This window comes from Peromyscus californicus, unplaced genomic scaffold (genome assembly GCF_007827085.1).
Source record: "Peromyscus californicus insignis strain IS unplaced genomic scaffold, ASM782708v3 Scaffold_7__1_contigs__length_154581171, whole genome shotgun sequence".
In the NCBI taxonomy this organism is placed as follows: Eukaryota; Metazoa; Chordata; class Mammalia; order Rodentia; family Cricetidae; genus Peromyscus; species Peromyscus californicus.
Window position 1 is genome coordinate 118456630 of NW_026294595.1, and position 288358 is coordinate 118744987.

General features: G+C 46.0%; 4 protein-coding genes and 2 pseudogenes across 9 annotated transcripts; 4 read left to right on the plus strand and 2 right to left on the minus strand.

Moving 5' to 3' along the window:
- Positions 1 to 8324: 8324 nt before the first annotated feature.
- Positions 8325 to 94390, minus strand: Bfsp1 (beaded filament structural protein 1). 3 transcript variants are annotated; one of them, XM_052726651.1, is made up of 8 exons: positions 94208 to 94390; positions 38420 to 38480; positions 30774 to 30869; positions 28292 to 28384; positions 21924 to 22031; positions 12664 to 12884; positions 10751 to 10836; positions 8325 to 9425 (listed from the first exon to the last, which is right to left on the minus strand). In XM_052726651.1, the coding sequence occupies exons 2-8, from the start codon at positions 38438 to 38440 to the stop codon at positions 8467 to 8469; spliced, it is 1584 nt and encodes a 527-aa protein (XP_052582611.1). In that variant the 5' UTR covers positions 38441 to 38480; positions 94208 to 94390; the 3' UTR covers positions 8325 to 8466. The 3 variants fall into 3 exon arrangements, with proteins under 3 accessions (XP_052582611.1, XP_052582609.1, XP_052582610.1); XM_052726649.1 differs by lacking the exon at positions 94208 to 94390 and adding an exon at positions 43641 to 44573; XM_052726650.1 differs by lacking the exons at positions 21924 to 22031; positions 94208 to 94390 and adding an exon at positions 43641 to 44576.
- LOC128102671 (60S ribosomal protein L37a-like) lies at positions 16209 to 16802 on the plus strand (annotated as a pseudogene).
- A 151-nt stretch (positions 94391 to 94541) lies between the features above and the next one.
- On the plus strand, positions 94542 to 122848 carry Dstn (destrin, actin depolymerizing factor). Its single transcript, XM_052726652.1, has 4 exons — positions 94542 to 94670; positions 117387 to 117694; positions 119442 to 119518; positions 121644 to 122848. Exons 1-4 carry the CDS (start codon positions 94668 to 94670, stop codon positions 121751 to 121753), a joined length of 498 nt encoding a protein of 165 aa, XP_052582612.1. The 5' UTR covers positions 94542 to 94667; the 3' UTR covers positions 121754 to 122848.
- Positions 122849 to 126347: 3499 nt separating this feature from the next.
- Rrbp1 (ribosome binding protein 1) lies at positions 126348 to 192096 on the minus strand. Of its 4 annotated transcripts, XM_052726645.1 has the most exons (25): positions 191819 to 192086; positions 166409 to 168647; positions 150970 to 151118; positions 149778 to 149900; positions 146125 to 146277; positions 145204 to 145322; positions 143706 to 143859; positions 140769 to 140907; positions 139765 to 139934; positions 139605 to 139639; positions 136316 to 136406; positions 135477 to 135569; positions 133795 to 133887; positions 133633 to 133716; positions 133423 to 133512; positions 132813 to 132905; positions 132642 to 132713; positions 131942 to 132037; positions 131298 to 131381; positions 129424 to 129519; positions 128666 to 128749; positions 128213 to 128311; positions 127295 to 127438; positions 126997 to 127090; positions 126348 to 126885 (listed from the first exon to the last, which is right to left on the minus strand). In XM_052726645.1, exons 2-24 carry the CDS (start codon positions 168624 to 168626, stop codon positions 127031 to 127033), a joined length of 4539 nt encoding a protein of 1512 aa, XP_052582605.1. In that variant the 5' UTR covers positions 168627 to 168647; positions 191819 to 192086; the 3' UTR covers positions 126348 to 126885; positions 126997 to 127030. The 4 variants fall into 4 exon arrangements, with proteins under 4 accessions (XP_052582605.1, XP_052582607.1, XP_052582606.1 ...); XM_052726647.1 differs by lacking the exon at positions 129424 to 129519 and having other exon boundaries at positions 191819 to 192087; XM_052726646.1 differs by lacking the exon at positions 126997 to 127090 and having other exon boundaries at positions 191819 to 192085.
- Positions 192097 to 209674: 17578 nt separating this feature from the next.
- LOC128100991 (SNW domain-containing protein 1-like) lies at positions 209675 to 211609 on the plus strand (annotated as a pseudogene).
- Positions 211610 to 246703: 35094 nt separating this feature from the next.
- On the plus strand, positions 246704 to 259400 carry Banf2 (BANF family member 2). Its single transcript, XM_052726212.1, has 3 exons — positions 246704 to 246852; positions 249978 to 250106; positions 259254 to 259400. Exons 2-3 carry the CDS (start codon positions 249981 to 249983, stop codon positions 259398 to 259400), a joined length of 273 nt encoding a protein of 90 aa, XP_052582172.1. The 5' UTR covers positions 246704 to 246852; positions 249978 to 249980.
- The last annotated feature ends 28958 nt before the right edge of the window (positions 259401 to 288358 follow it).

Consider the following 288358-nt stretch of genomic DNA (forward strand, 5'->3'; position numbering starts at 1 on the left):
ATCTGATGATGCTCTTGGTCATTAGTGTACCAAATACTGTATGAGTTTTGAGGTCACTTCATTCACCAAAATGCCCCAACCACAAATCTGTGACAGAAAATTTTTTAGGATAAACATGATTGTAATGGTTACTTCAGATCCTCCCCTGTGGGGGTCCTCTCTCCCTCTGGGCCCATTAGCCACCAGGTCGAGAGGGGAAAGAGGCAGATGGGGTGGCAGAAAGCTTTGGCAGCCCATGAGCATGAATGGAGACAGCCCTCCGGGAGATAGATTTCAGTGAATCAGCTTAATTTTATTCCAGAGTATAAGGCATATATATAGGATTGGGGAGCCTGGGGACAAACCCTAATTTACATTAAGTGGCATGGTCCTATCTTAGACTTAGGATGTGGCAGCAGGGTCCTATAGCAAAGCCCTTAGCACAAGACTTCTCAGCAGGGATCTATGCCAATGGTCAAACTAAAGATGAATTAGGCATCTGGTTTAGAGACAGCTTTTAGATAAAGTCAATCCTCCAGGCCCAGGGACATTCTCCAGATAAGGGCAGGTAGAGAGCAGGAAGCTTTGCTGGAGGAAGGGAGCTCTATGTCGCTGAGCTATTGAGATAAGTGGCTAGGCCATGGGGAGGCTGCAACCCCTGACCAGCCAGTAATGTCTTCCAACACTTCCATGTAAGCTGCAAGTCGCCAAGGAAGCAACTGCATGGAATTTTCCAACATTAGGTGGGGACGCTGGTCAGAATCACCTTCTGATGTTCTAAGCTGAGGTCGTGGTAGGCCCTATAGGTGCCTTCCTGCTGTCAGGAAGGTAGCTAGCTACAGCCATGGACTGAATCCAGGCACAGCCTGTGTTTGTAAGCACAGCCTTGTTGGAAACACATGCCTGCTTATCTCTGTTTTGTCTGTGATGTATTACAACAACAGCAGGGTTGAGTAATTATAACAGAAGACACTATGTGATATTTATTTATTTATTCATTCATTTATCGTGTGTGTGTGTGTGTGTGTGTGTGTGTGTGTGTGTGTGTGTGTGTTCATATTCATGGGTACATGTGTGTGTTTGGAGGTCAGAGGTTGATGACAGGCATCTTTCTCAAATTGCTCTCCACCTTGTTTTTTTGAGACATGGTCTCTCACTTGAACCTGGAGTTCAACTGGCTGGTCAGCAAGTCCCAGGGATCCTCCTGTGTCCACCTCCCCAGTTCTAGGATCACAGATGTGTCCTACCACATCTGGGTTTTTTAAGTAGGTGCTAAAGAGAGCTCTCAGGTCCTCGTGCTTGTGCAGCAGATACTTGACTGACTAAGCCATCTTCGCAGCCATTTAGAGAAGGAGGCTGCCAGCCCCTTCCAATGTATCTCCTTGGCCCGTTAGGAAGCCACTTGTATAGTTTCCATAAATACCAAAAGCCGATTGTCCTGTCCATCTGCCTGCAGTATTCACCAGCTTCAGAGACCCTCTGAGGCCAGAGGAGCAGCAATGCCCCAGGGTCAACTTTAACTAGCAAAGAGCAGAAACAGGTGGTGCTTAGCCTCCTCACCTCTTGTTGGAACAACGGAAAGATTTTCTAGCCAGTCTCTTAAGAGGTCCCCAACAGGAGGGAGTCAACCTGCCCTCAGGGATCGCTTGCCCAGCAGTGCATCCTGTTCGACACATCCCTTCCCTCTCACATGCCCCATTCCTTCCCCAGTCAGGAAACAGAAACCAGAACAGTGAATGTAACAGAGAGAATTTAGTAGCATAGCACCACAAACTGGGTGAAAGAATTGTTAGCTGACTCAAAAGACAAAAGAGAACATTAAGTAGCACATGGCTCCAGGTCTCTGAGATATGTGGAAGTCTCGGCCATCCAGCCTCTAAAGGGGTACCTGGGCCTGTCTCATCTGTGGTGCCAGGAAGTGGACCTTAAAGATGGGAACCTATGCCTGAGCAGGATAAAGCCAGAATCAACTCTGGTAGAGGTACACACATATGGCTGTGGACATGACAACTGGTCATCTGAGTTAGGGGTAGGGGCTTCAGTTCTCCCTCAGGATAGCTGATGTTTCTTGAACATGAACCCGTACCATTTTACCTTGCAAAAGCAATGCCTAGGAGCTGGGCCTATTGCTCCCTAGTGGAGTGTTTGCTCAGCATCCCTGAGTCCCTGAGTGTGGATCCCCACTAACTGGGCCTATTACTCACTAGGAGAGTGTTTGCACAGCATCCCTGAGTCCCTGAGTGTGGATCCCCACTAACTGGGCCATTGCTCACTAGGAGAGTGCTTGCCCAGCATCTCTGAGTCCCTGAGTGTGGATCCCCACTAACTGGGCCATTGCTCACTAGGAGAGTGCTTGCCCAGCATCTCTGAGTCCCTGAGTGTGGATCCCCACTAACTGGGCCTATTACTCACTAGGAGAGTGTTTGCACAGCATCCCTGAGTCCCTGAGTGTGGATCCCCACTAACTGGGCCATTGCTCACTAGGAGAGTGCTTGCCCAGCATCTCTGAGTCCCTGAGTGTGGATCCCCACTAAACACAGAGGGAAAGCAATGCTTAGAGGTCGTTTGAGGACTCAGTGCTTTTAACCTGTTCTCAAACTCTGGGTGCATGAAAAGCCCAGGTAGCCAGGGTGGTGCTAGACAAGGAATTAAGATATATATAAGGAGATGATGTAATTACTGTCACTTGGACCCCCAGATCTCTAAGGAGGCCTAAACAGGTTAGTATGACCTCTAAGGCCACTGAAATGAGGCAGATTTATGCAAATGCTGAAACACCTGAAAACCAGACTCAGTGGCTGCTCATGAGAGAGCAGGCTGAGGAAGAATGCTTCTGTTCAGGCAGCCGGAACAGAGCACCACAGACCAGGGTGCTTCTGGAGAACAGCAACTGCTCCCCGACACTTCTGGAGACAGGGAGTCCAAGAGGGAGATGATGGCAGATTTGGAGGTCCAATGAAACCCAGTTTTTAGACAGCACCTTCTAATTTAACCCCATCTGATGAGTGGGGCATCCCTAAGGACTCTTAAGTTTTTAAGAGTATTAAGCCCATTCACGGCTATTGCTCCTCCTGCTGCCGTCACTTTAGGGGTATGAATCTGGGGGACATTGGGACACTCAGGTGATAGCAGAAGCATTACCAGGGTGGTGTGGACAGAAACCGTCAGCAAACAGCAAGGAGTGTTTCTCCTCTTGCAGCCCTGTACCCTTTCCCATTCCCCTCTGTGGTGGTTTGAATGTGAATGGCCCCCATAGACTCAGTGTCTGAATGTTCATAGGGAGTGGCACTATTAGGAAGAGTGGCCTTGTTGGAGGAAGTGTGTCACTGTGGAGGTGGGCTTTGAGGTCTTATGTGCTCAAGCTACTCCCAATGTGGCACACAGTCTCCTTCTGATGCCCGCAGATCAAGATGTAGAACTCTCAGCTCCTCCTCCAGCACCATGTCTGCCTGCATGCTGCCATACTTCTCACCATGATGACAATGGACTGAACCTCTGAAACTGTAAGCCAGTACCAGTTAAATGTTTTCCTTTATGAGTTGCCGTGGCCATGGTATCTTTTCACAGCAATAGAAACCCTAAGATCCCCTCCAACAGTGCTTCCCAGAGCACAGCTGGCAATGCCAGAACAAGTTTGTTTTGGAGAGTCCTACCCTGGTGATCCCAGAGAAGAGAGAATTGGGAATAAGAGGTAGGAGTTCATGAGCCAGCACACTGAGCTGCCATCATGGCTCTCGCAAGCCATCAGTGCCCAGACCTTGTTTAGGATCCGCTTTGTTGAAAGCCAACAGAATTCAAACCTCTCTGGTTCTCTTTTGGCCCACAATCTCACTAACTAGCAGTTAGTTTTAGGACCTTTGGGTTGCACAACAGAAACCAACTCTAGCTCATGAAACAAAAAAGGATGTGGAGTAAATCTCAGAAGTAAAGCTAAAAGAACTTGGCCAAAACCATCCCAGCAAAGGGGCAGAGATCACAGAGAGTCTGGGAACCTGGATACAGAGCCGGAATCAGGGAGTGATTTCATGAGACCACATCCATTAGAGGAAGGCTGTAGCATGTTCAGTCTTGAGTTCCCTGGCCTGGTCTCAATGAGAGAGTATCTTATGGGTCTAGACTGGGTGATTCACTCAGCCCTAGGCCAGCAAAGGCAGAATATCTTGACTGACAGTATGACTGGGACTGTAGCCAGAGTGAGAAGAGCAGCTCATTACAAACCCAGGTTCTGGATGGCCAGTGTGGCTGGGAAAGGAAGGACAGCCAATGACAATCAGCATCTGAGACTGGACTTTCCCAGAAGCCAACCCTAAGAGCAGGGGTCAAGAACAAGTGGCTTAGTTGAAGAGAAGCATCTATGTTGAGAAGAAAAGTAAAAAAAGGGAAAGAAAGGACAATATAGGACAGCTGACAAGTGGGTTTCCTCCTGGGCATTGGGACCCATCATGGACCTCCTGGGCATTGGGGCCCATCATGGACCTCCTGGGTATTGGGGCCCATCATGAACCTCCTGGGCATTGGGACCCATCATGAACCTCCAAGAGATTATGTTGCATACACCTCAGTTGTTCCAGAAGAGGAGAAGAGGGTTGGGGTTTTCCACTCTAGGTCCTATCCATCCTTGGTTGAGGCTGACCCAGAGCATAAACTCCATAAAACTCCCAGCATGCTCAGTGTATGAATCAAGCACTCTCCAACAGCCTTAGGATACCCTAAGGTGGAGAGTCCTATGAGCTTGCAGCCAGATCTGAGATCTTTGGGTGTAGACATGAACCAGTACCACAGGGAATGTAAGCCAGGCATGCATATACCAGTGCAAGAGCCATGATGGGGGTCCCTGGGATGCTTGGAGCCTGACTGGGATGGGAACTGCCATGCAGCTTCCTTGGGGAAGAGGCAATTTTGGAGAGAAGAGAAGAGGAAGGCCCTGTGCTGGACACATGGGGAGGCTGCTTCTGAGTATCCATTCTTACTGATGAGAAATGGAAACGAAAGGTTTGGAGATCTGGAGGAGAAGGGCCGAGAGTTAAACCAGTTCTGCAGCTTTCTAGGGAAAAGTAGAACAAACAAAGGCAGTGGACAGCGGGCAGCGAGCAGCGGGCAGCGGGCAGCAGGCAGTGGGCAGCGGGCCCAACAAGATGAGCAAGTAAGACTGGTCGCAGGGTGTTAGACCAAGAGCTCGGCTATGCACCAAAGTGCCCACTGACACCATCTCCACTTGGCACACCACGGTCCCTGCTTTCAGGCCAAGGCAGCCTGGCAGGAAATGGTGCTTCTCTGGTCTCTGCCTCCCACCCTGACCTCTTCTCCTTCCATTACATCCCTGAAGCCTTCCTCATTTCTCCTCTTCAAACAAGCCAAGTCCATTCCTGGCCCGGGGCCTTTCTACTTCAAATTCTCTCTGCCTGGAATGCTCTTCCCTCACATCTGCACAGGATGCCCCCATTTTATCATTCAGGTCACGGGTCATATTCCCCACAGGGTCTTCTCTTTACTCTTCCATCCCAAGTAGATGCCACCAGTCACTCCAGCAGCCCACCCTAATGGCTTCCCTCATCACACTGTGGCTGCTTCTCCCAAGTACTGTCTGCTTCTGCACCCTCTTCATCCCCACACCAGAACAACAGGGTTGGGGAGCAGGGCCACATCTGGTCCCCTCCCTTGAGTCTTCATAAAGCCTGTCAGGACAGATGCCCAGTCCACTTTTCCTGGCTGATTAAATACAATATAAAAATGGCCTTTCATTCCAAAATGATACCCCCTGCCTTTTTGTATAAGAATATTCACTGAACACACAGCCTGGACAATAAAAAAAAAAAAGCTTAGTAGGGAAAAGAAAGGTTTTTCAGTGGCTGTTAACGTCTAATATAATAGACACATAGGCCCACAGGCCTGCATCCCAGGGTCCAGCCAGTGGCTCACATCATTCTCTCTTACGCTTTTAAGTTATAAATATTTCAAACTGCAGAATGGACTGGTTTCTCCATTCATCTTTTAGAAAGAACAACAAAAGCATATTTCTTTCTTGAAACCAAAGCCTCAAATGAATTCTGAACAAGACTGTTGAAGGTTCTACCTCGGGATGAAAGGTGGTTCTTCAGTCGTCTGTTGTTCCTAACAAAGCAGGGCCACGGTGGCATTCGTGACCCTGGCAGTTTTCTCACACAGTGTGCGGCTGTCTTGCCAGGCGCCCGTTCCCCCTTTTTAGGCCAACACAACAATCCACTTCAGCACATTTACTTGGTCCCTCGTGTATTTTGGAGCATCCATGTCAAGAAACAACTTTCTAATCACTGTTAAGTTAAAACCTATTTCTAGACTGTTAATAGAATATTGGATACATACGGACAGCTTGGAAATTTCTGTGAGCTAAGGGTATAGTTAATGAGGTATAAGGTCCTGGGTTCAACCCCCAGCCACACACACACACTTTTTGTAAACCTCCATGGCTGATCTAATTTCTATTTTATAGAATTTGGAATTGTGTGTGTGTGTGTGTGTGTGTGTGTGTGTGTGTGTGTGTGTGTGTGTACATGAGCATGTGTGTGAGTGTGAGTGTGTGTGCAGTTGCACATATATGTGCTTGGGTATGTATGTGGAGACCAGAGGACAATGTTGTTGTTCAGGCACTGTCTACCTTGTTTTTAGACAGGGCCTCTCACTGGATTAGAGTTTAGCAATCAGGCTAGCCTAGCTGGCCAACAAGTCCTAGGGATCCACCTGTGTCTGCCTCCCCAGCATGCACATGCCTGGCTTTCTATGTAGTCTCTTTGTGTTTGCAAAATCAAGTCATCCTTGCAGCCCCACCCCCATCCCACAAACATCCGAATGTAGAAAGATTCCTTGTAATATGACGTCAGGAAGAACCAGGTAGGAAGTGGAAAGGGAGCCATGAAGTCAAGGCTGCCAATGGGAAGGGTGTTCTTCTATCTGTTTCTAGGCAGGGCTAGCAGAGCTGAATTCCACTGGGCAACTTTAGGGGCAAGAAAAGAGCCCATGCCTGAGTTAGTCCAGCCCTACTGATGTTGACTCACCCACTGCTGTCAGTCAGTGGGAGGTGGCTACTCCAAGGGTTCACTTTGAAGGCCAAGGATGTCCTCAGGAAAAAAAGTTCATGTGGCATTTGGAAGTCAGTCACAGAAATACATGGAAATGACCAGGGTAAAGAGGATATAAGCAGAGCAATGATGTTGTCTGCCACAGTGTATGCACCAAGTGTCCATTTGTGCAAGACGCCTAAAACTTTTTCACCCAGGAAGTGCAATTTTCCATCAAGTTGCCAAAAGCAAATTTTCATGCTACTTTGTAAACGCTGGTTTAGAAGTTAGTGAGCCCAGGCTAGGGGAGCAGTTATGCCAGCCTGAGGATCTGAGTTCAGATGCACAGCACCATGTACGAAGCTGGGCATGGAAGAGCACTCCTGTAATCCCAGTGCTGGGAATGAGTGTGGAGGTGATGCAGCCTGACTTCTGGAGCTCACTGGCCAGGCAGTCTAGCCAGGGGGTGAGAGGGTTCAGTGAGAGACCCTGTCTCCAGAACATTGTAGAGATGCAATTGAAGAGGTCACCTATTTTCTACTCTACCCCCATACATGCATGTACACCAATACAAATGCATACAAACATGCATACATACATGTAAGAAACTAGTGAAGTAGTCCAACAGGCACTTATTGACTAAATACACACACACACACACACACACACACACACACACACACACACACACACACACACACTTACTTCAGGACCAGCTTTTGAGGGACCCCAAACTTATAATTTCTCATCAATTCCTGTCTAACAAAACCCTCAGCCACACAAGCATAGACTTGTGCTAGGAATGGAATGAATGACCCATTGTCATCAACTAGCTTTGTTTTCCGTGTGAAACCCAGACACCATGCTGAGTCCAGTACGGGGGACCACAACTCTAATCCACACTTAGGAGGCTGAGGCAGGAGGATCAAAAGCTGAAGCACAGACTGTGCTGCAAAGATCCTGTCTCAAAAACAAACAAATAATAAAGCATGCTGAAAAGCATGTCCCTTCCTAGAAGAGGGTGTGGTGGCCACCATTAAGAGAACATCCTTGGGGGTTGGAGAAATGGCTCAGTGGTTAAGAGCACTGACTGTTCTGCCAGAGGACCCAGGTTCAATTCCCAGCACCCGTATGGCAGCTCACAACTGTCTGTAGCTCTAGTTCCAGGGAATCCAATGCTCTCATACAGACACACATGCAGGCAAAACACCAATGCAAATAAAATAAAAATAGATATTTAAAAAAGAGAGAGAGCATCCTTGTTCTCAGCACGGCTGACCCAAGGCCTTACTAATTAGACAAGGGATATGGTGCAAGCAAAATAAAAGCATTTTAATGAAGGTCATTGGCAATGCCAGATAGGTCAACTATGATCTAATCCAAACAGGAACCCATCTCGAGGCACTTCTTCCACACTGGTCCCAGACACTTCCTTCCTTCGAGCCCTGGCATTTTAAGAGCCCTTCTCTCCCAGTTTCTTGTCGGCCTTTGTCTTCCCAATCACAGTCTCCACAATTACAGAGGTTTCTTCGTATGTCTGGATACTCTCTGTTGAAATCTTCTCAATAGATTCCACCACCTCTACCTTCTTAAAAGCTAAGGCCTTAGAAGGGCTTTTTGCTGGCAGGCTACTGCTCTTACTACTGGGCCCCTCCGGTCCATCCTGATTGGACCCAGACGTTTGTGAATGGGATGTAGATGGTCCATCAGGACCAGGTATGATCACGGGACAGGGTCTCCTGGGCCCCTCATCTTCCTTCTGGCCATCATCATCTTTTTCTTCCAGGTCTTTTGGTTCCTTGGCCCCTATCCCATTCTTATCTGTAACCTGCTGATGGTTTGAATGGTCACCTTCCCTGCCCTGGGGAGCCCCCTGTCCATTCTCCACAGGTGGCATGGGCTGCCCAGGAGAGGGCTCCACGTGGCCATCATGATGCATAGAGTCTTCCTCAATGGAAACCACCACCCCACCTCTAGCTGGGATGGAGGAGGAGTAGAACTCAGGGTCCACAAAACTGGCATCCCCTGTGACCAGTATATGTCGTCCTTTGGTGAAGAGGTCAGGGGGAGGCTCTGGCACAGGCTCTTTGGGGCCGCTCACTCTCTCTTTGATCACTTTACACAGCTTCCCAAAGGCTTTGCTTATCTGGCCCCCATCTGGTACATCCTCGGGACCCCCTTCTTGTGTTGGACTTACTTCCTGTCCACCCCTTGGTCCCAGCTGAGAATCACTCTCTGCTTGAAGCTCCGCCTGCGCTGCGTTTGGCTCTTGCAGAGTTTTTAATTGCGCGTCTTCCAGAGTTGCATCCCCCTTGTCTTGAGCTATAATCTCCTTCCTTTTCGGAAGGCTCTTGGGGAGGACCTTTTGTCTTGGTTTAGCTGCTGTGATATCCTGCACAGCCCTGGTGAGATCTAATGAAAAGCACACAGGCAGTAAGCCAACACATGTGTCAATGAGAGGGAATGACGACATCCACTGAAAAACATGACAGCTGTACTGAAGGGGAGTGTCCAGCCATAGGCTGAACCAAAAACGATGGGGAAAGAGCTGTGGATCTCTCATTCATGTTGAGGTCCCAGCTCAACCAGTTGGGAAACTTGGCACGAGTCATATGGTCCCTCTGGATTTCCCCAAAGGGAAGGAAAGGTGCCACTTTTCCTGGCACTCACTGTTCACCCTCAGCTGGAATAACACACAGAGACACCAAGCCGGAACAACTCCAGGCTCAGCTCCATCCCCCTCCTGGACTTACAGCAGGGTACCTGGATCCAGAGTACACAGTGGGAACTCACTCCGCACAGCCAACTCACTAACTCCCTCCAAAGAAGCCCATGGCAAGGCTGCTGGGCCTATGTCAGGTTCTGGCGGCTTCGGGCTTAGAGACAACATCTACCTACAGTGTCCCAACAACCTAACTGTGAAGATCCCTTGATTGCCATTCCCTTCATTTGAGGCTGAGGGAGGAATCAATGCTATCAAATTCAAAAACGGATACACATCTGCATTTCTTCTGCAGCTGAATGTCTCATGTTGAGGTTGGCACTCCTGGGTGGGCTATCCCCTACGAACTTTTCTCTTTATAACTTCTTGGCTCAGTTACATATTCTATTCAAGGGAGCATATCAAAGAGAAAGGGGAGGCAATCTCCCTCATATGAAAGCAATTTCTGGACTTGGGAGGTAGCTCAGTCTATAAAATACTTGTTGCACGTGCATAAGGACCTGAGTTCGATTCCCAGAACCCATGAGAGGAGAAAAAAAAAGAGAGAGAGAGGTGTGGTGGTGTGATCCAGTGCTAGGAGACAGAGGCAGGAGAATGAGGGGTGGGCAGATGGTTTAGTAGGCAAGTTCCAGGCCAATAAGAGACAATGTCTAAATAAATAAAGATGGTGTGTGCCATTAATTCCAGCACTCAGAAGGCAGAGGCAAGCAGATCTCCATAGAGTATGATGCCAACCTGGTCTACATTGCAAGTTCCAAGTCAGCCAGAGCTACATAGTGAGCTATATATGTCACAAAAACAAAGCAAAACAAAGCAGAGTGAGTGTCACCTAAGGAACAATGCACATGCACAACCATGGGCACCTGCACACACATACACACACAGAATTTCCAGATGGGTTGGAAGGGAGCATGAATGGCAAGCAGGACGAAAATCACTTGCTTTTGCCCAAACAGAAGAAGAAAGCAGAGGAAGCCATGGTTGGAAAGAGGAGGCCAGGCTTGAGGAGCATTACCTTTCACGCTGGATCCAAGGCTGAGAGAGGCCCCATGGCTCGGGCCGATCAGAGAGATGGGAGTCTCCATGAAAACAGAGCTCAACCTGGCAGAAAAAAACAGAAAGAATGTGGCACCATCTATAAGTCATCAAAACAAACAGAGTGAGGGACAAAACAAAGTCTTGAATCCTGAGCAAAAATGGAAAAATGTAAAGAGAGAGAAAGAGAGGCAAATGAGAAAGGAGAGAGAGACAGAGACAGAGACAGAGAGAGACAGAGAGCTTTCTCTAGATGAAAGTGTGCGTAAATTGAACATCACAAACTGTTAACCACATAGACATTTACACACTGGCCAAGGACACCGAAGATGTTCTTATTTCTTTAAGCTCAAGTCACCAACTATGAAAAGGCCAAGGGCACTGTACAGTGACTACTTAGACTCTAAAGCACCATTTCTTCATCAGATGGAGTCTGTGGGCTTTCATTTTTCAATTAAAGAGTAGCCAATCCAGGCTGAGATACTTAGGGCCAACAAGATATTCTATATAGGATGCACAGTATACAGGATACATATATATTTAGGATATTGTATCACATATATGTAGTATATGTGATAGATAGGCCATAATACATAGAATATAGGACCAAAAGTAATAGCTAGGATAAATAATACCTAACATTTCAAAGTAACATATAATATGTAAATATAAAACTGTCTTAAGAAATTGAGGGAATGGCCGGGTGGTGGTGGCGCACGCCTTTAATCCCAGCACTCGGGAGGCAGAGCCAGGCGGATCTCTGTGAGTTCGAGGCCAGCCTGGACTACCAAGTGAGTTCCAGGAAAGGCGCAAAGCTACACAGAGAAACCCTGTCTCAAAAAACCAAAAAAAAAAAAAAAAAAAAAAAAAAGAAAGAAATTGAGGGAAGATGTAAGAAATTACTAAGTCTAGGTAGAGTGCTCAGTAGTTGCTCATTCCATACTGTAACATTTTTATCTTTTTTTAATCTACTTCAAAATTGATATTAACAACTCAACCAAAGGAGTACACCATTGACTTTTTGGGATGCCCTTTCCCTAACACAAAAACTATGAAAAGGACACTAAGTGCCGCTCTCCAGTTCTTTTCACAGGTGTGCTAAAGCATTCACAGAAACCGAAGTGTAACGTGGAGTGACCCCAGGACACATGGCTCTTGCTCGAGAGAGAGAATAGACAAAAGCTTGCTTTTCCTGCCGAGTGTCTGTGCCCGGCACACACAGCAAACTAGAGCACCGGGAGCAGGAGGAGCGCTGTTGTGAGGTGCTTGGAAAATGACTTCTAGTCTCATTCAACCTAAATCCAAACAAACTGGGAGGGCTGATGTTGAAGAGCCACAACTCCATCCCTGACCTGTTCTCTGGAGCTTATCTATAGATGGCTATCAGCAGCGCCTAGCTAGAGAGAGAGGAACTCTCCAGCAGTAAGTGGGGTTATCACAGTTCTGTTATGGAGGAGACCTGCACTGGTCCTCCCAGACAGCAATCCCAAGGGTAGCAGTTATCAGCAATAGCAGCAGCTCTAACCCCTTCTCAGTGTCATGCAGCGGAGGAGGCACAAACCCATGATCTCAGCCGCTAGGCCATCAGCTCCCAGGGGCACAAAGCAGACCCCTAAATGCGGCTGTTTCTGGTCAACCTACTCAAAATATGAGGCATCCCTGCAACCATTCCCACCATCCCTCCCGTGCTCTCTGCCCCAATCTCCTCCAGTGCTCTGTCACACTCCCTCTGCTCCAGAGTCATGCATCTTCAAATCGGGGGGGGGGGGGGGGGGGGGGTGAGTTTCCTTGCCCGCCACATCACCAGCCACTCCAACTGTGAACTCCACAGAAACCTGTAGAACGAGGACGTAGACAGGCCAGGGAGCCAGGCATACAGATACATGAGCACACCTGTTGCCTTCGATCTCAATGATCCGATGATACCGGTCTAGCTCACTCCTCAGGGTCTGCTGGGCCACAGCCAGCTGCCTGCAGTCATAGGACGACCTCTCCAGAGACCGCTCGGCCTCCTCTATCTCCTTCCGTAGGTTTTCGATCTGCTCGTTGTAAAGCTGTATCTCGTCATCGTAACACTCGTGAGCGTGTTTAATGGCTTGTTCGAGGGCTGTTGTCTGTGGGCAAACACAAACTGCATGAAACTCGTCACATCGTCTCCCCAAGACCGATGAAAGTTAGCGTGGGGGCTGGCAAGATGGCTCAGTGAGAACGAGTGCCCGCTGGGCAAGCAAGAGGACCTGAGTTCGGATCTCCAGCATCCACGAAAAAGCCAGGCATGGCCCTACATGCTGGGAAGCTCAGTGTCAGAGGATGAGACACAGGAAGATCCTAGGAGCGGGCTTGCTGGCTAGCCAGCCTACTTGAAGCGGTGAGTTTCAGGGTCAGTGAGAGACCCTGTCTCAAAAAATAAGATCAAGAGTGGTAGAGAAAGATACTTGACATCCTTTCCTGGCTCCTCTGTGCATGCCCACAGGCACATGCATAACACACACACACACACACACACACACACACACACACACACACACCCTACAAATGTAAATTAAGTTTTTAAAGATGCGGTGGGAATGCCGGAGAAGGTCGTTTTACATTACTTTCAGAGCTTCTGGGGGTGTGAAAGTCTGTATATGAACTCAGTGATAAACTTACTATATGCAATAAGACTCTTAAAATCTCATCTCAAGAAGAAAAAGATTTGGCATGCATGGGCCTTAAAAAAATGAAACAGGACTCCTGCTTCTACCAAGAGCAACACTTCTCACACTGCTCCATGTGTCAGAGCTGGCAGGCATGGGCAGACAGGGATTCTGACTCTAGGGGTGGAGCTAACAAACTACATCTCTAACTGGCTCCCATGGGATGCTCAGGGTCACGGTTCATGAATCATGCTTGACGTTACAGAGGGCTAGACAGACATCTATATCCAACTCCAGGCTTGTGCACTTCAAGGTGTTCCCTGTATCCAAGCATAGGTGTGCACCCTGGACAGCCTGGTGATAATCATTGCCAAGACAATTGGACTTTTCCATCAGGGGTAATATTTGGAAACTTAGCTTAGAAAGGTGTCTGGGAAAATATTCATTGCCTCAGAAGGATGGATGGATAAGGGAGCAAGTACATGGATTGAACCATTTTATAAATGTGTATGTGTGGCTAAGGAAGGATATTTTTATGTATGTGTATCATGTATGGTGTTGTAAGGCGTGTGTAAGTATGTGTGGTGTGAAGATGTTTGATATGTGTGTGGTGTACTGTGTGTGACATTTGTATGTGTGTATGGGTGTATGTGTGAGGAGTATGTACATGTGTCTATATGTATATGTTGTGTATGTAATGTATGTGGGTGTATGGTGTGTGTTCATGTGTGATGTGTGTAATATGTGTGGTGTGTATGTATGATATGTGTGATGTGTGTATGTGGGGGGGGTATGTATGTTATATGTGTATATGTGGGGGGTGGTATGGGGTGTGGTGTATGTACTGAGTGTGTGGCTGTGTGGACCCATGGACATATGCTGAGGCCAAAACAGAACGGCAGACGTCTTCCTCCATCATTCTCTACCTTATTATCTTGAAAAATGTCTCACTAAACCAGAAGCTTTGGTGAGGCAGCTAACTAGCAAGCTTTTGAGACCTGCCTGCCTCCACCCTGCAATAGAGATAGCGTGGAACCAGTACTGAAGCCAGCTCAGGAGAGCCCATCATGTGCCTTGTCCCCTGGGACTTCAGAGAGGGGTATCTCCAAAACAGTGAAGTGGAGGCAGGCTCCAGACTACTACGAGGGCATGCCAGTGAGGGCCTGGGGCTACCACGCTGAAGCAGTGGCCTTCTGGAATGTACATGGAGAAGCTGAGAGAGGCCTGTCTTCAGAGAAATGAAACCAATGAGGGAAGATAAGCAGAGATGTAGGAGCCTGTACCACAAGAAGAGGAAGGAGGGAGACGGGGAGCTGGCACCTTGGATCCAGGTTCCTGGTCCCTGCTGCATACCTGCTCTCATACCTGCATACCTATAAGCTTCCTGTTACAACCAGTTCCTTGGAGGGGGCGGGGAGACCTCTTTGGGCATGGCTTCCCTGTCTAGAGTGGGAATCCTGATTTGTAAGAAAGTTCTTAGCATAGTAATGGATCAGCTCACCAAGTTCATTACAGCCTCATCAGGGAGGAGCTGCTTTTATGCCCTTTGCTACAGATGTGGAAACTGAGGCATACCAGCAAAGTGACTTTCCCATCAACACTACAGCAAGATGCAAACCCAACCGGGTAGGGTGTGAGACATGTCCTGAAACTGGTCTCCCTATTCCATCCTCCTCCAGGCTACAGGTGAGCAGTGGGCAGCAGGTGTGCACAGAAAGAGGGGGAGAAAGGGAGTTTCCCATCCAGGGCCCTGGTACATTGCCATCTATCACCAGCTATCCTCACAGAATACACACTGGACTCCCTGTGACCACATGCAGAGATTTCCTTTAGAAGTCTCTGTGTTTTCATTCAGAAAATTTCTAAACTATAAGCCCCAGAGCAAAGGGTTGTCACAAGAATGACGTTGGAGACTCGGAAAATCCTCTACCATCTCCTACCCTACAGAACAAGTACAATCTCTCTTTATAATTTATGATTTGATGGTTTGCTATTTTTGTTTTGGTGGTGGATAGTTTGCTGGTTGGTTGTTCATTTGAAGAAGTATACATGTTTTAGAGGCTCTGTCCTCAGGTGGCATGACGTCCATGACATGTGTCTAAGCCACCTTCCAGTCTTAAACAGGCAGCTAAGACTCCATGGGATTCTTCTGACTCCTACATCCAGCTTCCCTGGTGTCCAAGGATGTGACATCTGTTTATGAATCTAGACTTCTGTCTATACCAATGTGGCTTTTATAACTCAATAACACAAACAATGCATCAGAATGGCTGAGGCTAAGGGGAGCCGCTTAGCATGCACATCTCTGCACTATGCTGGGAATAGTCATCACTCATCCGGCTATCAGAGAATGAGACCCAGAATCAGGCAGGTGATTCCATGTCTGGCATGGAATGACCAGCTGCACCTCAAACACCTGTCCCTGGCACTGAAAAAGGAAAGATTGCCAGAAAGAAATTATTCCTAAAAGGCAGGTGCCACAGGAGGAGTCGGAAGAAAGGAGGAGTGGCCAGGAGGGGCACATCAAAGGCCCAGAGAGAGGGGCGGGTGGAGCATGAGCCACGTGGAATCCTGTGCTTTACACTGGGAATGAGGTGAATGCTTTCTCTGCTTGGAGCGTTAGATGGTCTGTCTCTTTCTATCTCTTCACAGAGCAGCACAGGGCAGCAGCAGCCCACGCAGGAGCCGGACAACACGCCCCATCTGTGGCAGTGAACTCCAGCCTCAGCCCTCTTAGGACCAGAATGTCCTTGGGTGTAAGACCTTTATTTAAAAGGAGGATCAGCCCTAGATCATGATGGCATGGCTTAATGCACCCAGAAGGTCACAACTGTCGGTAAATGAGGGGCCAGCTATGGTGCCTCCCTCCAGAAAAGGGTGAAGAAAATTGAAATCAGGCAGCACACCAAGTACACATGTTCCTTCTGCAACCAAACCAAGATGAAGAGATGGGCCACAGGCATCTGGCACTGGGGGAAAACAATGACAGGCAGGGCCTGGACCTACAACACCACTCAGCTGTCAGAGTCAAGTCAGCCATCAGAGGACAGAGGGAACCAAAAGACCGATAGCAACATTACTCTTTGAGACATCTAACAATAAATGGGCTAGTTTGTGTAATAATGATATTAATAATACAGCCAGTAAGATGGCTTTGTGGGTAAATGTGCTTGTTACCAAGCCTGACAACCTGAGTTTGAGCCCCAGGACCCACATGATAAAAGAAAATCAGCCGGGCAGCAGTGGCTCACACCTTTAATCCCAGCACTCGGGAGGCAGAGCCAGGTGAATCTCTGTGAGTTCAAGGCCAGCCTGGTCTACAGAGCGAGATCCAGGACAGGCACCAAAACTACACAGAGAAACTCTGTCTCAAAAAACCAAAAACAAAAAAAGAAAGAAAGGAAGGAAGGAAGGAAGGAAGGAAGGAAGGAAGGAAGGAAGGAAGGAAGGAAGAAAGAAAGAAAGACAACTCCGAGAGTTGTCCTTTAAATTCCACACATGCATGAATGCACACACACACACACACACACACACACACACACACACACACACACACACACACACATACACACATACACACACACACACACACACACACACACACACACACACACACACACACACACACACACACACATGCACACATGCACAAAACCAGCAAATAAATGTGGTGTTTCATTTCATTTTGTTGGGAAAAGCAGAAACCTGTGTTCTGCATTGATTGAACGCTGACTTCCGAATCTCACCACTAGATGGTGATGAGAACCTTAATGAAAACAGAGGCCTGGGTGTGTCCCGCATTAAAACTGTTTTCAGGTCCCCTCAAGACACTGAATTGCCTGTCATTCCTCCTCTGCCTGGAAGAAGTGACATCTCCAGGGACTTGGACATCTTGAAGGAGGGGTCTCCCCAGCTCCGATCTCAGGCTCTGTTCTTTGATGCTGGCTCTAGAGTCTCTCAAATGCCTGTGGAGTCGACTGGAGAACTTGTTAAAACAGGGATTGCCAGGCCATGGCTGGTCTGGATGTACTCATGAGCTTGCATTTCTGACAAGTTCCCAGATACTGCTGATGCTGCTGGGCCAGGGACCTTACCCTGAACACCCCAACTGTGGAACATTCTGGAAGCATCAAAAACCCTAACCAGAGATAGAACTATCTGCCGCAGCTCTGCCAAATGCCCTGTCCCCAGTCCTAGCCTTGCCTTGGCTAAAAGGCTATGCAACCAAATCTCCTTAGAGGTCAGCTACTGTGGAAGTACAAAGGCTCTTATATTAGCAAAACTCACAGTGACCATTTTTAATGACACTGTAGAGGGCACAAGCCTGGAACTCACAAGATCAGTCACAGAATGTTCTGCTCTACCCCACCCCATTCCCCACACCCAGCACACCCCTCAGACCTCCAGTGACTCGTATTTATGCCCTCGGTTCTCAAAACATGGCTCCTGAACCAGGACCATCAATATCACCTGAAACTTGCAAATTCATGATACACACCCACCTGGTGTCTATCAGAAACTACTGTTTTCAATTAGATCTAATTAGACAAGCTCATGGTCTCTGTGAACTTTGTCCCCTAGTGTTAAACCACGAATATGCTACATGGCAACAGACTTTGTCAGTGTTAAGGTTCTTAATTAATCTTTCTTAAAAAGTAAGGTATTTAATTAATCCTAACCACATAAGCCCATACAAGAGGAAGGAGGCAGATTAGGGAAGTTGGAGCCAGAGGATCAGACACTGGAGGACTTTGTGCACAGCTGCTGACCTTGAAGATGGCACAGCCTTGGGCCAAGGAATGCACAGACAGCCTCTACGACCAAACCAGCAAGGAAACGGGGTCCTCCCTACTACAGCCTGGCAGGAGTGGCGTCTACCAACAACATGAATGATGAACCACACTGGAAGCAAGTTCTCCCATGAGATCCTCCAGCTGGGACCCAAGGGACCCACTCCTTTACTTCATCCTGGGAGACCCAGACCAGAGAGACCAACCACGCTTGCCTCTCCGTCTGCCTTCCAGAACAGTGAGAACAACCGCAAGAGTCCCTTCACGCACCTGGGTTGTGGCAACTTGTGAAGGCAGCAAACCTGGGTTTCATTAGACCCACGGCTGTATTCTGATACTGAATACAGTCAGCCCTCGTATCCGAGGAGTTCACATCCACAGACTTGACCAATTTGAGATTGAAAATATTTTTGTGTCTCTGCTGAATATATACAGCCATTTTTTGTCGTTATTCCCTAAATAACAAAAGATAAAACTACTGATACCCCACTCACACTCTATTGGGTGGTGTAAGTTTCTAGAGTTGAGTTCAAGCACATGGGAGAATTGCACAGGTTGTATACAAACACCAAAACACTTCAGAGACTTGAGCATGCATGAGTTTCAGGATCTGTGGGGATGTGAAGATTAATCCCCTTGGATACCGACAAGCGGATGTACAAGCACTTGCAGACCATCTCAGGCCTGTGTTGGTCCACTTTACTGCAGTGTGAAAGCAGGGTGAGAGGCCATGCTTCTCGTTTTGCACTTTGCCCTCTTGCAGAGAGAGCTGTGACAGCAAACCAGAGCTGAGTCACTATGAGAGGACACAGCAGACATCTATAGGATGCTGTGCTGTTAGCCCAGGATGTGCAATAGATAGGTGGGCCATAGGAAACCCATTTTCACCTCAGGCTATTTCAACTCGCCATGGAGTCATCAAAACATGACCCCTCAAGTCAATGATAGGTGTATAGCACATGGAATCATTTGGTAATTTTTGACAACTATCTTCACATAATTGGCTTACTTTTAACACTTAACACAATATATGTATTAATTTTCTGAGTAGGAGTCCACAAGCCTCACCAGACTACCAAAGTCCACAGGGAGAGAGGAGGACCTAAATGAGAATGTGAGAGCCTGTCTTAGACACAGAGATAAACCTGTGAGTCTCAGTAGTGGCAGAAGGTGAGAACAGGGTGTGATCTGGAAGTTCTACCTCATGTTCAAAAAAGTAGGCTAATCCTGTTATTTCAAACCCAGTGAATTGTAACTAACAATTTGGAAACCATGGGTTTCTGGGGCCATGTCAGGCCCGCACCTGCTTCCTGAGTCATACATACCACACATATACAATACATTTATTCCACATGCATGCACATATATCCTACATAGATACATCACAGACTCCACATACATATCACATTTTTATAGCCAACAAAAACATTGTATTGCACAAAGAAAGAAAAACATTCTTTTTGCCCCCGAACTAGGATTTTTCCATATCAGGCTAGGCTTTTCATCTTGTTGGTATCTAGGGCTGTGGTTTTCAACTCTGTCACCCTGACCATGGAAAGGGACATAGTTCACACCATAAGACACATCACATGTGTGTATTTGAGCAAATGCATATGTAGTCGAATATATACAGATACATTTAAGACAATGGTTTCCCTAAATAAACTCTACACTTTTAACTCCCATGCATTCTGTTCCTTCTTATTCTCAGTTCCATGTTGTTGCTTTCTTCCTTCTTTATACCAGTCAGTTTTACTGAATTCATTTTTATACCCAATGAGTTGCAATTAACAGTTTGAAAACCAGTCTCCAGAACTATGATTGAGCCTATACCCACTTCCTCAGTCACATGTAAAGCACACACAATACACACATCCCACATGCATGTACATATGCCCTATATAGATATATCACACACTTCATAAAAAAATGCACATGCCACACTATACCTGACATCTCACATACACATATATACAGACGTCAAACACCGTGCCACATGAACACACCACACACACCCTTCACATTACACACATATGCAATACACATACCACACACACTTTACAATATACTCTACACACTTACACAGCAAATACACTCACATCATACATACTCACATATTACACACAGACCCTATATACACATATACCACACATAGCATATATACATCCCACACATACCCACACACAATACACCTATTCTCTACATAAACATTTCTTTGTCTCTCCCTTCTCCCCTCCCTGCTTCTCTCCTCCCCTTTCTCTCTCCTTTCAGGTCCTCAGAGGAAATCACAGTCAGTCACCAAGAAGTATCTAGTCCCTGAGCCGTGGTTATGTCCTGAGAAGAATGTATTTTAGATCATGACTCAATTTCTCCCCTGTGATCTTCAGCTCAGGGACCACCACTGTCTCTGGCTGCTTTCCAGTGGCCCCTGGAAATGCTGCTCCATGAGAGCTTTGTGAGAAGCCCGGCAGGGATGGGAAACAGGATGTCGGAGACTGAGATACAATGGGAATCCAGGAAAAGTTTTCCATTTTTCCTGATGCCATGAGCAGAAAGGGCCTGAGTGACATGCCAATCCAGATGTCCTAGGTTGTACAGTCAGAATTTTAGATCTTATTCTCTTTTGTTCCTTGGGTGTACTTGCCTACTAAATGCTAATTGATTGGTTTGACACATGTGGTTCCCACTTCCTCCCCAGCAGGAAGTGCAGCATTTAAACCTGACATTCCCCACCACTGTGCCCATCCGTATAGAAACAAGAAAGAAGCATGAAGGAATCAAGACTGTGAACCATAAAAGCCACAACTAAAAAGAAACAGACATGTGAGCCTCATGCTAGCAGATAGCTAATGAGAGGCAAACACTGCTACAAACCACCCACCTACCACCATGTGGGCATTCCTCTTGAAACACCTCCAATTTCAAAGGAGAGACCATCCGGAGAGAAGAAAGAGGAAGGCCCAGATTTGAGTGAATGTGGAATTAAAACCCTCATATATGTCTGTCTCTAACAGGCTTGACATAGGCAAAGCGATCCCCATGAAATGGGTTATTGCCCTTGGCAGGGAAGGGTATGACTCGATGGAAACAAGAGGGGAACTACCATGAGACTAGGTGTCCATATGTCTCTATCTTCATTTTCCCAGGACTCTCCTTAGCTAAGCGCTAAAACTCGCATCCTGGGAAGCCTCGGCCCAGGGCAAAGCAAAGCGTTTTGTCACCTGCTCAGAATGTGACAGTGAGGGCACACAGGTGCTGGGGAATGTCTTTCTGTTTGCTGTGAATATGTGTTGCTCCCACTGGCTAATAAATAAAGCTGTCTTGACCTATGGCAAGGCAGTTTAGAGGCAGGCAGGAAATCCAACCAGAGATACCGAAAGGAGGAAGGGAAGACGCAGTCGCCACCCAAGGAGCAGCAAGATGCCAGCAGACCAGTAACACTATGGCCACGTGGCAACATACAGATTAATAGAAATGGGTTAAGTTATAAGAGCTAGCTAGCAAGAAGCTTGAGCCATAGGCCATACAGTTTGTAATTAATATAAATCTCTGAGTGATTATTTTATAAGTGGCTGCAGGATAGGGGCAGGGGGAGAGATGGGACTGGAGAAACCTGGCTACCCCCGGGTGTGTTGAGTCTGTAACAATCGCAGAAATGGATACCTATGCCTGCATGTTCCATTTCAATAAAATGTGTAGAAGATCCTGATAAGGATGTGGAACATACCTGGGCCTGCAGCTCAGCTTTCTGTGCCTGCAGATGGGTGAGCGCCTCCTTGCCCTCCTCCAACTGGCTCCGCAGGGCAGCCACCTCCCGTTCTGTCAGCAGCTTCTCCTGCATGAGGAGCTCAGATTCAGATTCACACGAGAAGAAATGCAAAGGGCAGAGTCGGGCCCCTTGTTTGTATCCCCCAAGTGCACGTGCCAACGCCCGATTTGACAAGGCGTTACTGAGTGGGAACCTTTGGAAGGTGATTAGGGTCAGATGAAGTCATGAATGTGGAGTGTACCTCAAATTGCTAAATGGTCTTATAATAATAATAATAATAATAATAATAATAATAATAATAATAAAACAGAGCCAGATATTGGGGTAAATGCTGAATGATCAGAGAGGCAAAGGAACAAGCCACTGCCATGTCTCACCTCGCCAACTCCACAAATCCTCTGACTGAATGCTCTGAGTCCTCAGCCGAAAGCTCTCCAGCCAAAAAGCTTCAGCTGGAAAGGTTTATAGTTCCTGTTTCCTCACGCCTTATATACCTTTCTTTGCCCAGTCATCACTTTCTTCCTAGTGCTGGGATTAATGGCATGTGTGCTTCCCAAATACTGATAGCAAAGACATGAGATCTCAAGTGCTGGGATTAAGGTGTGTGCCACCACTACCTGGCTCTGTTTCTCTCCTAGACTGAGTCAATCTCATGCAATCCAGAGTGGCTTTGAACTCACAGAGATCCAGACAGATCTCTGCCTTCCAAGTGCTAGGATTAAAGGTGTGTGCCACCACAGCCTGGCCTCTATGTTTAGTCTAGTGGCTTGTTCTTTTCTCTGATCTTCAGGCAAAGTTTATTAGGGTACACAATGTATCACCACAGTGGAGCTCCATTAGGAGCTCGAGAAAAGGAAGAGTTAACAGGAGGCTCACCCTCCCACCCACCACCATGTAGGCACACAGTGAGGGAGAGCCTGTGACAGGTGCCAACTCTGCTGGCAACTTATCTTGGAGTTCCAGCCTCCAGAGCTGTGGGCAATAAACTAAGGGGTCCTGTGACAACAGCCCAAGCTGACTCAAACAGGCCCATGGTGGCCACTATCTGAACCATTAACTACTCAAGAGTAAAGCTCAGACAACAAAGATCTGGAGACCCAAGTATAGACCTCTTTGTGCCACAGACTGGCTAGCCAGACAGACATTTGACTTTCAAAGCCTCCGTTTTCCTTTTTGTGAAAAGAAAACTGTGGAATGCAGATGCTCATTTGGCTCTGGATTCTGTGTCTATGAAGATGAAAATCATTTTGTGCTCTGAGCCATGAACTATGCACCAGTACCAGGCAGGAGTCACCTGACCCCAAAAGGTGGTAGGGAAGCAGGGCCCTGCTGAGGCCTCTGCACTGACCTATGGATGATCAATGAGGCAGAGTCTGGGAGGAAGCCCCTTCCAACCTGTCCACAATCTGTCCTGACTTGCTTCTCTACTTATTCGAAAACACCAGTGATTCACAAAGGCTGACTGTTCAGGAACCCTGCCTTCAACACAGAGGACACTTCTTCAACACCCCATAAACTCAAAGCTGAGTCTATACTAAGTGTTCACGCCACATCCAGAAGGCAGCCCCCGCTCACAGACACCTCCCAAGGGGCTGCTATGTGTAGATATCAAAGGTTCACATGCTGAAGGCTTGTTTACTAACCTATGGAGCTACGGAGAGTGGTGAAACCTGTAGAAGGAGCCCTAGCGGGAAGAAGTTAGGTGGAGGGTATGGTACCCTTGAAGGAGATACTGGTCCCAGGTCCCCTTTCTCTCTTCTCCTTCCGCTCCTGCCATGAAGTACTGTATTGCCACAGGCTCAAAGCAAGAGGGCCCACTAACCACAGACTGAAACCCTTAAGGCCTGGCCCACTTCCCCTAGCTAGGCTCCACCCCCTAAAGGTTCCATAAGCTCCTGTCTTAGTGAGGGTTTCTATTGCTGTGAAGAGACACCATGACCACAGCAACACTTATAAAGGAAAGCATTTAATTGGGACTCGCTTACAGTTCAGAGGTTCAGTCCTTTATCATCAAGGTGGGACACGGCAGTGTGCAGGCAGACATGGTGCTGGAGAAGGAGCTGAGAGTTCTACATCTTGCAGGCAACAGGAAGTGATCTGTCTCACTCTGAATAGCTTGAGCATAAGAGACCTCAAAGCCTGCCCCCACAATGACACATTTCCTCCAACAAGGCCACATCTACTTCAACAAGGCCACACCTCCTAATAGTGCCACTCCCTGTGAGATTATGGAGGCAAATTACATTCAAACTACCACAGCTCCCAAAAGAAAGCTACCAACTAGGGACCAAGCATTCAAGCACATGAGTCTGTAAGAGACATTTCATGTTCAAACCCTAACAATGTTCATTTGTGCAAAGGTAACTTCCACAAATTTCCAGGAAAAAAAAGGAAGAGTCAATGAAACAAACCTGCAAGTATCTACCTAACAAGTGTCTCCCTAACTAGCCAGTCTACCTAACTAACCAGTGTCTACCTAACTAACCAGTGTCTACCTAACTAACCAGTGTCTACCTAACTAACCAGTGTATCCCTAACTAGCCAGTCTACCTAACTAGCCAGTGTCTATCTAACTAGACAGTCTACCTAACTAGACAGTCTACCTAACTAACCAGTGTCTCCCTAACTAGCCAGTGTCTATCTAACTAATAAGTGTCTACCTAACTAACCAGTGTCTACCTAACTAGCCAGTGTCTATCTAATAAGTGTCTACCTAACTAACCAGTGTCTATCTAACTAATAAGTATCTACCTAACTAACCAGTGTCTACCTAACTAGCCAGTGTCTATCTAACTAATAAGTGTCTACCTAACTAACCAGTGTCTACCTAACTAGCCAGTGTCTATCTAACTAATAAGTGTCTACCTAACTAACCAGTGTCTACCTAACTAGCCAGTGTCTATCTAACTAACCAGTGTCTACCTAACTAACCAGTGTCTACCTAACTAGCTAGTATCTACCTAACTAACCAGTGTCTACCTAACTAGCCAGTGTCTACCTAACTAGCCAGTATCTACCTAACTAACCAGTGTCTACCTAACTAGCCAGTGTCTATCTAACTAACCATTGTCTACCTAACTAACCAGTGTCTACCTAACTAACCAGTGTCTGCTGTGGGATGTTCTGTATGTTGAATGTGCTGCTCCAATTGGTTAATAAATAAAACACTGATTGGCCAGTAGCCAGGCAGGAAGTATAGGCATGACAACGAGAGAGGAGAATTTGGGGAAGTGGAAGGCTGAGGCAGAGAGACGCTGCCAGCCATCATGATGAGAAGCAACATGTTAAGATACCAGTAAGCCACGAGCCACGTGGCAACTTATAGAATAGAAATGGGCAAATTTAAGATATAAGAACAGTTAGCAAGAAGCCTGCCATGGCCATACAGTTTATAAGTAATATAAGTCTCTGTGTGTTTACATGGTTGGGTCTGAGCGGCTTCGGGACTGGCGGGTGAGAGAGATTTGTCCTGACCGTGGGCCAGACGGGACCAGGAAAACTTAATCTACAAGTGTCTACCTAACTAGCCAATGTCTACCTAACTAGCCACTCTACCTAACTAACCAGTGTCTACCTAACTAGCCAGTGTCTACCTAACTAACCAGTGTCTACCTAACTAGCCAGTGTCTACCTAACTAACCAGTGTCTGCCTAACTAGCTAGTGTCTACCTAACTAACTAACCAGTGTGCAGAACTCTTAAGCTAAGAGTCACAAAGAACAAGCTGCTTTCTGAATCTGTGCCTCCCTGTCTTTCCTGTGCGAAGGTGGATACCACTGACGACAATAAGTATCCCCTGCACTAACATCAACAGCCAATAGCTCTTAGGAAGGTTAGGCCCCATGAGTTCCACCCCCTCCATGTCTGTGTTGACCAGCACAGCCTTGTGCAGACCCTATGCAGGTAATGAGGGATGTTGTAAGCTCATGAGTGTGACAGCCATTATTAAAGGCATTGGGGTAGGGGGTCTTTCAGCCTTGAGGTTTTTGGTCTGTTTGGTTTTTTAAATAAGTTAAAATTAAACCACTTAAAGCATATGGCAAGCCTATCGCTCTGGTTCTGCAGTCTGTCTGCCCTCTGTGTGCCCCAAAGAGCACAGTTCTGCTCTGAGGAGTCCAGTCATTGGCTTGGGACACAGCTTGAGCACACTTCTAGGAAACTACAAAGGCACCAGGGCTAAGAATCACTGTCTTAGGTCATCCTTGAAAAACAAAACCAACAACAAAAATCCCTACCAGAATCTGATCAATCAGTCCACCAAACTTCTGCCAGCCTACCCAACAAACCACCGAGGAAAGGACATGGTGGCATTTTATTTCTTTCATCATATTTGGTGCCAAGAACCAAACCCAGGCCTTGAACATCCAAGGCACACCCTCAATCACTGAGCTGCACATCCAGCCCACATTTTAATTTCAATTTGCATCCCTTTGTCTGTGCTTACATATAAAAAATGCCCACCATCCTGCCAAGCAGCTAGAGAACCACTAAAAAGGAAATGGGAGTTTTAGACTGACAACAGGATTTCACATCTCACACATGCCATAGGCTCACACAGTCAGGAACAGAGATGACCCTTGCAAGTGTATTCATTAGTGTCCTGAAGTTTGTTTTATGACCAAACTGCTAAAGGGAATAAGAAAACAAACAGCCTACTACTGTTTGTATGTCCCCCGAATGAATCCCAACAAAGCAGAGTTGAGAGCTGGGGCCTAGTTGAAGGTTCTCTGTCCTCAGGAATGGACCTGTGCCTCTAAGAACAAGCTCATAGGAGTGGCTTCTCCCTCTTCTGTTCTTCTGACAGTGAGGACTAGGAACCTGTCCCTTTTTTTCCTTTCCACCTGCCACCAACTAAGGTAGCCTGAGATAGCTCCTAACCAGAAGCCAGTGCTTTGATCTTGGATTTCCCAGACTTCGGAATGTGAGAAACTAACCTCTGTACTTTATAAATTATTCAGCCTGTGGCACCGTACTATAGCAACACAAACAGGCTTTCACACCTCCCTACTATAGGAATGGGCAAAAAAGGTGAACAGATACCTCAACAAAGAAGATCCATGAATAGTAAATTAACACATACGATGATGCTTAACATCATTAGTTACTGGAGGATGCAAATATGCAAATTCAAACCACATCCTGACTCACTACATACCTAGCAGAGAAATAAAACAAGGACCAAAGCAATGGTTGACAGCTAGCATCGGCAGGAACACAAAACAGGAATCCATTCATAACTAGAGGGAGTGTAACAATGGCCCGGTACAACAGGAATTCATTCATAACTAGAGGGAGTGCAACAATGGCCCGGTACAACAGGAATGTGGTCTGTGCCCTCTGAGCATCCATACTGGATTTTAATTCCTTCTTAAAAGCCTTGAGAAGATGGAAGCACATGCCTATCATCCCAACACTCAGGAGGCCGAGGCAAGAAGACGGCAAGTTCCAGGCTAGCTGGAATTACAGAGCAAGAGTGTCTCAAAAGAAAAAAGGGAAAGTTTGTCGAGACTATGAAGGGGCCGTTAGAAAGTAATTAGGGTTGGATAAGATCATCGGGGTCCAGTTCCCTTGATGAATCCTGCTAGCTTTATGAGAAGAGAAAATTCAAAGGACACACAGACACACGGACCCACTGACACGGGACCTGTTGCCTTGTAGTGCTCTGCACTACCTCTGGACACTGACAGCCAAAACACTGTAACTAGATGAAAGCCCCTTGACCCTGAATCTCCAGAACCATCCGTCAAAGCAATCCTCTTTTTTTTTTTTTTTTTTTTTTTTTTTTGGTTTTTTGAGACAGGGTTTCTCTGTATAGCTTTGTGCCTTTCCTGGAACTCACTCTGTAGCCCAGGCTGGCCTCGAACTCACAAAGATCCACCTGCCTCTGCCTCCCAAGTGCTGGGATTAAAGGCATGCGCCACCACCGCCCGGCTCCTCTCTTCTTTCTAGCCTGCTCAGTCTACTATTGTGTCATCGGCAAGAGAAAAGAGACTAATACAGCACACAATTTTGAATACCATGTTTAAAGTATGCAAGAGAGAATAGACCACACTTCCTAGGAGAAAATACCTAACATAATGTTAAAGGACATAGCTTATGTCCTCTGAAATCTATCAGCATTTACAGTTGGAACAAGGAATGTAAGAATAACCCTCAAACCTGAACATCACTCAGAAGTAGGCAGGGGATAACTTACTGTAGCTCTAGCAGTCTGACCCAGTGTTTGTCCCTGAACCTCTGAGAAGGTCAACTCGGTCCACAAGTGTGTGAGTAAAGACTCCCCCAGGACCGGACAGCTTTCCCTGCAGCCATGGCTCCAATTCTTACCTCCCGCATCCCACTAGTAACCAGGGACACTTGAGGAGCAGTCTGGATGATCTGCTGCAGGATGCTAATGTAGGTCTGGATTTCCAGAAGATTCTGTTGCAGAGGGAAAGAATTTTCATTACAAGTCGGGCTGCCTGAATCCTTCCCTCCCGTCCTAAGGGAGCCCAGGAATGAGCGCCTTCACAGCTGTGGTCATACTGGGAACAACAAAAAGATCAGCTGCAGCTGCCAGGGAGGGCACCATGGAGTGGGCATTCCACAGCTTCAGGAGAGCAACAGGGCAGAGGAGTAAACTGAGGCTTGCTTTATTTTGCCATTTCCTTTCAGTTACCTTCACACATTGCCACTGGCTTCACAAAGCCCTGGATGTTAAGTGCACCAGAAGGGAAGAGACCAAACCAGGGCAGGCAGCTACAGAGGACTCTGACAGCACAGGACAGTGTTTCACTGAGGGGGCAGCTTTAACCAGCCATGCTGAGACTAAATGAATGTGTGTGTTCTCAGGCTGGCTTTGAGGTCCCCTAGAACGGGAGTCCCTTTATGAAACAGGGCTAACTGTCTGCAGGGAAGCCTGGTGACCTCTACCAGCCAATGCGCCTTCCCCAGCTATGATCAATGACTGATCACACAGCCCCTCTACAGAAAACAGCCTTGACCAACCACTGCCCAACTTGTCCAGAAAGCTACATGGACCCCAGCCCATGTGTGAAACAGACCAACTTCTGGCCTCCAGATGAGACCAATGCTCCCTTCTCTCTCCCTACAGCCCTCCTCTAATTTAACTGAGGTCCCTGGGTCACCATCTCAGGCTCTGCTCATAGGAGCTGACTTGAGCCCCTCCAAACCAGGCTGGGGTCCAACAGCTAATAAATGGGAGCTTCAAATAAAAATAAAAATAAAAATAAAATAAATAAATAAATAAACAAACGGAAGCTTCCCACCCTCCTAATTATTGTTCTGAATGCCGTCAGAGTATTCTGGGCTGCTTTGAGACTGCCCCCAGGCCTTGCTGTCAGGATAAATACAAGGAAGCTGCAAGGTGTGGAGGAGGAAGCAGGTGAGGGCCAGGTGAGAGGTTGGAAGGATCTCTTTCTGTGCAGAGTGCAAAGCACACAGGGCGGGGTGGAGGGGAGGAAGAGGAGGGAACACAAGGATTGCTGGGCCCTAGAAGTGTTTCCCAGAGAAAGATCTGGGTGTGGACAGCTGAATTAATGAAACAGGGCCATGTGGCTAACACGACAGGGAAGTGACAGGGGCAGGAGACTGGCCAAGCAGGGGTTGCCATTTATTGCATCCCTGTGGGCATAGAGTGCATGCTGCTGAGACTCTCATCCAAGTCCTGCTACCCAGACAAGAGGAGCCCAGGGAGTTTTCATACAGACGCCCGTCAGCCGCTGGATGAGGCCGCTCCAGGGGTATGGAGGTCCCCCAATATTTCCTATGAGACAGAACAGCTTTCAACTGCTACAGTAAGGTCCTCGGCAAAGAGGTGCAGATACCGTATCAGTGAAATGAGGACCCTAAAAAAAATGAACCCCACAGAAGGAAAGTTTCTCCAAGAAATTCCAGCCTAGTGAGAACAGATAGGGGTCCTAAGGCCAATTAAGAAATTGCCCATCCACCTTGGGAAAAGGGTCCTCACAGCCATAGCAACGTGCTGCTAAATCTACACAGGTCCATTTCCTGGGTTTTGTTTCCTCTTTTCTACAAAATAACAAGGGAGATGGAAGGAAACTATGAATTCTGCCCTCAACTGTAAATAACCCCTTCCTATCTCCAGGTTTCATCTGGTTAAGTCAAGGGACAACAGACCTAAGATTCGGGTTACAATGTGGGCCATCAGAAGGAACCCAGAGCCCAGGGAGAGTCGGCATTCCCTCTCCATTTAACCCATGGTTAACCCACACAGTGGCACCGGGATGCCACTCAAAGTTAGAAAATAGCAAGCAGCCTAGAAAGGCCAGGCTGCTCACTCACGATCACACAGTGCTAGGATTTGATTTTCCAGGGTGCCAAGGCCTCCAGCATCACACCCATGAGAGTCTGATCGGGAAGGGGAAAGGTCAGGACACTCTGAAAGAGGGGGCTCCTAAATAAAGGTGTCAGCTAGTGGCCTCCTCGAAGGCAGAGCTAAGGGCTGTAACACAATACCAAAAAAAAACAACCCACACTCTCCCGTTCTGCATTTTTCTGAAATGAAAGTTGCCTGCTTACAGCTCGAGATACAGCTGTCTAAATAATTTTGTAGATTACAATGTGAAGTACAGACACCGAAACCTAACCTCACAATCCCCACATAACTTGGCATTGCCCACTGATGTTCTCTATACACCTCCGGCAGGGTGAGTGCTGTCCAGTGGCCGGCTCATGCCAGTTCAGGGGAATGTAATCACAGGTTGCTCGGTCTAGCACCCTCCTGTTCAGCCAAACCCAGACTGGGTTTTCTAGGAGAGGGGGCTTCCTTCCCACATGGGCTGCTCACCTTTTTGTACCTGTCCTTGGCCACACTGATATCTGCCTGCAGAAACTGTGCTTCCAACTGAAGGTGCAGGTTCCGCAATAAGGCTTCGTCAGCTTTCTGCAACGAAAAGAGCCGCGTCAGGGTCGCAGGAGCCCTTAGGTGTACCGTGAACCAATGTGCGAACACAGGGACGACATGGGGATTTACTAAAACACAGAGTCTTGTTCGTGTGTGTGTGTGTGTGTGTGTGTGTGTGTGTGTGTGTGTGTGTGTGCAGATTCGAGGTGTGCACATGTGCAAGGTCAGAAGACAACTCTCAGGAGTTGATTCTCTCCCTCCACCATGGGTTCCTGGGATCCTACTCAGGTCATCAGTCACATACAGCAAGTGTTTCTACCCCACTGAGCCATCTTGCCAGCCCTAGAGGCTGCATTCTAAACAAAACACCAAGCTAGTCATTGGGCCTAGTTGAAAACAACAGTTCTCATGACTCGGTGATTTTGCATCCAAGAGGACATTTGACATCTAGAGACAGTTATTATTGTCAGTATTGGAGTGGTAGAGGCCAGAAGACCGCTGTAAGTATCCTACAATACACAAACAGCCCTCCGCTTCCTACCACACTCACATAACAAAGAATATTATAGCCTAAACGTCCACAGTGCCAGGCTTGAGGAATCTTATCTAGAAAAAGCCAAGAGTTTATAACTAGTCACATAACAAATAACGCTAAAATTTACAGAATATCTATATTTGTTCTGTATCTTGCCATTAGTAACTTGAGTTTTAAGACCAAACCTATATTATATAAAGGTAGAAAGTAAGAACTGGCTCCTCAAAGTTGTCTTCTGAGCTACACACACACACACACCATGGCATGTACCCCCACCCCCACCTCATATCATACACACACATACACACACACACACATACACACACACACATACACACACACCATGGCATGTACCCCCACCCCCACCTCATATCATACATACACATACACACACACACACACACACACACACACACACACACACACACACATACACACCATAGCATGTACCCCAACCCCCACCTCACATCACACACACACACACACACCATGAAGGAGTGTCATACAAAGACACAGAGCCAATTTCTTGGATCTTTTCTACCTTCCCTCTGTCCCTTTCCAGCCTATAAAGATAGGGTGGGGTGGACAAGATTTACTGATGTTCACTTTTTCCAAACATGACCCTATATTTGATCCATAATTACTGGAGCTGAGGGAGAATCAGAAATGGGATTCCAAGCACCCTTTGCTCCTTGTGTTATTGCTAAGAGAGATCAAACACTCAGAATCTGTGATATATTGTGTATCAAATAAAATTTGCCTGAGGATCAGAGGACAGAACAAGCCACTAGATTAAACATAGAGGCCAGGCAGTGGTGGCACACACCTTTAATCCTAGCGCTTGGGAGGCAGAGCTCTGTCTAACTCTCGGTGAGTTCAAAGCCACCCTGGACTACATGAGATTGATTCAGTCTAGGAGAGAAACAGAGCCAGGCAGTGGTGGCACACACCTTGAATCCCAGCACTTGAGATCTCATGCCTTTGCTACCAGTATTTGGGAAGCACACACACCATTAATCCCAGCATTAGGAAGGAAGAGAAAAGGCTGGGCAGAGAAAGGCATATAAGGCATGAGGAGACAGGAACTAGAGCTTTTTTGGCTGAGGACAAAGGCCCCCCTTTCAGCTGAGAACTCAGAGGCTTTCAGTCAGAGGATTCCTGGTGATAGGATCTCACCTTCCATTTGGCCTGAGGATTCGGTAGTGGTAAGAAGTTTCTCTAGTGACTTGTTCCTTTGCCTCTCTGATCTTTCAGCATTTATCTCAATATCTGGGTCTGGGTTTTTTAATTATAAGACCATTTAGGATTCATGGAACAAGAATCTTAGCGATGGACGAGACCTTGGAGAACATTGGTCTGCTCGCATTTTTTTTAAAGCCACTGGTACCTTCCTTCAAGTAAAATATACCACAGAAGCCACTGTATAAGATCAAAGCAAAGAAGCTTGCTTATTTTGGGATGGGGGTGGAGACGGACCTTATACATGATTAGCACATTGGATCATCTTCCTGCAGATCATAAAAGGCCACAGACAGCCCATCTGTCCAGCAGCTCTAGTCCCCTAGTGGCCCTTCAACCAAATCCATGGAACTTAGGGCTCGAGCAAGTGTAGTTCAAAGCCTAAAGTCTTCTTTTGTGCGGGCACTTGGACCAGGCTGATCAATGGGTCCCCTCCATTGTTAATGGAAACTAAGAGATGATAACAGGACTGGAACCTGCCGAGTGGAGAGCCCATCCTACAAGACACCTACCAGCCTTCCACATCTCCCCTTGGGGATCATGCCAGGACCAACATTAGCTCCCACAAAGCACTATCTCAAAGCCACCTGTGGTGATAATAAAAATGCAACTCTTGTCTTTAAAATAGGAGTTAGTCAGATGGTTCTGTAAGCACATGTCTTGCTTGGAAGACAATCATGCCATATACTGCCCCAAAAATCCCAGAGGTGAGTCGGCGCTTTGGAACTGTGCAGTTGCTGATATGATGAGAATTTGTTTTGGAAGCATGTTCTTTTATTTGTGCCAGAGAGCAGAAATGTGTAGACGCTTGTGTTTTCATTATGCCTGAGATGCTGTCAGCTGAATTTCCAAACGCTGCAGCAACAGAAGCATCTAGATGTTTCAGAATCAACTGCCTGTGTCAACTGTCTAATTTGGGAAAATAATCCAACCCTGATATTGTGTGTGCTCAAAACAGAGTAGATGGTTCACAAAACAGATCACAGTACCTGAGAGCTAGCTAGAAATGCAAATACTCTCGAGAATTCCAACACCCCTGCCAGGTGCTGAGGACACATGGTGAAGTTCCAGAGCCACCCGTCCACGAGGTCTGCGTGGTCCAGGATAATTACAGCCCCACCCCCACCGTGCTGGGGATAGAAGCCAGGAGTTTGCACATGCTATGAAAGCCCTTTACTACTCAGATACATCCCAACCCTCACAGCCATTTTTGAGAAAGGAACCAGAGAGATCATTAAAGTTCAAGGCACCCTTGACAATCATCCTTGACAACTTTTCCCCAGGAATTCTAGGCTTCTGTCAAAACCCAGCTGCTAAAGAATGGAGATCCAAGTTCATTAAAAACACTGGCAAGCTGGGATTTAATTTTAAAAACACTTTTCTTCCAACCCTGAATATCAAAACATCTTTCCAAAACTGTGCATCTGCCTGAAGGAAGCTCTGGGTGAGCTGAGACTCTGCTCTCTCCCTCTGCTCCCCTTTCCTGCAAGCCTCTCCACACTCCACCCTCCTCCCTAATGCCTCCCTTCCCAGGCCCCTCCTCTCCTCTTCTCTGGAGTGAGGAATTCTTGGACACAGCAGCTGGTAAGCCTGAAGGTGGTCGTTTCATGTTCCATCTTTTCTGCCCCGGACCCCGGGATGTCCTGCTCTTTCCCACCGGGGACTTCAGAGGCACGTGAACTGCATGCACATGAGCCCCTTTGGATGTTTTTCATTGTTTTTAGGTAAACACATGTACCTAGAAGCTACATCAGTCTAAATTGTTGTTAATTTTAAAGAAAGGGGAGCGTTAAGCTTTAAAGTTCACTCCTAGGAGCCAGCCATCCAGCTGATAAGCAAACTCGGGAACTACTGGCAGCCAGACATCTTCCAAGTACATACATGTGGCCGTGAGTTTCGGAGGCTGTACAAGTCTGAATGTTTATTTAAGAGTCACCTGTGGTTCTCACTCCATCAAAAGGCTGAGCATGTGACTGACACTGGCCGTACTGTTTAGCTGTTATGTTGAGGGGTCTAGTTCCCTTCAAAGAGGGTAACAAAGAGCGGCTTGCTTTGGCATATGTGATTAAGAACCAAAAATGACCTGTTCTGGATGTCTACTGCATGGGCAACGTGACAATCTAGCAGGTGTGTGAATCAATGTCTTCCCACAGCCACACCCAAGGGTGAATCCCTCCTGCAAGTGACACTATCAGAACTGGCCCTGAGACTAAGTGGAGAGGCAAAAGTTGATTTGACTCAGCAAACGTCCCCAGACTTGTTAATCAAAATCTCTGATCCAAGGCTGGCAAGATAGTCGAGCAGGTCAGGATACTTGCTCCCAAGGCTGATGGCATGAGTTCAATCCCCAGGACCCACGTGGTAGAAGGAGAGAACCCACCCCTGCAAGCTGTCCTCTGACCACATGCAGTGGCACATGTGAACACACACACACACACACACACACACACACACACACACACACACACACACATACACACATGCACTAAATAGTAAAAAATAAGTAAATGTAAAGAAAAAATTTAATCACTTTTCTGACCATCAACAGGATGAGAATTCCACTCTTCTAGCCTCCTCTTTCTCAGCTGATGATACACACTGGGATACAGAGTGGCAAAGCCCAGAAGGGTAGACAGGCAAATAGGTCACCATTGTGAACAACAAGACTTGATCCTGCTGGGAACCCTGGAGACTTGTGGAACTCTCTATGCTGAGGGGGAACAACTCGGAAACTTATCCATACTCACTGCTGATCTTGGATGACTAAGATTCATTCCTGGGGTGTGCATGCCTAGTACGCCTGAGATGAGTGAGTCACGTTCCCACAGCAGGAGGTTCAGGAAGTCTTCTATGTGCCCTGCATGTCTGGTAACAGGTGGAGTGACACAGGAGAAGGATCCATTATCTAGACCACGAAGCATCTTTAACCTACAGCACTTGACTTTGTGTCTGGCTTCTGAGGGACGCGGTTTCTCTGATTGTCCTTGGGAAGTAGAGAATGAGCCAGGAATACAAACACTCCAGTCTATGCCTGCCATGCATGGGATGAAGAGTTCTGAAGCTACTTAAGCCCATGGGTAAGCCCTTTCACTGGAGAAAGAAGGCCCTGGGCTGATTTCTTTCTTGGAGTGAAATCAGCCCCTGCAGTAACCGCAGGCTGATCTGGGGCTCCCACAAGCTGATTCAAGGACCCTCTCAATCCAGTGTTTACACAACTTCACTAAACCCAAGAACTATTACCATTCACTCTGGGTTTTCTTTAGATTGATTCATTTTTTCCTTAGGTTTAGTTAAAATGAACTTTTTATGTAATATGCTATAAATAAAAAACAATCATAAAAATTCATGATTTGGGGGAGCTAGAGAGATGGCTAAGCAGTTGAGAGCACCTGCTACTCACTCTTCCAGAGGATGCAACTTCACTTCCAGCACCCATGTCTTGTGTCTCACAACCGCCTATCACTCCATCTCCAGGGGGATCTGATGCCCTCTTCTGACCTCCAAAGGTACCTGCACACACTCGGCATATTCTCACAGAGTCACACGCCTATACACATAAATAAAACTTAAAAAAAAATTATAACTGGGGCTGGAAAGATAACTCAGCAGTTAAGAACACTTATTACTCTTACAGAGGACCTGGGTTCAATTCTCAGCACCCACAAGGCAACTCATAACCATCGACAACTCCAGTTCTAGGGGGTCCAACTTCCTCTTCTAACTTCTGCAAGCACCAGGCCACACCCATGGTGCATAGACACACATGAGAGCAAAACACCCATACACATAAATAAAATAAATCTGAAAATACATATAATTCACAACTATGAAAAATTTACACCTCCACGAACCAGCTAAAGTCATCTCCTGTTCCATCAGGTCATCATGCACTTCATTCACAGTTGGGGAAAACTAAGCAGGTCTTCCACACCTAGGATGCTCACATGTCCTCTCTCTGGCCTGAGACAGTCTCAAATGCTAACTGCTGGCCTGCCCACTAATTATCAACAGCACCCCACTCCCAGGGTTATCATTGAAAGAATGGGCACCAGATGCAGATAATGTTGATAAAATAAAATTAGGCTTCCCAAATTTTGAGTTCCGGTTTTAATGCCGCTTTGACAACAGAGGTTAGCCAAAACTAGAATGTGGCAGATAACCTGAGTAATCCCTCCTGTCCAAAGTGGCTGCCAATTATATGGAGAAAACTGGAAGGGCAATCTGAGCTCAGGAAGGAAGAGCTTTGTCAAAATTAGGGTTTCTATTGCTGTGATAACACCATGACCAAAAACAACTTGGGGAGGAAAGGATTTATTTCAGCTTACAACTCTCAGGTCACTCTCTGTCACTGAATAAAGTCAAGGCAAGAACTCAAAGCAGGATTTGGAGGCCAGAACTAAAGCAGAGATCACGGAAGAGTGCTGCTTACTGGTTTGTCCCTCATGGCTTGCTCAGTCTGTCTTACATCATTCAGGACCACCAGCCCAGATGTGCTCACACCAATCATTCATCAGGAAAATGCCCTACAGACTTGCCTATAGGCAATCTGGTGGGGGCAATTTCTCAACTGACATTCCTGTTCCCAGATGACTCTAACTTGTGTCAAGCTGACAAAATAAACAAGACAAGTTTAGTTCTTATCAGAATGAGGCTATAAGCATGGGAGTATTGGGGTGGGAATGGGGGTGGGGGCTAGCAGCCCATGTGCCCTCAACAGCACCCTTCAACTAAGTCATCTCCATGACTCCTTCCAACCCAAGGGGTGAACTCTGGCATGATCAGAAAAGGTGGCTCTTGTAGCTATTAGCCATGCCTGTGTCTGTCCAACCCTTTTGTCCACAATAGAATTTACTACTCAGAGCAGAATTGTCCCAGCTACAACAGAAAAACCCAATCAGGCTGATGATGGACAATCGGAAGAAGGAAACTGTCCCAACTAGGAACAGCTCCATATACATTCCTCCATTACAGGAATGTCCCAGAATCCATGGCACCTCCCCTGTGACTGTTTCTCATGCAGAGAGAGAGAGAGAGAGAGAGAGAGAGAGAGAGAGAGAGAGTGCTTCAAGGGAAATAGGTGTTTCTTCCTCTCTTCCCTGAGTCTTTTGCTTCAAAACAGCAACCTCAAGGCTATTAGCCAACAGAATAGAGGTATCAGTCTACACAATATACATTGTCATTTGTGATCAGTCTATCTAGATAAACCATAAGTGGGCATTGTAATGCTGGCATATTGTGTAGCCTAGAACTATAGTCCATGTGTTGGGAGCTTGGTCCCCAGTGCAGAGGTGTTAATAAATAATAGAACCTTCAAGGGGGGGGGGCATAGTGGGAGGGGCGTTACATCCCCACCCCAACGATGGCTTGCCATGCAAGCTCACCTCATATGCTGTGACAGTGATGCCTTTTACCATCAGAGAACTAAGTCATAGGCCCCTTCACCAGATTCGGTGGCATGTGTTTGTATTTGCAACTTCCAAAACTGTGAGATAAAAAACTCTTTTCTTGACAAATTGCCCATCCTCGGGTATTTTGTTATATTAATGGAAAACAGATTAACACACCAAGAATAACATATCAGCTTCGTGATCTACATTTCTCTCATGAGACCACACATTTTGTGTCATAAGGTGTGTTTGTACATCAGTTCACTGACAAAGAGTCCGCTGAAATTAAGAAGTCAAGAAAGAAAATAGCAACAAGAAACAGACAAATCCTAAAATAATGGGAAGAAGGTTATGGGAAACAATTGCTCCTACCATCCAATTCAGTGCTGTAAGGGAGCTGTGTAAACCCAAGGCTGTGTTCCACTCACCTTGTTAAGGCGCTCCAGCATTTCTTTTAGCACTGATTGACATTCACATTCATTTTCGTAACTGCAAATCAGACACACAGGCAAGAATTAGGCAGCTTCTAGGCTTTCACAGTCATAGATCACATTACCAGTGTAAAGTTCAACCTCAGATTATAATGCCCTTTTCTTTAAGAAGGCAATTTCAATTTTAAAGAAATAGCTAATTCCATATTTCCTTGCCCAATGCTTCCCAATAATTTTCATACCATCAAGTACATAGAAAATGAGGATAACCAAAAAAGATAAATGAAACAGAAGTCCTCCACCCTGGATCCTCAAAACATCTCAGCTGCCTCCCACCCAGCACCTGAGGATGAGGGAATTACATCTTCGCATAGCTATAACACAAGCACAGCCTCCGAATAGAGACAGGAAGGCTTCCCCATTCATATAACAAAGACAGATCTCCCACACTGATGCACTCATTCACACGTGCAACATGTCAATGTTTCTGTATTACGTTATTTATCCTCACAACCAAAGAAAGTGACTGCTGCTGCCTTTGGGGGAAAGATGAAGAACATGGTTGAGAACCTTGCCCCAGGCTAGGGATATGGTTCAATAGTAAAGTAGTTACTACACAACCATGAGGACCCGAGTTCAAATCCCAGGACCAACATAACACCAGTCACAGTCTTGTGCATGCCTGAAAAACCCAGCATTGTAGGAGGCAGAGATAGGAGAATTGTCAATGTTGTCAGCCTAGGTGAAAATAATTCAAATTCCAGGTTCAGGGAGAGATCCCGCCTCAAAGGAATAAGTGGGAGGGTGATAAAGAAGGACACGTGCTACCATCCTCTGGCATTCTAGTACATGTACAGGGACACACCCTCACACAAACACACGCTTACACATAAGCCACCCACCAGCCTGCACACACATGAGCTAGAAAAGGAATAGAAGAGGATGAGAAGGAGGAAAAGGAGGAGGAAAAAGGAGAAGAGGAGAAGGAAAAAGAAGAAATAATTTGCCCCATCCCTTCACCAGAAGCTGCCAGCACCATGCCCCTACCCTTGCAGCATCACCCCTGCCTAGCAAATCCTATTCCAGGCTAGCAGATGAATGAAACTAATTCTAGTTAACACTGAGCCCAACCCAGAAAGCACAACTTTCCCTGGCCTGAACATCTTGGCCTGTGAGTCAAAGTCAAGTATTAACAGCCGTGGAAGGTGCTATGTGCAAACCTCTGTGTTCTCAGAATTAAAAAGGCTAACCTTTTAATTAGGACAACCAAACCCAATCAAAATTGCATTCCAGTTCCAAATGGGTTAAGCATCTCTGAACTAGTTCTACATTTCACACTAAGAGGTCAAAGGCAGTCATTTCTCTTCGTGTGACTCTGATGGGGCCAAAACTTGCTTTTTAAATGGGTTATTATCTTTGAGAATAACATTGTTAACAAAAATCTAATTTTCTCATGGCCTTTTCCTGCTAAAAACATCTAAGAGGCTCTGCAGCTTAACAACATGTTTGATAATAAGCACAGCAACACAGTCTCATGGGTAATTTTCATGCTAAAAAGATCTGTCTAGATATATTAAAGATAAGTGCTTTCATTATACAAAATTAATGGGATAGGAATTCCTGTATTCATATCAGTGAGTTCGAAAAGTAAAAACATACTTTGTTTTTCATTATATAGTTGTTTATGTAATATTGTTTTGTTTCCAGCAGTTTGGATAATTGACTGTATTTATCATTGTATTCTGGTATTTTCCTTGTTTTTATGATTCTTGTTGTTTGCTGTTTTATGTAGTCTTGGGTGCACTGAAAATATGACTGTGAAATTATCCATGTTTCAGGTGTAGAGTGTGTCTAACATGTTGTGGACCTTGAGGCTCCTGCTTTCCACTTCCTGCATGGCTCTCACCTGGCTTTGGCTACTCGCCAGCTCACTTTGAGAATGCAAAAGCATTATTTGGGGTGGAAGTGTGTGTGTGTGTGTGTGTGTGTGTGTGTGTGTAGTTTTTATAATGACTTTCAAATCCCACTATCTAAGGCAAAAGATTAACACTTCTGGGCAATGGTAGTGAATAAGTCAATGAGACATTTAAATCAACCTCAGCATATGCAGAACTGCTCCATGAACTAACCGCTCCATGGTGGCCATACAACTTGAAACCAGGAAGATTGACGGGAAATGAACCAATGACTATGCTTTCATAGACATGCTCAAATGCAGGTTACAAAGAATTCAAAGAACATGTTAGAGGAAAACCTTCTGCTACCCCACAGCAAAGGCTCCAGAACCCAGCTGTTGCTAGAGTGACCAGTGGAGCCCATGAAAAATAAAAGATCTTGCTGAGTGTCAGGGTAAACATTTGTAATTCCAGAACTCAGGAGGCAGAGGCAGGAAGAGTTCAAGAGTTCAAGGACAGTTTGCTCTACATAGAATTCCAGGCCAGCCAGAGCTATATAGTGAGACCCTGACTCAAAAAAGAAAATTCTTGGCCTCTCTGAAGTCTAGAGTAGAGCCTGGGTATATGCATTTTAAGTTGATTTATATAAATTTTGTTATTTATTTTTCAGGTTTAAAAAAAAAAACAGGTCTTGGGGCTGGAGAGATGGCTCAGAGGTTAAGAGTACTGGTTGCTCTTCCAGAGGTCCTGAGTTCAATTCCCAGCAACCACATGGTGGCTCACAATCATCTATAATGAGATCTGGTGCCCTCTTCTGGCATGCAGGCATACATGCAGGCAGAACACTGTATACATAGTAAATAAATAATCTTTTAAAAAAAAGAATTTGATTAAAAAACAGGTCTTACTCTGTAAACCAAACTAGTCAAACCCAAGCTGGCCTTGAACTAATGGCAATCCTCCTGCCTCAGCTTCCCAAGTGCTGGGACTATAGATGTGAGCCACGATGCCCAGAAATTCATATAATTTTCCAATGGATGAATTTCTCACAGGCTTAAAATTTAAAATATATTTTAAAGTTATTTCAATAGAAGTCTCCCTCCTGAAAATCAGTTTCCTCCATCAGAGTCTCACTGGGTATATACAAACCACACTTAAGGGGAAAATGGCCAACACAAAATCAATTCAATGGGGTGATTTTTTTTTTTGGTTTTTTCTTTTTTTTTTTTTTTTTGGAGGTTTTTAAACTCATAATGCTTTGTCTGGGTTTTTTTTTAACTTTACATCTTTTGCTTATATATTATTGTTTCCAAATTTGTCTTTATGGATTTTCTGTGTATACAAATTATGTGTCTCAGCATCCGTATGTGTTTCTTGTGCTTTTTCTTTGACATTTTTTCCCATTTGTTTACTTGTTTTGTTTGCTTTTTTAAAATCTCATTTTATTTTATCATTTTTAGATGCCTGCTTATTTTCTAATGAGAAAGAGGAAGAAAGGGTGTGGTTTGGGGGTGGGTGGGAAAGTGGAGAGAATCTGGGAGGAATTGAGGGAGGGAATATATAGGGCATAAAAAAAATCTATTTTCAATTAAAAAAAAAAAAAGAGAGGTCTCCATTTGCCCTGCTCGTTCTTCCTCATCCCCTACAAACAATCAGTATGGGTCGGGGCTTCTTTTACTTATGCATGAAATTTTTTTTAAATTAATGAAAATAACGCACTGCTCTTTTTAGCACTGCATAATATTCCACTGAATAGATGAAGCTAAGCTTTACAGCCTGCCTCCGACCAGTGGTCATCCTGGTTGATTTCAGGCTTTCTCTAGCGACAATGGGCTGCAGCAGGTAGCTGTGTGGGCACGCCATTTCACACCAGCCAGAGCATATCCTGGAGAAGCTCCTTGGAGTGGCCTACTGACGCAAAAAGCCACCTCTTTCTCTAACTTAGAAAGGTGATAAATTGTTCTTTCTTAACAACTGCTAGGTGATGTTAATACACAGTTCCATCTGTAGGGGAGGAGACACCATTCCCTAGATCAAGTCTTCTAAAACTTCTTAAACTATTGTCATTGATGATCTCTGCTAACACTGGTTCTGATTTAGGAGGTGTGAGGGCTCCAGGCCCAACAGGCTACACTCCAGCAACACTCCCACTGATGCTGAGGTTGCTTCAGATGCTGCAGGGGGGCCAGAGACCACACCTTGTATTCCGGACCCTAGAGATCACACATTTAAACGTAACTCCCAGATGTCACCTACCACACCATGAAGACAATTAAACTTTGCACATGTAGGTTTGAATTCCATGTCCTGCACAGCCATTCATGGATCTTGTCCCAGATCCCTTCACATTCTGAACCTCAGTCTCTCTATAAAACGATCCAGTATGGATCTGGCTGTGAGGGTTACATCACATGGGAACATATCAAAAACATAGTACTGCACCAATGATTACCGAATCTCTAGTTACAAAGGCTAAATTATGAAACCAATATAGGTATCCAACAACAGAGGAATAGATGAAGAAAATGTGATAAAGACAGACAGATGACAGGTGTGTGTGTGTGTGTGTGTGTGTGTGTGTGTGTGTGTGTGCATATGGGAATTTTTCAGCCATAAAGAAGAAAGTTACGCTGTTTGCAGGAAAATGGGTGCAACTCCAACTGGAGATGATCATATTAAGCCAATTAAGTCAGTTTCAGAAGGCGAATATGTTTTCTCTCATTTGCGGTTCCTAGATTTTATATAGTCACATAAAATCATACACACATATATATGAAATGAAAGAAATGAAATTGTCTAGGGGAGAAGGGAGATAAATGGGAAGAGGGAGAGATAAGAAAAGGGAAGATAGAAGGGTCCAGGGAGCAATATGGTTAATGTACAATATATACCTGTACGAAAATTCAATTGAAAAAAAATTATGAAGTCAAAGAAATCGGTCATGTGAGAGTGCATATCCTGAAATTCTAAAACCGATAGAAGCACTGTCTACTGACATTAAATCAAGACAGGGTGCTCTGGGAACTCGGAGGGGGCACCTCTAGGGTGGTGCAAACCACCTTGCTTATTTGAGTGTTGGCTCAAAGTAAGCGCTAAAAACTCAAAACTACGCAACTAAAATCAGTGTGTTTCGTTGCGTATTACACCTACATCCCAAAACACATTAAAAGTAAATGAAACTATACCCTGGGAACCGGAAGGTGCCATCGAATTGGAAGTTGGGTATCTTCAGGACCTGTGCGTCCGCACGCCCCTCTCCGCAGGACAGTCTGCACCTGCCCTCCATCCCCCACCCCGTGCCCTGCCTCGGTTTCCCCTCTTACTTGCTCCGGAACTCGTCGAGCGCTCGCTGCGCCTCGGCCTCTTGCCTCTCCAGCCGCGAGCGCTCGGCTGCCAGGTCCCGGGCACGCTGCAGATTGGCCTCGACGTGGCGGGCGAGGGCTTCCTCGGGCCCCGGCTGCTCGCCCAGGCGCTGGAAGGCGTCGAGCTGCCGCCGCAGGCCGGCGTGGCGCTGCTGGAGCGCACGGGCCCGCTGGACCTGGGCGGCCACGCGCTCGCCCAGAGCCTGCAGCGCCGCCAGACCGGGGGCCGTTCCCCCGGGCTGCGCGGCGGGACCCGCGGGCTGGGCGCGCTCGTAGCGCTCCTGGCGGGTCTGGAAAACGTAGCTGCGGCGGTACATGGCTCCCGGGAGGCCGCGGCCCTCTCGGTGCCGGCTAAATAAGCATCAGGGTCAGCCGCGCTGGGACCTTCCAGAGCCCGTCAGCAGTGTGCCCTCCGGGCGGGCGCCCAACAATGGCGAGCCGCGGCCGCTTTGTGCGCAGGATTAGCGGCCCATACAGCTCCCGGGTGGAAGGGGCATCCGGCGAGGACCGCTTTGTTCAGCCATTGTGGAGGCCTGTTGCTGTGTGACTGGATGGAGGGGTCAGGGGGACAAGAGATGCATGATGCTCTTTTGACTGGTTTCCCTGGACACTGTGTAGGCGACCCAAGGCCAGCTTGCTAAACGCTAATGAGTCCTGCAGCAGAGTGCTTGGCACTTTTGTGCCTTCCAGCTTTCGTTGTTGAACTTAATTAATACTGGCTTTGTTTGTTGTTGTTTTCAGGTTATTTAAGCCATTGGAATTATAACATGTTGAGGCTGTCTCGGGTAAGGGTTCCTAACTGTGCATGAAGATAAAATGGTTATCACGGAACCATTTTGAGATGTGTTTCTAGTAATTTCTTACTAACACTTTTGTGTGTATTTGTGAAACTTAGGAAACAAGACTGATAATACTAAACCCTTGCGCTTTCACCAAGGAGTTGATATAGGTGCTTTGAACTGAACAGAAGTCCTTACAGTCTGGGGATTTAATAAACTAGCCAGCTCTCAAATAGTCTCCTTATGCTCCATTTAAACTTTTATTATATAAATAGCAGTTATACTTGATAACAAGCTTTAAAATATGTACATTCACAATTTGATAGCTAGATTTTGAAAATTTCTGAAGTAAAATGTGATGTTGAAAATAATTAACTATGTGACAAGAATATCTCTGAATATAAATATTTGTCATATTGAAATATTTAAAATCATCATCAGAGGCTAGGGAAATAACTCAGTGGGTAAGAGTGCCTGCTGTACAATCATGAAGACCTGAGTTCAAATCCTCAGCACCCATGAAAAGCTGGTCATGTCTGAGCATGCCTATAACTCCAGCATTAGAGAGGGAGACAGACTGATGGAGAAACAGCAAACATCCCGGGCTGTGAGAGACTCTGTCTCAAGATATAAGCAGAGGGCCGTAGAGGAAGGCATCGAATGTCCTCTGGCCACAGCACATATGTGCACTCATGCTTACATTTGTATAACCACATACTTAACAGTGCATGTACATCACACACAATTTTTTAAAAAATCATTATCAAAAGGACAGGTCTTTTCTAAAATAAGGATTAGTGACACCATGTATTACCAGCCATATGGATTGCACATAACTATGCTACAAATAAAGTCAGCTATTAAAAATAGAGATCACTTAGATCTTTCTTGCGTTTATTATCACTTCAAGCCTGTATACTAAGGATTCAGTCTGGAACAAAACAATGTAAGATCTGTATGTGTGGTGCTGTGGTTATTCATTCTCCATCTCTCCCTCTCTCCTTCCCTTCCTCCCTCCCTTCCTTCCTCCCTCCTAAGACATTTAAATTTTCATGATCAACTGGAGGAGGGTATATGAGTATTTTTGTAGGTGTCCCACACACTGCTGGTAGCATGGTGAATTGATTTCCGGCTTCTCAGAGAGCAAAAGCCACATATAATGAGTACTGTAAATCATCCATGGCCTTTGACCTCATGTGAAAATCAGTCCTTGCTACAGAACAAACCACCCCAAACTAAGTGTCATGCAATGACACTGCTACCCAGCTCCCAGCTCAGCTGAACGCTTCTTCTGGCTGCAAGTCTTTTGATCGGCTGAGACAGTACCATCTAGACCCCTCTTGCCCTTCTAAATTAGCACTGTCAGAAGCCCTGCCAAGCAGGCTCATCCAGGCTTCCTTCGCAGCAAGTCCACTCATATCCTGTTGTTCAGTCAAATGACAGGATCCCAGCCAGCCAGAGTCAGGAGGTACGGGGGGGGGGGGGGGCTCAGTAGATAAAAGTGTTCTCTGCTAGGAATGAGTGCCTGAGGTCTTTCCCCCAGTGGCCATGTAAAAGTAAAATGTGGTGTTCTAAGTCTATGAAACCCCATGCTGGGGATGGGGGACAAACAGGCAGATCTAGGGACCTCTCCAGCCAGCCAGCTTACTGAACCAGTGAGCTGCAGGCTCAGTGAGAGACCCTGTCTCAAAAACTAAGGAGCAGAATGAGAGAGGAAGACACCTGGGGTTGAGCTCTGGCCTCCATACATGCACACACAGGAGGGCGTGCACACATACAGATGAATGAAGGAGGTGACTCACTCGGACCATGACAAGGATTTGGGTGTAGTACCCCATCACACTAGAGAAAAGAATCAATACCAATTCTACCCCACAGAACAATCCCATTGAAGATAAACACATCCCAGAAATAGAACAAGAGAAAGCATTGCTTCCGTTAACTACAGTGCAACAAGTATTTTTTTAAACTATCTACTAATAAGCCAGACATGGTGGTGTGTACCTCTATTCGGTTAATAATTGAGCAAGGTAAGTCCCTCCTGTCAAGATACAAGACCTAGGATGGATTGCAATCTTCCTCCCAAGTTGCTTTTAGTCAGTGTCATCACAGCAACAGACTGTAAACTAGAATAGTGAATCAACCCCTGTGGGCTGTTTTATGCTGTGACAATACCCCAGCGTTAGGGGCTTAGACGACAAAGGTTTGTTTACCACTCGTGATACACATCTATCTGAGCTTAGCTACAACCTTTGCTCTGTGTACTTATTCACTCGGACACCCAGGCTATTGAAGTAGCTACTGTTTTTGAGTCCTGCTGCTCATCTTAAAGAAAGAGTGATACATTTGAACATTTCTAGACAATATCATTGAACTGGCCAAAGCAAATCATATGGTCCCATTTAACTCCAAGTGCACTGCTAAGTTCACAGAAGGAATAAGAGCTGGTCTTACATATCAGCAACCCAAAGACTGAGTGCTGGTGAGCAATTGGTCAGTAGGAACAGAGCTGCTAGATAGGAAGAAATCATGAATGAACTAGTTGGTTCTAGAGACATGGTCGGAGAGAATTTCCACAGACCATAGGACGCTATGTAGGTTTGCTAAATAGAATTAAAAGTTAACACTAGTTTGTGGGTGAAGGTAGAAAATGAATGCTATTAGGATAGAAAAGACACAAGGCTAAATCCTGGACCCATCACTTTAGTAAGTGATTTCAGCAACCTGGTCACAGTATGAGCAGTGAAAAAATGAAAATAACCGCTTACAGACACTGGGTCACCACACTTCTCTTGTGCACATTCACATTCCCTATCCAAGAATAATCACAGGAAGCACCCTCTTTCATGCTTGCATTCTGGCTAGTAGAACTCAGGTATGCCCTGTGCGTAATCATGAGAAAGCATCCAGGAAACCCTAGATAAGAAACATCCTATTAACACACAGAAAGGGGTGGTGGTCTTTAAAATGTAAATTTGGCTTCTTGATAATACCAATATGCCTGACATGGGGTGGCATCTCAAAGCAGTTTTTTTTTTTAAGATTTATTTATTATGTATACAGTGTTCTATCGGCATGTATGCCTGAACTCCAGAAGAAGGCATCAGATCTCATTATAGACGGTTGTAAACTGCCATGTGGTTACTGGGAATTGAACTCAGGACCTCTGGAAGAATGGCCAGTGCTCCTCTTAACCTCTGCCTGAGCCATCTCTCCAGCCCTCAAAGCAGTCTTAATTTGTTTTTCTCTGATGGCTAATGATGTTGAATTTTTTTTTTTTTTTTTTTTTTTGGTTTTATGAGACAGGTTTTCTCTGTGTAGCTTTGGAGCCTGTCCTGGAACTTGCTCAGTAGACCAGGTTGGCCTCGAACTCACAGAGATCCGCCTGCCTCTGCCTCCCAAGTGCTAGGATTAAAGGTGTGTGCCACCAGCCCTCGTCAGATGTGGAACACTTTTAAAATGTTTATTAGCCCTTTTTTGGTTTTTTTTTTTAATGATTGATTTGATCTAAAGAATCCCTCATATTTCCTCCTTGCTTGCTATAGGCTAACGTGTGCCTCCCCTGGCCCGCTCACACACCAACAAGCCTCACATGCTTAACCCCTGACCCTCTAAGAATGTGATTTCACTTGGAAACAGGCCCTTTAAAAGGGCAGTTAAGAAGAACTGATGCCAGTGGGGTGTGCCTTTCCATGGCACCCGGAAGCCAGAGATGTCCTGTCATGTCTTGATGTCAGACCTCCAACCCCTAAACCAGGGAAAATAAACTGATGTTGAAACTCACTGGCCTGTGACACTTGCTCTCATCCTTTCCCACCATGTAAAGATGTCTGCCACCAGAGGGCCACACTGTACTGAAGATGAGCACCCTGCCAGAAAGTCTCGGGGGTCATTGCAGAGAGCAGGGGCAGCAGGGATTTGCCCAGTTGCTGCTTGAAGTCTTCCTGGCTAACTGCCCCTGTCCAAAAGGCAAGACAGCCAGGGACATCCTCCTTCTGAGTAAGGTATCCATTGACCCTGGAAAGATGGGGCAGACTCTTGGCTCCAGGATCCCTGCTTAATGTGGTCCAACCAGGCCCCATCTCTAAAGACATACAGCAGTACGTGCTCGGTGTTGCCAGGAGTGGTAAGCTAATATGAAGGGTGACAACATACTCAGAAGCGGCTCCAACTGCACACACAGTTGACTCCGAGAACCTTCTGGAAAGTGAAACTTGATAGTCAAGCACTACAGACTTAAGAGGGTGCTAAGCCTCCTACCCTCTTACAAACCGAAGTGTCAGACGACCCAGATTTGTGTCAGGACAGTTGACTTCTTGGTTCTTTGACACACGCGCCACCACACACAAAAGCAGGAAATAGTAGCAATGTATGATGCTCGAAACAAGAAATAGGCCGGGCGGTAGTGGCACACGCCTTTAATCCCAGCACTCAGGAGGCAGAGCCAGGCAGATCTCTGTGAGTTCAAGGCCAGCCTGGTCTAACAGAGCGAGATCCAGAACAGGCACCAAAACTACATGCAGTTTCAAAAAATTTAAAAAAAGAAACAAGAAATGCTGGAGGGAGTGTTGGTACAATCATTGTTGGAACTTGAATATGGAATATAGATTAGCTAATATATCACAACAGATTTAAACTTCCTGATCTGGATAATTGCATTTAGGACATGTGAAAACTGTTTTTTAGAAATACACTGGGTTAGGGATAAAGAGGCAAGAATGTAGTTTATACACATACAAATAAATTCATAGACTAATGAAGCAAGTAAACCAAAATGTGAAGAACTGATGGGTTTGGTCAGGAGTGCAGAGGACTTTCCTCAGCTCTTCCTTCACGTTTTCTGTAAATTTGACATTATGAAAGAAAAAGAAAAAGTTACACCCCAAATCCCAAGCACTTTAGGAAAAGTATTATGTTAGATAACATATATATGTATACATATATATGCAGATATACTCTTTGAGAATTTCATACACGTATACAATGTATTTTGATTTTATATAACCCCCACACCTCCTCCAACTCCTCACAGGTCCCTCCCAAGTCACCCTCCCAATTTTATGTCTTCTTTTTACTTTTTAAAATTTTTTTTTAATTTTATGTATATGGGTGTTTTGCCTGCATGTATGTATATGCACCATGTACATGTCTGGTGCGCATGAAAATCAGAAAAGGATGCCAGATCCCCTGGAATTGGAGTTATGGGGAGTTGTGAACCACCATGTAGTGGCTGGGGACCAAACCCAGGTCCTCTGCAGGAACTACAAGTGCTCTTAACTGCTGAGCCATCTTTGCAGCTCCCTTTTTTCTTCCTTAAAAAAATAATAATCCAGCCGGGCGGTGGTGGCGCACGCCTTTAATCCCAGCACTCGGGAGGCAGAGCCAGGCGGATCTCTGTGAGTTCGAGGCCAGCCTGGTCTACAGAGTGAGATCCAGGAAAGGCGCAAAGCTACACAGAGAAACCCTGTCTCGAAAAACCAAAAAAAAAAAAAAACAAAAAAAAAAAATAATAATAATCCATTGAATCTCATTAGTTCTGCTCATACGAAAGCGTGAGTGTGGAGCCATCCACTGGAACAGAATAAGCTGACCAGGGGCCCCATTCTTAAATAAAGCTTGCTCTTCCTCCCATAGCGGCCATCAGCTTAAGAGCAGACACTTTTTCATGACAAGAAGGAAATGCAAGAGATTATCCACTGATGCACAAGATGGAGTGGTCTCCGCAACCATAATGTGGTTGACCGCTATGAGCAGAGTTTTATATATATATATATATATATATATATATATATATATATATATATATATATATATATATATATATATATATATATATATATATATATATATACCTCCTGCCGTATGACTTCAGCATGCTGGGGATTTTACAATATAACTAGACCTGACGTTCTTACACATAAGACGATGGGACACAATGTTGGGATGCCACTGATGTTCACACCAGCTCATCTTCACTCTGGCTGTGAATGAAAAGGAGCCATACTCAAGACCTTCTATTTCAAAATAGAAACATGTCATTGTCCCTGCAGGCACCGTAATCCTGGCTGAGTGTAGAGAAGCCACTTTCACAGCTAAAGCTTCTGTGGATAGCAACCTCACCCCGATAGCCATAGGTTTGCTCTGTGCATCTCTTTAAGGTGTAATATTGGGGGCTGGAAAGATGGCTCAGCAATTAAGAGCACTTGTTGCTCTTGCAGAAGACCCAGGTTCAGTTCCCAGCACCCCCTTGGTAGCTTACAATTGTCTATAACTCCAGTTGTAGAGGATTTGATGCCCTCTTCTGACCTCTGCAGGCACCAGGAATATACATGGTGCACATACATTCATGCAGGAAAAGGAAAACATATACATAAACATTTTTTTTTTAAGTTGTAACACCATTAAACAGATGTACTACCACTCTCTCAAGTGAGTCAGGCTACTTTGGGACCACAACCTCTTTGCTTCTGGAAATTAATTGGTTTGATGTATATCAAGCCACTGCTGGCCAACTGGCATGCCCATACTGCCTTAAGAAGAGGATACTACGGGAGCTGGAGAGATGGCTCAGTGGTTAAGAGCACTGGCTATTCTTTCAGAGGTCCTGAGTTCAATTCCCAGCAACCACATGGTGGCTCACAACCATCTGTAATGAGATCTGGCGCCCTCTTCTGGCATACAGGCAGAACACTGTGTACATAATAAGGCTCACAACCATCTGTAATGAGATCTGGCGCCCTCTTCTGGCATGCAGGCAGAACACTGTGTACATAATAAATAAATCTTAAAAAAAAAAAAAGAGGAGGAGGAGGAGGAGGAGGAGGAGGAGGAGGAGGAGGAGGAGGAGGAGGAGGAGGAGGAGGAGGAGGAGGAGGAGGAGGAGGAGGAGGAGGAGGAGGAGGAGGAGGAGGAGGAGGAGGAGGAGGAGGAGGAGGAGGAGGAGGAGGAGGAGGAGGAGGAGGAGGAGGAGGAGGAGGAGGAGGAGGAGGAGGAGGAGGAGGAGGAGGATACTCTGAAGCTGGGGAGATAGCACAGTGCTTAAGATCACTAGCTGTTCTTCCAGAGGATCAGAATTCCTGGCCTCCATGGGCACTGCATGCACATGGTACACAGATATACATGCAGGCAAAACACTCACACATATAAATTAAAAAGGGGAGGAAAATTTAAGTGGATACTCTATGTGTGCATGTCTTAAATCACAGGACTTGGAAGGCGGAGGCAGGCAGGCAGAGCTCTGTGAGCTCAAAGTCAGTCTGGTCTAGATGGTGAGTTCCAAGCAAGCTATGGTCACACAATGAGATCCTGTCTCAAAAAATAAATGAGGCTGTTGGCCGCTCCATAGGAATCAGGTAAAGGTGCTGCTTGCTATCAAGCCTGATGACCTGAGTTCTAGCCCCAGAAACCAAATACATCCCACAAATACACACATACATGCACATAAGATAAGTAAATAAAAATACAATTTTAAAAAATTAAGGAGGGTGCTTCAAGCCCTGCTTTGTATCAGTTAGGGGATGAATCCCACGGAACTGAGGATAGACCCCTGGGAAGGTGTTTCTGATAGAAATTCACACTCACATTTACGCACACAGCTCAAGACAGAGGCAGTGGGATTGGGAGTATAAGGCAGTGCTGGCTCTCCAGTGAGAGTGGGATCAAAACCAGCCAGACCTACACGACACCCTGTCTCAGAAACAAAAATAAACGTACATTGGAAATAGCCATTGCTTTGGGGGACTGCGGTGGGAGGGGGGCAGGAAGTGTCTGATTTGTGCAGGACTACTTTCCCATGCTATCAGATGGGACTATCTGAAATATTTCACAAAGGAGCATCTCCAAGGCTGGCCATCTTCCCAGATTTGACTGAAATTGGGAGTAATAAGATCCTAAGGTGCCTCGTTCATCAGCTGTTTTCAAGACCTGCATACCAGGAGTACTAGAGGTATAGGTGGAAGCCATATCCTTTAAACTCTAATCTCCAAATCTCACACCAAACTCCATGAGAAAAGTTTTCTTTTTCTTTTTTTTTTTTTTTTTTACAGGGTTTCTCCGTGTAGCAGTCCTGGGCTGTCCTGGAACTCACTCTGTAGACCAGGCTGGCTTCAAACTCAGAGATCCATCTGCCTCTGCCTCCTGAGTGCTGGGATTAAAGACGTGTGCCACCACCAACTCGATTAAAAGTTTTCTTTCTAAAAATTACATTTATTTATTCAATCTTCTCCCTCTCCCTCCCGCTCTGTGTGTGTGTGTATATGTGTGTGTGGTGTGTGGTGTGTGTGTGTGTGTGTGTGGTGTGTGTGTTTGTGTGTGTGGTGTGTGTGTTTGTGTATATAGTGTATGTGTTTATGTGTGTATGGTGTATGTGTGGTGTGTGTGTGTGTGTGGTGTGTGGTGTGTGTGTGTGTGTGTGTGTGTGTGTGTGGTGTGTGTGTTTGTGTGTGTGGTATGTGTGTTTGTGTATATAGTGTATGTGTTTATGTGTGTATGGTGTATGTGTGTGGTGTGTGTGTGTGTGTGGTGTGTGTGTGTGTGTGTGTATGTGTGTGTGTGTGTGGTGTGTGTATTTGTGTATATAGTGTATGTGTTTATGTGTATATGGTGTATGTGTTTGGTGTGTGTGTGGGTGTGGTGTGGGTGTGGTGTGGTGTGTGTGTTTGTGTGTGTGGTGTGTGTGTTTGTGTATATAGTGTATGTGTTTATGTGTGTATGGTGTATGTGTGTGTGTGTGTGTGTGTGGGTGTGGTGTGTGTGTGGTGTGTGTCAGTAGACACATATTATAGCGCATGAGGAAAGGATCAGAAAACAACTGTAGGAGCCAGTTCTCTCCCCCACCACGTGAGTCCAGGGACGGAACTCGAGTCGTCAGTCTTGGCAGCAAACGTCTTTCCTTACCGAGCCATCTCATCAGCCCCTAGATTTTCTACCAAAATTTCCATTGGTTGGCAGGACTTAAAACAACACTCAGAGAACTACCTGTTCTAGCCATCTGACCTCCCACTCAACCACTTATACATATTAATGCTGCAAATAGACCTCAAGAAGTCTTCTGTCCTATACACTCATGTCCTTAAGGGCTGAGTCACACTTTGACTCAGGCTTCAGGTGTCCACCATCTGGTAAAACTGTCCATTGGGTTGTTCTTCCTAGACTATAGCTTCATGAAGATGGGACCGACATTAATCTGATCAGTTCCAATCAGCCATCTTCTACCTATGGATCCTCAGAGCTCTGCCCTCCATCCTTCTCCATGACAATGTAAACCCTAGATGTGGGGTTAGAGATGGCTCAGGGACTAAGATCGTGGTTAAACGTGTGCACTGCTCTCGCAGAGGACTAGTATTAGTTCCTAGCATCCACATCGGGAAGCTCACAGCCACCTATAACTCCAGCTCCAGGGAATCTAAAGCCCTGTTCTGACTTTAGAGAGCATTTCGTTCATGTACAGACACACACACACACACACACACACACACACACACACACACACACACACACACTAAACTCTTTAAATCCTAAAGCTTGTCCCTCCCAGGTCACTTCATCTGCCTCTCCCACCACCACCACCACCACTACCACACACACCGGTTTCCTGTATAGTTTGGCATGTAGTTTGGTCACTAGCAGACCAAGAAGACTATCCTGACCCCTCTGCCACAAGCATACCCTCCAAATTTCTCTTGCACTATTAGGCTTAAAATTAATAATGGCGTCCCACTGTTACTCTTCCTTCCCTGGGCACCTGGCTGTCTTTTATTGATTTCTTTGACATTGCCCACAACCTCAGACACTATCCTTGCCTTAAGCTTTCTTCCATTAAACCTTCTTTTTATCCCGTCTATTTCCCATTAGCTACACAGGAACTCAGAGCAACCTGGTATCTCATTGATCAACTAGTAAAAACTTTATACACGAACTAGGAGCCTGGTTTAAAAAAAAAAAAAAAAAGGTGGTGTGGTGGAGGGTGGGGGTGAGTGAACCTTAGAAACTCAAAAGGAAAGATCGAACTGTTGGATGTTGGGAGGGTCATCTTGAAACTTTCACTGGAAAGCTAGATACCATGTAACCAAAGATAAAGCCTGGCACCGCTCTTATCAGCAGCTCTGAGGAAGGCCTGGCCTTGCACTCCAGATTCGCTGACTGGACTATTTCAAAGGACAGAGTCAAATTTAGTAGCAGCCTCAAATTGAAATTTACTTTGCTCTCCACTTCTCTCCATGTTGATAGCTAGATTTATGTCATCTTTCATCATTAGAAGACATATACAGGGACAGAACACCCATACATTCATTGAAAAAGAAAACAACACACCCGTCAGCAGAATGACTGTAGTCCTAAGACATGGGAGAGGGACTGAGAGGGAGAGAGAAAGAGATCTGTAAGTGATGGATAATGAGGACACTTCCCAGGCCGTCTCAAAGGCTGTGGCTTCTCAGAGATGAGCCTAAAACAAAACCTATTGCAAAGTCGGCGTCCAGGCCGACTCCGCTGCTTATTTTGTTCTGTGGTGAGCCTTTGCTGAACACAGTGGTCTTCACCCCAGCCACAGAGCTGTAAGTGGCCCTTGTGTCTAAAATGCTCCTGGGCTGTCCTTAGTGACCCTGACTGCATGACTTGGAGATGATAATTAAAGAGTGTTTTCTCCCAGGGTAGAGTACAAAGGTACAATTGTGTCCTCCAAAGTCATATTGGAATATTTAGGGGCATTGCTTTGTGTTTTGTTTTTTGTTTGTTTTATTTCTTTTTGAAGTGCTGGGATGAAACCCAGGATCCTGTGCATGCTAAACAAATGCTCTGCCACAGAACTACTCCTTAGCCAGTAGTTGGCATAGTAATTTCTACGTGTGGCAGTGTTTGGGAGTGGGGTTCATCAGCAGATGTTGTGTCCAAAGACAAGACCCTCATGAACAGAGTAATGCCCATTTCCCAGAATGGGCTAACAGTGCTGGAGCCTGGCACCACTCTCCTGTCTTTTCTGTGTGCCCACTTGTTCCCCAGCTCTCCTCTGTATGATGAAGCAGCAGGAGACCTTCACCAGAGCCTAAGCTGATGCCAGCACCATGACCTGTGACTTCCCAGCTTTAAGAACTATAAGCCAAGGAGAAGAGTAGGCTGGAAGATTTCCAGCGAAGGTAGGATTATTCAAGGTGCGGCCTGAGACTGATGAACAAGAAGCCATGCAAGCTGCAGAAAGTGATGAGGGTGACCTAGGGGTTGCAGAGGTTGATACTTGTTTCCTGGTGACTACAGTGACTCTGGTGACCCCATCGGCCCTGACAATCCTAGAGCCCCAGCATCACAAAAAAAGCAATTGCTGTAATTTTCCCCTACACACCAGGGTCATGTAGATGTTAGGATTGGCTACTGCAGCTCCCGACCAGCTTCAAACTTCCATTTCTGCTGTCCTGACCGGCTTTTCCATGTGTTGCACCATGTCCCCCTAAGCCTTATGAGAGAAAAGTGGGTGGACTCTTCCCAACCTTGGGCCCTTTCTCAGGAAGCTTGGCCAGTAGCTCCTGCAGCAAGTATTCCGCTGGCTGCTGTGAGGACCCAATCATTTTCCTATGTCAGCCTTTGCATTGCATGATCTACTTGTTTTGTTTGGTTATCAAATGTATGTTATTAAATAAAATAAATCTGAGGTACCATGCAAAAACAGTAACAACAGATTTTTTTTTTTTTTTTTTGCCTGTAAGCTAGAAACCAGAGTGATAGTTCGGTTGGGTAAAGCATGTGCTTAACATGAGTAAAGCCCTGGTTCCAGTGCTTAAGTGTCAAAGCAAACACAACAAAAACAGAGTCAGAAGCCAAAACAAACCTCTACTCTTCATAAATTATCCATTTTCAGGTATTCTGTTCCAGCAACAGAAAATGAAGAAGATAATGCATACTAGATCTGAACATGTCACTCCTACCAGGGTTGCTGTGTGCTGTCCTAGTAACCTCCGTGGTACATTCCAGGATATCACCAAGATGACAAACCAAGGAGCCCAAGTCTGCTTAGGGGACATGATTTGGCTGAGTCATCCCGCAGTATTGTCTAGAGCTGCTTCTGAGCGTCTCATGAGAGCATGCCCTTAAACTTTCAGGGGATCTGCCATGTTGTTGGCCAGCTCGAAATCAGTCCTAGTGAGAGTATTTACACCATAGGAACTGACAAGCCTGCAGGTGAAGTTGTTTCCATCTTGGGGAGTGAATTGTTCAAATTAACCATCAACAGGATCCACCTTACCTAAGAAATCCTGACCGCTGAGACATTGCTGGCATCCTCTGCCTCTGTGAGCTCTCAAGGAAAGAACTCCATTTTCCTGCACATATTGTCTTAACTGATGCTGGAAATGTAAAGTCCCAGTTTAAAAATATGGAAGTTGTGAGATGTCTGGTGGGTAAGGGCTCTTGCCATGCAAGCCTTACTACCAGAGTTAGAGCACCAAAATCCATGTTAAGGGGGGTGGGGGGGGAAGCCAGGTACAGTGGTGCACAGCTGGAATCCCAGCCCTCCTACTGTGAGATGGGAGGTGGAGTGCAGAGAATCTCCTGTAAACTAACTAGCCAGCCAGTTTGGAATATGCAGAGCAACGGAAACAACACAAAAGGCCCTGCCTCAGCAGAGTAGGAGAGAACTGACTCCTGAAAGCTGTCCTTTGACATCTGCATGTGCACTGTGGCACTTCTAAACCCCAACTTCACACACACTCACACACACACACACACACACACACACACACACACACACACACACACAACACACACACATCGCTAATAAGCAAAAATGTCTTTAAAATCTTAAACTAAAATTAGGGTCTCTGACTCTAGAGTTTGGTTTTTATTTTACATTGACTCAAAAGTTTCTGAAAGTTAATTTATAATGAATTGCCTTATAAAGTTAAAATGCCTTCCAAAATTTTATGGGGCAAATTCAAAACCTGGAGAAGCCAGCCAGTAAACTAAGCCTATCTCTACACAGAGAAAAAGAGATTGGGTTCAAAAGAGTCTAGGCCCAGCTGGAAGAATTCTGCCTGTATTTTAGTGCAAAGGGAGACACAACCTCTGGCTAGCCTCAAGATTTTTTTCCCCTGAAATAATAACTGACCCTAGGCTCTGCTGTTTTTGGACAAGTCTTCTCTCAAAACAAAAATTTTGCAGCTGCAATGACCTAACTTGGGAAACAACTTTATAACATTTTCTAAGAACCACAAAACATTTGTTGCACTGTTTTCAGACCAACAGAGGAGGTAAAAGGAGAGGATAATATTTTGCACTGTAACAAAGAAAAAGAAGAAAGCAACTTGACAAGGTCAGCAGCCAGGAGAATATTCCAGTTCAAATAAGGGTCATCCATCCACGGTCCATGAAATGTTTTCTTTCAAATTAAAAAATGAACACGCTATACCCAGCTAGAAACACACATCCGCCCAACTAGTTACTGCAGCAGAAATGGGGGGCTTTACTTGTCCTGTAACAGATTTTAAACTGAGCAACTAGTTTTGACAAAATCAGCAAGAGCGTAAGTCTGCAAAAATATCTCCACACGCTCTAACCAGCAGGGCTAAGGGGCCACCCTCGCCTGCAAAGATAGTCCCCTATTGAAGAACAGCTCAGAGGTGACAAACACAGCTGAGCTGTTTGGAGTGGGGAGAAATAGGAAAGCTTCTTGTGTGTGACTCCAATCTCAGCAGGATGGTGGCAGGCCAGTCACGTTATGCAAAATCCATTAGCCAAATGCTCTCTGAAAGCCTGTTGAGTGTGGATCAGTGAAGATATTTGAAATAACTTGATGCACGTGCTGTATCAAAAGGCATATGTAATTAAAGCCACAAGCCCTTGGGCTAACTCATCAAGGTTTAAATCCTTCATGATTTGTTACTAACGCTTAAGCTCTCTAAGCCTTATGTACCGCTGCTGAAAACTGGAAATCACAGTAGTGTCCAAAGGAGTGGCTGTGAGGGCTAAATGGTGTACTTAGAATGGTGTCCGGCACATGGTGAGCGCTTAACAGACATCAGCCATTATGCTTACAAGGAGCCTGATTTATTTTAACATCGGTCTTAGTTTGGAGTTCCCCAGAAGCTGACCTTGAGGCAAGAATTCAAATACAGGTCATGTATTTGGCATAAGGTCCAGGAGGGGAACGGAAAGTGAGGCCTAAAAGGGAAAGCAGACAGTAATGGACTGTAGCTACAGTGCTACTGTGGGCACCTGGAGCTCCACCAGGCTCTAGGAGACAGAGAAAAAAAGACACACAGCAGAGCTAGCCCAGGAAAGGGCTATGGATGCGGATACTCAGGCAACCCCCGTATCTGTCATGGATGGAGAGAGATGCTTCTGAAGGTGTAACACCCGTAGCACAGAAAATGGCAGGTGGTGCTGAGGAGGCAGTCTTCAGTGTGTGTGAGGCAACTGCTGAAGGGGTGCAGGCATCCTGCATCACTGTTTTCAGATACTTACATTAACGAAGTTTCTGTATACAATGTCATGCAGAGCAAAACAATGGACCAAATAACAATGGTGTGGAGAGACCGTAATGGAGCCAGAAAAGTCCCATCACCTAGTGCCATCACTGCTGTCGTAATGTTACATGGTAATGCATTCCTTCTGTGTCTGTGTGACACAGGTGTGAGAATACTTCCAGCTTTGCCAGTTGCGTATGGCGCCATAATTCCATACAGTCTCGAACATTTGATAACAATAATAAATGACTGTGTTGCTGGCTTATGTATTTACTCTCAGTATAGTTTGTCTGCTGGGTGTCTCCAAAGGACCACGTGTTAAAGGCTCATTTAGTCCACAGAACTATTGAGCAGTGGTGGAGTAATTAGGGGGAAGTGAGGTCATTGGGGGCATTCCTTCAAATGGGAACCCCAATCCCTCCCCTTTATTTAGACTTTCTGGACACTACGAGAACAGTTGCCTCTGCTGTGTGTCCCGCCATAAGATGCTGCCTCTGCTGTGTGTCCCGCCATAAGATGCTGCCTTACTGTGTGCCCCACCATAAGATGCTGCCTACTGTGTGTCTCGCCATAATTTGCTGCCTTACTATGTGCCCCACCATAAGATGCTGCCTACTGTGTGCCCCGCCATAAGATGCTGCCTTACTGTGTGCCCCATCATAAGATGCTGCCTTACTGTGTGCCCCGCCATAAGATGCTGCCTGTGTGCCCCACCATAAGATGCTGCCTTACTGTGTGCCCTGCCATAAGATGCTGCCTTACTGTGTGCCCCACCATAAGATGCTGCCTTACTGTGTGCCCCACCATAAGATGCTGCCTACTGTGTGCCCCATCATAAGATGCTGCCTACTGTGAGCCCAGTGGGCCCACTGACCATGGAGAGAAGCCTCTAAAACTATGAGAAGAATAAATATTTCCTCCTATAAGTTGACTATCTGGTATTTTGTCATAGTAATGGAATGCTAACTATCACAACTATATTTTACTTTAAATTTACGGTATACTCTTACTCATACACAATAATTGGGATGGGTGGGGAGCAGTAGAGTGAGCTGGGAGAAGTAGTAGTAGATATATATGTTGAAAATACACTGTATGATTATATGAAATTTTCAAGGAATAAATAAAAACACTATTTTGAAAATATTCCAATAACGAAACTGCATCTTACTGGGGGGGGCGGAGGAATGAGGCTAGAGATGTAGTTTAGTGATAGAGTTCTTGCTGAGCATGCTCACAGCCCTGAGTTCTATCCACAGCACACACACACACACACACACACACACACACACACACACACACACACACACTTGAAAGACAATTTAGCCAGGTATGGCAGTACTTGCCTATAATCCCGGCACTCTGGAGACTGGGGCAAAAGTAGGGGCTAACAAGATGACTCAGTGGTTTAGAGCACTTGTTGCACTTACAGAGGACCCAGGTTCAATTCCCAGCAGCCACATGGTGACTCACAACAGTCTGTAACTCCAGGTCCAGGGGATCCAGCATACTCTTCTGACCTCTGTGTATACCAGGTACACACATGGCACACATATATACATGTGGGCAAAACACCCATACACATAAAATAAAATCAATAAATGTAAAATTGTTAGGGAAAAAGGTAAGTTTACTTACTGTGAATCAGTATGCTAGGCTGGTAGCAGATTATGTAATTTCCTTATATTTGCTCAATCTCATGTTTTGTTCACCATGAACCTAGAGCAATCAGATATTAGATAGATATAGATACATGCATGATTTGAATGAGAAACTCCCCTCACAGGCTTCCATTTTGAACACGTGGTTCTCCGTAAAAGTGTTTGGAGAGATTTGGGTGGTGCAACCTCGCTGGAGGAAGTACATCAATGGAAGTGGGCTTTGAGATTCAAAACCTCTTAATACTTCGCATTTCTTCTCTGTGCTTAGTGCTTCTGTTTGAAGAAGTGAGCTGTCAGCTCCCTGCTGTGATGGACACTTATCCCTCTGGAACCATAAGCCAAAATAAATTCTTTCCTAAGTTGTTTTTGGTCATGGTATTTTATCACAGCTCAGAGAGTAATACAGACAGACAGACAGACAGACAGCCTACTCTAGGTGTGAAGGAGCCTGTGCCAAAGAATAGCTTTGTATTCTTTAATGATGGTTATGTGTTGTTTTAATGGTCAACCTTCCAGAACACGAAGTCAACAACACTAATAGGCCAGTGTTCACTTTTCGTTGTTTTTCATTTGATCTTATTTTTGTAGTGCTGAGGGTGGAAGCCAGGGCTTTTGCAGGTACCAGGCAAATGCCCTACCATTGAGTGCCAACTCCAGTTCCTCTACACTGCTTTGGATGGAGGTAATAAGACAAGAAATAAACTATGCAACTTTAAAAACCATGTTCATAAGTTCTTATCAAACCAACACAGAGTTGGGAACAATATGTGGAGTTTAAATGCTAAATCTTTGAGCCTTTCACCTCCTCTTCAATACTTATCACTTGAAGCGAAAGCTGTACTCATGATTTTTCACAGTGCTGTTTCAGCCAAGCATTCATGAAAAAAAGAAAACATCCCTCTTTTCTCCAAAATCTCTAAGCTTTTAGCAGCTGAATAATAGGTTTCCCCAGCAACTGAAACCAGGCAAGGTTTTAAGACAAATAGCATGTTAAGACTTTCTTTCCCATGCATCCAGAAAGAGACTCAAGTGCTAAAACCATTATTAACACTGTAAGTTCCATCCAAAACTGAGAAGTCTACCTATTATTTCTGAGGTTGTTTGTGTCCTTTTCACGTGAGAAGAAGGGAATTCACAGGTATGGTCACTATTTCTAAAATGAATGACTGCCCCAGAACTTGATAAGGAGAGGACTGATAGGCCTACCTTCATTGTTACAATCTTTTTGTATGCATTACCTGAAAAAAACAAAAATAAAAATCCAACCTATGCACTAATCAAAATGTGAGGGGAAGTTCGAATGTGAGATGAAAGATAGGGTGCTACATAAAGAAAAATTAGGGGCGGAGGAGAGGGCTCAGTGGATGAAGATGCTTGCTGAGAAGCCCAGGGACCATGCTTGGAATTCATATGGTGGAAGGCAAGAAACAACTCCTACAAACTGTTCTCTGACATACCTCTACATGTGCATGCAAGCGCGCGCGCGCGCGCACACACACACACACACACACACACACACACACACACACACACACTAAATCAACACACAATTTTTAAAAGAATTACAAATTGAAAAGAAAAAGATAAACGTTCAGTAGAAAAGTGGGCAAAATCCAAGCCATTGAGAAGTTTGTGGGAGCCTAAGCGGCTGCAGTCTTTTCAAATGGGAAGAAAATTAGCCACGGGAAGAGGGTAACGTTTCAAATGCGAGTTATTTCTGTAGAGGTCTACATAGGCTCTAGGTCTTAAGAAGGCATATTGTCCCAACACAAAAAGCATCCAAACTCACCATTCATCAAAAGCACTGCAAATATAAAGGGAGCGAACAGTGGAGATGACAGAGCCCATAAATACCCACGTCATGCCGTGAGTCCCGGAGCCGAGACAGCCCGAGCTTTACAGCCACAGGCATGCCTTCAAATAGCTTTTCTAGAAGGCAAGTCAACAACAGCATTGCAGTTCTTTAAGTGAATGTTGACCTGGTGGTTCTACCTCCAGGAATTTAGCTCAAAGATATAATTGGGGGAATTTATAAACTGTCAATGGATTCTATCAATGGATTGTGAACCAAGTGGGGGTGGGGCCTATACTTCACGAGACTGGCTCACGTGACTGTAGGGCTGGCACGTTTGAAACTTCTAGAGCAGCTTGGCAACATCAGGCAAGCTAGTAGGATGGAAACTCCGGTTGAATTCTGTGTTTTAGCCTGGAGGGAAGTTTCTTTTTCAGAAAATAGTATCCGCTGTAAGAGCTTCCAACCAGTTGGGTGAGGCCAGCCATTTAAAGCCAATCTGCTTTACTTGAAACAGATGATTATTAATGCTAATCAGATCCATAGCCTACCGTCACAGCAGCACCTACCCAGCAAGGCGACACCCAGAATTACCACACATGGTCATGGTGTTACCTCAGAGAAACAGGAGTTATCAAAAAGACAGTCACATTCCTTCCTCCTGGATCAATGGCTCCTCTCCTTGCCTGGGAGTGTCTCAATTAACATCTGAGTCTGACAGTTCCCTTCTTGTGGCACTTTCAGCTCCATGGTTCCACTGGCTTCTGCACTTCCTCCCATTTCTCACTCCTTAGCGTCCTTCGGGGATCAGCTCCCACTCACTGTCTTGGAATGACTGAGATTCCTCACAGACCTATAGAGAGCTCTCTTCTCTTTTCTGTTCAGTCACTAACAGCCATCACCCAGGGTCTTTCTGATGCATACAACAGACACCAACAGATAAGACCGACCTTCTCTGTGGTGATATGGAGCCCAGAGGAGAGCAGTGCAGAGCTGGTGTGGCCTAGCCACTGGACCTGGGTTCATACCCACGCTTCACCCTGCCATCTTCAGTATGTGGACGGGGTCCCGTGTTCACAGGGAACTGTTTCCCATAGGTCTCACTTCAACGGCCTCAGTGTCTTCCTAACAACACTTTGAAATCTAATTCAGTTATTTATCCGGCAGCTCTCTGCTGACAACCTACTGTGTGTCAACAGTCTTGTGGGCCCTGGGCAGTAGAAAGGTAGAAAAAAAAAAGGATAAAAATCCCTGTTCTTGTGGAGCTTATATTCAAAAGAGGAGAACAGGAATGAACTAAGTTAGGAAGAAAGAGCAGTGGTCACTAGAGGTTAAGGAGGGGAGAGAAAGCTGGGACAGAGAAGACTGGACAAAATGCACCAAAATACAGTTATAGAGGGGGATAAATTCTAATGTTCTACATAGAAGGGAGACTACACAACCATTTGATATGTATTTTATAAAGAACCAGAGGGGAGGGGTTTGAGGCTATCAATATAGAGAAATGATATTTTTAAGGAAGCACAAGTATTAATTACCCTGGTTTGATCACTATACATTGCAATACATATATTGAATTATCACACTGTAACCCATCAATATATACAATTAACATATCAGTAAAAAGTTTATGCCCAATTTTGGTGGAACAAGCCTTTGGACTGATCAGCCAGGAGGCTTAGATTGGAATTCACTCGAGCCCATGAACTCAAGACCAGCCTTTCTGACACAGCAAACCAAACAAAACCAATCTAAAACCAAACAAAAGCCACTTTGAGCAAATAAGCAAACAAGTAAGAGCTACATTAGGTTAATGGTGACAAGTGATACAGAGAAAAAGTAAATGTTGAAGGAAACTGAAGAGATGGAGGCATTTCAGACAGTACAGTAAGAAAGAGCTTTCCTAAGGCAGTAATGTCTGGGCAAGGAATTGGAGTATGTAGTGGGCAAGTCATATGGACGCCTGAAGAAGGTGTCTTCTAGACCCAGGGAAGATCTAGTGTGGCAGGATATGCCAGATTTGTGCAAGGACCAATGATGAGGTCAGTATAACCAGCATGGAGAAGGTAGAACAGACAAGGAAGACCACAGGCCAGATGAGTTGGCCCAGAACTAGAGGCTGGAGACTACAGCATTTCTATAAAATCCTTCATAACGGTTTAGTTTTGCCATGAAAGTAAAAGAAAACCATTGATAGTTTTAGCGAAGACGTGGTATAAACCGACATTTAATTTAACAGGACCACCTTGACAGCTGTATTGAGGATGCCAGAGGCAAAGAGACCAGTTAAGAGGTCACTGTAGGAACATAGAGACGTGGTGATGAGTCGGTCCAGGGTGACAGTAGCGAAGGTGGTGAGAAGTGATGTGTTTTGACAGTTAAACCAATAGAATTTGCTGGTGTGAGATAGGAGAGAAAGAGAGGAGTCAGGAGAGAGCTGAAGATGTTGGGATAATTAGAAGCACAAAACTGCCATTCACAAGTTGTGGGTAACTGGAAGTAACACAAATTTGCAGCCAGATCTCAGGAGTCCTGTTCTAATCATCAGGCATCCACAGACAAATAGCAAATAAACAGCTGTGTCTCCCTGCTTGAAGCTCTAGAAATAAGCCAAAGATAGAGATTCAGAATTCGGAAAGCGCCAGCAGAGAAGATGATATTTAAAGTCCTGAAACTGGATCTCAGTACCAAGGAAACTAAGTTGAGCAAGTAAAGGGAAGAAGTCTGAGGCAAGGGCACACACTTAATAACCTGAGCCCTCCCACTAAGCTCTATCTCCTACAGGCTGGACCGTCTCTGAATAGCATCATAGACTGTTGACCCTCAGCTTTGGCATATGGGCCTTTGAGAGACATTTCAGATTCAACCACAAAGAAGCTCCTGGGACTCTTTGGTGAGAACAAGGATACCATGGGGAAGGAATAGTGAGGATGGGATGCTGAACTCCACAAGCCGAAATAACACCTGGAACATAAAATTGATAGGGAAGACAAAAGAACATTCACAGCAATCAACAACTTTGACAGATGTGAAGATGTTTGTCTTTCATGTTCTAGCTGGGTTCTAGAATGCAGTTGGCAACTCAATAGTTCCTCTACTCATGTATCCAGTAATTTAGCAGAATAAATGATATTGATTCCTCTATCGAAGCCCCTCCAATCATACAGCGTGCATTTATTCGAGGGTAAAGAATCAATGAACAACTAAACAATTAAATATGCATTGTGTCAGCTGCTGGCAAGCACTTCAAAACATACATAATAGAAAGAGAATGCAGTGTGGGCAAGAGGGGAAGCTTTCAGATAGGACAACCAGTGATGTCTCTTAGACCAGAGTAGAGACCTTACCAGTCAGGACTGGGGTCTTTGAAAAGACTGGTTTAAAAATAAATAAATAAATAAATAAATAAATAAATAAATAAATAAATAAATAAATAAATAAATAAAATCAAGTAAATAAATATTTATAGTGGCAAAACAAGAGAAGCCAAAATTCATTTTTGATACAAAAAAATTAACAGAAACTATAGTTACAGGTAACAGACTTTTAACATAAGGGGACAAAGTATACTAAGTTCAGTGTTACTTCCTTTAAGTTTAAAATTCACACGAGACACTATTTCTTTTTCTTAGAAAAAAGGACAAAGTACCAAAATGGACTCAAAAAGTAAAATAACTAGAGAAAGTTGGTTAAAAACTAAATTTAAGTTAAATGTATGTTTAAGAGCAGATCTAAGGCCCCAGCAGCTTCTCAGGCTGATGCCATCAGCTATGGTCTCGTTTAGTCCACCTCAGAGAATTTGTTCAGGATAAAGGCAGAGCAGGAATCCTTCTAACTTACCCTCTGACTTGGGGCCTAAACTGACCCAGGATATTGCAAGCACAAAGCCAAAAAGGCATACGCTTATCCCATTTATGAAAATAGAGTCTAAATAAATGACTAATAAACCAACACAATTGAGAGCAAGCCTTGGGGGTCGAGAGATAACTCAGAAGGTAAGAGTGCTTGCTGTTGGAGCTTGAGGAGCTGAGTTTAAATCCCCAGAATCCATGTTAGGGGCTGTTCATGGCCATATGTACCTGGAACCCAGCACTGTGGGGCACAGAGACAGGAGGGTCCCCTGGGGCTTTCTGCCATCAGCATAGCTCCAGGTTCAATGAGGGACCCTGCCTCAAGGGAATAAGGCATAGAGTGACATCCTCCTCTGGCCTCTGCATGTACACATGTGTGCACACACATTATACACACACACATACACACACACACACACACACACACACACACACACACACACACACATATCAGCTCCTCCCCCTCCCCACATCTCCACATACACAAGAAAACAAAAGTCACAGCCATGTACACTGCATCATAGAGGTCAAGAATTGTTGAACATTAGAAAATCCATCAGTATCATTTATTCTGTTAAATTAGTAAAACTCCTATGGTCTTGTTTGGCTGGAACCTCCTGCTCACTCCTGCTTGATCCGGAAAGCCCCATTCCTCTCTCTCCAAACCCCACTCTCTCAGAGAATCTCCAAGAAAGAAAAGGCATCAAAAAGTAGTTCCACAGTGTTGGCAGCTGCGGCAGCTCCCCCACTCCCGAAGTTGCCAATAGCCCAAGCCCCCCGCCTATAGTGCTCAGCTTTTGACCATCCTTGGGCATAAACCCAGCTTGTGGCGGACACATCATCACCCCCTCCTCTACAGGCTGTATAAGCTCCCTGCTTTACTTCCAGCGTGTGACTTCTCCTGCCTTGATCTCTGTCTGGGGCTGGAGAACTCACCCAGGATGTGCTTTGCTCAAATAAACCTGTTCTTTTCCTTTTTCAATTCGGCCTGATCTGGCTTACTGCATCAGCAGAGAAACCTATTATCGAGATACAGAAAGCCTATTAGGTCTCTCCAAAACATTTAGTAAGAGTAGACAGGCATGCAGTACTGATGAAAAATAAAACCTAGCAAAATAAGATTAGAAATTTGCTTGACTTGTTAACATATGTCTGGCAGAAACCTGGCACAAAAGACGTAAGGGCTGGTGGAGTATTAGAAGCTTTTGCATCAAAAATAAAAACACAGCAGAAGTGGCTGCCACTACACCAATCAGTATTACACCTTCAGCTTAACCCATGAAGTTACAAGATTCAGTGTTTAGTTATAAGAACTAGAGGCTGAGAAACAGAATTGTCATTGTTTGTGGCTTGCATGACATTATTCTCAAGCATCTAAGAAAATCCAGAGGGAAAAGTACAAAAATTATCAAAGTTGACCATGGCTTGCCTTTACTCAAACAATAATTAATTTCAAATATAATCAGCAAATCATAAAATGCTTTTCTAATACTTCAGTTAAGTCATACTTAGGTCTACAAGGAGAAAATTGTAAAGTTTTATTAGGAGGCTAAAAGCAAGACCTGAATACATCATAAACATGCAATGCTCAGCTATAGTCACACATCCTTTACTAAGCTGGTTACTTAAAAAGAGGAAACGCTGGGGCTGGAGGGATGGCCTAGTGGTAAAGCATATGGACCAATCTTGCAGAGGACCAAAGTTCTGTTTCCAGCACTCATGTTGGGCAGCTCACAACTACCTATAACTCTAGCTTCAGGGCATCAGATGCCTGTGGCATCTTCGGGCATCTGTACTAACTAACATGCACATACCCCACTCCCACACACATACCACCACCACAACACACATACTCATAATTTAAAATAAATATTTTTAAAACATATGAAATACTAATATTTGCTACTGAAAACCTTGGGAATTCCCCACACAGAATGCCATGTGTTACTAGGGAAACTGGGATCTCCTTTCATGAGTTCTTATTATCATTAATAGAAGAATCTCAAAATGGACTCAAAAGGAAGCTTGGCAACAATTTTATTAGAGTTTGAGGAGAAAAAACAATAGGTCAAGAAAGCTATACATTTTGGCAGTTTCCCAAAGAAGGAAGATGGAGAAAAGGAAGAGAAAAAAACCATGTTGTTTGTAAGCAGTCACATAGCAAAGTGTGTGTGTGTGTGTGTGTGTGTGTGTGTGTGTGTGTGTGTGTGTGTGTGTTTTCAGGGAATAACTTCAGAGGAAGAGTGAGAAAGCTCAGAGCATCTGGGAAAGCATGGCTAGTGTTTAGACAAGGATATGGAAAGAAGAGAAAAAAGTTATGCTTTTCTGAGTAATTTAGAAAAGCAGACAGGCTTAGCAGAGCTATGTGGCAGTGGCTCTGGGAGTAAATGCGTGGAGGTGGGTCTTCTGGGGATGATGAGGACATTATCTCATTAAGGGGATAATTATTCCTCCCTCCCCTTAGCATGGCTTTAGGTGTATCAAGCTTTCCTGAGTGGTAATCTCTTGGCCAGGTGATTGAGAGGCACAGCTGGGTTAACTTTCAAGGGAGAAGAAGAATGTATGTAATATTCTAATCTTTAGGGCAGGTCAGAATGACTCCATTCAGGGCCAGAGGTAGATTTCATTCCTTAGACCACGAGAAAATAGCTTTCTCTTTATGGGCCTCAACAAAACTCTGATACTCATCCTCAGCAGCCTCTAAGATTTCTGCAGCACCCCTCTTTAAGAATTGAGATCGTGAAATTGTTTAGGAGATGGGCTGAAATTGGCCTTTAAATACAGATATTAAAGCATGAAGATCCAGAACTCCAGCTCCAAAGCTGTTCACAAAAATGGATTGCTGTCTGGGCTATCATTTTATTCACACTCTAATGTGCAGCCTCCATGTTCGGGTCCTCATCTAGGAGAAGAGCAATGAGAAACCAGAGCTCCCTCTGGCATTCCTGGCCTATGGCCAGGACAGAGCCAAGGGTATTCCCCATTTCTGAACAAGGATAAGAACTATTCACTTTCAGATCCTTGCACTAAACTACCAGACCATCTCCTCCTGTCTTCATCAAAATATCATCAGGATTTTAAAAATAGAACTTGACAAGTGCTTCTGAAGTTCATATGAAGAGAAAATAAGTAAGAACTTAATTTTAAACATGACCTTTCAAATATTTAAAATATACTATTGAGCAGAAGATGTAGCTGGTGGTATAATGCTTACCAGCATGTGAGGAGATATATGTATATAAGTATGTATGTGTGGTGGTTTGAAAAAGAATCCCCCCTCCAAGCTCATATATTTGAATGCTTAGTCATTAGGGAGTGGCACTACTTAGAGGGATTAGGAGGTGTGGCCTTCTTGGAGGAAGTGTGTCACTGGGAGTGGGCTCTGGGATTTCAGAAGCCCAAGCCACACCCACTGGCTCTCTCTTCCTGCTGCCGGATACAGATATAGAACTCTCAGCTCCTCACCTCCTCTACCTGCTTGCCACCATGCTTCCCACCATGCTGATAATGGACTAAACCTCTGAAACTGTAAGCAAGCCCCAATTAAATGCTTTCCTTTGTAAGAGTTGCGGTGGTCATGGTGTCTCTTCACAGCAAGAGAACACTGACTATAACAGTATAGATATGCTAGAATAGTTTTTTGTTATTGTTATATGTTTTGGTTTGGGTTTTTTTTTTTTTTTTTGGCAGTGTTTTGTTTTGTTTTTCTGAGACAGGATTTCTCTGTGTAGCCATGGCTGTCCTGGAAATCACTTTGTAGACCAGGCTGTCCTCCAACTCACAGAGATCTGCTTGCCTCTGCCTCCCAAGTGCTGGTATTAAGGCATGTGCCACCACCACCAGAAAGAATGGTTTTAAAGGTGGTATCTTTTTAAGAATGAACAAGTCAGTAGAAAAATAGAGTAACCAATAACAACATGTGTTTCTACCTAGTGATGAAAGCATAATAAAAATGAAATTTACACCAATGGGGAAGACTAAGTAAATAATTCTGAGAAAATTAAATATACATAGAAAAAATTAGATATACCTCATAATATTTAAAAGTAAATATACCTCATAAACTAATTCTAAAAGAAGTCTTGGTGGTAGAGAAGGCCTTATTTAGTGTGTGTGTGTGTGTGTGTGTGTGTGTGTGTGTGTGTGTGTGTGTGTGATGTGTATGGTATATGCTCATGAGTGTGTGGGTCAGTGCATCTGCTTATGTGTGCAGAGACCAGGAGAGGGGCCAAGTGTCCTACTTTATCATTCTCTGTCTTATTCCTTTGATTGAGGCAAGGTCTGTAGCTGAACCTGGGGCTTGCATTTTTTCAGCTAAGGTGGTAGTCAACCAACCCCAAGGATCCTCTTGGATCAGTAGGTTCTGAGATCCAAACTCTGGTCCTCATGATTGCATAGCAAGATATCTTAACCAATGAACCATCTCCAGCCTCCAAGAAGACTTCCTTAATCAAATTTTAAAATAAAAGTGCAAAGAATATAAGGGAAGGAGAAAGATGGTAGAGCAGCAACAAAAACAAACAAAAAATCCCCTACATATCCCCAAATCTGAAAGAAAACACCTGATCTATGACAGCAGAAAGAAGCGAGAAGCATGGCAAGGCCAAGAAATGCCACAAATAAATAGTAGACATCAAGAGACTAGATAAAAATCCAGAAATACTCAAGTTTGGTGTTACAGAAATATTGGAGGCCAGTAGGGATGGATATCATGGCTCTGTTGAGGAACTTGAAGGAAATGCTATTTCCTTGGATCTAAAGAATTAAATCTACCTCTGGCCCAGGGAAAGGGCATGACATTCTGATCTGCTCCTAAGATTAGAACATTGTAGACTATTTTCTTCTCCCTTGAAACTTAATCCAGCTTGGCTTCTCAATCACCTGCCCAAAAGATTATTACTCAGGAAGGCTGATATGCAGCCCCTAATGCCATGCTAAAGAGAGGGGAGGAATAATTATCCCCTTAGTGAGATAAAGTCGGTATAGACATTTGCAGAGCCTCCTTCATGTAACATTGTTAAGCATAACTGACTCAGAAAGGCATAATTTTTCTTTTTCTTCTTTCTGTCTCTTTGTCCAAAGCTTGGGCACAGTTTCCTGGGTGCACTGAGCTTTCTAATTCTTTCTCTGATGCTGTTCTGCATACACATTTTCTGCTCTGTGGCTGTTTACAGACAACATGGATTTCTCTCTGCCTTTTTCTATCTTTCTCCATTGGGCAGCTGCTGCCCAAACTTATAGGTTGCATACCCTGTAGTTTTTTTTCTCTCAAATTTTAATAAACTTGTCCTCATGCTTCCTTTCAAATTTTGTTTATAAATTATTTTATTAACAAGACTAAGAACCCAAAGAAGGGATCCTAACTTGCCTGGTAACATGTCATCCAATGAGGAACTCCCCCAAGTTTTAGGTAACATTAGATTTGCAAAGGAAACAACAGATCCCAACTTGGAACGCTGAATGAAGTGGTGAGGAAGGGAGAGAATCTTCCCTCTCCAGCTCAGGATCTGCAAACGGAGAAGGAAAATCTCCAGAAGCAACTACAACAGAAATAAAACTCCCACAAGCTGCTGGAGGCAAACACTGGAGAAGGTTATTTCACTGTTGCTGTAGGCTGAGATGAAGAAGTGAGACAGCCTACTCTGCTGGAAAGAAGAGAAAGTGTGATGCAATTGTATCCCAAACCCCAAAGTTACCCCCACCACTGACTAAGTATGTAATGACCTTAGGAACTACGAGAATTTCTGATGGAAGGTGACCTGAACCTAAACTCAGTGTCCACAAATAAACTTACAGAAAATTCTGAGGGACACTTAAGAAAGCAGCCTGGACTCTGGTATGGGGAGAAAATCCAACTGCAAAGATAAATACAGCATAATTGCTACCCCTGAGAGACAAGAAAATTGAAATCTAGGCAAGGAAAATGTGACCGTACAGCACACAAAGAAGGCAGTGGCTGGCAGGAAAGGAACTCTCTTCATGGGGCAACCCTTGCCTAGGGCTAGGAAACTCTTACAGAAAGGCAGACTCCTGGGGTCTGGAAGGATAGCTCAACAATTATGAGAGTGCACTGCTCTCCCAGAAGACCGGAGTTTGGTTCTCAGCACCCATGCCCGAGGCTCATAACTGCCTGTTACTCCAGCTCCAGAGAATCTAATGACTTCTTCTGGACTCCACAGGCACTGCATGAATATGCAGATACCCACACATAGACAGTTAAAAATGAAAATTAGATCTAAAACAGACAAACAAACAAAAACATGCTGACTCCTACACAAGAACTCAACTGCAGGAGAGATAAACAGGACCAGTTTGGACTCTGGTAGGATACCACACACATGGCCCATTCTAGTCCAACCTGTTTGAACTCCAGAGACACAATCAGCTGCTCTCAGTAAAGGAAGCTTAGAAAGTGAACTCGGGGGGCCAGAAAACTGTCACACCCAACAGGGGAAAAGTATTGGCTGATTTTATATGTTTTATCTTTATTTCACTTTAGCCCTGTTTTATCTTCACGTTTGTGTTATTACTTCCTAACTGTCTTGGTCTAGCTTTTATCTCGCTAGCTTGTGTTTTATGATTATTCTTTTACTGCACTTATTCTGTTGTGTGCCTTTCCCTCCAACCGTGTTTTTCACTTCCTTGTTCTTACTTCTTTTTTCCTCCCCCCACTCCTTCTTTTCATTCAGTTAATTTCCTTAGCCTTACTAACCTTTAAACCCCACTTAAAATAAAAGTATTCTGACTTTTTTGCTTCCTAACTTTATTGATTACTTTCCTTGTTGCTGTAACAAAATACCTGTCCAAACAACTGAGGGTTGGGAGGCATTTCTTTGGCTCACAGTTTGAGGGTACAGTCCACTGTGGCAGGGACATTGTCGTCAAGTGGGTGAGGTGCATTTCACCCACAGTCAAAAAGCAGAGAGTGATAAATGCTGGTGGTCAACTTGCTTTCTCCTCCTTACACCAGCAAAGACCCCGGTCCATGTTTAGAAAATCCTAATCTTTCAGACACGTGCCCACAAGTTTGTGTTCATGGGCATTTTAAACCCTATTAAGTTGATAATCGAGAATTAGTCATCACATCTGCCCTATTGGGCATCTAACTGAAATGCCCTCTCTTGCCTTGTTTGCCGCATTTAATACTGTGTTTGTTCTGTAACGGCTGTTCCTGTTCCTGCTGTCTGCGTGGCCCCTCTGACTAGTGGTGAGGACCATACAGTCTAAGCGGCAACTACTTCCGAAGAAGACCTATACTGTATGTAAGATAAAAGTAACAAAAAGAATGGGGGTGGGGGAAGACACATCCATTCCAACTGATGCTCGAATTACAACAGGGAAACTCAAAACCTGAAAAAGTCAGCGCGGTGCCTCCCACAGCCCAGAACTCCCCCATAACTGCAGCCAAAGACAATGAAATAACTGAAATGTAAGAAAAACAGCCCCAAACACTAAAAATAAAAGGTTCAGCGACATCACAGAGGATTCGAACAAGCAGGTGAATGAAAGAAATCAAGACCTAGATTTTATTTTTGTAAACATAATTTTTTATTGATTCTTTGAGAGTTTCACATGCAATCCCATACATTTCCCAGTCCCTCCCAGTCCACCTTTCACCTTGTAGCAACCTCCCTCAAGGAAAACTTAAAAATAATAAAAATAAAAATATTAATTAAAAACAAAGAAAAACAAAACAACAACAACAAACGCTTCACTCCTCCATCTTTCCTGTCTGTCCATTGCCTCTTCGTTTGTCTTACTGGCATTGGGGACTGCAGTGTATCACAAATCATACTTTTTCTTTTTTTAAGATTTATATTTACTTGTTATATATACAGTGTTCTGCCTACATGCCAGAAGAGGGCACCAGATTGAATCACAAATGGTTGTGAGCCACCATGTGGTTGCTGGGAATTGAACTCAGGACCTCTGGAAGAGTAGCCAGTGCTCTTAACCTCTGAGCAGTCTCTTTGGCCCCACAAATTATATTCTTTTGTCCAAACAGCTTTACTTACAAATGTTCATTGTATAGTGTGCTGTTGATCAGGTTCAAGGCCTCTGGCTTAGGGTACACCGTCAATACTAGACCCTCACCAAATCTCTTCCTGGATATCCTGCTGTTGCCTGGAGTCATGGAGATCCTGCAGCTATGTTTCAGCAGGATCAGTCCCCTCATGCACTCCAGCTAGTCATAGATGGGTAGATGTTGGAAAGTGCCAACTCACAGCCCTGGATATGGGCCTGGGTGGTAGCTGATTTGCTCAGTCCAGGCTACTGGGACCACCTTCCTCAGGTCAGGGGCAGAGTCAACTCTCCCACACCAACATAAGTTATAAGTATACATGTACCAAATGTTGGTGCATCTAATTTCATAGATCAAATGAACTTAACAGACATCTACAGAATAATCTACCCAACAGCTGAAACAAACACCTTCTACTCAGCAGCTCATTGAAATGTTCTCCAAAATAGGCCACATTCTGGGCCAAAGTCAAGTCTTAACAAATACAAACGATCATAATGGAATAAAACTAGATATCAATAACAAGAGAAACTATAGAATCTAGACAAATGTATGGAGACTGAACAATATACTCTTTTTTAAAATGTGTGTGTGCTATATGTTTGTGCTCCTGTAAGTATGTATGCAGTTGGGGGTTGTAAGTAAATGTGTATATAGCTCAGAGGTTGATGTTGATGTCTTCACAAATCACTCTCCATTTATATTTTGAGACAAGGTCTCTCACTAAATCTGGAACGGCTGGAGCTCCCAGGGTTTACCTGTGTCAGCTAGCTCTCTCCATCCCACAGAGAGAGAGAGAGAGAGAGAGAGAGAGAGAGAGAGAGAGAGAGAGAGAGAGAGAGAGAGAAAGCATGAATCTTTTTTTTTTTTTTTTTTTTTTTTGGTTTTTCGAGACAGGGTTTCTCAGTGTAGCTTTGCGCCTCTCCTGGAACTCACTTGGTAGCCCAGGCTGGCCTCGAACTCACAGAGATCCGCCTGGCTCTGCCTCCTGAGTGCTGGGATTAAAGGCGTGCGCCACCACCGCCAGCTGAAAGCATGAATCTTAACAGGTCTTATTAATAAAGAAAAACCTGGAGCCAGGTATTGGGGTGAATGCTGGAAGATCAGAGAAGCAGAACAAGCCACAGCTTCCTTACCTCGCCAGTTCCTCAGACGATCCTGTTTCCTCAAACTGGAAGCCTCTGAGTCCTCATCCGAATAGATCTCAGCTGAACTGTGCTGCTCAAAAGTCTAAAAGCATAACCAGTCTAGTTCCTGGTTTTCACTGTCTTTTATACCTTTCTGCTTTCTGCCATCACTTCCTGGGATTAAAGGCTCTTGTTACCATGCCTGGTTGTTTCCAGTATGGCCTTGAACTCACAGAGATCCAGGCAGATCTCTGCCTCTGGAATGCTAGGATTAAAGGCATATGTGCCACCATTTTCTGGCCTCTATATCTAGTGGCTGTTCTGTTCTCTGACCCCAGATAAGTTTATTAGAGTGCACAATATTTCGGGAACACAATATCACCACAAGAGAGAGAGAGACAGACAGACAGACAGAAACAGACACAAAGACACAGAGACACAGAGAGAATAATTATAGACCAACATCCTTGATACATAGGAGCACAAAATTCTCAATAAAATACTTGAAAACCAAATTCAACTACATACTGAAATAATCATGTACCATGACCAAGTTGGATTAATTCCAGGGATACAAGGGTGATTCAACACATATGAATCAATAAGTGTAATATGACACATAAGTAGATGCAAGGACAGAAAACACATGTTCATTTCAAGAGATGTAGCAAAGGCTTTTGACAAAGTGCAACATCCTTCATAATAATGGCCTCGAGGAAACAAGGGCTAGAAGAGACATACCTCAACATAATGAAGGCTAGATATGATGACAAACCTGCGAAACACTTGAGCAAAGTAGAAGGAAACAAAATCAACTTTAAAATAACAGATAACTTTTCTATGTGTTAATAACAAACACGCAGAGAAAACTAAGAAAAATAAGGAAACTATCCCATTCACAATAGACAAAAAAAGAAAAGAAAGAGAGAGAAAGAAAGAAAGAAAGAAAGAAAGAAAGAAAGAAAGAAAGAAAGGAAGGAAGGAAGGAAGGAAGGAAGGAAGGAAAGGAGGGGAGGAGGGAGGAAGAAAGGAAGAAACTGAAGGAAGTGAAAGACCACTGTAATAAAAACCTTAGAACAGCAAGAAAGAAACAGAAGATGGCACTGGAGTATGCAATGACCTCCCATGCTCATGTATTGTTAGGACGAATAAAAATGTCTGTAATACTGAAAGCAATCTACAAATTCAATTCAATCCCCAACAAAATTTCATATTCACATGGAAACACAAAATGCCCTAAATAGTCAAAGCAGTCTCGAGCAAAAAGATGAATCTTAAACCACAGTAACAACAACAACAACAACAACAAGCATGGAATTGGGTGAGGGAAGACACACGGGTGAGCAGGATACACCAGCACAAGCAGAACTCAGCCCAGGCAGCTACAGCCAATCAGTTTTTACAAAGGTGTCAAAGAAGTGGAGGAAAGACACCCTCTTCAACAAACTGTGCTGGGGAACTGGGTACCCATACGTAGAAGGATGAAACTAGATCTATACCTTTCACTCTGTATAAGAATTAGTTCAAATAGATCATAAACCATAATGTAAAACGTATGAAACTGCTAGGGGGGAAATGTCAACATATAGGCCCAGGCAAGGACTTTCTGAAAAGGACTCCAGTAGCTCAGGAAATCATTCCAAGAACTGGAAAACGGGATTGCATGGAGGAAACAATAAACAGGGTGAAGAAGCAGTCTACAGGATGAGGAGGAATTATTTCCAACCATATCTCTTATGGGAAATTGTTACCTAAAACACAAAAACTTTAAACACCCAAAAACAAACAGCCCAACAAATAAATCGGCAAATGAAATGAATACACTTCTCAAAAGACGCAGTACATGTGGCCAAAGGATGCATGAAAACTGCTCAGCCCCCTCAGCCACCAGAATATGTAAATTCCATCTCACCATTGTGAAAATGGACATCATTAAAAAACAAACGACAACAATGTTGGCAAGGATACTGAAGCTGAGAATATTAATTAGCGTAACTGTGAAGCTGAGAATGGGGGTTCTATTAAAAACGAAAATAGAATTATTATGTTACCTAGCACACCTGCTCATTCACTCTTAGTGTGGCTCTATTCACAATAGGCAAATTAGAATCAACCTAGCTTCCCAGGCACAGGTGAATGAATAAAGAAAATGGAACATATATACACAATGATTTTTTTCTTTAAGAAGAAATTATGTCATTTTCAGAAAAATGGAATTAAAGATGATGATCGCAAGTGAAATAAGCTAGGTTCAAAATGGCAAATATCACGTGTTCTTTCATATGTGGAACCTATGTAACATACACATATGCACGTATATACACATATCATACATATACACAAATATACACACATACATATACACAAACATACATATACACAAATATACACACAAACATATACACAAATATACACACATACACATACACAAATATACACACATACATATACACAAATATACACACATACATATACACAAATATACACACATACATACACACAAATATACACACATACATATACACAAATATACACATACATATACACAAATATACACACATACATATACACAAATATACACACATACATATACACAAATATACACACATACACACACCCTCCACGAAAACAGAAGGGAGACTATTTGGGAAGAGAAAAGTATTAGCAACATGGGAGGTGGGTGAGACAGAGGCATAGTGGAGAGTGAATATGGTCAAAGTATATAATCCACTTGAACAAAGACCATTACGATATCCACTGCTTTGTATACCTAATATCCACTAATAATTTTTAAAGACTATTAGGTTAAAAAATACAATAGCTACCAAAAAAGGGTGGATATGCTTATCTTATTATACCATTTAGCATTATTAAAACATTATAAAAGACAGGACAAACAAAATTTAAATGGCAATAAACAAAGCAGAGGGTTGGTAATCAGAACATGTACATGACTTCTAAGGTCAAGACGAGAAAGACAAACGAGACAGAAGTTATTTTGTGAATTTCCCTTTCACAGAAGAGGAAGCACAGAGCAAACGTCTCTGAAGATGTTCAGCACCACTCGTTATCAGAGAGCGGCGTTCTTCCCACATCAGATGGACCAATGTGTAAAGCTGAGGTCCAGTGGCAGCGGGGATGTGGACAGGTGGCTCACATATGCTGCCTAAGAGAGGATACATAGGTCAGCTTTCATAATGGTGGTTTACCTCAGGTGTCAAAATTAAATTTGGGGCCAGGAAGAGGACTCAGTGGGTAAAGGCACCTGCTGCCAAGCCTGATGACCAGACTTTGAGCCCTGGGACCCACAGGGCGGAAGGACAGGATTGATACCTACCTGATGTCCTCTGACCTCCACACATGTGCTGCGGTACATATAAACCCCTGCATCAAATATACGCACAAAATAAAGTGGAAGTTTTAGAAGCTAAATTTGCATATACTCTCTAATGCAGTTTTTAGTCACTAACAGTAAAGCAATTTGTATCCATATGCACAGGAGCATACATACAAAATAAGTAACATTTTCTGGAAAAGAAGATATCCTCCAATAATGCACATAATTAGATGTTTTGAAAAATCATTTTTCAAATTATTAGATTAAAAAGATGGTAAGATGATTAATAAGAGACATTCTTTATCATTCATTTTTTAGATTCTTCTGTAGAAACAATTTTTAAGTGTTTGTTTTTCTTTGGTTTGGGAGTTTTGTTTTTGTTTTTTTGAGACAGGGCCTCTCTCTACAGCCTATGGGGGCCTCAAATTCATAATCAAACAGGTTCACCTTCCTAGTGCTGAGATTGTACGCAAATTAAACTTGTATTTTTGCCCTAATTTTAAATTCTAGTTTTATTTGTAATGGGTGATAAGTGGAAAAAAAGTTAGATATTCTTTTTTAGTAATTTAATTCGCTCTTGGACAATTTCAGACGTGTAAAAATACATTCCGATGACTCTGCCCCCCCGCTCTTATCTCCCTCCACACGCCCCTTCCCACATTCATGTTGTTTTGTTTTGTGACCCACTGATTTTAACAAGGCTGTCCATGAGACCACAGACTTGGAGTTTGATAGTTCAACTGAAGAAAGACTGTATTCCCTCCAGAATTCATCAGTAGCCAATATTTTAGGACGATAGGGATAGGGTCCCATGAGCCACTCTCCAATCCCTGACTAAATGTTGATATGCCCAGTCTTGTGCAGGTCCAGTGCAGGTCAAATATTCTTCAATGGATGGTTAAACTCTGGCACATTCATCCTATGGAATATGACCTGGCAATAAAACAGAACAAACTATTGATATACTCAACAACCGGAATGACCCTCCAATATGAAATGCTGTCTCCTGTCCATGACACGTCCTCATGAACTCAGAACAGCTGTGGTTTCCTACAGGAGGTCAAGCCAGTCAGCATTCCACTATGGATGGGAGAGGGGCCCATGAGGCGCCATCCCTGTGGTGCTATTAGCAACTGGTGGCTGCTGGGATAGGAGGAGTCGTTTTTCTTCTGGGAGGTTGCTCCTGCTCCGAAGGACTGTTTCACACCCATGCTCATACAAGCTGCACTCAGGAGATTATAGAAGAAAGAGCAGAAGAGGAAGAAGCTGTTGCGAGGTGGGAGGCGGAAGTATCAGGGGCTTCAGAGAGTGAGACGGGAGTTTGGGTTGGATAGGATCAAGATGTATTGACCAAGACTAGAAATGTAACCAAGAAATCCTCCAAAGATTCACACTAGTGAAACAAAAGCGAAGCTCCATTTACACAACGTTCTTGAAGTGACAGAATTGAACAACTGGAGGTCAGGCGAGGAAGGACAGAGGCGTGGCTAAAGACAGGCACCATGAGAGCCACCAAAACGGTTCTGCAGGTAAAATGCTCGCTGCCAAGCCTGGTGACCTGAGTTCAAACCTTGGAATCCACAGGGTGGACGGGGAGAACCACCTCCTGTGTGCTGTTCTCTGACATCCACATTGTATCATGGCAAGTGCGCATGCACGCGCACACACACACACACACACACACACACACACAAACACACACACGAGAAAGCCACCATGAGGCCTCCTGTGTGCTCTGCACTCAGACATATTCCATAGCTTTGTCACCTGTTGCTGTTGGGGACTGATGGGTCAGAGTCTGCATTATTCTTATCCCTGGACATACGTCTACATGATCATGTATTAATGAAAACCCTAAATGGATGAGATTAATCATGTAATAAACACACACACACACACACACACACACACACACACACACAGAGTTTATCGAGACAGGGTCTCTCTATGTAGTCCTGGCTGTCCTGGAATGCACACTGTAGACCAGGCTGGCTTGAACTCATAGAGATCCTTCTGCCTCTGCCTCTTGAGTGCTGGGACGAAAGGTGTGCAACACCATCACTTGGCTAAAACATTTTTTTTTTTTCAGAAACAGAAAAAATAGAACAAAATGTTTTCCACTCTGAATTTATTGTTAATGTCACTTGGTTGAACCTGCAGAATTTCCCAGGCCCATTTGTGTCCTGGCCCAGCGCCCAACCCTCTCCCTTGGCAGACAGCAAGCCATTCCTGCCAGTACCATCCCAATGGCTGTGGATGTGACTGCCAACATCACCTTGGCTACCTGTGGGGACACGCCTGTCACAGCCTGGAGGGTGGGGTGTGCTCTATTCCCATCAGGCTGAAATGCTGATGAATGTAAGGTGAGAGGCCAAGGACAGAAAAGGAAGAGGCTAGCCTAAAGGAGAAGCGCTGCTCAGCCTCAGTGCCAGGCCCCTGTCACAGGCCACCAACAAGTTTGGCTCCATTTCTTTCCTAAATGGAACTTGAGACAAGTGTCCCAGCTGCTGGGTCAAAAGGCAGTCAGTGCTTCTCCCTTCCCAGCCCACACCGTCTTCCAGACCACATAGCACCCAGGTCTTTGCCACCTCAGGGGCTTCTGTGAAGGAAGACGCGCCCCTTTGTCTGTGCTGCTGCTCTCCAACCTCCCTTCAGTGTATTCTAGAATTTTCGCCCTGCAGCCCTACCTCTGTTCCAACATGGCTTCCGTATTGCTGGAGGGAAGTCCAACCATCCTTGAGGAGCTGTGGGAGGTGATTCGCAAGACCTGGGAGACTTAACATTCCTTAAAGTCCTAGGATCCTTACCTGTTTCACAGTCCCCTTATCTATTGTTGTTGTTGTTGTTGTTGGGTTGTTTGAATATTTTGCAAGTATGCTGTAGGGGAGGAGTGAGTGGGCTGGTTTTAAGATCTCACTATGTGGCCCAGAGTGTTCTGCAACTCACGACCCTCCTCTCATAGCTGTCCCGGTGAGGGGTTGCAGGTGTATGTCATGCCATTACACCAAGTTTCTAAAAATGTATTCTTGTGTGTGTGTGGAGTGGGTGTAGGGAGGTCACAGGACAACTTAGTGGAGACAGCTCTTTTGGGAATCGAATTTAGGCTACAAATGCCTGCATGCACTGAGCTATCTCAGTGGCCATCCAGGCAGTTTGTTTATTTAGGAAGGTCTTGCCATGTAGCCCAGGCTGGTCTGGTAGAGCTGGTGATCATTCTATCTCAATCTCTCCAGTGTCTGTTAGCTACTTTTGTAGTCTGACATAGAAAGACAAATACCTCATCATTTCTTTCATGTGCAAATTCTAAAAAAACCCCTCTGATTTAATAGAAATAGAAGATAGAATAGTGGCTACCAGAGGTAGGGGAAAGGGGGTGAGAGGGAGTGTGAATGCAGAGAGACCAGTTCTACATGTAAAGCCACAGCTAGCTATAAGGAATAAGTTCTCAAGTTTTCTGTTGTACAGAAGGGTGATTAGAATTGGCAGTGTTCAATGGTGCATTTCAAAATACCCAGAAGAACTGGAAATGTTCTCACAATTAAAGAAACTTTGGATGGACTGGGGCTGGAGAGATGGTTCTGCTCTTCCAGAGGACCTGAGTTCAATTCCCAGCAACCACATAGTGGCTCACAACTATCTATAATGGGATATGATGCCCTCTTCTGGCATGCAGGCATGCATGCAGAGAAGAAAAAAGAAAAAAAAAATGAAACTATGGATGGTGGGTAAGCCAAATATCCTGGTTTCATAATTACACCATACATAAACATATATCTTGTTTATTTTCTAATGGGAGACAGAAAAAGGGTGAATCTGGATGGGAGGGAAGGTGGGGAGGAGCTGGGAGTAGAGAGAGGGGAAACCATAATCAGGATATATATAGTAAATGAAAAAAATTTATTTTCAATAAAAGAAAAAAACATAATTGTGCATAAGTGTAAAACTTAAAAGAAAATTAGATAGTGTTTAAGGCCTGGGTCTTTACCTGCTTTGCCATTAATCCTCCTTAACCTATGTTTATCATGACTCTAGACTGTGTATGTTTATATGAGTACATAGGGTATGTGGGTATATGTATGTTTATGTGTGCATGTGTGTGGTATGTGGGTATGTGTGATATGTATGTTTATGTGTGCATATGTGTACTTTGTGGGTGCTGTGGGATGTTCTGTATGGCAAATGTGTTGCTCTGATTGGTTAGTAAATAAAACACTAATTGGCCAGTAGCCAGACAGGAAGTATAAACGGGACTAACAGAGAGGAGAATGGAGGGAAGAGGAAGGCAGGGAGAGAGCCTGCAGCCGCTGCCAGGACAAGGAAGATGTAAGGTACCAGTAAGCCAGGAGCCACATGGCAAAGTATAGATTAATAGAAATGGGCTGAATATAAAAGTAAGAGCTAGACAATGATAGGCCTGAGCTAATGGCCGAGCAGTTTAAATAATATAAGCGTCTGTATGTTTATTTTATAAGTGGGCTAAGGAACTGCCTGGGCTTGGCGGGACCCGGAGAGAAAAATCCAGCTACATGTGGGTATGTGTATTTATATGTCCCTGTGTGTGATATATGGGTGTGAGTATATATGTGTTTATGTGTGTGGTATGTGTTTATGTGTGTGTGTGTGTGTGTGTGTGTTTATGTGTGCATGTGAGTGGTATGTGGGTGTGAGTGGCTATTTGTGTATGTATGTGCACACATACACACTTGGCATCCAATTTTAAGGAACATCGCTGACCAGCAAGGCTGTTCTGTTAATAAACCTATCACACAGGCCACATCAGCTGAAAAGCAGATTCAAGCCATTTGTTACAATTTTCCTGGGTGTTTCATCATCCTTTCACTGGGTGTAAAATTTCCATATGATATTTTCTCTAGAAAACACAATCAGTTGATGGGATGGTAAAGCAAGGCTTCCTTTATTACCAGAAACACTCAGCTCAGGAGGAGCTGGGCTGGTCTCTCGGGATCCAGTCCCTATTTCAGATTCTTAGCTTCTCTGTAGCCAAGTTCCCTCCACACAGATGTTTTCACACAAGGAAATACTTTTTTCCTTTCCTGAAGGGAACATATTTTTTATTATCACCCTCATTAATTTTTATGATTGGTAAAATATTTTCATTATATTAGGCAAAAAGAATCTGAACTAAGTAAAGAATCCAAACTATTTGAAACATCTTCCTGGCCAGAAAGATACTGCAACCAACCCAGAGGGAAGTTTCTGGTCTCAGGAAAATCCAAGAGAATGCTGGCCTGCTAGGAAGGCTGGGAATCCAGGCCCAGCGTTCGGCTCTTTCTTCTCTGACAATCAGGAAGTGGACCACAGTTTATTTTGTTGAATATGCTCAAAGAAGAGCATCGTAACCATGGCATCTGGTTTAGTGGAGTGCTTCTTAGGTCAGGCTGCTGCTGAGCCAATATTTATCATTTTAGAAATTTCCATGAGTCATAAATGAAACCTGGGCCCGCAGTACCTTTTACGGGCGTTTCTTTCCTAGAGTTGTTTAAAGTGGAAAGGAAGAAATGGCGAGCCTGGAATCCAGCCCTCGGCCTCTGCTAGAGCACACACGCACGCTCTCCTGCCTGGAGGACCCACCTCAGAACAGTCAAAGACTGGGTGCTGGCTGCCAGGAGTACCTTCCCGCCCTGCCGTCCAAAGCTTCTGAACCGGCCTGGCCAAGGAAGGAAACTTTAGGGGTTGGCAGACAGGAAGTGACTCACAGGCTCAAGCGGCAGGCGAGACAGTTTCCCACAGGATCCAGAACAAAATGAGCAAGTGATTTCTCCCAACTCCTGCCCAGAAAATCTCAGGAGGGGCTCATCTCTGGGAGACTAGGCCTGCATCAATAACCAGGCACCTCCCTCCCCAGCGAGTTAAAAAATAATGATAAATGGGGTCAGCCTGACGGCAGGATGTGGCCCGTGGCCTAATTTGCATATCGTGAAAATGTGTGAGGCTAACACTGTTTGGGTCCTTGGTACATGCTGAGGACCCCCATGAACATATAGTATGGTAAGTGATTGGTTTTATTTATTTATTTATTTATTTATTTATTTATTTATTTATTTATTTATTTATTTATTTATTTATTTATTTTTAAGGAAGGACTGGAGGAGATATGGCTCAGTTGGTAGAATGCTTGCATAGCATGCATGATCCCGGGGGTTCAGTTCCCAGCACTGCAGTACTTGCCTGCAATTCCAGAACTCAGCAGGTGGAGGCAGAGGGATCCGAAATTCAAGATCAAAGTCACCCTCAGCTACACAGTGAGTTCAGGACAAGTTAGGCTACAGAAGGCCTTGTCTCACAAACAAAACAACAACGACAAATCAATCAAACAACAGTCACTATGTCTCGTGCCCAAGTCTTTGAGTTTATAAACAAAAATCCTGTCTTCATATGGCTAGCATAAAATACAAATTACCAAGACCATGTTAAGCTCTCAATAACTTTAAAAACATTTATTTTAATTAACTGTTTTGGTGCTGGTGACTGAGCCCAGGGTCTGTCTCACATAAGCTAAACATGAACTCTTCTAATGAGTTCCACCCCCATTCTCAATAATCTTGGGGGTCGAATGACCCTTTTACAGGGGTCACCTAAGATCATCAGAAAACATAGATATTTTACATTGTGCTTCATAACAGTAGCAAAGTTACAGTTATGAAGTAGCAACAAAATAATTTTATGGTGGGGGTCACCACAACATGAAGAATTGCACTAGAAGGTCGCAGTATGAGGAAGGTTGAGAGCCATTACTCTATAGAGGGCCAGCATTTCATCTTATAGCCAAAGAGGTCGTTTCGTAGCAGTAACACCTTCAGTTTTTCCAGCAGAGGGCAAGGAGGCTTTGAGAGCTGCTCCCACAGAACGTCACCACGGCCAGGCTAGCAGGGTAGAGCCAAGACCCAAACCTGTGACATCCAAACTCACAGGATGGGGGTCTGGAGATAAAATATTGGAGTCCTTGTGATCAAAGCAAGTCCCTGGCAGTAAAAGACACTCAAATCTCCTAGGCAGCCCCTGCCCTGTGCTTCTGACCATAACCATGTTTCCTCATTGGAAGACCTGAGTTTCCTTGACTGAGCCATTATTGGTATCATTCCTTCTATGCCTAGATGGGTAATCAAGGAAGATAACTAGAGCAGCCCTTATCCAAAGGAAATCAGTACACACACACACACACACACACACACACACACACACACACACACACACGCACACGCACACGCACGCGCGCACACACACATGCGCACACACACATACACACACACATGCACACATACACACACACACACAAAGCCACTTCTGTTTCTACATTCATGTCTTGATAGGAGTTCATCTGTGCTCTCTTCCTCCAAACTTGCACTTCTCAATGAACCCTGCAGCTGTCTCTCTTATAGTCACATTGGCCACTATAAAGGAGAAGCCACACGGGCCACCTTTATGGTTTCCCTACAAGGACAGCTTGCTGTCTTAGGACCTGGTAACATTTCCCTGATGTGATCTGCTCCACTGGTTAGGATCTGGAAAACTCCCAAGGGAGCCCAGCCTCTGCGGCCTTTCATCTGCTGCTGCCTGCATCTCCTTGTGGCAGACCTCAGGACTGACTCATCTTTGTGTTTCTGACTAATGCAGCCACAGCTGACACATAGTGGGAACCCAGGAAACATCTTTCAGGTCAAAGTCAAAGTTCCACAGCTGGCACATAGTGGGAACCCAGGAAACATCTTTCAGGTCAAAGTCAAAGTTCCACAGTTGGCACATAGTGGGAACCCAGGAAACATCTTTCAGGTCAAAGTCAAAGTTTCAAAGGGATATGCCATTGGGAATGGGAACAAAGTCCTTGTTTCGCCTCCAAATACAAAGCATTTGGCTTCTCTCTTTCATGGGGGAAACATTTAGTAATAACAGACACTAGAAAGATGAAAACAACCTTTAAAAAAATCAGTCCAGGCTACTCAGACTCCTACGTGGTTAGTATGTTATGAGACTGAACACAAGAAATCCTTGTTTTTGGAGGTCAAAAATAGTTTTGCTTGTAATTTTGCCTTTTTTTTTTTTTTTTTTTTTTTTTTTGAGACAGGATGTTGCTTCCGGGTTGGCCTGAAACTTGCAATCCTCCTGTCTTAGTCTTCTGAGTGCTGGGATAATAAGCATACACTACCACACCCCACTCCAAAGATAGCTGAATACTATAAGAGAAAGTTGTTCAGCCCAACGCAGTAGAAAATAATGTGAGTAGATAAAATGTGTATGCTTTCTCTTACATGCAGAACATAGATTTAACTCTCTCTGTGTGTGTACATTCATATACATACATATATACATGCGACATCAAAGCAGAAAGGAGACAATTTAGGGGAAGAAAGGAGACAAGCAAGACTTATGGGTGACAAGGGAGGGGGATGGGAAAATAGGAACAAGGGACATGAAATCTATGTATGGAAATACCACCATAGTGCATGCTAACTAAAAGGAGTTTAAAAAGAGCTATATAAAATACTACAGCTATAAATACAGTTTATCACTGAGGCTATAACTGTGCATTTTCCATTCATCTTCCTGCTCCCTCACCACATCTACCATCCCTACATGATCACCTTTTGGCCTCACTGGGGTCCACACACCCTAACTCATCAGGCCCCAGCCACTCTCTTCCTTCTCTTCTTAGCAGGCCAAGCTAGCTTCTTCCTCCATCTAGGATGCCCCATTCCCCAAGATCTTTCCATAGCTGGGTCCTCTGTGGCATTTAAGTCTCACTCTTTGTCACCCCATCTCTCGTGGAAACAGTTTTATCAATGGTGCATTTTCCACCCACAACCTGCATAGTTATTTGTTGAACCTTGATACACTAAAAGTCCAAGTGGAAGGAATCTTGTCTCATTCCAGCCTCTAAACAGAGCAGGCACATTGCAGGTACAACACAAACGTTGAAATAATGAAAGCAGTAGTTTATAGTTGAAACCAGGTCATCCTCACAGGCAGCATTTCTTCCAACACTCGCTTCCTCCTTTCTAATGTCACTCTGCTGGACTCCTTTATACAGATTGGCTGCTTTCTCTCTATCCTTCATATCTTGACCTTTCTCTCATTCTTTGTGTGTCTTTACCCTTTCTGCTATCTTCCAAGTTAACTCCTTGACCTCATCTTTTTACCCACCTCTTTGTTTCAGGGGATAGCCATGTCGACCTACCTACTGACCGACTCGGTTGGTCTTACAGCAATTCTAATGTCTTCTGCTTCTTACAGCTGTCCTGGCCTCTCTGGGAATGTCTGCCTATGCTCACATCTTGCTTCTGCTTGAGCTTATTTAGCTTGCTGTTTAATCATAGTGCCTGAACTTTTTTTCCATCTTTCTCTTGACCAGTGGAGTCACATGTGTCTTAGGATCTTCACCCACTCAGGCTTGTGAGAACTGGGGCTGCTCTTTGGGAAGACAAGTGGGGATGTTCCAGGCTGGGGAGATACTGATGTTGGAGTCTAGTCTCAACCACTCACTTCAGCTAGGAGGCCCTGTCCCTTCCAGATGACTTCCGGTTCTCCTGCTCTCTTCTGCCTCAGGATGTAACCATTGAGTTCTCTGAGGTAGAAGGAAAGCCCTGGGCCAATGCAGCCCACCTGCAGGTGTTGACATGAACTCTCTACAGGCCAGCAGAGATCCCTTGTGGCAGCCAGGAGGATGGATGTTTTTGCAGGCTCTGAGGGATTCCAGCCCTGAAGTCCCAGTGGGAGAAGCTAGATTGACAAGGAACAATGGGACTAGGAAAACTGGGTTTCCACCAAAGAGTCCAGCATGCCTAGCCTGTTGCCGTGATAATCCTTTCTTCTCTCCACTTATCATTTCATTTTCTTCTATCTTATCCATCACTTATCTGCCATATAAAATAGCCCTACTTTCCCTAAAATTACTTCTGAGCTTTCAGGAAAGCATTCATATGCTTTTTGTTTGTTTGTTTGTTTTGTTTTCCAAGAAAGGGTTTCTCTGTGTAGCCCTGGCTGTCCTGGATCTCACTCTTCTTTATTTGTCCCTTTATGAACCTTTCCTAGCTCACCTGTCTTCAGAAAGGCAACCACTGGATGAGAACTATAGAATAAACACAGCATGCTTCAGAAAAATAGGAAAACAACAAGAATGGATGCTTCCCTGCAGCCCAAGATATACTGCTGCATGCACGAATGCAAGCTACAGTCCTGTGGGTATTATGGAGATCAATCACACTTTTTAAATACTCCATAAAGGTCTAGAAGTGTTGTCTTGTTTTCTGTTTTGTTTTGTTTTTGTTTTTCATTCATTTTACTTTTATTTATGTAGCCTTGGTTGACCTCGGACTCACTAGCTAAGCATGGCCTTCAACTTCTGATCCTCCAGTCTTTACCTCCTTAGTACTAAGATTACAGGTGTGCCCTACCATGTCCTGTTTATGTGCTGCTGGGGATCAAACTCAGGACTTCCTGTATGCTAGGCAGGCCTTCTATCAACTGACATATGTCCCCAGCTCTGGGAGGTTTTGAAATTGGTGAGCAGGACAGTGTGACACCACTAATTTTGGTGGATCTAGGTCTAGGAACTGTGGGATTGTTCATATATGCCTACATGGAGCTTCCTTATCAGAACACCTCCCCTAAGTTTTCCTGGGATGCAGGGCAGTGAGCACATTGGCTCCTGGAGACTGTAAGCAAGCTTCAAGAGTTGGCACAAAAATTAATCTTTCTAGAGGGGAGGGAGTTTAATAATTTTTATAAAAATCATAGTAGTGACAATCCCTTATATCCTTCCTTTCCAACTTGGGCCAGGCAGAAGCTTCCCTACTGCTTGCATTTTGATGGCCCCACAAAGAAGGGTGATTAGGAAAAAAGGGGGGTGTTTAGCCATCAAGGAGGTGGAGACTTGAGACTACACCATCAATGTTCACGTGCACATCTGCCAGAGTGGGCTTCAGGAAGCATGTACCTCTGGCACTCCATGAAATGCACACATTTCTCATGAAGGAGATGGGGATCCCAGATGTGTGCACTGATACCAGGTTCAACAAAGCTGCCTGGGCCAAAGAAGTAAGAAATGGTCCATATCTACATGCATTTGTCCAGAAGATGTAATGAAGCTGAGGAGTCACCAAATAAGCCTTGGGCGTTGGTAACTCATGTCCCTGCTACCACATTCAGAATTTATAGACAGTCAATATGGGGAAAAAAATAACAGCTGAGTGATCAAATAAACTTAGAAAACTGCAAAAATAAACAGACAAACACCCACAGAGGACTTCCTGGACAGAGAAGGGTTAGGAACCAGCGGTCACAACTGCTGCACTATTTTCCACTCCATTTTCTCCGGGCTTACCTCAAATAGCACACTGTTACCTAAAAACACAGATCTGTTGAGTATTTAACACCCAAAGAATAACTTTTACTGTAAGACCAAGAGATGCCAGAGCCTTAGGACTGCTAATCATCAGGACAGGCAATTCATTCTTCCTATCTATCATCTATCTGTCTGTCTCTATATCATCTATCCATGCTTAATAAACAACATCCACAATGTACTTTCTACAACTTCCTTCTACCTGTTTTTCTGGCAATTACCTTTGTCATGTTAAGAAACTTCCAAGAGACTTTAGTCAACTTGTGATCAATCATGTCACCTGATGGTTGGGGCTTTGGGCTTTTAAGGACTACCTCTTCACTTTACCTTCTCTGTAGACCTACATAGTATCTACCTGGGGCAGTCACTTCCGCTTGTCTCCCAACATCCATTTTTCCTTTACACCTTTATCAAGAAACCTGTCTTTGAGCTGAGCACACTGCTGGCTAGGGAATGGGTGACATCTCATTGGTGAAATGCTGGTGAAGGGGATACAAGCAGAAATTCTGGGAAGTTTCGTTAAAAAGAAAGACGTGACCTTTTCATGTTCTTTTCTTCCTTCTTTCCACCAAGAAAAGGGAAGTGAGAGCCGATGCTCTAGCCATTTTTAGCTCATTGAGTGACTCTGGGAAAGGTATCTACATACTCATGAAAACAAATTAATATACCAAATAGGAATTGGTTGTCTCTGTACTTCTTTGACATGTGAAGTAAGTTTCACATATCAAAATTCAATAGTGGCTTAAACCACTATTTTTTCAGATGCTAGGAATTGAATCCAGGGTCCCAAGAATGTTAAATATGTGCCCTACCACTAAGCCACATCATTAGCCTTTGAAAAAAATACAAGCAATATACATTCATTCATTTACTCATTACTGTATATTGAGGATCTACTCAAGTTATCTTACATTGAAAAACAAAACCAGTAATGGTACAATTACTTCCATATACACTTTGTGAGTTTGGACTTAGTCTAGCCATAAACCAAATATTGGATTCCCTTATTTGGTCCTATGTATGCAAGGGACGGTCATAAGCTGGGCACTGCTCACTAAACACTGCTGGTTGATGATTATACACCGGGAACCATCTGGATGACTGTCAGTGAGGAAAGATTCAATCAATGGGCAGTCAAGCTTATGGCAGTCAGTCGCAGGTAGTGATAAGGAAAGGTCACCAAGGTGATCATTAGTTGCATAAAGCAAGCTATAGAACATCCAGAATGAAACTATTACTCAGAACACCAATGCAAATTAAATATACACAGGGTGCATTCCCGTATAAGGCAGAGGCTATGTTCACACTAGTGGTACTCTGAGGGCACTGACAGTACAGGACAGCAGGTGTCCACGGTGCCTCTTGTTGCACTTTGAATCTTCCCGAGTGAGGACATATATCTTACCCATGTGACTAATATTCTTTTTTAAAGACTACAGATATACATAAGCAGGGAGTAGAGAGATGAATTTGTGGTGGAAAAGTAATGGAGAGATCAAATAGTTTTCTCTCTCAGGTTCTGATAGGGTTATGACCCCTGACAAAGGAATTTTCTCCAGACCATTAACCTACAGCTTGCTGAGGTCTCATTAATGTGTAACTTATTCTTTCCCGTTACTTATGTCCGTGGTGTCAAATGATATCACATAGATGTTCATAGATTCAGTACCCAAAGCACGTTCTAAGTGAGACAAATGGAACACACCTGTCTTCTATTCAGGGCGCCCTTATGTGTTGCAGTCTTTCTGAGTGGCTGTGATAGATTGATATACCATAAACTAGATGGTTTAACAAGAGAAATTTCCCAGGATTCCGTAGGCTTGGGAAGTCCAAGATCAAGGCACCAGCAGACTTAGTTTCTGATGAGGAAATCTCTTGACTCAGATTGCTGTCTTCTCCCATTTGTGCCAGTTCTGTCTTCACAACCTGTTACCTTCTGAAGACCCACCTCCAGGTATCATTACATCGTTAGCTTCTGAAGACCCACCTCCAGGTATCATTACATTGTTACCTTCTGAAGACCCACCTCCAGGTATCATTACATTGCATTGGGAACCAGCTTTCAACGTTTGGTCAGTGTAACATTCTGTTACAACTTGATCTTTCTGGGGGCTGGAGAGATGGCTCAGAGGTTACGAGCACTAGCTCCTCTTCTAGAGGTTCTGAGTTCAATTCCCAGCAACCACATGGTGGTGATTCAATCTAGTGCCCTCTTCTGGCCTGCATACATACATGAAGGCAGAACACTCTATATAATAAATAAGTCTTTAAAAAACAAACAAACAAAAAAACCCTCAATCCTTCTGAGGGTGAGGAGGAAAAAAACATCTGGAACAACTGGACGTAGATGTGGGGGGCTAAAGTTCAATGAGAATTCATTCGAGGCTACAGTGAACAGATACATTAATTTGTCTGATAAATCCTAAACCATCTTTAGATTCTGGTTCACTTAGGAAAATGGTTATTAAGCATGGAGCATGTTGAGGAGTTGGGCCACTTCATGTAGAACACACCCCATTTTTTTTTCCTTTTGGGACTCCCAGTCTAGTCTGGAAGTAATGGTAAATGTATAAAAAACAGTTCATAGCCACAAAACATCAGTGAAAGCCCAGGCATGGTGTCCCCCAAAACCATCCGCATCACCACCTCTTTGGTTGCAACATCGCGTGATGCGATGGCATCAGAGACCCTACATTCTAAAATCTGCATTTTAAATAGTTCCCGGGGTGACTTCGATGCTTATAAAGGCTAGAGCAAGGATGAAGTGTAAGACTATGGGATGACACCAAACTCATTCCCTGGAAAGCTGTCCGAGAACTTTTCAGGCTGGCAGGCTGGGGGCTCAATTATTGGGCAGACCCATAAGAAGAGGAAGTGAGGCCAAAGGCAGAGGGGACAGGGAGACTTAAGATTCTGGAAGAAGACATAGAAAATCTTAAGTACGCAGTAGGATTACATTCTTGTGTCTGAACTTAACTATGGAGGATCAAACACACAAAGGAGATGTCGGAATGGGCAGATACCAGTCCTTAAAGGAGCGGATTCAATCCTGCACTAGAGAGGAAGTCTCATTCAGTGGGGCCCAAAGTCCTGGGCAGGAAAACAAAAAACAAAAAACAAATTTAAAAAACCCAGAAGGGTTCCAGCTACAGCTGGATGTAGGTTCTATCTCATTAGTGTGGTCCCCAACTAGTAAGACCAGAGAATTGTTTAAAATGCAGATTCTTCGGTTACATTCTAGAGGTGCAGAAGCCAGAACTAAGAAATATTTTAAATAAGCTCTCCAGGTGATTCTGACGCCACTGCTGGAGGCTGCTAAACACCCTGTGGCAAAGCCGTAAAGGCTTAGAATTGCCACAACTTGCCCTTTGTCTTGAGGGGTAAAAAAACCTACTGGGAACCACGTCTGCTACGTAGGTAGAACAAAAGCTACTTGGGGTAGATTTCATATAGCGCCCAGAAAGTAGAAACAAAGAAACACAATGTCCAAAAGCCTTCTATCTAGAGAATTAAAAGTTTTGTTAGAGAGCGTGATCGTCGTCTAAATTAAGTCCAAAAGTTAGGTAATCATCCATCGTCTTACGGGTTCCTTTTATTAGATACAAAAACTCCCCCAAACAACGCTAGGATTCTTGGTGGCCCTGTGGAAGCTGTGTTTCCGTGCAACCACCCTTTCGGAAAACAGAATTCCCCAATGAGAAGCCCCCCAGCGCAGCGGAGGGGCCGGGTCCACAGCCCCAGGCCACGCGGCGTCCGTCCCCCACGCATCCCCGCGGGCCACTGGGCCTCCTCCCAGCCTGCTCGGAAGATAAACAAATCACTCCTGTTTTCCAGCCCTGAAATTAGCGCTGACTCACACAGCACTTTGAACAGCCACTGTCGCCTCAGGAAGGAGGAAAAATGTGCAGATTTTTCCTCTCACGCGACGGCCGACGTGCCGGGCTGACCAATCAGCACAGGATGGTGGGAACAGCACCAAAGTAGGTAAAAAAATTCGAGATGCGGGCCCGGAGCGGAGCGCTGTTCAGCGAGCCCTCCCCGCCTCCCGGGCATTCCCCTCCCCCGCCCATGCCGCAAGCCGAGCTCCCGCCCACCGGCGCTCGCCCCGCCCACCCCGCGCTCCGGTCCCGCCCCCGGCGGCGCGCACACCTGGCCAGGTGGCGACTTCCATGTATGGGCAACAGCCGCGCGGTGGGCGGGGCATCGCGTAGTCCCGCCTCCAGGGCAGGGCCATCCTCCCTGGAGCGTTCTTTGCCCGCCCTTCACTCAGGAACTGCCCGGCGCTCCCCAGGGCGGGGGAACCATGCACTCCCCTGACTCAGTCGCCGGAGCGAGGTTTCCAGCCGTCTGCAGACCGCCGGGCCTCCTGGGTGGGGCCTGGCGGGAGGGGAGGGAGGGGGAGGGAGGGCTGTTGCATAGCAACGGCGGGCGGAGCGCAGCGCGCGCAGGCGCAGTCTCTCTGGAACCCGTGCAGCCTGCCCCTTAATAGGCTCGAGCTGTCCCATCCGCCTTGCGCTCGCTCTCCTACTCTTGCTACGGCGAGGAGGACGCTGCACAGACTTTGCCGCCAGGCTCCTAGCTCTCGTCTCAGAAGTCCGCCGCGGCGAACATGGTGAGTGACCCGCAGCTCGGGCGTCCGACGAGGGAGGGACCGCGTCCCGCGGCTCCAAGGCAGCTCCCGGGCTGCCGCCCGGGATCGTCTTCGGCCCGGCCTCGCTGCCTTCGATCCCGAGGTCTGTAGGTCTCCGGGATGGGCCGCGGAACCCGGGGACCGTCCGTGTGGGCGCGGTATTCCCCAAGGCCAGCTCAGTGACCCATGAGCCTTTCCAACCCTTTCCACCGAGAAGGAAAAGAAGGATTTTATTGAACACCCTAGAGGGCGGGGTGATGGCTAGCGAGCGTGATTAAGAACAGGGTGGCCTTGCCGTGGCATTGTTTGTCGTATCTGGCAATCAGCTTCAGTGGCACTCTCGTTGGGCTTGTCAAGCTTGGCAGTGTCTCTTTTAACCCTTCCCTGCCGGGTCCGTCCATCTGTAGCTAGAAATTTGCCTTCGCCTGAGAACATGGCTTTACCACAATTCTGGGTGCAAGGCGTGAACGTGATGTTGCTTTCCTGATGCAAATTTAAAAGCTTTCAAAAGGTCCATTTAATTACTCCAGCCCTTTAATAAGAGAAACATTCGTTGTTTTGAGATGATGGAGATTTTGTGTAACTTACAAACTTCTCTACTTCTAAACTGTTACTCTAATCTGCTGTAAAACAGTATCTCCACTGGGCGATCAGGTAGACCATTTTGTCGCTGTAGTCTGCATACACTGTTACCATTTTTGGTCAATGATTTGCTGGCAGGGCCTTGCCACACTGCTAGAAATATTATCCTGTTGCTGCATCTGTGCGCTTGGAAGCAGTTGGTGCCCACTTATCTGTCTACAGAATGTTTTCACTGAATAACAACTTTGATTTTCCTGAGGATGTAGCAACTGGCTTGCAGGTGCAGGCTGGCTCATTAGATTAAATGGGTAGTTTTCTTGATAACTGACCATGCTTAATAGTGTGGTGATAGTAAGTTTTGTTCTTCTTTGGGTTTAATGCTGTATCAGCTACAAATAGATCAGGCCCTGAAGACTTTGAACCTCTTCAAGATTTTAAATGTGTCTGTATCTAGTGGTTTATAGTAAAGACTCGATCTAAAGGCTTTGAGTTCTGATAAGTTTGAGCACTCAGTGTAATGAAGTGCTGTGAAGTGGACTGGTGCCTGCTCTCCAGTCTGCTGATGTAACATCTTTTCTTTTAGTTGAGAATGCAAACTTTATATTTACAATAGGGCCAAACATTTTAAAAGTGTAAATGCTTAGTTTTAAAGCTTAGCTTTCCTGTGTACATTCAAACAAAATGGAAGAGGAGTGAGTTGTATTTCCTGGTACTTGAGGGAGGAGAAAAACTAAAGGTGGATTCATTCTTACATCCAAGTGCTAATCTATTTCTTACGGTCTGAGGACGTGGGTGCAGGAATGCCATGGCGCTTTGTGGAGTCAGTTCTCCTTTCACTGTGGACTCTGGGTATTGAACTCAGGTTGTCAGACTCGCCTGGCAAGTGCCTTCACCTGCTGAGCCATTTCACCAGTTCTGGGTGTGTTTTCAGCATGAAGATTTCAGAACACAGACTCTTACTCCGTTGGATTTTATAAGCATGGAGCATCTCCATTCAGTCCAGCCAGTAGAGAATACTAGAGAGAGAGAGTTTCTCCTTTATTATCCCAGATTCTAGCCCTCTCTATATTTGAAACGTTTTAGGTTTGTTGGTGAGCTGCTTGGTGTTTTTCTGAGGTAGGATCTCACTCTGTAATCCAGAACGACATGGAACTCACTGTGAAAAGCCCAGGCTAGACTTGGACCTGGGCTTGCTATAGCATCCTGCTCTCTTAGCCTCCTGAGTGCTGGGATTATAGGTGTCAGCTAATATGCTTAGCTTCTCCCCTCTTTCCTTTAGTTTTTCAAGACAGGGTTTCTCTGTGTAGCCCTGGCTATCCTGAAACTCGCTTTGTAAACCAGGCTGGTCTCGAACTCAGCAGAGATCCGTCTGCCTCTGCCTCCCCAGTGCTGGGATTAAAGGTGTGTGTCACCATCGCCCGGCTCCTCCTTTTCCTTTTTTGGGGATAATAGTGGAGAGATTAAAGTTTAACTGCAGATGGGTTCATTTTAAATGAGAAAAATTACTTCCTGGCACTCATTAAGTCTTCTAGAAGCAGTTGGAATAAAGGAAGTTGAAATTACAAAAATGAGATGTCGTGTTTTCAGATGTCTCGATACAAAATATCACCATAAATGTCTCTAAAATCCCCTCCCCACAGGGGGAAAATGTACCCTCTGTTTGCACATGCCAAATAAAATTTCTGTGTGTGTACTGGGTGTGTCAGCTTCCTCGTATGTGCAAAGATTACTTGCCAGCTCACCTTTATTTGCTCAGTTCTACTGGGTACAGCTTGACATATCACATGTAGATTTGACTAGCCATTTCTTTAATCAAGGAATGCGTTTGCAGCATAGTTTTGTGACTCTCTGGAAAGTAGGGTGTAGTCTTGCCTTGAAATAGAGTTACAGAATATGTGCTAATGTAACCCTTAACTTTACACAGACAGAATTCTTCTCCAACAAACTGAGCTAGTTGATTTGGACTGAATTACCAACTTATTCTGCACTTGGTTATTCGGGAAAAGTACTTTTCATGACTCAGCTAAATAGGTTGGATATACATTTGTGTGCTCTGCCCCCCCTCCTTTTCTTGGTTTTTCAAGGCAGAGTTTTTCTGTGTGGTGCTGGCTGTCCTGGGGAACTCTCTGTGAACCAGGTTGGCCTCAAACTTAGATCAGTCTGCCTCTGCCTCCCAAGGACCACCAGACTTGACCATTTGTGTGCCCATTTAACATGAGGAAGCAGATTGTAACAGATCAATTACCTCCTACAAATCACTTTTTCTTATTTTACATCCATCTTTAAAATGATTAATTTTGAAGCATTCTAAGTTGTGCAGAATAAAGATCCCTTTTATCAAAAGAAAAATCATGATTTGGGGGGTCATATTTTGGGTATTTGTTATCACTGCAGCTAAATGTACATCTTTCTAGTCAGTCTCCTTCCTCCCTAAAAGGTACCACTCCTGTGTCAAAGATCTTAAGGTACTGGCCCAATAGGAAATTATCTCATTCAGGATGTGGCAAATTCAAAGAAGGTTCATGATGGAGAAACTTCTCCAAGAAAAAGATTTTGAATCCGGGCAGGTAACCCAGAGAGTCTTGAGGAAGGATATGAACAGATCTTGTTAAAGAATATACAATAGGCCTTTCCTTTCCTCTTTTCTTTCTTTTTTAATAATTGAGATGGTCTCACTGTGTAGCCCAGGCTGGCCTCAAACCTATAGAGATAGGCCTGCCTCTGCCTCTTGAGTATTGGAATTAAAAGGCCTGTCCTTAGGTGCAAGGCTCAGGTCCATTTCACCACAGCCACCTGAAGTTGATAGATTTCATTCTTTGACAGTTTTATGTGTTTTTTAAAAAAAAAATCATTCATGTGTGTGGATACCTATATGTCTGTGTGCCATGTGGGTGCAGTACTCATGCAGGTCAGAAGAGGGCGTCAGATCCCTTGGAGCTGGAGTTAACAAATGGTTGTGAGTTGTCATGTCGGAATTGACCCCAGTTTTCCGCAAGAGCAATCAGTTCTCTTTAACTGTTGAGCCATCTCTCCAGCCCCTTCACTTTTCATGCTTTTAAATATAGATATATACATTCACGCTGCATTAATGTGTTAAATTTTATGTATATGCTATACCTTGCCCAGCCCCTTTCACCTTTTTTTTTTTTTTCCAATTTTTGTGTTCTTTTGGGGAGGGCATTGGTTTTTATTATATTCACTTAATTTATTGTGTTGTTTACACATGCTTGCATAGGTCTGTGTGTAGAAGTTAGAGAACAACCTGCTGGAATTGGTTCTCTACTTCTTCCATGTGGGTCCTGGGCATTGACTTCAGCTTGTCAGATTTGTAGGCAAATGCCTTTACTCTGAACCATCTCACCGGCCCAGGGTGTTGGGTTGAACTACTGGGTATTATTCCACTATAAAACTGTACAAGTTCATTCATCCCTCTATTAGTGGACATTTGGACATTTCTCCAGTTAATTCATCTATTTAAACTTTCTACCGTAGTTGGTTTCCATATAACATTACTTACTTACTTAATTAATTAATGTTACTTGTCCAGTTCCTGTGTGTCTCTCTTGGTATAAACACAGAGACCCTTAGGTGGAGAGCATGCATATGAATTTTCTACTCCTCTTGGTATGTTTTACTTTGCATCCCATTATCTATAGCCTTTTGGTGGCTTGAATAAGAAAAGTCCCTGATAAGCTCCTGTTTTTGTACACTTGACTCCCAGTTGGTGGAAATAACTGATACACACCTCCTTTCTATTTCTTTTCACCTAATTTGAGCCTTAAATCCCTTGCCTCTCTGGTGTAAAAAATGGTTTCTATGTTTGACAATTAGTGCTATTTTTTGCATATATTGTACTTCTTTTTTTTTTTAATTGATGCTGGGCATGGACCCCAAAGCATCACCACATAATGCTAGGTAAGTAAGGTACCACTCTGCTCCACACCAGCTTGCATCTTAGGTTTTTATATGTCTGATATACCTGTGAACCTGACTTCATCTGAGCTGGCTTTAGAGCTACACACTCAATCACTGACCAAAACAAAAAACAGAAAACCCGAGAACATGATTGTCAATGCTGGGTCCTCATACCATGGACTGGTATTCCTCCCTGTGTGTCCTTCCAAGCATCTTAAGCTGCTAAATCACAGAGGACAAATGCTTCCTCTTTATTTCACCTGCCATTTCCAGGCTTCTGGGGTGGTAGACTGTAGACTAGATAGTTCCTTCTTGTTGGGGGCTATAGAGATTAATCTCCTTCATTCTATACTTGTCTCTTTTTCCTGGGCAGTTCATTTAGCCAGAATATTAAAAACAAATGGAGAGATGGTGCGGTAATGAAGAGTACTTGCTATGTTTGTCGAGGACCCAAGTTCAGTTCCCAGCACCCCCACTAGGTGGCATACAACCACCTATAACTCCAATTCCAAAGGACCCCACTCCCTCTTCTGGCCCTTGCAGGTATTGCACACACATGAAGGCACATACAGACAAGCAAGCACGCACCATACACATAATTATAAAATAAACTAAATAACCAAAGAATGTGTGGGAGCTCTACTTCCTATTTAAATTTGTTGTGAACTAAACAAACAAACAAAGCCCACTTAAAAACATCTATGCAAAACAAACTCATTCTCATTCTCTGTCTGACAGGATCACCACCCTGTGTAGCCAGCCCAGTCTGGCCTTCAGTACTCCATCCTCCTGAGTGTAGGGACTGCTTGCATATGCCACTTCACCAGGCATATCATGACAGTTTTCCATAAATAGAATTGGTTTCAGGGAAGTAGTGCTTAATAGTGTGAAGGATCTGAAACGTTTGTATTTTTATGCTATTGAAACTTAACCTCCTTTCAGTAATAACCAAGTGTCTTGAGATGGAGCATATTATTCTTGATGTTTGAAAGGCTCTGAGCCTTGGAAAACTGACTTGTATATATAAATGCATTGTTTTGTCTGCAAAGCATACTCTAGGCTCTGTTCTGAGTGATTCAGTCTGATCTTGGTGTACAATTTGCTGATTTATATATGAACCACAGAACATAAAACACGAGAGTATTAAAATACTATGAGCCACTTCCCTTTTAGATTGTTCATGAAATCCTATCTATCCAAAGGCTTATACCTAACACCAGGAATATTTTAAGTTTCCTTCTGTTCTTGCTTCCTTGTAGTGCTGTTACAAGTGACAGGTTTTCACTGGGAGTTACGCTTCTGAACATTTTGTCTTAACATTTTGCTGTGAAAAGTGTAGAGTTAGAAAACTATATCAGGTTTATTCAGCCCAGTAATACTTCAAACAAATCTAGTTATGTGCCTTAGAGTCTGCTAGACAAGGATGCCATTGAATTCAGCTTTTAATCTGGAGTGATTCGTAACTCTCATACTGAACTAATCTTTCAGTGACTGACATTGTCACTAAACATGCTTACATGTTGTTTACTCAATTCCTTAGTTTTCTGTGTTATGTTAAAATTTAAGAATTAAGTTTTAGTGATTTTAAAAACAAGGGAAAAGAATTTAGTGTCTAGTTGCAGGCCAGTAAAAGTCAAGAAGTCTGCTCCAGTAAGATATGAATAAGCACCTGAGAGATGGAAGCCTCAGTACCTCCTGCAGCAGGTACCCCATCGAAGGAAGACCATCCCTTCCGGCGCTTGTGTATTATGCTGTAGGTTGGACCTCTTTTAACCTGATCACAGAAAAAGAAAAATGAATTTTCTATCCTGGTTCTTCTATTGGATTATCAATGTAGTTAGCATTTAGTTTTGAATATTTTCCATATACATTTGGTGCATTCTCCAGTGGTTATAGAGCTGAAGTTGGCACAGGTAAGATGGTGCCATCTTACTTTCGGGCCAGTCCTTAAGCCATCGAGCTTTGAAGAATTCTCATTGTGAAATTTTGTTTCAGGAATGTGTATATATCTAATTCTTTTCTCATTGCTCCTTAAAAAAAGTAGCCAGCAAAGATGAAATTTATTTAAACCAGTATAATCACTTACTTATTTGTGGCACTAGGTACCAACCTAGGACCTTGTGTGTGCCTGGAATCACTCTATTAAGCCATCCCTAGCCCTATCTAAAATATCATATCAACATTTGACTGACAGAAAAATTAGTAAGTTTTACATATTTTCATTGTTGGAAATTCTGTATATATTTTACACCTAAAACACAACTCAGTCAGTAAGATGCTTTTTAAAGCCAGATTGTACCACTCTTTTTAAGATGGGACTGTACATATCAATAATGCAATCCCTTTCTTATAGTAGTTCACACTGAATTATAATGAATTTGTGATGAAGAGAATTTTCTTAATTTTGACAGACAAGTTCCTATAGAGATGGATTATTTTAATGGTGGTGTTCCCCATTCATCCTAGCACTCTGGAGGTGGAGACAGAGGCAGGAAGGTCTTGAGTTCTAGGCCTGCCTGGATACTAAGTAAGACTGTCTCAGTGTAAGCGCTTAAATATTCATTTGACTTGTACTTAGATACCATGACTGTGGTTTAAAAAGTAGATTCGCATACCCAAGTTTCCCTAATACATTTAACAAATCTATTAGCAATGGAATGTAGAATTTTAAAGTTGTTAATTAAAATGAAATAAAATTTAAAAACAATTCCTTAGCCATATTTAAAGGAGTCACTAAACTGTATGTGGTTAGTGGTGGCCTTATTGGACCAGCCATATACGTTATGAATGTTTTATTCAGTTTGTGATGGGAAGTTAACTTGAATACTAAACTGACACTTTAATTCTTTGCACTTCTGCACATAATCTAAGAAGCAGTGCTAAGAATGCCAATTTCTTTTTATTATTTGTGTGTGTGTGTGTGTGTGTGTGTGTGTGCGCGCGCACGCGCGCGCACGCACAGGTACTATACCTGATTGAGTTTATATGTTACCACATGCATTCAGGAGCCCACGAAGACCAAAAGAGAGTGTTGGATCCCCCGGAATTGTAATTACAATTATAAGCCCCCATGTGGGTTCAATCAAGTCCTCTGTAAGAGCAGTAAGCACTCTTAGTTGATGACCCATCTCTCCAGTTTCTTTTATAATACTTACTAAGATGCTTTTTAAAGCCAGATTGTACCACTCTTTTTAAGATGGGACTGTACATATCAATAATGCAATCCTTTTCTCATAGTAGCACACATAGATGTTAGTGAATTATAATGAATTTGTGATGAAGAGGATTTTCTTAATTTTGACAGACAAGTTCCTATAGAGATGGATTATTTTAATTTTTACACCTCCTGTTCTCACTTTTAAACAATGCATTGGAAATTGAGGCTTAAGCATTGGAACAATTTAACAGCGCCCCACCTTTGTATACACATTACAATTCAATTTGAGTATTTTCATGTAAATCCTTAGAGATGAGGCAAGTATTGCTGTGGTAACACTCGAAATGTTTCTGGCATACAGAAACTCCTCTTTTGTGAATGAAATTGGATAGTATTTGCTTATTTGAGGTCTTGAATCATAGAACATAGCTTAAAGGCCAACACACGAAGGAACAAGGTAACTTAGAAGTGTTAACTGTGTGTCAAGTGTTGTGTTCCCGTGTCCCATGCCATCCTTGGAGCAGTTCAGGCGCTACCACTTCTCTTGAGCCGTACTGCCAGGCTGTTGGAGGCATGGTTTTGGAGTCTGGTTTTGCCTCTTTCTCTATGGCCTTTGGTTAGTTGCTGGTTTGTTCCCCAGTTTTATCACTTTTCATTTTTTGCTGAATAAATGGAAAAAGCCAAAACCACTTATTTTATTTGAAAAAATAAATAAATAAAAGGATTTTTGCCTATCTGATCCCAGGCAAGCTAATCCTTCATGGTAAGAAAGAGTAAGCTGTGTGAAGAATGTTTCAGGCAGGGGACCTCTTTGAGGGACCTTGAGCTTGGTTGTGCTTGGAAAGAAAGGCTTGTTGGGCTGAAATCCTCCAGACCAGGGAGAAAAAGTAGTCCATCAGCTTTGGTTGCTGTGACAGACTAGCAGAGTTAGTCGTTTAAAGGAAGAAAGTTCGATTTTGGCTAATGGTGTCTGTCCATGATTGTTGGGCCCATAGCACTTAGGTCCATGGTAGCACAAAAGCATCGTGATAGAAATGTACTGCTTGCATCATGGCTGCCAGGAAGCAGAGATTAAAGAGGCGTGGCCTGTGTCTAACCTACTTCCTCCTACTGTGTTTAAACTTTTATACATTTGCACCATTTCTTCAAAATAGTGTGATTTGTGAAATTGCCAAGTCAAAACCAATTGGAGTGTTCTGTGTGGCAGAAACAACTGGGTGAATTGGTAACCTGAAAACCAGGAGGGATTACTTGCCAACCATTCACCCAACAAGGGAGTAGTGTCCAGAATATATTAACTCAGGAGCAAAGTCCCAAATGATCTGATTACGAGGAGCAAATGGTGTCAGGTGTGGTGGCACACATCTATAATTCCCTCATGTGGGAGGCTAAGAGGGAAGATTGTGAGTCCCAGGCAGGTCTAAAAAAGGTAGTGGTGTAGTGATATCAAATATAGTAATTAGATATTAGTTGATTTCATGTCTTGTTTTTGTGACTAGTGTTGTGGTAAACATGGACGATTACCAGACATCTCTTTGACAGGCTGATTTGATTTCTTTTGTATATATAACTAGTGGGATAGCCACATTGTGGGAGTTCTATTTTTACTGCTCTGAGGAACCTCCATATTATTTTCCATAATGCTGCACATATTCGCATTCCCACCAGTGATATGTGGCACTCACCTCTTTCCACATCTTTGCCAGCATGGATGTATTTAGGCTCTCGATGGTGGTCTTCGTCACAGGAGTGTGACGGATGGTGTTTGGTTGTGGTTTACATTTCCCTTCTGACTACTACAGTCATTTTTTCATATAATTGGCCATTTATCCTTTCACAAAGGTCTGTTCAGCACCCCCCCTTAAATCAGATTTCTGCTGTTTTCCGGTTGGGTCACTTGTCTCTTTTGGATCCTCGTCCCTTGTTGGATGAATGGTTTGCTAATGTTTTTTCATACTCTGTTGGATGTCTCTTCACCTTTGTATCCTTTGTAGAAAAGAAACTAATTGGTTTGATTAACCCCATTTGCCTGTTTTTACTTTTGTTGCCTGTGATCTGGGGAAGCATATCCAAAAGCAATTGTCTGCTTGGTGTCTTGAAGGTCACCCCTTTGTCTTCTAATAGTTTCATGGTTTGGGGTCTTTGATACACTTTGACTTGATTTTTATGTGATGAGAGACGGGGTCTAGTTTATTGTTTTGTGTATGAATTTCCACATTTCCCAGCATCATTCATTAAAAACTGTCCTTGCAGCCGGGTGGTGGTGGCGCACGCCTTTAATCCCAGCACTCGGGAGGCAGAGGCAGGCGGATCTCTGAGTTCGAGGCCAGCCTGGTCTACAGCGCGAGATCCAGGAAAGGCGCAAAGCTACACAGAGAAACCCTGTCTCGAAAAACCAAAAAAAAAAAAAAAAAAACCTGTCCTTGCTCTAATGTAGGTTTTGGGTGCTTTTGTCGGTGATTAGTTAGCTATAGATAGATTATGGAATTATTTCTGGGTTCTCTGTCTGTTCCATCGGTCTACATGTGTGTACTCTTATTCTAGCACCATGCTGTTTTGCTTGTTTTCTCTTTGTAGTATGTTTTGAGATATGAGGTATTATGTTTCTGCTTCTGATCTTCTTTTAAAACAATTTATTTTTATTTTATTTGCGTTAGTGTTTTGCCTGCATGTATATCTGTATAAGGGTGTCAGATATTGGAGTTACAGACAGTTGTTAGCTGCCATGTGAATGCTGGGAATTGAACCTAGGTCCTCTGGAAGAACAGTCAGTGCTCTTAACTGCTGAGCCATCTCTCCAGGCCCCTGATCTTTTCTTTTTGCTAAAATACTTTGACTACCCAGGTTTGATTTTTTTTTTTTTTTCTTTCCCTTCCCTCTCTCTTTTGGTTTTTTGAGACAGGGTTTCTCTGTGTAGTTTTGGTGCCTTTCCTGGATCTCACTCTGTAGACCAGCCTGGCCTTGAACTCACTGAGATCCGCCTGGCTCTGCCTCCCGAGTTCTGCGATTAAAGGCATGCGCCACCACCGCCAGGCTCCATTCACTCTCTTGTGTAGCCTAGGCTGGCTTCATACTCAGTGTGTAGCCAAGGCTATATTTGAACTGCTGATCCTCCTGCTTCCAGTTCCCACGTGCCACGTGTGAAAACATTTTAATTCAGGTAGACATTGTATTGACTCTAAGTCTACTTTGATAGTATGGACACTTTACCAACACTTTGAACCCAGGAGCCTTTCTGCGCCGTCTTTTCACGGTGGTGTGTAGACTCCACTGTTCTCGCTTCCATGTTTTGTGATTAGCATTGTATATAATAGTCCACTCCCTTGGCTAGATGGAGGCCTAAGGGGTTTGGTTTTGATTTTGGTTTTGATGGTGTAGTGCCCGGGATAGGGGAGAGGTCTTGTGCCTGTTAGGTGGGGTTCTGTCACCCAAGGAGCTGCGAAGGGACTTTGTTGCTGTCCTCCTTTCTGGCTTTCTGTTTTGGCAGTGGGGATTACTTTCTTGATTCTTTTTTCTCTTTTTTCCTTTTTGCTCTGCAACTTCACTATTGGCACATAAAAATGCTACTGGTTTTGTATATTGATTTTTTTTAACTGAATTCATTTGTCAGTTTTGGCAGTTTGATAGTCAGACTTTGATATGGAGAATCATGTTGTTGCAACAGAATATGCACTTCCCTCTCCTGTCGGCCATAGCTCTTTCTCTCGCCTTGCTGCCCTGGGTGAGACCACATTCTGGGTAGCAATGGTAAATGGGTGTCCTTGTCTTATCCCTGGTTTTACAGGGAATAATTTTTGCTTTCTCCTCTTCAGGATGATGTAAAGACATTTTTACTTTTTCAAATATTAGCAAATCCATGAAACATTCTCTCTACTTGGTAGAACTAGCAAACACCTCATTTTAAGTAATGCCTTTAAATATTTTTAGCTGCAGAATCAAATGGGCCCATGGCAACAACTTAGATCACGCAAACTTTTAAATGTGTTGTTTTGTGGTGCATTGATTTCTTAGTCATGCTCTTGAGTATTGATTAGTATATATATTTGTATCTCTTACATAGCATTTATCCTGAAATTTATGTGAAATATGATGCTCACATATTAGGCATAAAAAATAAAAAACACATTTATAAGTTTAAAGACAAAAATGCTATTAAACTTTTATTGGTTAAATAAACATATAGTTGGCAGCATCACAATTCTAGCTGGTGGATGGAGGATTAAGATGCGTAGGGCAGAGTAGACTGATAAAGATACTAACAGGAGGGGAATGGAGATAGGTGATAGAATGCCTGTTTAGCATGTAACAAGGCCTTGGGTTTGATCCTGGCACTGCATAAACAAAGTAACAATTTAAAAATACCCACTATCAGCTCTTGTTCTTTTGGGGGAAGTCCAGAGCAGGAGTCAACTAACATAGACAGTATCGGATAGCTAATACTACAATAATAGAAATAACTATAGTCTTCATCAGTCCATGGAGGATCATGCAGATTTTAGTTAGAGCTGATGATGAAGGACAAATAAGAGCTGCCTTCCCAGAGGAGGATCTAAGCTGACCCTGAATGAGGGCAACCAGAGGAGAGGAGAAACTGTGTAGCACAACAAGAGAATGTGAGGTGTTCAGGGATGTTTACTAATGAGTTCAGCTCTTAAAACAGCTCCTAAGGAGCAAGGAGAACTTCCATTTGGTCTGCAGCACAGGTCATCCAGCTACAGCTGTGCTGTTCTAAAGTGACTCAGGACTTTTGTGATTGGAAATTGGTGGTGAATTTAATACTGTTTGTTCGGCTTTCTCTTTTTTTCTGTTTTTATTTTAACTAATTAATTTATTTTTAGTTTCTTAAGATGGTTTCTCTGTGTAGCCCTGGCTGTCCTGGAGCTCTGAATGGTCTCAAACTCAGCAGTCTAGCTGTCTCTGCCTTGAGTGCTGGGATTAAAGGCATGTGCCACCATTCCTGGCTTCGCTTGGCTTTTTTGAATGAAGTAGTATTAAAACAGAGTTAGCATGAAACATTTTCTGGCTCACTGGTATCTGATGCAGTAACTGCAGCTAGAGTGTGGTGTGGTGGCTCCTTGGCCAGGCATCTTTAACCAAGAGCATTAATCTGTAAAACTGCACTTAATACCTCCGGACATTTTCAGCTTATCAGGATATTGGAGAATCCCTGTGTGTTTCTTGACTAAGATATATTGGGAAGGGACAGGTTTTAGGGTGAAACATACTTACTCACGTGCTAATCTGGTCATGGCTTTCTTCGTTGTGGGTGATAGCTTCCTAAAGTAGTGTAATTGAGCCTTTTATTTTTGAGCGTATAATGTAATGACATTTATTCCTTCAGCCGTCCCCTATACCTCTCCTGCTTTCCTTCAGGTTCATGGCCTCTTTTCGTTGTTGTTGCATGCATACACACAGATGCTCTTCAGTGTCACCTGCACAGTCTGTGTCATGGTACTCCTATGTGTGTTTTCAGGGCTGTTTGGCCCTGGACAACCAATTGGTGTGCTCCTCCCTGGGGAAGGCCACCTTTCTCTCTCCCAGTTTCCTATAGTTCTTTGTGTAGGGTTGAGGTCCCATGGCTTTTCCCCATCCAGTTTGGCATGTCCATCGGAGGTGGCATCATCCTTGTTGGGTTCACATTTGGGCAGTCATGTTGGTGAGACTTTTGAATGTAGCTTCTGGCATGACTAGGAGACACAAATCTCACAGCAAACTCCCTGATCCTCTGACTCTTACAGTCTTTTCATCCCTCTTCCACAAAGTTCCCTGAGCCCTAGGTGCAGGAGTGCTTTGTAGATGTGTTCATTGGGACTGGGCTCCACAGCTCTGTATTTTGATTGGTTGTGGTTTTCTGTTGTGGTCTCTGTTGTAAAGAGAAGTTTCCTTGATGAAGGGTGAGGACTATACTTATCTGTGGGTATAAGGACAAATGTTTAGAGTGTAGTTAGAGATTTCGCTGTTTTAATAAAGTAGTGGTTGTAGATTCTCCTCTAAGATCCATGACTTCACTAGCACCCAAGTAGTTAGCTGGATTTCCAGACATGGTTTCCGCTTGTTGAGTAGTTCTTAAGTCCGGTTAGAGAGCTGTTGGTTACTACCAAGGTATGCATGCCACTGCTGCACCCTTAGGTTATCCTGGCATGCTGTTTTTTGTGGTTCACAGGGGATTTATGATGTCTTCAGCAGTAGGGACTTCCACCTCTGGGGGCAACCAAGGGCATCAGCAATAGGCTGTATGTTTTAGGAGTTTTTTGGACAGCCTGGCCAACAACTCAAAAGAGGGCTTCTTAGGTCTGGTATTGACAGTTTTGTTAGGTATCTTTGGCTCTTAGAGGGAGCATTGTCAGTCCAGATGTGAACAGTTCATTAAAATTATGTATGTATATTTATACTGAGTATATTTAAAATGTTTCTCTCATCCATCTCTTTTTTGAGCATTTCTTTGCTATTTTTAAAAAGAGGTGTGTGTGTGTGTGTGTGTGTGTGTGAGAGAGAGAGAGAGAGAGAGAGAGAGAGAGAGAGAGAGAGAGAGAGAGAGAGAGAGAGAGAGAGGTGTGCAGGTGCTCGTGGAGGTTAGAAGAGGCTGAGATTCCCTGAAGCTGGGTTGGGTTCCAGGTGGTTGTGAGCCATGCAGTGTGGGTCCTGGGAACTAAACTGGATCCTCTGCAAGAGCAGTGAATATTCTTAACTATTAAGACATTTCTCCAGCCCCATGGCATTGAAAATTATTTTGTTTATTTATTTGGTGTGTGTGTGTGTGTGTGTATGCATGAATACCTGCCATGGTACACACATGGAGGACAGAGGACAACTTGTAGGCATTAGTTCGTTCCTCCCACCATGTGAATTCCATGGATTGAACTCAAGTGGTCAGTCAGACTTGGTAGCCAGCACCTTTACCTGCTGAACAATCTTGCTGGCCCCTTTCTTTGCTCTTTAACCACCTAATATATTATTTATTTATTTTAGTTATCATGCAAAATACTAGGTTTCATTATGGCAGTTGGAAATGAATTTTCTTTTTCTTGCTCGCACCCTTCCATTGTTTCTGCAGTTTTTGTGCCATCCACCGCTGGTAACGTCCTTTCTGCTTCCATCGCACAAGGTTCCGAGGCCCTGTCCTTTCCTACACTCCCTTTCCCCTTTACCATCCCATTTCTAATTGCATAACCTATGTACATACATAGACGTGGACATTCATATATGAGCGAGAACTGCAGTATTTGTTTTTCTGAGTTCAGCTTACCTCACTTAATATAGTAGTTTCTAGATCCATCCTTTTTCTTGGAAATATTGTAATTTCATTTTTTATGGCATTGGAAATTCCATTGTACACATACTACATTTTCAATGTCTATTTATCTGTTGATGGCACCACTAAATACTCATGAGAAGAGAGAGATGCCCCTGTTGTAGTGAACAGCACACAGGGAATCTCTGGTTGAGGAGATAGATAATCTGTTCTCATTACCACCCTGCCCTCTCCGCTTTGTAGTGTACTCCATAAACTTGTTCCTTTTTTCTATAAATAAACAAATTCCTGTTCACTGGTGTTTTGCCTGCATGTATGTCTGTGTGACTGTGTGAGGGTGTTGGGTACCCTAGAACTGGAGTTACAGACAGGATTGAGCCGCCATTGTGGGTGCTGGGAATTGAACACAGGTCCTGTGGGAGAGCAGCCAGTGCTCTTAACTGCTGAGCCGTCTGTCTCTCCTGCCTCCAAATACAAGTTTTAACTTGTCCAATGACCAAAGCCTTTACTGAGAACCGCCAGCGTGGCTGCTGAAGAGTTGAAGATGCTGTAACTGGATCTTCTGGTTAATAATTGTAATAATTAGTGTGCACTTACTGAATGGCGTTGCGAAGCACTGCATTCCAGTGCTTGGCGTATGTGGTTCCACCTCTTGAGTTAGACAATGAGCAGCTCTGACCACCCTGGGGGATGCTAGAGGATGCTGCAGGATGTTGCTCCTCTGCAGAGAAAGATCTTCTAAAGTGAAGCATTCCCACTTCTGCTTAGGGGACAAGTGTAACCAGTTTTGTTTGTTTAAGGCATTTTCTCAACTTCTTTAAAGAACATATTCTCAGTTAATTGCAAATGTGTCAGAATAATGGGGGCAGAGTTGCTTTTCCTGCTCTCCATAAGCTTTTCCAGTTCTCACTTCACTTCTTTCCCAGCAGTCAGTGCTGCTTCCATAAGTCGTAAAATACAACGTCTTCTTTTAATCCACCTGGAAGAATTAAGCCTTTGGTTAATTTCCTTAAGTTGAGCTGTTTTGCATGAAACTTTGACTTTTCATTTTCATTGCTTTGAGTCTTCAAAACAAATATAACATATACTTTCAATAAACAATGCCACATTTGGTGGTGCACACCTGTAATCCTAGCACTTATGATGCTGAGGCAAGATAATTATTAATTTGATGCTAGCCTGGGCTATATAATGAAACCCTGCCTCAGCGTGTGAGTGTGTGTGTGTGTGTGTGTGTGTGTGTGTGTGTGTGTGTGTGTTAGCAGTTTGTTTCCCTCAAAATTGCTTCCTTGCCGTCAGAAATAGTCAACCATAAATAGATTAAATACTCAATGTGAAATCTTTGCCCTTAGAGGCATTAATCTGTTTTTTGCATAGTATAATAACTGAAGTTCCAAGTGACATGAGTCATTAAAAAAACAGTGTACTATTTCCTAAGACAGAAAGTTATGTAATATATTTTATAAATTTTTTTGCCCAAAACATGCTATTTTAGTATTAAGTCAGTTTTATGTACTGCTACTTCTTAAATTTCTTAAAAATCAAATTAATAATTTATTTTCTTATTGGCTCAGATTTCCAGTGCTTCAGCTTGTGGTGATGGTGACCAGGATAGAAGGCAGGGAAGAACTGCTGGCCTAGCTGTTACTGGCCCCCATGTCTCCCTAGGACCGCTGGAATAGGGAGTTTGTAATGGAGGGTCAGACCTCAGGGTGCCTGGGAGTCTGCCTGCCTTTTTGTGTGGTCACTTACTCTCTTCTTTTCGGTAGGACGACTAAGCTGGAAAGATCAGAAGACTCTGAAGAGAATGAGCTCTGGAATTCCAAAGTCACGGGCAGAGGGATCTCTATGGCGGGGCACTCAGGAGGGCATCACACTGATTTCACTCAACTCCCCATTGAATTCCCATCTTTCTCAGCCCTCGGCCAGCAGCTCTGCAGCACTGTCCTGTCCCTCACCGCTGGGAGGCCTTAGCGGTAGCCAGCAGCCCAGCTGTTGTTAACCCTACCTCTGCCAGTCCTGGGCAAGACAGGATATAAACAAAGGGACCTCGACCCAGCTTGAAACTCCCCAGCTCCTTTGAGAAACTGCTGTGAGGAGCCTCTGACTCTTCTGTCAGTTTGTTAGTTTACAGTTCTATGTCTGCTCTGCAATGGTCCACTTTTCAGACACTTTAGACTCTTAGAAAAGCCAGGTTTTAGAAATTAATAATTTTCTTAGGTAGCTAACTGGCTTTATTCTGTTTTCTTTAATTAGGATTAAAGTGTGGTGGATTTTAATAGTGGAGCCGAGGTGAGGTGCCCTACTTGAGTGTAGCAGTGAGAAATGAACCTTTCTGACGTTCGGGTTTAGGGTGGCCTGCCGTTGGGGACAGTCATGTTCAGGTTTGGACTGGTTCCGTGGTTAATGTAAAGCCTCAAAACGTGATGGCTTAAGTTTCAAAGATTGCCACTCGCCCTTATGGTAGAGTTGAGAGACCTGTTCTTTCAGGTGAGTCTGCCATTTCCAAGATTCTGCCCAGTGTCTGTATTATCTGTAGCATGATTTTGTGTTTGACTAGTGACTGAGGACCAAGTACTTCATGAATCTTGAATATTGATTGAATCTCTCAGTTGGTGAGTTTTTAAGAGAAGATTTATTTTATGTATATGAGTGCCCTATCTGCATGTACGACTTTTATATTAGAAGAGGGCATCGGATCCCACTATAGTTGATTGTGAGCCATCATGTGGTTGCTGGGAATAGAACTCAGGACCTCTGGAAGAGCAGCCAGTGCTCTTAACTGCTGAGCCATCTCTCAAGCCCCCCAGTTGGTAAGTTTACAAATGCTCCACCAAAAGAGACTCAAGACAAGCATATGACCCACTGGGCTTGAAGCAAGGTCAGCAGCAGCTGGTCTGACGCAGGGTGGAGTGTGGATTCCTGTTCTCCAGTGGTTCCTAGTGCGGAACCTGGAGAAATTTCAGCTGTGAACTCCATAGCTTTTTAAGGTAGTCAGAGCTCTGGTGGAACAGTCTATTTTTGCTCTCAGATTCCTTCCAACTCTGCAGCAACTCAGTGTTCCCTGGGTCAGAGGATTTTCAGTGGTCTGTATTGTTTCAGCTCTACAGACTTGAAGTCTAAAATGGAATTTGATTTGACTTTATTTAAAATAAATTTACAGGCTCTTGACTGCTGAGCAGTTAAATATTGAGTGCTAGGGAAGCATAGTGACTCTCCAGACTCCAGTGTCTGGGCCTGCGACAAGACTCGCCTTGATGTCTCAGGGTACAGAGCCACTCAGGTGAGTCCACACAGTGGTCCAGACTGCAGGGGGAGGTCTGCTATAATGCTGTCAGCCTCTTCTGTGACCCTGTGGAGTTGGGCTTAAGAAGCCATGAAGGGGCCCATAGGTTGTGCCAGGTGTCTGTGGCACAGATCCTTGCACTCAGGCCACCGGAATTTGTAAAGGACTTTACTCTTTCATCACACCTTACAGGTGAAAAGTAAATACAGCAGAGAACTAAAGTCGTAATCATATTTCATCGAGTTTTAGGGCTAAATTTTAACAAGTCACCTGGATCTTATGAATGTAGGTTCTTAGGCTCTGCTCAGCATATTGTCAAACCCCACATATTATGACTTAAAAACCAGCACAGGTGATGTTTCTGGTAAAAAAGCCTCAGACTCTGCCCAGGTTGGAGCCAGCAGCTACACCACAGCTACAGAATTGTTTGCTTTGTTTTCAGTTACAGTACACAGTTGATTTCTAAATCAGTTTCCAGCTTTCTTTGAGAGACTTAGATACCTTGGGTATATTCAGATACTGGTTGAATAAATAGAAAGCTTCCAGTGTTGCCCTCTGATAATTGGGCAAGCACTGAATGGACTCAGTAGGTATTTAAAAAATACTAACAAATGAGAGCACATGAAGACGAGAAGGAAAAGTTGTGGGAGGATGGGGAGGAGTTAGAGGGAGGCAGTGGGGGGTGAATGGACTCAAACACGTTCTATGAATGGTAAACTTTAAATAAACTATTTTAAAAAGAAAGGCTTGGTTGTTGGTTAAAAGAAACTTAGATGTCAGCATTATTGTAGATTAGAGAGGAATTGGAGTCTGTTTCTAGTTCTTCCTTGATGATATTTGAACATTATTTTCCATTTCTTACAAAGATCAGAAAACACTACTAAAGCATTGATTCTTGAAAATATAATAAGTATGCATGTGTAATAAGAATGTAATATAGTATAGTAAGGTTGTATAGTTTTTGTTAGTTTTCTATCCAGTATTAATTTTCTGGCTGCCACTGTATTAAAGTGTGCTGTTCATTTAAAGTAATTGCATTTATAAGAAAAATGTGTGGATTTGTTTAGCTAGGTTGGAGGAGCTTGTGAGTAGATGTGGATTAGATAGGACTGCAGCGTATGTTAACATTTGGATGATGAAATGCCAAACTACCTTAATAATCAATGCTAGGTTCCCAGTATATCCCACTCTCCCCACTTCTTGCAGGCATCTTTTCTCTTGTATTTTTGTGACTGGGTCTCACTAATGTAGTCCAGGCTGGCCTTGAACTGGTCATCTTCCCGCCGTAGTTGTCAAACTGCTTGCTTGGATATAGGCGTGTACCAGCACAGCCAGTTTCTTCCACGTGTGTTTAAGGAACAGTTTATTGCAGAGCATTCCCATCACCCCTAAAAGAAAATGGCCAGTTTGCTGTCAGTCCCTTCCTCTTCCCTTGGCCCTGGAAACTGCCAGTCTACTTAGAGAGTCGCCTTGGGGGACATGTGATATAAATAGACTGATGCTGCATGCAGCTCTTTCTCTTGGGCTTCTTTCTTCTGAGGGTGATGCTTTCTGAGGTCCATTTATGCTGTAGTGCGTCAGTTCCTCATTTGTGCTTTACTGTGTGGATAGACTGCATTTAAAAATCCCTTCGCTTAATGGACTTTGGGGTGGTTTCCAGTTTTTATCTGTGTGAATAACGGTTCTGTGGACATTTGCAAATGGTTGTTCATATGGGCACATTTTTATTTTTATTTCTTTCATATGTATACCAAAAACTGGAATTCTTAGGTGATCTATTAATTCCATGTTTAGCGCTTTGAGAACTGCACGGGGTGTGGGTGTGTGTGTGTGTGTGTGTGTGTGTGTGTGTGTGTGTGTGTGACCTGTTTGTAATTTTGCTGCTGCAATGAGATTACAGTTTGTCCACACTCGGTAATATTTGTTAGTGGAGTGTGTGTGCGTGTGTATGTTTGTGTGTGTGTGTGTGTGTGTGTGTGACCTGTTTGTAATTTTGCTGCTGCAATGAGATTACAGTTTGTCCACACTCGGTAATATTTGTTAGTGGAGTGTGTGTGCGTGTGTATGTTTGTGTGTGTGTGTGTGTGTGTGTGTGTGTGTGTAGGACAGAAGCTGTGTTGAGTGTCATTATCACTCTCTGCCATGTTTTTGGAGATAGATCTCTCTGAACCTGTCCCTTGGTGTTTGATCTGCCAGCCCCCAGGAGCTGCAGGTCTTGGGTGCCCCCGTCAGTCCTGGATTGTTAGCACAAGCCGTCATGCCTGGTTTGCATGAGTGCCTGGGATGTGGGTTCAGGTCAGCTCAGTCTTTCTTTTGAAACCCTCCCAGTAAGTGTAATTCTGATTCGCATTTCTCTAATGACTACTGATGGAGAGCAGTTTTTCCCACATGCTTATTGGTCATTTGTGTCCTGGGATGTTCTTTGAGAAATGTCTGCTCAGATCCACTGATCACCCTTAATTGGGTTCTTTTTTTGTTACTGAGTTGAAAAAATTCCTCATATTCTGAGTTAAAATTTCTTATGATTTGCAAATCTGATTCTGTAGGGTTTTCTTCACTTTTTTTTTTTTTTTTTTTTTGGATTTTCAAGACAGGGTTTCCCTGTGTAGCTTTGGAGCCTGTCCTGGAACTCGCTTTGTAGCCCAGGCTGGCCTCGAACTCACAGAGATCCGCCTGGCTCTGCCTCCTGAGTGCTGGGATTAAAGGTGTGTGCCACCACCGCCCGGCAAAGATTTATTTACTTATTATGTATACAGTGCTCTGCCTGCATGTACGCCTGCAGGCCAGAAGAGGGCACCAGATCTCACTACGGATGGTTGTGAGCCACCATGTGGTTGCTGGGAATTGAACTCAGAACCTCTGGAAGAGCAGCCAGTGCTCTTAACCACTGAGCCATCTCTCCAGCCCCTTTTCTTCACTTTTTATGCACTCTGCCTCTTATATAACTTGGTATTAGTTTTGCTTATCAGTATTTTTACATTATTTATTAAATCTTTCTTTAAAATTATTTTTATTTTATGTGCATTGGTGTTTTGCCCGCATGTATGTCTGTGTGAGGGTGTTAGGTCCCCTGGAACTGGAGTTACAGATAGTTGTGAGCTGCCATGTGGGTGCTGGGAATTGAACCCGGGTCCTCTGGAAGAGCAGTCAGTGCTCTGAGCCATCTCTCCAGCTCCCTGTTTATTAACTCTTTAAACTTGTACTCCGTGCTTTAGAAAAGCCAATGTAAACTAAGGTAGTTAAAGCAGCACACGGAACAGTGGCTGTCGGAGTTAGTGTCCGTAGCACACGACAACGACGGATAGAAGACAGAAAGGTTCAAAATTACTTCAAGATCTTTTGGCATCAAGAGCTTGTTAAACTCCCTGATCCAGAATAACAAGTAATAACATGACTAAGGGTTATTTTTCTGGTTAGCATAATTCCCAATTAAACTGTTCTGTTCATTATTAACAGTAAAACTTTTTCATTCTAATCTCAATTTATGATTTAAATATTTTATCAATGAAATAGATGTATGTGTACATATGCCTGTGGGGGGGGGTGTGGGGGGTGGGGAGGCCAGAGGTCAACCTCAGGTGTTGTTTCTCGGAAACTGTTCATCTTGTTTTTGAGACAAAGTCTCTCATTTAGTGTTTATGGATTAGCCTTGACTGGCAGGCTGCTAAGCCCAGGTCTTTCGGTTGCTGCCTTCCCAGTATTGGGATTACAAGTGGACTAGCATGCCCAGCTTTTGCTGTGGGTGTCGGGTATCGAACCCAGGTCCTTTTGGCTTACATAGAAAGCATTTTGTTGACTAAGCTTTTCCCTCCACGTGGTAAAATGAAATTAAAAGCAAGCAGTTACTGAATATTGATTAGAGCTTTGAAATCTTTACATAATGCTTTTTTTGTGAGAGAAAGAAATGTTATAGGACTGGAGTTTTTCCAGCTAAGAAGCTGAAACCATCTGTTCTGCTTCATGTAAAAGATTTTCAGGTATTACTAATATACAGACTAGGAAAATGATCTCAGTTAAGGCTCTAATAAACCTGTAAGAAAAACAGTTCAGGGTCGGTGGGTAGCTGGGTCAGTAGAGTACTTGCCCTGCACGCAGGAAGCCTTGTATTCAGTCCCCAGCACAGTGTTAACAAGATAGTGTCAGACGTCTGTAACCACAGAACTTGGAAGGTGGGAAGAGAAAGGTGAGATGTTTATAGTCATACTTGGCTACATAGAGCCCTTGACGCCAGCCTGGGATCCATGAGACCTTGTCTCAGAGACAGACTGGGGGGGTTGGGAGTGATGACAATATTCAGCTGTTGAAGAAGCCCTTTTTGAGATTTTTAGGACACTGAGAGGCTGCTACAGTCAAGACTTCCCCTTACCCCATGTAGTGGTGAAAATGTGTAAGTCTGAAGTCAGTAATGGTCGTATAAGTATATGCCAATCTGTAGCCAAAATGTGTATTTTATATTTGAAATTATAATTGTTATAAGCTTTTGGCACATTTCTGTTCTCATTATAGGCCTCAGGAGTTCAGGTTGCAGATGAAGTATGTCGTATTTTCTATGACATGAAAGTTCGGAAGTGCTCCACACCAGAAGAAATCAAGAAAAGAAAGAAGGCTGTCATTTTTTGTCTCAGTGCAGACAAAAAGTGCATAGTTGTTGAAGAAGGCAAAGAGATCTTGGTTGGAGATGTTGGTGATACCATAACTGATCCTTTCAAGCATTTTGTGGGAATGCTTCCTGAAAAAGATTGTCGCTACGCTTTGTATGATGCAAGCTTTGAAACCAAGGAGTCCAGAAAAGAGGAGCTGATGTTCTTCTTGTGGTGAGTACTTAAAACACCGAGCTTCTGTGGCTCTGAGCTCTTGGAGACTAGTGGGGACCAGAATGGTACTGGTGGTGTTGGGGGTTGAGCCAGGACCATGCATGTACTAGGTATTCTCAGACCCCTGAAAATAATTTGTATCGAAGCTACTCAGGTTCATTGTCAAAATATTTGCCAGCTTTTATAAAGTGTTAGTTGTATTGACAGTTTAGCTACATTGTCTACTAGAAAGAACACCATTTTAGGTAGTTTATTTTGTGGATTCTTAGAACTCGTTTCTAAACCAAAATTCCCTACTTCTACCAAATGTTCCTACTGGTACAGCAAAGCCTCTCCCTCTTCAGCATGTCAAGCTGAGCATCAGCCTGCTCTACTGGGTACATATTCTTCACTTAGGTTTGGTAGTTTATTTCTTTTGACGAAGCTGATGCCATTCCTTCCTCATTGTGGTTTGCTGTGTGTTCTAGTTAGGTCCCCACTACCTACATAGGGATCTTTAATTTTTAATTTAAATTTTAATTGGTTAAAAAGATACCTCTGTATTTTGAGACAGGGTCTCACTGTATAGTCCAAGCTGGCCTGGAACTCAACAGTAGCTCTTCCTAGTGCTGGAAGTACAGGCATAGTCTACCATGCCCGGCTAAAATTCACTGTTTAGCTGAATGAATATCTGTATTTCCAATTTGTAGCCATATACAACTGACACACATAGAGCATTTCCATCGTTGCAGAAGACTCAGCCGAACAGTGTTCTCTCGTTAGCATTTTAAAGTGATTTATTGGCCTTTTCTAGTTATTCTAGTCTTTTTAAGTATTTGACATTAAGCCTTAGACAAAAGTCTTGTGGCCAGGCATGGTGACACTTACCTTTAATCCTAGCACTTTGGAGACAGGCAGAAGGATCACTGTGAGTTCCAGGCCAGCCAGAACATAAGGGGTCTAAGACTGCAGGTCAAAAACACTGAGATTTGAGGGAAGGTAATGGTAGATTACACATCACTTCTGTTCCACTAAGGCTCTACAGTCCTCTGGTAAACCATGGCATTGTGAGTACTGCAAGCGTGAGGTCAGGGAACATGTGTAGGAACAGACAGCTCACCATCCATGGAGAATGGTGTGTAAAGGTAAGTACTGAGGGCTGGAGAGATGGCTCAGTGGGAAAAGCACTTGTGCTCTTGCAGAGGACCATGGTTTGTTTCCCCAGCACCAACACCAGGTAGCTCAGTTCCAGGGAGTCTGATGTTCGCTTCCGGCCTTTGTGAACACCTACGTGCATGTAGTACACACACAGACAAGTAGCCACACTCATAGACATAAATAAAAATAAAACTTAAAAGGTAATTATTGATAAGCCTTAGAGTTAGTAGAATTTGGATTTGAATGAGGTGCATTTATTTTTATTTCTCCTATACACCAATTATAGTGTTAAGGCCTGGGGAAACAGCTCTATGAATAAAAATCAGTAAAGTCCCTGCCTTTGGGGAATTCAAAGCTATGTGGCAGGTATGCTGGCTAAATAGGCTTTTAAACTCGGCAGTATTTTCTTTACTTGCTTTTTTCCTTTTTGTACCTTTTTTTTCTTCACTGTTATTGTACATGTGACCATCTATAACATTACCTTCAGAGGTGGGAAATAGAAAACTCGTAGATTCTGAGGCCTGTCTCATCTCCACTGGAGATTGTTAAATACGATGGAGGCTGTACTTTCTCTAAAGCAGGCCGTTTATTCTGGCATCCTTCTGTCTAGGGCACCAGAACAAGCACCCCTGAAAAGCAAAATGATCTACGCGAGCTCAAAGGACGCCATCAAAAAGAAGTTTCAAGGTATGGGCTAGACTCACTTATGAAGTTTTATGGGTATAGTGAATCCCACAATCAGGACTGCAGTGTCTCTAAAACTCCTTCTTTGGAGAGCTTTGGCAACAAAGAAGGGAGATAGGCCCATGCTCCTGACCCTGTTCCTTCCCCGTTGGCTGTACATCACGGTATCACTGGTTTTAAACTAGGTTCTCACATAGCAGTGGGGATCATTAGGTTTATGTTATTCGTATTTAATTGTCTGCTGCTGTTTTTGAATGTAGTCAGTGACAAAGCTGTAGCTTTACTGTTCGTTCAGTGGTATGATTTTAGGTAATTGATTCATCTGGGTCCAAAGGAAAATACACCCACCTTGAGCTGGCCAGTTGTACTTGACTTGCTGCTGGGTGGCTGGGGTCTGGATGAAGTGGCCTTGGCCAGACTCCAGCCAGAAGACATTGGTATGGGAGAAGGAGCATGAGGCACAAGGGCTGTGTGACCTTGGCTAGAACCAGTAACCTCATGGGTCTCAGCTCTGGGGCAGGAGGCTTGCTCTGAGTGTTCTTCTGCCGCTTCCCTTCCACTATGATGTCCCAGCAGCTGAGGGAGCTGAGGTAACGAGGGTTTACCCAGTGTTGGTGTTATTGCTTTTCCATGACTGGCTTTTGTCGTCTGGGAGAAGAACTGGTTCGCCCTAGCTTGTTTTAGTGAGTTAAGGAATTCCTGTTTCCTTTCCCAAGCCTTGCTGCTGCTCAAGTCAGTGGGTTCTTCGTGCATTTAGGTTGATTTCGGGGCACCATAGTGTGCTCCCTAATCTGACAACCGATGCTTCAAATGACTTCTCAGCTTCAATACTTGGATGAAACCCAAGAGTTAAGGGGAACTGCTACATAAGACTTGATTTAGGGATATTAAATGATAGACACCTTGAAACTTTTTTTTTAGTGGAATCATCAATGGCTTTCTCAAATTAGTCCAAAATTGTCTAAAAACTGACCTGTTGTGCTTTGAGTAAGAGTTTGAGAAATGATCTTCAATGGTAGACTAACTGTTTACAACATAGCAGCTCTGTGCCGAGACCGCTGTGTGCGAGCGAGCCCACGGGTGATCTAGTTCTACAGTGTGCTGATGGAACTGTCCTAAGTGTGTCCCATCAGTGCCACATCTTAAGTGTTCACTGCCTAAAGCATGGTGTGTAATGCCACTACAGAGCTGTTTTCTATAGCAGGGTTTTAGTTCATGCTTGCTTTTTTTTTTTTTAAAGATTTATTCTGTTTATTCTATTTATTTTGGTTTTTCGAGGCCAGGTTTCTCTGTGTATCCCTGGCTGTCGGGGAAATACATCTGTAGACCAGGCTGGCCTCAAACTCAGGGATTCACCTGTCTCTGCCCTCCAAGTTCTGGGATTAAAGGCATGTGCCACCATGCCTGGATTCTACTTTCTTTTTAATTATGTGCACATGTGAGCATCAGTGTGTGGGTTCATGTACATGTGAGTGCAGGTGCTCTCAGAGTCAAGAAGAGGGCACCAGATGCCGTGGATCTGGAGTCACAGACCGTTGGTTGTCAGCCACACTAGTGCTGTGGACTGATCTCTGGCCCTCTGCAAGAGCAAGAAGCACTCTTAACCATTGAGCTATGTCTCCAGCCCCCATATTTCTATTTCTTTTAAATATCAGGAAAAAATTACTAGGCCTGCCTTTTTATTGAAATATGACATTGTTAGTAAAGTACATATTATAAATTATTATAGAACTCTGAATGTCCATGACTGAACATGATTGTTTTTATATAATTACCAGCCCCACAGAATCTTTCTTGATGCTCACTTTCACTGGTACCATTCCCCTACCTTTTCCTGAACCCAAATGGTAACTGGTACTGTGGCATCTAAGTGGATACATTAGCTGGGGCTGATTTAGAATTAAATAAACGGAGCCATAACAGGATGTCCACTTGTTTTTCTGGCTGCTTTCAGTCAGCATTGTGTTTGTGAGGGGTCATCATTTTGATTCATGTGCTTATACATTACTTCTTCCCACAATTAGATAGCATTCCATGGTCTGTAATATGCAAGGGTCATTAGTTTCCTACCTTAGAGAAATAAGTAAGCTGCTGCATAATTCTAAATAGAATTTCTTTTTCTCTCTAGGCATAAAGCATGAATATCAAGCAAACGGGCCAGAAGACCTCAATCGGAATAGTATTGCTGAAAAGCTAGGTGGCTCCTTAATTGTAGCTTTTGAAGGGTCCCCTGTGTAGATCATCAGCCAGTGCCACGACTTCAAAGCTTCCATTTAACACTGTCCTTTCAATATAGAAGCAAAGCATATAGATTTAGGCCAGGGTCTCACTGAGGGGATTTGTCTTGTCATCTTTTAGAGTAAACTAAAAATTCTATAGATATGTGCAAACACCACTACCCTATATAAATCTAGCCTCTAAAGTTTCATTGATGTGGAGTTAAATTCTTATTGGCCAAATACCTATTTTCATGAGGTGACCTGTAAAGATTTTGTTAAGCTCAGGATTTTTAATAACACAGTTCATAAAACAGTACAAGGCAATGTGAAGAGAACTACTAATCTTCGCTAACCTCAGCAGTTAATTTTGTTTCTTTTGCTTAGAAAACTGATTGTAATCTATGCATAATTTTCATCCAAATTCTCTATTTTTCCTTGACTTAAACAAAATGAGATATAATTTTCTTTATAATGTATACAACACTAATATAAGTGTTAAGACTAAGCCAGGCAGTCAGTCTATCATGTGTGTCTTAAGACTGCTTCAGAACTGTCTGCTTAAAATCCACGCTGGTCTTGCAGAGCACCATGCAGAGCACAGTGCTGGATGCAGGAAGCAGCCCTGTACCTGCAGTGAGAGGCTCCCTGGGCTGGGAAACTGCTTACAGTGACTTTGTGTCTTAGAAATCATGGTTTATCCTCAGGAGAATGTTCAGTGTCTTGTAACAACTAATTATATATTGCAAATTAGGGCTTCATTGTAATCTTCTTTATTAATGACAGATGATAAAGCAGTGTATTAATAAGCCAGGGTGCTGTCCATCTCTAATTTCTTCTTCAGAACCATGCTGCATCTGGTACAGGAGGATGTGGAAGAGTGTTGAGTATGTTTCCTCTGGGGCCTGGCAGGGTGCAAATCCTTAGAGCAGTTTACCAGCTGTGTATGAAATGGGAAGCAGGTACCACGGATGACTCTCACCGGAGACTGCCCAACAATACTTGGAAGTGATTGTCTCCACCACAGGCATGACACAGAACAGTAGAGATGCACAAACAGCTGAACTTAGAAGTAGCAATGCTGGCTTTATGTAATAAAGGAAGCATTTGTAACTTACCTTTTGTGTGATTATTTGTCTGAATTAGAGATGAAGAATTTGCCTTCTGTATGTTTGTTTATTGCTGTGATAAAGATCATGTCCAAAAGCAACTTGGAGGAAAGGGTTTATTTCATCTTACAGCTCCCAGAATCCATCATTGAGGGAAGTCAGAGCATGGAGTCAGACATGGAGGAATGCTGCTTATTGCAGACCCTAAGACCATAAGCTCAGGGGTGGCGCTGCCCACAGTGGGCTGGGCCCTTCTCCATCTATCAACTAAAAAAATGCCCCAAATACTTGCCTACAGGGCATTCTAATGGGGGCATTTTCTCAGATGTGGTTCCCTCTTCTCCGATAACCCTAGATTGTGTCAAGTTGGCACGCAACAAAACAAGCCAGCATACTTTCCCTGTCCTTCAGGTTTTGACATTTCTGATTAGGAGGACTAGGGTCACAGCTCACTCCTGCTTAAATGAGAATGCTACTGTAAAAGTTGGACATCCTTTTCCTATTCCAAATGTATATCTGAAGGATTTTGCAAGCAAAATTGTAATTGTACTATCTATCATCAGACTCCCTTTAAAAGTTGGCTGCTTGTCATTCTTCATCCTGAATCTCTATGCAAAACAGCTTTTAGTAGCCATTGTAGCAGGCCCCATAGCCTATGAGGTCAAGAACAGCCCTGTGGGTGGCCCAGGTAGTGTCCAAGGCTTTTTAGAACTGTTTCTGCTTGTGAAGTGTGGCTCCACAGCCATCACCACAGCTCTGTGCTTCAGAAGCTCAGGCACACAGGTATGTGTAGGACAGGGGTGCTGCAGGGTCTTAAGCCGTCTGTGAGTGAACATCTCCAGAAATAGGGTAGATGTTAATGGTTCCTGGAACCTGTTTGTCTCCTGTAGTGGCTTTTGGGAAGTTTCAGGGGACTCCTAGTCTGGACCCAAGTTGTGCTAGCAAGTATTTCATTTCAGTTCTGCTGCAGTTAAGGTTTACATGTTTGTTCACGTTGGCCAAGGACAAAACTGCCAAGTATATGCCATTTCTAGAAGGCTTTTACACTCTGAAGGGTTAACATATTAAGATGTAGAAAGCCAACTTAGGGTTCATCTAGTGGGCACCCTTGGTTCCTGACGAAGATGCTCATGAGGCCAGTGCTGACAGAATCCCATCAGGAGTTGCTTTGACATTTGTTACTTCCGGAAGTATTAGTCTCTAGAAAACAGCTGTGATGTGGACAGATGAATCATGGTCTTAACAGAGCTGCCTAGGTCCACGGCAGCTTCATTCCTGCAGCCTCCTGGAGAATGAACCTGCCCAAGGATTTGGAGCCATTTCGAAATAACAATAAGGTTTGGGCTGCCACTGGAAGAAGGGACATTCGGTGCATGACAGAATGGTCAGGGGAGCCAGGGTTCCTGATGAGGCTTGAGTCACAGTGGGACATGTTGAGCTGGCCAGGGCAACTGGAAAGCCTCTGGCCAGCCCCTCAGTAGCCAACACAGAGGCAAAGCAGTTCACCTAACTGGGCAGCTTGACTTGTAACAAGCTCAGATGCCATGATTCTAGACCTGGTATTTCTGCTACTGTGGCGAGTTCCAGTTCTGCTTTAATCCTTGAATTTAAAGGCTGGGTTTTGATTAGTAGGTGGGACATGAAAGGGGTGAGAAAACTATCCCTTTTGGCCTCAGAACGCATTAGACCCAACCCCGAGGAGAACTCGGTGAGAAAGCATTTGCCTCTTGTTCACCAAGGTCTTGCTAAGGTAGCCTGTTCCCATCCTTACTGCATTGCCCCATGCAGCTGCCTACAGGCCTGTGTCCTGCCTGTGGGCCACACTTTCAAACGAAGGTCATGAAAGATGACTAGAGCAACATGCTTGTCACAGCTCACTGGTGGTATGGGCCACAGGACACTGGCCATCAAGGACATCTCTGGTGGCCAGATGGGATCTTCTTTCTAAAGGGAAGCATTTAGGCAGCTCTGGTACTGGAGGAGTGTGGCACCCCAGGAGAACAGTGTCTCTAGAGAGGTGTTAGTTATTCCCACCTCCTCGGCAAGGGACTGGAAGCCTGGACTGCTTGGGCATTTAGTCTTGGTGTACAGGCAGCTGTGACTGGCCAGGCCCCCATGGTGTTTACCATGTTGAACCTCTTTCACACTCTGCAAAAGGCCACTGCTCAGTGAGTTGCTTTTCTTGGCTCCAGAGTCCCTTGTTTAGGAACAGTTGGACAGCCAGGTCTAGCTGAGGCAAGATCCAGCACACTACTGCTGCTGTTTACCACCTAGCAAACTCAGGCTCCCTCTGCTGGCCTGGGAGGTGGTGCTGCTGGGCCTGTTGGGAGAACAGATGGGCTCTTGGAGCCAGAGACGCTGTAGTGTCCACAAAGTACCCAGGCAAGCCCCCCACAGGCCTTCCCCGCACTGTCGCTGTCTTATCTACCCCTCTTCCCCAAAGGGAAGTCATGGCTCCCACTGGTGGCCTGAGGAGAGTACAATGATGAGAAGCCAGGAATTACAGTTACCCAGGGTCTATAGCCTGGTAACTCCAGTGTCTTGCCACCTTTCCTCAGTTCCTTCCCTCTCAAAATGAGTGGAGCCAGGTGGTCGTGGCTCATGCCTTTAATCCCAGCACTCAGGAAGCAGAGGCAGGAGGATCTCTTGAGTTCAAGGCCAGCCTGGTCTACAGAGTGAGTTCCAAGACTCTGTTGCACAGAGAAACCTTGTCTCGGGTATAGCGTCAAAACCTCGGCAGATGTTCTGCGGTGTGAGGAGGCTAAAGGACACAAATAAGCATACTGATGTTCTCAAGATTCCTGTGACAGCTAGCAGGAATGCCACCTGCCACTCCAGGGGGCCACGTGATGCAAATCACTGTGCAGTGTGGGAACTGCACCCTTAAGTCACCCTTACCCCACAGGACTTGGCATCCAGGGGTTGCCCAGCCAAGTTCATTGAGTCAAATCTCTCAGGATTTAGAGGGTGACAGGTTAGGGGACGTGAACTACTGCTTGGTTGAAGAGACTGGATGAAGCCTGGCACAGGAACCAGGAGCTGCTCAGAGCTATTTTCCCTTCTCGGTGGGTCACACCCTACTGTGACTACTTCTCACATAAACTCCTGATTCCCCCTATGGAAGCCCATATAACACTTGGGCAAGGTTCCCCTAGATCAGGTTACTGGGCCAACAAGAGCTCCCAGCTCCAAGGTCACGGGGAGTCTAGCTTGGCTTCTGCCTGAGGGCAGTTGGTGGCAGCACCAGAGAACAGCATGGCTATTTATCCAGGTCCCTGGTGGGACTGAGCTCCCTGCCCTGCTCCAGGAATACTGGAACTTAGGACGTGACTGGAGTGGGTGGGACAAAGTAGGAAGCAGTGGGTCGCATTCCCATGCTATCTATCCATCAGCATATCAGCCTTCAGAGAAACTCATCTGTCTTAGGGGACAGCCATTCTTGGCTCCTCCTCCTGGGCTCAGCAGCTAGATGGAGAAGGCCCAGCAGAAGATCAGACAAGACTCCAGTGCCGGGCAACACGTTGGTTTTAATGGCATTGACATCCAGGCAGTCACATGTCAGTTCTGCTTGGCAACTTCCAGGGGTGAGGGGCTGCAGCTTGGCTGGGCTCCCTGCTGAGACCCTCCAGTCTGCTCAGCAAGCCTCCGAGAACTCACCACCTGGCCCGTTGCTTCCCAACCCGGCCCCACTGAGAAATACAGACAATTGCACTGATTGACATAAATCCCAAGCGGCCTGGACTCCCAGCACACCCTAGTCTGTCAGCGTTGATGAGGGCTTTGGCGTCTGCTTGAGGTGGTCCAGGGCTGCTCCCGGGAATAGTGTTTATCAAATGTGACCAAGGTTCTTTTACAGACTGGGGGTCTGGAAGATTTATTTCTGTGGTTCTGAGACTTGTCTCCAATGGCTTCACTGGAAGTTGGGCCTGGATAACGCTGTGTTGGTTGGTTTATTTGTAAGGAATGTGTAAGGCATTTTGGTAAGTTGAACAGTTTGCCGAGGAGATCAGACGGAGGTTCCCTCCTTCGAGCTGCTACCATCTTCCTGCGAACAAAGTGGGCATAAGAAGGAAAGGCCAGGCCAGGAGTCAAGGCACCCCCACTTGCCCCATGCCCAGGACCCGCAAAGCCTTTCCCAGGGCAGCTCCACAGGCACCTCCAGGCACTTCAGAGAAAGCAAAGCTGTCAGTCTAGAGGTCCAGAGCTGACTCCAGGGGCTGGGGGATGCATGCGCGGGGACTGGTGGGACCCTATGGTGAGAGGAAGGTGAGGCACCGAGTGTGGCTGAGAATCTGTGGTCCTGCATGCAGGGGCCACAGAGGCTTCAGAGTGAGGACAAGCTAGCAGCGCAGGTGTCGCCCCCGTAGTTCTCCATCCCCAGTGCCCCCCTAAACAGCATGGACCAAACCACGGGAGGACTGGAGGCTAGCCCTGCGGTCCAACCTAGTACTTACTGCTTTTTCCAGCTGTTCTTGCAACTTCTGCACTGTGTCCTTCTCTTTCGTCAGCTGCTCCTGAGTCGTCTTCAAAAGCTCTTGAAGTTTGGTGGCGGCACGCCCTAGGTCACTTGTTAGCCTCTTCTCTTTTTCTAGTCTCTCCTGCGGGCCAGAGGGGTGAAGGAGGTCAGGCCTCGGGTGATACAGCGGAAGAAGAGCTAGCTCTACGACCTCCCTGAACACAAGGCAGACAGTGCTGGCTGGGAGGAGAGCCTGTGCTGACAATTCTGCCTGTGTCCTGTCACCTCCTGCTGCTCCGGGGCAGCTTCCTGGCCTGGTGGTTTACTGTGTACTGCCCACTACCTGAAACATAACTTCAAGCCATACAGAGCTTACATTTAAATGACAACACTAACTTGTAACTGAGATGTGACTTAGTGCTGTCAAGTGCCCTCCACTAGGTGTGGCAAGGGAAGCCAGTGCCCGTGCGGTTCTCTGGCCCCTGTCCCAAGGCCAAGAATGACTATAGAGATAAGTAAGAGTGGCCTCTATAGGCTCGTTTATTTGAATGCTTAGTCATAGGGAGTAGCACTATTTAAGAAGGATTAAGAGGTGTGGTTGACTGGAGCAGGTGTGGCCTCAGAGAAAATGTGTCTCTGGGGCTAAGATCTGAGGTTTCAAACCCCATGCAAAGTCCACTTCTTTTGTGCCTGTGGATCAGGATGTGGCTCTCAGCTATTGCTCCAGCACCATGTATGCTGCCATGATAAATGGAACAAATCTCCAAAACTGTAAACAAGTCCTCGATTAAATACTTTCTTTTAGGAGAGTTGCTTTGGTCATGGGTGTCTTCACAGCAATAGGACAGTGACTAAGCCAGTGACCAAAGCCTTGAAGAACTACAAATCCAATCCATACCCCAGCTCCATCCTTTACCTTCAGCTGTATGACCTCTTCTGTTCCCGAAGACTCCAGGGGACCAGCAGCACGGAGCTTCTCCAGCTCTTCTTGTAACCGACAGGCTGTGCTCTGAGCCTTATCAGAGAGGGGACAGGTCTGAGTAAGAGGCCTAGCAGTCAAAACTGGCTAAGTTCACCTGGGGCAGAGGGGTGGGCATGCCCAGCCTAAGAAGGCAGTAGCTCAGGTTAATCCATATGGCTGGATCTGCATGGGCAAGAAGCTTGGACATAGTCTACAAGCACCCAGGCCTTCAGGATCCCCCAAAGATATGGATACCCACAGACTGAGCACTCATGCCCACTCACTGGGGCCCCGGGGCTTCTTAGCCCAGGTGTGTGGTGGGAAAGCTGGGAAGGGCAGAGACGATGGCCAAGCTCACAGGACAGCCTGAAAGCTTGTAGGGGCTGAGGGTACTTGGCAGGGGCTAACCTCTTCAAACTCAGCTGTGAGCTTCTGCCGCCGTGTCTGCTCATCCTCCAGGATGGCCTCTGTCCGCTCCAGCTGTGTTTTCAGCTGTACGGAGACACAACAAATGTGACTTAGAGTCTGGCACAGAACCCTCTGGGGACAGACTGAGACTGCAGGCTCTACCTTCTAGCTGCTTCTAGGACTCCTTGGGCCTTTCCCTGCCCTGGTGAGTTACTCTTGGCACTCTTACTTCTGGGGAGACAGTGCCTCAGACTCAAGAGAGAAGCAGAGACATTGAAAAGAGATGCCAGGGAAACACTGCAATTTCAGGAACCTTTCAAAGGACTCACAGGGTAGGAAAGACCCCAAAGCCATGAGGCAGATCCCAAGTCCACAATGGGAGCCCAACAACAGGTCCCTGCCTCCTGCCAATTGCTCTTGGTAGCTGTTCCTTTGGTCAAAACTCTAGAAGGCAGATATCCTGCTAGCAATGACCCAAGAAAGGGTCACAGCTAGAGACAAATCCCCTTTGTGGTTATAGACCCAAATCCAAGCTGCAGCCCTGTCCTGGTCCTGTGAGGGCTAAAGGCCCTGGCTACCTGCCCTTGACTCTACCTTCCAGTCTGGGTACCTCTCATCCAGACCAAGCAGGGTGGGAGGGTGACTAGCAGTGGGGATTGGACACACCTACACTCAGTTTAGTCAGTACAGAGACTGCCCACCCTGAGGACCACCGGAGGAGTTAGGGACACATCTGAGGACCAACTCATCACCCTAACCTTCATAGGGTCCTGCTCGGCTGGAGGGACAGCTGGAGACCCAGCCACGTCACCATCCTCTACGTGGCTCTTCATGTCACTCAACTGCTGCCTGACCTGAAACAGGGAGGGGTGTGTTTGTGCAAATACACAGCTGGTGGCATGCGCACGCACACACACACACACACACACGAGCATGTACACATGTACACACACACACACACACACACACACACACACACACGGGGGGGGGGGGGAGAGCGAGCAAGAGGGGTGGGGAGGGGGGGGAGGGAGAGGGAGAGAGAGCGAACGCAAGCGCACCCTTGTGCAGGAGAGGTATGCCAGGACCACACACTCCACTCTGAGCCTAACAGAGGCCTCTGGGCCAATGAGAGCTATGTGTGTTTTTTGAGGTGAACTGGTGCCCCCCTATCCCACCCCCTGGAGCAAAATGACTTCAGTGGATGTAGATCACACAAAGCCAAGGAGTCCATCTGGACAGAGGCAGCTGACAACATGCCACACTCCAGTTCAAGGATGTAGTCTTCTGCTCATGGTCTTTTGGGGGACCCACACAAGATGATATTATTGCCTTGTAGTGTCCCATTCCTCTGAGTTCTATTACTGGGGACAAGTTTCACAATATAGTGGCCCTGAGGCCACTAGACCTCTAGGCCTCCCATCTGAAGGGCAGCAGGGTCACACAGGTTGCTTGAGAAAGGTCCCAGTCAGAAGGCCTGTGGATAGAACTCAAGTACAAGTTCTTCAGGAAATCTGGGCAGCCTCAGATTCTACTTAAGCTTTACTTGGCAGGCCACCCCAAGTCTGCCTTCCTAAAAGGCTCAACAGGCAGAAACCAAAGGGGACAGTTGAAAGATGACAAGAACCCCTGCTAGGCATGCTCTGTGTGCATGCCTTGCCTGGGCTGCATCCCGGAGGGCGTGGGGTGCTCTCACCCAGACCCAACCTAGCAAATAGCTGAGAATAACAGCCTTAGATTCAGGTAGCTTGGCCTGGGCAACACCCACTTCTGGTGTAGTAGTCTGGGCAAGGCCTAAGAGCTGGATCCAGTGAACTGGGAGCCCATGCTGGTCTTAGAAGATAGTGTGGAGGATGCCAGCCTAACACACCAGACCTGCTCTCCTGGCCAGAGCTCTCCATGCTCAAGCCCCACATTTCAAATGTTGACAGCTACTTCAAGGTTTTCAAAATGACAGTGCAGATCAAAGAGAACACAGCTGTGGCTGCAGGCTGCTGTTACAGCCAGAGCTGGGGAGGATGCAGTCCCTGTGAAGAGGGAGCACAACTGGCCAAGCAGCTGGGACACGGGATCAGACACAGCAGCTGCCAACTGGGACAACGGAAGGGCCTCCGAGGCAGTCTGCACAGTGCAGCCCCTCCCATTTCTGCAGGTCTATCTGCTCCCAGTGCCTGGCAGAGGGCCAGAGGGAGCAGGCCGCCCTGTGTAACTAAGACTGGCAGGGCCTGGGCCATCACTGCAGCAGGAAACCCTGCAGAGAGCACAGGCATGCATGCCACCAACAGGCAACAAGGGACCCTTGGGATGTCAGGGTCCTATGTCCTGGACTGGTCAGGTGAGAAAACAGGCTAACAAGGTCTGTATGTCCCACAGCTCTCCGTCCTGAGCAGGGGCCAGGTCTTCCCAAAGACGGGAAATGGAATGTAAACGTCCTGGCCCCTGGCAGCTACCAGCCCAGCTTAGAGTTTCAGGCATACTGCCAGAGTCCCACCAAGCCTGCACAACATGACTAAAGCATGGCATGCCCTGCTAAGCTGCGGTCTCTGCATGGATGTCAAGACACCACCATCAAGTTAATCTCACACACACACATACCCATGTCATACTCCCCTGCCCAGGACACAAGCCAACCTACCAGGGCAAGCTCGGTGCTCTGCTTCTGGGCTTCACTCTTGGCTTCATCCAGCTGAGACTGAGAGTCTAACAGAAGCTGCCTCAACTTCAGGGGAAACAGCAAGGTGAGGAGCAGAGGCGAAAAAAAAATGAAAACCGATTCCAGTAAGCCTGTACCTTACCCTGAGATGGACCCCAAGCCCGGGAGATTGACATTTCCTGTCAGCTGACTTAGGAACGATGGCACACCCAGGCTTCAGAAACACCTGCCCACCGTCTCTTGTTAAAGAGCACAGGTTTGCAACCAAAACTAGACTGCGGGTACCAGGCTTGGGAGCTCCGCTCCTGAAATCAGAAGTCAGCAGCAGACTGAATCCAGTCCCAGCTAAAACCGACAGCAGCAAGCCTGGCAGAGAGGCCACATGCTGAAGGGCCAGCCAGAGCAGGAAGTGCTACTCTCACAAACAAGGCTCTGCCCCTAGACACCTGGGGACTGTCAGTCCAAAGGGGCACCAGTGGGACTTCAGGGGAAAGTCAGAAAAGTGAGCTTCTACGGCTCCTATTGACAGGCTCTCAAACAGTAAAGAAGGACCCCTGGGAATAACCTAGGCTTTATGGGGCAGAGGCCACTCGGGACCAAGACCTTGGAATGGTGGATTCACTCACCCCTGCCACCTCCTTGGCGTAATTCTGGCACTCTGCACTGGCAGCTGCCATGTGCTTCTCCAGCTCCGCTTCCAGAAACGAAGTGTGCTCCCTCACCTGGACAGGGACAGACATGGGCACTGGTCAGAGCCTCTCAGTTGCCAACAGGGGCCCTAATTATACAGAGTGGGAATGATAGGTGCCAAGTCTGGCTGGCCCTGAAATTCGTAAGGGTAAATATGCTACTGGGTAAACTGAGGTCAGAAATGGGGAAAGAGAGCCCCCCATTGAACATCAAACCCAAATTCCAGTCCTGCTGGGTCCTCAAGAGTCCTCAGGCTCCAGGAGGAGTGGGTGAGCAGCTCTCAGACGGACTGGCAAAGCTTAGAACAGAAGGCACCTTTCCAAAGGCCAAGGCTTGCTGCAGTGGCTTGAAGAGCAGCAAGCCCCCAGAAGCACGTCAGAATTCTAGGGTCTATAAGCAAAGCCACCGCTGGGCAGAGCTGCACAGCCCATGGCTCTCAGGCCACTCAGGCTGCAAAAGCTTATCACTTAGGCTAAACAGGACAAAGCCCTTGCTCAGAAGAGCGACAGCCTCCTTGGACATGTGGTCCATGAGGAAAAAAACAAGGACCCATGCAATCTCTGCATGACTGTCCGAACACGACCAGCAAATTTATAGAACAGAAAGCAACCCTCAGAACAGAGGCAGACGACATACCTGATCTGAGCTTTCCAGTTCTCCTTTTAGCTTCTCTACAATGTCTTCCAGCTGTTTCACTGTGACCCGTGACTACAGAGGGGAAGACCCATCAGGCATGAGAATCTGGGGGAAGACTCCGCGGGTGCCCACCCATGCTGTGGCGCCCACCGGGCTCTGGGGAAGCCGTACCTTCTGGAGCTCCTCTTCAGCAGCCCCCACCTTGGCCTTCCACACCCGTTCTTCCTCCTCCACACTCTTCTGCAGGTCTTTGAGCATACCCTCCTGGAGGGGAGGCGACACTGAGGCAGGCCCTCTCCCTCCTTAGCTTGACCCCAGAAACATACACTGTATCTTCCTGACCCCCAGAAGCACTACTCTGCCCCACTGACTGTAGACTGGCTGTCATGGGGGAAAGAAGCTGGCCTGGCAGGGCTTTCCCAGGAAATGAGGTCTATAGCCCTCCTACTGTTCTTGGAATCAGAGGGCTCAACCCCATTTACTCCAGGTCAACCTTGTCCTTTCCTGCCTGCTTGCCCAGGCATCCCTACTGTCACCATCTCTCCTAGCCCCAAACCTTAAACCCACCCTTGTTCTCGACTTAAAAAAACAAAGACCCAAGAGCTTTGTCTATGACCTTTTACCATTCAGCTAAAAAATGAGGCCCAGAGGATGCAAAGGGGCTACTTGAGGTCACACAGAACCATGCTATCTCCTGCCCTAAAGACTCCAAGCTCTTCTTCCTGGCAGTGCCCTAGGAACACCAAGCCAGTCACCACCAAGGTTAGTCCTGGCTGCTTACCGTCTCCGCCAGGATGGTGCGGTATTGGTCACACTCAGCCTGCAAGGAGTTCTGGGTCTCTTCGGCCTCCCTCAACTTAGAGACTATGTCCTGAGGGCAGAGGGATGATCAGGAGTCTGGTTAGTCCTTTCTCTTGATGACTCACTGAAAAAACTGGGCTCCTGATTCCTAGGGGCCAGAGGAGGACCCATGCCCAGCAGCGTCACTCACCAAGGAGGGCTCTAGGGCAGCAGGTGGTTTCTTCAGCAGCTCAGAGCCCTTCTCTTTGACTTCTTGCAGCCATTCAGCATAGTTCTGCAAGGAAAAAGGCATGGTGGGGCCAGGTTGCTCCCTGACAATAGTGGGGACCTGGGGAGTCATCCTTCTTCCTACCTGGTGTGCTGAAATGGAGAGGTCTGGGAGCAAGGCCAGCAGGACCTCCTTGGTCTGGGCCTCAGCCAAACGGAGCTGCTTTTCTGATTCCTCCTGGAGGGTGGGAGAGAGAAGGGCAGCACTCAGGCAGCCTGTGCCCCTATGGGAGGGACAGGACAAAGGAGGCTATGCTGTTTGGTCCATGCCCCTGATTATTTGTGTGAACAGCACACTCAGGTCCCATAACCTTGCCCTTTCCAGCTTGTGTGTGCAAAGATGTACACACATGTATAAGGACCAAGCTGAAATGCACAGCTGGGGCAGGGTGGGGGCAGGAAGAGGCTAGAAGATGCTAGAAGATGCATGGTGTCCTAACAGATGGAAACTGTGAAGGTGGAAACAGGGCATCCCCAGCAGGCACCAGGGTTAGGGCCAGTGGGAGACAGGGACAGAGGCCGAAGAGGCTCACCTCCAGCTAAAGGAGGAGGAGAAGGGGATCAAATTCCCACCAGGCAGAGCTAAACCAACTTAAGGAACGCAGTGAAGGTGACCCAAGCCTGACACTCTGCACTGGCCCTCCAGAGGGAGCCAGCAGCCCCTACTCAAAGCATGACATCCGGAAAGGCCAGAGAAGAACTACAGGAGCCATGCAACAAAGCCCAGGGATGACAGCCTCATGCCCCTGAGGACAGAAATCTGTGGAATGGCTCCAGGGGACTTTGGCCTAAAAGAAAAGTTTCGTTTAAAACTGAGACAGACTGAACCCACTGGCAGTTCCACACCACTGGGCATGACTTGAGGCTTGGGGTGGCAAGGCCCCCAACCCTGTGAGCAGCACTTTGTCTATCTACACCTGATACATGAAAGCAAACAGTATGACATGTGAGGCGACCCTCTACTTCTATCTGCCTGTGTAGCCACAATCGAGTCAGATAACAGCTCAGGCCACAACACGGGCCAGATGGTCAGGGGTCATTTCTAGGACTAAAAGTCCAAGATTCCAGGAATCTGACTGCAGCTCTAAGACTGCAGTGTGGCCAAGGCTAGCCCTCCCCAAGTCTTCCTTTGGAGAACCCTCAGGCTTCCTGGGAGAACCATGAGAGAGTCACTGCAAAGCTTGTCCTATGGGGACGTACACTCCTTCCATTAAGTGACGCTGGCAGGAGACAGCCTTTCACGTGGGATGGAGACGTGTGGTGAGCACAGGTGCACAGGGAGCTTTAGGTGTCACCACTGCTGGGGATGAGACTCCATGTTGGCTCCTGGCCAACCAAGGGCCCTCGAGGACTCTACTGCCCAGATGCTCACTGCTAAGATCATTTCCCTGAGATGTAATGTAATTTCAGGGGGCCTGAGAAACAGGCAAGAATATTCGACCTAGGCCAGGATGAAAACTGCACAAAATCTCTAAGCTGCAAACCCTGGCCTTGCTCAGAGTTTGCACTCCTCTCAACAGAGGAGAGGCATCAAGGGCACAGATTTCTTCTCTCCATCTTAAGGAAAAATGAAAAGGAAAGCAGGAGAAAGGGAAGGAAAGAGGAGAGACAGGAGCTTGGGGGACACTGAGGTGGACACAGGAGACACTCTGAGGCCAAGGCTAGCCTGTCCATGGTTTGTGTTTCATGGTGTTTGCTAAAGCAGACCAGTACTGCTGCTCCAGTCTTGGCCTGACCAAAGAACTCAGAACAGACAGGTACTCCTACCTTGGCTTGGGTCAGAGAATGCAGCTTCTCTTCACAGGCCCGCTCAGCTAAGGTCAGTGCCTCCATGGCCTTCCAATTCTTTTCACGGAGATCCTAGAAGGAACCAGAGAAATTAGAGCACGGTCCCCACTTGCTGCCTCAAGTTGGTCTCAGCAAAGGCAGGGCCCAGACCAGGGCATCTCACAGGGCCTGCCAGGGACTAGGTATCCTTTCCTTGGTCTATAGACCTCTATAGGTCTATAGACCTATAGGTCTACATGGCCTCTCAGGGCAGGTGCTCAATACAAAGACAGGAACTGTGGCCAGAAGCAGAATGGTCAAAGCACAGGGTAAAACGGCCTGCCATTTTCAGGAAAGTGGAAGTGGGGAGCTAGCCTCTCTTCAGAGGGAAAGGGTTTTTCCTGCCTCCCAAACAGAAAGCATGGCCCCAGCACAGTTCTGGCCCAGAGACTCCCCTGGGAAGCCTTGTTCTCTATGGGGCACTGTGACAAGATAAATGCAAGCACGGCCTCAGTGGAGAGGTATGTCACCTGCTCAACATAGCTCCTTCCTGTCTTCTAGCATTACCCTCCCTACCCTGAACTGTTCAGAGGGATCACAAGTCCTGAGCCAGGCCAACCAGCACACTGCAAGCCCAGCCCAGAGGTGGCTCCATGCTTGGGCAGTCAGTCTGCTGTGGGACAGTCGTGGACTGTGTGGGTAGTGGAGAGCCAGGAGAGAGGCTTAGCACAAACAATGGGAAAGGAGCTGGGGGAAAGGCTGCAGGTGATTGCGGGAGGACACAGCCCATAGCTCCTCTCCCCCTTCCTCCCACCCCAGTGCAGGCACCTTCTACTCACATTGTTCTTCCCTTTCTGCTGCTCCATAGCCTCCTTGAGCTCACTGGTCTCCTTCTCCAGACACGACACCTGTGACTCCAGCTCCTTGAGACTGGGGCAGGGGCGGGGAGGGGGAGGTTTCAGTCTCTGCCTGGGCACCTGGCCCAGCTTGCCGTCCCTCCCATCAGCCTGGGCATAAGCTTTCAGAACAGCCTACCTCACTGCCTAGCCTTTCTCCACTCACCTAAGTGCCAGGAGTCAGGGCACAGACCCGGGTGAGAGTCAGAAGTAAGGTTTTTAAGATCGCCCTACCTTGGCACCACAGACTACGCCAGCTGACCCTTCTCCCTGGTGCATGCCTGGCCCTTAGAACTGTGCTCGGGACTCAGGGCAGTGCTGTGCCTTCCTCACTGGACTCTGGGCACCACTGTTCTAGCAGCTCTCAAAGGCCCACTGACTTCTGACTCTTCCGAGACTCACAAGCTCCTTCTCCTTAGTTCTGGGACTGAGGTTTGAGGACTTAGTTGAAGACAACCCATCACACTGGAGGATGGTTAAGTCCCATCTCTCCAGTACTCTCCAGTAAGCTCCACTGACCTTCACCATACAGAAGTAAAAGCTATACTCAAGGCTCTTAGGGTCGAGCCTCAAATGGACATCTTAATGTGATACTTTCTGCACTAGATGGCACGACTCAGATATGTGAAACTCCAAGTCCAGAAGTGGTCAACTGTGGTGGTTTAAATAAAAATGGCCCCCATGGGCCCATAGGGAGTGGCACTACTAGGAGGTGAGGCTTTGCTGAAGTAGGTGTGGCTTTTGTTGGAGGAAGCATGTCACTCAGGGGTGGGCTGTGAGGTCTTAGAAGTTCAAGTCTGGCCAGTGTGTCACTGTCATTTTCTGTTGCCTGCAGATCCAGAGGTAGAACTCTCAGCTACCTCTTCAGCACCATGTCTGTCTGCATGCCGCCATGCTTCCCACCAAAATGATAATGGACTAAACCTCTGAACTGTAAGCCAGCCCCGATTAAAGTTTTCCTTTATAAGACTTGCTGTGGTCATGGTGTCTCCACAGCAATAGAATCCTAAGACATCAATGACATTCTAAACCAGCAGCTTGAGCAACTCTGAGATGCCGGGAAAGCCTGGCAGAGGGAGCTGCCACCAGTCTAGGGGTGCAGGGGGTGCAGGGGTCTGAGTGCCAATGTCAGCTAGAGGAGAACACACATGCACGTTTCTTCTGGGAGGCCAAGGACAAAGCTTTCTGAAAACCACCATTCTAATTCACACTAACATCAGCTATAAAGTCAGCACAGGCTGAACACATGGCCATCCTAACCACCCTGACTAATAACGGCCTCTGCCTAGCACAGCTTCCTGCTCTTTCTGAATAGAGCAGACTTGGTTTTGAAGATCCTAGTGGGCTTTGTGGCTATGGGTTTCAGGCCCAAGGAACCTTGATTCCACCCTCAAAGCTCCACTGGGATCCCTCAGCTACTCCCTCTAATGCCAGCATTATGTAAGAGTCTCTTCCGGCAGAACACCTCAAGCATGCCCAGGACAAGACCCTGAAGAAGCAGAGAATGCAGATCAGTGGCAAGGACACACCGACATAACCTCCTTGGCAGTTGCTATCAAGTTCCAGAACATTTGGGGTTGACACTTCAGCTCAGAACAGGATGGCCCCACCCAGGCAACTTACAGATACACTGTTTCAGAAGGTAATCAACCAGTTCCTGCTAGATGTACCAACACCAGGCAAGACATTAACAAGTCTTATTTGGAATGTGACTTAGTTATCTTAGCAATTTACTGTGTGATACAAATATCTGAGGTGGTTTGTTTTGATACAATGTCTTATAGGCCAGTCTGTCCTTGAACTTGTAATCCTCCTGCCTCAATCTCCAAAGTATTAAAATTATAGGTATGTCTTATCATGCCAGGCTTCAAAAATCTGATCTTAAAACACAAGAGAAAGCCCTGAATGAACACAATCTCTCCACCTTATAAATAGCATCAGGAGATGTGATGTTTACCCACGTATTCTGAGAAAGGAGGTGGGAAGACTTGGTTTCTGAGTCTTCAGGTGGGTTCCTAGTTTCCTTCTTAACACCACCCCCACCCAGTTCCAGAGCGCGGTGGATACCTGGGGACAGACAGGCTGCGGCTAGGGAGCTGCATTTGCTGCAAAGCACATGGGGAAACAACTCTTTGGCAGCGACAGCCAGAATGAGGGATTTGTTGAGTGCTATCCTAGGACACTTGCCAGTACTCGGGGAGATGAAGACCATCCTTCATGCCCCTCCTTCACGTCGCTGCTCTGGGGTTCTAGACCATGGCAGCCAGCACTCACATCCCAAGCCTGTGGGCATCTGCCCCAGAGGCACTGGTCAAAAGGACTTGAGCCTGATTGGAGCTGGCCCATCCAGACATTTTGGCCTTAGCACCAGCAAATAAACAGCCCTGAGAATGGCCTGGTGTGGGTCTGTGTAGCTACTGACACTGAGGGGAAGTAGTCTGGCCAGCAAGGAAGTCACCTCATAAAGGAAATGAGGTCTGTAATGTGCTCTGGACTACTCCAACAGAAAGGGAGTTCAGCATCCACTTCCTCATTTGACTTCTGGACCTCGAGCCTTAAAAACCCCTCACCTTGCGGAAACTAAGAGCACCTCTGGACCGCTGGAGCTAGGGGGAAGTCTTTCTTTTACACAGCTAAATTTGCTCCTGGAGAGTGGCAGCACAGCTTCGCTGCTGTGTTCATCCAGGGATTTGTGCTCTGGAAGCCTCAAGTGTTAAGGAGTGGAACTTTTAATAGGCGGGGCCTAGGGGGAGGTAGTTCAGTCATGGGAGTGTTGACCTAAAAAGGAACTGATTTCTATAAAGGCAAGCTGTTATAAACAATAAGCTTGACCCTGGCTTCCTGTCTCACCACGAGCAATTAACTGATATAGACTCCTGCCATAGTGCTACTCACCATGATGTGATAGCCAAGGAAGCCCCTCACCAGAGGCCAGATACCAAATCTGCAAGCTAAGTACCTTTTCTTTTTAAGAGTCCCCAGCCTCGTATATTCTGCTGGAACAATGGAAAGCAGACTAATGCAAAACTCTTGCAAGGTGGCTTTGTTCCTTACCCAACTCTGTCTCCTGTCTTTTAAGTCACTGAAGGGACAGGTTAAGAAGGGGGACTCTAAAAAGGGTTCCCCCTCCCCCGCAAGACCCAAGCATTCCAGTGAAAGCTTCAGCTTCCAAGGGCCATGGCCAACCTGGGCTAGAGCCCTACAGCTCCTTAGAGCCCTCCTTGAAGCTTACCGAGTCTGCTGCTGGTCTGCCTCAGCTTGGCTGGCCTGAAAGAAACACACAAAGCTCCTTGGTTCCATGAGGCTCACACGTGCAGGAACTGGGCAGGGTTGGAGGCCCTTTGCTCAGCAGAGTCCACCCTCACCTTGGGCTGGCCTAAGAAGTGACTGACCTGGGTGTTTTGGGCCTGGCCTGCTTCCAGAAGGGTCTCGATGGAACGGATCCTCTCTGTGAGCTGGGAGTTCTCTGCCCTGGCCTCCTTGAGCTGCCCGTGGAGATTACTCAGCTCCTCACACTTGTTTTTTACCTCTACCTCAGAAGACTGTAATTTGCTGTGCAGTTCTGTTGCAGAAGGACAAGGAGAGAGGTCAGGGTCTGGAAATGCCTGGCTGGGTACCTCAGCCACTGCCTCCTCCTCCAACACACACAGCACACCAGGGGCTCCCTTCTGGGCTGTGCGATGTGCCCAGAGGCCTTAAAACCCATTTCCGCATGGAGCTTCTTGTGGACTGGTAAAGAAAAGCATGCTGCGGCAGTGACATTTGTTGAGCACAAGGTAAATTACCCACCGACGGAAAACTAAGAGCAAGCAAAGCACACTCAGTGGAAGCTGCACAAGATGCACTCTAGCAAACACTGGCTCATATGAGCTAGCACTGAGAGCCGAAGTCAGACACCCAGTGACTGTGCCCTCCCCAAGGACCTGCCCTGACCTTCTCTGTGGGGGACAGCCTCCTCCTATGGTCATTTCAGAAGTCCCACAGCTAATATGGTCCAGAGCCTGACACTCCCCATCTCTCCCTAAGGCTGATCCTCAGGCTCAGTCCTGTTGCTTCCTCTATCTCAGGAAGTCAAGTATGTCCCTTCTGTCCCTCCACATACTGTCTGTCCAGAAGGCACTGCTGTGACCTAGTGCCCATGTCAGGGTGTTCAGGAGGAATGGTGGGGAAGTGACTGATGGTCACATTCTCCTCACCAGCACTGGCTAAGCCTCATCCAGCCCTTGTGGGCCCTGCCCGTGCCCTATGTCCTCACCTCATGGTTAATCCTTCCAGGTTCTACTCTGTACCCAGTGGACAGTCTTGGCCCTCTATGCTGTAGTTCCCACAATGAGACAAGGTCACTGGGCAGACTCATCTGGGCCCCACCACAAGGAGCCACTAAGACGGCACTCACCTGCCACCCGCTGCTGCTGCTCCTGGGCCTTTTCTGCGTCTGCCCGGAGGCTGGCATGGCTAGTCTGTGCCCGGCACAGCTCCTGGGTGACCTCCTCAAGGCGCTTCTGCAGAGCCTCTTCACTCTCTTTATGGGATGCCTGAGGAGGTACAGAGGGAAGAGGGCTGTGAGAAGCAGAGGAAGAGGCCTAGCTCCTGTAAGCTTGGGGGTTGAAGAGAACAAAGCTCTTTACATGGCTAACCTATTCACTGTGGTCTCTGGATGGAGGGCCAGTGACATGGTTCAGCAGGTAAAGGTGCTTGCCTCCAAGCATGATAATCTGAAGTTAGTCCTTGGGAGCCACACGATAGATCAGAGTAATTATTTCTGGATAATCGAAGCCTGGATACATACTCCCCAGCTAGCAGCCCTTCAGCGAGGACAACTGCTAGAGGGGAGCCCTTCTCTTGGGAGCTAGCTTCCCCATGCTGTCAGGTCTCCCGTGAAGTGGCCGCACACAAGCAGGCACACACTTAAGGCATATGGCACTTCTAGCTCTTTCCCTTACAAGTTCAGCCAAACAAAACTCAGTGTTCAGCCATGTCTAATCCATTTTTAGTCCACATCTCGAAGACTTCCATGTCAATACAGACAGGGCCACCTCACCCTTGTTCAGAGCCACACAACTTTGATGTGCCTGATGTTCTCTGTTGCCCACTCAGTGGCAGAAAGGCCTTTCTCATCTCTAGTGATCTCACTCAATCCTCCTCAGGCCATCTGTCAATCATTTTCATACACCAGGCTCCTAGGGAAGGAGTACTTGACAGGCCGAATTCTACAAAGGACCAGACAGAGCTTTGCAGAACCCAAGTCTGGGGCATGGGTGGGTGAGAGGGGACAGTCAACCAATAACTCTAGTTAGCTAAAGTGGTACTCCAAGTCATGCCTCAAACCTTTGAAAGGCTGACAGAATTAAAAACACCACTTCCCTTCTCTTCTAGGACACAGGGTGTCTGCACAGGGTGGTACTAGGCCAACCACTTCAGTAAGAGCCACGGAGACTGGGCTAAATGCTGGGGGACAATGCTCTTGTACACTGCAAAGATCTGTCACTCCTGTTGGCTTAATAAAACGCTGATTGGCCAGTAGCCAGGCAAGAAGTGCAGGCGAGGTGACCAGACTAGAAAAATTCTGGGAAGAGGAAAGGGAGAGGCAGCCAGACGCAGATGAAGCAAGATGAGTATGTCACTCTGAGAAAAGGTACCAAGCCACATGGCTAAACACAGACAAGAATTATGGGTTATTTAAATGCAAGAGCTAGTTAGTTACAAGCCTGAGCAATAGGCCAAAGAGTTTATAATCAATATAAGCCTCTGTGTATTATTTGGAACTGAATGGCTGTGGGACCAGGCAGGACAGAAACTTCCCTCTATAGCTGAATGCAGTGATAGGGCAGCCCTTACTAAGGATGTGCCCCTTCAGCTGGAGAAAAGTGTACACTATCCAGGGGAAAGTGGGGGTGGCTTTAGGGTGGGTAAAGTTTTCTCTGGCTCAGCTCCAAGTAAAAGGCACAAAAGTAGCGCCTCCTAGTGAGCAGGCCTGCTTCTCCTTTGCCCTTCCATCATAGCAGGAGCCTGCTAGCCTACCGGGACTCTACTATGCTCACTGCTGTGTCGGTCCTGACAGGAACAGGACGGAGATGTCACCTGTGCAGGAAGACCACAGCCCGTCTATGTCTTTCTTTTCATTAAAGAGGAGAACCAATCCAGACTGCAGGGAGACTGGCCAGCATTAACTACAGTACTCATTTCAACAACAAGCAATCACAGGAAATCCATTCATCTACAGAAATCAAAAACTTTAAAACTTTAACAGAAAGCACACATATACATCTTAGGAGACAGCAAGTCTTTTAGCCCGGAAGAAGGTGGTCAACACAGCTAATTACATCAAAGGATCCGAAAGGCTAGGCCAACTGGTTATGAACTTCCATAAACACTGCTGGGACTTTAAACTTCAGTCCATCCTGGGACAAGGAGCCAGGACAAGTACCATCAATGCCCTCAAAAAAAAAAACAAAAAAAAAAAACATTTTACACTTCCTTTCTGCCAAGCCTGAGAGATGTCTCTGGGTCAGGGTTAGGACCACCTCCTGATGTCTATGCTCTGGGAACCAACCCAGTAGGCCTCACCTGCCCTGGGCCCTGAACAGCTAGTTGACTCACAGTGAAGGAGCTGCAGGTGAAGGAAGGACAGAATGGAAAGAGCCCTTTCCTTCGGTTCATCCTCAAAGTCACACTGCACAACAGGTGCTACTCTCAGGCCCAGGAACAGAGAGGAAGCAAGGCTCAGTTCTGACTGCCTCAGCCTAGGCCAATCTGTCTTCACACACGCTATTAGGAGCATCAGAAGCCATAAGGCCTGGAGGCTGACTCAAGCCCTGTGGGTGTTACCCAGCATGCTACGCGGACAACCTCCCTCCCTCTTTCTGAAAGAGACTAGGCATCCTTGGGAAACAGCTTCCAAGCCACAGCATCTCCAGCAGTTAGCTCATTGGCCACTCCAGCGCTGCAGGAGCCGGACTCAGATCCAGATTCGGACTCTGCAATGTCCTGGCCATGCAAACTTTGAGCAGTTGTTTCACTTCTCTGGGTCACAAGCATCCCTGTGAGTAAATGGCAGATGCCAACAGCTCCTACCTCATAGGGTAGGTTACAACATTAGCTCAGCTAATTGATACTAAGCACTTATACTGATGCTTAGCACACCGCATTTACTGTACACTATTGCTCTTAACAAGGCAAAGGTCAAGGGTTAAGCCCTACACACTGACTACATCTCTAGCTGCTCGTCCTGACTGGAAAGGGATGACTCAGTATGACCAGGCACTGTTCCTGCTATTCAGTCAGGTTTGGTGGGCAGTGACTAGACGCTGAGGTGGCTACCACTGCTACTCACCTGCAGTTGTAGGAGCTGCTTCTCAAAGGTGGCTGCCTTGGCTTCCAGAGCTTTCCGCTGTTGCTCCTCCTGCCGGGAGGCCTCCGACTTCTCCACTAGCTCCTTGTTGACCTTGCTAAGCTCCTGCCGGAGCTTTGCCAGTTCCGTGTTCTGCCTGCAAGACAGTCCCCAGCCCCAGTTGAGGAAGGTGATAGAGACTGGCAACTGGTCCCTCGGTCAGGCTTATCTGCCCTTTTCTATTTTAGTGCCCAAGTCTCAGGTCCATATCTAACAGTCTTTTGCATGTCAACCATGTGACTTTTGGTGTGCGTTTTACTGAAAATGGGTTGCCAATATACTATGTGAACCAGAGAGAGCAAAAGGCCTCTCCCAGACACCATTGGAAACACAGACAGAACAAAGGCACCTCCCCTCACCCCTGCAGTGTTGGGCAGCAGCCCACAAACTCCAGGAGTCTCACTTCGCTGGCAGAGGAGACAATGGCCAGGCTAGAAGAGTGCCTCCTGAAGGCACTGATGGCACTTATCCTGGCTCCTTGTTCCAGCAGATGACCAGGGAGGTCACTCAAAGCTAGAGATCAAGGCACTTACAACAAAGTGCCTTCAGTTTGGCACTTTAAAGTGGGTCTCAGGCCATAAGAACATTCTGGAATTTCAGGAAACTTACCGAAAGGAAAGTTTGAGACTAATCAAATGTCTACCTCTGTCACTAGCACACAGAAAGCCTAAGACAAGACAAGGGGACAGACAGAAGTGTAAAACCTGGCTGAGAGCTGCTGTGCTCCAGATGGGGTCCCTCCTCTCTGACTCAGGGTTTCCTAACTGTATATACTATATTGACTATACAACAGAGCCTTTAGTTCAAGCACCGTCCAGTGCAGAAATCCAAGTAACCTGGAAAGGGTGGTGTGGCACCTTCCTGGGACTGCTAGGACTTGGAGATGGAGACAGTGCCGGTAAAAGCCACTTGGCTGCTGTGCGCCCTCTACCGGGGGAGTTTCTGGACTGAGGGGAGGCAGCAGCTGCCACTTGGTGACAATTCCCCAAACTTCAGAACTTCCTCCAGAAAGTGACAGCAGATTCCACATGACAGAGAATGCCAGAGTTCCTCAGCCCCCAAATCCTCCCAGCGGAGGACTGAGACCACAGCAGGTCCTTGTAACACCTATACTCTCATCCAGAACTAATCTGACTTTAATACTTTGTGACTACCCCCTCCCCATACCATGTATGCTAGCAAGGATGCGCAGCAGGTTGGCACTCATCGGCTCTTTCTGAGGCATCAATGACATGAGGGGCCCTGGGCCAGCTGCCCAAAGACTCAACTGCTCAGAACCCACATAGATGCTGGTTGTGGGGAGAGGAGAATCACCAGCCCCACACCCAGAAAGACACTAGACTGTATCTGCTATAGCCCACAATACACCCACTAAATGCACCCACGTTCTAAGCCCTAGGGATCATGGTACCACGGTTTCTGCATGGGACACTCAACTTACTTGCTTTCCACCTGGCTGGTAGCCTGGTTCAGGGCATCCCTCAAGATGGAGTTCTCCTGTTGTAGGCGGGCCAGCTGGGTGTTGGGGCCATTCTCCAGCTGCTCCTGAAGAGTGCGGATCTAAAAAGTTACCGACAAGAACATCAGCCACACACAGAAAACTGATGCTGGCCCAGTTTGGTCATACAGCTCAGAGTGGAAGGTCTGGAGGCTACATCTGCTCCAAGGCAAGTCTGGAGTGTGCATTAAGCAAGGGGCCCAAGCACAGAGCCACTCTAGTGTCAGAGTCTCAGGGACAAGTGTGGACCTCCTTCACCATCAGCCATAACACATCTCTTCTCTCTCCTCACTGCTCTCGACCCAATGCCGCAGATGTATGTACACGTACCTGAGGTCACACAGGTGTACTATCCTGAGAGAAAAAAAAGCACGTGGCCACAAAGTACAACTACCCCAAGGAGGGCTCATCTCCTGCCTTCTGAACCCACATGGGAGACATGGGAGACATGCAGCAGGGAGGCAGTCCTGCCCAGAGTGAGCCAAGCACAGGTTTCAGAAGATGAATGTTAGGCTCTGACACTGAGGGCCAGTCTAGACAGGGAGTCACCAGTGCTGGTCTCCAGACCCAGGTAAAGGGATATTCAGGTCTCCTCCTTTATGGGATCCTCCCAACCACACAGAGTAGAATCAGCATCACTCCAGCCTCACCTGGAGCCTGAAAGCCTGATCCTCAGGCACCACCTGATGCAAGGCTCTTTTGAAAAGGTGCTCTTTAAAATATATTTTAAACCTTCCTGGTTATTAACATCAGACACGTACAAGAACATCCAGCAAATTCAAGCTCCGGCAGACTTCCTGAGTCGCCACAAGCCTCACTCTCTGCGCCCCCACCTCCCCAGGCCTACTCCTGCCCTGCGCCTACCTTGCCCTGCAGCTGTTGCACCTCCTTCATATGGTCCCGGTAGCTGGCCTGCATTCGTGCCTGCACAGCTGCGATCTCCTGCTCCCGGGCGACCAACTGCTTCTTCACCTTGGCCTCCCCAGCTGCAGCTTTGGCCTTCTCTGAAGCCATCTCCTAAGAAGAAATGGCGGGTGGGAGTGAGAGAGCTGACCAGGCAGGCAGAGACAGGGCCAGATTATTTTCCTGAAAAGCACTGGAAGGGTAATGTTTTAAGCGGAGTTTGGTTCTGTCTAGCCTGGAAGATGAGTATTGTCACCAGCACCCATTGGTGCTCTGTTGGCACATTCTTTTGGGACCTGGCGCCATTCCACAGGCTTAGTGGGCCCCTGCATAGACTTGCAGGGTGTCCACAGACTTTCTGCCAGATAGAGGCTGGAACCATACTACCTCCCACCCCAGCTCAGTACCCAGTAGTGTCTGGCTGGTGTCTGAAGGCCTTGGGCTCCTCAGCTGAGCAGAGCTCTATCTTACAAGGCCTCATGCTCAGGCACTGGAGTGGACACACAATGGTCTAGTCCAGAGTACGGTGCCTGGCAAGACAACAGCTGGAATGGTTTTCCAGAAAGTTTCGCCTTCCTTGGCGTGGAGTCTTCAAAAAGCCACACCTGAGCCCTGAACATTTAAAAGGGCTAGGATGGAGCTCCCAAGAATGCCCAAGCCCATAAGCTCCTTTAGACACTGCTCACACTGGTCATGGGCCCAACTCTGCCAGGACCTTCCACATGAGAGTGGCAGACTCTGCAGATAACTAGCATTCTCAGTACATCCAGGCCAGGCCTTCTGGCATGACTCCAAAAAAGATCACTAAGCAAGACTCCTTTTCCAAGTATAAAAATGTCCCTATATTAATAAATGAAATGTAGAAGGGACTGAACGTGAAACACAGAGCCTATGACTCTCATTGGCTCCTGTGAGAATTAAGGTAAGTAAGGAGAACTCCCATACGCTCAGTAACATTTTCTCATATAATTTCTCATTGGTTTGGGGCTAGGAGATATAACACAAGAATGACATAAACATGTTGGCTCTGTTGGGCTATGATAGTCCACAATTTCAAGGGCATAAGGAAGATTAAAGCAGACAAAATGATAAATATCTATTTACAAAGGGAAGATACAAGTACCAACAAAAGCTCCTCCCTCAGCTGCAAGCCAGCCGAGGACCTCAGTGGCTACTTGCTCACAAACAGCCTGCTAGGCTGGACCAAGCTGGTCAGAGTGTTTGCTCTACAAGGCTCACAGTCTGTCAAGTATAGGTCTGTGGCAATTATAATGATCACCTCCATGTGAGAATTCCATTAAGATTTCTGAGGGCTGGTAACCAAAATCATACAGGATATTAAGAAAATGTGCAACCCACCAGGGAAGTATAGGAGCCCCTCAGAGGAGGCAAGAAAGAGTAGCGTATACTGGTAACAGGCAGCCATCCAGAGAAGAGGGGAAGGCCAGATGCAGAGGGCTAGTTCTCAGGGTGCAGATCTGGAGATGGAGACTAGGAGCTAGTGCCAAAGCATGAAAGAGGTTTAAACAGAGATCAGCCCTGGGCCTCCTGAGCTTAGAGGAAACCAGATGCAGTTAGGAGACTGCATCATAGCTGGACATTGGCATTAAATTTGGATCAGAGCCAGGCCCACACTCTGGAAGATGAGGTAGGTAACAAAAATCAAGGCTTCTGGACCTGCAGCCCATACCAAGAACAGATTCTACTGCCTCAGCCAAAGGAGGATGGGACATGAATCTAGACCTAGTGAATATGTCTGGAAATTAGGTGTTATTGTGGTTTTTGAAACCGTATCACATAGCCACCTTTGAGGGAGAGCGTGGACATGGAGTGGCCAGCACAGAGGTAAGGTCTAAGAGGCCTTACTTCCTTCATACCTGCCACCCTGTCCTTGGTGAATGTGATTTCAGAATGGGAAAGAGCCCATTCTATCAGAGGTTGCAACCTCCTCATCCATCCTGCCTTAAGCCCTTTCTAAATTAAAGGGCACAGACACAGCTAACTAGCCAAGCAGCATCCAGCCCGCCAGAGGGGCCAACACTGCTGCAGCCTCTGGTTTGTGACTTTGGGAGTCAGCAGATTTCCATCGGGACTTCTCTATTTACAAAGAAGGTATCGGGGGTTGGTGGTTTTGTTCTGTTTTGTTATCAATTTGACATACTCTGGAGTCATTTGAAGACTGTCAGTTATGCTGCCCCTGGGCAAGGAGTCCTGAGCAAGCCTCCACGGCTTTCACTTCAGTTCCTGTTCAGTTCACTTCACTTCATGACTTCCCTCAGTGATGGAGTGTGAATTCAGAGTTCTAACATGAAATAAATCCTTTCCTCCCGAGTTGGCCATGGTGTTTAATTATAGCAATAGAAACTCTAACTAAGGCAGAAGGTACAGAAGAATAGCTCCCCAGAACGGTGGACTCTGATCCAGGATGGTATGCTAGTCATGTGATCTGCGAAGAGGGAGGCCCTGCCAAATTCCCTGGGATAAACACCCTCGCCCTTACTGCAGCCTAGGCCAAAACCCTACCATGAAGTGTGCCCAGAATTAGGAGGAGACGGTGCATGCAGCTGCTGGAAGCCAGGACAAGTGGTTAAAGGCTGCATTTCCAGTAATCCCGGACAGCTCAAGGAAAGGCCATGTGGTGAGACCTTGGGAAGTAGGACAGAAGGCCACTGAACCCTAGGAGAGGTCCCTGGTGGGTGACTAGCTTGTTTCTCAACCAACTTTTCTGTCTAGCTCAGAGGGGCAACCACTGAATTTAGGACAAAGTCAATTTGCCTCATTTCTAGTTTGCCTCAAGTAACCAGATGGGAAGTACCTAAGGGAAGGGCTATGTCTAAGATAGTGTCAGGTATTTATTGACCCAGGCCATCTCCCTGAGTCTGCTGCCTGGGACGGAGAAGGCAGAATCCAGGGAGAGGGCAAGAGAAAACCCACAGCACCTGGCCCAAGAGACAACTTTCTAACTTAAAGGATACCAGGCCCATGAAGACTCCCCTCACCCTGCCCTGCATATCTTCTTGGGATGCTCTGACACCCACCTCGGAGAAGCAGACAGGCAAGGGAGAGGCCCCAATTAGTTTAGCAGTGAATGACTATCCATGCCTGGGCACCTGGCATATCCTGAACAATGCCCCAAGCCTGCCTCGTAACCACCTGCCATTCAGAGTCAAAACCTTTCAGCCAGCTACAGGTAGCCAAGAACTCCTCTGTATATCACTCCACTGATGTCAGAAACAGGGAGGAAAAGCAACCTCTGCCCCAGTTCTCACGAAAACCACCCTGGATTAAGTGTGCACCTCCTCCTTCCTAAGTGCACTAAGTCAAAGGATGACTTGTCACTCTAGGAACCACCACAATCTGAGGTCCTTCCTGGTCTCTGCTGAGCTGCAGGTATTCTTAGACCACATGGGAGGGATCCCCAATACCATACCTGGATGGACAGCACAGAATCTTCAGTCAAAATATTCTTGGCTTAGTAAGAGCCACATGCTAGGCAGACAAGCCCCTGTCAAAGCCGCCTGTCCTGATGACCAAAGGGCAGCTGTGGCCCTGGGGCAGGGGATGATCAGAAAACAGAGAGGAGGAGATGCCTCACTTCTGACTTTAGACAGTACCTTGTTAAGTTCCCTTAGTTTGCTCTTGGCAACAGCTGCATCTTCTTGCTCTGTAGCTAGTAGCTTTTCTTTCTCTTCTAGCTGGCGTTTCAGAATTGCTACAGGGTCACCCTTCTGAGTGGCCTAAAAATGTTGACAAAGCCATGTTAAAGGAGAACAGAAAGAGACATAGTTCCCCCCACTCTGGCCGTAAAACAAGAGCACCGCAGGTAGGTAGCATGGTCTTCAAGGTAAGTGGCTCCATCTGACTCTAGACACCGCCATGGGAACTGACGGTCCTGATAAGCTACCCAGCCTTCAGAAACTCCCAGACTTTGTATACATGGACACTTGGGGTAGTTTTCATAACCCTGGGAACTGACAGTCCTGCTAAGCCACCCAGCCTTCAGGAACTCCCAGACCTTGTATACATGGACGCTTGGGGTAGTTTTCATAACCATGGTATTTCCAGCCTTAAAGACAGTACATGCAGACTGCAGGCCACTGGCTGCAGTGTGGGAGCTAGAACAGGAACCCTGTACTCTAAGGACATGGTCTGAGGTAAGCTAGGACTATAGTTACCTTGACCTCCAACACTTATGTCCAGGAAACACCCCCAGTGCTTCCTTGCTGAGGAGCTCCCAGAATCAGTGAGACTATACAGAGCATGTCATCCCCAAGTGACAGCCAGGGAAGGGCTGTCCCCAGTGTCTCCAGCCACTGAACTGACCAGCAAAGTTATATCCCAACTAGTTAAGGAACAAACCCTCACATACCTCACTTCCTAGAACAGTTCACTGGCCGGGGGCACTAGAGAGTAGAAATCAGTCTTTGAACTTGCCCTCGTAGCACAAGGGGCATGTCACAGGGCTCTGTCACACACTGTGTTCAGATTTCTTTTCTTGTACTTTGGCCCAACCCAGCTGGGCCAGATCCTATGTTCTAAGCCCAGAGGCACATGCAACCCCAAGGCCCTGCTCTGCCTTCTGGGCGGCCAAGCAGGGGCAGATCACGGACAGCTGACCCAGGCGGCCTGAGCACAGGCAACAATGGCAGGATTCTCTAGAAGAAGTGGAAACTGTTGCAGGGCCATTCTCTTTGCAGTTTGTCAAGCTGGGCATGGCTTGATAACTAGCTCCTGGGCAGAGGCAGGACTGAGCCAGATGCTGATCTCTGAGGGAAAGGTATGCATGCCAGCCCTGCAGTGGCCTACCTTATGCCAAGTGTCCTGAGTAACTCCAGTCTTCTCAGACAGGATCTCAATAAGCCGCTGGGCCTCGCCTTCACTGAACACCATGCTTCCAACTGTGGAGACCAGTGTCTTGTAGGGTAGGAAGAGGGGGCTGTCGCAGTCTGAGGGTCCTGAAGGGGGAAGGAGCAGGGGCTTACATTCTACCCCAAAACAAGGGGTATACAACAATGTCCATCAAAAGGTGGCCCTGGTCAGAGGCAAGCAGAACTGCTCCACACTTCAGAACAGTAGGCTGGTACAGTGGGCTTTTTTATAAATGATGGGTCCACATCCCCAAAGAGTCCCAGCCAAGGCTAAGAGAAACATCCTCATTTTCTCTTGGTAATAGAGATCAAATTCACAGCTCAGTCCATGCTAAGCAGGCACTCTGCCATTGGGCTACGGCTAGCCTTTGTCCTTTCTTCCTCCTCCTTTTTTAAATCATCAAGACCAAGCTGTGCAGGGAAGGGAGGTAGTTTTGCTGACAGAGCTGATACCGCACACAAAGCCCTGGTTCAAGCTTTGGCGCTGCACAACCTGAGGGTGCTCCAGAGAGGAAGGCAGCAAGGCCAAGGCCATACGCTACTCTGTAGAGAAGTTGAGGCCTATCTGAGCTAAATTAGACCATGCCTCAAAATAAATAAATAAACAAACAACAAAAATGATAGGTAAAACTATGCACAACAGATTTTCCTCAGAGGTTCTTTCTCTCTCTTCTTTTTCTAGTGAAACATTTTGGTTCTTCTCACCTTCCATGGCTCAGTGACATTCCTTTTTCTACTTCAGCATCTCCATGGGCACTGACTGCCTGTCACTTTTCACTAACTCCAGTGAGCAGAACCACACATGCAAAGCCTTGGGAAAGGTTGGAGGGTACTAGGAGTCTGCTCCCCACACTCAGGGACAAACACTCTAGCTCTAGTCTCCCTGGATGGAGCTTAAGTAGTGACTGGCTTTAGGAGCAGAATGGCCAGGCCAGGTGTCCCCGAATGAGCCTGTTCACTCCCTAGGTACAGACCACTTGCTCACAACCATCACTGTCAAAAACAAACAAAACCCTCCTAAACGTCCCCACCCCCAGTCTCTGTTGATACTCATGCTGCTTTGCAGGCAAGAAAAGAGTGAACTGAGATAGATGACCTAAAATGCCTGGGGAATTCCTTCGGCTTATAGCTAAATTTGCCCCACAGTTGAAACAGAAGGCCAAATGTACTAAAACAGACAGACTGGCCTGCAATGGCAAATTCAGCTAAGCCCACCTTTCAGGGACAATGGGAGGGTTTCTACAGCAACCTTGAATTCTGACTTGTCACAATAGTTTTACTTCGTAGTCACAATATTTTCACTACAAGCGGAAGCACTCAGCATGATACCGTAATAAGGGGAAGGTGGGATGTGGGCGAGCTGGTTGCTACGAGCACCTTATTTTATAACTTCTTACCTTGGGAAAGCTCAGTAGATTTAAAAATAACCACACGAGCATTAAAGACCTAAAAGCTTATATTACCAAGAAAATGGAAGAGTATGTGTGTAGGCACCCCCTGAATTTCATTGAAATATGTATGCACACAACTAATAGTGGACTTATACATACCAGATATAATCCTGAGTGCTACAGAGCCAAAATAAAACAAAATACCCCATGAGCTCACTCTTAGGACACATTTTTCTGTTGTTGGTTTTCCCATGCACCCCCAACCTTGGGAGGCTATTCACTGACCAGGGTTTAAAAGACACAGGCGAGGCATGTTGGCCTCTTAAGCTTATATGCAGCTGAAGGCTGTAGAGACATTTCCTTTCCTGATTCAGAATGGTCCAGACACAATGTTCCCTGAGAACTTGTATGTGACTCCTGCAACCTGTGATGTACTTCAAGCAAAAAGTTTACACGGAGTTTCAAAAACTCAGTGTAGACAAGAACGACATACTGGATGCAAATTGAGAGGACAAGAACTTTGGATAAATTGGGTGAAGTATGCTGTTCAAATGTAGCATGAATCTTAAAAGGTCTTATTAATAAGAACAAACCCGGAGCCAGGTATTGGGGTAAACGCTGAATGATCAGAGAAACAGAACAAGCCACATCCAACCTCACCTCGCCAATTCCTCAGCTGATCTTGTTTCCTCAGACTGAAAGCCTCTGAATCCTCATCCGAATGGATCTCAGCTGAACTGCTGCTAAAAGCTAAAAGCTTAAAAAGGCTCTAGTTCTTGGTCCTCACGCCTTATATACCTTTCTGCTTCCTGCCATCACTTCCTGGGATTAAAGGCGTGTGTCGCCATGCCTGGATGCTTCCAGTGTGGCTTTGAACTCACAGAGATCCAGATGGATCTCTGCCTTCGGAATGCTAGGATTAAAGGCATGTGCTACCACTGCCTAACCTCTATGTTTAATATAGCGGCTGTTCTGTTCTCTGACCCCCAGGTAAGTTTTTTGGGGGTGCACAGTATATCAACCACATTAAAATTCATTCCAACCATTTCTTCTTGACCTATTCTAATGTGGCTAGGCAGGACTATTAAATTACCAATGTGGTTCACACACACCATATTCCTCTTGGACTGGCTGTTCTATGCTCTTCCAGCCCCATGGACTCCTAAAATGCTCCTTGCCAAAATTCTTAGAAGGCCCTATCCTCAAAAATCCGTGAGTGGTTGAAATCTCTAACCTCTCTTGAATTCTCCACCAGGAGACACTCTTCTAATGGAGCATGTTGGTGTATGCCTGGAATTCCAGCACTTAAGAGGTAGAGAACAAGAGCTTTTAAGGCTAACCTGAGCTACATGAGACCCTGTCTCAAAGGAGGAGCGGGGAGGAAGAAAAACCCAAATAAGACACTGCCCTTCAGGCCCTATCCCTTGAACCCCACCCTTTACCGAGGGAGTGAAACACCTGGCTATCACTGCTGGAGGAGGCCTTGCTACTGAACATCATCTTGGGTACAGGCATCAGCTGTGGAATGTTTCAAGATGCTTCCAGCACTGTCTAAAAGCTCCTTCCTAGGTTCAGAGGGTTTATGAGGGTATTCTTTGAAAAGTGACACTCTAGACTTGATATCCAGACTGCCCACATCCTCCTTCAGGGCCTCCCTCATAAGCAGTCTTCACCCCTCATCAAGGAAACTTCTCCTTGCAACAGAGACCATTACAGAAAACCTCAACCAATCAAAATGCAGAGTTATGGAGCTCAGTCCCAATGGACCCATCTACAAAGCACCTAAGGCTCAGAGCACAAGGTAGAAGAAGGGGCAGGAAGGCTGTAAAAGCCAGAAGAGTTTGCTGTGCGTGAGATTCTGTCTACCAGTAATGTCAGAAGCTACACCCATAAAGTCTCACTACATGAATGCCCAAATGTAAGCTGAACAAGGACTACATCAATGGCCCTGCCAAACCAGATCAGGGGAAAGCCCACAAGGCCTCAACCCTACACAAAGAAGGTACAGACAACTGAGGAAAGTTGGGAGCAGGATGTGGCCTTCCATGGGGAAAGAGGACACCAATTGGTTGTCATCCCTGAAAACATATACATATAAGGAATTTTATATAGATGAGTAGGTTACATTTAGAAATTTTTTATATATGTATATATAAATACATATATGCACGCAATAACAATTAATGAGAAAAAAAAGGCCATGAATTTGAAGGAGAGCAGGGAGGGGTATATGGGAGAGTTTGGAGGAAGGAAAGGGAAGGGAGAAATGTTTTAATTATATTATAATCACAAAGATTCAAAAAAAAAAAAAGAAAATGAAAGCATTTAAAATATAATAAAAACCAAAATGAAATCATCTTCAAGACATCTTTCTGAGAAGTTTTTTTAAGTAGCATTCTAATGAATCCTTATTAAAACTTCCTAGGGTAACTACGAAATTTTGTTAAACATTTCAATTAGAAGTAAACAGCTGTAACAAGTTGAACAATCCAAAGCAGTGTAAAGTAAAATTGAGCCTTCTCTGCCTATCCCCTTTCTCCATTCACAGAAACTTGCACAGCCTTCTCCACATATACACTCTCCTTTACATTATTTTTAGAGAGTTATAACTTCACAAAACATTTTTCATTGAATCTTTTAGTTCTATTTAAAAGAAAAAAAAAGGCAGCACCTCCACTGTCTCTGAATCAGAGGCAGTCAAACTGACACACAAAAGGGGGGTCCTGGACAAGTCACATCCACACAACATGCCCACAGGAGCCCAGCACTCCATCTACTCATGCCTCTAGCAAATGCTTGAAGATTCTCCTAATCCTTGGTATTGTGAAATCTTAAGCTATTAGAATAAACCTGCCAACGAATCCATATCTACTCCATTAACCACAGGCTTTAAAAAGAGCAAGGGGTCAGGGAATTCCAGAAGAGGTCAGCTCCCTGGACGGCTACTCTGGCAGCCTGGGTCTGGAGAGCAATGAGACAGATGGACTGACAGCAAAGAGCAGCTACTCCGGGATGGCATCAACCGGACTGTTTTGGGGACATAGCAACCTCCACATGGGCCAGGCCCTTCAGGAATGCCGTGAACTTCATAGACCAGGATAGGCTTGTTCTGCATAGAGGAGCCTGAGGCACAGGACTCCACTCCATGTAACAGCTTACATGGGGAAGTCAGTCCAGAACTCTTACAGCTGCAGACTCAGAGACTGGGCTGGCAGTGCTGACAGCTAACTCCATAACAAATGAATGGATAAAGCCACCAAGGGGCTAAACAAATATATGCAGGCCAGGGCCATCCTACAGGTCACCTCTGGCCTTGGTTATATATAGTGCAGCATCTATAGGGTCCAATGGCCTAGGCTACAATGTCAATTTCCAACTCAGCTCCTTTCATCTGTGTCCTTGGACTTAACTACCTCCTGCCTTTATTGCCTTGTCTGTAGAGTCAGAACTAACTGTTCCTCCCTCACGGCCTGGCTGCAAAGACTGACTTCCAATGTGCTTGGAACGAGGCACAGGGAAAGCACTGAAAACTAACCCCAGGGCCAACTTTGGAGGCCCAACCATTAAGAGCCCTCCTTGGACAACCATCCCTTCCCAGCTCAACAGTGAAGAAGTCAGGCAAGAGTGAGGCTCTGAGGATGGACACTCTGAGGCCAAGGCTGACACAGAGACTCAGGAAAAGGGCAGACTGTCCTTACTCATGACGCTAAGCTTCAAGGGCTTGCGGGAAGACTTTGCCAAGACTGCCGAGAAGCCTGAAGAGAGTCAGTCAGTGTGCTTAACACCCCAGACTTCAAAACTATGATGTGGTTTGCCACCGAAATACTTTAGCACCGAGAAAATGAAACTTGTAAAGAGGCACTTAGGAGTCTCTTCTCTGTCAACTGTGGGGTCCTTCAGGAAAATTTGCTCTTTGCCTGCATAACCACCAACTCCCCAATGAACAGCCTCAGCGTTAAGAGGAAGATGTTAACATAAGGGGACTCTTGAGACTCAGCAGCTCACTGCTCTAGCAGCAGCCACCACCAGTGTCCAGCTATAGAACATACCTGCCCTGCCCGGGCCCCACTTCTTCCCCGTAGGGAGGACATCAACCCACTCCAGAACTTGCTTTGTGGGTACCTGTGGACAGCTAGAGGCTAAAGGGAGCTGAGTATCACTGTAGGTTCCCAACATCCCTGCCCAGGACTGGCAGACCCAGCTTGTTTCCAAACACAGTGTATGCACTTACTGTGTCCCTGAGAAGTCTGCAGAAGGCTAGGCTTGGAGGGATAAGTAGAAAGGAAGACCACAGCTATGCACCACAGTAGGCACAGGGATGTCATGCAACAGAGCACCATGCTGGGGCCTAGGGAAGTACCCTGGCAGGAATGCAAGCAGAGGCTAAATAAAGCACAGGTGCCTGCAGGAAGAAAGGAGAGCAGCCCAGAAAGGCACAGAGTCTGCAGGATCCAGGACTCGGGATTCCCCAAGGAGCAGAGGGAGGTAAGCCTGGAATAGGTGCAAGATTTCATGGGCCCCAGAGATCTGGATTTTTATCCCGCAAGTGCAGCCACTAAAAGGGAGCATTGTTTGGGATGCTAAGAGGGACAAGGCTGAGGGCAGGCAATTCAGGTAAGAGCCCAAGGTGGAGAGCTCAAGCCCAAGAGTATTCAGAGACTAAGTGTGAGAAGCCCAGGTGATAACCCAGGGACCCCTCACAGTGGGGCCTGACAGTACATGGCCTGAGAACTAATGAGGATTCAGTGGCAAGGACATTCAAATGAATGTCCTTAGAGAGTGTCTAAACCCATTCTGAAGGCCTTCCCCTCAAATGCAAAGACCATACCTGACAGCTGCTATCTCTCGACCCTCCCAGGGAATGACATGGATGGTACAAGTCCCCAGCACAGCATCTCCACAGGAAGGAAGTCACATCCCAACCTTAAGCAGATTACATGCCCAGGCCACCCCAACCACCCCAGCCATATAGAACTGTCAGGCCCAAGACCTCTAAGCCTCTTGGAAGCCCAGTTCTACAAAGTCATCTACATTTACAACCAAAGGTCCAGGGACTAAAGGCAAGCTCTCTATCCTGCTCATCTCAAATCTAGAGGCATCCCTTCTCCTATCAGAAGGCCAGTTCTCCTCAGGGCCCAGGAAAGCTGGCAGGTGACACTTTCTCTAATAACAGTAGACCAACATCACTGCAGCCTCCCCTCAACTGTGTATTTATAAAGTGTGGCCAAGAGTCTGTGGGGAAGGTCAAGGCCCTCAAAAACACAACATGACTGCTCCCACGTCCACTTGGTGCTCTTCCATCCACAGCCAAGACAGGCCCTGGGCAACATGTTAAGTGGAAACTCCACTCCCAGACCAGGCAGCTCACCCCTGGTCAGCACTTCTCAGAGCATATAGGCCAATGATGAACAGCTACACCTGACCCCCTAAATGGCCACAAACACTCACATCAGGAGTTTTCAGTGCCATGGCACCAAGCACAGAAGCTATAGAGAACAGCTTATTAAGGGTTTCCCTTTGGCTGGAGGAGAGAATAATCTATTACCAAAAGATGTGTGCATTAAGTGGTATCCTACAGACTGAATGACTATTTTCCTCTTTACACGTGAGGGTTTTTCTCTCCAGACTTCAATAGAAATAATTTTTTATACCTGGAAAACAAATCCACAATCGCAATAGTTTTAAAGACAACCGTGGGAAGGCCTCGGGCAAGCTCCCTGCTCAGGCTTTCAGGCAGAGTGGCCGAAAACCAGAGCGAGTTTCAGCGGCAGTCACGGTTTTCCTTAGTGCCTACAGAAAGACCACAGAGGCCTGGACAGTACCTCAAGTCAGCACTGCCACATCCAAGAGTCACCAAATGGAGATGTCCAGAAGAGTGTCATCTAGCAGCTTCTCACTTAACTCACTTCCCTGGGGGATCGCTTTACATTCTTTTTGGAGGGAGAAGAAGAGAGGAACGGAGGAGAAGCGGGGAGGGGGAGGAATGGGGGTCTGGGTTTTGAAGAACTCACACAGAAAGTGAATGGCTCAAATCACACAGAGTTCAAGTCAAAAGATAAAAAGGTCACCAAGACTTGTTCTGAGTGCACACCTGGTGGCTTCAGCTGTAAACAGGGTGAGGGGTTAACTGTATGGATGGGAAGGGCCCCAGGAGGACTGCTATGGAGTCCCTGTACTGCCATCTGCTGGCCACATGACTTCTGCCAAGTCTGAACTGTGGCTGTGTAAAACAGGTAGAGCTAGGCTGTGAGGGGTGTAAACGCTGGAAAAGCAACATCAAGCACCTCTACAAACCCTGGCCACACAGGATGGTTGCCACACCGTCGAACAGCACCAGGACATGGCAGGACAAGGACAAGGCAGGATGGGCACCTGAAGCATGTGTGAAGAGGCGAAGGTTGGCAGAGGAAGGAAAGAGCACAACCATGGCCCATTAAATAGTCTAAAGAAAGCGCTGAGCTGCTCTGGACGCCCTGAATAGGATCCCTGGAAGGTCAACTAACCCTTCCTCACCTCTTCTGTCTCATGCCTGTCAAGTTACAGACTTTCTTACACTGCATTTCTGCACACAAAGAGCTCAGACACCGCCACCAGCACCCACAGGACACCACTAGCTTCAGGGTACAGAAGCACCTTTGACATTCATCTTACCTCAGCTTACGAGCACTTACCAGGCAACAGGTACCAGGGGTGGGTGGGTGGGCACTGGCATCTTGTGGGAGGCCTGAGAACTGGCTGCTGCCTCCCTCCACCCTAACTCTCCCGAAGGACTAACAGGCCTCCCTTTCCATCATCCAGAGACGCTCCAGGAACACACAGACAGGAGTTCCATAGTGGAGTTTTGATTCTTTTCCAGTTTTAAAAAATATATACAAATAGAAAAACTAGAAAAAAGTAAAAGGGTGAATGAAAGATACAAAAAATTACCCACAATCCTATCTCCCAGTGATGTCCTTTTTCTCCCATGAAAGCCATGAGAGACTTTTCATAAAAGCCTATTTCTGTTTTCTACATTATGAGGCTGGTGAGAGTCTCCTGGCCACGACATCATGGTCACCTAGGCCCAGAATAATTACCAGCCTGCCAGCTGGGGAAGGAGAAGGGGGTCCTTCAAATAGCCAATCCACACAGTATGACAAAAGTACCACAGCCCTTGGGTGCACCCCTGTCCCACTGAGCAAGAAGGCCATGTGCCCTATGGTAGACTTTTCACCTGGACCCTGGTCTCAGCCCCTCCTACCAGCAACAGGAAACAGGCCTCACTCCAGTTAACAGCTCCCCCATTCTAGAACTCACGCTATCTGCAGGGTCATGGAACATATAGTGTACTTCCCATATCCCAGACCCACATGGGATCTAGCCAAACTCACTTCTAGTGCAGATCTCCTGACAGCACAACACCACGAGGTCATTTGAAGTAATCAGTGCGGCCCTCGGCTCAGGGTGGGAAGCAGGCAGGCATAATTAAGAAGGCACAGACTAAATCCAAGGATAAAAATAGAATTTAAAAACCACCACCACCACCACCACCAACACACACACACACACACACACACACACACACACACACACACACACACACACACACCACACACGCTCCAAGGATGCTGGTCACAGTTGCTCCAAAGAGTGGCATTTCAATTCATGGTAGTTTTCACTTCTCTAGGATTCTACCAATCCCCAGTCCCTAAACATTCAGAAAAGAATCTCTACTTTTGATTTCCCAGGCCACTGTTTTCTCCTCTTGCCATGTAAGAGCTTATAACACCCTTTTGCAACACAAACCCTTCCCAGTCCGACAGAAGAACCACACAGGGGTTAGCTCTGACACAATCAAGCAGGCCTCTGTAAATCACCGACCGTTTTTGGAGAGTGAGGGAGCAGTCTTCCTAAATGACAAATGTACCCACCTTCTGACTTGTAATTACAGACCTAGGAATTTACTTTAAGAGACACTCACACAGCAATATATGTACATCACTGCAGCATCAATTTTAGCACCCAAAAAAGACTGCACACTACTTAAGTGTCATTTAAATAAATCACGATACATTCACAGCTGAGTGTGGCAGCTTTGCAAGCCTGATGTGGAACGATGTCACCAATACACTGCAAAGCAAACAGCAGTTTCTAATTGGCTTGCATGTGACAGCAACGTCTCCAGGGTCCCCAGGGTCCCCCAGAAGTGAATAGTAACAGGGACAGAACTGGGGGAAAGACTTTAGATTTTCACCCTATCCATATTTCCCTACTATTTAAATTCTGTTTGCTGGAAATATACTTTGATGTAATAATACATTTTTAAAAGCAGGGGTCAGGTGTTCATTGTCAAACACTGCCACAGACAAGTGGTTAAAAACCTGTGGCATGGCCCCATCAGTTCGTTAAAGTAACATCAAAGCAGAAGTTCTGGAAGAACTCCAGCTGGCCTACAGAAATGTGCCCAGGCCTGCCTCCACATCTGCCATGTATGTCTCCTCTAGGGTACCTGTCATCAAAGGCCTTGCACCAACCAGGGACAGTGAGACTGGTGATGCAACCCCAGTTCATGGACTGCTTCTGCACTGTGATGTCATTCCTAGTGCCTCTCTATGATATGAGGAACAGTGGACAGCTAGAACTAAGTAGGGGAGTAGCTGTGTATGATGCCAACAGCCAACACATGGCTGCAAAGCCATGTCTTCTTCACGTGGATGCCTGCAAGGTGACCCAAGAGTCCTCCTCCCCCAAAATGGCTGCTACTTAGAGCAGGGGTGTCAAAAAGGACTTTCTGATGGTGACATTTTATCTCTGCACTGTTCTAAAAGGCAGCCACTGGCAACATGTGACTACTTTTAGAGTATTAAGGGACAGAAAGTATGACCAAAGAACTGAGTCTTATCTTGGACTAATTTAAATGGCCAGGGTGATCAGAAACAAGCTCTTAGTGGACAGCATTTCTCTCAAATCTGATTGTCTGCGGCCAGTTGTTAAAACCTCATGGTGCAAGGGCCTTCCTCATTCACCCCCTGCCCAAGTCTAGGTCTCCTGTATTTGTAGGAAGAGTTCCCTTCCCAGCCTGCTCTATACCAGTGATGGGACCCACCCCTCAAGCATTTCCTGGATCCTCACAGCATCATCTCAGGCTACTTCATCTGCCCAGCCCTACACTGCCAGATACCTAGCACCACCTGCAGTTCTAATTCTTTTGTGTTGGGCACATGTGGTCCCCAAAATACAGGCAGCTCTGGACAAACAGACGCTTATTCGTGGCTAGGTTGCAAACGGCTAAAGGCAGGCCAGCTGGGGCCAACCACAGCCCAGCCAAAAGGAGTTAGAATATAAGTCTAGCTTTGTGAAAACGTTCAGGCCTGCTTCTCATTCATGCCTGCTCACCTAGCAACCCTGTTCCAGCTGCATTGTTTGATACTAAATCAGGTGAATTCTAATACACTTCATGTACCAGACTAGTAAGACAATTCCATGACCCTCTGGTAAGTATCCATACTGTTAGATTTCAGGCCCCAAACTTTCAGTTACTACAGTTCATCTTTAGTGATGAAAATCATGTAGGAAGTTCAAAAAATTGCTAGACAAGGTGAATCTGAGTTCCCACTGGAGTTGCTTTCTGAAACAGGATGGCCAGTAATCCCAAGCACTTCACTGATACCTGGTTTTGTACTAGTTTTTGTTGTTGTTTATACTTGGGTCTTCACACATGAGATTCAAAATCAGAATTCTCCACAGTCTGAAGCCCTACTTTGCCAAGTTTCCCTGCAAGCTGTGACAGTATTACCAGGTGATCAGGCATAAATGAGAAGCAGGCCTGAATGTATATATATTCATTCATATGTTGTACTTAGAAATACCAGTACAGTGGAAGAAAAGGGTGTGTGCCTTACTGAGCCCACCCTGAGGCCTCTGCCTCATCCGACACCCACCCACACAGGCAGTGAGACAATGCAGGTACTATGTAGATCCCTGCCTCACTCTCCCCATCACTGCTTAGCCATGGCTGGGGCTGGGTCACCCTCCCAAGCTATCATCAATCAGGAAAATTGTGGCCAAAGGAATAAGAAATATCTTTCAAGCCCATGAACTAGAAAGAACGGGAAATATATTTTGCTGGAGAATAAGCAGACTGTGACAGAATCCATTAGGCAAACACAAATGGGTGGTCTAGCCAAGGGCAGCCAGGCCCCAAGGAAACAGATAAAGCACTATATATAAATGCAAACACCAAGCTGTCCTCGTACCCCACAACCATCAGGGGCCATACCAATTGTGTCATTCTCAGGTAACACTAGCACAGAGCAGAGCCAAGTATACAGTGCAACTATAAAAACAGTAACTCACGAACACCGTCTTGCCAGTTTTGGTCTGACAATGCCACACAGGGTCTGGCCACTGCACTAAAAGACACAATGAGAAGACATGATTCTTTTTATCTCCATCACCTTCCACAAAAACTGGCCATGGAGTGGAATGGACAACCTCCACATAAAGCATGCTCACCCTGTCCACATCACTGCAAGCAGGAAGTACTCAAAGTCCCCTATATCCTGAGTATAACAGGAAGCTGAGGGGAGTCTTGACATCGTAGAGATGAGGTGGGAGCTCACTTACCTAAGGGTACTAAGTGGGAACAGAGTTATGAACAGCAGAAACAGAACTCTCACAGACCTTCACACACCCTCAAGGACATAAGGGTTTTCTGCGGCTCACCAGGGAGACTCACCAATATACTCTCCTGATTATTTAGGATAAAGGTGGCTAACACCAGGCATGATGGTTTATACCTATATCCCAGGATTTGGGAGGCTGAGGCAAGGAGGCCATCATTTTGAGACTAACCTGTACAGTGAAAGATGGGAGGGGAGGGTGGGGGGAGGGGGAGACTAAATAGACTTGTCAGTTGGGCAGTACCTGGAATCTCAGGACCTACTGCTCAGCCAAGTGCTAGTCAAGAGTTCCATTCGTTGGCCGGGCAGTGGTGGCGCACGCCTTTAATCCCAGCACTCGGGAGGCAGAGCCAGGCGGATCTCTGTGAGTTCGAGGCCAGCCTGGACTACCAAGTGAGTTCCAGGAAAGGCGCAAAGCTACACAGAGAAACCCTGTCTCGAAAAACCAAAAAAAAAAAGAGTTCCGTTCGCATGTTTATAAATGCTTCCCATCACCTGTCCTGAACTTCTACAGCTTGAAAACCATGGTCTCTTCCCCATGGCTGGAGTTCTAGCCTGTCTGGAAGACCATACTTCCTCATGACAGCCCTGGGCTTCTACGAAGCACCTCAGCTCTGTGGCTCCTGTTCTGCTCTACATTTCAACAGTTACTGATGGGAATCAATCCACTGCAGAGGCCTGACATGCTGATCTACATCCAGAGAGCTTGCCAAACACAAGGAAAGGAACTCCAACCCCCCACCTTCACACACACACACACACACACACACACACACACACACACACACACACATACATACACACACACATACATATACACACACACACACACACACACACACACACACCCATCCTGCAGGATTCTTTCTGGATTGTTTCAGCATTTGGAAATTATCATTACTGCTTTATTATTTTTGGGATGAGGAATACAGCATTTAAGATAATATATCAAGACCCAATTTTATGCCCCTAAAGTAATTTAAAAAGGCCATCAAATAAGAAGAGTTTTAATGGGAAATTATCTACTGCAACATCTCATTAGGATTCATGTCCCATGTGGCCTTGCACCAAGGAGAATGAATGATATCGAAGGCCTTCCACACAGGTTTCCAACTTCTGGGGGCGCTGTCACAGCCACAAGAGCCAATGCCTTCTTCAGGGTTGCTTCCAACTTTTGAAGAATAAAATATCAGCACACTGCATAAAAAAAAAAGTCAAAGAACAACTGGCCTCTCGCTGTGAGACAGCCGGCACTCCGCCTCCACAGGTTCCCCATTCAGATCCAACCAACCTCGGATCAAAAACATTAAAAAAACAAAACAAAACAAAAAGAGGGAAAAAGTGTCTCTACTGAACATAAGCAGTTCTCTTCTTTGTAATTATTCCTTAAAGAATATAACCTAACTATTTACATAGCATCTGCATTGTATTAGGTATCTTAAGTAGTCTATAGGTAATTTAAAGTATATGGGGCAGGCTACAGATGTAGCTCATTGGTACAAAACTTGCCTAACACACATAAGGGCCCTGGGTTTGAATCCCAACACTATAGCGGGTAGACAATAAATATATTCTTTTTTAAAAAGGAAAATGAAGTATACGGGACTTAGTGAGTTACTTATATGCAAACATGATGCCATTTATGAGACTTCAACATTTGCAGGTTTGGGAATCAAGGAGCAGGGGAGTGCCTTGGAATCAAACCCCTGAAATATGAAGAAAGGCTATTTTTTAAGTTGTTTTTGTTTGTATTATCTCATATTTAATGTCTTTGTCTTCTTTCGTTATCAGTGTTTCAAGAATTTGGTAGCCTACTTCTCTGAACTTAAGGAGTCAGCATGGTGCCATCTCTGTATGGCTCTTTGGAGTCCTAGCATCCATCACCGTTGAAGCCGGGAGCTGTGCTGGGCCTGTGTAAGCAGATGCAGCTCCCCCCGCAAGCAGTCTGGGGCATCAGGTCCACTAAGCACCTGTGTGCCCCATTTGTTTCCTCTGGAGAGACTTGGGAGAATAACCACCTCAAAACCCTGTGAGAGTCTGCTCAAGTACTTTTCACAAGTCACACAAATTCTACCACTATTTCAACCCCGACTGAATCTGTATACTTACCACCCACTAAAAATACCAAGACAAATCAGTGTTCTGTATTATCTCCTGTCTATATAATATGGAATCCACATTCATGTTCTATAACGCTTCATTAAATGACTAGGGAAGAGGGGATGGAGCAATATGAAGAACACTAAATGAATAAAGCTAACATTAGGTGAGGTATGAGCACAAAACAGATTGATAAAGGTACAGCCAGACCTTTGAGAAAATTTGCCAAGACTATCCTGTCTAGACTGTTCTCACACCTCCCTGTGCAGTCCCTCAGTGGGGACATAGTGGGTGCCCTGTACCTTGACTCAGGCCCATTCACATGACTTGCCCTGAAGAAGGAGATGCAGCTTGAATGTGCCTGCTCCAAATGACTTATGCCTCTGTTGTAACCCTGAGAGGGCCTCTGCTCTAGAGACACAGGCACTTCAGGCCAGGCTCCCAGATGAACTCATGCATTCCCTGAGCCAACCCAGTTAAGGCACAGCATGAGGCAGAGCCTCCCAGCAGACAGGACCTACATCAGCCAACCTTAGCCAGACACAGGAGCAAAGACAGAGAACTTCTGCTGTAAGGCAATAAAATCTGAGGTGCTTGTTACACAGCCTTGCTAGAGTAGCAGCTGACTGACACAGATGGCACCCAGTTTTGTAGCTACACCCTCCAAACTAAAACATTCCCTACTGCAGAAGATCGAGGCTCATAGAACTCAGGAAGCTCAGGAAGTCCCAAGACTCACAGGCCCCTCCTCAAGGTGACATAGTACAATGCCTGGGGAAGAAAGGACTCTTTAGTGAGCTTTTTGATGGTGATACAGCTGTCTTAGACTCATCCATGCTCTTGTAAGTAAACCCTCACCCCTGGCTCCTGTATAAAAACCCAAAAGCGGGCTGGAGAGATGGCTTAGAGGTTAAGAGCACCGACTGCTCTTCCAGAGGTTCTGAGTTCAATTCCCAGCACCCACATGGTGGCTCACAACCATCTGTAATGAGATCTGGTGCCCTCTTCTGTATACATAATAAATAAATCTTTTAAAAAAAAAAAACAAAAAACCAAAAGCTCAGTGGTTCATCAAGCTGGACTTGGGTGGAACTGTTTCTCTGGTCTGTCACCAGTACCCAACCTGGGGTGAACAGGACAAGTGAAACAACACAACACTAAGGACACCCACCAGTCTCAGAGAAACAGCTTTCCCTCAAGCTCACAAAGCAGTCAGGGCACTCACCAGGCTCGCCTTTTCTCTTTGAACCAGACTTCTTCTTTGCAGGCGCCTCTTGCTTTGGTGCCTCCTGGCTCTGGACCATTCCTGTATTTTTACCCTGGGCAGGAGCTGATTCTGACTTTTTACCCTGATTGGCAGCTGTGTCCACCTTTTTGCCCTGGTTGGGGGACTCTTCTACCTTTTTGCCTTGGTTTGGAGCTCCTTCTGCCTTTTTGCCCTGATTGGGGGACCCCTCTGTCTTTTTCCCCTGGCTTGAGACACCTTCTGTCTTTGGGCCTTGATTAGCAACTGCATCTGTCTTTCTATTCTGGTTGGGAGTCCCTTCCCCTTTCTTGCCTTGGTTAGGATTCCCATCCCCCTTTTTGCCCTGATTCTGGGCCCCCTCCCCTTTCTTGCCCTGGTTTTGGGCCCCTTCCCCCTTCTTGGTCTGATTCTGGGCCCCTTCCCCCTTTTTACCCTGGTTCTGGGCCCCCTCCATCTTTTTGCCTTGGTTTGGGGTTCCTTCTGCTTTTTTGCCCTGGTTTTGTATACCCTCAGCTTTTGTGCTCTGGTTAGGAGACCCTTCCCCTTTCTTGCCTTGGTTCTGGGCCCCGTCTCCTTTCTTACCCTGGTTCTGGGCCCCATCTCCTTTCTTACCCTGGTTCTGGGCCCCGTCTCCTTTCTTACCCTGGTTCTGGGCCCCCTCTCCTTTCTTGCCCTGGTTCTGGGCCCCGTCTCCTTTCTTGCCCTGGTTCTGGGCCCCGTCTCCTTTCTTACCCTGGTTCTGGGCCCCGTCTCCTTTCTTACCCTGGTTCTGGCCCCCCTCTCCATTCTTGCCCTGGTTCTGGGCCCCGTCTCCTTTCTTACCCTGGTTCTGGGCCCCCTCTCCTTTCTTACTCTGGTTCTGGGCCCCGTCTCCTTTCTTACTCTGGTTCTGGGCCCCATCTCCTTTCTTACCCTGGTTCTGGGCCCCGTCTCCTTTCTTACCCTGGTTCTGGGCCCCGTCTCCTTTCTTGCCCTGGTTCTGGGCCCCGTCTCCTTTCTTGCCCTGGTTCTGGGCCCCGTCTCCTTTCTTGCCCTGGTTCTGGGCCCCGTCTCCTTTCTTGCCCTGGTTCTGGGCCCCCTCTGCTTTTTTTCCTTGATTAGGAGAGCCTTCTAACTTTTTGGCCTGGTTTTGGGCCCCTTCTCCTTTCTTGCCTTGGTTTGGGGTTCCATCTGTCTTCTTGCCTTGGTTCTGGACTCCTTCCATTTTTTTGCCCTGGTTCTGGGGTCCTTCCCCCTTCTTGGTCTGGTTCTGAGCCCCTTCCCCCTTCTTGGCTTGGTTCTGGCCTCCCTCACCTTTCTTAGCCTGGTTTTGGTTTGTCTCCCCCTTTTTGCCCTGATTTTGGACCCCTTCTCCCCCCTTCTTAGTTTGGTTCTGGGCCCCCTCCCCCTTCTTGGCCTGGTTCTGGGCCCCCTCCCCCTTCTTAGTTTGGTTCTGGGCCCCCTCCCCCTTCTTGGCTTGGTTCTGGGCCCCATCTCCCTTCTTAGCTTGGTTCTGGGCCCCCTCCCCCTTCTTGGCTTGGTTCTGGACCCCATCTCCCTTCTTAGCTTGGCTCTGGGTCCCATCCCCCTTCTTGGCCTGGTTCTGGGCTCCTTCCCCCTTCTTGCCCTGACCGCTGGTGGCAGGAGCACTGGCCTTAGAGCCCACTGGGGGCACAGCCACCATAGGCACCTCCTTGGGTGTGGCTTCCAAAATGGCAGACTTTGAAGCAAGGACCTGGATGGAATTCACAATAGAACTGACTGCTGGCTCCACCTTCGCCACTTTTTTCTCCTTCTTCTTTCTGTCCTTAGGGGAGGAAGCCAGCTTTTCTTGAGGCATGGCTGGGACTGTGGCTACAGGGGTATGGATTGTAGAGGAATGGACTGAAGTTGGAGCCACAGCCATTGCAGGTATGCGCACTGGTTCCTTGAGGATGATGGTCACGTTGGGATCCAGGTCATGGTCAGGTATCTTCCCATTTGGTTTCTCTTCCTTTTTCTTGGTCTTTCCTTTCTTCTCCACGGTTTTCTCCTTCTTTTTCTTCTCTCCTTTCTGGTGGTGAGTTTTCGCCATCTCCTTGCGCTGGTTGGCAAGGGCTTCTTCATACGACGTCTCCTTCATGGAGAAGGTTGACACCAGGAAGATGCCGATGGCAGAAACAACCATAAACCCGCCAAAGACCACAACCCCCAAGGTCTGAGTGTCGTAGATATCCATCTTGGCTGGCTTGCTTTCCACCTGCCAACACATACAAGTAGATTACTTTCTGGAGAAACTGAGGAACTGGACAATTTCCATCCCCTCTCCCCAAACTTAAGCTTTCTTACTGCTTCTTCAGACTAATTGAGAGTAGAAGCAAACCCATGTTCTTTCATCCCTTCTTTAGAAACGGGTAATGTTTACCTAGAGTCTGAAGAGTTCTTCTAGTGCCCAGAGATACAGACAGACAGATGGCGGAGAACAGGGGGACAGTCAGAGTTTGTACTGTGGCCTCCAAAGCCCATGGCCATGGCCCAAGTTCAAGGTGACCCCTTGAGTCCTCCCCACTACAGGATTCAAACCACTCATGAACACAAATGCTATTTAGAAGTGCAACAACAGGGTCAGTGGCGATGTGGCCAGGATGCCAAAGCTAAGTAAGTACGGTTGGTTGCATGCGACCACCACATACACAAGATGGGATTCCGAGTAATCCGAGGACCTTTCACTTTTCACGTTGGGCTGAAATGTTTATTTTTTATATTTTTCTTCAATGTAAAATCGGCTGGTTTAGTTAAACAAACCAACAAAAAACCCAGTCAACCCTAACACATCTGAAGGCTTTCCCAGCAGGCCCCTGGCACACCATACTCTGCTTTGTTGCCAGTGCCCTAAACAAAGCCTCTGGGGTCACAGACAGACACCTTGGTACTGTAATCCTAAAGAGTAATCAAGAACTTGGTTTAGAACAGCACCCCTTCTGTAGCAATACCACCTCAGTCACGAAGCCTACAATTTCCACACTGGGAAACAGAAATAAGTCTTGCGAAGCCCAACAGACTCTAGGCTTGGAATTTCACTTCTGCATACTCCACAGAAGAAGCGGGCACTGTCACTAGCTCTCCGTCAAACAACCTACCCGAAACCAAGAGGACGAAGCACACCATTCTTGTTGCTTACAGACCCAAGTCCAAAGGATCAGAGGCAACTGGGCTCAGCCCTTCCTGGCTGATAGCCCAGGCTCAGTTCCACTTCAGCAAGCTTTTAACTGCTGCTGTCAATGCAATGCCATCATCAGCTCCCAGTCCCTTGAGCTAGAAAGGTGAAACAGTCTACTCCCTCTGAAAGGATCAGCAAAAAATGAAAATGCAGAACTCCAGTGTAGAGGGGAAAGGCGAGGAGGGGGGATGACAAGAGGGAAAAGGTGAGAAAGACAAGGACACTGTAGCCAGGCTCTCTAGACACTGTGGTTGCATGGGCAGTGAGGTCTATGCTCCTCTTCCACAGGGGCAAAGTAAGGAAACCGATTAGGAATGAAATATTCAAGATAATGATGGACTCCAAACAGAGATATTAGGACAGCTTAAAGATAGGACATCGTTTAAACACCTCAGCATCACATTCTGGAACACTCAGTCTCCTCAGAGTGCAAACCCCTTTCTCTGCATCATTCTGATAAAACCCTTGAGGAAGGACTGAAATGCTTGTGACAAGCATGTGCTAGTATACTCTCTATGGTGATTACTTCCCACTGTGGCTGTTGTGACTCTCACTCTTCGAGGGACTGTCATCTGGAGCTGTACATGACCAAGGCCCAACACTCCATCCCTGCCATCGCTTCTGCAGAAGAAAAAGGCTGAGGCCAACCCACATAAGCCTTTGAAGCCTGGGCAAGGCAGCATTTATATTCCAAATGGATTCTGACTTCTAGCTATGGACCACTAGTGACATCTGATCCAAAGCCAAGGCCAAGTGCTCTCACATGTGACAGTCAAAGAAGGCTATTAAAATAAACCTTTCCAGGAACATACTCCTTGCACCTGCCCACTCCTGGCTCTAGACTGTGTGCAGGAGGGCAGGGACAAAGTGTGTGATACAGCTGATCACCCCTTCCAGGGGTAGGGAGTCCCCCAACTGAAACTCCTACAGAGCCTCACAGACTCTGCTAACAGAGACATGCTCAGGTACAACAAATTACAGTGCAATCAGCTGTCTAGTCAGATGACAAAACCTCTCAGAGCATCACCTTTTCCAGAGGTCGACCCACATGAGGCCTGGCTCAGCCTGGCCACAGCTCCATAAACACCAAGTGGCCTGCAGACATCTATGCACTCAAGGGGTGGCCTCTCGGAGAGCTGCAGTTGGCACCAGTCAGCAGCCTCGGACACAGTGAGGGCTATCAACAAAGCAAGGCCTGTTCACAACTGAGGACTGTGGAGCTCTGTGCAGCTTCGCGCCTTCCAACTGCTCAGCTTAGACAGAAAAGCCACGGCTGGAAGAGCAGCCTTTAATCTGACTCCACACAGGCAAACACAAACTACACTCTCTGTGGGGAGTTCAGAATCAAGGTAAGCAAACTTGGGTGATTATTTTCTCCCTGCAGCACACACAAAGTATGTTTATAACAGCTTAAATGTGTCTGCCCAACTTTTGCAGAACAAGCTGCTTTAAAGAGAAATTACATCCCTACCATTAATTCCTGAGGTAGAATTTTTTTTTTTTAAGAAAGCTTTCACAGGAAAATGAAAAGCCCAGTCGTTAGTTAATACACTGAAACATTTAAAGCTAAGGCAGTATCTCTGCAAGCAGCAAAGAGATGAAAATGGGAAAAAAAAAAATGACCTTCTGCTTTCAGAGTGAGTTTACCTTCATGATGAACTATAACTGTAAGCTGAAATACTGCCCCCCCTCAAAGAGAATTTAGGTGAAGACACAAACACATCCTGGGAGACTCTCGGCCCACCAACTAATAAAGGCAGGAGGCTCTCTCTCCTGTGCGTGCAGGAGCCTCTACCTCATGCCTGCAGCTTGCCCACTGTTCCAAGACCACAGAATTCATCTCAAGGGCTCTCCCCTGGGCCATGCCTACATGGGCTAAGATTCGGGCCGGATGTGTGCCCACCCATACTCTACACTATCTCACGACAGGAATCTCTATTCTGTCATCTCCAGAAACTTTGGTGAAATAGGTATTTTTCTGTACCTATTATTGTAACATACTCATGAAAGACTAGCTGACGAAAGCCCTAGCAGGGAAGGAAACCAAAGCCATGACCACTCCCAGGTTTGGCTGAATAGAATTCACTACCATCTTTAAGGCCCAAGAGACTGCTGCTTCTTCTGGTCTTAGGATTTGGGGAACATGAAACGGGGGCTCTCGACTCTTCAAAAGTGGACCGCATCTACTAACTCAACTGGCATGATAAAGCCAGTTCAGTCCCATTCAGCACTTGAGATTTAGGTCGATTTTAGGAAAGGACCTTCAACAACAACGTGAAGTTTGTTTTATTACTAGCTAGCTGTTCTACAGTGGACAACACCTGGTACTCAGAGAAGCCATCTTGTAGAGGATGGTCAAAGATAACAAGCCTCCAGACCTGTTCCTGAGCCAAGGTGACTTGCCAAAAAGGTAGTGAATAGCAAAAAAAGAAGGCAATAATAGCTATAACCACATCAAGATAGGCATCTCCTAATATTTTAAAATAAAGACTGAGTACTCCCAATCCAAAAATCTGAAATTCACCTATTTTTTAAAGTAAGGGAGCAAGAGATGGTATACAGATGGAAAAGTCTCTATCAAACCTATGTGATGGTTTCAGTCAAAACACTGGCACAGGCCAGGTGTGGGAACACATGCCTATAGTCCCAGGGCACTTAGAAGGCCCATATAGGAGGATTTTGAGTTCAAGGCCAGCTTGAGCTACAAAACAAGACCATATCTCAAAAACAAAACAAAAACAAAAAACCACACAAAACTTTTTTAAAATCAGGCACATTAAAAATATGTAAAATTGGGGGCTAGAGAGATGGTTTGGTGGTTAAAATTGGGAGCTGGAGAGCAGACTCAGTGCCAATGCTTACTGCTCTTACGGAGGACCAAGGTTTAGTTCCCAGCACATAGGGGTACACGGTGACTCAAAACTGCAACTTCAGTTTTAGAGTATGTGACACCTTTTTCTCACATCCATGAGCTCCTGTGTGCACACAGTACACGTAAATTCATACAGGGACACACACACACACATAAAACTAATGATAATAGTATTTTTTAAAGTAAATTAAGCTACATAAACTTACTAGAGTACATAATGTACACAGGAAACAGGAATGAAGTTAGTGTTCAGATTTGGGTTCATCCCTAAAATATCTCACAGATCCATACCAAAGTCAAAAACAAAACTCCAAATCTGGGGCATTTCTAGTCTTAGCACTTTGGAAAAGGAACAGTAAATTTGTATTATTTGTATTAATTGTATTGTTCAAATACAGAGTTTGAGAAGAAAGTATGATTACTTCCCAACCACATATATTTGACATATAGGTATGTTAAATACTAACATTTTCCACACTAACTTCAGATAGTGTGTGTGTGTGTGTGTGTGTGTGTGTGTGTGTGTGTGTGTGTGTGTGTGTGTGTGTGCGTGTGTGTGTGTGTACACATATCTTTTCCAGAAAGGCCAACACTGTAACTGCTATGTAAAGGGCATTATTCTGGGTGACATCTAGCAATTTTTAACTAATCTTTATTTTGAAACTCATACAGATCCAAATAGTTTTGGCTAATTCCTTAACTCCTATGACCTGCTAACAGCCATACTCTTTATGTGCTTGTTTTATATTCTATGCTATTCACATAGAACTGAGTGACACCTTTACCAGAGTAAAGGACCTCTTTCATGCTCCTGACTCCTGCTATTCAAAGTCAGTTCCTAGAGGTAACCACTGTGACACAGTCACTGTTCAGTTACCTTCCTGTACCAGCTTCAGTACAAGAGCTAGAGGCAGAGCTCAGGGTTAATACACTCAGCTGCCCGGGAGTCCAGACGCACACTCACTGGCGAACTTCAGATATGCTTTCTGCAATGAGGTAGGTTTGGTCACTGAACGCTCCCTTTGGCAGATGACAGACAACAGTCAGGCACCACACCCTGCCTGGCCTCCCCTTCTTTCTGATGGATTCTATACTCTGCTCCACTGGTGTCTTTATTTAAGCCCTGCATCCATTTCGGGTTTTTAGCCTAGTACCATGCCCTTCAAAATTTTTACTGAGCTTTTAATTTGAATCATGCCGAATTCACAAACACAGGCAGAACCAACACTGTGACTACAGTGACTCCATCAACGAGCAACTACGTTCTAGCACTACACTGATGTCAATGTTTTCTTTCAAGCTTCTAGAAATTCTCATGATTTTTCTCCGTGAAAGCCTTCCATGTCTTTGTGATGTTGTCCTAGATTATTGCTTTTTGTAAAGTCCTAGAGAAAAAGCATATTTTGTAAATTATGTTTCCTATTCTCTCAGCTACATACAGCCAGTAAAGCCATGATGTTTATATATGTATCATTCATTCAGCTTTTATTATGCTAAACTCTTGTCAAACTGCAGCGTTTACAGATTTGCTTTGATTTTCTTGGTATTAAAAAAAAAAAAAAAAAAAAAAAACCTATCTGTGTGGGAAAGAGAAAGTCCTGTTTTTTGCTCTCTGGGCTACATTACCTCATTTCTGAGCAGAACTGGTAGCAGGAGCCTTCTTGCTGGGTTCCTGCATCCCCACAGCTCAGGTTTCACTATCACATGGAGAATCAATACACATTTTTGGTAGAACCCTCTCCACAGGTTAAATATGTATACTATCTTCTTGGTTATCGTTAAAAATAAATAAATGAGCACTGAGTGAGCAACTGTTTTTCACATCATCTGACATGTTCTCCTTTAATGTGAAATATATTGAATTATAATACAGTAGCTCCCTTTTATCTGCTAGGGCTAAATTTCAGGATTCAAAGGGAATCCTGACACATAGTATGCATACACTATGTTCTCTCCTATATATACATATCTATGATAAAGTTTAGGTTATAAACTAGGCACAGTAAAAGGCAAAACAACATCAATCAAATAAAACAATTATAATACCACTGACAGCATTACTACTCTTGTGTTTAAGGGCCACAATTAAATAAAGATTAGTCATATAATTCTACAATAGTCCATCTGATAATTCAGACTAATGAATGGGCAGGTAGTATATACAATGAGGATGCACTGTGTTAACGGGACAGTTCATGTCCTGGGATGACATTCAATAGTATGAGAATGACAGAAAATGGGAAAGTGACTCATTATTTCTGGAATTTTCCACTTAATATTTTTAGACCATGGTTAACTGTGGGTAACTGAAACAGAAACATTTGACAGAAATTCTTTTTAAATAACATCTCTAGATTTGATGTCCTTTTTTAAAAAAAATTATTTATTTTTGGTGGCCTTTGTCTTCAAAGTGAGAGAAATCAGGTCACTCTCGCTGTCCTCCCCCGGGAGGCAGAACCACTAGACTCTCATCGAATGGGCTTCGGATCAGCCCTCCACTCCAGTTCAGGGACTGTTGTTCTCCGTAGGTTTAGAAGACTATAGGATGAGATGAGCTGTCGAGGAGGAAGCCTGAGATCTCTCCTTTGAGAGAGAAGGTAACAGGAGCACTGACTTAAATAACCACTGATGATGACTGCACATCCAACTTCTGGGTTGGTGAGCCAGTTAAGTCTCATTATTCCCTCCATCTTCCATGGGTTTACACTGTTTTTCCAACTTCTTGGGCATGAATACATGTTAATTTTTGGTCTTCTCCTGGTAGCAAATACTTAAGGCAATAAATTTCCTCTAAAAACTCCTATTGCTTCATCCTAAAGCTATAATGAACATTTCCATTATTGTTCAATTTCCAAATCCCCATGTATTGCCTCTTTGACTTGTGGTATGGTGATGTATTAACTTTCCTAACGTACAGAAGGAACTGAAGTATCACAAAGAAATCCTAATTTGAACTGCATTCTAAACGTCCCTATTTTGAACTATGATCTAAACTCAATTACTCTCCCCGTCTCTGACCTTTCTGTCTGATCCACAGCCACTGAGAGCTCTCACCTTTCCACTACCTGCCCATACTTCTCACGTACTTTGCTTTTTGGAATCTATCGACTTGTGTTTTATTTCAGACCATCGTGTTAGAATATAAAATCACAATTAACAGCTCTTCCTGGTTAAGTACCTGCTTTTCTCTTCCCATTTGAGAATGACCCTCTTCAATAATGATTTTTTTTTTCATTAAATTCTAGCCTGTCTGATTATTTTCAAAGCTTCTCCAACTCTTGTGAAATTAGTATTAGACTAGAATGTTTCTTTTTTTTTCTTTCTTTTTTGGTTTTCGAGACAGCGTTTCTCTGTGTAGTTTTGGAGCCTGTCCTGGACCTCGTTCTGTAGACCAGGCTGGCCTCGAACTCAGAGATCTGCCTGGCTCTGCCTCCCGAGTGCTGGGATTAAAGACATGTGCCACCACTGCCCGGTTCTTTTTCTTTTTCAACCTTTCTGCGTTTGTGTTTTAAGTGTTACTCTAAAAATGGCATATAGCTGGATTTTATTCTAACCCCAGGGGCAATGTGTCTTAGGTTTAGTCCCCAACACATACTATGATTTTCTGTAAACCCGCTCATCCATCCTCTTGATTCTGTGGTGCCTACCGATGACAGCGTCTCTTTACTTGCACCTCATCCCCTTTGCAATGTTTGACTAGTCAAGCACTTTCTCGCTTTATAGCTTGGGTGCTAAACACTGTACTTCCTTTAAAATGAGTTCCCTTTAATGTTTGTTTGTCTCACTATGTATCCCTGGCTGGCCTGAAACACTCCGAGCTGGCTTCAATCTCAATCTGCCTCCTGACTACTGGGATAAAAGGGAGGGATGCACTAGCATGCCCAGCTCCTTTACGTTTTTCAGCTGTAATGTTTACCTCACATTTTCCTAACGTACAAACCTGACTCAGTTTCACTCCTCCATCCTCTGTTCCAACAGGAGAACCTAAAAGGCTTTAAGTCTGTTGCCTGCCTGCCTGCCTTCCATCCGACAGGAGGCCTGCCCCATCTCGTCCAATCACTGTTGCTCTGACAGACAGCGAATACTCATTTGTTTAATGACTCAGAGGTCTGTCCTCCTTTGTTTATCATTGCTACTTGTATTTCATCCCATTCGGGTCTTGTCAACAACTCTGTTGGTCAATTCTCTGACCAAGTACAGCTTCCTGATCCACTTTTACAGTCCTCACTCTCTGAGAAGATTTTTAGTTCACCTTCATTCTTCATGAATGAATTAATGATACAGAATCCATACAAAAGCTTTCTTTCTTAAAGATTTGATTTTTATCTCCTGGCTTTTCTTTGGTGGTAGAAAGACTACTACTGAAAACATGCTGCCAACCTACTGCAACCCCTTTATCTTTTTATCTCTCACCATCTTTTACATACGTGTGTGTGGTGTGTGCACATGAGTGGTGAATGTCAGGTGTGAACGAACATGTTCACATGCAGAGATGGGCCCCAGGTTGACTTGAGTGTCTTCCTCTATCATTCTTGAGTACTTTGTTGAGGCAGGGTCTCTCAGTTGAACCCAGAGCTTACTGATGGGCTAGTCTAGTTAGCCAGCTTGCCCCAGAGATCCTGCCTCTGCCTCTGAACGCTGGGGTTACAGGTGGACCTTTGTACAGGGTCCGCACACAGGACCTTGTGCTCTCCCCAGCCCTTCTCATCACTTTTAAGTTCTATGTTCAGGGTTCTGAGGAGTCCACAAAATACACATGTGTATTTAATCCTATTTAGGTTTATTGTGCTTTCCAAGTTTGAGGAGTCATCACACCGACTTCAATTCTGGAGAACTCTTCATCACTGAATTCCTTTGACAATTGTCTCACTCCTTATGTTCCTTCAGGGTGTCACCTCTAATTAGACCTTACTAATTCTTTTTGTGCAGCCATTAGGGAAGACTTCAGAGTAAGATCCGCTCAACCACTCTCTCTTAGGCTGAATCTAAACAGCTTCTTAATGAATTCTTGGAGCTGTTCTGTCCTGTTCAAGTCTGCCTGCCTTCTTTCATGGTACCTTCTGACCCCTTTTCCAGTTCTTCCCTTGCCTTCTGTTCTACCTTCAGTTGTAATTTTCTACTACATTTCTGTTGGGCTTTATTGGTGGCAATTCTTTAGAGACTTTCCCCTAAAAATCATTTTATCTTTGCTTCAATCAGGCCTTGAAGGGGCTGACTGTTACATGTGGCAGGGACCTATGATGGAAAAACTTCAGCTTTTGCCCCGATGGTTCAGCTGTCCCCTGTCATCTCTTCTTGCTACTAACTAGGAAACTGTCTGCCCTTTCATGGAGGGTGCAGTCCTTCAAACGTTCGGGACACACTAGGTGTTAGTACCCACTTCCTATCTCAAATTCCTGTTCCACCTCAACATTAAGGCCCAAGATGACATCAGCTGCCCATACCCCACCCAACAGTATCTCAAAGTCAGCTCAGACTGGGCCTGTCACCCCCTCACTTTCCTCTGGCAACCTCTCTACCTATGAAGCGCAATGCTTACTAACATTAACTAGTATTTCCAAAGAAGCATCAGAGCCTCTCCTCCAAAACTTTAAACCTAACTCGTTTTTTTTTTTTAAAACAGAGAAACTGAAGACAATGTAGCAACTAAATGTAGGATTTTGAAATAATTTATTTCATGTGTTAAAAGTAACTTCCTACTTTAAAGAAACAATGCCATTCATTTTAAAGAGTTGAGACACTAAAAATAGAAATATATTCTATTATAAGCCTTGCTTAATCATCAGCCATTTCAGATTCAATTTCTATGCCTGAGGAAAAAGTAGAGAATTAACAAGCTTTTGTTTCCTTTAAAAAAAAAAGTCTTTGAAAAAGTAGGTATCTGAATAGAACTAAACCCTCTGGGGGTTTACAAGAAGCCACCAGTTTCCACTTTATTAAAGAAGACAGGCCTATACGGCATGATAAAGGATCCTCAAAACAGACAACTGGTCCACAAAGCTTTCTTACTGTAATAGATATTCATCCCCAGAAAGCAGAGGCCAGTCGGCACTGCATCCAACCAAACATCAGTTCTCAGTAGGTTCTGGCTGTGATGGAACCACTAAATATTCTACCAGAGTGCTTGATAACCAGCACATATAGGAATAAATCCAAAGAGAAAAACACAGGATCTGGATGGAGAAAAATGTTTTGTGTGTTGCTGGAGAGGAGAGGCGTTTCATGGTTCTTCAGTTTTCTACTCTTGCAAATGGTCACTAAGGTTCTGCTGTCTGTCTGTTTCTGGCATGCAAAGGAATGAGTGATTCTCATGTGGTTACTGTTTTCCTGAGCAACTCTGCCTAATTCTAGCCATATGCCTTTAGTTTTTAGTTGTTGTTGTTTTGTGTTTAACTTTCCAGTACCTGTCAGCATATAAATCAGCTTGTTCCTTTTTTCCCAATCTTGATCTGTTTTATTTTTCCTGGGTTTTTGCTGAGTAGGACCTCTGATACAATGCTAAAGAGAAGGACAGCAGGCAGTCTTTCCTCATATCAAAGGGGACAATGTAGGTGCCTAGTTGCACCATGATGCTTGCTGACTTTCTGTAGATATCTTTCTCAGGTTAAAGAAGTTGCTTTTTACCCATAGTATGCATGTAACTTTTATCACATATTTTCTCTACAATTGATAAGATAATTATACCATTCTACTCTTGTAACCTGTCAGTATGGCAGATGAACGTAACGTACACTTACTTTTCAACACTAACGGAAGTTTGCATTCATTCCTAGGACAAACATCACTTTGTCAATTATATGTACTGTTCGGTTTGGCTTTTACTCCTAGGTATGAGATGACTGGTGGTTTCATCCCTCCTACTATTCCTATGGAACAAGGTTAGCAGACATCAGAATGAGTAGATACAGAATGTCCTTATCTTTCTCTCTTCTAAGTTTGAGAAGAACTAGAATGTGTATTCTTTACATGCTTGGTAGGGCAAACCTGTGAAAGCATTTGGCCTGGCATTTTCTTCGTAAAGCTTACTCATGGATCCATTTCCTTATGATTACAGGAACATGCAGCTTTCTCTCTCCCCTAAGTTTAGTACTGGTAAGTTCGATTTTCTAGAAATGCATCAGGGTTGTCACAACTTGCAAAAGTTTTGTCATGTTAACCTGTAAAAAACAAGCTACGTATCATAAGTGATACATCTTTCTCCCCCTCTTTCTACTAAATTTTTTTTAATACTGCCTAGCTACATATCCTAGACAGGCCTCAAGATCTTTCCCACCTCAGCCTTCAGAGTGCTCAGGACGCAGCTGTGTGCTGCGCTGGTGGTGTATTAATTTTTAAAAAATTCATTGAGCATGAGCTCTTCACCAGCCCCACTTGTCTTTTCAGCGTGTGCATCTGTAGGGGGGTCCCGATCTCTGTACTTCATGTTGCTCCTCTCTGTCCCTTGCCCGTGGCTGGGCCTGGGACCTGCCAGTGCCCACCACCTCTTCTACGGAGGAGGCCCGCCCCGGGGCTCCCCTCCGCGGCTGCCTGTCTTATCTCCTTTGTTTTTCCTTCCCCGACTTCATGACCGACCTGGGCTCACTCTGACTTTTATCACGTTAAAGAAATTGCTTTTTATCCTAGTTAGCATAAACTGCATCAAGATAGATGCTTTGCTCAATAATTTTCTTCTTCCCTTTTTCAATGTGTTTAAAGTTATTAATCTGTCAAAAAAGGTTTCCGCTACACACTACAAATTTAATATGTACCATTTTCTTTATTGCTGTCAAATCATTTTATATTTCTCTACTTTATGATCTACAAACATTAGAAGTATTTTTAAATTTCCAAATACACAGTGATTTTTCTATTATTTTTTATTCATATTTCTAATTTACCTGAATTGGGTTTAAATCAGTATTTTGTATAACATTAGTCTTCTACCTATCCTGGACTGCTTTTTGCCCTTGACACAGCCATCTGAATACTGTGAAGTGTGTGTGAGGTGGCTGTGGGTTTTTTATATATACAGTCACATACAGACTATATTCTTTACTGTTTATCCTAAGTTGTTGATTAGTTATAGGATCACTAAAATTTCTCTACTCTGGTTATGAATTAGACCATTTCATAAAAATTCTGACCATTTCCGCTTTATATATCAAGACTCCGTTAACTCAAAAGTTAAAATGGGGCCAGTGGAAGGGCCAGCAGGTAAAAGACCTTGCTACACAAGCTGACAACCTAAGTGTGATCCCTGGAACCAGAGTGGGAAGAGAGCACTGCCTCCCACAAGCTGTCCTCTGACCATGTACACACACACACACACACACACACACACACACACACACTTTTTTTAAGTTAAAATGCTTCAACTGTTGAATTCACCTCCCTCTATACACTCGATCACAGCCAAAAAGCTGCTAAGCGATCACAATGTGTTTTTCTCTGCCTTAAAGTCTATTCCATAACGACGACACATCGGTTTCCTTTCCGTTCCTTTAAGATGGGAGGTCTTTCTACATAGCCCAGGCTACTGGGCTAGCATACAGCACCAGCACATGTGAACTGGCTTTCTTTTAGTGATATTTCTATAGCTATATTCTTCCATCCTATCTATGACAGTGCAATAACTGTACTTTTAGAATTCAGCACAAACAGTGTCTTTTTGCTTTAACTGGAGTATTTAGGTAATTGGCATTTAATATGAATGCTAACACACTGGGTTGAAATCTGTGTTTTCTCTAACATTAGTCTCCCATCTGTCCTGGGCTGCTTTTTGTCTTTATCCCTCTTGATTGCTTTTGAATGTTGTATTTCCCCTTCTAGTATTACAGAAGTAACCCACTCTTTAATTCTTTAGTAGTAACCTTTGGGGGGTGGGGGAGATCAACATTCAGCAGTCATAAAAGTCAAGCGAAGTTTTTATTCTGTCCTACTAATTCCTTTACTCTCCCTAACTATTGTGTTTATGTGTTTGACCTTACAGTTTTTCAGTCTCCCCAACATCATGGCATTTGTTAAGAACTGTCCAAATATTAACCACCTTCTTCACTCTTCATTCTTTTCCTCCTGGCCTTACTTTCCTTCCAGGAACACCCTAGAGTATCCTGATGATCTACTAGTAAGTCTTGCTTCTGCCTTAAAATACCCCACTCCCCCACTACACACACACACACACACACACACACACACACACACACACACACACACACACACACACACACACACACGGGGGAGGGGGGGCGTGGAGAAATGGCTCAGTGGTTAAGAGCACTGGCTGCTCTTCCAGAGGACCTGGGTTTAATTCCCAAGCACCCAGATGGCAACTCATTACAGTCTGTAACTGCATTTCCAGGTGATCCAACACCCTACCCTCATACAGACATACATGTAGGCAAAACACCAATGTACATAAAATAAATAAAATAAAAATGTATAAAAATGATCTCCCCCACTGCTGAATTCTTCTCTAGTTACATCACGCAGATTTTTTTATTCTGTTTGGATTGTTTGGGGATCTTTGAAAAGATGGGTATCTCATCCATTCTGTGAGACCATCAGCTACTATCTCTTCAAACACTGGTTGTTTCTCCCTCCTCTGGAATTGTAATTCAACACACTTCTCAGCCTGCCCCTCTTGGTTCTCCATTGCTCCCACAAATCACCTGTCTGTGGTTCTCCACAGTGAATTCTGGGTATTTCTTCTGCTCTACCTTACAGTTCAGTTCTTCTCATCAGTCCTGTCAAACGCAGCAGCTACTGGATCCACCTGTTGTGTTTTTGTTACAATTATTGGACTTTCCATACCTCTAAATTGTACTTGGCCCCTTTCCAAATGTGCTAGATCATTCTATAGTTTCTATCACTTGTAGATACTTTAAGCCTTTCCTGTTACTTTCAGCACAGCAAGTGGTGGCATTTAAACCTCATGTTCACAGAGCTGTTCCTACTGGTCTTCGTCCACAGCACTTTGCAACCTTGTGTTTAGTTCCATGTGTTTCATAACCATCCACTGTCGATGTTCCTGTTATAATCATGCCTTAGGGTTCTCCAAGTCCAGGAAATAGATGTGGTCCTTCAAATACTGAAGGACTGGCCCGAAGTGCTGTCCAGTCACCTCTCAAGCACAGAGTCTGAAATGAGTTTGAACTTCTAGCATGTCTGTCATATGACCTTCATGAGGGACAACTTCTGACACTCACTTTCAGGCTGTGTTCCCCCTACCCTAGCAGCTCTACAGTAGGAAAAATGTCCTCTGTTTTTGTTTTGGTTTCTTTTCTGCAGGGCTGAGGCTGGAATCCAGGGCCTCCTCAATGCTAAGCAGGAACCAACCATTCAACTATACTCTGGCCACAGAAGTATTTAATGCCACTCTGTCTTCCCCCTGGAGGTTCCATCGCCCTCAGTAGTACCAGCTCTTAGGAGGATCACTTCTTAGCAAGTTGCCCACACTGACCTCTGCCCTTTGACCCTGGAAATACTACAGCTTGGCCTCCTGGATATCCTATTTACCAGCTTCCTTGGAATCTTCTGAGCCACCCTATGCTTTTCAAGAGGCATTTTAAAAATCTTTTATTCAGAATTTGTCCAAATTAGAAGACTGGTCAAGACAACCTCTACCACCAGAAACCCAGTGCCCCCTCCACGGTATCTGCCACTGCTGCTAATCACAGCCAAGCCAAATCACAGCTCACTGCGTCTTACACTGAACAGAAGGACGACCGCCACATGACAAGAAGGCCAGCTGAGCCAGGGAAACAAGCTCCCAACCCAGAGCTCTTCATCCACGGCTTTACTTTTGGGGGTTTCAATAACCCCTTTACAGCCATCTCACTCACCACCATGTAGGCAGGGCTGACCTCACTTCCTTACCAAAAATGTGGGTTTAGTGGACTGCGAGGTACGCAGGACAGTCAGATAACTTTCATTACTGTATATTGTTACAATCTTTAACTCTGTTTTTCTTAATTTCACACAAGTGCCTACCTAATTTGTAAATTCAACATTATCATAAGTATCTAAAGGCAAAAAACGAAGTATATATAGGGCTCAGCATTATCTGCAGTTTTAGGCATCTAATGGGAATCCAGAGAAGTATCCCTCACAGATGGACGAACACTATACTCCACAGCAGGTTAGGGGGCGAGGGAGTAGGAAATGCTGTAGGGATAGCCCCCTAGCACCAACCCCTGGAGACAGATCAACATTCTAACTAGAAATGTCTGTTTTTATAAAACCCACACGTAGAAGACTTTTTCGCAACGGACTGCTCAGCTTCTGCCTTCACTGCCCATGACTAGCTGTTTTCCCACTTGGCTTGGTTGTGAAGAATGTCAGCGGTCTGGCCCTCTCTCCAAAGCCCTCTGCAAAGGCCCACCTTCATCAACAAATCCTACTGGCCCAACAGTCCCACCCCCAACAACACAGAACTTCTAGCATTTGGGAATTAACTCTTTTTATTATCAATGGTGATTCAAACTTCACTTTAGTTCTTTTTTGTTTTTTAAGCCAGCCATTTTATAATACACCTCAAGCTCTCAAATACTGCAGTGAGAGTATAAATTACTACACGAACTTTGAAAGAAAAGCCTGGCACTTTTCTCTATAGCTGAGCATATGCCTCTTTATGGCCCACAATTCCAGATTTAGATATCAGACTCAATAGAAATATGTGCGCATGCTAACCAAAAGTCAGGGCGAGACCAATTATGCCAGGGTTATTTATCCACAACAGCTCCTCCCTGGAAGCTAGCCAGACACTGTGATACAGTCATACACTGGACGAAACAAGAACAAATGAGCAGGCCACAGCTATCTCAACCACATGGATGAATCTTACACACACACCAAGAGAAAGACAAATGAGCATATGTCACGTGATCCGCTTCCATTATGTTCACACAACAGCAAAGAGACTGTGATGCTATAAACAGGAAAGCAGGTATCCTTGAAGGAAGGCTCTAAGGGGACCCAGGAACACAAAAAGAACTAGTTATACAAGGGTGTGCAGTTTAAACAAGTGTATTTCACCATGGCTCGAGTACATACACATTCTTTTCAGTAAAGAATTAAAAATACACACACCTTGTATCCTGAAGAAGGGGACACCTTTAAGGATTGTCATAGAGTGCTGTTGCTACAGCCGCCTTCTAACAAGCATATAGGACACTGCTCTCTCCAGAAAGAAATTAATGGGACCTCAGCCAAGGAAGGGTGTCCCCTTCCTGGAGAGGCCAGGGCTTTTCATTAACCTTGCTTCACTGTCTTTAAAAATGAAAACAGTACAAAAGGCAGCCCCGGATCATCCAACTTATCTGGGAAGCGACCTATAATGAGGAGGAGTAGCTGGGCTTCAAAGGCACAACTAAAGTGGGCCTGTGAGAAGTCCCTTGACATGTCCCTAATAAGACTTTTCATTAAGGGTTTTAATAATTCATTTACTCCTCGTCTCCTTCCTTTTCTCAATCACTGTGATTACTATGAAGTGACTTTCTAACAACAAACATCAACTACAGGAAATAATACAGCCAACAGAGATAGAGCTACATCTGATTCCTACTCAGGAACAGTCTTCATGGAAAACAACACCGGTTTTAATATCGTTGAACGGTAATTTTAAGCACCAAATGAGAAGTTCTAGAGTTCTAGAAGACATACCACTTAGATATGGACAAGGGTCTTTCTACAGAAAGAATTCATTCACGTCTCACTCAGCACAAATGACTGAAACTCCAGGATGCACCTGCCATTTCTTTGTCTAAAGGAGGAAAGTGGGAGAGAAATGAAGGAAAGAAAGGGTCTGGAATATGATCTTACCGAGCAGACCTCAGCCAAGTTTCCTCCACCTCAGCTAGTTTCATGCAAACCTCCTCAGAGAGACACTGCCATGAGGGAAAGCAAAGCTTCCTCGCACTCCTTAGCCTGACAAAAGTCTCACTGAGAGAAAGGAAAACCCCATGCCAACACAAGACAATAATTCTCCCTCCTACCACTACGGCACACTTTTATTCTCCAAGCACAAAATTCAACTCTTTTTAGAAAAAGCCACCACATTGTTTGAACCAAAAATAATGTTTTGTTTCCTAGAAAGACTAGTTTCTCGGCAAGCCTGACCCAGGACCTTCTGTACCCTGGGAAATGTGGGTGATCCCTGCTTATACTCCTCCTGGGACCAGAGCAGCAGTGAAGACACAACATGCTCAGTTCAAAATCATGAAACTGTGTTGCAGACCCGGGAGCCCACGACAGAGGCAGCATCCAAGCCCAAGCCCCTGCCCCAAGGCTCATTTACACCTCTGGCCTCTAAGGGCAGCAAAGGGCTGATGAAGTTTGATAGCACCACTCAACCTTCTTGTCAACTTCTCAACTGCAGCCAGGCTGGAGGCAATCCAAAACTCACTCCCATTGGTTCTAGGATGTTTTGCGTTTATATTTGATGCTCCAGCAATCCAGCCTATTTTGAGTTAAATGATTATAGACTTGCACTAGAAAAGCCTCTCCATTATCCCAGTGAGCATGGACATCTACCAGGCGCCATCACTGTTCTAAACCCGGGGATCACCTAGGAAGAGGAAGCAGATAATATCCCTGTGTTGACAGAGCTTGTCCTCCAGTGGAGACCATGACAGGCAGGTCAAACACAGGACATACCAAGTGGTAGGAATGAGGAGAAAGCTATGCGCAGCTTGGACAGGATGGGAAGGTGTGTGCCACTTTAAACAAGATGATCAACAGCTCTGAGGCAGGTGGAGGGGTGACTGTATCTGGGAAAAGCTCCCCATGTCGAAGAGACACATGCCAAAGCCCTCCAGCAGACACAGCCTGAGGACTGAAGAGGTGGCCAGTGTGGCTGAAGAAGAAGGAAGGCAGGCAGGCACAGGAGTGAAGCCAAGTCTAAGTGGGCCCAGGAGACCCCTGACCAGACAGACAAGGACAGGACAGAGCAGTGACACCAGCAACTGGAGCAACAGTCTAGAAGGCAGAGGTGAAGGCAGAGCTGGGAAACCAAACAGGCTGGAGGAAAAGTGACCGGAGGACAGAGTAGAGCCTGCAGAGATGGTGAGAAGGGCCACCTCGGGCTCCCACTGAGAAAGCAGAGCTGATGGGATTTCAGTATGAGAGAGCAAGAATTAAAGATAAAGCAAGGCTCATGGCCTGAGATATGGAGACACCTGGTCTGCTTTCATTTTACAGGAAAGGAAAACTGAGGCCCAAGGAAAAGAGGTCATGCTCCTTGTTCCTGGGATTAAAACGAGCCCCTCCCCCGCAAGCTGCTCATAGCACCCTAAGTTGCAGTACCGCCCTATGCAGCTCCGCAGACCCTCAGGGACAGCCAAGGACACCGCACATGCCAGGGCAGAACTGCGCTGAAGGCAAGCATAGGCTCACAAACATCATTCTCAAAAAACCAAAAACACTGAAGAATCAAACTAAATTCTCACTTTCCTTGTGGAAGACTTAAAAACCTAAATTTTAATGAAAAAAAAAAACAACTCCATTTTTAAAAGGTTGGTTTTGTTGTTTAGTAACAAGGGGTTGGCCAAATAGATGTCATTTTAATTCCAAGTTCTAGATCCACACAGGGCACTCACTGGCTTAGAGTGTGGAGACCCTAACACAGGCCTTGTGTGCTCCCAGCCTGCGCAGGCTTAGGGTACAGAATTAAAGGTTTGGGTTCAAGATGGTTGTTTAATCCAACTTCTGATGATGCTCCCTGTCACTATAAATAGCTGATGACTTCCAGCAACATCTCAGTGGACCCTCTCTGACCAACAAGAGAACCACTAGTTGCTCATCACTGGAGATTTCCTTTAAATTTGGGCTTTCTGTCAGTCTACTGAGTACTGACAAGAGAACAACCAAGAATTCAAAAAGTCTTCCCAAATCCCAGTGAGCTTTCAAAGCCATACAGAGTATGACAGGACCTGCCAGCAGTCCCTGCAGCACTCAGGAAATAACTTAAACCAGCCAGGGAGGAAAACCCCAGCACACTGAAATGTGAAGGTGCTAGGGACCAGGAGGGTATCCCAGTCTTGCCTAAACAACCAGGAAACCACATCATTTATATAGCATCCTTTAGAAAGTTGCTGTTCATTTTGAAAAGTTCAGAGATACGTATTACCAACATCTAAAGGAAAAGCAGAAGGTGAACCTGGTTTTAAACTGGGGTGTGTGCTTGCCTGTTTTAGGAGCCTCATTCAGAATCCGTCTGCCTAAGAAAACAATCTCCTAGGAAGTCCCCGAGTTAATATTCTATAATGCTAAGCAGCCTCCATCGCCCAGGCTTTCTCACTTAGAATTAAATATTTACTTTCCTTACAAGCTGCATACTTTCCATCTAATGCCTTCTTACTTTTTCTGTTTGGTACATTTGGCCATCTTCATGCTGTTAGTTTTGGGTAAAAGTGCCTTTCTCCCTGCCCTACCCCTTTTTCCTCATATGCACAGTTGAGACTGGGTTTTCTGTTTTAAGATTTATTCTTATTTTATGTATGAGTGCCTGCATGTATGTATGTGCATCGTGTACATATCTAGTGTCCACAGAGACCAGAATTAGATGTCAGATCCCCTGGCGCTGGAGAAACAAGCAGTTATGATTCACCATGTTGATGCTGGGAACCAAATCTGAGTCCGTAGTAGGAACATCAAAAGCTCTAAACCACCAAGCCAACTCTCCAGCCCCCAAGACTAATGTTTCCTAAAGGTGACAATTTAATGAGCTAAGTGTGCAAACTGCTATCAGCAGTCTATTTTGGCAGACAAGATGGACATTTCACCTGGTTCAACATTATTCTGTTTTCATGTGATCAGGAGGAACAGGGACTTGAACCTTTAGAGAACAGCTACCCTGGCCTGCTGCTGTCTGGTCAAACTTGCCAAGAAGGAATGATGTAACTCTACGTGCAACTACTCAGCACTTGCAACTTAGCTAAGAAATGGAATGTTAAAATGTTATTGCATCTTAACTTACATACTTTAAACTTACATAGCTGTGTGTGGCTACAGCTGTACATGATATGGAAAATGCTGTTGTGGACAACAGCTTTTTCACACAAATTCATGTGTCACGCATTTGTATGTATGGAGTTTGAAAACCCAGAGCAGAGACATTTCACAAAGGAATGAAATGCCAAGTGTCTTCCTGCACTGCCAAATTCTCACTGACTCTATACCTTGCCACGAAACTCATTTTAATCTTCTAGTTCTGTGTCCTCCCTTGGGTAATTACTGTCCCAGCAGGATAGAATATGTGGCCCCACAGCCTGTTCAGAAAGCTGGAATGATGTCACCTAGCAGTTGGCAACAGAACAGGTCCCAAACCCTTCTTATCCGCTGGGCTCCAGGTTCTCATCTACTGAATGGGTGATAACCACACCTACCCTAAACATGGGTGTATTGTGGTGTCTAAAACCACAGCAGTGTGGTATCTGATTCTAAATTGCAAGCCTTGTGACGTTAAGTTGGATTCAGATACTTTTATTCCATGAGATGGTAGTCTCTCTAATCAGTATGAACTACAGGAACCCTGGGCTTCAAAATACTAAGAGTCCCAATCTTGGCCTCCTCCAGGAACCAGAGAGCCCATGTTTGTACTACTCACTGGAAAGGGACTTACAAGGCCTTCACCATTGCAGACCTGGGATGTATAAAGGGATAACACAAGGGAAATTTTCCCTTCTGGAAACAAGATTTGGGCAAGGAAAATCACAAGTACTGTTGGCTCGATCCCTTTGTCATGTGTCTATTAGTTACAGCCTTGGGGATAAAAAGCCAAGTAAGGAGCTGGGCTCCTGTGCTTTTTTTTAAAAGGTATCCCTGCTACACAATAATCCAATATTCCAATTAAATCATTTGCATGCAACCATTTCAACTGAGTTTGGTGCTATATAATTATTGTAGCATGTAGAGTTAAGGCTCATTTCAGCAAAGAGCATAATTGCTCAAATGTGACTCGATTCAGGATTTATTTAAAACTCTCCCATCAAGCTGGGTGTTGGGGTGCGCACCTATAATCTCTGCATTTGGGAGGTAGAGGCAAGAGGAGCAGGAGTTCAAGGTCAGTCTAAGCTACATAGATGGCAGTCAGGACTAAGACTCTGTCCTGAAAACTGCAAAAAGGAAGGAAGGAAAGAAGGGAGGGGGAAGGATAGCAGGAAGGAGAAGAGGAAAGGGAAGAAATGAGGAGGGAAGGGGAAGAAAGAAAAATGTTTCCCACCAAGAAAAAACATCCATACATTATAATACCACTCTAACTCCTTAGAACAAGTAGATGGTCAGAGTTCAAGTCCTAAATATGAAATTGAAGAGTTCTGTTATAACATGCCACAACTTCACATAAACCTGCTGCTTCCAAACCTCAAGATCCCTTCTTGCCTTCATCCCCCAATCTTGGCCTTCTCTAGGCCTCAACTAGTCCAGGAGCCGGGCAATCCAAGCTTGCCCTGGCCTCTAAACGGAAAACTTCCTAAGGTCTGCCCTGACCTCTCCTGCACTTAAAAGAAGGGAAGTGGCATCTCAGGCCCTCAGAACAGGAAGCTGCTTCTCTCCTCAAGAGAAACAAGCTGGCAGACCAAAGTGGGCTGACCTTGCAAAGTTCATTAACACATTAAGACAGCTATCAGTCAGGCAGCCCAGTGCCTGGATCACTGAAATTTCTCCAGGAGCAGGAAGTTAAGACAAGCAAGAGAGTTGGGAAAAATGTAAGGAAGTGCTGTGAATAGTGGGAGAATACTCGATTGTAAAGGGTTATGTCCACATTGTAGTTCTTCGGCCTACAATGTGAGGCTCTACTCAAAATTCCACCCGGGACCGCCACCCCCACCAGAAGGCGTTAAGCAAATGAACGACTAGCTTAGCAAATACAGATGTGGGAGGCTCCAGGATCCTCCAAAGTTTCATTTCCTTGGTGTTTCCCAGTCCTGAACTCTGACCTCAAGAGCTATTGCCAAACTGCTCTCTTTTTTACACAAGCTCCCACACTTCCTGCCCGGTTCCCCGACCCCAGTGTTGAGTGGGTGGTACTATCTCCAGGCTAGAGATAAGGAAACCTAGGTTCAAAGGTCAGGAGACATCAGCCTCAGGTGTTCAAGGGGGTGGAATCCAGGTGTGTGACTTCTGCAGCCCTGCATGGTCCACAGTGTGAGCCAGGCTACACCTTGTTCTCTGGTTCTCCCACGTCCCTAAACACACATCCCACAAGAACAATCAATACTAGTTGGCTACTCCCTACATGTGCTAGGTCTCCACCGCTGTCTCTCAGACAAGTAGGAACCCTGTTTTTTTTCAGATGGGGAAATGGTAAACCTTTGAGCGAAACCACTTGGTTACCGTCCACGAAGAGTGACACTAACAGAACTACAGCTGGTGGCTTACAGTACGGGAAGAAGCCCCTGAAGCATCCCGTACCGCTGGAAGCGCGGGCCGGCTGGCCTCCCTGCCCTGGGCACAGCCGGGAAGCCTGGCGGGCCGGGACAGACGACGGGCCCAGTGCCAGCGTGCTTGGCCGGCCGGGCCGGAGGTGTCTGCTTCCGCCCGGGCCTGGCACCACCGATCCATTCATCTTGGCCGCGGGAGGGAGAGGCCAGGCAGGACCCAGGGTGGCCCCAACTCTGGCCGGGTCTGGCACCCTCGCGCCCGGGCTCCGCGCGGCCCCGCCGGGAAACGGTGCTGCGGCCCCGCCGCCAGGGGGAGCAGGGAGCCTCATCCCGCACTCCGGGAAGTTGCTAAGGCCAGTCCCGGACTGCACCCGCGGCGAACCCCGTGGCCCCCGCCCGCCCCGTCGGGGCCGCCGACGTGTCCGGTGGCCGCGGCCCGCAGCCCCGGGCTCTGGGTCCCGCGTCGCCCATCCAGTCTCAGCCCTCGTCCCAGGCCTGCCCACCGCCTTCCGCCCCCCCACCCCACCCCCTCCGGCCCGGACTCCGGCCCGGCAACGTCATCCGGTGGCTTCCCGAAACTTAACCCCTTCCTCCGCCAGCTGTGTGCCGCCCCGCCCCGCCGCCAACTTTCTTAGCCCAACTTCGGAGCGCGCGGGCCGGCCCGACGGCCGGGCCAGGAGGGAGGGGTCGCCACGTCGCACCGCGGGGCCGCCGCAGCTCCTGGCCGGCCGACCGGCCAGGGGGTCCACCCCGAGGGGCGCGCTCGGCCGACGCCTCTGCACGGGCTCGGCCTGGCACACGCAGCTCCGTCCCACCCGAGGGGCCGCGGCCACCGCCAGGGCGGGCGGGCCGGCGCCGCCGGGGGAGGGGCCGCCGAGGAGACGTGTCACTCGCGGCGCGGCGCGACCGGCCCGGCGCACCGACGGCCCAGCCCGCGCGCCTCCACCGCCGCCGCCGCTGCAGGGCCCGGCCAAGTTTCTTACCTGCAGCGGGAGACGCGAGAGGGAGAGCGAGAGGGCAAGAGCAGCCGCCGCCGCCGCCGCCGCCGCGGAACCGCGAGAGAGGAGCCGGCCGAGCCTCCTCCGAGAAGCCGCCCCTGAGCAGCTGCACACACCGCGACCCCGGTGCCGTCCGCCCCGTCCGCCGTCCGCTCCGGCCGCTCGCTGGCTGCGTGCGCGCGTGTGGAGTCGTGGCACTTTCTGCCTCGGAGCTGGCGAACGGCCCCCTCCGCCGGGATCGCCGCCTCCTGCCTTCCCCACCCGGACCAGCCATTCATCGAGCTGCCTCTTCCCATTGGTCCACTAGCCGCCACTCTACTGGCAGCTGTCCAATCAGACCGCGGACTGCCGCTCCGCGGCGGCGGCCATTGGGTAAAAAGGAGGGTCTACGTCTCAGCCAATGGGAGAAGGGAGGAGCTGCGGGGAGCCGCGGGGGGCGGGGTCGAAGAGGGGCGGAGCCGCGCAGCGCAGCTCTCGGCTCTGCGCGGGGGCGGGTCTCTAACGCCCCGCCCATCTAGGGAGGTCGTCTGCCGGCCCCGCCTACTCTGGGCCGCGGCTCTCCACGCCACCGCTTTTTCCGCGTCGGCTCCGCCTAGGCAGATGGATTGTGGTTCGAATCCCCATGGCCGCAGGCTGCTCTTCCCGACACTGCCGGGCTTGAGTGGCGATGGGTGTAACCCTGAGGATTGCACAACCCGTGAATAACAGGGGAAATGCTTTATTTAAACCCAAGTAACTTGACACAAAGCACCAGCCCCTGGATCTAAAGACAAGTTCTCCAAGGGTGAGAGCAGGGAGGAAAGGGCTTTATCTGCAAACACTCTTTTCTAGATGGGATTTTCTTGAATAAATGAAAGAACTGAGGTGGAAGATCCGGAAAGAACAAAGGAAATTGCGGTGGACTGCGTGTCATTTTGTTAGGGAAGATCTTGTACAAATCACACAGCAAGAGTTACATACAGCCGGTCGGCGGGCCTTTAATCCCCGCATTCTGAAGGCAGAGCCAGGTGGGTCTCTGTGCTTTCAAGGCCAGCCTGGTCTACAGAGCGAGTTCCAGGATAGGCACCAAAACTACACAGAGAAACCCTGTCTCGGAAAAAAAAAAAAAAAAAAAGAGTTGCATACATCCTGTGACATTTCATTCCAAGTGATGGGGACCATGAGAGAAAATCTGCTGGCAATCCAGGAAATTGATCCAGTGGTATTCCAAATATTAGCTCCAACACACTCTCTCTTAAAAAAAAAAATACAAAAGCAAAACCTATTTAGAGGAGGGATGCATATGCCACCATATGCATATGCACCCACTCAAAAGAGGTGGTTCTCCCCATCCGCAGTGGATTCCAGGGATCAGACTCGGGTAGTCAGACTTGCATAGCAAACACTTTTACCCTGAGCTGTCTCACCAGCCCAATGCCCACTTAAATTGAAATAAATTTAAGTTTTGGTGCTTTTTGTTTTTGTTTGTTTTGTAAGAGTCTCACTATGTAGCTGTCCTATAAATTGTTATGTATAACAGGCTGGCCTTGAACTCACAGAAATCTACCTACTTCTGCCTTCTGAGTGCTGGGATTAAAGGCAGGAACCACCTTGCCAGCTTAAATTTGGGCTATAACCATTTTAACAGTATCTCTTAAAATTATCCCTTTGAGCGCCGGGCGGTGGTGGCGCACGCCTTTAATCCCAGCACTCGGGAGGCAGAGCCAGGCGGATCTCTGTGAGTTCGAGGCCAGCCTGGGCTACCAAGTGAGTTCCAGGAAAGGCGCAAAGCTACACAGAGAAACCCTGTCTTGAAAAAAAAAAAAAAAAATTATCCCTTTGAACCAGGCAGTGGTGGTGCATGCCTTTAGTCCCAGCACTCGGGAGGCAGAGCCAGGCGGATCTCTGTGAGTTCGAGGCCAGCCTGGGCTACCAAGTGAGTTCCAGGAAAGGCGCAAAGCTACACAGAGAAACCCTGTCTTGAAAAAAAAAAAAAATTATCCCTTTGAACCAGGCAGTGGTGGTGCATGCCTTTAGTCCCAGCACTCAGGAGACAGAGGAAAGTGGATCTCTGTGAGTTCGAGACCAGCCTGGTCTACAGAGTGAGTTCCAGGCTAGGCTCCAAAGCTACACAGAGAAACCCTATCTCAAAAAACAACAACAACAACAAAAAATTATCCCTTTGAGCCTACACCAAGACCAGCCTCTTTTTCTTTTTTTTTCTAATTTATTTGATTTTATTTTATGTGCTTTGGTGTGAAGGTATCAGATCCCCTGGAACTGAAGTTACAGACAGTTGTGAGCTGCCATGTAGGTGCTGGGAAAAGACCCAGGTCCTCTGAAAGAGCATCCAGTGCCAGCCTCTTTGAAATGAAGTTCTCTCTCTCTCTCTCTCTCTCTCTCTCTCTCTCTCTCTCTCTCTCTCTCTCTCTCGTGTGTGTGTGTGTGTGTGTGTGTGTGTGTGTGTGTGTGTGTGTGTGTGTGTGTGTAAGCACAGAGGCCAGAGTTTGATATCAGTCAGACATTTTCCTCTATTGCTCTGGACCTCATTCTTTGAGACACTGTGTCTGACCCTGAGTTCGCTGCTCTGGCTAGACTGGCCGACCAGAAAGTCCTCCATCTCCACAGTGCTTGGATTACAGGTGGCGCCTGCATTTTTCGAATTCATTCCGGGAATTGAACTCAGGCCCTTCATGCTTTCACAGCGAGCACTTTACCGCTGAGCCATCTCCCCAGCCTCTAAAACGTAGTTTCCTAAGAGACCAAAAGGACTGTGACAGCCCCAGCCTCTGTGTCTGGAGAGTCCCTGCCTCAGTTCCTCCACTAGCACAGCTGTTGGTCATCGATACTGTCCAAAAGCTGTTGGTCATCGATACTGTCCAAAAGCTGTTGGTCATTGCTACTGTCCAAAAGCTGTTGGTAAAAAGTAAAGCTTTAGGGAGAGAATACACAGGGGTTAGGCTGAAACTAAAGCGTTCATTTCTAGTTTTAATCTCAGCAGTTCCTTAGCAAATTAATGATTAATCAGCAGGAATTAACATGGATTACCTTTCCACACTCAATCATTTTCCAGCACCGAGACTCACTTGAAATGAAATTCAAGGATTCTAGTTTCTGGCCAGCAGTTGCTACCAACTAGTCTGGCTGGACGATGGGCAAGGCATTTACCTCTCTGAGCAATGGACTTAAAGACAGTCACTCTCTCTTCTGGGGGTAAGTAAGCACATTCATTCACGAATTCATTCACTAGTGTTTGCTAGTGCCTGGGGCAACTAAAGGCTGAGCATGCAGCCCAAAGGGATAAACAGATCCACCAAGGGCCCAAAGACTTGTCCATGGCAGGTTGCCCTTTATCTTCTTCACTGCGTGTCTTTATATTTTCCCAGACGCAGACCCCGGCAGGAGGTATTGGTTTAAATGTAGTTCTTCAACATCTGATGGAGATTAGTTCCAGGACCCCCTTTACCAGGTTGCAGTGTCTGGGGATGAGCGAGTCTCATACAAAAGGATTTGCATATAGCCTCTGCATACCTTCCCAGTTGCTTTAAATCCTCTCTGGATGCCTGATGGCCAGGCATGCTACATAAAGCGTTGTGAATCTGTATTGTTTAGAGAGTCATGACAAGGGAGAAAAATCTGCATGTGCTCCATACAGACAAGTGTTTTCCAAATAGTTTTAATCCTCTGTGGGTTAAACCTGTGGCTAGAGAGCTGTGGGTGGAAGGGCCAATGGAAATCCGTTTGGGAGACGAGCTGGGAATCACTGATGGAGAACTGGAAAGGGAAAGAACCAACAGGAGGAAGCACGGTATCAAGCAAGCAGCTGCTGTGGTGTGGGAACAGCCACGGCTTGTGTCCCTGGGGATGCAGAACAACCCTACAGAACACACCCCAGAGAGCCTCCTCAAGAGGGATGCAGACATGGTCATTCATTACCCGTTTTAGTACTTGTTGGCTAGAAGGTTCTGCAGCAGGGGGAGAATTAACTCACCCCACACCTCCATCAGTAGAAAAAGCACGGAAGCCCTTGGTGGACTTGTGAGTGCCAGAGGGTGTGGCAGGGGCCCCTATTATACCTGCTACCTGGGGACCTGGCCCTGGCCCAGGGCCTGCAGAGAGGAGGGCCTGGCAAATGTAGGTTCTGTAAATATTATCCATTGGGCAATAGGATCCCAGAGTCCCTAGAAGTGAGAAGTGTTTACAAAAAGGGCTCTCTATCTGTTCCTTTCCCTGTTTCAACATTTGGTTCACTCTCTCACAATATTCATTTCAGGATGAATAGTGTGGCACGGTGTGAGCTCTCCCTTCCTTCTGCCCCTGCGCCTTCATCCTCTGTCACCCTCTAGCTGTGCTATGCAGACTCCCATCCCCAGCTCCCCTTTGCCAGGCTTGGCCTCTTCAACTCTCGCAAGGAGTAGCTGGAGAAAGAGTCACCTCCAGAATCAATGGCTAGAAGATGCCTTTGAGGGGGTGACAGGCACTCTGGGGCTAAGGACTTCCAACATGGGCCCCAGTCAGCTAAATTACATATTCCCCGGCCTTATGAGGACAATCCCATGTCACTGTCCAGCCTCTGGGTGCTATCTGCTCAGTGGCAGACTCCAGGCTTAAGCCTAGGAAACAGGTCCTGCTGTCCACACATGTAGCATTCAGGTGTGGATAGGAAATTTCAACGCAAAGTGGGTAGTATCATCAGAAAGGCCTAGGGGAGTCAGGAGACTCCAGACAGGGAGTTAACCCAGACACAGAGAAGAGGTGAGCAGAAGCTTGAAGGAAGTGTCGAAGGTACCCAGGCCAAAAGGTATGCAGCTGGCAAAAAAACAATATGGTCAAAAGCTAGGTGATGAGAGACTGGGATGCCCAGGGCAGAGATCTGGCAAGACTGACCAGGGAGAGAAAAGGGAGGGAGAAACTGTCTCCAAAGCTGATCACAGGAGAACGGGAGTGATGCACGCGTTCCATGTCTTGATAGAACGATGGTTACATGGCTGAAGTAAAATTCATCAAATGCTACACTCTTCAAAAGGCTGAAACTTGGTTTGTAAGCAAATATACTTAAGTCAACCAGACTCCAAAAAAGAGACACATTAGGTTTTAGTTGCATATTTAAAGCAACTGAAGCATTCTTATTAGGGAAAAATAAAACATGTAAGATTAATTACCAAGCATAGTCTATTAATCATGATAATGCTTTGATTTCAATTACTAAACTGTGGGTATTATTTTTAAAAAGTAGGCAGAAAGATAAAGATACAGTACAGTTTTAAAGGTGGTTTTGCTTTGTCAACAATTAGAAGAATTACAAATGAAATTTCACACACACACACACACACACACACACACACACACACACACACACACACACACACACTGGAGAGACGACTCAGAGGTTAAGAGCACTTGTTGCTCTTGCAAAGGACCTGAGTTCGGTTCCCAGCACCCACAGGTGGCTCACAACCATGTGTAATTCCAGTCCCAGGGGACCCAGCAGCTTCTCCTGTCCTCTGCAGACACCAGGCATGCACATGTGCGCATCCATACACACTGGGCAAAACACTCATACACAGAAAATAAATAAATCTTTTTTAAAATTCAAGAAAAGTCAGGGTAAAATATATAGCATTTTTAGGGCTTATCATGAGCCAGGCATTGTTTTAAACACCCTGCAGATGTGTATAGTTATCTAACCTTCAGAATGGGCCCATAAGGGAGGTTCTGTAACTATCTCCACTTCAAAGACGAGGAAACTGAGGCTCTGAGAGGGTGAGCAACCTGCCGACTGTCCCAAGGCCAATCAGAAGAGGAGTGACTGGTGTGGTGGTATTGTGTTCCCCAAAATATTGTGTATCCTAATAAACTTATCTGGGGTCAGAGCACAGAAAAGCCACAATATTAAACATAGAGGTTAGGCAGTGGTAGCACATGCCTTTAATCCTAGCATTCCAGAGACAGAAATCCCTCTGGATCTCTGTGAGTTCAAGGCCGCATTGGAAACAGCCAGGCATGGTGACTCACGCCTTTAATCCCAGAAAGCAGCCTTTAATCCCAGGGAGTGGTGGTAGAAAGCAGAAAGGTTTATAAGGCATTGAGGACCAGAAACTAGAAGCATTTGGCTGGTTGAGCATTTGGCCTGGTTAAGCATTTTGGCTGGTTAAGCATTCAGGCTTCTAGCAGCAGTTCAGCTGAGAACCATTGGGATGAGGACACAGAAGCTTCCAGTCTGAGGAAACAGGACCAGCTGAGGAATTGGCAAGGTGAGATAGCTGTGGCTTGTTCTGGTACTCTGACCTTCCAGCATTTACCCCAATAACTGGCCTCGGGTTTGATTTTATTAATAAGAACTTTTATTAATATAAAGAGATGGTTAGAGCTAACTCAACAAAGGGTTTGTGACCATGACATCTAGGATCATTCCTTCATCATGCTCTTAGAGTAACTGAGACCCAGCGAGGTTGGAGACCCAATGGGTTGGGAGACAACTCCTCACAACAATTCAACTAAGAAGTAATGTGAGAACTTGAAAGGGGCAGGATGGGCAGGTAAGAGTGTGTTTAGAAGGGATGCAAATGAGCTGGGTAACCCAGGTCAGAGAGAGACAGGAGTCCCCTGTGAGCTGGGGTTTCTAGCCTGAGTGACAGGCCATGGTGGTGTCACTTCTGAGACAGGATACTTAGCTGGAGAAGGGAACTGAGGGAAACACACTTGACACACACATCGTGTGAAATTACAGGCATCTGAAGGAAGTCCTGAACGAGATAGAGCAGGTAGTACCTCACTTACTCTCCAGCACACATCCTGAGACATACAACATTAGATGATGTTATCCCACAAAGAGCTTAAAATGTACCGCACAAACTTAGACAGCTACAACATCATTAGGTCATACAATCTTACGGGACCATATTGGATATGCACCAATGTCTGTCACTGAACTATTGTTTCTGTGGTGCTGAAGTTCAGGGTCCATGACAGAGTTTGGGAGCCTAAACATGCAAATGAAGAGTCAATGACCTTGAGAAGGACAGCAATGACCATACACAGAGTACAGAACTGTGGGTACTTGGGGACAGGAGAAACCCAGTGTCCAAGTCCTGAACAAAGAGCAAAAATCCCACAAAAGAATGTATCAGTCAGCTCTTGCCACATAACAAAACACTCCGAAAACCAAAGGCTTAAAACAAGTCTGATTTTACATTATATAGTTTTGGCTTCTGTAGGTTAGCTAAGGCCTGGCTGAGGTTGGTTGGCTTGTTCACAGGTCTCTGAGTGGTCTGGCCACACTCTAACCTGAGCTTGACTAGAGTGTACGTACTAGGGGTTTACTCTGAAGCTCTTGGCTCACTCCCTCTTCCAAGGATCAGTCATTGAGGCCCAGGAAACATTGCCATTGTGTTAATGATGTAAGCGAAAGAAAACAAGCGGAAAAACACAAGGTCTCCTGGAGATGAAGCTCAAAACTCTGTTGCTTCTACCTCATTCTTTTGGCCAAATCATGTCACGTAAGTGAGCCTGGATCCAAGGAGAAGGGAAGTACAGGCCGAGATGAATGGTTGGCACTACAGACATGATGCACAGCTGAGTCCAAGAAGTGGTAGGGTGTAGTCATACTTTTCTTCAGGCCATCAGCTCACAGAGACTTATTATTAATGATAAAAGCTCAGTCTTAGTTTAGACTTGTTCCTAACTAGTTCTTTTAAGTTAAATCAACCCATAATTTTTTTTTTTTTTTTTTTTTTTTTTTTTTGGTTTTTCGAGACAGGGTTTCTCTGTGTAGCTTTGCGCCTTTCCTGGATCTCGCGCTGAAGACCAGACTGGCCTCGAACTCACAGAGATCCGCCTGCCTCTGCCTCCAGAGTGCTGGGATTAAAGGCGTGCGCCACCACCGCCCGGCCTCAACCCATAATTTTTAATCAATGTTCTTCCACAAGGCTCAAACTCCCAATCCTACTTCCTCCAAGTCTGGCTAGCGACTCCACCTTTTCCTCTTTCCAGAGTCCTCTCTGTCCTCGGAAGTCCTACCTAATCTCTTCCTGCCTAGCTATCGGCCATTCAGCTCTTTATAAAACCAATCAGAAGGCGCCTTGGTAAAGACATGTCTTCACAGTGTAAACAAATATTCCATAACAGTAAGGGGAACTGTTAAGTCTGGAGAGGGTGGACTTACAGAGCTGGAGGTTTCAAGGGGTGGGGAGGAATGATCAGTGTTCAGTGTAACCCGGAAGCCCAACAGAAGAGAGACTGGGATAGGCAGTAATTGGAGGAACTCAGCAGTCACAGGGGACTTGGGGAAACAGTTCCAGTGAGGAGAGTGACTGGTGAAGCAAGCTCCAGACTGGGGAGGGCTGAGGAATAAACAGAGAAGCCACGAGCATTCCTTCACGCCACAGATGTAGCCCATGAGTACCGCTGTGTATCCATCACTCTCTGGGTTCTGGGGACACAGCCTTGAATAAGGTAAAGGGCTCTCTTCCATGAGCATCGGCACAGTGCGGTAGGGAGAGGGACCATAGAGAAGTCAGGCCGTGAACACGCAAGGTGAGTCCAAGTGGAACAATGAGTCACAAGGAAAGACAACAGGCTCCTGGGACAGAGAAGGGTGAGGATTTGGAAATCGGAGTGCCATGGGTGTAAAGATTATCAGAGGAAGACTCTGTGGCAGGGTGAGGGGTTTGGTTGAGACTGCATAAAACATAGATCTTGTCTCAGAATGAAGAAGAAGAGGTACAGAAACCCTGGGGCAGAGGGAAGCTCAACCAGCGGTTCAGGGAACAGAAGGAAGGCTGGCCACTTGGCCAAAGCTTAGGGAAGAAGGGAAAACAGGGCAGATAGGTATAGAGGAGATGCCTAGCGGTATGATGGGATGAAGGACCCAGGGGAGCTTTACCCAAGGGAAGGCAATCTGACCTGCATTATAAATGGTCACATTATAAATGCTGCAATAGGCAGAATAGATTGTATGGTATAACAGAGGATAGGAAACACAGGGAGCTGGAGCAAGATTCCAGGCAAGGTATTGTTGATGTTGTGTTGGTAAATATTTAACCATTGGCTTTCATAGGTGAGGCCTCCCTTGTTTACAGCATTTGCCAATTCCTGTGGTGTAAATACTTGCTTCAGATCCCATTGTGTTCAAGTCAAAGATAGGGAGAATTCTGTAGTCATATGCCACTGTAAACTATCTAGACTATGTAGACATGAGTAAAACAATGATCTTTAGTACTTATTATCTTTGTTTTTAAAGTCTACCACATAGCAAATTTTAGATGATTAAATTTTTAATGATGTTTGTGTTTAATAAATGCCTCAAAAAATTCTTCCAAATGTAGCAGTCAGCTCTCACAAGTGAACTAATTCCATTACGTCACTAAGCAACTGAGCATAGTAGTCATCCAGACCAGAGTAGGATGTGCGTGTGAATGTGTAAATGTATGAGTGAGTGAGTGAGTGTGTGTATGTGTGAGTATGAGTGCAAGTGTGTGTGTGTGTGTGTGTGAATGTATGTGATTATATGGTGCTGTGGGATGTCTTTCTGTATGCTGTGAATATGTGTTGCTCTGATTGGTTGATAAATAAAGCTGTTTGGCCAATGGTGAGGCAGAGTAAGGTTAGGCGGGACATTCCAACTGGAGAGGGAGGAAAGAAGAGGGGAGGCGGAGGAGACGCTGTGATCCTCCGTCAGGAGAAGCCAGGTGTGAAAGTACCGGTAAGCCATGAAGCCATGTGGCAACTTTAGATAAACAGAAATGGGTTAAGTTATAAGAGCTAGCTAGCAAGAAGCTTGAGCCATAGGCTATCCAGTTTGTAAATAATATAAGCCTCTTGAATTTACTTGGGACTAAGTAGTTTCAGGACTCGAATGGGAGAGATTTGTCCTGACCACAGGCCAAGCAGGACACAGGAAAACTTCTGACTACAGAGTGTGTGTGTGGGGGGGGGGGGGGGTTGGGTGAGAGTGTGTGTGTGTGTGTGTGTGTGTGTGTGTGTGTGTGTGTGTGTGTGTGTGTGTGTGTGGTGAATGTGGCAGGATTTTAAAATATTAAAAAAATGAAATACTAAGTCAGGCGCAGTAGCATACACCTACAATCTCAGCCTCAGGAGGCTTAGGTAGGGGGATTGTGACTTTGTAACCATCTAGGGGACATAGTGAGACACTACCTTAATCCTCCCCTGAAAATATAATAAAGAAAAATAATGAAGCAAAGCGTGATGTTTATTCCTGTAATTCCAGTAGTCAGTAGGCTGAGACAGGATGATTGCTGTAAATTTAAAGCTAGCCTGGAATACATGGTGAATTCCACGATATCATGGACTACAGAATGAAACCCTATCTCAAAAAAAAATCTATATAGAAAACAGGAAAAATGAAATATCATGCATGTGGGGGTTGACATTTCCAGACCCACTGAGGTCAGTGTGTCTCTATGCGATGCATCATTGCCCAGACCCAGGCAACACCTTGATTCTGGTAAGAAACTGCCACAGATCAGATTCCCCCAGAAAGAGACCCTAGAGAAAGACATAAATACAAGAAGTATACAACAGGAATATCCAGTGGGAGAGCAGGGACATGAGACGGGGAGAAGCCAGTACAGAGTGCACCGGAGAAACTACTGTGGACCACTAAGGCAGAATTCCACGGAGGAGCCCCAGAGAGGGTGTGGGGTGTGCCTCAGGAGGAGGCAAACTGAGATGCAAGGAGTGAAGTTTTTTTAATTTAAATTAAATTTACTTAGTATGTATGCCCACACACATATGTGTGCACATGTGTGGAAGTCAAAGGACATTCTGAGATTCGGTCATTTCCTCCACCATGTGAGTCTTGGGATTAATTGCAAGTCCTCAGGCTTTGCACCAAGCACCTTGACTTGCTGAGATGTCTCACCAACTCAGGAGGGAAGTCCTTATTCTCCAATGTCTGTCCATCTCTGGTTGAAAACTGTACCAGTCAGCACTAACTCACTGGTATTTCCAGACCACATACCAAAGAAAGCACTTAGTTTCTGGGAGGGAAGGTGTTGGGGAGGGGGGAGTGGCTGGGGCTATTTTCAGAGTAGCATTTTAAATGTTTGCAGTTGCCTGCTTGTGTTAATCATCTTGTTTAAAATAATGGAGGAAGGTAGCCTGTGTTTGTAATAATGGGCACAGGAGCTGTGGGCAGGACACTGGCAGGGTCTGCTTCATAACTCGCCAACAGCTCTTGAATGAATTAACAAACAATGAATGAAATCAGGGCCTTTTATACCTAAATTTAGAATTTAAAAGCTTCAAAACATAAGAATCCTTCTATTCCCCAGTCAGCACATGCCTCCTGTACTCTTGCAAGATCTAGAGCAGAGAACTTGCGTGATCTCTTAGATAATTTAAATTCTGCAGCTGTCCTCTTCAAAACCAGAGTAATATTATACGCAGAAGGCAAAAATCTCTAGACTATAGTTTCTAAAGAAAGATAAGGCAACATAAAGTAGATAGTAAGTTGAACCAGTTTACCAACACATGTAGTGGTTAGTGGTATTGAAAGGTAACTTAGGTCAGAATATTTGGTTTGTTGTGTGGGTAGAACTGGAAGTGAGCTGAGAGGACTTTTGTAAATGGCAATACATGGTCCAAAGGCTGGCTCTAAGTCCTCAAAGTAAACAGAAGAAAACAAAACAATAGGTGAATCATATCAGCATGTACATGGCGGTTTCTAAAATGCTTTGCAAATGATCTTTCACCAGTCATGACAGCAAAGTGTCCTGACTGTTATCTTCAGTTTAGAGACAAGGAGCTCAGTCTCAGGGAAGTGCAATGGCTTGTCTGGGCCTTCCCACTTACAAATGACAAAGTAAGCTTTGAAGACTCCCAACTAGCATGTTTCCAAGGTACATCTCTCCACCCACTCCGTGAATCTGCCAATGGAGAATGGAACAGGTATAATAGACCCTTCGTTAGCTAATGAAACCTTTCTCATTTCTACCATCTCTTTCAGGCTCCAGACCATTCTTTGGATACTAATGAGGAGGAGGTAAGCTGTCAAAGGTGTTTTAATTGAAGCTGAGTGTGATGGCACATACCTGTAATTCCAGAATTTAGGAAGTTGAGATGGAAGGACCCCAAGTTTGAGACAAGTCTGAGCTACATAATGAGATCCTGTCTCAAAAAAGTTTAGCTGAATCAAAGACCCTGTCCAGTTGTGCTATTTAGCCATGATCTCCTAGGATCTGCAGAATCATACCAGTATTCTCAGCAGTAATACTTAATACTTAAAAGGCTGGACTTGTTCTTTTTTCCTCCTGAATTCCCTGTGATTTTAGTTCCTCAATAAGCCACTTTAAGCTCCAGGAAGTCCTTTCTTATGTCTATCTTAAACCACTCTGTCCTGGCTGTGTGCCTATTTCTTCCAGTCCTGTTCTTTGTGGCTTTATGGCAGAGCAAAGGCCTCTGCTCAATGCTGGGCCTTGGCTAGGGGAACATGATGTGGATAGTGGTTGATTAATAAGTGGCTGGCACTTAAACCTTATTATTCCATCTCCTCTTTCAGGTTCATCCTTCCAAACTTAAAACCTGCAGCTCCTCAACCCCTCTTCCCCACTTCATCACTGCGTGGCTCTCCTCAAACTCTGCTAATCAGCTTTTTCGTTCTTTTTTTTTTTTAATCATCAGTGAGAGTTTTGAAGATGATCCTTAAGCCAGAAGCAAGGGGAAAAAAAAGTAAAATAAATTCTAAAAGGGCCCAGCAGGGCAACCGAGCTCCATCTGAGTGTCAGGCTGACAGACCCTACCACCAGCTGATACAGCAGCCCCATCCGAGCTCAGCACCAGCCTCTTCCCACAACCCATTTCAATTGCAATTGGAGAAGTCGGATTGGGAAGGGAGGGAGTTTAGCCTGCAGTGCGAGCGACCCTCTTTTTGTTTGTTTGTTTGTTTTTGTTTTTGTTTTTGTTTTCGAGACAGGGTTTCTCTGTGTTGTTTTGGTATCTGTCTTGGATCTCACTCTGTAGACCAGGTTGGCCTCGAACTCACAGAGATCTGCCTGCCTCTGCCTCCCGAGTGCTGGGATTAAAGGCATGTGCCACCACTGCCCGGCATTGTGATTTTTTTGTTTGTTTGTTTTCTGAGACAGGGTTTCTCCTTGTAGTTTTGGTTCCTGTCCTGGAGCTCGCTCTGTAGACCAGGCTGGCCTCACTCTGCCTCACTGGTGCTGGGATTAAAGGCATATGCCACCCACCACCAGGCTCAGCCCTCTTTTTCATACTGTTGATGGTCACTCTCATGAGAGAACTCCAGGTCTGGGCAGAACTTGGTGAAGTGGCTTTCACATAGGCAGATTTCATTCCTCCTTCTTGTGCCATTTCCTTATGATCCCCCTAGTGCTCGGGGGTGAGGGAGGTGTGGGGGGCAGGTCTGCAGATGTGTATCTTTGTATGGGTGTATTGAGTGAAGGGGAGAAGATGACAGACTCACTTATACTAAAGTTTCAGGGACTTACTATGCAATACCTTTCACATATTTTTTTTGCCCAATTATCTCCAATAGCAAGTGAAGGTGAACGCTGGGGTTGGGGGGACTTGGGTCATTAAGTTATCCTTTTCAGGAGGATGTGAAAGCTGGGCGTGGTGCATGCCTGTGATTCTAGTACTGAAGAGGCTGAGGAGGGAGGATCAGAAGGCACAGTGGGGGCAAGTGACCCACGATGTGGCTGTAGAGCTCAACACAGTTGCTCACATCTCAGCTGTGGATGGAAACGGGGAAGAGAGAATGCTGGCATTCAACTTACTTTCTCCTTTTCATTTTTATTTTTCCTGCCTTGGGATAGTGCCACCTACATTCCAGATGGGTTTCCCCTCTCAGTCGGTCACCTCTGAAACACCCCCACAGACATGCCTAGAGCTGTGCCTCAATCCCAGGTGACTCTAAATACAGTCAACAATGACTATTGACCATCACAAACACCCGTGTGATTTCTGGGTTCTCCAAAACACATCCAGGAAGTCCTTTCAAGTACTGTTAAAATGGAAAATTCTACTGTAACTTGAGCTTTTATTTCAACTTTATATGTACGTGAGTATAGATATGATGCTGTGCTTAGACACACATGTGTGGGTGTGATGTTGCACCTGGACACACATGTGTGGGTGTGATGCTGCTCCTGGACACACATGTATGGGTGTGATATTGTACCTGGGCAGGTGTGTAGGGGCTAGAGGAGGACATCAGGCATTCTGCTTGTCACTCTCCATGCTATTCCTTTGAGGTAGGATCTCTCACTGAGCCTGGCATTAAGCTGATGGCCAGTAAGCCTCCTGTCTCCACCCTGCGTGGTGCTGGGGTTGCAGGAATGCAAAGCTGTGTCTGACTTTCTGCCTGAGGGCTGGTGTTGACACTCCGGTCCTCACACCTGTGCAGCAAGCTCCCTTGCCCACTGAGCCATCTCCCTGGCCCACTTTATTTCGATTTGTATAACTTAGAATTGATATGTGTGAGTGCAGACAGTACGGGAGAACCTACCAAGAAAAATACAAAAGGGAGCCAGAGAGACGGCTCAAGGAGTGAGTTCTTCTCTGGCAAGCACAAGGACATGGGTTCGATCCCCAGCACCCAGGTAAAAAAGCTGGACATGAAGGCACATGCTTGCAATCCCAATGCTGAAAAGATAGAGACAGGAGGGTTCCTGGGGATCTCTGGCCATGCAGCCCAGATTAATTTGAAGCCTCAGGTTCCATTGAGAAAACCTGTCTCAAAAAATGATGGCATCTAAAAAAAATGACACCTGAAGCTGACTTCTGGCCTTCACATATATGCACATGTGTGTGTGTACACTTGCACATAAGTAAACTGATATACATACATAACTACACATACACATGAACACAAAGAAAAACACACGAGATCCAACCTTCTGATGAGACATTTTAGTCTTTTCCTTCTACACTATTTTCTTTGTATGAAGACTCATTGTCTAAATACACAATGTTTTAAAAGATTAGCTACTGTTTAAGTGTTCTGATGATGTACCTGGTTGCATCGGTCAAGGCCTAGGGAACTGACCCAAACTGTCTTCCAGTTGGAAAAGCAGGAGTTTGAGGGCAGCCCCTCCAGGAACCTGGGCATTCAGAAAAGGAGAGAACAGGCAGGGACAAAGAGTGTTCTGGAAATCTACTGGGTGGTCACTGGAGGAGGCGCCTTCCTGCTCTGCCCAAGTCACTTAAGACAGTGTTGGTGGCTGTCACTGTGAGCAGCACACGTGGCAGTGAGCTGGCATTTTCTAGAATGACCCACCCACAAACCTGGGCTTCCTGGCACTCCTTCAGCAAAGCAAACACCAGCTCCTGAAGAAGGGCTTGCTGGCTTTCCTTCAGAAGTGAAAATGAATGAGATTGTTCTTTGGTGCGTTTTAGGAAACTCCACTATGGTTTTGACAAGACTTGTGCCCACATCAGGGCCTTGCAGTGTCCTCAATCTGACAGGTCTGAGGACACAGGTAGGGCAGAGCCCTCTAGCTCCATACCTGGCTGGCAGAGATGTCCACCCAGGAGGGACTTCCCCAGCTCCTCTCAGAACACAGCCATCCCCGCAGTTCGGACAATGCCCTTCTTATTCCCCAGTCCTCACTGCTCGCTGGCCAATGCGGAGCCTTGTTGGCATGGGAAACATTTAGACCTGAGGCCGACAGACACATCTCAGGCAGACTCCTTCAGCTATGGGTGGAAACAAGTAGTACTTGTCTCCGAGTCTCCATAGGCAGGAGCAGTTGGAAAACAGAACAGAATACATACAGTGTGCAGCCCAGCGTCAGTAAATAATTTGCTTCTTCATTCAGGGCATGACTTTTGTTTGTTTGCTGAGGCAGCAGGTCACTATGTAGCCCACGCAGGCCTCAAACTTAGTCTCTTCCTGCATCATGCACCCGAGTGCTGGCAGCACGCACCACCGTGTCCGGCTCGGTGTGTGACTTTTGAACATCTGCTGTGCTCCAGGCTGAAGCAGTGAGCCTACCAGACACGAGCCCTCTGCTCAAAGAGAAGCAGCACTGAGGCAGCAAGGGCTTTCTCTAACAGGGGCTGCCTCTGGCCTGCAGGTTCCTCTCTGTCACCTTTGGGGTCCAAAGCTTTGTGATGAAAATTTTCAGAAATAAATAATCCATAAGTGTTGTGGAATATTCATTTAAGATGTGCTATATGTCTTTATGCTGTGGAACATTCGTTTAATGATGCAAAGATGTGTTGCATTCCTTTATGTTGCATTTGTTTAACTCTGTGAGGCTGTGTTACTTTGTCTGCCTAAAATACCTAACGGTCTAATAAGGAGCTGAATGGCCAATAGCTAGGCAGGAGAGAGGGCTAGGTGGGGCTACCAGGCAGAGAGAATAACTAGAAGAAGAATGAGAAAGGGAGGGGCAAGAAAAGGAGAAGAAGAGGAACCAGGGGCCAGTCACACAGCCACACAGCCAGACAAGGAATAAGAAGAAAAGAAAAGATACACAGAAATAGAGAAAGGTAAAAGCCCAGGGGCAAAAAGTGGATGAGATAATTCAAGTTAAGAAAAGCTGGCTAGAAATAAGCCAACTTAAGGCCAGGCATTTATAAGTAATAATAAGTCTCCGTATGATTTATTTGGGAGATGGGTGGTGGGCCCCCAAAGAGCAAAGAGTAAAAAGAGTAAAAAAAAAAAAAAAAATTTCAACAACACGTAAGTTTTAACGTGCATGCCAATCTGAGCAGCAGGATGAATTCTCACACATAGGAACCACCTCTTCGTCCTGCGTATCTATACCGAATATGCTACCTGCCCATTAGGTACTTAGTAGCTTCGGGAAGTGGGGGTCTGGGCTCAGTACTGTACTGCTCGTGTTCAGACAACACTCACTTTACTTAAACACAGCCCAGAGCACCAGAGCAGTGATGCAGAGGCGATCCCTGGGTGTAACTCATGGGAGTGTCTCTATTATTGCAGAACCGAGACATACTCCCCCAGATATGGCAGAACTCTCTGGTAATAAAGCAGATTAAAGTGACAAAAAGAAGCAGTGGGGGAAGAGGCTATTTAAGGGTAAAGCCTCGAGTGCCATGAGAGATGGAACCTAAGCCATCTGAAGAAACAGGTACAGTATAAGGCAGGACATGGTTTGTGCAAAGGCCTGGGGGTTGGAAGATACTCGACAATTTCAGGGAACTGAGTGAAAGCTGGTGAAACCGTGGTAAAAGAAGTGAGTAAGAATGTGACAGTCAGTGGACTTCCTGTTGCCTGCAAGATATAGCACTCTCAGCTCCAGCACCACATGGGCCTGCACACTGCCATGCTCCCCTTCATGATCATAATGGACTGAACCTCTGAAACCTTTCAAAGAAACCTTGTAACCTTTTTAACTACACTTCAATGTGAACTAATACTTAGTTAAAATTAAAGATTGGAAGCATCTGTGAAGGACATTTGAAAAAGAAAAGCAGTGTGCTGGAGAAGCTCTACCTTGCACCAGAGAACCATGATAAATCATCAATAAGGAGAGCACCATGACCTCACAGCCTACAATAATGGCATCAGGAGCAGTTGAAATATACAGCAAATAAAAAAATGTGCCGCACAGCCTCAAAACTATTGCAAACCTTTCCTGAATTTGCTATCCAAAGTTTCTGTTTTAAAACTTGAGCTTTTATTCTGCTTTGGTGTTTTTGTTTGGAGCATGGAAGCCTCATCAGCTCTCACATGTGAAAAACTGGACTCATCTCCCTACTTTCCTTCAAGAGTATATGCATACTCTTCCTACCTTCAGGAACGGAACACCAAATCTTTATTGACCCCCCTCGCCCATAGGTGGGTCATCTCAACTATTAGACTTCAACATATGTGTCAACGCCAGAGTTGGGCCAACACTTTGAAGACTTATGCTATGCTTTTTACCTGCGCCTACTCAGCTATCTCAGGACCAACTTGAAGCTGAAGAAAGAGCAAGATCTCAGAGATCGTGGCAGACCTCGCTGGTCTCCTCTCGAAGGGAGCCTTCCCCATATGGATACCAGAAAGGCTGGATTCCACACTTGTTAGAAGATTTTGGAGATGGAGGTGCTTTCCCAGAAATCCACGTGGCCCAGTATCCTCCACTGGATATGGGGTGAAAGAAAAAAAATGTCGAATGCTCTGGCCCTTCGGGTGGATCCTGAAGGGAAAATTAAATACGATGCAATTACTCAACAGAGGCAGTCCAAAGACGAGGTCATTTACAGCAAATATACTGACCTGATTCCAAAGGTTATGAATGCAGATGACCCAGACCCGCAAAGGCCTGATGAAGAGGCTATTAAAGAGATAACAGAGAAGACAAGAGTAGCCTTGGAGAAGTCTGTATCATAGAAGGTTGCTGCAGCCATGCCAGTTCGTGCAGCTGACAAGCTCGCTCCTGCTCAGTATATTCTCTACACACCATCTCAGCAAGGAGTAGCATTCAACTCTGGAGCTAAGCAGAGAGTTATTCGGGTGATAGAAATGCAGAAAGATCCAGTGGAGCTGCCAAGATTCAAGATTAATAAGAAAATTCCCTGGGGACCACCATCTCCTCCTGCACCTGTAATGCATTCTCCTAGTCGGAAGATGACTGTAAAGGAGCAACAAGAGTGGAAGACCCCCCCCCCCGGAAGATGACTGTAAAGGAGCAACAAGAGTGGAAGACCCCCCCCCCGGAAGATGACTGTAAAGGAACAACAAGAGTGGAAGACCCCCCCCCCCCGGAAGATGACTGTAAAGGAGCAACAAGAGTGGAAGACCCCCCCCCCCGAAGATGACTGTAAAGGAGCAACAAGAGTGGAAGACCCCCCCCCCCCGAAGATGACTGTAAAGGAGCAACAAGAGTGGAAGTCCCCCCCCCCCGGAAGATGACTGTAAAGGAGCAACAAGAGTGGAAGACCCCCCCCCCCCGGAAGATGACTGTAAAGGAACAACAAGAGTGGAAGTCCCCCCCCCCCCGTATTTCCAACCAGAAGAACACAAAGGGTTACACAATTCCTCTGGATAAATGGCTGGCTGCTGATGGAAGAAGACTTCAGAGCGTACACATCAACAAAAATTTTGCCAAACTGGCTGAAGCTCTGTACATTGCTGATCGGAAGGCTCGGGAAGCTGTGGAAATGCGAGCCCAAGTGGAGAGAAAGATGGCTCAAAAAGAAAAGGAGAAACATGAAGAGGAACTTAGAGAAATGGCCCAGAAAGCCAGAGAGAGGAGAGCTGGGATCAAAACCCATGTTTGGGGGATGGAGAAGCACGTGAAAGGGATAAAATTCATCATGACAGGCGGAAAGAGAGACAGCAAGACTGGAATCTTTCCCGGGAAGTTCCTGATAAGAGGTCAAAACTACAGAGAAATGAAAATTGAGATATCAGTGAAGTCATTGCTCTTGGTGTGCCCAATCCTCGAACTTCCAATGAAGTTCAGTATGACCAAAGGCTGTTCGACCAATCCAAGGGTATGGACAGTGGATTTGCAGATGGAGAAGGTGAAATTTATAAAGTGTATGATCAGGCCTGGAGAGGCGGTAAAGATATGGCTCAAAGTATCTATGGGCCGAGTAAAAATCTGGACAAGGATATGTATGGTGATGACCTAGAGACCAGGAATAAAGACCAACAGATTTGTTCCTGATAAGGAGTTTTCTGGTTCAGACGGCAGACAGAGAGGTCGAGAGGGACCAGTTCAGTTTGAGGAAGATCCTTTTGGTTTGGACCAATTTTTGGAAGAAGCCAAACAGCATGGTGGTTCTAAAAGACCCTCTGATAGCAGCTGCCCTAAGGAACATGAGCATGAAGGCAAGAAACGGATGAAGGAGTAGATAGGCCTCTCTTCAGAGCAAATGAACTCTTACTCAACAACCCTAATGATGCAAGTCATTGGGAAACCCTTTGTAAATGATCAGGATAGAAACCACATCTGGGCGACAGATCCCAGCACCACTTTTTACTCCAGGAGATGGGGGGGGGGGGGTTGAATATTCTACTTTGGATTAGTTTTTTTAAAGAATGGGTTATGTTTGTGCTTCTCCCATCATGCGGCACTTATAGGAAATACTGCCCTACACAGAATGAAGACTACTTCCTTGTGTGTGACACTTACTAATCCAGACACTAATATTTTGTGTAAGAACTTTATTACCCCCAAATGGTGAGTAGGAAAATGTCCGCATACTGGCACTATGCTACCAAACGTATTTGCCCTGTCTCGCTGTTTGACCTCGCAGTGGGGAAACTAAGGTCTTACTTAGTGCAGCTCTTGTTTCAAATAAAAACATTTAGAAAAAAAAAGGAATGGGTCAAAGAGAGACAAAGAAAGTTGGGGGCGGGAGAGACAGCTCAGCAGTTAAGAGTGGTCCCTGCTCTTCCAGAGGACCCAAGTTTGGTTCCCAGCATCCATGCCAGAGGCTTCCAATAACCTGTTAGACCAGCTCCATGGGATTTGATATCCTCTTCCGGACTCCGAAGGCACCGTCACATATGTTGGCATGTATACACAGATGCATGCACACAAATAAAAATAAAAAATAAAGGAAGTCAAGCTCTAGATTTAGCATATGAATAACTCATCTATTACTATAGTGTGTTTAATAATTTATACAGGATTTCAAACATACACTATTTCAACTTAATAATCCCAACAATCCCATTAAAAAGATAAAGAAATAAGCTTAACAGAGTTTTTTTCAAGACCACAAAGCTAGGATGTAGTGGGACAAGGACATTGGTCAAGAACTGTTGGTATAACTCTGGAGGGTACCACTCACATTACCAAAAGAGGGCCTGTTTGTATCCAGGCTTGGAGGCTGTGCAATGAGCAGCCTGGACCCCAGACCTAGAGGCTCTGGGCTGTCTTAGAAATGTTTTCTTTGTATTTATGTGGGTTTTTTCCCCCTATGTTAAGGGCTGATGGGAATATAAAGAACAAGGATTTGTCCCTGGGCTGGAATTATAGCTCAGTAGTCCCCAGCCTGGTGGTAGGGTGGTTAGGCAGGGAAGTATTAGGTGATAAAGATAGAGAGTATCCTATTCCTTGGCGAGCATATGAAATGTTATAGTTAAAAAAGAGATAGTGTAGCTGGGTGTGGTGGGATACTTCTGTAATCCCAGCACTTGAGGGATACATGCAGAAGAGTCAAGAGTTCAAAGCCAGCCTCTCCTACATAGTTAGAGGCCAGTGTGGGTCACATAAGATTCTGTCTGAAGAAATAAAAGAAACAATGCATATAGAAAGATGGTAAATGATATAAATAAATAACGTATTTGTTTTTAATCAAGGACACTGAGGGACTGGAGAATATATAGGGATAGATACACAAAGAAAAGAGTCTCTAGATTTCCTCATACTAAAAATCTAGTGTATTATAGACCATTCTAAGTGCTTGCCCCCAGTAACTTGCAGTTTAAAAATGGGAGTGCTTTATTACACCATAGAAAAAAAAGAGAGAATCTTGGTAAATCGAAAAAGAAGAAAAGAAACACCTAAAATATTATCCATGAAACACAATTTCTATCATATTTGGGGTATATTTATTTCTATTGTCCTCTAGACAAGCATCATGTATGCATACATATATTATACATCATTGCATATACACAAGCACACAGTTATTCATATGTGTTTACCTTCTTGGGGTATAAATTATATGCTTTAAATTCATGTACTAAACTTTTTGTAATATTCTTAAAATTTCTGTGTATGTGTGCACACGCATACTGTAGTGTGCCAGCAGAGGTCAGGGGACAACCTTCTCCACCTGGATCCTAGGGATGGAACTGAGTTTGCCAGGGTCAGAGGCAAGTGGTTGCTTTTAGCTGCTGAGCCATCTCACTGACACAAACTTCATGCATCTCGAAAGTGCAAGTCAGGGTTGTGGATGTAGCTCAGATGGTAGAGTAGTTGCCTGGCATGGGATAGGACCTGGATTCAATTCCCAGGGTCCCTCCTTTAAAAAAGGTATAAACCTATGAATCTGGATAAGTGTACTTCAGTCATTACCAGAAAAAGATCTAAAATATTCCTTTCATCCATAAGCTTGCCTTGTACCCTTCAACCTACCCTCCCCACCCCCGTATTCCAGGCTAGCCCCCTATTCCAGGTGACCACTAAACTCATTTCTGTAGCCTCAAGCCAGTTTTGCCTGTTCTGAGAGTTTGTGTTCAGGGAATCGTGTGAGTGTTCATGGAATCATGTATGTGTTCATGGAATCATGTGTCTGTAATGTTCTCTCTGGCCTCTAGTGCTTGGCAGGATTTTTTTTATGTCGATCATGTGATCCTGAGGGTGTCAATAATTTCTTCAGCTTTATTGCTGACTTATATTCCAATTGAAAAGCCCACTGGAATTGGTTTATCTTGTCCCTATTAAAGGACATCTACATTGTTTCTAGGTTGGGGCTATAGTGCATAAAGATGCTATGAACGTTCTGTACAAGTCTTTCTTGTAGGTGTGTTGCCTTTATCTTTGGGAAACACGGAAGAGTAACGCTGGGCCATAGAACAGGTGTGTATATTTAACTCTAAAGGAAGCCACCAATTTTCCAAAGTGGTTATAACTTTTTCATTAAATGAAAGTTGTGGTTGACCAGCATCCTTGCCGACACTTAGTATGGCTGCTCTTTTGATTTTAGCCATTCTGGAAGAATGTATTGGCTTTAATATGCCTTTCCCTGATGACGGTGACCATTTTTTTTATAGGCAAGTATTTTCATAATTGTAATTGTTTTTATGCTCTGTTGTTGAAATTCATACTTTGTGTTCTTCTGTTACCCACAGTCTTCATAATCACTATATTAATGACTCCTAATAGTCTAACAAGAGAATTCTTTGCAATTTACTTAATTACCCTTCTATTAAAATTTAAATTATTTCCAATTTCTCACAATTCTAAATAGCACTAATGTTAACATTTTAGTCATAAACTTCCCTCTATGTTCTAGATTTATGCGTTCAAATATGTTATATATATATATATATATATATATATATGTTTTTCATACTTTGGATTATTTCTTCAAATTAATCATAGGCATGAAATGATCTGCTGTAAGCATTTTCATGGGCTGGAATGTAGCTTGGGGATAGACTTTTTAACCTAACACACATAAGGTCTTGGAGCTGTTTGCCACACCACAAAAGAAAAAAAAAATCATGCTTCATCCTCTCTCTCTCTCTCTCTCTCTCTCTTCTCTCCCCCCCCCCACTCCCCAACCCCCACCCCCAACAGAGTCTTCTGTGTTTCTCAGACTGGCCTTGAACCTACTAGCCTCCTGCCTCAGTTTCCTGAATGCATAGGTTACGGGCCTATGACCACATACACTTCTGCTGATTTCCTTTTGATTCCTGGCTATGGGGGAAGGGTTGACAATGCTCCCAGCATAGTGCTTCCATAGGTGTCATGCTGTCTTGAGCCAAGAGAAAATGGGGAAAAGAGGAACTTTGGAGGGCCTTGTACCTTAAAAATGACCCACCAAAGATGACCAGCAGTAGCACTTCCAGAATTCCCGCATATGAAGTATCTGGTTGGAGGAAATGTAGTTCGAGGCATATTTTCTTGCCATACACATTTCTGTTGGGTTTTGTATGGATTTGGGGGACTCCAGAGGGATGGTGATAATGAGAGGGGACACCATGAGAGGAGCTTGGGTGGGAACTGAGGTTCACTGCAAAGGCAGTGGGGGAATTGGGTTGATCCTATTATGATGCACATGGAAGGCTGGACAAACTCTCAGCATTGTGCAGGGTACCCAGGAGAGCATACTGATTCTGCCCACCAGCACAGCCCTTCTCCACCACTCTCCAACCTTCCAACACTCCTCAAACATTTGAGTAAGAGCTTTGCCACATCTGCTGAGCCCCACCTCCACATCCTTGTTTCAAGAGGGGAAGGCGAACACAGTGGAAATGTGTGGAATCCATCAACTCCTGTGGGCAGCACGAGAAGCCTCCCCACGTGGGAGAAAAGGTCTTTGGGCCAGGTTTCCAGGCCTCCCCCTGAGCAAACCCACTGTGTGTTTCCTCAAGGTAACCTTAACTGAACTCCAAAAGGCAACCAGGAGAACGCCTCCATCTGCGCAGGGACCTCACTCTTGCCTGCTATTCCCAGACCTTCCATGTTATTCTAGGACAACTCCTGTTTCTCTTTCTAATGGTGCCCTTCTTGGGGCTTGCGATGTAGGTCAGTATAGAATTTGCCTAGCATGTGTAAAACCCTGGGTTCCATTCCTCAGCACTTACAAAAGCCTGGCCAAGGTAGGGTCTGAGCCAGGTGTGGTGGTACATGCCTGTAATCCCAACACTCCCAGGAGGTAGAGACAGGAGGATCAGGAGTTCAAGGTCATCCTCTGCTACAAAGTAAGTTCAAGGCCAAAGTAGATTACATGAGACCCTCTAGAAAAAAACAGTAAAATAATTGCGACTCTCTCAAGGACATATAGCATTTCTTATTCATGTCTTAGGTGAATTAGTTGATTTCCCCTGAGATGAGGACTTAGGGATCAGTAGTCTGGGGTTTGTTCCTAGGGGGATACTGGCCAGAGCTGGCTGAGCAGAGATAGAGGAAGGAAGCAAGATATGAGTTATGAAGTCACTCCTGCTGTGGGTACCAAGGGTTCAGTCCCATGTAGTCAGTCCTCGGCTGGTTCCATTAAGTGTTCCCCACTGGTTGAGGGTGTCCCACTGGAATGACTGACAGCTCGTGACATTGCTCAACTGGCTGCTGTGGGTGGGATGGGCTACCGTAGTAGGCTCTGGAGCAGAGATCCAGCATGGCAGCTGGAAGTCAGGCTGCCTTCTTGCTGAGGTGGAACAGCCAAGAGATTGTGGGCAGGGCCCATAACACCAGTAGGGAGGCCCCCATCGGGGCTCAGGCTGGCCAATGAACAGATCTTCAACAAAATACAGGCTCTGTTAGCTTTGGTCTCAAAGGCACAGCTCCTGTTTGTTCTGGAGAAACCTCAAAACACTACCATCAATCGCCGGAGTATTTTAAGATCAAACCCAGGAGACCAGCACTCCTCGCTTGCCCTCAAAGCGCATTGTAGTCCCTAGACCCACAGTGCCAGCTTTGTCTGCCCACTTGCTAGAAATGTTCCTTTGTGGGTGCCACCCCAGACCTACTGAATCAAGATGCCTCATGTGGAAACTGCACTTGAGAGCCACCGTTCAATTCTAAAACTGAGAATAACTCAACTCTTTCCAAAATGAAGCACTTTTAAATATATATTTGTGAGGATGGAGCACACGTGGAGGTCAGAGGACAACTTGTAAAAACTGGTTCTCTCCTTTCATCATGTGGGTTCAGGGAATCGAACTCAGGTTATGAGCTCAGCAACAAGCACTTGCCCCGTGTCAGTTGGTGAATCCGTGTTGAATTGCTCCCCAGGATAGAATCCCTAAGCACCAGCAGAAAAAGAGGGTTGAGATCTCAGGAAACGTTTCGTTTCATTCCCTTTGAGGAAGTCTTTGCTTTTTAGTCCTATTATTAAAAGTATTCCTAATTATTGATTGCCACCCATGGAACAAAGCCAGACACCACAGCAGAAGATAACCTAAAGGACATCTGTACTGGATTCCATGGACGCGGGGCAGATTTGTGTCCATTTCCTAAGCTAATATTTAAAATGTTTTGCTTGTTTTGAGGCCACACCAGGTGGACAGGAAAGGGGAAGTCTGAGATATTGCAGTATGCGGCAGGGGGGTGGGGGGTGGGGGGGGACGGCTGGGGAAGGGGCATCAGTAAAAAGGAAAAAGCTGCCCTGGAATTTTTAAATAAATCACAAGAAAGCGTGACAAGTTGTGTGTACACGTCAGTCAGTTCGTGGGGACCACCTTAACAAAGATGGGGGTAGTTTAGCTGAGTTGGCCCAGGATAAGCATGGGCAGGGGTCGGAGGAGCAAGTGACAGATGTGGTGTCATACCTGGTCCCACAGGCTGGTGTTCTCTACAGTGTAGAGAGATCTCATTACTTCTCAGGCCCTCCTCTCACACCCTGTCGCCTGACCGTCCAGAAGCCACAGCAGGGGTACCTCAGCAATGTGACATCACAATGTGACCCATTCAGGGTCTTGGGACTGATTTATCCCAAGGGCCCAAGATACTTGATTACTGTCCACGTTGAAGTCACCTGCAGTTACAGATCCACAGTGACAGACCGCCTGCTGCCTGCTACTGCCTGGCCAGGTGCACCTGGTGAGTACTGATACCTTGTCCCTAGCCCCCAGGACCAGGACACAGCTGACAGCTGCGAGCTTAATGCCTTGGAGTCCCCTTGTCCCACTGGGACAGGATGAGCCAAACTGGTAGCCAGGAATATGCACAGATGAGCCCAGACTCGTCTTGGAAACGTTGGCAAAGCTCTCCCCTGCCTGCCTCCTTCTGAGCCTTTTCCTGCAGGTTAACTACCTGGAGGAGGTAGGGCTCAAACCAGCACCTGTTTCCTAGGTAAAGGTCACCATGCTCTTGATGGACCCCTGTGACAGGTCTGCAGATGGCAAGTCCTCTGGAGTATATGCCCCAGCCCTCACCAAGGTCATAAGCAGCTATTTGCTGAACACACTTGTCCCCACATGCAGCTTTGTGCTACCAAGCAAGAGGGGCTTGTGATGGATGGAGAGGAAGGAGGGGGCAAGCATGGTGCCTAGTACATGCCAGACCATTAGCTTCCATTACAGCTCTTCATTCCTAGCACCGATCTGAGAAGTAGGTTATTCTCTCACTCCTCACAGATGAGCCAAGGAGCTGAGGACTGTGTTCTGTACTGGGTATGCACTTCAGGGGAGAGAGTAACCTGAAATGTATATGAGTTCTGTACTCGCTGCCCCCAACAAGATTGCTCTGGAAATAGAAGTGAGAACACATAGGCAAGCCTGGCCTTCTGTCAGCCTGGCTGGGGATGGGGAGTCTCAACATCAGTAGGGTGTTAGACTAAAAGATCTTAAAGACCATTTCTAGATCCCACATGGCAGAATTCTGAGTCCCATAGCTTGCTTGTGTGAGCCCAGACAAGCTAGGCCTTCCATGACAGTGGTGGAGTCTGTGTTAGCTGGGCAGAGCTGGAAGGAAAACCAGAGATCAATTGTACCCACCTGCTGGGCCTCAAGTGGTAACAGCAGCATGAGCTAGTTACCCAGGTTATCCAAAGCCACAGGACCAATACAGGGTCAATACACATTGAGCAGAACTAGCCCTGGGCATTAGTCAACACTCAAGCTCTTCCATTTTTCTTACAAAACTACTACCAATTAGATTATGGTGTCAGGCATAATGGAACTGCCTGTGAGCCCAGCACTCAAGTGACAGAAGCGAGAGGATCAGGAGTTCAGAGTCAGCCTCAGCTACATAGAGTTAGTTCCAGGTCAGCCTGGGCTACTTGAGACCTTGTCTCAAAAAGCACAGAAGATTGTGACTAAGGCTGGCTTTGGAGTCAAGAGTACCAGTGTCCCCATTTCACAGATATATGGTGGTTATATAGCTGGCCCAAAGTTAAGGTACTTGTCACAAGAATTCAGGTCTTGTAAATGGCGAGGAGACACTACATCTCCACTTGCCACTACCTCCTGGCCTGCGCAAATAGCATTTCCTAATCTTTTTTTTTTTTTTTTAAGTCAGGGTCTTATGTAGTCCAGAAAATGTAATGATCCCCCTGCCTCTACTCCCTAAGACTGGGATCACAGTGACGCAATGCCAGGCCGATCTTTCTTAATCTTCCCTTTGTTTCAAAGACCAGTTTCCATTGTCTTGCCTGATTCCATAGTTGGAGCCCCTGCAGCCTTTGTCCCAGATGGAGTCTTCAGTGCCTGGACATTTCCTTCTGACGGGACAAGGCAGAGCCAGTATTTCCACACCAACAGATGTTCTGTGCTGAGGAAGAAACTCTGCTAATGGAAATGAGCCTTGTCTAATTGCAGCAATCTCCCTTCTGTGTGTCGCCCTGAAATAGTAGCCATGCCCTGTGGCTTTTTTTTTTTTTTCACATCAGGGAGCCCCAAATTGGTAGCTGAAACGAGGCTGCAGAGGAGTCCGTGGACAGACCTCTGGTGCCACTAATCCGGAGGAAGGCTCCAGCCTGTTCAGTGTGTGGCACGCAGGGCCACTGTTGGTGCATTTGACTGTTGGTAGCTGAAACGAGGCTGCAGAGGAGTCCGTGGACAGACCTCTGGTGCCACTAATCCGGAGGAAGGCTCCAGCCTGTTCAGTGTGTGGCACGCAGGGCCACTGTTGGTGCATTTGACTGTTGGTAGACTTAAGTTGCCCACTGTTGAGCGTGAAGAGCCACATTGAACTCAAGGAAAATGGAACCTCCAGGAAATTCATGAAGGACCGAGCCCCATAGCATGTGACCTGATCTCTTGAGCCCAAATCTGAGTTTATGTCTGACGTGTCCTATAACCGGCACTGGTCATCAGAACTCTCATCAGATGGGTCTGTTCTTGTGCCAACCAGTAGGGCAGCTGGTAGCCCCTGTGAGGCCATGGAGCCTTTTCAATGTGGCTAGTGGGGCTGAAGAACTGCATTTAAATTTTTAAGTTAGATCACATTGCCATTCTTGGCTGCAACTAACTAATGAGCTGGACAGGGTCGCTCTAACTCCCGCCCACTTCTGTGATGTCATCTCTGACCTCAGCCCCTCCCTCTACAGCTCTCTCATAGCTGCATCCCCTCCCCAGGCTGTCTACCCTTGAGATTCTCATGTGTTGTTTCCCCTGCTGGTACTGCTGGTTTTTTAGATCATCTCATGGTCTGTCTCTTTTCTTTGCCACCGCTCACTATGAGGGTTTCGGTTCTGTTCTCTCCTTACAAGGAAGGCTCTAGTCAGATTGTCCCCATCCCCACTACAAATCATTCCTCATCTTTCTGAAATCATCATCTCTGTTTTGTCTCATTTATTGGCATCTCCTAGAGTGTCAGTTCCCCCAGAGCGTGGGTGCTGTCTTCTCACCCGCCACCTCATGCCTGGGACAGTGCCTGACAGGACAAGTGCTCAGGCAGCATCTTATCTAAGCCAATGGATGTGCTGCAGGCAGTGTAGTGAAGAGAGACAGTCAGGGGCTTCCGCACCCTTGCTGGATAACCCCAGCAGAGTAGCTTGGTGCAGCAAAAGTTACCTTATTTCTCGCAATTCTATCGCTCAGAAACTTGGCGTTGACATCAGTGAGGGTCACTTGATATCTTGGTGTGACATCGGTGAGGATCACTCACTCAGCTGCATTCAGCTCTGAGCAAAAGCTCAACTAGGTGGCCCGTGAAGGCCTCGCTCACATGTGAGGCTTTCAGTCCCTCCAGGGAACATTCCCCATGCAGGTAACTTGAGTTTCGTTGCATCATGGTTATCTCAGGGACCTCACTTTTTATGTGACAAGTAGCTTCTGAGATAGCAAGTAGAAGATGCCAGTCTGTTTTTTTATCACATACGTCGATCAGGCCAAGCCATGGAACAAACTGAGATAAAAAGGGAGAAGTTCTTTGCTTGAGTAGGCAGAAAGAACATAGAATGAGGAAAGAATCCACAGCAGCCACCTTTGCAGACAACCATGGTTACTCCAGACAGGCAGAGTCCCCATTGCCCTCCAACCTTTTGGGGGCAGCTTAAATCCAGACCTTCTAGGTCTGGGTAAAGCTAAAACTTCATTCTCAGCCAGCTCCAAGAGAGACCTTGACGGCAGGTCAATGGGTGCTCTTAGATCATAGCCCATCAGGGCCGACTTTACACTTAGATTTGTCCCCAGTTCTACCAGTGGGCATCCTTCCCTTGAGGTAAGCATTAATTCGTCCCCAGTCCTACCAGTGGGCATCCTTCCCTTGAGGTAAGCATTATCCTCCTCTGTTAGCCCCTTCTCTGTCACCGGCACAGGTGCCCACACAGTATCACGAAGTGACTACCTTTTGTGGAATTCCATCCTCCAGGTATGATGTGGCCACTGATGTTTCGAAGTCAGCAGCTGTGATTATCTTCACAGGTTTAAACCCTCACAAGTTTAAGCCCACTAACATTTCTTCTTGGAGGGGAAGAATGACTCACAAGGTCTGGAAAGGCCGCTCACAAGCAGGGCTCTGAGCAGTTCATGAGGCTGCACATGAGACTCCAGGGAGATGCCTCAGGAATGATGGGCCTTTCTCTGCCCCTCCTAGATGATGTTTAAGGAGTTATGCTTGCCGAGGGATGGGCTGGTGGTAAACAGAGTGTAGTAGTGTAACATCCTGTAAGTTGCCCATGCCCTTGCAAGGAATCAGCTGAACTCACTGGGTCATCAAGCTGATCTTTGGTGGGACGGCTTCTTTGGTTGTTGGTGCCCAATCTGAGGTAAATATATCTTTGTTCACGTCTTCTCAGGAACTGTTAAAAACACAATCCTACGTCCCAAATACTGCCATACATTCCTTCTTTCCTTTAACATTTGGTTCTCATCATGCTCCCCTTGTAAAATTGGTGGGTAAGGCTTTCACGGTTACAGGATTAGAAACCAAATTCAAACTGCACATAGTCTCTGACATACAACAGTGTGATGTACGATATTTCAATCATTTTTAAACACTTAAATTTTTTATAAGTATTTTGCCTGCCTGTACACATGTGTACCACATGCATGCCTGGTAACCCACAGAGACCAGAAGAAAGGCCCAGATCCACTGGAACTGGGGTTACACCTGACTGTGAGACGCCATGTGGGTGCTGGGATGCAAACTGGGGTCCTCTGCAAGAGAACAAGTGCTTTAACTGCTGAGCCATCTGTCCAGTCCTAATATTGGAATCTTGATGATAATGTGGAAACAATACACTTTCAGTAGAAACTCTACCTAGAATTTGGAATTACGATTTTTTTCTCCTAGACTGATGACATGAGATCCAATCATTACTTGGGGTGCTGGTCAAGGGTTGTGAACTTTAACTGTCAGTCAGCCATCTGTTCACATGTAGTCGTGAGATTAAATCAGAGATTGTACAGGATTCTGCACTCAATAGTATACTTGAGATATTCCGCATTTTACTGAAAATGTTCTTTTAGTTTGGCCCAACTGTATGCTAATATTTGGGCATGATTAAGATAGACTAAGGTGTCATATTCAGCAGGTCAGGTTATTAAATGCAATTTCAACTTACAATGTGTTTACCAGGAGGTAAACACATAAGTCAGGGATCATCTGTAGTTTAAAAGAATAGAATTTTCTGAATGTTGTGATACAGTCCTGCAACTCCAGCTGCTTGGGAGGCTGAGACAGGAAGATCGTAAATTCCAGGCTTGTCTGGACTATATGTGTAGTTAGAGGTCAACCTGGGCAACTTAGACTCTGACTCAAAATAAAAAAACTGAAAGGGGCAGGGATACAGTTCAGTGGTACAGTGTTTGCCTAGCACGTGTGAGGCCCTGGGTTCGATCCTCAGTGCTGAAGGGGGGTGGGTGTTGATTGGAGCATACTAGGCCTTTGGTACCGGCTATATATATATAGACCCTCAAGTATTGCTATCAAGAGGCTACCAGTTAATCACCCTCGGTTCTTTGTCCCCCAAGGATCCCTCTGGCAGGATCTACCCCAGAGAAGAGATCCCTTGCTCCTGGGCACTAAGCAACCCCAGTAGGAAAGGGGTGCACTTCCTCTCCCAGACTTTGCAGCAAAGTGCCAGGGTTCTCTGGCTGGCCCAGCTGGAGCCACGCATCCATGTGAAGCAGTTACTATGGGGAAGAGGATGTGCTGTCTTGTGGCCAGCCTGGATCACTGTGAATCTCTGGACCCAAGTGGTGGGGCTGGTCCCTTTGAAGCTACCTGAAATGAAATCAGAAAAGGGTCCCTTTTTCTCACCAGACAGGAAGGAGAGTTACTGAAAAGTAAACAAAAGAAAAATCCACCCAGTTAGCCATGGGCGATGGTATGGGTGTCTTGTGTTGGCTGAAACATCAGAGGTCAGGCAGGGTCCTTGTAAGTTCCAGAGAGCCCACAACAAACCAGACCTCCAAAACCTCTCTGAGGGGACAGCCTCAGAGAGGCCATGAAATTAAACTCTATGATGAGAAGAAAGCTAAAAATCAGCCGAGGCATGCTTCACCCAGAGTATTGGTTCAAGGAATGTTAATTGGTGTTCCTTCAAAGGCTGTTGAGAAAGTCTAGGTGGTGATAAATGAGACCAAATCAGCAGCAGTTTTTTTGTTCTACAGGACATGTCAGAGCCTTAGACAAGCAGGAATAGCCTGGATCCTAAAGGGTTGAGGGAAGGTAGGCGGGCAGTTGAAAAATTATTCATCTAACTTTGTCTCAGCAAATTGCCTGGTTTTCCTCTGCTCTCACAACACAACCAGCTTAGAAAGACACCTATGACCCAAAAAAGTGGGAGGGTTTCTCATGACAGCTGTCAATGCTGAAGCAGAGGACAGCAACTGGGGGTCTAATCCAGGCACTGCTGATGTGACTTACCCAGTAGAACGCCATCCCCTGTTAAAGCTCAGCCCCAAGAGGCCCTGAAAACCCAGGAAAACAAGTCCCCTGCTTGTTATGCTGCTGGAGCAGGCGAGGGATGCCCAGTCTCTGTCCCTCTCTAAGGCTCCACCCTCTGGGAATCGCCATTGCGGAACTGTCTGGAATCATCCCGAAGCCTATCCAGATATTGTTTGGGTTTTGCATTTTTCTGGAGCCGTTACTACATGGGCACAATTGAAGCATGCACAACCATGTGCAGAGGTGACTGGGAAAAAAGGGTCAGACTCAACACTAATGGGCTGGGCAAGGAACCCAGTAAAGAATCTATTCAGATCCCCCACGGCTTCTCTCAGCAGCATTCCTTCCTTGAGGGATGGACGGAGACCATTGGAATGAGGAAGGCTTACACCCTGCTGTCAGAGGAGGTGGGCTGGAGAACGTCTTTTTGAACAGGTAAAAGTAGAGAAGATGACACTTTCCATGGACCTGCTTTGGAGAAGCTGTAAACCAGGAGCATGGACAGAACTCAGAATATGTTAGAATATCCCCGTGTGCTATCCATCTTACCGATGAAGAAAGCAAGGCCAAGGAAAAGAGGGCAAGGGACTTGGCCAGGTCACATTGTCATGAGATTGTGTCTGAGATTGTTCCTGTGAACTGTGAAGGGGACATGCCTCATGCTTTGTAGAATTATCTCCTTGTACTATCAGAAAACTCTTCCCACAACCCACCCTTCCCCATGGGTTTCTTCTATGTGGAGAGTGCCTGTTGTTTTTTCTCACACCTTTCCTTGTGGATCTGCCTACAAGCTCCAATGTAGGGCCCTGTCAAGGGCCCTGTGAAGGGCAGCGGGCACTCAGAGAACCTTAGCCTAGCCTGGAACACCCCCCCACACACACACCCCCACACACACACACCGCTGCAAGCCAGAGGAAGTGGGTGAAAAGTGGAGAAGGCTCCATGGGTCTGGTCTTGTGAAAACACAACCACCCAACCATCAAGGTGACGCACGGTGAAGTTAAACAAGCTCTTGCTTAGCCAAAGCTGCAAGTCAGTGCCGTGAGCCACAGAATACGCCAGGCAGGAGGGCAGTGGGGGTTAGTGCTTCCAGAGCACAGCACTTCCTGCTTTCTACTAGAGAGCTTGGGCATCAGTGTGTGCTGTGCTGATACGGGCAGTTTTGGTAATGGTGCTTTGAGACCCTTCTGAGCCTGGGCCCTTCCAACGGGCTGTTCAGTGACGTGGCATGAGCTTGGTGTGGACCACACAGAGAAGAGAGAAACAGCCGTTGTTTGGTTGGCTCAAGTCACAGGTAATTTTCTGAACACACAGAAATCAAGCTGTGACTTCTCCTGATCACGTACATGACCTTAAGTATGTCATTAAACTCTTCAGCTCTACTCCCTTATCTAGCAAGCTGGCTAGAATGCACTCGTGATGGGGGTGTTAAGCTAATTCTGAAATAGCAACAGTCCTAACCCTTCTAGAATAAGGGCTTCTTCACTGGTGGCCAGAATGGAGGTTGCAGGTGCGTACGCAGCCAGTGAGTAGTAAACCAGGGTTGTCACATGTCTGTGTCTTCGTGTGGCTCCCCGTCTCACATTGTTGCTCAGAGTGAAGCGAGCAGCCTTCGGGGTACAAATGAGATGCCCAGAGGCACAGAGACATGCCAAGGGCTTTCTCAGTTCCTCCCTGTACAGGAGTACAGGTTCCATACGTGTATCCTCAGTCACTCCCAGGTGACTCTACCCAAAGTCAACGCAGAGAAGAGTCAGACCTGAGTGGGGGAAGGTGTGCACACTTGCCCCTTTGGGGACTTGAAAAGACATCCAGATAATACCAGAACTCACAGGACTCTGAAAGAGCAGGAACCTGAACAAGGCAAATTAAGCCAGGTTGTCAGGTGTGAAAATTCAGCCATCTTCAGGGCATGCCCACTGAGATGAGTATCTTACTGAGGGGAACCTGAAGGTAGAGGTGAGACTGGCAGCCACCTGTTTGTAGACAGCTTCATGGAGAAGGGCAGAAATAGCCCAAAGTAGCATTGTTCAAAGTTGAAGAGGAAACCACCAGGCCCCAAATGTAGCTTTCCTAAGAGATGGGACTCGCTTGAAAGGACTCTTACCCTGAAGCCCCTGGCCTACAGTACCTAATTGTATGACGTCACTATATTCATATGTACAAATGGCATTACTTCTTATGGAAGCAAAGTCTGTGGTAACAGAAGAAAACTGGTGGCATAGATTTGTTTTGTTGGGTCTGTGTTACAAATATGTGAGCCCTTTCCCAACATTTAAAATTTAGCAACTTGAGGCAGGCATGGTGGCACGTATCTATAATTCCAGCACTCACACTACTGAAGCAGAGGATCATTGCCAGTATGAAGCCAGCTCAAGGCAAGTGATGGCTATATAACAAGATCTTGTCTGGGGAAAAAAAATGACTGTTCTGTGTGATGACACATTCTGTAATTCTAGCACTTTGGAAATAGAGGTAGAAGACCAGGAACTCAAGTTCATCCTTAGCTACATAGGAAGTTCAAGTGAGGCCAGCCTGGGCTACATGAGACTGTGTCTCAAAGCAAAGCAAAATAAATACCCCTTATCCTCCAAAAAATGGAGGCAGGCATAGTTGTGCTTTGTAATCCTGGTACTTGGAAGGCTGAGGCAGGAGGACTTAGGGAAGTTTGGAGCCAGCCTGGGCTACATAGCAAAATTTTATTTCAAGCAAACAAAAGAACAAACAAACAAAAAGGAAAGTTGTGCCTAAAAAATCTAAACTTAAAATTTTGGATTCCTTGCCAAAAACCTCCCCAAATCTGGTCTTGTGAGACCAACTTTCCAGAGAGAGGATGACCCTTAGATGGAGTGTGGGACCCAGTTTAGCCAGAGTCTACATCTCTTTAGTGACCTCTCTCTCAGACGCAATTCCAGCCCCCACTTACCATTGCCCCTGCACTGTTTTTCCTCTCAGGTTTATTCTCTTCTCTTGCCAGTTCCTTCTGGTTTTTGTATTTGTCACTTACCCCTGATCTGAGCACTTAATAGGTGTTTTACAGGCTCCTAATTTCAAAAGGGTCATGGGACGAAGACTTCTTCTAGTCTCCACCTCTTGACAATCTAGTCTTGACAATCTAGGCTGACACTTGGAAGGGACAGAATATTCTCTGCCCAGGGCGGGAAAGGCAGGTTCACTTCCTCTTAAGTGGTGTATCAATACATGGATGGGCAGGCTTCTTGTAACATTTAAAAAACTAAACCCTAAGAACTAAATCCAGGGTCTTACATATGTTGGGCGATTATTTTGTCACTGAGATATATCCACAGCTTCCTTTTAAGGTTTTTTTTCTTTTTTCGTTTGTTTCATTTTGAGACATGGTCTAACCAAGTTGCCCAGGCTGATTTTGAACCAGCGACAGCTTCTGAGGTTATGTTCCCTACTGAATGACTACAAACCCTGCAGATGTCCAGAAATGACTTCACGGCTTCCTACAGTTTGCAAAAGACCTCCAAGGATAATGCCATCAATAAATGTGATGCCAGTCTTTGGGGAATCCTTTTCTATGTATTCTCTGAATTCCATTCAAATTTCAAAAATAGAGCTCTCATCCTGGCTCCCCTTCTGAAGCCAGACCCAACTTGCCTCCTGATATTTATTTCAGGGGGGTCTTCATTTTCTGCTTTGGTGACCCAGGAAGGGATCTTGGATAGGTCTTTGAGTCAAACCTGCAGAGGCATTAGCTGTTTTCTTAGGCTTCCGGACCCTTGAGACTCTAACCTAAGTGCAAGCACAGGCAGTTCCTGACCTCAATTGGTTCGGCTGGATGGTTTCCAACTTTGTGATGGTGTGATGCACATTTGGTAAGAACTGACTGTGATGTCCAGTGAGCTAGTCATATCAAGTGCATTCTCCTAAGTTGAGAAGTTGATTTGGGATGGGATCCATGTCACACGGTAGGAGAGTGGGAAAGGGAGACAGGATGAATTAGGTGCTTACAAAGCAGGCTATTTTCCTGAGCAGTGTGCTACCTGTGAACATTTGGGAGCTGGGAGCTGTCCCACCTGAGAGGATGGGAGTTGTTAGCCACTGGCATCCCTCCCTGGCTGGGTAATACTCCCAGACACAGGGCAAAGAGCCACAGGCATTGGCTTTTGAGTCCTGGAGGATGAGAAACAGGACTGGGCAGCATCTGCTAAGGTTGCCCTGGTTCTGAGCCCCTGCCTTGGAGACCAGACCTGGCTCTGGGGCTCCCCTAGCCCTGAACTTTTAGCTCACCTCTTTTACTGAACAGGACACCCTCTTTGCTGCTCTGGGCCTCCGTTATTCTAAATCAATCATCAATCAATCATCAATCAATCAATCAATCAGTTGTAGCAGAGGCTGTGAAGAGGCAGCCATGCCTTGATTGCTCAATCCATGTAGGTCCCAGAACTTGCCAGTGCAACTTGGTTCCTCATCTCTCACTTGCCCACAGTCTTTACTCCGTTTCTATTCCCGGAGTGAGCCCAGCTGGCACCAGGCCTCCTTTCCAGATGAGCAGGGACTTGCTGAGAGCCAAACAGTGCTTGCCTCCCGGGCGACTTGAGACACACCTTGTTCTGCCTCCGTGGTCTCTCTCGCTGTGTACCCTTCATGGAGATGCCCCAGAAGATTTGGACTTGGAGCTTCCTTGGTCTGTGGAGAGGAAGAAGAGGGAGGAGGAAGACTCACGGTCAAGCCAGGAGCAAACTCCCGGAGGGAGGTTTCTGAGGTCTGCAGCTCGGCCGGCTGCCCTAGTCAGAAACCGAGGCAGCTCTAGGGACTTCTGAGAGCCGCGCTGTGTGGGAGGGTTGCAAGAGAAGCAGAGCTACGTAGTCCAAGAAACGAGAGGTCATCCATCTGATGGTGACTGAAGTACGGTAGGAGTGTGAAGGTGTGGAGGGGCCTAGTTGGGGGGGGGGCGTGGAGGGCTTAGAGAGATATAGTTTTATTTTAATTTTAAAAACGTTTTTTAAAAAGCACAAGATGCCCAGTTATGGGGCTGGAGGGATGACTTGGCAGTTAAGAGCACTTGCTGCTCTTGCAAAGGACCTGAGTTTGGTTCTGAGCACCTACTTGGGGCAGTTTACAACTGCCTGGACCCCAGCTCCAGGGGATAGACCGTCACTCTCCTCTGGCTATTTGTGCTTTTTCTTAGACATCTCCACTCTGTGGGGTCCAGGGAGACACAGCCTAGGCCTTGAAACTTTTATATCTTGGGTGGCTTTCCTAGAAGCAGAGCGGGGGATCGGGATTCCACTCACTTCGGGCAGTGAAGGGACAAGAGAGGAACTGGTAGTCTAATGTCAGTGTAGTCAGCTCCTGCCTGGCCCCATGGTGCATGCCAGAGCGCAATCTTGACCAGGGGAGACTGGGCCATTGCGCTTCTGTATCTATCTAGAGGCCACAAAGGCAGAGGGCTGGGCCTCTGAACCTTCCAGTTGACTCCAGGTGTGATAACTTTGTCTCCTAGGCAACGCTCCTCCCACAGCAGAGAGTTTTGCTATGAACCTGCAGCCTCAGATGGTTTGCTGGCTGGGCAGGGGACCTGGGCACAGCCCCAGAAGCACTTACCACTGTGCCTGAGTTTCCTATGTCCTTGCATGTGAATACGAAGTCTGCTTCTATCCAGTCTACTGGGAGATTTGATGTCCTTGGAGACATCTCTGCTCCCCTTGGTGGTCCTAAAGCAATATGGCTGTCAGGGCATAGATGGGAACAGGTGCTAGTTCTCTGATGGCAGTGTTGAGAGAGTGAATACCTGTGAGGTCTGCAGGATGATGACCTGATCCTTGTCACTGTCACTGTCTGGTCTGTAGAAACATCTTGATATACTCACGGCTGCTGCTTGTGGCTTGGTCACTTACCCTTGGTGTATGTTTCTCCCCCAGGAGTCCCTTCATCCTGGCACCAGGCTTCAGCTTACTTATCAGCCCTTGAAGCACACTCAATATGTCCTATCCTGGACATGTGGGCTGTTTGCTGCAAAACACTAAGGGCAGTTCTGCAGACGCTCTACCTAGACACTGTTCCTGCTGCACCACCATCCAAAACAATGGGGAAACGGCTCTGCTCTGGTCGTTCCCCCATAAGCCCATGGAGGCAGTCCCTAACTCCATGCATAGTTCCCAAGCTCACCAGATAACCAGACCTACCCCTTTGGGAACGTCATGCCTGCTACTTCCTGGTTTGTGCCAGAGAGAGAAAGCCAAGACCCTGCTGCATGACCTGCTTTCTCAGTCCCCATTCTTCCTTTCCATCTAGTACTGCCTCCTCTTCTCTGGCACTGAAGGCAGAGGAAGGAGGAATCAACTCATAAGGAACCACAAATCAAGAGGTTTAAAACTCATCTATTCTGGTACACCCATGCTCACAGCAGCATTATTCACAGTAGCCAAGAGGTACCCAGTGTCCAGTGATGCATGTCGGGTCAACAAAGTGTGTTCAGCCCTCCATACCAGTGCTTCCATATCCCAAAGTTCAGTCAACCTCAAATCAGGAAATAGTCCTTAGAAAAACTGCATGTGTACTAAACATGTATGGACATTTTTGCTGCCATTGCTCCCTAAACAATATTGTACTGCACCAATTACATGGCGTTTCTATTTCTTAGGTACCATAAGTTACTTAGAGGTTACTTAAACTAAGCATACAGGAAGCTGCACATTGATCATAAGCAAATACTACAGCCAGCAATGGAGGAGACTTGAGTATCTGTAGGTTGCAGCATCATGGAGGTGGAGGATGCCTTGAACCAAGGGGCTGTTGTACTATTGTGTATCCATATGGAGGAATAGTAGTCACACTCAAAAAGGAAAGAAATCTTTGTCATATATGATAGCATGGATGAACATTAATAACACTATACTAAATGAAATAAACACAAAAAATCAAGTACCATATGATTCTATTTATTGTAGTTGAAGTTTTCTCTAGTCCTGCCCAGCCCCACAGACCCCACAACCACTTATAAAACAATCACTCAGAAGCTTATATTAATTAAACTGCTCGGCCATTAGCTCAGGCCTACCACTGACTATCTCTTACGTTTAAACTCAGCCCATTTCTGTTAATCTATATGTCGCCACATGTTCTGTGGCTTTACCTGTGGCCTTTACATGCTGCTCCCTGGACGGCAGGCTGGCGTCTCCTCCTCAGCCTTCCTGTTCCCACCAACTTATGATATTTCCAGAGTAGGCAAGCATCGAGACAGTAGAATTAAATTGCAGTAAAAAAAAATTGAACAGTGAATTAAAGTATGCATTTGTACAGATATAGATGCTATGTGACAGACAGTGGAGTAATACTGTTGCTGGTTTGTTTTGCCATCAGGGAATGAAACCCAGGGTCCTGTGCATGCTAGGGAGGGCTTAAACTCATTCCGCTCCTGACCCCTTTCTGCTTAAGAAATTTTTATGTGACTGCACATATGTAAGTACGTAAAATAAGTACGCAAACCAAACATTCGCTGAAAATGAATCATAAATTCATCTCAAAACAATTCTTTGGTAGCCATATAATTTTACAATTAAAGACAAAAAGCAAATTTGCATACAAATAAGCTGGGTGTGCTCATTTATTTTTACATTAAGTCTTAGCTGAAGAGGTGGTTTAGTGGGGAAAGACCTTTTCCAGAAAGCAGGAGGACCTGAGTGCAGACCCCAAGAACCCATGTAAAAGCTGCTCACAGTAACATGCATGTGTAATGGCATGTATAATGCTATCACTCTTGTAGCAAGATTGGCTGGGGAGTCTGATAAAACAAGAGACCCTGTCTAGAGGGGGAAAGTGAGGATTGACTTTACAGATTGTCCTCTGACCTCCATATGTGTGCTGTGGTATGCTCATAGAGATACTCACGCAAACACATAGATGTACACACATGCACGCATACAAATCACATTCATGTACACACACACCCCAAGGCGAAAGAAAGAATGAATCAAGTCTTAACTGAATTTGACTCTGCAGGATGTAGAACATCAACATCTTTCAAAGTTGACCCATATTTTGATTTTATATATTAATTATAATTACCAAGGCTAAGACCACCACTTCACATAAATATGTAGTATAAAATGGCAGACGTATGCTTTGGACCATTTCAGAAATTGTTGGAAATTCTGTCCTAATCCCAAGCTACAATTTATTGACCAATTTTTTTTATGTGTATGAACGTTAATTCAGCAACTCAAACAGCAATTCTTAAAATAAAATATTCCTATATGGAGTTGCATCATATGGGATGGTAATGCTTCCCCCAAGAACCACAGACTACCTACCAAAAACCCCAGCAGGAATTAATGGCCAGGGTGGAACAATAACCCCTTCCAAACAGTATAGACTATTGTCATCACCTTTGGTTACCTTCTAGAACTTGAAAGTGAGATCCTATTCCTGAAGATATTACACACCATGGACACAGGTCTTGGAGAAATGCGGTTGGAACTGACCTGGTGGTCTCTTCCATAAGGACTGGCTCTCATAGTATCAGAAGGTGCTGTGTAAGCTGCCAAGAGAGAAAAGCTGTAAGCCTGTGAACCACAACAATGACCAGCCGGGCACGATCACCCCAACAGGGCAATAGTGGCACTTCTCTCTGGGGGTAACCAACAGTTGCCTAGTTGGACTTAAGGCTCTCTCAGTAGGAGGGAATTCATGCCTACCACTGTGAACCCAGCCAACTATCCATAGCTAGAAAGGTCATAGGCCTCAGAGGAGAACCTACTCTGCCATTTTCCTAAACTAACGTAATTTCTAGCTGTGTTCTGCTTATCCTTCTACCCAGATAAGTGCAGCTCTCATCCCTCACCAAAGAAGCTTCTTTATGTAGCCAATGGAGACTAGTACAGAGATCCACAACTACCACATCAACGACCTACACCTGAAAATCAGGGGAAATGGAGGACAAGGGGGAAAGAAGTTTGTCAGAGCCAGAGAACCAGGGCGTCTGCTGTGAGATAGATGTCTTCTGTATATGACAGGGAAGCTGCATCCTTGACATCTCAATAATATGGTCACCCAAACGAGGCCTGTGTGTTAACAACGCCAGGCGATATGCCAATGTGGATGGAGGAAACCTTACAAGGGCCAGTTCCTAGATGAAGAGCTACTTCTAAGCAATCACTGGCTGCTAAGAGGAGTATCTGCTTTCTCTAGGGACAAGCCCCTGATAGGTTATCCATTCCCAAGTGGACAGCTCTAAACACAGTTAGTACTATATACAAGAAGCACAGAAGTTATGTAAATATTATACTCATGTGTATGAAATTCTCAAAAACAAAACAAAAAAAATTTTCTGAGACAGGATTTCTCTGTGTAGCCCTGGCCGTCCTGGAACTAGCTGTGTAGACCAGGCTGGTCTTGAATCCACAGAGATCCACCTGCCTCTGCCTTCCAAGTGCTGAGATTAAAGGCATGTGCTACCACTACCCAGCTCAAAACTAAAAATTTTAAAATTAAATTTAAAAATGAATATTAAAAAAAGTAAGTAAAAAGTATCCTCTTACAGTACAATCCAAATATGTACTAATGTAGTATTTATATGCTGAGGAAGGACTAGGAACAAATTAAGCCTTTATTTCCACAGCTAAACACAAGAGCAGAAAAGTTTTCATGCACACAATAGGGAGACTGGAATTCACAGCTCACAGGAGTCCCGAGCCTGAGCCACGTTGTTTCAGGCAGTGTTTGCTGGTGTCACATGTTGTCGGCATGTGCACTTACACCGTGTGTGCTGTGTGTTTAGTGCCACAGCTGCAAGGAACCATGGGATGCAACAGAAGTGCACACTGGCAGGAGCACCTCGGGTTCGCGGTACGTTTGATCTGGGCTCCTTGCCACGTTTTGCATGACCACTACGTCAAGTGATGTGATCTCCCATGGAGTCACAGCCCACGGTTTACAACACTGGCTGTTAGACAGTCGCTCTGCTGCTGAACTACATCTCCACCCTCATCTGTTCTCCACATGGCCTTCAGTAAATCTGCTCTCTCTCTCTCTCTCTCTCTCTCTCTCTCTCTCTTTGTAGAGCACGGGGCCCCGAAGGGAAGAGAATATTTTCAGGAAGGAAAAATATGCCTGAGACCAGTCACAGCTAGAATAAAGGGACTGTAGCCTAGGCAGGATTTTACAGAAGCTGAAAAGTAACAGACATGTGTTGCTTAAGGCTAGGGAGGTGTGCCGAGAAACAGGTGAGTCCATGGCTGTGTGAACATCAGAGAGCATACTTAGATACGCCTAAAAGGTCTCGTCAGTCACATGACACGGCCTCCTACTGCCATCCAGAGAATGGCTGTGTAAGACTGTCAGGTTAGCTGTGAACCTTTGAATTACTGCCACAAAATGCCCGAGGCAGCTAAGTTGGTAGAAGAAGGGGTTTTGTGAAGCTCACAGATTTGGAAACTGAAAATCCAAAAATCACAGTGCCCTTGGTTTGGTGTGGTGCCCCTGTGCATGGCACACAGTGGAGGGCACAGGAAGGAATATCATGAGATAATCTAAGAAGAAAGAGCTGGGTGAAGCCAAACACACTTTTAGAGCAAGACTCCCAGAGAACTACCAAGGAGTCCCATCAGAACTAGTTTCTAAGGGCATATGCCAGTGACCCATTAGGCCACCTCCTGAGAAGGGAGCTAGCAGTCCTTACAGTCCCTGGGGAGACACTCAAACCACACCCAAGCTATAGGACATGGCATACTTTTTCACACTAAATTTTTGTAAGCAAAAATAATGATAAAAAGTACAATATCATAAATACAAAGACTAGTAACGGGCTTATTGTCATTATCAAGTCCTGTGCACTACACATAATTGATAATTGTACATGCTGAGCTTTGGGTGTGTATGAGTAGTGCATGCATGTGTGTGTGTGTGTGCGCGTGCGTGCGTGCGTGCGTGCGTGTGTGTGTGTGTGTGTGTGTGTGTGTGTGTGTGTGTATGCATGTGAAATGGCATGCATGTAGAGGTCAGAGGGCAGCTTTGGGGGCTGATTCTCTCATTATATCTTTATGTGGGTTCTGGGAATCAAATCCAGATCGCCAAGCTCATGCCATCAGGTCTTTACCTGCTGAGCCATCTTTCTGGCGCTCCACTTTAATTTTGAGGCAGAATGTGATGATTAATCTACACTGCCAACTTGATGAGATTTGTAATCACCAGGGAAACAAACCTCTGGGTATATCCACAAGAGGTTTTTCTACACTAGGCTAACTGAGGTGGGAGACCCACCCTAAATATGGGTAACACGACTCCATGGGCTGGAATCTCAGACTGAATAGGAAGGAACAAGGGAACCCACCAAGCAGGCGACATTCATCGCTCTCTGCTTCTTGCCCACTGGTACAGTGTGACCAGCTGCCTTAAGCTCCTGTCACCATGGTAGACTTCACTCTTGAACCATGAGCCAAAACTAACCCTTCTTTTCTAAGGCTGTTTCCTTTCAAGTATTTTATCACAGTAATAAGAAAAAATCTGCCACACAGGTTTCTCCCTGAACCTGGAGCTCACTGATTGGCTATCGTGGGTGGCCAGTGAGGCCCAGTGAACTTCTTGTTCCAGCCTTCCCAGTGCTGGTGTCTTAAGTATGTGTCGCCACACCTGACCTTTTCAACAGGTGCTGGGGATCCAAACCCAGTCTTCATGCACGCATGGCATACATTTTACTCAGTCATGTGCTACACAGTCATCAGTGTGTTGGTTTACGCTGCAAACATTGTGCCAAGTGATAGGACGACTATGACATCTCTAGGCCACAGGGAGTTTCAGCTCCATTGTACTCCTACAACTGGGTCCTGTTCATACATAATGTCCACTGTTGACTAAAGTGACCTGATCTAGTACATAACTGTACAACCTGATATTCTGAAAGTGCTGAGAGACTCATAGTCATGGGATGAGATGGGGTGTGGACAAGCTTTGGGGACCATTAATGTGTCCTGGGAACCTTGGCAGTTGTCTTGGCTACACACTGGCCTTGGTGGAGATTCGTAGAACCCTATTCAACATTGGAGAGGTGGGTGGAAGTTTTGAGGAGTTCAGACATTTTTAATATTAGGAAGGCAATATAATATGGTGACTGTTCTGTGTCTCCCAGACATTCCCAGTGGAGTCTGGCCCAGCACCCTGTAAACAAACCCATTAATATTCTCGTGATGAAATGTATAAATACTCACACCAAATGGGATAATAAGGACTATAAATAGCCTCATGTCCATTCAGGCCAGGTTTGGCTCCTAAGTGTATACTCCTTGCCAAAAAATGAAAAAAAGAAAAAAAGGAGAAAAAAAAAACCACTCTGGTTTTCAGAGCTATTTGGACTTGGAACTGGTAGGACAGAGCCTGTTTGAGCTTTGTGCCATCTGAAGACTGTAAATGAACAGAGAGGCACACCATGGCAAGGATCCAGCGTGCAGAGTTCCAATACGCCTAGCATTCTGGTTTGATGAAGCACAGATGATTGGCTCACACTTAGTGAACTGGCTATGGGCAGAGCTTGAACCAAACTCAGGACTCCTTTTTTCAGCCAGGCCACTCCAGCGGGAGTGAGCAGTCACCTTCAGACACAGATACCTTACAACAGAGTCTGAAGTTCATGACCTTCACTCATGTCCCCTTTCCAGTTCCCCAAGGTTGGGAGCCCTTCGTTGGCCTTGGTGATGTCATCCTTACCCCTAGATCACTGTGTCCTACTGTGGGCCTGTGGAGAAGCCTCTGCTGGAGGCCCTGTCTTATGAGTTCAAAAATTCAAGTTCTTGGGTATGGATGATGCTCACTGAACCCCTGGGGATCATTGAATTTACTTGGTCATCACATGCAGACTGGTCAAGAGAAAGGTCTATAGTAGAAGAATCACATGCAAGCCAGAAAATAGCAGAGGAAATAAAGGATCTTGCTTTCCATTGTGGACTGGGAACTAAGGGTAAGGACAGGAAAAATAACCTCTGTTTTTGACAATGACTTTCTCTGCTTCCAAGGCTTGGTGATGCCCATCCCAGGTCTCTATTGAATGAGTGAGCTAGTAAGTGAACTTCAAAGGTCTACTATTCAGGATCCTTTGTTATAACTAATGCCATCCCAACTAAAATAAAGTGGGCGGCACTTGGATTTTTCCTAAGATAATCGAGAAGTCTAAGGGTAGACGACTTCAGGCACAGCTAAACCCAGCACGCCAGTCAGTACTAGGGGGTCTGTCCTTTTCCTCCTCTAAGGGCTGCTTTCCTTGTCGTGTGGGGCCTCCACTAGTGACTGTCAAGCTCACATCCTCCAGCCAAGCAATCCCCACAGAGAGAGGAACCTGAGTAGCCAGCCTCGGGACACGGAGGTGAGCTGCGTGCACCTTGGAGATGCTTCCTGAGCTGACTGTACAAAATGCAGCCCTTTGGAAGCTCTCCGAGGCCATGAGTGTGATGCTCCCTTCCATTGTATGAGGGCAGTCTTGCCATGGCTCCTGCAACTCTGAACACCTCAGAGTCAGACCCCAGCATCAAGGAAACAGTACATAGCCTGTGCTCACTGGCTTTCACTGATACCTTGGCACAACCTAGGATCATCTAAAAGGAGTCTCTGGCTTTATCAGGTTGGTCTGAGGGCATGTCTGTGTGGAATTGTCTTGCTTATTTTTAATTGACTATTGTTTTTTGTTTTTTTTTTTTTTTTTGGTTTTTTGAGACAGGGTTTCTCTGTGTAGCTTTGCGCCTTTCCTGGAACTTGCTTTGGAGACCAGGCTGGCCTCGAACTCACAGAGATCCGCCTGGCTCTGCCTCCCGAGTGCTGGGATTAAAGGCGTGCGCCACCACCGCCCGGCGACTATTGTTATTTTTAATTGACTTGCTTTTAATTGACTAAAAGGTCCCAGCCGGCTGTGTGAGGAGCCATTTTCCTGGGCAAGATGGTCCTGGGCTGCCTAAGAAGGCTGGCAGCCAACAAGCCAGAAAGCAGCATCCCTCTGTGGTTTCTTCTTCGAGTTCTTGCTTAAGTTTCTGCCCTGACCTCTTTCAATGATGCACTGTGTGACCTGGGAGTGGTAGCCGAAGGAGCCCTTTCCTTCCCCAAGTGACTCTAGGTCAGAGGGTTTTGTCACAGCAACAGAAGGAAACAAAATACCGCCCTTCTTTTCATCCTTTCTCCATGAGACTGGCCACTTGAAGGAGGAGGCCATAGACTGAAGAGTGGAGAGAAGGACACAGAGCTCCGGGAAGCAGCAGTGACCGGTAGACAGCATTCCCTCAGGCTCCAGTGCAGTGGGTGTGGGAGTGTGTCCACCCCATCCAGGTCACCTGCATCAGTACAGTCGGCCCATTGTTGTCGCACTGCAAAGCCATGGAAGGGACAGCCTGTGGCTCTCATTCTCATGCTTTTCTTCTTGGGGGCTAGAAGCCCTGCACTGTTCTGTGCATATAGGCTGCTGTCCCTAATATGCTTGCCTGGGAGGGTTACGTATTCTTCACACCTTCGAGCTCTCTCTCTCTCTCTCTCTCTCTCTCTCTCTCTCTCTCTCTCTCTCTCTCTCTCTCTTTCTCTCTCTCCCTCCCTCCCTTCCTCTTCTCTGGAGAGTAAACTCAGAGCCTCATGTAAGCTAGGCAAGGACTCTATCACTTACATTCCCAGCTCCTTCTTATTTTGAGATAAAAACTTTATTAAGGTGCTCTGTGGGTCTTGAATTTGTTATCCCCCTGCCTCAGTCTTCAGAGTAGCTGGGATGGACAGGCTTGAGCTATCAGGCCCTGAATCTTTGAGACCCATGGTACAGTAACACTGCATTCAGTAAAGATGTAGCTGGGCATGGCAATTCATGGTTGTGACCCCAGCACTCAGAGACTAAGCCAGGAGGATGGAGAGTTTGATGTCGGCCCAGGCTGTTTAGTATGGAAGGTCTCAAGAAACAGAAGAGGAGGGAAAAGGAAAAGGGAGGAAGGAGAGGTGAGCATGAGTGCTCTGAATATGTGGATTTGAAATTTTAAATTACAAGAAGAAGTATGGAAAATGAAGTCATTGAACAACAACAAAAAAAAAAAGCAACTAGAACACTAGGGTGAGGGGGGCTAACCCGGGCTACCTTCAGTACCCAGTCACCAGGCTGAGCTCAGATTCCTAGCGCCCTATATGAAAAAGGAAACAGCACTTGCAAATTCTTTTTGTCATAAAAGTGGAATACACCTACTTAGAAAGGTACACTTTTTCTTGGCATTAAACTCCATAAGAAATACTTTGTATACTCCACAGTATTTCTGCATTATTCCTTCACAGTTTCATGTGTATAAACGAAGTATTTTGATCATATTCTCCCATTGAGACTGTTTTATTCCCCACTGCTCTGCTCCCCTCCCACCAAACCCATTATTCTTCCTCACAAGTCCCCTCGCTTTTCTTCTTATTTCCCCCACGCTGCATTTCATTAGCATTGCTGCATGAGCAAGGTGGGGGAACTGTTTCCTTCAGTAAGGGCAACATACTAGTGGCTACACCCCTGAGGAATACGACCTCCCGCCCCCCAGCAACCAGCCCCCCAGCAACCAGTAACTTGTCTGCGGCTCCTCAGGGAGGGCAGGATCTTATGCACTCCCCTCTCGTGATGGAGTGTTGATGGCCCAGCCTCGACAATGCACAGCATTAAAAAAAAAATTTAGATATGTTTATTTCATGTGTATGAGTGTTTTGCTTGTATGTACGTGCACCATATTCATGCCCGGTGCTTGTGGAGGTCAGAAGTGGGCACCAGATCTCCTGAGAATAGAGTTACAGTTAGTTGTCAGCTGCCATGTGGGTGCTAGGAATTGAGCCCAGGTCCTCTGGAAGACCAACAAGTACTCTAAACCACTGAGCCAACTCTCCAGCCCTCCACAGTATTTAATAGGACAAAATATTTATAGTAGTATTCTTTCTTTTTTGGTTACTACAGGGGACTTGAACCCAGGACTACATGCATACTGGACAAGCACTCTGCCACTGCCACTGAGCTAACTGGTAGTATCCCTAATGCTTTCAGGACCCACAACCCCATAATATTTCTTGTAACTCTTCCTCTTGCCCTCTCACAAGGCCAAAGAGGAAGTTTAAAATTTAATATCTCAGTCCTCGATCTAGGTAATACCATGGGGGCCTAACAATAAACATGAAAATAAAATAATCTCTCACTCTTTTGGAAAGTAAGTCCTCTTGAGGATGATTTTTAGCCGTTTGGATATATAAACTTTTAGGGACGTAGACAAGATGGTTTTATACATACTTCTTGGTTTCATAATGTAATTATATGCACTTAAAATCATAGGTTATATAAAGTACTTTGAAATACTGTTCTTTTCCAATTCACATTTTAAGAAAACAATTGTGTTCTAATGGGTGACAGTTCTGTGTCATCTGATACAATTCTCAGAGAATATAAACTTCGTTTTTAGTTCCTGGGAGATGTTCCATCTTGAATTCCTATTACATCAGGTCCAACCTTTTGATCTTGTGATATGTGTTGTCACAAAGTTCATGCTCAAAACCATACAATTGAGTCCCTCACTCTCCCCTCCCCCTCCCCCCTCCCCCACGCCCCCCCCCCCACACAAAAAATTACAAAAGAAGAGCTCATATTGCTTTCAGTAAGTCTGCAATTTGGTCCTGAGCCACACTGATAGCTGTCCTCAGTACATGCGGCCCTATGGGCCAAGGAGTGGACACACCTGCTAGAATGTCCCAACTGGAGCTTGCAGCCCAAACCCCAGATAAGCATTTCCATGGCATTCCTGAAGTCCCCTCATCTCCCGCTACTTACCTGGGTGTGTGCTTGTGACGGTCTCTTCTTTAAGACCTATTATGTAGCCTTTGAAAATGACCTTTAAATAGTATGGAGCTTGCGAGGGGAGGTAGTTCCTTTGGGAATTGTGATTAAATCCCACTGACTCCTTTATTCTTTATTTAAGCAGGGGACTTGCTGAGTATCTCAAACCAGAATTGATTGAGGTCATTCCTTGCCAGTGTGCCCTCCCCCAGCAGTCCTTTGTGGTTCAGAATGCAGCCACTGAGAGAACACCTGTAATCAGAGGGTCTTCCCTGGCAGGATTATGCCAAGGCATTTGCAGCTGCTCTGATGGTATCTAGTGACCGAGAACTCAATCTTGTGCCCAACTGGAGCAGTCCAGGGACTACTGCATGTCCCCAGAGGGGGATACTCTGCTGGGAGACACAAAGTCAGGCTGCTCAACAAACACATGGTCTCTAGCCCATGAACTCAGTTCTTGAGCCTTGGTTTTCCAATGGGTGGAATGATTTAGGTTAGATCAGAGATGAATATGGGGAGTACCAGTGGCTAGGGAGATGCTCCCAGGTCTCCCTGATCTTGCTTCATTCTGAACATCCTAGAGTAATTCTGCTTTGATTGTGCTACATAAATACATTCCAGATAAATTTTCTTTTGAAATAAGGAAATATTTTTGAATTTCAAAAGAAAGAAAATGGAGTAGGTGATTCCCAAGGCCTGCCTGCTCTGAAGTTCTCTGAGTTCAAAGCCATGGGGGTGGGAGAATCATTGTCTTCATACTGGTGGCTAATGAGGATCTGATGTGCCTGGTGGTTTGGAGGTGACACTGCCCTGGAGCTGGGCTGAGTCACCATATGGCGACACAGACATACCAGTCATACACAAAATCCTACCCAGCTGGAGCCCATCATTCTAGCAAAGTAGCCCAAACTTTCTGAGAAAAATAAGGAAGTAGTGGTTCTCAAATCTTTTTTTTTTTTTTTTTTTTTTTTTTTTTTTTTTTTTTTTGGTTTTTCGAGACAGGGTTTCTCTGTGTAGCTTTGCGCCTTTCCTGGAACTCACTTGGTAGTCCAGGCTGGCCTCGAACTCACAGAGATCCGCCTGGCTCTGCCTCCCGAGTGCTGGGATTAAAGGCGTGCGCCACCACCGCCCGGCGGTTCTCAAATCTTATAAAGGAGGTGTTGTTGTAGGTGGTGGTGGTGGTGGTGATGATGATGATGATGATGATGATGCTGTTTGGTTGTTTGTTTGAGGAAGGTGGTATTTACTTGAAACAAAGTCTCACTATGTTGCCCTGGCTGTCCTGGAACTTTTCATGTAGACCAGACTCACAGATACCTACCTAGCTCTGCCTCCTGAGTGCTGGGAGTAAAGGTGCATGCTTCCATGCCCAGCTTCCACTAAGGGGCTTTTGAAAGATTTGGAGGACCAGCCAAATCCCAAGACAAATAAATTGAAACCTGGAGGAGGAAACACTGACTCCTTTATTTATTTAAGGAGGTGACTTCCTGAATATCTCAAACCAGAATTGATTGAGGTCATTCCTTGCCAGTGTGCCCTCCCCAAGCAGTCTTTTGTGGTTCAGAATGCAGCCACTGAGAGAACACCTGGAATTGGAGGGTCTTCCCTGGCAGGGAAATCAAACAGAAGTCATTTGTAAAAATCTTCACATGAGTATAATGTGCAGCCAAGTTTAAGCCAAATGCAAAACTATGATGATTGCTTTTAAAAAAAATTGAAATTGGGTCACCATGTAATACAGCATTTCTGCTTCTGGATCTGTACCCCAAAGAGCTTAGATTCAGGACTTCATAGGCACACTTATGTTCCCATGTTCATGCCAGCAATCCTCACAGAGGTCAAATATTTTCCATCCTTAAAAATGATGGCCACTCTAGTACAAGCCACAGTATAGGTGAACCCTGAAGACATTATGCTAAGTAAAATTTCACAAAAGGATGCTGTGAGAGTCCATGTATATAAGGTGTCTAGATCAGCCAATCCATGGGGATGGAAAGTAAACAATTGAAGGCCAGGGTGTAGGCAAGGGAGGATGGGGGAGTCTGTTCATGGATATGGAGGCTCTGTTTGTAGAATGAAGAGCCTCAGAGATGGGTTGCACATCAACGTGGAAGCACTCACCATTTCTGAACTACACATGTAAAGAGGGTTAAATGACAACTTTAAAAACACTTTTTATTACATTCATTGGGATTGGGGCATACATGTCACAAAAACACATGTGGAGGCCAGAGGATAATTTATGAGAGTCAGTTCTTTCCTCTTCCCATGTAGAAAGAACTCAGGTCATCAGGCTTGGTGGTAACTGCCTTTACCCCCTTTAAACCATCTCATCAGGCCAAGAGGGCAGTTTTATGTAATACATAGCATAAAAGGAATGTGTAACATCATGTGGTGATTTGCTCAACATATGACCTGTAGACCAGCAATCCTAGTCCCTCCATGGAGCCTGTTGCAAACACATACCCCAAGGTCCATCCCATGCCTGTGGTGTTTTCAACAAGGATCCAGGTAGTCCCTGCACAGATTTTGAAAGAAGCCTGTCTGTGCTGGACTATTAGAAGATGATGTTTGACTCTCAAGCATCTGCTCTTTTCTTCCGCCCTTCCTATCAGGAAGCTGCCGTTGGCTGAGCTTCAGGGAGACTGAGCTCACCACCCTGTGATGATCTCTCTCTAGGCCAATGACATGATGAGGAGGGAGGTGGCCATGTTGTCTGATTCTAGGCCTTGAAACTAAGGGAAGATGATGTCCCTTTAGGAACACTCAAGGAGAAATGGAGCCACCTTCCTTTGGGCAGAAGGGATCAGAGAAAATTCTGTCAGCATCTTGGAACCCAGAGGACGGAAAACCTGGTCCTGATGAGACTATTGAGACACCAATTGACAAAATCCCAAATCTCTGTCATTAGAATCTTTTTTGGTTATGTGAGATTGAGAGTGGATCTACTGTCTAACAGTGTTTGAATCCATAGTTTCTATTATTTATAGCCCGTGGTCTTTAACCTTATCACTATTAATATTTAGGGCCAAAGATTTCCTTTTTATAAGCAATGTGTTTTTAAAATATGTACAAAGCAGTGTTTCATTATGACATTTTCACACATATATATAACATACTTTGATCACATTCTCCCTGACACCTCCTCCCCCTCCTCCTGTTCCCTTCTTTTTCTCACATAGTCCCCCTCTATTTTTTTTTTCAATCTGATTCTGCACATGAGAGAATGCATGCAATATTTGTCTGTGTCTGGATTTTTTGTTTAACAGGATGATCCCCAGTTGTGTCTATTTTCCCACAGCAAATGACATAATGACTGAACAAAACCCCATTGTGTATACAGACCACATTTTTTATGTATTCATCTGTTGGTGGGCATCTAAACTGGTTCCGTACCCTGGCTATTGTGAATAGCGCTAGAGTAAGCATGGGTGAGCAGGTGTCTCTGTGGCCTGCTGACTTAGATTCCCTCAGGTCTCTGTCCAGGAGTGGTAGGTATATTTGGGTCATGTGGTAATTCTGCTTTTATTTTTTGAGAAATTTCCAAACAACCACTTTCATAGTGATTGGGTTGATTACATTCCCAATCAAACCACAAAGTGTGTAGTGGTTTAGGACCAAACAATTATCATTATTAGTAATAACAGAACCATCTCACAGCATTTATTGTCCCCTGGTAATAATATAAAGGTCATTAAAGTAATATGGACAAATGGCTTAGAACTATTCTCCCAGTCCAAACAGCTGAGTTGCCTTTCCTACAGCAGCTCAAGACCTTAACAGCTTCTAGTAGATACTTTGTAGTAGAACACTAGGCCCTTTTAGCATGGTCCCACCTAGCTTTCTTTAGTTCCTTCAGACTCTTTTACATTATGTAATATGAGAATCAAGTATTTGTCCAAACCAGTAACAACTCACTATCTACATCTTTAAGTAAAATGTGTGTGGTGGTCTATGGTGATATTTTATTTGTATTAAAATGTTATTTGTATGTTAATAAATAAAGTTCCTCGGGGGTCAGAGCTATTAGCAAGCCATAGGAAAGCAGGGCAGTGGTGGCGTACGCTTGTAATCCCAGCACTTGGTAGGCAGGGCTGGGTAAGTCTCTGTGTGTTCAGGGATACAGCCATTATTGGATACACATGCCTTTAATCTCAATACCAATCATGGAAAACCTGGAGGTCTATACAGACAGGCTGTGAGGAGGCGGTCATGTGGTTGGGTTTACAACCAATGAGAAGGCAGAACAGGAACTCTATATAAAGACTTTAACACAGGGGTAGCTCTGGTTCAGAGAGGTAGGACCACCGCAGGAGGAAGGGTAAGGTTTTAGCTCTTAGCTCTGACCTCTTGGCTTTCTTCTTTGCATTGGTTCTGTGTTTCTTATTTAATAAGAAGGTTGGTTACATCTATAGTGGTCTGTAGAATAACACCTGAACCTGGGCTCACTCTCTCTCTCTTTCTCTCTCTCTCTCTCCCTCTCTCTCCCTCCCTCCCTCCCTCCCTGTCCTTCCCTCCCTCCCTCTCTCCTCCCCTAAAGGCCAGGTCCATGCTTATAAAGGGAAAGTACCCATATGAGAATTGACTGGGGTACCCTAAAATCTCTGAAAGAACCCCCTGGCCAGTGGAGTCTCCTCTCTCCAAACAGCCCCTCCTCCTTTCAGTACCCCTCGAAGCTGTCCCGCCACTTCCCGAGTCTACCCCAGCCTGCCTTCCTCTCACCCACCGATGGTTCTTCATCTGTCTGTGCTTTCACGGCTATCCCAGATAATTCTAGATTGTGGGGACTGCCCTGAGCAAGTTTTCTTGTGTCTGTGGACTCGCCCGTTAGATGCCAGTAGCGTCCCCCTACCCACTGGCCTCCCATTTTGACAATCAAGAATTACTCCTGTGGGGGGCTGGAGTGATGGCTCGGTGGTTAAGAGCACTGACTGCTCTTCCAGAGGACCCAGGTTCAATTCCCAGTTCCCACATGGCAGCTCACAACTCTCTGTAATGCCAGCTCCAAGCAATCCTGGAGGCAAACCCATGGCCAAACACCAATGCACATTAAATAAATAAATAATAAATTAAAATAAAACCTCTGCTCTACACTGGCATTTAAAACAAACAAACAAAAAAGAGTTACTTCTGTGGAGGCCGTTCACCTGAGCGAGATCCACTGAAGTCATCCTAAAGAACACCAAGACCTTTCACTGCCATCCCTGCTGTGGGCCTAGAGAGGAGACACGCTCCTGCCATCTCCTTAGAGGTGTTTGGAGGTATTTCAAGGCGCTGAGTGGGTTCAGCTGTGGGAAAAACAAACACAGAAATTGTTCGGGTCTTTGATGGGGCTGGCACACTGATAACATTGTTGTAGTTTCCATTTGTTGTTCGGTATCGTGGGGGAGGTTTATCTTAACAGATGGCTAAGGTGGATAGTAGGTGGAATTTTCCCTCAGCAAAGTTAGCCTGGCCCATGGGACTTCCAAGCTATTCCTCATTCAGAAATCCTGAGCCTGGCCTGCGTCCGAGCAGACCACTAATTCCAACCATTAGCTTGTCGATCCAAGGGTGCTGAGGAGTTCATCTGCTAATGCTGGCCCTAAGCAGGCTTTTGTATTAGGAAACAATACACAGATAAAAAGAGTGGTTGAAGCCCTCCATGTCGTGGTTAGGGTTCATGCGTCTACAGATCTGAGCAGCAGTGTGAGAGGACCCTCCACAGCCTCTCCTGTCTTCTCTCCTTCCTAGGGTCTACTGACACACAAAGCCCTCTGAAATTGGAGCCTTCGGATCCATCTCTTCTCATAGAGTTTGGTTTCAACTTAAGGTGTTCCAAAACGAACCGGAGGACAAGGAGGCTTACAAGAGGAGAACGGCTTGGCACAAAGGTCAGGAGGGTGGAGACGGGAACGGAGAGGCTGGATGTATCTGATCACATGTTTATGTTGTCAAGTGTCTACCATGTGTCAGTCAAGGTACCCTAAGCACCAGGCTGCGGTGGGGAGAGAAGGCCATGAGGAGGCAACAGCAGCCCTTGAGTCCTCATGATCTACTGAGGATTTCTGTGGTAGATGTTCTCTTGCCCTGTTCTGATGCTGGGTAATCATCCCTAGCAACATGGTAAACATCCCAGTTTTTGACCCAGCACCCTGGACCCAGGCAGCTCAAGAGCTTCGCAATCCTAGAGGAAGTACATGCACATCAGGCCAGAACTTCTATTATAGGGCCTCGGGGATGACAATATGGACTACAGAAAGCATTTGTTAAGGCTTTTTAGGGAAAAATAACTCTGTTTTCTTTTTGGAAGAGGGGTGCTGCTTGCAAAAGCCATGGTGGGCTCTAGTGCAACCAGCTTAACTCTGAGGAGAATTTAAGCTAAGACTTGAGCTGATGAACAAAGGAAGGCTGAGTCAAGAGAGCTATGTTGATCCAAACATGTCTGACCACTTTTGGACTTTTTGATAGCGTGTGCTAATTCCATCTTGTATGAGCCATTTTAAACTGGATCCCCCCCCCCCCGCTCAAATCACAAACTGAAACAGAAATTGACATCGAGAAAAGGATTCTGCAATGAACAAGCCTCAAATGTGGGATCGGTTGAGAAGAGACGTTCATCCCAGTGCAGCAAGGAAGGTGGTGATCTTTGCTCTACTAAAAACCTGGCTGTGCTGAGACATAGACCTTGTGCTGACAGAGCTGTGATAGGAGGCAACGCATATCCCCCAAATTCCCTAGCTTTGAGGGTTTAAGCCAGGGTGTTGTGAATGCCAGGCAAGGTGTTCTATCACTTGTGTTAATCTGACTGGATTAGGAGGTGTCCAGAACTGGTGTCTGTGGGGTGTTTCCAGAGAAGATGGACATATGGGCAAGGACAGGGGCTGGGCTGACCTGAACACAAATGATCCCATCCAATGGGCTGCGGGCTTGGGTCCAACAAAGTTGGGTGAGAAGGAAGTCAGGGGCACAGGTAACTCTTTTCTTCTTGAGAGAGTGTAACAGAATATCTGACACACAGTTTCAGAAACACTTCAGTCCGTTGAGGCAGGAAAAGCATGATAGGAGCCGCTCTTGGTGGTGGGAGTGCCTGGCAAGGATTCCTCACATTGTAGCGGACTGGAAAGCTGAGAACACAAGCCAGAAGCAGTGGAGGGTCTGACCTTCAAAGGCCCCTACCCTTTGTGACCTAGTTTCTTCAGCCAAAGCCCTTCCTCCTAAAGGCTCCGCGGCCTTCGAAATAGTACCCCAAGCTGGGGACCAGTCGTTCAAAATATGAGCTGGTGGGGGACATTTCAAACTGTGACAGAGTCCAGAGCATGAGGAGTTGTTTTTTTGTTTGTTTGCTGGTGGGTGGTTTCGAATGTTTGTTTTAGCTTCTGGAGATCTATCCCAGGGCCTCATGACCATCAGGCAAGTGTCTTACCGCTGAGTGCCACTCCCAGCCCCTGTGTGGACATCTCACAGGAGGGGCTCAGGATAAGGGCTATGACAGCAGTCTTGATAAAGAAATGGGATTGCCTCGATTGTACCACATCCACCCTCAGGCTGGACTTTGGCTCTTTATGATGCCTTATCTGCCAACCATCGCAGAGTTTGATAAAAGCTAAAACACAGACTGACAAGAAAAAAAACAAAATCAGGTGGCTAAGAGAGAGGACAGGCTAGTTAGCCAAAGAAAGCAGTTCTTCCCCACCCCCAAAAAAGTCTTACCTTATGACATTTTCTTTAAATTTTTCTTTACATTTATCATTAGTGTGGTGGTGGGTACATGTGCTACGGTAGGCATAAGGAAGTCGGAAGACTACTTCATTTCTGTTTCTGTGGCAAATCATGGACAAAAAGCAACCTGGGGAGGAAAAGATTTATTTCAGCTTACAGTTCCAGGTTACCATCATGAGGGTCTAGCTTAAGTTTTCCTGCCTGGCCCACAGTCAGGACAAATCTCTCTCACCTGCCAGTCCCACAGCCCCTCAGACCCAACCAAGTAAACACAGAGACTTATATTGGTTACAAACTGTATGGCCGTGGCAGGCTTCTTGCTAACTGTTCTTATAGCTTAAATTAATCCATTTCCATTAATCTATACCTTGCCACATGGCTTGTGGCTTACCGGCATCTTCACATGCTGTTTGTCATCGTGGCGGCTGGCAGTGTCTCTCTGACTCAGCCTTCCACTTCCCAGCTTTATTCTCCTCCTTGTCCCACCTACACTTCCTGCCTAGCCAATCGCCAATCAGTGTTTTATTTATTGACTAATTAGCAACACATTTGCCATACAGAACATCCCACAGCATGAGGGGATGTCAAGGAAGGAACTCAGCAGCTAGTCATACCTCGCCCACAATCAAGAGCAGAGAGAAAAGACCACACTCGTGCTACCTGCCTGCTCAGCTAGCTTCCTTCTGTTTTACACGGTTGAGCAGCCTTTGCCTAGGGAACAGAGCCACCCACAGTGGGCCAGGTCCTCCTACGTCAATGAACAATACAATCCCCTCTAGACATACATGCCCATGGGCTAGCCTGATCTAGGCAATCCCTCATCCAGACTCTCTTCCCAGGTGATTCCAAATTGTGGCAAGTTGATCTTTAAAACTTAACCACCACACACTGGTTTAGAGGATTAAACTCAGGTCATCAGGCTGGTGGCCAGTGCCTTTACCCAGAGTCCTCTTACCAGCCCAGCAACTGTTTCTTTGAATGTTGGGTGAAAGAGATGGAAAGGAGCTTGGAATTCTTAGCACTTAGCTTGCCTTCACTTGTCATGGAGTTGCACTGATCTAACTCAACCACAGCCATCAAGCACACTTCTCCTCCATCCAGGTAGGAATGGAAGTGTAAAGGCCTCCAGCACAGGACAGCACACCTGGTATTTCAAAGTCCCCAGTAGATGTGGAGTGATAGACGCCAGCCTGCCATCTGTTGCCCTCCGTCCCTTAGACAGAAGGACCTCCCCAACGTCCACTGTAGTATGAGCAATCAGACATCTAACCCTTTCTCCTTCCCGTATCTGTTGCAGCAGATGGACCACATGTCTCCTAGGTTGAGAGCCTTCCTCTCTGAACCCATTGGGGAGAAGGATGTGGCCTGGGTGGACGGAGTCAGCCGGGAGCTTGCCATCAATTTGGTCACCAAAGGTTTCAACAAGGTACCTTGTTTTTTCTTCCCTAACTCTCCTTCCTAACCTGCCTTCCTCTAGCCAGATGGCAGCCCCTGCCGTGTGCCTCAGTGAGTGGCCATCAGAGAAAAAAGCTGCCACTTGGCAGGATGCCACGGACTTCACGCCACCAACCTCATGTGCTTAGGAGTCTCCAAGGCTTGTAGATGATGGCAAATAGAATTGCTTCTGTGCAGAGCAGCCAAGGCTGACAGGGTCAGCTCAGTACTCAAACACCCAGGACTTGACAGAGCCAGGCCTGCTACGGAAACCTGGGACAGAGCTGTCAGGATCGATGACTTGGGTGCACTCTCCACTTCCGGGGCAGGGTCCATGGCTTCTTGCTTGTCTCTGTCTGGGCACCAGCATGACAATGGCATGTTGAGAGCCAGCAGTCTGGGAGCTCCACCTAGGTGATGAGGGAAGAGTTATTCTAAGATTTGTCCCTAGCCTGAGAATGGCCTCGGGGATAGCCATTGGGATTGGAATGTATTAGTCTACTTTCCATTGCTGTAACAAAATGCTTGACTCTGGGGACTTTATAAAGAAAGGATTTCTACTTAGCTCATAGTTTTGGAGGTCAAAAGTCTGATATTGGGTGACATTATGTGTTTGACCTCTGGTGAGGACCCTCCCAGCCACATCACAGCACGGTATCATGGGCAGGAGCTGGTGTGAGGAGATCACAGGGTAAAATAGAAAGCCAGAGGGTGCAAAAGGACCGTTCTGCTCTTTTGTTTATTCCTTTGTTTTGGTGCTTTGGATTGAATTTAGGGACTTCCATTTGCTAAACATGTCCTCTGCCATAAGCTATATCCCCAAGGCCCCATTCATGCCCCTTTTATACAAATTGTTCTCTTAAGAACTAATCAGGGTCCTATGAGAGCTATATTGTTCCCTTCCAAGGGCAATGCCATTAATGATCAAGTTATCTTCCACTAATATAACAAAAACATTTAAAGGCCCAGAACTGTTGCATGTGTATATGTGACTGACATTATATTTGTCTTGTACCCAAATCTTAACATCTGGGCCTATGGTTTCTGACTGGCATGCTGCACTGTACCTGTTATTATGTGTTGTGAATCTCACCCCCTTACTCAGCCAAGTGAATATTCACTTCGTGGTACTGTCAGAGTGAGTCACATGGCTGAGGGGACTTGATGCTTTCTTCTCTGATAAACGGGGAGGACCATTCCCAAGCAGTTAAATGAAGGAGGCCAGTCTAAGGGAGAATTTTTAAATTACATAGCTTTTTTTTTTTTTAAGAGGTGATCATTCTTTTCCTTTTATTATTTTTTTTTTACATTAGTTATTTTTCTCCTGTTTGTGACCAAATACCTAACACAAAGGAAAGCTTGTTTTGTCTCAGCGTTCAGTCATACAATCATTATGGTGGGGAAGGCATGGTCTGTGACGTCACCAGGAAGCAGAGGAAGGAGAATGCCCGTGCTCCTCTGGCTTCCTCCTTTGCCCTCCATCCATAGGATGATGCAACTCACGTTCAGGGTGGCTAGTCCTGCAGCATTCAGTTCATTCTCTCTTAAAGCAACTTTACAGATAAGCTCAGAGGTGTGTCTCCTAGGGGATTCCAAATCCAGACATGTTGACAATGAAGATTAAGCAACACATTCCTCTACTGTGTATAGTACACACAGTATGAAGTGTAGGGCCCAGTACATTTTTTACACAGATAGATATACCCATGTACCTACTACCTAGGTCCAGGGACTGGATACCGCCCAACTTTCTTCCAGATGGCCTCCAATACCTCCTCCCAACCAGAACGTATCCCATCCCCAAAGGTGCCCATTGTTCTGTTATCCACCATGTTCCCATAACTGGGTTGTTCCTTTATGTTCAACATTTTAAAAATATTCTTATTGATGTATAATTGTGTGCAATGATTTTATCCCTTTTAAATCACGTAGTTCTATGACTTTTGTCTGTTTATTCTTTTGAGATAGGGTTTGGGGATTCAGGCTGGCTTGCGCGTCATTGTGTACCTGGGCTAGCTTCAAACTTGTGGTTCTTCTACCTGATTTTCCTGTATGTTACAGACATATGCCACTACACACAGCAGTTCTGTGACTTTCTACAAATGCATGGTCAGGTAGCCATTACCCAAGACAAAGAGCAGCCCCAACTCTCCAGTCGTTCCCTGTGAAACAGCATCCTCTTTCCCTGCCAACTTTCGCTTTGTTTTATGGTATAGTCTTGCCTTCTCCTGCTGAACTCTGCTCTAAGTAAGGATTATAGGTAGAGAGACAGATGTGGTGGAGATAACGGAATGAATGAATAAACAGACATGTTTCAGGTTCCTGACTCTGGCATACACAGGACTTCAGGGAGTTCCTATGGGCATCTTAGTACATGGACAAGAACTCTCTTTATGCTCATGACCAACTGACCAGCACGGTGTCCAGCATTCCGCTCAGGGCCCTGAGCATTCCCAGAGCTACTGACTCCTGACACTGATGGGGCTGGTAATTGTTGTCCTTTGATTTGAGTTTCTCGACCTTTAAAGGTCAGTGCAAATGGAGGCATGACCAGTGTGACTCCGTGGTAGTGCTTGCCCAGCACCTGAGAGGACCTGGGGTCCTTATCCAATACCACATTAAGATATAACACAACACAAAGTAATAAAGTCAGGTAAAATAAGAATGCAGTGCAGAGGCTTTGGGAGTTGCCTCTGTGAGATCCCCAGTGGGAATGAGAATGCCACAGGTTGTACTGTCATAAACAACACACGAAGATTCATGCACTTATATCCAGCAGGGAGGGGCTTAATTAAGATTTGGCAGTTATTAAAAAAAAAAAAAAGATTTGATAGTTATATTCCACATCAGCACCTGGGACCCATCAGACCCTGACGGGGCCCATAAGAGTACCCAGGAGGATGCTCAGGTGTGTCACCTACAAGGTGAACAAATGCATCAGGATGCTGATGGATCTGTGGGCACGGCCAGAATGACAGATCCGAGATAAGAAGGTTCCATAAGGCAGGGATCTCGGGGCTAGTCGATGAAAATGCAGCCCATGGGGTACTCGTTTTCTGCCCACAGGGGACCTACAGGGAGGGGGGGTCTTTCAGGGCCTCATCCCAACCTCTGTCTTTACCAGCCTCTGTTGAAGTGCGGCCATCATTTTCTTCCTCTTCTCTCCCCAGGCTGAGTTCTCATCTTTGCCCTGAACAAATATTGCCTCAGGGGTCACACTTGTTTGCAAAACATTCTTGCCATTTTCCCAGGGGCAGTGGCTCTCTCAGCTCCTTCTGTGCCTGTGCTAAGTAGCTAGTGGGATGCAGCTCCATGGGCTGCCCTCACACCTGCTTGCCTGGGCTCTTTACTGGGCCACCAGCTCTCTCCAGAGCCACCAGGCTGCTGAATGCACAGGGAACAAGAAATCATTAATTAGTCAGCAAGGATGCCCCCACACATCTATCGCCTCTCTAGGGGTGTGGCCTGAATTGAGCAGACATCTTCCCTAACACTCACCAGACCTTCTAGCACCTTCTCCCCTGCCCCAGTGCTGAACTTCCTTCGCTTCAGCAGATGGCTGGCATGAAGAAACGGGACGTGTGTCTCCTCCTCTACAGCAGACAGACTACTTACTGGTCTACCCCTCATGGTTAAACCATGATTTTTAAAACTATTGATTCTTCACAGGGTACAGGAGTGTATGCCTGTAGGCTCATTGACCCGGGAGATTGAGACAAGAGAGTTATTTCAGCCTATAAATTCCAGACCAGCCTGGACAACACAGTGAAGTCCGGCTTCAAAAAGAAAACATGGGCTGGGGAGATGGCTGAAGGGGTAAATTATTTGCCATGCCTGAGAATGATCCCCTGAACTCATGCAAAGCACAGTGTGGTAGCATGTGTCTGTAATACATGCATACAGCAAGCTGGGAGGCAGAAACAGGAGGCTTCTGTCTCACATAGTGGCCAACAAGACTGTCTCAAACTGGAAGGCAATGATTGACACCTGAGGTTGTCCTTTGACCTCTACGAATGTGTGCTGCTATAGCACATAAGTGCCCATGCACACGCCCTCTACACTTGCTTGCTCTCTCTTCCTCCTTTCTCTCACACACAAGATATTTTTTTTAAAGAAGAAAACATTAACTATTGACTCACCTGAACCTCTTCAGGGGCTCAGAGGCCAAAGCATGTGACAGACAGGTCTGGCTAGTTACTCAGCACCTGCCGATCACTGGGGCAATCAACTCTTGCCTGAGGACCTAAATGCAAAATGATAGCCACTGGCCCTGTGTCTGCTAAGCCCTTGTTTGCATGGAGATGGGCTAAAAATATCAAACATGCTCTTTGATGCTAAAGCCTTCCCCTAAAAAAGAATGTGAAACATCTCATAACATTTTTTATTGATTACACACTGAAATAATATTTTGAAAATATGGAAGAAAATAAAGTATATCGTCGGAATGCATTCGCCTTTTTCCTTCCCCCTTATTCCTTCTGTGGCCTCTAGAAGATTAAAATTACTTACGTGGCTGGCTCATCTACTATTTCTCCTGGACAGCAGTGGTCAAGATTTAACAGTGGCAGGAGAGCTGCTGGGTGGAAAGGGATAATGTGAGTGGAAAAATCCATCATGCACATGGTGTCAGACCTGGCACAGCCAGGCTGGAGCTCTGTCTCCCTACCCACTGCCATGCACACATAAAGTCAGACTGCGAGCATGAGCATCTGTGGACCCACCCTCTTCCAACCCGGGGTCCTTGAAATGGCCAATTTCATCCCAAAGTCACTCTGTTGTAGTGTGAAGAGAGGCCAGGAGGCTGAGCTCAGGACCAGGAGGCCCCAGGACTACCAGTTGCTGCCTTCCTCATGTCCCCAGGTTTTAAGGCTGAACTGCTGAGGAACCCAGTTTCTCCTGTCCTCTGCTAGCATTGGAACCTACCACTGGCATATGAACCTTGCAAGGAACCAGTCACTTAAGCTTGGAGGTTACTCTACGTAGTGTGGTGAGATAAAATACAAGGGATCCAGTGGAAGTCGAATTTGTAGAAATAAATGAATAATGTAATAATATGAACATGTCTCAGGAGCACAGAGAAGAGGCAAGAGGGCCAGAACCTGTATGGATTGATCACTCACACTGAAGACTCGGTGTTTTAAGCTTGGAGTGACTCAGAAATACTGGGTTTGCAAGGGCACCCCTGGATATGTCTACTGAAGACCAAAGCATGCATGTTTGTTGAAAGGAAACCAGAAGAGTCATACAATCACAGCAGTGTCTTGCAACAGTGGGAGGTACACTCTGTATGGGGGCTTGGGAACTGTTGATCAAGGGCAAAGGAATGTGCTAGAAGCTTGATAATAAGAGAAGCCACTACAGCTCATCTCAGTCTGACAAGGCCAGGTGCCATGATGAAGAGTCAACATTTTAATGAGTGCAGACTAGGGCCAGCTACCTGGTTCGCAAGGCCCAATGCAGAATGACAAGATGAGATCTTTTTAAATGTATTAAGGCTTATCACTTCCCAGCCTTTGGGCTGAAATCAAGTGTAAATGTATCAAGACAGCATAGCATTAAAAGGAGTCTACGGATGTTCTGTGTGCAGGGTCCCAGGCAACTACACGGATCAGCCTCTGGGCAGATTCAAATCGCTGCAGTTTAACAAGGACACTAGCCATAAGAGACCAATTCACACAACTTGGGGGAAGACCCTGGCAGAGTTTCCCTGGGTGGACTTGGAGTTGAGAGCAAGTCTGCCCTTGAGCCACCATCTGTTACTGCAGGAAGAAATGTATGTCCCAGGCTGTGGCATGGCCACTGGCCAGTGTGACAGAAAGTATAAAGTCCTGCCTGGGGGTCTGTGTTTCTGTACCACCCTCCTTGCCTCAGGGTTTCTGGTCAGGGGTTCATTTTCTGGAAGTAGTGGGGAAACCAAAAAGTCATTGATTGATCAAGACCAGAGTCCTGGACTCATGTGACACCCTCGAAGATAAAGCAAGAAGGCAGTCCATCTCTGGGCTCTCTGGAAGGTGCCAGTGTGGGACTCCAGGGAAAGCCCAGAAGGATGGAGTTTCAGATTGCAACTTGGCTCAGAGACCCTTCTCCCTGCCACGTTCCTGGAAAGCTTGCCTGGGTCCCGCCTGCCACACATTCCTGGGCTTCCTGGCCGCTGAGCCCTGCAGGCTACAGAGGCTCTGATTACCACACCAGCTGAGGCCGTGGCCAGCCTCAGAAACAGGCAGAGGATGCCTTGTCTCCAGACTGGACTACAGATGGCTGGAATATGGAAGAACAGGGTGGACAGAGGAGGGAGTCTCAACCTCTCAACAAGGGACACCATCTAAAGAATGGGTGGGCAGAACACCCATGAGAATCAAACACCCATGAGAATCAAACGGATTGATTTAATACGTGTCGGGGTCTCCACCATTGGGTGGCCTGCCAAAGGGCTCAAAAGCATCACTTGCTATTTGTCATTATTATTATTATTTTTTTGTCCTGGTGCTGAAGACCTTATGCCTTCGAGGGAAGAATTCTGCTACTAACTAAATCCCTAAGCCCTACAGCGTGCTGTTACAAATCTCCCTGATAGTTCTTCTCCTGTGGAGCTCTGTGTATACCCTGTTGTACTCACCCAGGCCCTTCTACAACTGCAGCACAGGCCTGGGTGACCACTCAGTGCCTGCCAGGGCTGCGAAATCACGATTTAAAACCATCTCAGCGAAATCCACCCGCGAAAATGGGAGGACACTGATAAAAAATGAGATTGTGCTAAGACACTGGCTTTGGGTTTTATATTTTTTAAATAAAGTTGTGCCTTAAAATCACTGCAGGCAAGTCCATAGCTCCTTTCTCTTTTCAACAACTGAGCAATATCTAAAATTAAGCCCTGAAGGGCAGCGGGGAGCTCAGTGGTAGAGTACTTGTGGAGTGTGAGCAAAGCCTTGGGTTTATCCCAGCTCCACTACAAATAAGTAAAATAACACCTACAAACTCTAATGTTCGCGCACCTTTTGTGACTAGGATTCAGCTTTTATTCGATTTCATACACACACACACACACACACACACACACACACACACACATTTATATATCCCCTTTGACTAAGATGAAATTTGCTTTGTTTTATGTAATGGAAAGTCAACACAGAGCCAACGGCAGGTTTTCCTAGGAAGGATCCGGAACTTGAAGGTGTGGATGGAAGCTGAATCTCCCTCATTCCTGGCTAGAGAGAGAGCCCTTAAACCAGGCCCCAGCGATGGATAGATACTGCGACCTGAAATCTAGTCTCTGCTGTGTAGTAACTATCTCATCCAGGGCTCTACTGTCTTGCTCCTTGGTAATAACAGTCTGGTGACGACGTGAGAGCTGTGGGGGGCAAGCAGGCAGAAAACTCACGACTACAAAATTGCTGTAGAACCAGGAATCAGGGTGCACTTAATATCTATGCCTTCTATGTGTTATACATTTTCCCTTTTTTGTTTTGGGGTGTGTGTGTTATGTGTATTACATGCACATGGGTGTACATGCAGAGGCTGGGGCAGGACGTCAGCTGTCCTGCTCTACTGTCTTACTTTCTTGAAACAGGGTCTTCACTGAATCTGTAGCCAGGCAGGTGGCCAGCAAGCCCCAGAGATCTCTGACTCCACAATGCTAGGGTTAGATGTCCATGCATGACCACAGTCAGCTTTTTATGTGGGCACTTGGGACTTGAACCCGGGGCCTCATGCTTACACAAAAAAATGTTCTTATTCACTGAGCCATTTCCCCAGTCTCTAATTTTTTAAATTAAGTTTTAGAGTTAACATTCAAAGTGACGGCTCCTGCGGTGGCATTTTCATATATCTGTGCCATTATACTCTGCTCATGTGTTTTTTATCCACAGACATTCTCGGGAATTACATTATCAGGAGCTTCCAGAGAAACAGGACCAGGAGATTATATATAATTATTAGAGGAGATGTGTTTATTATTTATTTTCGCACAATTGGAGCCTCCACCTTGGCTGTCCACAGACTGGAGAGACAGGGAAATTGGTAGCTTGTTGCTCAGTCTGTGAAGCAGAAAAGCTCATTCAGAGAGAGGCTAGTGATACAGCTCCAGTCCGAGGCTTGAAAAAGAGGGTCAAGGTTAAGCATGATTTTGCCGTCTGTGCTGTTCCCTCGGGGATGACTCTCCTCAGCATGTGTCTTCCCTTGCCTTCCCATTTGACACACACTCAGTCAGGGCAGAGCAGTGCTGGGCCTCAGATTCTGTGACTCTCCTTTCCCGCTGAGATACTAAAATCACACAGGTAGTTTGCAGAGCCAAATGGATGCTACCATGCCCTTCACCTGCCAGCCACACCTGCAGTTCTCAAGTGAGAAAGATTTCTCAGCAATATCTGGAATCCTTGTGATTTCTTCTGTCTTGGGAACTGGGGGATAGCAGATGCTGTTAAATGTCCTGCAGTTCACAGGACAGGCCCCACAATGTAGAATCATCCAGCGTGCTAGGAGTGCTGAGGTTGAAGTGCCCTATATTCCAGCCGTCAAGAAAGCATTGGGCTAGGGAGTCACACTCTAGCTCGGCTTTGGATGTGTTTTGAAGAAGGAACTACTTGGACTGCAGAAGTAGCTCAGTGGTTGAGTACTTGCCTAGCACATGCAAGGCGCTGGATTTAATCCACAGTGTGCACATACACACATATCACCACCACCACCACCACCACCAAAGAAAAGATTAAATGACCAGCCTAAAAGGAGTTCAGAGGTATGCTCGCCACCTACGCCCTATCCCCCCAAGACACTGTCATTGGCCCAAACTCATCTGGGAGCCTATTAGAAATGGAGATTCTGGGATCCCGCCCTAGTTTTAGATACTGAGTCAGAAACTTCTCCTTTACAAGATTCCAGAGAATTTTTTCAAGTTTGAGGAAAGGCCTAGTTGTCACTGCAGGATAACAGTCCCTAGACCAGGCCTAAGAGATGCATGTGATTAACTTGACCTCACCTTTCCCCAGGGCTTGTCAGGAGTTGACCTGACAAGGGACCCTTCCCCGTCTGACCCACACCCCAACCTTTGATTGACAGCTGAGTACTGATGGTAGGAAGAGGTCAGGCACATCGGAGTAGGATTCTGGTAACCCGTCTTCCTCCCACCTGACCCTCTTCCCAGGCCTACATCCTGCTGGGACAGTTCCTTCTGATGCACAAGAATGAGGCAGAATTCCAGAGGTGGATCATCTGCTGTTGTGGTGCCACGGAGTACGAAGCCCGCCAGAGCTCCACCTGCCTGAAGGAATGGTGTGCCTGCTTCCTGTAAACACCCTGGCCTGGCTGCTCTACCCCAGATAAATGATACCATCACCATCTACACCCAGGCTCCAAGTTGTTGCTTGTGTTTCTAATTTTATTATCATTTGTGTATAAGTGTGTGAGTGTGTCTGTGTGTGTATGAGTATATGTGAGTGTGTGTGTGTGTGTGTGTGTGTGTGTGTGTGTGTGTGTGTGTGTGTGTGATATACAAGTGTACCTGTTGGGGGGAGTGCTAATTGACACCAGAAGTTGGCACAGCTATCTTCCTTATTTTTTTAGACAAGGTCTCTCACTGAACTAGCAGCTCACTAATTGGGCAAGACTAGTTGGCCATCAAGTATCAGGAATCCTCCTGTCTCTAGATACATACCACCATACCAGATTTCATTTGATGTGGGTGTTAGGGATCCAAACTCAGGTCCTTCTATTTGTGTGGTGTCTTAGTTAGGGTTTCTATTGAAGAGACACTATGACCATGGCAACTTTTATACAGGAAAATATTGAATTGGGATTGGCTTATAATTTCAGAGGTTTAGTCCATTATCATCATGGTGAAGCATGGCAGCACACAGGCAGACATGGGGCTAAAGAAGTAACTGAGAGTTCTACATCTGGATCAGCAGGCATCAGGAAGAGAATGTCACACTGGGCGTGGCTTGAGCATCTGAGACCTCAAATCCAGCCTCCATTGACACACTTCCTCCAGCAAAGCCACAGCTCCTAATAGCGCTACTCCCTGTGGGACTATGGGGGACATTTTTATTCAAACCACCACATGTGACACTTTACTGACTGAACCATTTCCCCAATTTTTACACATACACACAGACACACACACACTTTAATTTGTTTGTTTGTTGAGACAAGAGTTTCCTTCTCTAACTCAGGCTGGCTTGGAACTCACTATGTAACCTCAGCTGGCCTCAAACTTCCGAGTTGTGATTACAGGCATGAGCCACCACATGTGGCTTTTCCTTAATGATGCATGAGCATCTTAAGGGTTTATGAATGTAACAAAACAAGAAAACCCAAATTCACCTTGAAACACACCCAGAAACCACCATCACTCACTTTAGATGATATAACGCCGAGTCGAACTCTCCAAAACCTATGTGACACTATGCTTAGTTTTTCTTAAATGAGCATTAAAGTTCCAGTGCCTTAGTCACCAACTGCTATATAGCAAATTACCCCAATACACAACAACTTAAAACAAACGAACTGAAAAAGAAGTCTGCTACAGGTAGAGTGACCTGGCAATCAGCATCTGGAACGGGGTGGGAAGGATAGCAACTGCACTGTGCAAATCTAGAAACATTTGAGCCCCCAGAGCCCCCATAACAGTGGAAGGAGGCCAACGATCCCCCAAAGCTGACCTAGCATGCTCGCTGAGGCACACATGCACCACACACAGTAATGTAACAATACCAATTTTAAAACTCTGAAATGCTTCAAACTTGGGTTTCTCACTCTGGAACGTTTCAGATTTAGGGGTTTTGAATGAAGAATATGCAAGTCGTCTTAAATCTGAACTCTAAAATTGGAAATACCTCTGGTCTAAGTGTTTTGGATTAGGACTTCTCAGCCTGTGTACAAGGTCCTAAGGGATAGGACTCTGAAGGTAACTCAGCTGGCTGGTTTTACCTCAGACTGTTAGTTGGGTAGTAGCTTCCTCGAGGACTAGGGTGGAGGGTCCACTTCTAAGGAGGCTCCTTTGCATGACTGTTGGCTCTCTTTTCTCATCACTGGGATTTCCACAGGGCTGCTCATGGCACAGCATGTGAAGAGAGGAGAGAGAGAAGACAGAGACAGAGATAGAGAAAATACCATGCTGCTTCCTGTGAAGTCCTGCTACATCCCTTCTGCCTGATTTCATAGTCTAGATTTTTTTTTTTTTTTTTTTTTTTTTTGGTTTTTCGAGACAGGGTTTCTCTGCAGTTTTGCGCCTTTCCTGGAACTCACTTTGTAGAACAGGCTGGCCTCGAACTCACAGAGATCCGCCTGCCTCTGCCTCCCGAGTGCTGGGATTAAAGGCGTGCGCCACCACCGCCCGGCCTCATAGTCTAGATTTTAGAAGCAAGTCATTCAGTATCCTGGGAACAAGTCCCTCTTCCTTGAAACGGCAAAGAATGCAGACATGTTTTTAAGGCCTCCACTGTTGGGGTTTTCAGGTACAACTGCACACAGTGAAACTTGTCTCTTCCTACAGCACTGCCTCTCCGTAGCCATCCCCTCCCCCACTCCCAGCTCCTGGCAGCTACAAGATGATTTTCTGTCAAAGTTTTGCCTTTTCTAGAGATCCACACAAATGGAATAACACAGTATGTAGCCTTTTGAGATTGGCTTTTTAAATTTAGCATAACTCAGCTGATGCTAATCTACTACACAGGCTTTTTAAACTCCAAAAGGTTTTCCTCAGTGCTATTGATGCCTTTTCCTGCAAGCATTCACTCTTCCAGGAAAGTTTCAACAGTTTCTCCTAGGACGCAGGATGCCCTCCACTGAGGGTCCCTCTGGCTACAGGAGTAGGAGCAGCCTACAGAGGTAGGAGCAGAAACTGTGCAGTCAACAACCAGGGGGCCGGTAGATGGGTGAAGTCGTTGGGAAAACAGCACCCTTGTCATCTGGACAGGACAGCTCTAAGAAGGCACTCCAGGAGGGCCAAACCCCCACTTATCCAAAGTAGCCATTTTCTCTTTAATGCCCTGTATCTACACCCTTCTCTTCCTACCTCACACCCCTGCGAGTGAGTGATTCCTGGGATCCCTCCAGTCTTAGTGTTCTTTCTGGTTGCTGTGAAAACAGTATCTTGAAAAAATGCAACTTAAGAGAGAAAGGGTGTCTTTGGCTCACAGGTCCAGGTGACAGTCTATCTGGATGGTTTGCAGTGTAACCAGCAGCAGGAGCCTGAGCTGGTTACATTGCACTCACAGTCAAGGAGAGAGCAATGTATGCATGCAGCTTCCTTTCTCCACTTAAACAATCTGGGATCCCAGCCAGGGACCTGTGCCACCCACAGTGGGCAGGTCTGACCATCCAGTCTTCAGTTCCATTGGAAGCCTGCCTTTTGTCACATGATCTTGCAATCCCTCGGTCTAGAGGCAGAAAATGATTCCCATTCTGTTGACTTACTCACCTGACTATGTGACTTGCCTTGGCCAATGATATGGGGCTGCCTGAGGATTCTCCCACATGGATGTCCACTCTTTTGTGCCCCTACAGACACCCAGAGAAGAGCTACTGCCTTAAATAAGCATTGCTTCTCTGTCTTGGGCCCCAGAATGAATCTCAGGTGTATTTGAGCTTACCCTAACTGTAGCAAGGACCAAAAGCCAGCCAGGCTGCAACAGCTACCATGAAGCCCTTTGGGGATTAGCCAACCCTCCACTGACTCACAGATGGAGTTGCAAGAATCAAGGCTTGCAATTTACAGCCACTGGTGTTTGGGGGACAGTTTGCTCTGCAGCAATATCCAACTGACACCTTCCTTCTAGTCCAGAACTATTGACTCTACCCTGCCAAAGTCCAAACACACCTTTACCTGAAGAGCCCAGGGCAGGTGAAAGAATATTGTTCTCAGAGCTAGTCAGATAGGGTTGTGAACTCTGCCTCTGCTGACCACCACCGCACCCCGGGAGAGCTACTCAGTTTCACTGAGCCTCAGGTTCCTCCTCCATAAACCAAGGGCAAGACAGTGAGGTTAATATTGCTGCGGCCTCACACAGTGGATCAATGCAAATAGCATATGTAAATTACATGGTGCCGTAAGAACGAAATAAAAGGCATTCCTGTCTCTGGTCTCCTTGGAGCAGCTCTGGTCTCCTAAGAGCCTGCTTGGCCCTCAGGAAAGAATGAGCAGCTGTGTGCTAGTAGAGAGCCCAGGGAGCAGTTTATTTGCTCCAGGCCAGGTCTTCTCCAGCCTCTAAGCCCTGGACATCACATGACCCTTAGGCCCTGCACACTCTTTAATGTTTCGGAAGAAAGGACAGCAGACGAACATCAACTATATTCAGATTTTAACTGTAACTTTGTGGAGTCACATTAGGCCCCTGTCCCCAAAGGTGTTTTAAAGGGCACACCAGAAGTGGCTTACCTGCAGGACCTCACCCAGCCAACTGTGTCTCTTGGCAGAGTGGCGAGTCCATGATTTGGGAAGAGTGTTTTCTGAGAGCTTTGACCGGCATCTGAAACCACAGTAAGATGTCTGCGAGATGGAGAGCTTTGGCCCTGGGTCTTGAAAGTGGGTTTGGCCAGGAGTCAATGATTTTGATTAGAATTTATCAAGTATCCAAGGTTCAAAGCATGGTTAGGTGCTGAGGTCAGAATTTCTGGTTTTGGGGAGCTATATAGCAATGAGGGGATGAATGAGAGATGGGTGGGAAGCCCAACAAAGGTTTCACTTGAACCCTCACCCCTGAAGTAATCCTAAGGCAAGAGTCCCATGGGAAGGTGTAGAGATGAAGGGTACCCCAGGAAATGGAGATTAAGGCAGGAACATAACCACAAGAGAAGGCAGCCAATAGCGGGGGTGGGGGGTGGAGGGATGGGGGTGTGGGGGAGGTGTTTACCACTATTTATCAGTGTGAACAGGGAAAGCTTACCCTGAGGGGGCAATTCCAGCAGCTGGCAGAGAGCAGCAGGTAACATGACCCAACCCTGGGATAGCCACACACAATCACGGGTGGTGGCTGATCCCAGGAACTGAGCTGCTCTATAGGGAAATGCACCTCACTGGAAAGACAAAGAAACCCAGTGGGTGGCCACCAGGAAATGAGTGGGAAACCTGAAGAGGCAACCTGTTATAAGGACAACGAGGCTTAACTTTGAAACAGAATCTATCCCTTGCTACAAGTTAAATTATCTTCATGAAGCCTCCCCTTGGCCCGGCTGGGTGGGTGCAAAATGGTATGAATGTGTCTACGAAGATGGGGACTCCTGGGACCTGGTCAAAGCACTATTCACAGTGGCCCTGGCAGCCGAAATATTACAATGTACAGCACTGTGTCTTGTCACTCAAAGGAAGTGACATTTGAGCTTAGCATTAAAAGGGAGGTCCCACTTGAATAAGCTGAGGATGAGGAAGGGAGAAGGGGAGGGAAAAGGAGAAAGAAAAAGGGTAGGGGCAGAGTAGGAATAGAGAAGGGCAAAAACACAACCCAGCAGATTCACTTCAGGTATTCCTAATGCCAAAGCTGTGCCTGCTGCCTGGAAAGGCCCCTCTGTATTGGATACTTGTTTGGTGACCTATAAATGCTCTCAGGGACACTAGGGTGGCACTCATGGGAACAGACAGAAATTTGAAGGGATGAGGATGTCTACAATGTGCTAATGAGGCTGAGAGTGTCATTTAACCGAGGGAAATGATTTATAACAGAGGAAAGAGCTTGTGGAAAGGCCCTGGGGTGAGAGCGCAGCCGATGAGTCCAAGGAAAGGAATGAGCAAGGCAGAGAGGAAATAAGAAGCAGACTGTGTGGGGCCAGGTTGTTCATTGATGGGACTTTGGCTTTTGCTCTGGTTGTGACAGAAATCTACTTGGAAGGTCACATGATTTGATGTGTCTTAGAAGGACCACTCTGTGGTGTTGACAATCTGTAGGACAAGGGTGAGAAATTTCAGTGACCCTGAGAAAGATTATAGGGTGGGGAGCAGGATGGCGTAACAGACTGATGAAATAGATGATTTTGGATGCTTAAGGCTGAGCTCCTCAGTGGATTAAAGGGCAAGAGGGTCACGGTCTGCTGAGAAGGCAGAGCAACCAGCAGGTTAGATGAACTCGCAGCGTGAGCTTTAAGAGCCCAGGGAAGCAGCTGTGTGGGCCACACCCTGGGAATCCAAGAAAACACTGGTGATGTGAGAGAAGTTTGTGTGACTCTGGTACCACGCCCTTGAGTAGGTAGCAAGCATGGGACCAGGCACCAGCAGGAAAGACTGGCCTGGAAATTGGAGGACACCCATAGCAGACCGGAGGAGGGAAGACAGGGCAGGTTGTGATGCTGAGGACCGGAGGATTTCTCATTTAATTGTCCTGTTTTCTCAGTCTGTGAGAATGAATCAGGGAAGCAAAGATAGAGCCAGCTGGCTGTGGAGGACAATGAGTGGACAGGCACTAAAGGAAGTTTCATTAGCACAAATAATGTAGAAGGTAGACTGATGGATGGATAGACAGACAGACAGACAGATTATAGATGGGTCTAGTGTACTCTCGCTAGCTTATGACAGATACTTGCACAGAAAATGGGTAAGGAGACAATTGTCAACAATTGTTATTTGGGTAGGGGGAACTAAAAGGCATATTCACTTTCTGTACTATATCAAATACTGCATCATCTGGGTATTTTTGCAGTGTTATTGTGTAACTCAGAAAAAAAGACAATAGAAGACATTCCCATCTTGGAGACACAAAGCCTTTGAGTTCTAGGACTGTGATGAACAGGGTCCTTAGACAAACAGCTGCTCCGAGGAGCCTCATGTGGCTGCCCCCACCATCCGCTCTGCCTTTCTGAGTGGAGATGAAGCTCCTCTTTCCTTCTCTGGGCTGTAGACTTGGGGATCTCTTTTCACTCCCCGGTCTCTAGTTCTTTTCCTTTCCCAAGGTCAAGGTCACTTTGGAGAAATAGAAGAGGGTGGTGGTCTCTTCAGATTCATTCCTTCTCTCCATTTCCACCAGATTTTCATGGTTCTACATCTGTTTTCCTCCCTGCCAAGTCTGCCTTATTTCAAGGACAACTCTCACTGAAGGAACCAGGCTGCTGTGCTGTGGGGCCTGGCCTAGTGCCTGGATTGGTGTGGACCAGACTGAAGGCCTCTGCCACCACACAGGGAAGTGGCACAACTAAGCAGGGCCAGCACCATGGACAAGTCATTTCAGATGTCTGCATTTGTTTCCTGGGCTGTCTCCTGGCTCTGTTTTGAAGACAGCTCCAAAAATAGACATAAAGGCATTTTAAATAGCAAAGGAGATGCTGTGCCCTACAGCAATGAGATGTGTACTTATTTCTTGATATTTTTGTGTTGGAGGGGTGGGGTGGGGATGACAGGTGCCAGCTAATAGAGTGCATCTCCTCAGATCTGTTTGTTGCCATTAGTTAGTATAGGCTGGGTTTGCTGTAGTAACAACCACCACCAGAGACTCCCATTGAAAGGTGCTTCATTCCTCAGTAACAGCCCTTGCCATCTTAATCAGAGAAGCTGGATTACCCATGGAGACCTGCAACAAGGCCTGGTCTGGGGTAGGGAGAGCCATCAGCCCCTTACCTGAGATTCCAGCCATTCTGTCCTGCACCTGCCCTCCAGCTTGATGTTATTCTGCCCCAGTGCATAAGGTCTTGGGAAGTATGAGAGTACCTGGAGTGTTGATGGTTAACAGAAGCAGGGAGTCCATCTCTGCAGCTATGGAGAAGTCATCATTCATGCCAGGGGTCACCTACGCTCCTATAAGCAGCCCTTCACCCATACTTCTGGAAGTCAGCTCAATGGCTGATCAAGCTGGACTCGGGTGGGAGCGTTACTTTGGTCTGTCAGCGGTGCCTTATCTGGGGGAGTAGATGGTGTTTCCTCCTCATAGGAAAAAATCCCACAACAACCCCAAGAACCCAGTGTCTTAAAACAGCAAAGCTTTGTCCCTTAGTCCTACTGCATGACCATCCTGTCTGTCACTCTGCTCTCCTTCTAGGATGGAGCTGACACAGCAGCCCCCATCTGAGTATTCACAGATGGTGCAGTGGGAAGAAAGCTCTGGGGGTTTGCACTGGTGATTAAATGCCTTGCCTCAGAAGTGTCCCATCACAATCGCTAACAAATCATTTGAAGACTAATGATGGAGCCTCACCCATCCCCAAGGGAAAGGGAGTGAGGACAACCGAGGCAAGTATTCTTCCGCCCCTTGGGTCTTGAGTGTCCTGCACAATTCCATGTGTCAAAGACTTGGCCTCAAAGCATCACTGTGGGGAGGTGGTGGAGCCTGAGAGAAGACTCTTGGGTTACTGCGAGTGTGATTACAAAGGGGACTGACTGTACGATCCTGGTCCCTTCCACTTTCTTTGCTTCCTGGCTTCCTAGTGAGCAGTTTAGTTCCACCATGCACTTGCTACGATGTGCCAGCGTACCCCAGGCCAAAAGTTATCCACCCAATAATAATGAGCTAGCAGCCTCTAAACAGTGGCAATGAATGTTTTCTCTTTATAAGCTGCTTGCCTCTGGCATTGTGGGATAGTGAGTGACAAGATGTTTAACACATATTCCAAATCACTACCACATGCCTCCATCTCGTGGGCCAAGGTAGGAATCACAGAACACACATGAGAAGGTTTTATTTCATACAATACCTGCTCCTTTAGTCTTTTATGTGTTTGTCATGATTTATGACATTCTGGAAGCATGTATGTAGGCACAAAAGAAAAAAACAGCATTCTCATTGGAGAAACTAGAAAGTAGGGTATACTAAAGATCAATAATTTAAAACATTCCTGTCTTCAAATAGTTTATGCTTCTTTCCACACATTTTCCAAATGCATTTTTAAAAAAATAAATTGCATTTATTTATTTATTTATTTATTTGGGGATATCACACAAGCTTGCCACAGCATGTGTATGGAGGTCCGAGGACAGCCTGTGGGAAATGGTTATTTCCTTCCACCATGTGGGTCCTGGTATTGAACTCTGATTGCCAGGCTTGGCAGCAAGTACCTTTATGTACTGTGCCATCTTGGAAGCCTTATGCATTTTCAAGGGTAGTTATATTAGAATAAGATTCCTGTACCATTAAACTCACCACCTGAAGGTGCGCAGCTCTGTGCATTAGTGTATACACTGAGAGCCACACAGGTTTCACTGCAATCTGGTTTCAGAATGTTCTAATCACCCAACGACAAGGCTGTCGATAGTCACTCCCTCCCCACAGCCTGCCCCCCAGAAACCACTCATCTGCCTTCCCTTTCCATAGACTTGTCTGTTCTAGATACTTCGGATGCATGGAATCGTGTGCTATGTGGCCTCTGCCTTCTGGCTCCTTCCACTAAGCATTATGTTTCCGAGAACCATCTGGGTTGGAGCGTGTGAGTATGTGCGCATTTTACAAAACAAGTTGTGATTATAGTAAGCAAGTGTCATCTTGTTTGAAACATTTACACATTTTAAACATTTCCCTTTCATCATTAAATCTTTGAAAAGTAGTAAATGAAGCCTGGTACAGACCTGTAAACCCCAGCTTCTAGGGAGGCTGAGGCAGGAGAATCACAAGTTCAAGGCCAGCCTGAGATATAGAGGTCATTCAAGGCTAGCCTGTAAGGATTATGTCCTTAATTACATCAGCAGCCTGCGAGGTGTCCCAGCCTAAAAAGTGGGCGTGCCCTCTCTGTGCCCCCTCTGCTTGGTCTCTTTCTCTCTCTCTCTTCCTCTCTCTCCTAATAAAGGTCTAAAAAGGTAACCATGGCTCGTGATTCTTGTGCTACGGCAACATCCAGCACTCTCTTCCATCGGCATGGCCGCCGCTTAACCAATACAGCCTGATCAATGGAGTGAGACCCTGTCTCAAAAAATAAAAAGTGGGAGCTGGTGAGATGGATTTCTGCTAAGGGCACTTGCCACCAAACCTGACACCCTGAGTTTGAGCCTCAAAACCCACGTGATGAAAATAGAGAACCAACTAACTGCCCATAAATGTTCCCTGACTTCCCAAGCATGACATAGTACACCCACATACAAATAAATAAATAAATAAATGTAAAAGAAATTAAAAAGTGAAAAAGGTTAATTATACAGCTCAGTGGTAAAGACCTTGCCTGGCATGCACCAGGCTGTAGGTTCAAGCCCCAGTAGAAGAAGAAGGCAGAGGGAAATGAAAAGTTTTAATAGTTCTGTACGTTAGTGTCTTGGTTTCCAAGGAGAATCAGTTCTAGGACCTCTCCATGGATGGAGCCCGAGCACTCGTGGCCCTGTGTGAGGTGGTTTAGTGTTTGCACACACTGATACACCCCTCCTGTGCATGTCAGATCCTCTCCAGCCGACAGAGCAGTGATAATACCATCTAGGCAACACTGTGCCCCTGCACTGCCCTGAAAGGAAGAATGTGGGCAGAGAAAAGTTGCCCATGTTCCATCCAGATGCCATTGGAAGGCAATGCTTTTGATCTGTGGTGTGTGAACCTTTGCACACAGAACCCGTGGACACAGAGAGCCAACTGTACAATAGCACCGTGTGTGCACACCATGTTGACTCACACCCTCCATGCTTACCAATAGGGTTTTTTTGTTGTTGTTGTTTTTTGGGGGGAGGGGTGCCATTATAAGCAAAGCTTTGTCAAGCAGCTACTCACATTGATTTTGGTAGCCTGCCCCTGTTCTTCTAGAAACAGACTGGAGTGCGTGTCGGGGAGACAGAGAGATTGGAATGTAAAGTTCTTGATTCTGACTGTGATTCTTTTTCCAGAAAGTTCTGACCCAATATCCCTGAGCCACTCACTACAGTAAAGCCTCATTTATTAGACGGCTGGAAGGCCTGGCACCACCTGAGATGGGTCCTTTCTCCTCACCACCCCTGCTTCAGCCCGGAATGGTCCTCCTTATCCTCATCACCCCAGACCCGATGTCGGTGCTGAGCCTGCTGGCCATCCTCACAGGCTGTTCCCTGTGCCTTGCACACCCCTCCCCAGTCTCTGCCCTGCTCCCTCACCTCTGCCGCCGCCCTTAGATAAAAACAGCACCTCCAGCCTTATCTCTTCCCTCTGCAGCTGCACTGCTACCTTTTTCCTCCTTAGCATTTATCACCTTCTAATCAACCACACCATTTACTTAACTTATTTTATTATTCTGGCCCACGACAATTAATCATTAGAGCCTGGCTCTGAGCCTGGCATGAGTAGGCACACAGGAAGTAAGTGTTGAATCTAATCCACTGCGGGCACTAAATGCTTCTCTTAAAAACTGGGGCCCACCCTGCCACCCACGTCCACAGTGAGTGGCTCTGTCTTCTACCAGCTCCCGACCGGCTCTTTTTTCTTGACTCAGCTCTCAAGTGCCCTGGGAGGGAGGCAGCTTCCTTCGGACTTGTTTGTCCTGCTGGATTAGGTTGACCCCGTCAGATAAACCAGCTTGTGACCCGGGAGAACAAAGGTCTGTTTCTGGAAGGAGTGCAAATGCTTCCGGGGATCCCAGGGAGCAGACGGGGATCCCAGGGAGCAGTGCCCACCAGGGAACCCCGCCTTCCCAAGACCTCCCAGGTGCCGGCTCCTCCTGCCAGACAAGGACTGCCACCCACAGTCCTTGGAAAGCAGTAACCTCTGAGAGAGTGTGCTGCAGACACCGAGCTGGGGACCGGAAAGGCAGGTCCCACCAGAAGCCGGGAAATCCCTTCCCTGACCTGCCAGGCCGTGCAAGGAGTCCCTGTGGAGCCTCCCCCATTGTGCCGCACTTCCGGCCAAGCTTGCTGTAGCTGAAGAGTGAAATTCCCAAACCCAATATGGTCTTGTTTTTAAAGTGCCCACAAGTCAATGAACAGAGTCCCACAATTAATGGTCTCAGGGTCAAACCTTCACCAAAGGAGACAAACTCAGAGCTCACTGAATCACAAACTCACTCCACACTCCTCCCAGAAGAGAGCAGGCCGCCACCCAGCCGCAGCCTTGCCCTTCCCAGTAAGGCCTGTAAGCATGGTGCCCACCGAGACTGGCCTCAGAGACCCAGGTCCCTGACTTCCAACTGGAACATTCTGGAATTCTTTTTATTTGTTTGTTTGTGGAAGGTGGGGGGGGGGGGCATGGCTGCAAGAGTCCCAAATTGTTCTCTGAATCGTTTCTGAAGATGAGTGTGTGGGGGCTGAGCTATGCAATATGGTCTTTGTAAAACCCCATTCACGCATAATATTCACACAGAAAGCATGGGAATCACCAGCAAACAGTTTTGAGTTTCTGGAAACAAACACTCCCTGTGTAGCTATCCAGGGGTAGCACACCCAGGTAAGCACTATGCAGATCAACAGAATATCCCTGGCCACCCAGGTTCCCCAGAGATTCTTCTCAGACAATCTACGGTCCCCACCTCCACTCTGCTTACATCTGGCAGCTGAGACTGGCTAGGTTCCTCTTGAACTTCAGGCTTATGTGCTCTGCTCTCCTGGGTCTGGCTTCTTTCAGGGATGTATTTGTGAGACAACATGTTACCGCAGTAGCAAGAGCTCTTCCTTTGCTGTGGCTATGCAGAATTGCACTTTGGGAACAGATTAACACTCGTACTGTAACACCATTACAGTAGCTCTCTAGTCAGAACATTCTTTTGTGTCTCTTGGTACACTTGTGTCCCTTGGGTGTACTTGGAGCGGGATTGCTGGGTGACAGAACACATATGTGCTCAGCTTTACTAGCTACCCAGACAGACCCCTAACATGGTTGACCTCTCAACAGCCATGTCAGAAATCTTGGATGTCTTTGTCTTCAATGACTCTTGGTGGGTTGGTCTTTTTAGTTTCACTCATTCTGGGAGAGGCCTAGTGGTATATATCCCAGTTTTCATTTACACTAGACATTTCCTTTCAGCTGTCTTCATTTTAAAACTCTTGGTGTGTGAGGTGTGAAATAGACACTCACATTGGCGTTGTCATGGGGATCTGAAGACAGGGCCTGGATAGGAGTTCTCCAGGACCCAGAAATCAGGGAAGCCATGATAGTAAAGGTTGAAGATGTCTACTTGCCAGGGACAAGAGATCTGATGTCACCCTCCACCTTGATACACCCCAACCCCAAAGCTCAAGGCTCTGTCTTTACTCTCCACAGCCTGGCCACAGTTTCCTGTCCTTTGTGGACACTCCTTTCTGTCACCCCTCCTCCATCTCCTGGCTATCACCTTCTCTAAGGGCCACTCAGGGGTCACACCTTGCAGACAGTTCCCTCTGTCCTCCACTGGCTTTAGCTCACCGTGAGCCTCTAATTTGCAGTCTGTCAGATTACGGCCTCTGACATGCTTCAGTGACCTGTACAGTTTCCTCCTCCTCCTTTATTTGTTACAACATTCAAAACTTTGGAGACATCGTGTGAAACTCTAGCTCTCCAGCAATTCTTAAAAAAAAAAAAAAAATGGAGAGGGTACCATGGCAACCAGCAGCTGGAAGCTGAGTGGCAGCTACCACCTTTGCAGGCATGCCTGTGCCTAGCTGACCACACTCCTCTCACTCCACGCTACGTGACACCAGCTGCTTCCCAGGGCTGTAGTGTGATCTCTTCTCAAACCAGACCCTTAGCTGACATGTGGGTTCCAGTAGGTTTTTATTTTTATTTTTTTTTTTAGAGGTGCATCTAGGGACCCAGGAAGGGGAGGATTGAAAGGGGAGGAGGGAAAAAACCAGTAAGGGTGTGGACAGGTTAGCTGTGGGCAGGTGGAGCTCAGTACACAGAACAGTATGACTTAGTGGTCCTGGAGAAGGTTTCAGTGAGCCTCCACCAGTCACGAGGCTGTTGTCAAATATCCTAAAGATTCAAAGAGGCAGCAACCAGAGCCAGGGGTTTTCCTGGCCATGGCAGTCTCACACAGGGGTCTTGATAGGTTCTTGTCTTAAGGCCTGTGGTACAGCGCCACGTATGTCATGAGTATTTGTGTGTTTGTGTGGGTGTGGTGTTAATGCATGTGTGTGTGTGCGCGCACGCGTGTGTGCGTGTGTGTGCATGTGTGTGCGTGCACGCGTGTGTGCGTGTGTGTGTGTGTGTGCGTGTGTGCGTGTGTGTGTGTGTGTGTGTGTGTGTGTGTGTGTGTGTGTGTGTGTGTGTAAGTGTATGGAAGTCCAAAGGTGATGACAAGCGTCTTCTTCAATTATCTCCACTTTATCTCAGGCAAGAGCTTCCTCTGAACCCAGAGCCTGCCAACTGGGGCTAGCTTGGCTAGCCAGCTTGCTCTAGGAATCCTCTGTCCCTGCCCCGACAAGTTTTGAGGTCTCAGGCTGCCCCCAACACATATGTCCAGCTTGTAGGTAGGTTCCAGGAATCTTCGTTCTAGTCCTCATGACTGCGAGGCAAGAAGTGTTTTATCTGCTGAGTCATCTCTCTAGGTCCCTATCATGAGTATTGAACAGTGTGTGTGATTGCTGTGTCCACACCTGCCTCCACTCTGCACGTCTCCGTGTCTGAGAGCATGTGTCTCTTTCTCTCTTATCATCCACTCCGGCTCACAAGGATTCATAGGGCGTGTTCACACTTAACCTGATTGCGTGCTCCTTTAGGGTCAGAGAATGGCTTTCAACCCTCCCAGGAGGTGAGGGCCTAGGCAGGATTTTTATCTTGCAGCTTCACACTTCACACGCAGTGGTCTAAGTGACATATGTCCACGGATAACCACTGTGACCCAATTGCTAGGGGCCGTAGGCCAATGCTGTGCTCTGTCCTGGGCTCTGCTATACCAACTTGGGTAATTTACAAAGAAGCTGCCACATCGGTTTTCTAGTACTACAGCTGTCACAAAGGCCTAGGACAGAGATGGGGTGGGGGTGGGGTAGAAAATTCAACACAGTGACTCATGTCCTCATTCACTTGTTTGTCCCTACAGGCCAAAGTTCAAGAAGCAGGGAAGACAACAGGAAGGGCCCCCTACTATGTGAACAGAAAATACATTGAGGCCTTACATCTACAGGGAGTCCCTGGAATTGACCCTTGGTAGCTGCTATTTGAGACCAATGACCTCCAGATAGCCTAATATAGATCTACAGTCATTCATTTTTGCAACAAACTTTGGTTGAGATTTGTTGTTGACTTTTTTCTCTTAAGACAGGGATGGACCCCAAGGTTTGGTGGGTGCTACATTTCCAACCTCAGCCACGAATTCTTTCCCATTCTCTTGCAACTGTGGCTGCCAACCTTTGTGACCAAGACTTCATTCATGGACAGGCAAGGCCATAATATCAGGGATATGGTGAGCCAGAGGTGACCAGGTTAGGAGACCAACTGGTAGGCTCAGATAACATTCCCAGCTGACGTCAGCCTTTTGACCTTGTCAGCTCTGGCCCCAGACCTTTGGATGAGGAACATTCTTAGAAGTGGATCCCTCAGCCACATCTGATTCAGCTCCAGCCCTTTGAGCCACCCCCAGCTAGTCCAGTCTTCCCAGATATCACAGATCCCTAGGCATGGCAAAATAGCAACATAGTGATAGGAATTCCAGCCACGTCCTCATGGTCGCGCTTGCCCCGGTGGGACACTTAGTCATTTCCGCCTAGTCATTCTGGGTCATATGTCCTACATAACCCATGTGCTGCATTGTCACATAAATCACACACGGTATGACCACGTGATCTATGCGCATGCGTGGAGTAGCCACATGGACCTGTGTGCGCATGTGTGGGGTGGTCCTTAAAAAAGTGGGGGCCCTGTGTCTCCCCACCCTTCTTCCCTCACATGTCCTTCAACAGGCCTGATTACATCTATCCCTTCTCCTTTCTTGTTAGTGGATTCTGTCATGTTTTGTGACGTTTCCTTGCAGGGTAAGAGCGCGGCTAAAAACCATCACATAGCCCTTCTACACCATCTGTATCTGTGGGCAAAATACAACGGTTTAGAAATGCTCCTATGCAGAATAGGTTGTGGTGATGTATTGCATCCCCCAATGTACTGTATCCCCCAATAAAATTTATCTGAGGAACAGAGGAAAAAGCCAGCCACTATATAGAAGTCAGGCCATGGTAGCACACACCTTTAATCCTATCACTTGGGAGGCAGGGATCTGTCTGGATCTCTGTGAGTTCAAGGCCACACTGGGAACAAAGCCAGGCATGGTGACACACGCCTTTAATCCCAGCACTAACCATAGAGGTCTGGAGGTCTGTACAGACAGACAGGAAGTGATAGAGCTGGGCAGGAAGAGGAATTGATGTAGCTGGGCTGAGAGAGCCAATGAGAGAACAGAACAGAAAGGCATATAGGTTTGGGTATAGAGGAAGTAGCTCTCTCTTTGGAGACTGAGGTGTCAGTGAGATGAGGTTAGCTTGTGGTTTTTCCTATTTCCCTGATCTCTCAGGTTTTCACCTCTGTATCTGGCTCCATGTTTTTTATTCAATAAGACCATTTAGCAATTTGTCTACAATAGGTAGCTGGGATAAGAACCAACCTATGACTTCAGCTCCAGCCTTTACTCTAGCTCCAGAGAATCCATCACCTCTGGACCCTGTGGGCACCTGCACTCATGTGCACATGTCCTCATGCACACACACACATACATGTAATTAAAAACGCACGTCATATATAGACATAATAATAAATAAATTTTTAAGGTTTATTAAAAATCAATAAAAATAAATTTTGAAGAAAAAGATGAAAAGGAGGAGGAGAGACATCTAATCAGGATTACACAGTAAACATTTGGGAGCTTGATGTTCTTACAGCTTAGTTTCCTAGAGACTCATTCAAGTTGCCGGTAACAACCGTTCATTCCTCTGTCGCTCAGCATGGAGGTGGACATTGAAGACCACCTGGACTTATCGAGACTTATAGCCATGACATCAAAGCTGCAGTGAATATTTGGCTGCAGCTTCTGCATGAATATGTTTTCATTTCTTCAGGGCATTCCAACCTGCGGGTCCAGGCCACTTTGGGGGGTTGACTGACCCTTTCACCTGTTTCAGATATCTACATTACGACTCATAACAGCAGCAAAATTACAGTTAGGAAGTATCAACGAAATAATTTTATGGTTGAGGGTCACCACAACATGAGGAACTGTATTAAAGGGTCACGGCATTAGGAAAGTTCAGAACCACTGCTCTAGAGTAAGGGTTCCCCGGTGGGACACTTAGTCATTTCCGCCTAGTCATTCTGGGTCATATGTCCTACATAACCCATGTGCTGCATTGTCACATAAATCACACACGGTATGACCACGTGATCTAGCCACTAGTGGTATGACCACTAGCCACAGATGAGCGATCCAGTTTCTCTGCAGCATCCCTGGCATTCCGTTTCAGCCACCCTGATAGGTGTGTGATGATCTCTCATCATACCTTTTATTTGCATTTCCCCCGTGGCTGGAGCCAGCGAGCATCTTCTCATGCACTTCTTTGCCATCTGTAAACCCTCTTTGGTTAAATCTGTTCATTTCTGAGCTGCCTCTATTGAAAAGTGAAACTACCCAGGTAATTCTGATAGCTGTTTCCCTGCAAGGCTTCCCATTTGCAAGAACCACATCTACCAACAGGATGCCAGGTCAAGCATCACTGCTGCAGGGTTCAGGAAACGACCGTGGTCCATCGGTGAGGACGGCCAGAAAGAGAGCAGACGACAGGCAGATTCTTTAAATAGGGCTGGAGAGGGCAGTCACTTGTTTTCTTAATTCCTGCCATAATCTTCGTGCTTGTTTGTTGTTGTTGTGATGAAAACACCTGACACAAACAATTTAAGGGAAGAGGAAGACTAATTTGGGTTTGTGAGTTTAGAGGTGTCAGCTCATCCTAGCAGGGAGGGCTTGGAGGCAGAGAGGAGTTCACAGGATGGTGACAAGAAAGCAGAGAAAAAAAAAAAGAGGACACAGGAGCGAGCCAGGGAGAGCTATGGCCCAAAGACACCCCTCCAGAGACCGAGCCGGCTCTCTCCTGCCTCCTGCCTTTCACCACCCTCAATAATGCCATGGTATTAGGAATCCATCAAGGGATTAAATCACCAATTAAGTCAGAGCCCTGCAGATCTTCCAGATGGGAAACACCATCACAGACATACCCAGGCGTGTGCTTCACCACCCTGTGTTTTTCATAATCCAGTCAGGTTGACAATCAGAACTATCACTATCCTGCCTTTCCAATGGGTGAGCAGAGGCTCTTAACCCAGCTTATAGAAGCCCATCTCTTCAAGATCTTCCCAGAGCATCCTTTCCCACAGCCCCTCTAAGTGCCAAAATGCTGACTTCACTGTGATACACATAAATATCTAGCATTAACTGGAATTCTAGGTGTGCACAGGACAAGAATTCAGTTAGCACTTGCCTGGACCGGAAAGGCAAGTAGTGGAAAGGAAACATTTATGAGATATCGCAAATTAATGTGAGAAAGAAAGGGTTGAGCCTGGGTCTCAGGAAGTTGGCCTCTGTGACCAGCACTGTGACGACTCTCTTTTTGACTCTCAGTTCTGTCTCTGCCCAACGTCTACAATGTAGGAGACATAGTCAAAAGACCCAGAGTCACCCAGAAAGAGTGGGTCTGGCACTTAGTATGTCAAGTCTTAAGAAAAGACAATGCTTTGCTGAGTTGTGGCCTAGGTCCATGGCACCATTTTGGACAGTTCATCAACATCAAGGTAGTGGAAGGAGACAAGCTATGAAGACCTCGCCATTGATGGCCTAAGTTTGCTGGTGACCTTGAGGGTTTCTATGAGGCCATTAAGGACACACAAAACTCACGTTTTTCCTTTGTTCATGTCACACTTCCAAAGTGCTCAGGCAAGCTTATGTGTGCACGTGAATGCACAAGCATGCTTTCTACATGTTAATTCAGAAATTTAAAATCTCTTATACTCCTCTGGCCTTGCCTCTGAGTCCTTTGCATTAAGTCAAAAAGATGGAGAAGAAAGTGGAGATGGCACACCCTTTCTTAACCACTTCATTTCTATTCACATTCCATTGTTGGAGTCATATTCCCTGCCAATCAAGATGCAAAGGGTACTGGGATATGTAGTTTCTGATGGACAGTTACTTCCTGGGCACAACATTTGATCACGTCTTAGTCTGTTTATTTTTCTATACCACAGTACTTGAAACTTTATAAAGAGTATGTTATAAAGAGTAATCTATCTGGAGGCTGGAAAAATCAAAGAACAAGGCACACACATTCGCTTGGGAGCTGGGAGGGGGGAGGTCTTCCTGATGCACCATATGGCTGATATCACAGGCAATCATATGAACTCTGGTTTCTTCTATCCTCTTATAAAGTCACTAATGCTACCGTGGAGCCTCCACCCCCATGATCTCTAAGCCTAATTGCCTCCCAAAGGTCATATATCAGGATACCTTTAACGTATAACATGCTTTCGGGGGGGTTAAGTTTTCAAGTTTGGGGAAACACATTCCAATCATGACACAGTGCAAAAAGGAATATATGATTTGGTAGACTACCTGTTATGTCAGCCTCCTCTTACCTCTGCAATCAGTCACCCACAGACAAGTACCTCATTGTCCTTTGTTTTCTTGACTGCTAGTATCAAGATGTAAGACATTTGAGTCCCTGTCTCTGGCTACATCTAAGCAAGACCCAGAAAGCCTATGGGTTCGTGAAAGACAATGGTCGGCCTTACTCAAGTTTTGGAGAAACCAAGTTAACAAGTTATAGCCTGCAAGCTACCCTCTTATCACACAGGATTAGTTGGAACCAGGTCAGGGACCAAAGTAGACAAAGGGAGATAAGGTTGGGCCAGCACAATATTGGATCCCATCTGTGTTTAAGCCTTAGCATTTTGTTTATCACGGGATGTCTGTATTCATGTTTATTTGTAAACTATTACATCAGGGGCTGAGGATGTTGGTCTGTGGTAGAGCAGCTGATTACCATACTTACGATCCTGGGTTCAGTGCCTGCACCCCCAGAAGTGAGGTCCGAGTGTTATATCCCTGATTACTAAGTTCTTGGCACCTACAACCAGTATGCCGTTTGCCCCTCTCGCCTCGCCTGGCTTCTCTGGGTCTCAGATCTCCCTCACCAGAGGCCAGCCTCAGTTTCTCTCATGCACTCTCTGACAGTCTGGTGTTTGGGATGTGCACAGTTCTGAAGGAGACCCTCCTAGCAGCCGGGGACCGGGCTGCAGGTCCAGGACAGATGCCTATAGTAGGGGCTGGGCTGAGGGCTCCAGGGAAACCTGTCACCTTTGTCTTTGTCCTGGGGAAGAGCCAACCCGAGAATTCCCTCTGCCCCCGGGGGTGGGGGTGGGGTGGGACTTAGAGGCTGCACAGCAAATGGACAGACTCTAGTTCTCAACCTGTGGGTCGTGACCCCTTTGGGGGGGTCAAACAAGTTTTTCACAGGGGTTGCCTCAGACCATGGGGGGCGGGGAGATACTGACATTACAAAATTACAGTTATGAAGTAACAACAAAAATATATTTATGTTGGGGGTCATCACAACATGAGGAACTGCATTAAAGGGTCACAGCATTAGGAAGGTTGAGAACCACTGCTCTGGTTTGTCCCTGGGTGGGACCTTAAAGCCTTGAGAGGGGCCTCTGCTCTCTCCGGGTGGTTTGGCCTCCTTATCTCATTTCTCTGGAGCCATTTGAATTGAGTCCTGTGAGACTTTCAAACTGAAGTCACCTCTCACAACACTTTGGTAGCAAAACACAACTGTCACCTATTTGAAGATACAGATTTTTCCTCAGAACTATGTGGTCTCATGTGGGTGTCCCAAGGCTCCATTCCTTCCACTTCAGGTCCCTCTCCTCTCTCCCCACCTTGCCTTGTCTCTGTCTAGTTTGTTTCTGTCAGCTGTTGTTTCTTACCCTTCCCTTCCCCATTACATCTCCCCACTCCTGATCCCCGTCCCTCTGTCTCTGCCACACATGGGTGCAGCAGGTCTGGGTGGCTGTTCTGACATCCTCAATGCTCCTGATAACAGATGGACATGAACAGGAGCCCAGCAGGACCTGGGACTCCACCCTGCACTCCTTCCCCAGGTCATCAGAATTCCATCTGCCCTCCAGCACCAGGGGAGGTGTTGGTGGCTCAGGGAGCATCAGGTGTTGGGAAGAAGGAATGTGGTCCCACAGGACCCACGCTCTTTGTTGGCGGTCATTGGAGGGGGTGGCTTCCTTTAAAACAAAAAAATGTGTTTCCTGAAACAGCTGTATACATTGCACCTTAAAAGGAAAGGACTCCAGACCTTAGGATAGCAAAACCTCTCCCCTAAAGAAAACAGACTACTTGTATGTCCTCAGAGCAGCAAGCAACAGCTTTCACCCAAAACCCCTCAGCTGCCTCCTGAGCACAGCTTCAGAGAGAGGCACCCTTCAAGCCAAAAGACACATTTAGGGAGGTTCTCAGGGGCACCACTCATGATCACGGCAAGTTAGAAACCACCCAAAAACTTCTGGAAATAATATAACAAATTCAAGAGTCTAGTGAAAATGAAGCAACTTTTAATGCACAATTCTGCAGAAAGCACCCCACACCCCACACACACACACCCACCCCCGCATAGAGCTGAAGCACAAATGGCCGATTGTGGTGTGGCGCAAGACAGTGACTTAAAAATCACAAAAAAGAGAAATCCCTGGCCTCTTCTCCATAGGCCAGGGCTCACTCTGTCTCATTGGCTTAGGACACAAAGCCTCGTCCAATGAGCAGTTTAGGGCTTGAAACTGCCCCAATCCTAGACTCAGTCACTCAGCAGACCAAGGATAGCTTTTGATCTCTCAAAGTCCTAAGACAAGCAGGCACCGCCAAAGAGGGAAGACCGGGGCTGGTGTCTTTGTAACTCTGACAAACTCTGAACACACCTCATACTGAAAATGTACCATAATCATTATTTCTTACAAAACCCACCATCAGTAGCAGCGTAAACACAGCAGACAATAATATTGAGTGGATAAGTGAACGAACGCAAGCCAGCGCAAGGAGAGTAAACTATTCAAAGTTGTATACAGAGAACCCTTGCTGGCAAAGGAAGCCCTGCACCAAGAGCATGTGCCAGATGGTTCCATGTGGATGTGAAGCTGAAAAGTAGAGCACATATCTGCTTTGAGGTGATGGTGCCTGCCACAGCAGGCACAGGCTGGAGGCTGAGGTGGCCTCTGGCACCATAGTGGTTCTTGATCCAGGTACCCATCACCCCACACACCCTGCTTCTGAGACATTGTCAAACTGTACAATAATAGGAAGCCCATCTCTTTCCATGTCTACTAGGCAAAATGCAGCCATCTTACCTAATGACTGGACATTTGGCCTTTGGGAGGAGTGAGGGGTCTTGGGAAGGTGTGGCAAATCCAGCAGGTCCAGCAGGTCCTCAATGCCTCTCAGGGAAGGGTAGCCCTCAAAGTGTCTCTCTTCCTCCACCAGATTGGCTAAAACACATGGAATGGAACATTTGTGTGACTCCGTTGCCTGCTGTTGTAACAAATACCTGGAATAAAGCGACTTAAAAAGAGAAAAGGTGTGTGGAGGATCCAGCTGAGCCAGCAGCAGAGAGCTTGCCTGTGGCTGGTATGCAGCCCTAGACTGTTTGAGTCTCAGCACTGAGGGAGGGCAGGGGAGGGACATTAATTTTGACTCACAGCAATTTTGGAAGTTTTAATTCACGGTTGTTGGTCCTGTTTCTTTTGGTGTTCCCATTTTTTTTAAAAAAACCCATTCATTAACAAAATCCGTAACTTTTAATGTTTTCCCCAAATTTTCATTACTCAGAAAGTCAAACATCTGAACAAACAGCAAATGATCACCCTGTCCAAATTCTATTATTATCAATTCATGGTCAATTTTATTGCCTCTACCCTCTAACAATCCCAACCATCAATCATTTCATCTATAAAGGTTTTGTTTTTGTTTCTTTAAGTGATATTCTTTTCATCTGAAAAATTCATTTAAACCAAGGTGTAAACAACTGAAGATGTCTAAATTGCCAGCTCTCTCTAGCTCAGTGGAATCTTAATTAAGTCTTAAGCTGAAGAACAGTGCAAAGACAACAGCATTTGGGGCACCACTTCTCTAGTGGAAAGCAGGGAAGCGAGACATCTTGGGGGTGGAGGGAAGCAGATTGTATGTGGAAGTGAGGCATCTTACTTGAGGTGAGGTTTCTTGGAGATGGAAATTGACATCTTGGGGATGGAGGTGAGAGTATCAAAGGTGGCAAATACAGCCTCTGTCACAACCTGTTCTCAACTACCATCGCGTTACTTCCTCCACCAACCAACCCTGTTATTGTCCTCAGCAAGAACGAAGATATTTGAGTCCCATTCAAAGAATGCTCTGATTTTGCTCCCATCTCTCCAGTTCCAAAAGCCTTGCTCTACAGTAAAGCCAAACCCCAACAAACCCACTATAAGCTGTAAGAAGCAAATGTACCATTTGGCCTAACCTACTGAATATCCCGGGTCTGCCACCAGCACACTGAAGTTGGTGGTGGTGTTCCCTTGTGACTGTGAGTCTCTCTGTCACTGGCAGCATTACCAGAGAGAATCACACCACATCACTCACCTAGAAAACATAAAGACCCAAAGTATAGTTCCTTCTGTCTTCACTCCATCAGAGAGCCGAAAACTCATCAAGTAGACCCACTGTTAAGTCTGGGGCCATCTGCTATAGTTCAAATTCATTGGCTACGCCTTTTATTAGGGGAAGAGTACGAACTACAGGATATTTTAGGAACTTTATACAATCCTGTCGTCACTCAGAGTTCTCTGGTTCTTCATTCCACTTTGAGTCCAAGGGTCTCCTCCCAACCTGGATACATAAGAGGCAGCCCTTGATGGCAGGACGGTGGGGCTTGTACTCTTCCCAACATGGGCAAACCATAAGTCCATAGCTGCATCCAGGTGTTCATCTTCTCCTGTTTGGCTCTTGCAGTAGTAGAGATTTCGGGATCATTTGCCAGAGTTCACCAGTCAGGGGTTTGGTGGTTTGAATAAGAATGGCCCCTTCGGCTCCTATATTTGAATGCTTAGTCACCAGGGAGTGGCACTACTTGAGAAGGATTAGGAGGTGTGGTCTTGTTGGGGTAGGTGTGGCCTTGTTGGAGAAAATGTGTCACTAGGTGTGGGCTTTGAGGTTTCAAAAGTCCAAGCCAGTCTCAGTGGCTCTCTCTTCCTGATGCCTGAGGATCCAGATGTAAAACTCTCAGCTACCGCTCTAGCACCATGCCTGCCTGTGTGCCACCATGCTCCCCACCATGATGAAAATGGACTAAACCTCCAAAACTGTAAGCAAAACCCAATTCAATGCTTTCCTTTGTAATAGTTCTTGTGATCGTGGTGTCTCTTCACAGCAATAGAACACTGACTAAGACAGGAAATTCCACCAGATTCCCACAGAGCCAAATCAGCAACTTCCCTTTAAAGCACCAGGCAAGGCAGACTGCAGGCTCCATCATGATTCTCTCCCAAGGAGCCTCCAGTCAGGGATGGGTGGATGGATGTTGATGTAGTAAATGTTTTTTGGTGGGAAGTTCTGAAGGATTCTCCGTTTACCACACTGCCTATTAACATAGGCTTCCTTGTCTCCCCTCTCCACGCCCCAGTCCCTACAGGAATCACCTTCCAAGAGAGCTACACAAACTCCATTCGTGTCTGTCTTTGGGAAAACCCAGGCAGAACTCCAAGCTAGGGGTGCCGAGCTCAGGTTGTCCTGCCATCAACCCCCAACCCCTCCACGATGGGCATGTCTGTCTGGAGAGCTGCTGTGAACCATTGTGCAAGGGCGATTTGCCTCAGAGATCAAAGAGGCCTCTGCATTCGGGAAAAATATTGGGTCACATAGCATGTCATTTCAGAATGGCTCTCAAGTACAGCATTTCCTGAGCTCTGCAATTACAGCCGCTTTCTGTGTTCAGTTTAAATGACCGTGTAAGCAGCTATTTACGCTCTGGCTCCGGGCACCACTCAAGGGCTCCTTCTAAATATATCATGGCAAACTCATAACCCTAGGCTGCCCGAATGCCTGTACGCGAGGGGTGCCACTGTGTTCGCGGATGAGTGCTTTCACATAAAGCCCCGCCAGCCTGGCGCACCATTGAAAGCCATATAGCCCTGCCTCTGCTTTTCCCTTCTCCCTGCCCTGGTATAGAAGCCACAAGGAATTCCCGCAGAGCAGGGAAAGCCACAGACCTTTGTGAGTCATTGTTAGGCTGGCTTCAGGGGCCAGAACTCTGTGGAGTTTAACAACAGTCCCGCTTCTCAAAACGTGTGCCCAATAAATGTCTGTCAGATCCCAAACCCATATTCGTGGATTACTCAACCTCTCTCCCTTCCCCCCTCCTTCCCTGCTTCTCTCTTCTTTCTCTCCCTCCCATCCCCTCTGAAAAAAGTGTACATGTGTATCATTGCTTGTGATGGGCAGAGACTGGACTCGTCATCTATGTCCATGGATGGGTGTAGGCGGGTGAAGTCCATTAGACCCACCTATGGAACACTCTGTGGCCTTTTAAAAGCTGCTCTTTATGCTCTGGGACGGAAGTGCCTCCGAGACATATTGTTTTGTTTTTGTTTTTTTTTTTTTCGAGACAGGGTTTCTCTGTGTAGCTTTGCGCCTTTCCTGGGACTCACTTGGTAGCCCAGGCTGGCCTCGAACTCACAGAGATCCGCCTGGCTCTGCCTCCCGAGTGCTGGGATTAAAGGAGTGCGCCACCACCGCCCGGCAACCTCCGAGACATATTAAGTGAAGAAAGCAACATGCTGAAGAGAGTGTGTGGTGTGTTACCATCGCTTGTGAGATCAGGAAAATGTTAGACATGCACAAAGTATGTCTGAAACCTAAACAAGAATCTTAGCAGAGTCTGCCTGCAGGGAAGGGAAGTGGAGCATAGGGACCCACAGTGAGAAGGGAACCGTGTTTGGGGTGCTTGGTTCACTGGATGTGGATGTATCACAGGATGCACACACACTGATAAAAAAGAAAGTAAAAGGACCTGGGGGCAGGGGAGGGGGGAGATAGTTCAGAGGGCAAAGCAAGCCAAATTCAGATCCTCAGCATCCCTGCAAATGCCAGGTGGGCGTGGCAGCCCACCCATGATCCCACCACTCGGGTAGTCCTGGAGGGAAGCTGGCTAACTAGACTAGTGGGACCAGTGAGCTCTGGATTCAGGAGAGAAACCCTGCCTCAAAATTAAAGGAGAAGAGTGATTGATGAGGACACCGACATCAGCCTTTGGCCTCCACTCATGTACTTACATGTGCCCGAGTACATGCAAACGCCGTCTTGGTTGGACTTTTGTCAATTTGACACAGTCTAGAGTCATTTGGAAAGAGGAACCTGAGTTGAGAAAATGCATCCATCAGATTGCCTATAGGCAAGTCTGTAGGATATTTTCTTCATTAATGATTGATATGAGAGGGTCCAATTCTCCAGGGCTGGTGCCACCCCTGGACAGGTAGTACTGGGTAATATAAGAAAGCAGGCTGAGCAAGCAGTAAACAACCTTCCTCCGTGACTTCTGCTTCAGTTCCTGCCTCCAGGTTCGTGCACTGAGTTCCCAAGGACATTGACTTCCCCTCAGTGATGGACCGTTAACTGGAAGTGGAAGATGAAACAATCCTTTCCTCCCCAAGTTGCTTTTCGTCATGGTCTTTATCACAGTAACAGAAACCCTAACTAAGACAAACACACATGAACACATTTGCACACCACAGACACATACACATGCCAAAACTAAAAAGAAAGCAAGACCTATTTTCTGGTATGAATGCACTTACCATTGTGTGCATTTATACGGGAGGATTTAGAGTCTGTGTGTCTCCCCACCTGGGCTTGGTTTAGAGCACACGCAGACACACTGCTCCTAAATAAGTTGAGTGTAACCTGCACCTTTTCAAAAACAGACCGCCAAGCCTACCTCCTTGGGCCAGAAACAACAATAGAAACAAAAAGTTATTCCAAGAGATTGGAAGGAGTGGCAGGTACCAGTTAGCCCAAGCATTGGAAGCTAGACTAGGCTCCATAGCAAGACAGAGAGAGAAGGGAGAGGGGAGAAGGGGAAGGAGGAGAGGTCAAAGGAGAATAACGGAAAGGGCTGGAGGAGAATGGAACACCCCGTGTCAGAATAGCATCGGAGCCTCACTTTCACACACTGTAGAGAGACTCTTTGGTCACAATTAACTGCATGTGTGACTTTGGTCCCATAAGAGTACAGTAGAGCTGAAAGTTTACTGTGGCCTAGTGATGTCCTAACTGGAACATGAGATGCCCCAGCACAATGCACTGTGTCTGTTTGTAGTGGTCCTGTACAAACAGACCTATTTGCATTGCCTACAGCACACACAATTATATATCATATATAGCATCCAATAATGGCCAATTAAGAACCATGTGGCTAGCTGGGTGGTGGAGACACATACCTTTAATCCCAGCAATCGGGAGGCAGGGGATCTCTGTGAGTTTGAGGACAGCCTGGTCTACAGAGCTAGTTTTCAGGACAGCAAAGGCTACACAGAGAAACCCTGTCTTAGGGTGGAAAAAAGAGAACCATGTGGCTGTGACTGTCTCAGCCTCTTTCCCTGTTGCTGTGATAAAATTCTCTGACCAAAGCAACTTAAAGGAGAAAGGGTTTATCTTAGCTCATAGTTCAAAGTACAGTGCACCACAGCAGAGAAGTCAGTGTGGTAGGACCTTGAAGTAGCTGGTCACATTGCGTCCATGCTCAGGGAACAGAGAGTGGGGCTGTGACGGTGGCTCTGTGGTTAAGAGAACTTGCTGCTTTTGCAGAAGACCAGAGTTTGACTCCCAGCACGCACATAGTGGCTCACAACTGTCTGTAACTCCAGGTCCAAGGACTCAAATGCCTTCTTCCGGTCTCTTCTTCAGGCACTCCATGCATGTGGTGCACATAGTACACTTAGGCACACACACATACACATAAAATCTAATAAATAAGTATTTGTAAAAAGAAACAAAATGATGAATGCGAACTATTGCTTAGCTCCTTTTCTCCGTTTTTTTCAATCCAGGATTCCCTACCCAGAGAATAGTCCCACCTACCTACGATTAAGACGGATCTTCCAACATCAATTAGTGTAATCACAACAATCCCCCACAAGTACACCCAGAGGCCCATCTCTCAGGTCATCTTCATCCTGTCATGTTGACCATTAACACTAACTGTCACAGAACTGATTTACAATATTCACTATTCTGTATTTCATTGGTATTTTAGAGTGTATTTGTATATATATATATATATATATATATATATATATATATATATATATATAAAACTGTTCACTCTGAGAGTGTGCTGCCTTGCCAGCCTCAGACATTTCCCATTTTACATGTCTCTCAATTGCATCACAAATGGCTGATCTATATCATCTAGACCATGAAAGAACATTTTATGATGCTCATAAGCTACAATATCTGAAGATGCATTTCTTGGAGTACAGGTCCCTCATACATGTGGTTTATGTACATCAGATGTCTTTCTTTGTTGCTGTCTGTAATAGTGCTTTGATACAGAGAATCTCACTGAAGCAGACACCCACCACTTCAGTGCTGGCCAGCAAGCTCTCAGGAACCCCAATTCTAAGGTCGCAGGTTGCCCATAACTGTGCCTGGCTTTTGATGCAGATGCTAAAGATTTATAGAGCAAGCACTCTTAGCCATCTCCCAGGCCTGTGCCCCACCTTTAAGTGACAAATGATAACATTTGCTGAGTACTTAGAATGTGCCTCACAACACTCTCAGTTCTGGGGGTCTAGAAAAAGATCCTTAAAAAAAATGCCCTTGATGGGGATTAGCTCAGTGGTGGAGTGCTTGCCTGGTGTGTGTGAAGCTCTGGGTTCAGAGAAAAATCCCTGGCCTCTCAAGATCTGGCCTGGGTTGGGAAGGAAAGAGGAAAGAAGATAAGTTAACCAGCTGGCATTGTGGTAAGTTGAGACGCATAGTCACGGGGATACGCAGCAGGAAGCATAAACAGGAGGGTGGGGGAATAGACTTCCATTTTAAGGTGGGCATGCAAGTCCTAAGGAGGCAAAAATACCTGGAGATAAAGGCAGGGGCTGCACAGGTGCAAAGTCCTCTGAGGCCCACTTCACAGGGATAGACCCCCTTCCCCCTACTACACACACTTGATGCATTTATAAGGGATTGGGAGCCTGGGAACTCCCCAGAACTTGGTTTTCTATGAACTCAAGTGAGTCAGCTCCATTTCATGAGCCAAATGGAGCCCCAAACCAGAGACCAGGTCCTGTTACTCACCAAGGCAGTCCGAAGACATAGAAGCCCCCATGGACCTTGTTTCAATCTCAGTCTCATGCGGTGGTATTGTGTTCCCCAAAATATTGTGTACCCTAATAAACTTATCTGGGGTCAGAGAACAGAAAAGCCACT

Excerpts from the sequence above, each read along its gene's own strand:
- Rrbp1 (XM_052726645.1), bottom strand. The coding sequence starts at position 168,626 with ATGGATATCTACGACACTCAGACCTTGGGGGTTGTGGTCTTTGGCGGG. Across the intron at positions 143,860-145,203 it reads ACCAGCCAGGTGGAAAGCAA|GCAGAACACGGAACTGGCAA; the intron begins GTAAGTTGAGTG and ends ACTGTCTTGCAG. Across the intron at positions 129,520-131,297 it reads AGAGCACCGAGCTTGCCCTG|GTCAGGCAGCAGTTGAGTGA; the intron begins GTAGGTTGGCTT and ends TCCCTGTTTCAG.
- Dstn (XM_052726652.1), top strand. Across the intron at positions 117,695-119,441 it reads GAGCTGATGTTCTTCTTGTG|GGCACCAGAACAAGCACCCC; the intron begins GTGAGTACTTAA and ends CCTTCTGTCTAG. Across the intron at positions 119,519-121,643 it reads CATCAAAAAGAAGTTTCAAG|GCATAAAGCATGAATATCAA; the intron begins GTATGGGCTAGA and ends TTTTCTCTCTAG.
- Bfsp1 (XM_052726649.1), bottom strand. The coding sequence starts at position 43,996 with ATGTACCGCCGCAGCTACGTTTTCCAGACCCGCCAGGAGCGCTACGAG. Across the intron at positions 38,481-43,640 it reads CTCGACGAGTTCCGGAGCAA|TTACGAAAATGAATGTGAAT; the intron begins GTAAGAGGGGAA and ends TCTGATTTGCAG. Across the intron at positions 28,385-30,773 it reads CCAAGGACAGGTACAAAAAG|AATCTTCTGGAAATCCAGAC; the intron begins GTGAGCAGCCCA and ends CCTCTGCAACAG.
- Banf2 (XM_052726212.1), top strand. The coding sequence starts at position 249,981 with ATGGACCACATGTCTCCTAGGTTGAGAGCCTTCCTCTCTGAACCCATT. Across the intron at positions 250,107-259,253 it reads TCACCAAAGGTTTCAACAAG|GCCTACATCCTGCTGGGACA; the intron begins GTACCTTGTTTT and ends CCCTCTTCCCAG.